Source organism: Leuresthes tenuis, unplaced genomic scaffold (genome assembly GCF_036924035.1).
Source record: "Leuresthes tenuis unplaced genomic scaffold, fLeuTen1.0.hap1 SCAF_13, whole genome shotgun sequence".
Classification (NCBI taxonomy): domain Eukaryota; kingdom Metazoa; phylum Chordata; class Actinopteri; order Atheriniformes; family Atherinopsidae; genus Leuresthes; species Leuresthes tenuis.
This window is the reverse complement of record NW_027325367.1, coordinates 12,604,205-12,825,657: the sequence shown is the minus strand read 5'-3', so window position 1 is coordinate 12,825,657 and position 221,453 is coordinate 12,604,205. Positions and strand designations below refer to the sequence as shown.

The following is a 221,453-nucleotide window of genomic DNA, read 5'->3' as shown; positions in this document are numbered from 1 at the left end:
TCCACCTAGAACAAGCAGCTGAGTTATTAGAGGCTCACCAAAATACCCCACTCTGTTCCTTTTTTTAGATTCCAATTTGGTTCCGCTGTGATTTATGTCTCCCATCCGAGGGGATGTCGGGGTGGGAGGGTGGGGGGTTGCTGTGCGTCACAGCCGCTCTCAACACAGATGACAAATTTTAGGGGAGACATTTGCAGCTAAAAAAGCAGAACTGACAAAAAGAGATTTCATAAGGCAGGAGGGTCCTGGACGGAGGTTTTCCCTTCGCAGGTTTATAGTTTTAGCTGAATTCCTCCGTGTCTGCAGGGACGCAGCCACGGATGTCACTCAGCACAGGCGCACACATGGTATGGGCTCATTTGCCTCTTAAAGAAAGATTTGTCCCTGCCAACAACAATAAGCAATGCTAGTAAATCTAAAGATATGCCAGGTTGATTCACAGATTTCCTTGTTTTTTTTTTTTGTTTTTGTTTTTTTTTACAGAAAGTTGACATAAGTTGCGATGACGAACCAACACTCAAGAAAACGTGGGTCAGTTTCAGAGTGTGAAGCTTCCACGCTTACATAAAAAAAATCCACAATCATGTCGGTATCCCATCCATCCCCTCAGAGAGCCTTGCATGAAAACATGATCTTTAGGTGCACTTTCCAGCAGCTGCCAGAATGATGAATGGAGAGTGAACTCAAGTTTGTGGTTTAGCAGCTCTGCCAAACTTTCCTGCTTTGTGGGTGTTGAAGTGAAAGCATACTAACTGCTATTTTTGCATGTGCAAATATTTGTTTTTTGTGTTACTCCGATATCCCTAATAGTATCAGAGAAGGACAGTTACAGGAGCCATGTCCCGTTAGTATCTGCTGGTTAGATTAATCTTGGATTTGAACTTGTTCAGCGTGTCGTGTGGCTTTCCATGTGCCATAGTTTAGTTTTACTTCCTGTTTTTTTTCTTCGCTCCTGCCCTCGTCACACTAGGCCTTTGTTTGCTTTATCGGCACTTGTTAATTTATCTTTAGTTGGCTCAGTTTATGCTCGGCCTGGTTTTATCAGTCCTCTGTGTCACAAGAACTTAGATCTGCTGCAATCGCGTCTTCTTTTAGAATTAGACTGAAAACATATATTTTCTCTCAGGCGTTCGGTTAGGTCTAAAGTGCTGAAAGTTTTCAATTTATTTTCGTTATAGCTGTCGGTTGTAATTATTTTATTTCTATGTTTTTAGGCACATTGAGTTTGCGCTGTACAAATCTACTTGATTGGAACCATGCATTTGATAATATAAAGCATGAGCTGTGTTCAGCTCAAACCATATTTCTATTTATCTCAACGTCACCTTGTATTTTTTGTATTCCCAACCTTAACAATCCATGACTGACTTTAGTTTTCAACTAAAGCTGAGGAGTAAACAATTGTTGGACATCATTTGGTCAGATTGCACTCCCCTTGTCTGTCAGTCCACATTGATGATCATATTCAGGTGTTTACCACCTGAACATCAACGGGGTCATTCTTTTGTCTCATGTTTTAGGTCATATTTGTACAGAAATGATGCGAAACAATGCTGCCTGTGTAATAAGATGCATTCCTGTTGGCTAATCGTTTGTGTTCCATTATTACATGTCAGTTACTGTGTTTATCCTTCTCCAGTACCTTCTGACATTTCCTCCTCGTCACTGACCATCCCAGCCAGCATTTATCATTTATTTGGTGTCTTTTCCTTTCTCAACCCCCAACTCATGGTAGATGTTCGCCCTCTCTGAGTCTGGTTCTGCTGGAGGTTTAGAGCCTCGTGCTGACTTTTTCTCTGTGTGTGTGTGTGACTTTCCAATAAAATACAACTTAGTTAAACTGTATGTGACATGTAAATAAGTTATTCAGTCATAATTTCATGTTTTCTTTCTTTTTTTTCTTTTTTTTTTTAAATCTAAGATTAATTTTGATTATTCTCTTTAGGCCAGGTTGATGTGTTTTGTGGAATATTATCCACACATCTTTGGGAAATACCCGGTGGACCAGACAACTCCAGACACAAACTGACTCATCTCCCACCACAGTGCAGACATAACAGATAAAGTTTATTTTAATCACTACTCTATTTAATTTCCTTCCTTTCTTCTGTTCTTCTTTCCAAAAAATCTCAGACAGTTGTAGACAGCATATAATATGTCTTCAAACATCTGCATTTAAGAGGTTCTTTTTAAAAAAAAAACTGTGACAGAGGTCTTGCTTCTTTTTTTCTTCCCAATTTGGAAATATCATGTTACTACAGATTGATATTTCCCATTTTCTTACAACAATGGAATGAATGGAAAGTCTGGTGAACGTCAGATTCTCCAGTGATGCACTTTGGTGCAAAAATGTATCAATATTAGTACTTAATGAGTGCCATCGGGGCACCGAAACCCATATTTTCACAATCAAACATTCTCTGTATCACCCTATATGATACAAACAAGCAGTTGTTGCCTTCATCTTTTTCCTTCTAATCTTCCTCTGAGAACATCAGGCACTCAGCTTTCATGCCAGTGCTCCTCTTCCCTGTGCTGATCCTGTTTCCATTTGGGTAAAACCACCCAGTGACATGGATTCCGCATTTAATAATCACTGTGTGAAACGGAAGCACGTTTATATATATATGTACATATAAAGCATGTTCTCCTTTTAAAAAACAAGTGAAATGCTTAGTTTCATTCAGTTTGACTCCAGTAGCGGTTCAGTTCTTTGCCACACATAAAAAAACAAAAAAAAAAGAATTGGGTGATTTTTTTTAAATAAAAGAGTGGACCAGCAGAGGATCCTCCTGTCTCCAGTCAGAAGGAAGCAGTGAGTTCATGCACGTATCAACACCATCCTTGGCATCGGCACAAGGCTGCTCTCTCGCAGTGTTACTCATGTCATACGACATTGATTTATCCCCGTAAATATAGCACTTCCTCGGGAATATCACAGCGAGCAGGAAACAGAACGGTCAGAGAGTGCACGGGACAACAGATGAGGAATCAGTGAGTAGTACAACAAATAATGGAGAGATGGAGATCTGTAACCAGGCGAGTATCGTTGGACATGTAACAGGGTGCTGATGTGAAGGAATCTCATCCTGACACCCTTCAATCGCCCCCATGATTTATATCCTGCTAATTAGTTGGATAAAGTCAAAGCTGTACGGTGAGCAAGTTATATTAGCAGGACATGTTATACATGTCCAGCTCGTAAATCTTCCAAATACAGAGAATAAAAAGAGATATGAAACACTTTGTGGCTGAGATTCACCACTGGCTTGTTGTTCCACATTCCAAGCAGAAAGGGTATGTGATAAGTGTAGAAGGATGATCTTATTATTAGTATGAAGCTTTGGATAAAGGTGTCTGCTAAATGCATAAACATAAACATCAAGTGAACCTCTGGCATGTGCATGCACTTCTGTGGGACTCATTTGAAAACACGAGTCCCATCAAAACGGTCGGTAAAAGTTTCATCAAATGACTAAACGAGTGTTGTGAGTTTTCACGGTGCTGTTGATACTTCTGTGGGTAACATGACTTCAAAATGAAGGCTGAGTTATAAGTTACGGCTGGTGATCTGTGAACATCACAGTACGTGAATGATTTAAACATGCAGGATGACACATCTGAGAGTAACTCTATATACTCTCGCTTTAAAGTTTTACCTTCATGTCAAAGTATTATTTGTCATTGTAGCATAATTTAAGTGGACGAAACAGTCTTTAGGCCTGTGAAGTATGGATCCTAAAATGATATATAGACCCAAATATGCTTCTCTCATGAGAAAACTGCTCAGTGTTCATAATGTTCAGCTTTATGCCACGTTGTACAGTTTTTTCAGAACATTTTAGAGGACAATCGTGTGCTTTCTCTTCTTCCCTTTTTTTAAGTAGGCTTTGTGCGATAGCTGGGACGGCCAGTTGCTTTGTAGATTTAGATTTTCTGTAGCTAAAAATGCGATTTTGTACTTTTAAATACCCAAAGTGTTGGGACTTGGCTCCATTTTGACCTGCTGCTACTTTGAAATGCTGCTGACACGTCACAGCTAAGACCTGTCGGCTCTCCATTGGTGCATTCTTAGACTTCGTCCAAAATGTGACCTCATAATAATTCTGCATAAAAGCGGCTGCGAAATGAGTGCACGCCCTTTGAATTTCTACTTTTTGTAATCTTAATGTGTTGCCTCTTCGGTCTCTGCTGCAGTTTAAACACAAACTCTCCATCCTCACTGCTCATCCAGCTTGATGGCTGGTTGTGAGCCACTTCAGTTGTGTGATATCTTATTACTTTGAAACAGGCTTTGGAGGTGGAAGCTACTGGCAAACGGTGTTTGATGGAACAAGAGTGAGTCAGGAGACATCAGAGCTGCTGACAGGCTTATTCATCACCTCTCTAAAATAACTGCGTACCAGGACGTCGTGTACTCTTTCGGTTGATCAATAAAAAAGAAAAGGAATGCCGCTTTGTGTTGAAAAGTGGGAGGAAAACGCTTTTAAACAGTCCTCAACATATGTGGTTTTAGGCGACATTTGGGAGTCTGCATGAAGTCAGAGATGATTACAGTGGAATAAAAAGAGAATTGTCTGGGCTACAGAGTCGAAGGTAATGAATTACTCTGCATCCATGTCAGGCAGAAGCCTTAAAGTGGACTGAATAATGACCTGCCCCACCTTCCTAACCTAATTTAAATCCAACTGAGAACTTATGTGCCCTTCTCTAATGTGATATTTACATTACAGCTTCTTGGACACCCTTTGGGGAGGATTTGTTTGCTGTTGATCATAAACAGACCTCAAGGATAGAAGCCCTTAGAACTATAGTGTCTATAATGCTCACTGAATATCTTTGATTGTTCAAAAAGGTCATTTGATTGCTACTTTGTAATACTCCGTTGTTACATTTAGTCACAATTTGAGAATGTGTTTGGAAAAAATTATGTTTGTATCTTTAACAGTCGACTTTTTAATCCACAGTGATATTTTAGTTGCGTTTGTCAACACTTTATATTCCCATGAGAGGGAACCATTCAGGTTCCATAAGCTTTGGATTGACAGAGAGCGTTTCATTTGTATAACCTTTGCCCAATAACTGTGTCGTACATGCAGAATAAAGTTCACATGCCTTGTTGATGCTATGCTGCATACTTTTTCCATTTTTACTTTTTACTTTTTTACTGTTAGAGACACAGAATTCATGGGTTTTATTCAAGTCAAGTCCACCCACTAAAGGCCAATAAAAACTCACATTTCTTTTTGTTTGGACTATGCAGATGTGTTTCCTCTGTGTTACATCTCATTGAATGTTTATTTGAAGCTGTCTTAAGAAGTTCCCATTTGTTCAGTTCCAGCTTTTGATTCGAATAATTTTTCAGAGCATGCTTTTTTTTTTTCAAGAATTTGGGCAGTTATTTGTACAGGAGTACAAAAAACTGTGAATGGAGTGTGTGGGAATGTGACATTTCTACTAGACCACTGACTTTAATGTGAGCTCTGTGATTGTTGGTTGCTGCCGCTTGCTCTTGAGCGACTCCTGCTGGTGTTAATGAAAACAGCACCGCTCACATTTTGTAAAGCCTTCGACAAAGATCTTTTGTCATGCGTAAATGACGAGTAAAAGAAAACCCTCTCTGTTGAGCGATGGTACAGTGGGTGTACCCACGGTGTTACCGATGGCCTGAAACATACATTTGCTTGTTGAAAAGCGACACCATGCACTGTGGTGCAAATTCCTTGAATGCTGTTCCGAGAAAGAATGCCATATTGGGCATTGGATCAATTACCATCATGCACGTGACAGATGTTCTATAACTGATGGAAAAGTTCCTTCTGTGAACAATCAGTAGCATTCCTGCCCGCTCTTGTTTAGATTTGTTTTTGGGGTTTTTTTGTTTCGTTTTTTTTTTTTAAAGCTCTGGTCCTGAAATATGACACTAGTTGCCATGGAAGCAAAACAACTGCAATTCCAATTATGGTCAAAGGAAGCGAAACGGTACGGCAGTCACGCTCTGACGTCAGACACAGCACGTATAGCGCTGCTGAGGAATCGGGTTCCCTTGACCGTGACAATGGCGGAGCAGAGATGGAACCATGAATAAATAATTAACCTGCTGTTTCTGCGGCTCCCACACACTTTAAACACGAGTCAGTCTTAGCCGGTTGCACTTTATGTAATACCGAAAGCAGAAATAGGAACATTGACCTCTTTTTGTAGTTATACTTAGCAAGAAAAAAAAAAAACACAAGTTAGAATAACACTTTCCCCTCTTCTAAAGCTAGCACTGCAACTCTCATTATCTTGAGCATAACATTTAACACCTGAAATTGCAGCTGTTCTACTTTAAGTTGTTTAGCTCTTCTTATTTCTTAATGGTTCCATTTTTTACTCACCCCATCTTTCACTTACAAATTTAGCCTTCTGTCATAACACAACATACTCAGTTCTGCTTTGCCTTTTAATGCGTCAAAAGTTGTCATGTTTTCGTTCCTTCTCCTCTCTGACTGCTCAGCTTGTATCTGACGAGGAAGAAACAGACCTCACGTGATTAAAAAGCTGTATAGCCGCTGCTGAACGAAGACCCCGCAGTGATGTGACTGTTTATTCAAACAGATGACAGACAGACAACAATGCTGAGAAATCATTTGTGGATGTCTTGCTTTATTTCCAGCATCTTTAAGTTGTTGGGGTTTTTTGTCATTGTTGTTGTCGTTTTTGCATCAGTATTATTTTTGATATGTAAAAAAATAAACTATGTCATAAAATACATCTTGAGAAAATACATGGCATGATCAGTTTTTCATGGAAATACTTGAAAGGAAATGTCAAGTCAGGTCAGGGGACACCTTACAGCAAGACACACATGTGCTGCTACATATTAGTAACCCTCTATTTTCACTTGCTACAACTTTAGTCGACAGTGCTAACATGTATATTACGCCAATAAGCATACATTCACATCACAGGTAGCTACTGAAAAACACGAGATACCGCCTCTTCTTGGAATACAGATGATTTGTATTTGCATGCACTTGAGCACAAAGTCTCATCTTAGACAGTTGTGACACTATGGAAGAATTCAACCCTGTTACAGTCACAGAAATCACATCACCTTTGATGTTTCGCTTTACACAACATCAAAGCGCACACTACAAAAGATTATTATAGAGAGATCATAGCTTTCTGGCTGGCTAGATTATAAATACAGTATAATGTTGCATAACGTCTTTGCATTCACAAGGCCAGAAGTGTCGGCGAGTTAAGACTATCTTTCATTAACTCGGATGCTCCGAGACCGCCTTTGAGGCCCTCGCAGCTGTCAGCCAAGGATTCAATCTCAGAGTAATTAAAGGAGAACACTGTGCGGTAATTGCTACAAGTGGGACTGGAAGACATGACTGGTGTGCTCAAAGATTCAAGATCGCTTGCCACAGACTTGTACAGGGTTTCCCAGTCTGGCAGGCTGAAGGGGCCACTCAGGTCTATGTCGGGGACGGATGCAGCCGTCTCAGAGGTCACTGCCATCTCCAGGCTGGGCACCAAGTCGTCCAGGTCATCCAGGTCATCCAAGTCATCCCCTTTAAAGTCCTCCAAGGTCTCGTCTTCTGCACTGGAACACAGGAGTATGTTGGAATTTCCCAAAATGGCGGCAGCAGGGATGCTCGGGACGTTGTCCATGTCTTGACCAGCAGGGATTTCTCCAGCTGTCGTGTTGCTCTCTGGTGCTTTTACATTCTCCAGGATGGACAGCAGCTGTGGGGAGGCTGGAGGATCCTGCAGCATTGAGTTAACATCTTCTTCCTCCCTGTCACTGTCATCGTTAGGAGAGAGTTTGCAGGGTGGTTTGTGGGAAGCTAAGACATGCTCCAGTCTCTCCTTTTCCTTCAGCAGATTGGCTATCTCTGTCTGAAGGGCAGACTTTTCCTCCTCCAGCGAATCAGTTTCCTGGGGCAAGAAGGCACATAAACAGTTTGACATCGCATGAACAAATCACGAAAGCACGACAATTCTGCAGTGTCCCATAGTGCTCCGCAGTCATCCCTGCTTAGCTCTTGCTGTCTCAATGAAACGTCATATGAATGTATGTGTTCTGTTTGGGAGGCAAGCATGTTGTGATTTCACAAAACGCCACACTTACAGCTTGAAGACTGTCTATCAGCTCCCTCCGTCTGTTACGACACTTTGCTGCAGCGATCTTGTTCCTCTCCCTCCTGATCCTCCTCCTTTCCTCCTCCTCTTTAGACGGCTAAAATCAATCCGGAGAAAGAAAACATTTAAATACACGTCCTGCTCATTCTCACCACGTCCGCAGTTGGCTCCTCGACGCCATTTCATTTGCCAGAAAAGAAAAAAAAAGAAAGAAATCCTCTTTGCAGTGAGTAGCGAGAATACTGATGTCGTCTGTGCAGACCCCAGATCGTGCAAATGCTGCAACACTGGCACGGTCTCGCCGTGCGTGTGAACGCGCATTTTATGCTACCTCCTTTCTCATCCATTCTTCACAGATCTGTACTCCTTCAACTTTGATTACCTTTTCAACATAGCCGTTTGAGCCTATGTGATACTTGTTGGGTTATCCTAAGATACGTGACACTTTTCATTTGAACTGCAACAACAGTTAATTGCAGCGCATTTCACGTCTCTGATAAAATATCGCGATAACTTCATTCTTGCATTAACCTCTATGTAAATGAGTCGTGAGGAGGAGTTGGGCAAAATATTGAAGCACAGTCTGGCTCCCTGAGTCGATTGATTGATTGATTGATTGAAAGCAACGTCTTTTTTGACGCTGACATTTGAGCCCCCACTCCCTGTCGCATACCTGCTCTTTCTGCCCTTTCCTGTTGCAGGGCTTCGCCTTCTTTACACCTGCAGGAGAAGGCGACTGGGTTGCGCCATGACTTTTGGTTTTTGCACGGCCACAAGACGCAGAGACAGATGTGACGGCCGTCGGCTGCACGGTCCACTTTAGATGTGGCGATGTTGAGATTGCAGTCATAGTCGGACCAAAGGAGGCTGTTGGACTGGTGTCACTCTCCTGGAAGAAGCCACATCAGAGACACATGCATATGCATGCAGTCAATCACTCACTTAGCGTATCTGATGAATAAGAAGTCACGCACCAGCTGACCTTTACGAATGTTTCAACGGTGCATCAATTATTTGGCAGATAAATGTCAACGAGGACTAAATCAATATAGCTACTGTCTGGAAATCTATCAAAATGATACACGTCACATCGTAATAGCCTTCTTTGCACATTGTGTTTTTCACCGTCATTACTCCAAAAACGAAAGGTCACTATCAAAACAGTGTAAAAATAGCTGTCCTGCAAACCAATCTGAAAAGGAGACTGTAATTCCCTCGTCTTTGCAGCTTTTCTACAGATACACTGACAATGTAAAGAATTCGCATGTTTCCATAGAATCGTTCACAGCAAAGACAGTGATCCTGTTAACGAAAGAACTGACTGTGAAATGCATTTAAAAACATGTGCAGAATTCAAGGAATACAGCCTTTGGCAGCCCTGTGCCCCAGTCACCCAATAATATTTTGTTCTGTGTCTGTTATGAGGATTATTTTTGAATGATCAAACCTGCTTTTACCTCGGCGCTGTCCACTGATGATGAAAGCGAGTCAGAAGGATGCTGGCTGCACCCGGGGGTGTCCCCGCCAGGCGATGCTGTGCTACAGCTGGAGGATGGATCGAGCTCAGTGTTGGAGTCTGGATGCATGTTTTCCTCTGAGATAACAGCACAAAACGCACGAGCCGTCAGTCTGTTCGAAGCCGAGAACTTATATCCTGAACGCCTACTCCATTTGCCGGAATCATAAATGGTAACTGTGCAGATGTGGAGAGGCCCGCCTTTTATAGTGAGCTGGAATTTTATGAATGAAATCTGTGTGGCGAGACCGAACCATTTCACAAAAGGAGAAGCGATGGAGAAATGCGGCTGGGACATGTTTTGGACTTCAACATCTAAATCGCTGAAATGTCTGAACTGCAACACTCAGCCACGATTTCACTCTCGTGTGTTTTATTTACTCAGATATCCCAAAATAGCATGCATGTGTAAAGTGACACCCCTGCCTACAGAAGGAGCCCACCAACATGAATGAACTACGTCATTTCATGTATGCAGCATCTGCATCATATAGCCAGACATAATGTTCCCCCTGTGAATTCACGGTAATATAAATAGACTCTACCGTTTGAAGGAAAAAGAGGGGATGGCAATCACGAAACAGTCTGTATTTTTAGATAGTTGATAGATTGTTAACAGCCATTTTGACCACTATCTGACCGGTTAAAACAGCTCATTTGAACAACGCTGATCCCAAAAAAAATGTCCTTAACTTCTATTTACACCCGTGTTATGAACTCCATTATAATTTAATCCTTCTCCAACGCTTCCAGTAAACTGGATTAATATTTATGATGCGCAAAAGGAAGTGTCAACTCTTTACCACACTGCCTTTCACCTGTCTTTGCATAAGAGGAGCGCTCCAGCAACAAAATCGTCGCTGTAGTAAAGCAGCCAATAGCCGAATGGACCGATCGAGCCATATATGGCTTTCCGGGGAACCGGAGCGAGCTGTCTCGCGTGGAGAGCGCGCAGACGGCCGCTCGGTTGTTTGTGGCCCACTCACTCACTTCGACAAAAGAAAGTGAGACATGCGCCAAAATACTTTGGCCGTCACGCATTTCAGCTGCTAACAGCGTCATTAGCGGCTTCTTGAGGCGCTACTTTGAGGACACGGAGGAGGACAAAACCCGCTCTTGACCCGCGTTTCCAGAACATCAGCTTTTATGTGCAAACATTCTATTCTATGTTGGTAGTAAAGAAATTCTTCCCCTTATGTTTTTATAATATAGGCCTATGATATTTCCGCGCACTAATTATGGATGAGGCGATAACACAGTTTTCGTTCTCACGCTCACCTGCTAATGACATTTGTCGTTGCTAATTGATAAGCAAATTTCCACGTGGCCTAATTCGGCCTTTATTTGACAATGCTTGATGATATATTTAGGTTTCACATGACCTCACAGATCCACTGATGTGAGATGCATTGATGGTGAATAGAGAGGAGGGAGGGCCTCTGCCGGCTCAGAGGGGCCTCGCTCCCGGCTGCTTCCCGGCAGTCGCAGCCCCCTCTGGGCTTTTTCCCCCTTTGCATTCTTACCGGCAGATCACTGGGTGGGCAGCTTCACTCTATTCAATCGCCGGCGGCCCAAGACCAGAAAAGTTCAAAGGTCGGACATAACATCAAGCACCTGTCACCACCGCTCAACGAGTCGCTTTCATCAGAGCAACTTGAGCGTGAATGCGCCGCAGTTTATTTTTAGATTGAGTGACATCAGCGTTCAAAGTTTATGTAAATTAGGCAAAATAGAATATTTTAACTATCGACGCACCAATGTGTCATCTAACACTACCTTGAACTATATTGTATTATTTACATATGAATTATCCTCCTTTGTTACGATGCAACTTGGCTCCCCTCATCCATCCCTATACAATTAAATGCAAACGCTTACTTTTTACATGCAATGTTCTGAGGGGAGGGAGGGGAGGGAGGGGGGGGGGGGCACCTAAGAGTAAAACAAACAATCAGCGTAGTTGGAGTGGAAGCTTCTGTCCTTGCCAACAATTCAAACAGAAAACTAAACTCAAACAATCCACAAAGGTTGTTTTGGTGTCCTGTGTCATTCCGCTGCTCATCGGGCTCCAATAGAGAGATCATCTTGTCAGACAGATGGCTCACTCTGAGGTTATTTCCTGGAACCGCGCCTCTCGGCTCATCTGCCGGCGTCATGACGTATGTAAGCGGGCCTCTCCAAGGGAGACGCCGAAGATCCGGTTTAACTTTTTTTTTCCTGTGGTAGTGACACTCCTTGTAAACGATCTTCGTTACTATGCAAAACAAGCACGTCACTGACGCGAAGGGGTCGGGCGTTGCTATGGTGACCCGTAATGTTCAACAAAACAAGAGCGCGGGAAACCAAACGGGAGTCCTATAACTTTAATTGATGCACTTTGGCACAATAACATAATTACTAACCCTTTATAAGTTAAATAATGGAGTGCTGGCGTTGATTAGAACTACTTTATTTCAACAACCGCACAGTAGGTGGCCTGTATTCTTTTTAGGGAGTTGCTTTCAGGGAAGACACATTGGAAAGTAGCAAAAGAAAGAAAAGGAAAACTTAACTATTGTAAAAAATAAAAAGGGCATGCAATTTCTTTAGACTTTTGCAAACTTTCAGTATTATCTGTCTGATATTTTATATTCTGTCTGATATATTAGAAATACTTCTACAAACCCAAGTTTAAATGTAACACACAAAAAAAGAATACTGTCAAATTGTGATGTGTGTACATGAGACTAAAATGTTCCTGAAACACAAGAATAACCCACTTAACAGTGAATCTGAGGGTCAAATAAAGTCTTGATGTTGGCTCACAGTCAAACCTGTATCTCACAGACTCCGTGCAGCTGCTTTATGTAAATCACAAAGGAAGAGGCTGAGGGTTCCCTCAACCACAGCTGTAGGGGAAAGACCTTTAAGAATGATGTGTTCATCCTGCTTCGAACTGCTGTTGTGGAAAAATACACACAGTAAACCAGTCATCAGCTCACTCTGCGACTAAACACACCCTTGTCTAGCTTGCACATAGAAGGTACAAGTATTGCCTCCGGGTAGAAAACACACGTGTAGCGTCTTTTGCCCTGACATGCACTTTTTAAAGTTCTTGTTGTAAGCTCCCGGAGCTATTTTGGACTGCATCATGCATACTCGTGTGAACCATGCAAATAAACTAACTTCTTTGCTTTGCAGATACAGAGAAAAAACATATTTAAAAATGTAAAAAAGTCATTTATAGCACTTTCACACGGTTTGTTTATCTTAATATTTGAACCCATTATTTATTATCTAATTCATTACTCTAAAATGTTTGTTTGTTTTTTTTGTAATAGTAATAGTAGTTAACAGTTTACTGATCACTGTTCGGTATATTACAATGTACTGCTTTTTAAGGCATATATCCTATAAGCATGTGCCAAATAAACAACTTAGAAGCTGAAACTACAACTGTAGCTGTGAGTTTGTTTCACTTCATAAACTGCTCTGTGAGTAAACTAGGCAGTATATAAGGATTTAATAAAAAGGTAAAATAAACGAGATTTTCATTTTAAATATCTTTTTTTAAAAAGTGGGACAGCAGGGACAGACACCGTGGATTGTTGGAAAAAAATCAAAAAACATTTTAGTGAACTATTTAAATGCTATGCATCGGTTTGGTACATTTAGTTCAGAACAGTCTGATTTGGTTGTTTGGTTTCATATTTGATGTTCTTGTGAATAAGTTGCACTTTTACTGACCATCAACCCAGTTCCGCGGCGTTCACAACAGCCTCTGTGTTTGTTGTCTTAGATTACGTCAGGTCGCTGCCCGGCCAATCTCAGATGGTGCATTTCCCATCAAGATCCGCCCATTTTTACAGGATGCACCATATATGGTAAATGACGTTTCGGGGATCCCGTTTCTGGAATATTCCATTTCTTGAGAGCAGCCTTAATAATATTCTAAACTCTTCGCTTTCGCGACTAAAATATAGAAAACGATGCCTCAAAGTTGTCAAGTTTAACCGGGTGTTCTGAAATAAGAGCGATAGGATATTATTTCGGCGTTGTCATGTGAGTATTTGGTTGGTTTTCTCCACACGGTGTGTCCGGTGCGGAACACGCCCTTTTCCCTACGTCATTCTATAAGGCTCCTCTATAAAAGCGCTCTGAGCTCTCAGAGTTGGCACTTTAACTTTGAGTAGCACAGCAACGACAACAGGAAAACGGGAGCAGTACCTTAAAGAGTTTCTAACAAACTTACTGGAGGGATTTTCCGCAGCCCAAGTTTACATTCCACCTTCAGAATAGTTTGTTTGGATCTTCCTGCTTGTGTATTTTTATTCTTCTGGGAACGATGATGTTCACCGCTTTCAACACGGAGTGCGACTCTTCCTCCCGCTGCAGCACCGCCTCCCCGTCTGGGGGAGACAATCTGGGATACTACCCGTCTCCGGCAGGATCTTACTCCAGCATGGGTTCCCCCCAGTCTCAGGTATGTCAAGTCAAATATCATTAGTAGGCACTCGTTACATGTGACGTTGCAATGTATTGTTGCATAGAAGAATTAGCTGTGATGGGCGAAAGCTGATTATAACATTCATTAAATATTCAAGCTCATTCATCTTAGATACAAGTTTTGTAAGTGACAGATGTAGGAGAGGTAACATAGAGGTGCAGCTCCTGTCAAGCTGTACTTGAAATAGCATGTTGACCTGCCTGCAAACAGCGCAAGACAATCTTCATCCATCCACCTGGAAACTCCATAGAGAGCGTGAAACGTCATAGCTGACATCACAGAGATATTTTTAAACAGTCCAGCTTTTCATAGAACCTCTGCTGCAAATAAGATAAATAAATAGATAAACGTCCTAATGATCTTTGCTTTATTTCCTCCAGGAATTCACTGACCTGACAGCATCAAGTGCCTCCTTCATCCCCACCGTCACAGCTATTTCGAAGAGCCCTGATCTGCAGTGGATGGTCCAGCCTTTAATCTCCTCGGTGGCCCCTTCCCACAGAGCTCAGCCCTACAGCTTGAGCCCCAGCCCTGCCTATTCCAGATCAGCCATGAAGTCTGCAGCATCCAGAACTCACAGCTCTACCAAGAGGGGCAGAGTAGAACAGGTGATTAAGAGCATATCATGTACCCCAAGTATTACATAATCATTTTCAGTTTCATTGTACATTTACAGAGCTGGAGTGTTTAACTTTTTTTGCTTCCTTTATGTGCAGATAAACTCTGAGGAGGAAGAGAAGCGAAGAGTTCGCAGAGAGAGAAATAAGCAGGCAGCGGCCAAATGCCGCAACAGGAGGAGAGAGCTCACAGACACCCTGCAAGCTGTAAGTATCTCACCAGATTTACTGTCGCTCATCAAAATGTATTTGCTGCCAGAGCTAATAGCAGTGGGATCCAACAGCCAACTAAATGCCACTTCCTCTATTTCTCTCTCCCTGGCAGGAAACTGATCAGCTGGAGGATGAAAAATCCGGTCTGCAGAATGACATTGCCAACCTGCTGAAGGAGAAGGAAAGGCTTGAGTTCATTCTGGCTGCCCACCAACCCATCTGCAAAATCCCCTCCGAACTGGAGATGGACTTCCACATGTCCTCCATCTCTTCGACCCATTCCTGCCTCTCTCCTGCCGTGACCTCCCAGCCAGAGACCTCCATTATCACCTCCAGCCAGCCAACCTTCACCTCAACCTCCAACTCTATCTTCTCCAGCAACAGCTCCATCCTCTCCACCGCCATCGTCTCTGACAGCACGGTCAAGATGACCGATCTGGAGGCCTCCGTCCTGGAGGAGTCCCTGGATCTGTTGGCAAAGACGGAGATGGAGACAGCCCGGTCAGTGCCAGAGGTTGACCTGTCCAACTCCCTCTACACCAGTCAGGACTGGGAGCCGCTTCATGCCTCAACCAACAACACTGACTTTGAGCCCCTGTGCACACCTGTTGTGACCTGCACTCCAGCCTGCACCACCTACACGTCTTCATTTGCGTTCACCTTTCCAGAGGCTGATACCTTCCCCACTTGTGGCACTGCACACAGGAGAGGAAGCAACAGCAACGATCAGTCGTCTGACTCCCTGAGCTCACCAACCCTGCTGGCTCTTTAAAGACTCTTCCTGAAAGATTGAATTCTTCCTATCAGGCACATTGTCTTGACATGTGAGATAGATGTGCAGATCACAGGGCTATGGAGCGGACTTGTACCAGGAAGCAAATTATTTATGATTTTTATCTGCCTTTATCTATACTTGCCTATTACAACAATGTAGCAAGTTAATAAGCATGTTTCAACTAATACCAACTAGTAGTTCTATGAGTTCCTATATGATTTCATGGTGCTAGATACAAAACTCGTTGTGTATTGATGTGTGTTCGGAGCAATAGTTATTATTTTACCCAGTTTGTTTTTTCTGGTCAATGGAATGTGAAATGTTTGTGAACCTTTAAAACTGGCGTGCTTTGTCTTAACCATGGTCTGAGTGGTCTATCGGAGTATAAGGTTTTCTGTGAAAACATTAGTGCTTTTAATTTATGAAATTTCAATTTATTTTTTTACATCGAAAGCATAGACAAATGTTGTTTGTAAGACTTGTAAATAAAACATAGAGATATTCAAATTCAGACATTTGTGTGAATGAATCTGTTCCCCTCCTTTCACGCTCAAAATATATGTGCGATAGAACAGCCAAACTGAGACCTGAGCCTTCAAAAGACAATTATGATCACGTCTAAAATTAGCCTGTATAGGGATAGCAGTATTTTTCCCTGCACCTCCACTAGCTCTATTTATTGTTCCGTCTGTTGCCAAGGCTAAGTGTACGTCAGGGCTCTTACGTCAGTGCGTTCTTTCCATTTTTTTCTTTTTCTAATTTGCAAGGCATGCGTGATGACGTTTTACTTCCTCGCCCAAATATAGAATTATACTGGGAGCCGCTGTTGCCGTCTGACTGCAGCAGAGTAGACGGACAGCGCTGCGAGAGGCTCGGACATGTTCTTCGCGTCTAAAAAAGACGCGTCTTTGTGTCCAGGTTTCCTTCGCAGTGGAAGCCCCTTTAACTGTTGGCGTGTCCACTGAAAAGAAGAAGAACTGTTGCATTGCTTCCGTTTTCGAGGCCACAAGTCGTTGCGAGACAGCTGCCGCGCACGCGCACGCACACGCACGAGAGGAGTCGCAAGAGGATCCGAAAGCGGCGTTACAACCACGATTTACGTCGGCGTTCTGGAGTTGGTGCAGTTTACAACGTGTGAACACGTCAAACTGTCACACGTCAGTCAGAGACGAGCCGTTAAAGCGCGGTGCAAGCAAAAAGAGTTCTGATAAATGTAAAATAACTGACGTAAAAGATCATTATTTACATGCACCTCTTTTGCAAGCAGCTGCTTCAACATAAAGCTGATGTGCAGCAGCTCATGAAAACGTCTATGAAAAGGTCACAGATGTAGATATCTAATTGGAAATATGGTGATCTCCTGATCTAATTTGAAAACACACTTGACCATGAGTGTTCTTTTGCACCGCTTGTGCATCCATCATATATTAAAAGTGAAGGCCTGCAGAGAACCTGATCTATTATAGCTGTGTTCGTAAATACAGTTCATTGTCATTGTAATCTTGTGTTTTTTTCCACTTAGCAAAGAAATGATTCCATTTGTGCAACACTCATCTTTTTTAATTGCAGTTTCTCCTCTGCTTGTACTTGTCACTCGCTTACCTCACCTGCTCATTTAACTTTTTACCAGTATTTCACCATGTACAGAATCTCCAGAGGGCAGGTTGCCCAATGGCACAGGAATTGTGTGGTGGGTGTGTAAGGGACACACTCCTGTGAAGACTAGTATCACACAATAACTAACCAGCTAGTGACGTTTGAGCCCTTCCAGTGTGGTCACACCCTTTTGTGCAACACACTATCAGATATATACTTCCTGTGTGGACACAGGCCAGCTCATCCAAAGCCCAACCTGAAATCTAACACGTTTGGTACAGTTGGTGTAATTCAACCAGAAAGCTTACGGACTATCTTGCTCGTGCTTGCAGAAGACTTCTAAAAAGCTTTGATGAACCTGTGCTTTAATAGATCCTCTTGTTTTGCTGGATCGTTGCTGTTGCATAACAGCCAGATTCTGAGTATCTGTTTTCCATTGCACTTGAACAGAAGCTCCTTTTCTTCATAAAAAAATAAAAACAAACGACAAGCTTCTATGTGCGACCATGCAGTGCCAAACATATCTATTAATATCTATTTGCGGATCCCAGGGAGATGGGGTAGCTGCAGAAATAGCAGGTGCCTATTGCTTCTTTTAACATCAGCATCAACAGCAGTAAAATTAGACCACTGTGACGCCAACCTGCGTCGGTGCTGCAACCCAGGGGAGTAACCAGGCAGCGTACGCCGACAACAGAAAGAGAGGAGGAAAATAAAGCAAGGGGGAGAGGAGAGGAGAGGAGAAAATGATGAGCATAAGAGGATAGACGGGAACGAGACAGACAGACATCCCTGCCTCTGTGTAATTGAGAGAACGGTTACGATAAAAGAGCCGAGTTCGCCTTCGAGCCAAGACAACAAGTGCTCAGCTAGGCTTAGCTTTGTTTTCACAGAAACCAATCCCCTGGTGCTTCTCTTCTGTTGAGAGAGGAAATGAAAGCTTTCGTAAACCACAAATGCTTCAGTTTTCCCCGCGTGGTCGATGTTCTGTCTGCAGGGACAAGGTGACAGTTATTCAGTAGTGAAGTCAAATCACCCCTCCACAGCAGCAAATAATGTTGCAACCTCAGTTTAGGATCTGTACAAGGTTCTTTTCTGTGTTTAATGGCCATGAGTAAGTTCATCTGACACAATGCAGACATTTCTAAAGGCCTGTGTGTTATTAGTTGCAGTTTTATGTCTGAACTCAGTCTGGATTGCGTGCCGTTATCTGGGCACAGTTCTCATTTTGTTTATACATTCAGTATCTGGAAGCGATAACGAGCACCACTCATAGAATGCCAGCAATTAGTTGAAGGGTGTGTAGACACTTGCGTCAGCAGGCATTTACTTTTAAGGAAGTTGTCTACGCTGGAAAGTCAGGCAAGTGTGCAATTCTGACACGGAGCCAAGAGGTAATAAAAAGGTTGGTCAAACAATAGGGAGATGAATTCTAGTGGCGTACAGGCTGCATACTGTAGGTGAAATAATTAACCCACAATGAGTCCCCAAAATATGTCTTGGGATTGTAGTTCTCTGAAAAATGGTTACACAAAAAAATGGGTTCAGTGATTAAATGTGTTAGTTTTATTTCAGAATAGTTCAAAATAAAAAAACATATAGATTTCTTTTCCACTCTGAAAGCTCTGCAGCACAGCGAGTGTGTGACATGCTATTCTTGGAGGTTATTTGACATGCTGAGCTACAATACTGGAGAGATTTTGCTGGCCGATAATTACTGTTCACCTAGTGCCAGACTCTCTTCACAGCAGCGTGTCCTCGTCGTGTCTCATGGGATCAGTAACAAGGATGTTTCCCTGGAAACTGGACAGCTACATCATATATAATTAGGTTATCCATGAGCTGTTGAGAGAAAAACACTAGCTTTTGAGATGTTCAAAATATCCCCAGCCAACACAGCGTATGTCTGTTTAGTAATCCGGAAGGATCATTATGCAATTACAAAATATATGTCTTCATAAAATATTCAGTCATCAATAAGACAACTGGCAGCAGTTTGACTGTTTCAGAATCAGATCAGCCACTTCCCATCTAACATTGCCCTTTATTCTGCAGAATAAATTAAAGTGGGCTGTGGTTTCAACTACCTTGAACTGATGTGTTTGCACAAGCCTTCCCACACACTGCCACTCAACATTAGTCTCACAAAAATGGCCATTCAGACCCACTAGGGGACCCAGGTTAAAAAAAAAAATCAGCAGTTTATGTAAGACTCCCACCAGAATAGTGCAACAATTATGGTTGCCTTAGAAGAATTTCACTGGGTTGGCTCAGTTAACTTGTAATGAAAAAAAAAAAAGATTTTAAACTGTTTCTCCTTTTGCTTACCAAATTTGGCGCTCAATTATCCCTGAGATAAGAGTGGAGATGCATGGGATGTCTTTTAAGCTTTGTGTAGAAAGGACGAGGCATGAGGGTCGAAACATTGATAGTGAATCCATTTACATATGGAGCCCGAATCTAATGTGATCTATAGGTGGAAATGCAAATTACATTTAGTCCTACATTTTCATTGGTGTCGAATAATGTGAAAATGAGTAATATTAGATATTCATGACCTTATAACAAGCTATTCATATTCAGAGATGCTGAAGATTTGGGCTGTACAATCTGAAAGCCAAGCCGCATTGTAACAACTGCACCCGAGCTGCCTCCTCTTCTTTAAAACAAGTTCTAACAGACAAATTGAGTCTTTGCAGATGTGCACCCAATTTCGTAACAATCCGTAACATCAGCACATTCCACGAACGAGCATAATGAAGGAAAACAGGGACTTCGCAGCAGCAAGAGGTGGAGCTTCTGTGTTAGCAGCACAAGAAAAAGTTTCATATAGAATAAGAAATAAAAAAAATAACAATGAGTGTCCCAGTGGGCCTGTTATTCTAATGATGAATATAAAATGTGCAGGTACTAGCATGTCTCTGTGCACATTCTTTCCTTAAAAATGGCTAAACTCATCCACAAAGACCTGAACATCTGGAGACAGTTTTTATTCCCTCTGGTTTACGACAGAACAACATATAATCTGCCCCATACTTGCAATCTGTTTTTTCCTCTCTACAAGACAGTCCTCACCACAGTAAACATTCCTCCCGAGGACGTTTTCTCCCATTTTGCAAAGTTTCAAGCTCTGTTTACGAAGGCTTGATCGCTTCCATGCTCTAATCTCATCACGATGACTGATAAACAGTGATGCAGTCACACCTGAAGAAGTAGGTATGCTCTTTGCCTGATATTTTATTTTTCAAAATGGCACGTCCAACAGCAAATTTAATAGGTAATCATTAAGTTTACCACCTTAAGTATTTGCTACTTGACTTAAGGAGGAATCATCATTATGAAATAAGTACGTTAAAATAAACATAGGGTTAGGAGGGTTCATGTCTTTGTCATCAGTGGAAAAAAAACATGCTTTTTCAGCATACTCCCGAATCTGATTTACATCAGAGGGGATTTAGATGTAGGTATACTATGTATACCCTCATATACTGGGCACTACGCCACAACCGATTAGTATGTTTCATACGTTGAAAATTAACCATGTGTCAAAAACTTTAAAGGGCCAAAGATGTCCATGACATCTGGACTTTGCGGATGGACCGGAGCGCAGTTTACACTCCACGCCGGGGGCGGCGCTGGAGCTCAACGTGAGGCCGGTTGTGTGCGCTGTAGCTCGGCGTTAAGCTGGTTAGCTGGCACGGGCTGGTTGGTCGGTCGGTTTTTGGTAGCCATGGCTCGAATCACTGCGTTACTGCTGCTACCGGTTCTTATTGAATCGGTGTTTTCAATTTCATTCTTTTTACCGGTCAACTCAAGAAAGTGTTTACGAGAGGAGATCCATAAAGACGTCCTCGTCACGGGGGAGTATGAGATCACCGAACAGGCGAACACCAAAACTCATCTGAAGGTGAGCACAGACCTGCGGACAGCTACGCTGAGCTCGACCAAGTTTACTGAGGCCGTAAAAGCTTTTTTCTCTATGCGACTTTGCTGAAGCCATGTAGCAACTACAAATGCAAGTCGTTTCCTGTAATAAGTCCCGGTTAGACTGTCAGTGTCAGCAAGTGAAATGTGTCACAGCTGTTGTTAGCGTTGATGCTAGGCAAGGCCCGGATACCTCGTCTTCCTGGTTTTACCAGCTAATAAGCTAGCAGTCGTCAGCACTCGCTAACGTTTTTCTCTCAGGTTAATTGAACGCAATTTGCCTTTTCACTCGAACAAGAATTACCCAAGAAAAAGACACTCGCTCTGTCACCAATTGTGCGCATTTGACTAAGTAATATTTGTGTGTTTTATTGGGAATGGTCTCATTGGTGTAATCGTGTCTGCTCTGCTGCTGTTACACGTCAGTCTTCCGTCCATTCAGCTGGCTAAGAAAAGCTAGCGGCGTTAGCTACTAACACGTCAACTGCAGCTTGTATGATAAATTATTAAAACTAAGCAGGTCTCAAGCTTGTCCTCTTATAAGAGACAAGGGCGTCGGTCTTCACGTTGTTATCGACCCATTGTAACATGACAGAGAAATGCCTTTATGAAAAGATGGTGACGTCCTTTTTTCTAACAGCTGTCAGTTCAATGCTTTGTATGCAATGTATACAGATGTTATGACTGCAAAACACTGGCTGTGCGACATGATTTAATTCGCAGGCATTTTGAGGAATTAAGTGAAAGTAAACTTTGCATTGGAGATCCTTGAACCACAAAAACGATTGTCTTTAAAAATTACCCCAAATCACTTAATTCTCTACCAGTCTGCTCAGCTTATATTCATAAACTCATTTTGTCTAACTTCGTAGATCACAGACTCTTCCAGCCACACTCTTTATTCCAAGGAAGATGCAACAAAAGGAAAGTTTGCATTCACCACAGAGGACTATGACATGTTTGAAGTTTGCTTTGAAAGCAAATCGCCCATGGGTAAGTGTGTTAATCCTAACAACCCTGCAGCTCACAGAAAACTCCATTATACATCATGTCAGTATGCATACACCAAAGGCATTTAGTTTGGAGGCAATCTTAGACAAATAGAAGGAATAGACATGTGCAATAAATAACTTGCAATAAGATTTTTGTGAATTGTGTGATTATGGAGATGCAGCTTGATAGAAATGATTTATCTGTGTATTTATGTGATCAGTGGCTCTGAAGAACATTAAAGACATCTTGAGTAATGAAGAGAAAACAACTGTGCTGTGTTTGCACAGTGCATTATATCAACCCTGTGTTGAATTCCACTGAAACGTATTCAATATGAATATCTGCAGGAACTGGAAGAGTGCCTGACCAGCTGGTCAATCTGGACATGAAGCATGGTGTCGAGGCCAAAAACTACGAAGAGGTAAGAGTCGGGTGGCTGTAGTGTCTGCTTGCTGTTGCGGACTGAGCTACATGTAAAATAAGGAGTGCATTATAGATGAGCTCACTGCATGTAGGAAATCCATAATGCTGCAGGGATTTTCTAGGAAACTGTTTTTGAGTCCTCCCGCTTGATTAATTAGAAAGTTAAAGGGTCTTTTTAATCAAATGCCAATATTCTCAATGGTGATTGAAATCTTGGCTGGTGCTTAAATTTAGAGTAAATTAAATAGTTCTAGTTGGTATAACATCCCTCATTTAACAGCATTTTATTAGATAGAATGAAAAGATACCGAAGATATGTAAACCATTTCCCTTTAAATGCTGCTCAATACTGAAATAAATCCAGAATCATTTTCTAGTAAATCAATAATTGTTAGTAAGTTTGTTAATCGGGTCCAGTTACTCATTTACTCGCTTCTTATTGCAGCATAAATGGTGCCTTTGTTGCCTTTCTTCAGAGTGTGAGAATGATTCCAGTTTACGTCAGAAAATATCGTGACCTAACATTGTGCATCATAGCATTTTTTTTGGAGTCCCGTTGAGAATGTGTCTGCCTCCGGCAAATCTCAAGAAGTGCTGAAGTGATAAATCACTGAGCTGAGGATCACCTTCCCCACCCACACATAATGTGCGAACCTTCCATTCTGCTCACCGAGACGAATGCGTCGGCGGATGTCCGGAGCTTGCGAGGGCATTCCTGTCTGTGGGCAGGCGTGTGGCGCTGAAGCTGCGCGTGTGGAGCCTGTGTCAGTGGATCCATTACTCTGGGCAAACTTGCAAGGTTTTCAGTGGAAGGGATTACTTAAAAGAGTCCTTTTTTTTCATCATAAAATCTCAGCTTGACAAATGCAAGCATTTGCTTATTCATTTTGCTATTTAAATTTGAATTCTTTTTGGACCTGCTGAACATTTATAGTTATAATTAAGGTCAATTTGTTCCAGATCAAAGAGAAATTAAATATTAAACTAACATTATTAGATATTTTTGGGGTTTATACATGTTTATGGAAAAGTGGTCAGTCACACGGACTGAGGGGTAACCTGTTGACCGGATAGTTTAGCTTAATAGTCGCATATAATGAGCACTAGTGGACCATAGGGTTCTTTGTGTTTGTGATTTGGATGTTTTATTTAAAAGAAAGAAACGATGATGAGACCGAAAACCCACAAAACTAAGTAGCACACGCCTGCGGGGTCAGAGTACACACGCATATTAAGACGTGGTTGGTCAAACAAAAGTGAAATAAAAAAGGCAGACAAAAGTGACACATGTTGGGGAGGGTCTAAGAAGAGGTGGTCTGCACTTTGCCTTTGTGACAGTGGTGGTCAGAGCACTCTCAGTTTGGAGAATCTCAAAGTTTTCTCCAAATTTTGCCGTTTCAGTCAACTAATGTGCAGCTTCGGGGTGCACAAAAGGAATATTGATGGTGACACAAATTATGTTGACCATCAGTCAGCGCGGCACAAACTCTTCAGATGCATCCTCGACCATAGCATTTACCCCAGTTGTTGTTACCTTCCAGTAATTTTGAAAGCTGCGATGCACAGAAAATGAAACCTTTTGGCACACTTTGTTTTTCCAAACATAGAGTTGGAGTCAAAAGAAACCTTGAAACACACCATTGACCCAGGACCTCCATTACTTTAACCCAGCTATCGCTGACATTAGTTTCCATCTGCCATGGAAGCGTTTCCTGCCTTTGTTTCACGTATGGATTCTTGTCGGTGTGTGATATTATCCATGTTTAATCTTGTATTATCTTATTTCCCCTTGACATTTATCGCAGTCTCTGTGGCTCTAATCTCTGTTAAAAGCTTTCTGTGCAATGACAATTTTCTCTTGAAAAGTCGAACACTGACACAAGAGTTTCAGTCTGTAAAACTGTGAATTTTCCTTTTGGATGATCTGGTTGTCTAAGATTTGGTTCTCCAGTCTCCAAAATTTAATGTCACTTAAGATTAACTCTTCATAAGCTGTACATGCCAATTGATCGCTGGCGCTTCTATCATATAGATGTTTTAACAGAAAGGAGGATTGTGCTATAATGGAGAATATCCAAGTTATGTAGGTGAATTTACCCAAATTTATATTCTGAACAATCTAAAATGATTAGTTTAAAACAGTTGAACATTGATATGATGTAAACCTTTGACTTGTTCTCTGTGAGCTCGCCACAAAACGGTCTATCTCGGGTATGATGGCTCCGGTTCACACAGAGTTCAAATGGTAGCCTTCTCGCCTTCCATGTGAGCAGGAATGCAGGACAGAGTTTAACACACTGTTTCACACACTCGCAGCTTAAGAGTGACCCCTGCTGGACAAATGATGCGCTGCTTTACCCATTTCTGCCGGTTGCGTACGAGTCTTTACGTTGCTTCAGTAGCCAATGTTTTGTCCCTCCAGATCGCAAAAGTGGAAAAGCTGAAACCTCTTGAGGTTGAGCTGAGGCGACTGGAAGACCTGTCGGAGTCCATCGTGAATGACTTTGCTTATATGAAGAAGAGAGAAGAGGAGATGCGGGACACCAATGGTAGGAAGGCACAGCACATACCTGATCACTGAGGAGCAATTTCTTGATCTTCTTACTATTAACTGATAGCAAATGGTCTGTTTTCTTAAGAAGGAAAGAAAACTAATGAAGTTTTATTGGTAATTTAATGTGTAAACAAAAGTCTAACTCAGTAACATGACTCATCTCTCTCACCTCTTCAGAGTCCACCAACACACGCGTGCTGTACTTCAGTGTATTCTCCATGTGTTGTCTCATCGGGCTGGCAACATGGCAGGTCTTCTACTTGCGGCGTTTCTTCAAGGCAAAGAAGCTGATCGAGTAGAGCGACTCCTCCGGCTCAAAGCCTCGAGGGACGCTGCCCGCCGGTCAGCCAACACATCCCAGCATCCACCCTCCTTGGACTAGCTTCAGCAAACAACAGCAAGTGGGGTCGAGGGGGCTCAAAATCTAGTTTTCAAGGTCGAGAGAAAGCACCAAGAAAAGATTCACCTGCTTATTCAGTGGTTTGAAACATGAAAAGCTCTGCAGGGAGAAATGTAATGTGAGGCATGGAAGACGGTTCACGTTTCTTTCTGCACTGTTTTTGAATGTTGCGGCTTACTCAATAAGAACTTATTCCGTCAATCAGTTGAACCGTGGCTTTTTGGTTTTGAGCTCAGTTTGAGTGAATGTGGATGTGCCATGAGTGAATGTCTTTTCCCTTCTGTTGATATACACATTCTTTGTCATGCCAAGCAAAACTAGATCCTTGGTGCCCTTTTTTTCAAGTGAAGGCTCTTTTGAAAACGTGGTTTGTTGTTACTTTAAGACAATTTGCAACCACTGAACTTCTGTGTTGTCACTTAATTTGCATACATGTTCAGTAGCTAAATTTAACCTTGTCCTTAGTTTTTCATATCGTAATTGCCACTTAGTTGCTTCTACTGGTATATTTCTGGGAGATTTTGAGTTGGCAGAGAGATATTCTATTAATTGTAAATTAGGTCACTTCTTTGAGCTCTCGCATGTTCAGGTGTTGTTTTTGAAACGCCCATCAAAAGTATCCAGGAACCAAATATCTTGTTCATACACCCACATGATTTGTATCATAATACTCACACATATATATTTATGCAAGTTTCTCTTGTCGGGAGTGCAGTGGTTGGAGGTTGTGACAAGAATGGAAAAAGCTATCCAAACAATATGCCCTTCTCTTTACACTGGTACACTTAATTATTCTTGTGAATTCTTGTTTCCAATAACAGTACTTGCAGATCCATCCAGCGTTGTTTTCTTTTGAGATGTTTTGAGGCTTGGGTCACATGAGTGTGGGTGGTTGCAGATATTCATATTGTTTTTGAGGGGGATTAATTAAGGCTGTCCTGGGTACATTTTTAACAATGAACATGCGCGTTGTGCGCAGTCAATGATTTTTATGTTGACTGATAAATTTTGTAAATTTGTGTTGGGCTTTTATTCAATAAAAATATTGGATGGATTTACTTGAGTCATGTGTATGTTACTGGTTCATAATTTTCAAGATGAAGAATAGTTAATGTATACCTTTTTAATGAATAATTAATACTTTTCTCTGTTTTCTGGAGCCTTTAATGAGACTATGATCTCCAACTATAGCTAATATAAGGGCGAATGATTCCTTCTCATGAAGGGTAATCAGTTATTTTTGATTAGGATGTTAAATAATAATGCACCACTATAGTTACTGTTATACTGCACCTCTAAATAAAGCCTCCAAAATACTGGACATGTTCATTTAAAGGAAATTACAAATGAAACCGCAATTAAACCAGAACTGAAACATGATTGCATTGGACTACATTAGTTTTGACAGTAACATAACGGTCAAGTATTTCCACATGTGCTATTTTCAACAGCACATATTATTACCTAAAAGAGTATTCAAAGTCGGAGTAGAAATGTTCAAAACTGATTATATTAATAAATACTTTCTCTCCGATTTCATAACAGGTCACCTCAGTGTTGCTAAAGAGAAACACGAAGGTTGTCGGGGTGTTCTGTGCAAACACTTGACAAGTGAAATCCAGAGCAGGGCCATCATTTGTGCTGAGTTAACGAAAGCTTTAATCGTAAATTGTTTTGCACAAAGGCAATTTGATCCCTGCCGCTTGCTGTCACGCACTGTAAAATTGACGCAATACCTTGTGGAGCAGTCCACCAATCAGGTAGAAGCATGAGCGTACTCACCCGGATGTAGTTCGGAAGCACTTCCTTGTCGAAATAGTTTATGCTGGAAGCACTTTTAGGTTTTATACTGACACCGAGGCGGGTTTAATAACAACCATGCCCGGCCCGTACAAAGAAACAGACCTGACGGAGAGAGTCGAAGCTTTTCTGTCCAACCTGAAGCGTGGAGGCAGCGGGACGGGACCTCTGCGGGCTTCGGCGGAAACAGCCCGAGAAACGACGGCCCTGCTCCGAAAAATTACAGCCCAGGCCCGGTGGAGCAGCGCAGGTGCCTCATGCTACTCTGTTTACATTTAATTCTGACATAACAGGGGATGATTAAAGTGATATAAAAAGCTGTTGTGGCTGTTGAACAGCTGTTGCAACCGCTGCCAAGAGTCTGGTAACAGTTTGATGTCAACTATGGGTTTGAAGGATACGGATGGAATCATGGGAGTGGGCAATATGGTAGTTTTAACACAGCTAAGTGAAGTCTCAACTTAAGTGTTGTGCTCAGTTATATCATGTTACCATGTTATACAGACGTGTAAAGATTAGAGAAGCTACTGTTGATTCACTTCTCATCATCTGTGGCATCTGTGAACGTTTTCTTTTTCAGGCGATCTGATGGAAATAATCCGGAAAGAGGGGAGGAGAATGTCTGCCGCCCAGCCTTCGGAGACCACAGTTGGTAACATGATCAGAAGGGTGCTGAAGATCATCAGAGAGGAGTATGCCAGGTGAGGAACCTTACAAGCTTAACAGAAGTACACCCAATGAAGATCAATCGCTGAACTGGAAAGGTTAAACAGCCCTGTTTCCAAAACGGTTAATATTAGAAAACAAATTTATGACGGCTCCCTATTTTCCACCCAAGCCTAAAAAGTTCTACCCTAATTGTAAATGATCATTTTTTTGAGCTGTGTAAAGCTTATTTTATAGTTGTCGCGTCACTCACGGCGCATGCCATCAAAATGACGTATTTCCGCCTGGCGGAAAACGTAATGTGACATGAAAAGGCGGCGCGGCACGTAGTCATGCACCAGTCAAAATTTGTAACTTGGCGCACGTGGAGAACGACAAACCGGATGGACCAATTCGAAAAACGACTCAGCGAGGAAGTGCATCTGTACAGGCACCTGTACAACACTGCACTGAAACAACATAGTGACCACGTCAACTCCCAGAACTTGTGGACGGAGATTGGCAGAACTTTGGGGAAAGAGAGAGGGTTCTGTAAGAGTGTTTGGAAGAAGCTACAGGACAGATACGTGAAAGGCAACGATAATTCCGTGTGTCCATTGAAGCACACTATTTCAAAACAAACAAACAAAGAAAATGTAACACAATACACTTAAAAGTCCTATAACAATATTCTAAGTACTATATCAGACTATAATGATGATAACACCTATTGAAATTTCAACTTCTGCAACTTCTTCTTCTCCACTTTCGTCGTTGTAGAGTAGTTAGCGGTAACCTCCACGTAGCAGCGACACCTCTGTGACGGAGAAGATTGCAACTACTGGCGCATCGACTCGCGCCACTACATATGGCCGGCACAACACCGTGATGTCATCGCGGCATTTTCTTCTTATTGTTAATTTTCTCCCTTCAGGTCTCGTGGTAGCAGTGAAGAGGCAGACCAGCAGGAGTCTCTCCACAAGCTGCTGACCTCTGGAGGGCTCAGTGAGGAGAACTTCAGGCAGCATTTCGCTCCCCTCAAAGCCAACGTCATAGAGGCCATCAATGAGCTACTGACTGAGCTGGGTGAGCCGTTGCTTTGTTTTGTTTGTTTTCATAAGCAGTTTTCTGGATTTATATAATTAACAGCTACCTATGTAGGAGAAACATTATACTCCTTTTCACAAGTTACTGTATTCTCCTAAAGTCTCAGGCAAACATCTGTGACATGCCTTGATGAGGATGCTACAGGATTATGAGATTGCAGCTTTCTTCTTAGCCCTGTTTTCATGGCAGGTTTTAATGGGTGGAATGAGCCGCTCAGCTCCACTCCACCCTTGTCTTCTGCAGATGTTCCCTCTTTGAGATCGACAGTACAGCTTTGCACAACTATGCTGTCATAGATTTGATTTACACTCAGAAAACCCTTAAAGCAGCCTGTAATTGTATAAGAGAACACACAGTAAACAGCCTAAAAACTCATACTTACACACGCTTATTGAAAAATACTTGAATGGCAATTTTATTCTCAGTTACTTACAATTCTGTTGTTGTGGGTAAATGCCAACATAAAGTAGGAATATAAAACATTCCAAAGCAAATATCGGCAAATTAACTATATTACTGCTGATCAATGGCAAAGCCCAAAAAAGCAAAAGATTTTTGACTTTCTGCCTCTGGGGTGCAGTGAATGTTGTGTGATTTAAAGTTAACGGTGGAGGTAAACATGGAGAGGCTGAATAACTCCACTCTGAACTGGGTGTGTGTCCTGCATATCTGAACGGCTCACTGTCAGGAAATTGTCAGACCAACATGAGCCCAAACAAAATGTCAGGGTTGTAGGAACTGGGAAGTGATTTTTTTTTTTCTTTTCCCATAATATAAAAAACATATTTATTCCAGATGGCTTTTAATACCCAGTAGAATGGTGACTCTTTTATATTATCTTATTCAATTTTGCTGTATTTTATTGCGTTTACTGTTATTTTATTGTTTTGTACTTATTCTTTTCTTTATTTATTATCTAATGTAAAGCACTTTGGTACACCGAAATGGACTGTTGTAAAGGGCTGTATAAATAAATTTACATTTACATTTAATAATGTGCCCTTTTAGAAAAAATAATGAGTTTAAAAAGTTTTTTTTTTTCCTCCTGTCACTGTTGCCTTTTTCAGAGGGAACAACTGACAACATTGCCATGCAGGCCCTGGAGCATATCCACTCCAATGAAGTCATCATGACAGTCGGGCGCTCACGTACAGTGGAGGCCTTCCTTAAAGACGCCGCACGCAAACGCAAGTTCCATGTCATCGTGGCAGAGTGTGCTCCCTTCTGTCAGGTAGCTCATGCACCTCAAAGAGGAAAGAAATTTGATTTGTTCGTGTTGAGAGACATTAAACACTTACCATATTGATTCCCCTCCTAACAGGGACATGAAATGGCAACCAATCTATCAAAAGCTGGCATCGAAACGACAGTGATTGCAGATGCTGCCATATTTGCAGTAATGTCACGGGTCAATAAGGTATTTACCCCCACAGAAGACTTAAAGATGGTCCCATGAACATAAGCATGCTAACCAGCGTGATCATCTCTTTGCAGGTCATCATCGGTACGCAGACAGTTCTTGCTAATGGCGGTTTGAGGGCAGTCAACGGGACGCACACCCTCGCCCTTGCAGCCAAGCACCACTCAACACCTCTTATTGTCTGTGCTCCAATGTTCAAGCTCTCGCCTCAGGTAAGAAATACTCCAGTCTTTTAGATTTCTACTATTTACTTCTAATGCAAATGATGAAACTATTTTCTGTCTGCAGTTCCCAAATGAAGAGGATACCTTCCATAAGTTTGTTTCACCACATGAGGTGCTTCCCTTCACGGAAGGTATCGTTTAAACAAAACACTGCCACTGTTGATCCTTCAAATGAACCTTTCCCAGAATAACATCCTTGAGTTATATTTTGAAGAAGTCACAGTTTATCGTTTGCATTGCAGGTGAGATCCTGTCGAAGGTGAATGTGCACTGTCCGGTTTTTGACTACGTCCCTCCTGAGCTCATCACACTGTTTATCTCTAACATCGGAGGACATGCGCCTTCATATATTTATCGACTGATGAGCGAGCTTTACCACCCAGAGGACCACGAGCTTTAGTCAGTGTAATTAATAAATTTAATTGAATGAAATTATCGATGCAGTGTTTTTTCTGTTTGCAATAATCTGGTATCATTTTCCGCTCTGTCTTGAAATGTACTTTAGATATTTTTAGTCCCGCAGGAGCTGAAAAGTCTTGAAAAATAGTGGTTTCAGACATTTGAAATGCCTCATGTTGATGGAGAAAACATTTAGAGGTTATTATAAACCTCTACATTTTAAATATATATAATATAAAATATAAAAACCTGAACAGAAGCGTTCAGTGAGGCTGATGTAATTTCAGCTGTCCTCCAGCAGGAGGCGCTATTGGGCGAGTAGTGCAGCCGCTTTATGAAGGTTTTTGATGGGAATAAGAAGGAAAATGGCTAATAAAGTTGCTGATGTGTGATTTAAAGATAACTGTCGATGTGTGTGTCGTGACAGTAGCTTAAAGATGAGTGTAAAAGAGACTGGGTCCCGCTGTATTGCTCAGGCTGAACTACAGCGTCTATTCACAGGCGCGATCCCACTACTGAGCAGCGCGGGGGCTTTGACCTGCTCCGTTTCCGACCTGTGTCGGTGCACCCCTCCTTAGGCGACCTGGTGGTCCCGGGCTCCCCCAGGAGCACCATATCGATGCCGAACTTAGTGCGGACGCCCGATCGGCATAGTCCACTGCAGCTCAGAACTCCCGAGCTCAAACGATCCGCCAGCCTCAGCCTCCCAGTAACTTGGATTACAGGCGCGCGCCACTGCGCCCGGCGAGAAGCAAAAGTTCATACAGAGGCTTTGACAGTCTGAGAAACGGAACGTCAACAGGAAGCACTCCTTAACGGGGTAAGTTCATCTGCAATTAAAAATATCTGATACAGTTTGAGATATTCGTGGTGTGGCCACCCTCTGTTAAAGTACTCATTTTGAATTCTTCTAATTACAATAAACATTTTCTAATTCTTCATAATATGAACACTTAGAAAACAGTGAAATCGAAGTATTGGTGCTCCGTATGTACCTTAGTCTGTCTGGTTTTTTTGTGTTTTTTTTTTTTACCTCGGGTGATTTAGTGAGGCAGATCACAGAGTGACGCCCAAAAGATGCGAGCTGTTAATCATTGAAAACAACCTATGATGAAACACTTTTTCATAAGAACTGACTAAACTCTGAGTTCTCTCTCTGGAGATTAATCACAACCCCACCTGTTAAAATGGAAGTGACACGAACTTGATTTATTTGGTAACTTTCTTTGTAAACTTACAACAGATTTACATAAGATTATTACTGGGAATAAAGATAAAGCTGGAGGGAGGGAGGGGGGGGGGGGGGTGATGATGAAAGAAGAGAAAACAATGCTTTGAACCAGAAGTACTGTGTTACTGGACTGTTTCTCATATCTTTACATTTTTATTGAGACATTTTTTATGCATTAAACTTTTACATAAATCTCCTCGTGTTAAGTACCAATTGTAAAAGAAACATATCTACGTAAAGTACTAGTTTCTCAAAACTGTATGTCTGTACCTTACCTGTCTTAAAGCCTCTAATTGCTTTGCACCACTTCTCCTGGTAAGCATATCAAGTGTTGGTTACATTAAGTGATTTAGCAAAAAATATTACTCCTCCAATATAGCTTTTGTGAAATTCCTGCTAACTTTTAAGATATTTTTTATTTTTATTTCACAGCAATCTTAAGAATATACTATAATCATGAAATACTTACACGACTATAAACTACTTTTAATTAGCCTATTCTCTTTATTTTAACAGAAGCAGATGTTTCTACGGAGGCTTTGACGGTGAGAAATGGGACGTGATCAGAAAACACGCTCAAGTGTGACGGCTGATCGGGGGGGAAATCGGTGAAATCCCCTGTGTGGGTGTTTGCCAAAATGAAAAAAAAAACAGGAGGCATCTGTGTGCTTGGAATGGTTTGTTGGTTTACTGACTAAAAACGCACACCGTTGGAAGGCATTCAAACAGAACAGATTATTGAGACGTTCACAAAATCATCTGTCAAACAGAGCAGTGATGAGACTCAAGTGCAGCCCAGGATTAAAGGAAAATTAAAGAAAGCGCATCGCTGATTTAAAAAAAAAAAAGAATGATTAGAAATCATCATTTCAAAGCAATGTGACAAAAGCAAGAGATCATAGAACAAATGAATAGTTTTACAAAAAATAGAACCTGTGAGCAACAGAATGAATACACAGCAGTATGTCATAAACATTTAGAACTGACAGTGGTCAGTCTGATCTGGATCAGCAGACTGTTCCACTTATTGGGTTTTCTAACAGAAAACGCCTGGTTAGCTTAAATAACTAACCGAGACCTCGGACCTAAGAGTGACACAACTTTAAGTTTCAAAGTTTGAGTCTCTGATTTAATGGCTCAAACTGTTACTGAGCAGCTTTTAGTTTGTGAAGATGAGGGATCAAAGCTCTTAATGGAATAAACTCTGCAGTTCTGTATCCGAACAGAAGAATGGAAGCAGCTCAGAAAGGAGGCTGGAGCTGTGGTTTGGTGGTTCAGGCAGATACAGAGCAGCTTGTGGGAGCAGAGGGAGGGGGTTCAACTCCTGTGGAGGCTGATGGCTTTTTATAAACGGAAGGGCAGGTTGTTCACCTCAGAGTCGGCTGGGCTTTTTGAAGCCAGAATAAAAAGAGAAACTTTAGGATTCAACCTTTTAGTGAGTAGTTGAACAGCTCAGGCTGTTGTGTGAAAGCTTTGAGCCTCTGGGAATGTGGAAACTATGATCACAGGACTTTTAAAGTTCAGCCAAGATGCTCAGAAAGAGTGGCTCAGGATGATGGGATGCTGCCTGGAGTTGGACTGTTCATGGGTTCAGTTCTCTCAGATGGTCTGTGGATGTCCAGTTTTCATTCTTTAAGGAATCTAATCATCTATTTCAGGGATAGAGACCAACAATCCCCTTAAAACAAAGTGTTAAAGGGCATGGGCAGATAGCTCAGACTGATAAAACAGTGAGCTGCTGTTTGGGACAGCTGGAGATTGAAACCCATAGCTGCAAAGGCACCAGGTGTGGGTGGTTTCAACTGTGGAAGCTCTGAGACTGAATGATTTTTACAGTCTGACACCTAGAATGAAGACTTAAAAGCGCTCCGAGAACACTTCAAAATGCCTATATATATATATATGTATATATATATATATATATATAAAAGTCACATTATCGTTCCCGCTGTATTTTCATGCACTGTTGTGGTTCAGTCAGCTGTTCTGTCTCTCTCCATCCCGTGTGTCTCTCCATTGGGCTGTTACGCCGAGAGCGCCCCCTGCAGGTTTGGAGCACGGTCGTTTTTTCGTTTGCAGATCGTTTTTCGCTTGAAAATCGTTTCTTGGTTTGCAGATCGTTTCTCTATTTGCAGCACGTTTGATGATGATGCATGTGTCTGTTTTGTTTGCAGCACTTTTTTTTATTTGCACCACTTTCCTCGTTTTGTACCTCGTTTAGACTTGTGTTTGAGTTTGTGATTTTGCATTTCTGTACTTGAAGCTGTTTTCTCGAGCTGAGACGTATTGAGCAGTTGCCGTCCGTTTGACCCTTGTCGGCCGGAATGGAAAATGGTGTTCTTAAGCAACCTAGCATATTTTATTCTTTGCAGTTGTTCGTCTCCACCTGCAGCTTCAGTGAGGCTGATGTAGTGTCAGCTGTCCTCCAGCAGGGTATGCTGCAGTACAAGCAGTGCAAAAAAACAAATCTTAGGCACCATTATTACACGCTACAGCACACAAAACACAAAATAACTGGTAACGTTGCTGATGTGTGATGTAAAGACACATCGGTGTGTGTGTGTCGTGACAGTAGTTTAAAGATGAGTGTAAAAGAGACTGGGTCCCGCTGTATTGCTCAGGCTGCACTGCAGCGTCTATTCACAGGCGCGATCCCACTACTGAGCAGCGCGGGGGCTTTGACCTGCTCCGTTTCCGACCTGTGTCGGTGCACCCCTCCTTAGGCGACCTGGTGGTCCCGGGCTCCCCCAGGAGCACCATATCGATGCCGAGCTTAGTGCGGACGCCCGATCGGCATAGTCCACTGCAGCTCAGAGCTCCTGAGCTCAAACGATCCACCAGCCTCAGCCTCCCAGTAACTTGGATTACAGGCGCGCGCCACCGCGCCCGGCGAGAAGCAAAAGTTCATACAGAGGCTTTGACCGGATTAAACAGTTGTTGTCAACACCAACTTCAAGATTCTGCAGTATGTTTATCTTCAGTAAGTCAGCCTTTAAGCTTCCACGTACTTGAAATTTCCATCTGAAGCTCCCTTAATTTCTCCAAATTGGAAACAAGGTAGTGAAGATGCTCATCCGCACATGCTCAGTAAGGTTTTACCTCCGCAGGTGAGAATGGATCAAATCCAAATTGTCAACAAAAAAATATTTAAAGTAAGTTAAAGTATAGTTAAAGTAACATTAGCAAGTAGAGTTTTTCTTCAGCTGTTTAAAGTTTAGATGACAGCAAGTTTAAACTCACATCAAAGTTATCTGTAGGTTCTTGTATAAAAATAAACACAGGAAACTCCTGCTAATATAGACCTATTTGTTGTTTGCTAATTACAGATGACATTGCGCAGATTTATCTCTTCATTTATCTCTTCATGCAGAGCATCGGCTTCACACACACGTTTCTTGTAGAAATGGCTGCTGTGAAGATTTCCCCTGAGTCACATGGTCCAGTGTAAGCACCTGATGTTTTTGTAGGCCTGTTGTTATGAGCATACCTTTTATAGAATATTCAATTTTCCGCTGTGTGATCAATTCATTTCCTTGTCATTCTGTGTGTGTGTGTGTGTGTAGAATTTGTATGAACACATTCTCACGCATCAGTTTTTAGAAAGAAAGGTGTTTGTGTGCTGTAGCGTGTAATAATGGTGCCTGATATTTGTTTTTTATTTGCAGTATAGTTTTTTTCTATGTCCAGTTGCCCTCAGACACTGTCATGGAAAGGATTGATTGCCTCCAGAAAAGGGACAGTTGAGCTTTTACACTAAATGTTATATTATAATCCTAATAATTCTATTATTATTCTATTATAATTCTAGTATTATTGATTACTACAAATGTATGTGGTTCTTACATCAAAACAACATTTTTGAATTTTAAGTAGTCTTTGACTTATGTAAAAATGTTTCATTTGCCCAGGTCTCCCCTGCACTACACTTGCAACAGATCATTGGTTCAGGTTCAGAGTTTTGCATTCGGAACAACTCTAATGCAACACAGTTTTGCCAAGTGTGACATTGTGTGGAGTTGTTGGACGCGAATGCTGAAGGGATGAGGGTCAGAGGGGAGCATGTGAAGGGGTTTGGCACCACGCTACGGTCTAGCAGGGAGACTGCATTGTTCTCTGACCTAAATTTCATGACGTGGAACTGAAGGGAAAAAGGTCAAAGTGAATTGGACGCGGCGGCAATGTCATCACTCCCCACTGCCCCACACTCACTGGTCAGACCATGACATAATCCAGATGTCAAACACTATTTTAGGATTCATCGTAGAGGCGTACATTTGAATATATAAAGACAAATTCACATGTTAAGTAATGTAGCAGATGTGGTCTCAATTTAAAGAAAAAAGTTTCCCATCCTGCCTGTTTTCCTTTCACTAAGCAGTGTCCCATCTTCCATTCTCATGTAAATCCTACCTGTATCCCAGCTGCTCTGCCTCTCTGTGTTGACTTCATAGCAAATGTAGCAGACAGAAAAAAGATGCTAAAACGCTGTCTTTGTCCTGCAGGCTCGTGGGCATCTCGCACACATCCAGTGGCATCACAGTGTTTATGGGTGTGTCTCGGCCAGATTTCTCTCCCTGTGCTTTCGGGCTCATCTTGGAGGAAGAGGATGAGGAGGGAAAAAGATAAATCTCATCCTCTTTTTCATCACACGGACTTCATTCTTCACAGCCTTTTGATGAGACAGGAGAGCAAACCTGGGTGGAGTCTGGAGATTTACAACAGACGAAAGCGTGCAGGCCATTAAAGCCTGAGTGCTCCGCTAATGAACAATCCCGTCAAGAGGAGTACAGCATCTATGGAGCTCATCGATCCAGAGTCATTCTGAGGGACATGTCGACTGTAGTCCAACCCTGTCACACCAAAGAACAATAAGATTGGCCTTGGTTTTCTGATCAGAACTAATCAGGAATTATGTAGCTTTGTAGTCTGGCCTGAGATATCATGTGTTTATGTCGTTGTTTAAGTGTCACAGGCCAGAAACATCAAACACATTCAAGTATCATTCAGTAGATCAGGTTGGGATGTGCCTGCAAAATAGCAACAGAATGATCTATGCATGCGTCAGATACCAGCCCACATATACAGATACACACACAGCATCAGCCCCCTCTGAGACCCCCTCAGGGTGTTGACGTGCAGCCAGCAGGCCCAGCTGTTTCTCGATGATGCTGAGCATCAAACTGCGGTGTCTTATTATCAGAGCTGTGGTGTCTCGCGGGCAAGCAGAGATCAATGCTGTAATTAGCGCGAAACAGGACCAGCGGCAAGCCAAGCATTCCCCCCCTGAGGCCTCGGGGGACTTTGTGGCGCGTGGCTAACCTGTGGGGCCCTACCTGTGGCTCTTAGGGCTGATTGGTTGCGTTTAGAGCTCAGAACACCAAAGTCGGTTAACCACAAGAGGAAATGGTAATAGTATTGGACTTTTGGTAGAAGGCATTGTCACATTTCGCACCATTGGAAGCACTGGCGCTACTAAGAAAATGAATGATGGCTGATGTAGCTTTTGGGTTGCGAAGCACTCTGCCTAATGCTGTCATGGCTCACTGATACGCTTGAATAACCTGCAAGAGAGCCATTGTTACACTATGACGTCGCTGTTTTTCCTTTAGTGTAAAAGACAAGTTTCTGTGAAAATGCTGGAGCCATAGCAAGGACAATCAATCCCAAAATGTACATTAGAAATACCCATCCCTAGCATCACTATATTCACAGAGCAGCTACATAAAATTGGAGAGCGAGACAAAACAATTCATCAAATAGGAGACTGAAAATGTATCAGCAATGATACTCACGATTTATTGTCCCTTATAATCCTCTCGCTGGACATATGTAATGTCTTGCTTTTTTTGTTCTTTGCTCTAGGTTTGATAGACTATCTTAGAATGTCTAGAGTATCTTTTTGAGAATTGTATCAAATTTCGTTGACAAAATTTTCATAAAGAAATCCCAAAATAAAGAAAGATGAAGGTAATCTGTAGTTGTGGCTCGCTGAATGGCTTGTTGCATTTACACTCTTAGTGTGTTGCCTGGAATTACAAATCACCTTTGCCTTTGTGTGTGCGTGTGCATGCGTGTGTGTGTTGCAGCCTCTGAACCTGCGTGCGCTGGTGGGTGCAGGCGTACGGCGGCTGCTCGTGCTCCATCTGCGTCTGCTGCTGATGAGTAAAGCCGCGAAATAGATCCAGCTGGAGATGTGCGGTGAAGACCGAAGCCTCCTGGGAAATCATCCACACCTCTCCACTGGCACCATGTCCACTCCTTTAGCACCCCTGAGAGCTATCAATAAGTGGGTAATTGAATTTTAAGCACAAACACTGCCATCAATGGAGCGTCGGCGTGTGTGCACGTGTGCATGTGTGTGATGGGGGATGTTTGGCTGTGTGAACATGGTGATGCTGTCATCCCGCCCTGAGGGGCCTTGCACAGGAAGGATAAATGTTTAATCCATTAAACAACAATTACAGCCTGTGATGGTGCAGAGTGGCTGGTGGAAGGAGGGGGGAGTAATATGACTGAGCTGCTCACATGCCTCTTACTGGTGCGTCTCCTCACATCACACTGATTAAACAGGACTGGCAGCACACACATGCAGACAAAATGAAGCTGCGAGAATGAGAAAATGATCATTTATAGATTCTTTGTTTTGTGCTCAGGTTAGATCAGGTTCACAGGAAACAGGTCATTTTTTTTCTGGCACAAGTGTAGTGTTTTTATACACCTTTTAGGACATTTATTTTTAGGTTGATTTCAGCATTTTTGACTCAAACGGTCCACTGAAATGAATGCACAGCGAATGACTTCTTTTGGACCAGCGACTGAAAGAAAACAAAGAACTGAGTCATTCTTCTGAAAAATTAGGCAACGTTCCTTCTCCTGCCTTCTCCTGCCTATATACATCAAATACTTCCATTCTCGTTCGTGTGTTGAATGATCAGTGTTGGCCTCAACAGGAGTAAAGTGTGATTTGAACTCTCCTATCGCTTCTTTTAATGAATCTGTTAACAGAGACCAGATTTTTGGCATTTATTTTTTGGTAAATGACAGGATACTTTTATTTAGAGGTCTTCTATTCTTTAATCAATTTCCTAAGAACTAACTGTAGGAATTAGTTATATATAACCTACCTTTGTTTTATCTATCTATCTATCTTTGTTGTTGTTTTTTTACTTAATTGGCTCAGTCTCTCAAGAAATCATGTAATAGATTAATTAGTCTGCTTGTCCAAGTTGAACTAGTGTTAAAATAAAGGTGCGGGAAATGGGAGATTGCAACATCTTTCGTCGCCTGAATCTGGGATTTGTCAAATGATGTGATCCAGTAACCATGTTTTTAATCAACATTTAAACCAAACCACGGCTTTTAATCCCTAATAACCCTAACCAATCGCTGCTGACAGCCAAGTGTAAATTTTAAAAGTTGTTGGACAGCGTTCTCAGTGTAAAGCGTCCTTCCAGCCTCTCATACTTCTTTCTTGTTGAACATGTAAACGCTGTGCAATAATACATTTGTGACAGTTTTCTGTAACACATAGACATGTTACAATTTCCCAAGGAAGCTTTTGGAGCTGGGAAAATGTAGACATTTTACAATTTTTGAACTTGTCTGTCAGTTTGATGTGTTAAAACTATACAGACAGACAGAGGTTTATAATGATTTTCTAGGCCAGAAAGTGTTGCATCTCTGCAGTTTCCTTGCCTTCAATTAGAAACTGCTTCGCTCAACAAATACATCACACACTGAGGCGTTAGACCGCATCCGCGTAACACCGTTGAACAGCTAGCGCCACAAAGTAAATGTGAAATGATTTCTGAAAGCCAGGCTGAACTCTGAACTCTCACACTATGTGTTCGTGTCAGATGAACTTCAGTCAAAGTTGGTGCTCATGTTTAGTTCAGGCATTCATAAAAATATCCATTGACCCAGGCTCTGGTCTGCAGAGGCAGAGCTGAGCAGATGTTTGAAAATAATTGCATTTCTGCTTGGACTGTCAATGAAGTATGCAGGCTGCGTGACAACATTTGTACTCTGTCCCAAGTCTTAAGCTGTAAGTGGGAGAAACCAATAGAAAAATCACAGCCAACTAATTAAAACCCACTCACGTGAATCTAAAGCAGAAGAAGGTTGCGTAGATGATCCCAAAGTGTGACTCCTCAGCGAGATCATTTACTTATGTCACTAAAAGAAGAGAAAATGAAAGTTCGACACCATATATTTTGTTGACCTCTGTAAAGTTCCACAGATGTGAACATTTGAATAGGACAAGACAATACAACCCGTGACATAGAATATGGGAATTCTATTAAAATCCCATTAAAAAAAACATTCTGACTGTCTAAAACATTAATAATTGATTAAATTAGATTATTGACATTCATGTTATTTCTTTTTTTCATATCAAGAAGAAGATATGATGAAATAACGAGCTAAAAAGACAATGAATTATGATTATGAGACCATGATTATGTCTTTGCGTCTTGCTTTTACAAGAGCTCAAATTCTTGCAGAAATAAACTTCATTGATTGAATTAAATGGATTAAATGGTGATTTTTCCACCAAAAATGTTCAGTCAGACTGAAATCAGGACTGTTTGTAGGCCATGCCGTTCAGTTGATTTGTCTTTTCTGAGGCTGCATGAAAACCCTCCAGGAGTGACTCCACACTTCTTTCACCACGGCTGCTTTAAGAGATATTTACAGGTTTAGAAAAATCCGAACAAGGAAGTGGACTAACACCTCACACGTGTTGATTCGTTCAAGATGTTAGATCCCAACCAAAGAAGAATAAGAATTGCAACATCTGATCCCAGCAGTAACAAGTCTGACTTAAACCTCCCGCATATTCTGTGTAGACAGACAACACACACACACACACACAAACACACCACACACAGATCGATAAAAACAGTTTGTCATTGTGATCGTTAAGTTGCACTTGTGATCCAAAATGAGTTTGCTAGCTGTGGTTTTCTCATACTGGCTGCACAATGGTCCGTACAGGGGAGCTGCCTGGTGGCATTGCTTAATTAGGCGAAGAGTTGATTTGTTTGCACTAATTGACAGCTAATTAAAGGAGTGAGGGCAGATCAAACTGAAGTCCCTCTGAGCTGCACATTGACTGCTGGGGATGTTAAAGGGAGGGAATTATGAAATATTGAATCTTCTGGGTGCCACCTGCTATTAGATGTGGCCCCAGACATATGGACAAGTGTGTGTTAGCTGAACAGGCTCACCCCACAGTGTTGAAATGCAGCCTGTAGAGCTCAGCTGTTTGTGATATAAGTTTTTCATTAACAGCCAGAAAAATCCGAAAGTGATTTTGACGTACAAATCCAAACCAGAGTAAGATACCCCGTGAGAGTTTAAAAGCAAACGGTTTGCACACAGACTGACTCATTTAGTGTGGTAAATAAGCACCAATGACCAGCGTACGCCCGACACTAACGAAGTGTGTCACATGACCCTTGGTTGACTTGAGGGTTCTGTCAGTGCAATGCTTTTAAAAAAAAATGTCATAGATAAATCTATTCAATTTAATTTCTTAAACCGCATGCCGCTTTGATCATGTGTCGGGTGTAAAATATGATTAAAAACTGATGTAATAATTAGAAATTTTTGTAAAACCAATAATCTGCGGTGAATGACCATAGAGACCAGAATCAAACACAGAGACACAAAGCAACAACAGTGACTTCATAAGAGACAGAAAGACCATAGCAAACAACATGGCTGCTCTCAGTTTAATACTCATTATGTGTCTGTGGTTCTTTTTCATGTCTGTGTGAAGGGGGGGGGGGGGGGGGGGGGGGGGCATCTGCTCATGTTTCTCTGGGATCGAAATTTATCTGTGACATCACTAAACAAGAAGGATGAGGGTATGCATATGTGTTGAAAGGCATGACTGTGTCTCGGTTTTCAACCCTAAACCGTACTGCCAGGAGTTTGGGGAGCAAATGCTAGATGCCCCCAAAAGCTTTTAGACAACTCAAACCCCGCTTCTCTGGACTGGGACCACGCTGTCTGCAGGACACCAGCAATAGACTGTCTTCATGTCCGCTGGTGCAACCCATGTGAATCAAAAAAGACAATTAGGGGCTTATTAGGGTCTTGGGGAGCTGCACCTCACGGGGAGTCCGCTCGCCGGCTTGGCCCCAGCTCTGAGTCGCTGCCATACCTCAAAACAGTCAGGGGCATTGTCTCACCTAATTACATTGAAACCAGGGGCCCCTTTTTGTGCTGCTACTGCCATGCCTGTCCAGTTCCCTTCTCCTGTCTAACTGCTAGTCCCTGTCCACTGTGGAAATGTGCTAATTAGACAAGAAATGGGCCCAAGTAATTATGTCAGTTCTTGTTAGGAGCGGCCACAATGAGGAATATTATTTTGTCAAGAAAGTTTTGGTGTTGGGGGGCCTCTCTCCCATGTGTCCCATGAGTATTTTCCTCATTACGCCAATAACACATCTGCACGAGCAACAGGGGAATGTGGCAAGTCAGAGTCCCCAACAAACTTCAGAGCATAAATAGATGCACTCATACAGAAATGGAGACTATAGAATGCCAATAGCATGAAATTATTGCCCTAATTAATGCTTAAAGAGAAAACTGTTGAATCACCGGTGGCACATTGTTAGGACTGTGAGAGCTTTTTGTTTCTTCCCCCTAATAGGATGTTTTGATCAACGGCTTGTTTGGTGACCCAGCTCCTCTTCTTAAATGCCAGGCTCTGGGAAATGGCAATTAGCTAGATTAGAGGAGCCATTTCTGGAGCCTCCAACAAAGACAGAGACAGAGAAACTGGACACGGTTCAGAGACTCACCCAGAACTAGACTGACCAAGACTGGATCTTTTTTCTATTCAAACACTGGGACAGCGCTGTCACTTACTTTAACTTTATGACGTTTAGTTTCACATTATCTCCAGGAGGTCAGACCCAGTGGCTTGATACTGACAGAGGTTTAGTTTGGTCCCTTATTTGGCCATCAAATCAATGCTTGGAACAGAACTGTATTTTTCCAACAGGCTTCACTCGTATGTGGTTTTTGTGGCTTTTAGAACAATATGAATCTGGATTCAGGCTGTGGACTGAATGCTATGTCAGTGGATTGATTAGATTACATTTTTGTCAACAAGTGATTTATTATAAGTAATCACATAAAGTGTCTGAATTTTACAAGAAACATTATTCTTCCAAAAGACATTTGCATGAAAGGAATGTACATGGACATTTTAATAGAGGAGTCATAAGATCTCACTGAAAAGTAATCAACTTTTGGATCCCAGATGCACTGACCGACTCTTGCACAGAGAGTGCATGATTCAACTTTAATTGTACCATTTAGTGTGTGGAAGCATATATTTTCTTTGTGTGTTTTCTACTCTTTCATTAGTTTTCCTTCACTTACAACGGATCAAAAGATAATAAAATTGTTGTGAAACCATGCCAGTGTTTCATAACTGGTCTCTAAATTTGCTGAAATAATATCCAGCCCAGATTATAACTTGCTGTTTAAACAGATGGCACAGGTCATGGGAGATGTCCATTCTGGGCTAATAGGCCAGCAGAGTGTGGCGGAAAAGATAAAGATAAAAAAACTGACATTTTAGATAATCAACTTTACTTTTATGTCTAAAAAATGCAGCTCGGGAGGTTGGGCATTGTACCCCTTAGAAAAGTGGAAAAGGGTTCCGGTAAAAATAGATTTTCTGTAAAGCATGAACCCAAACAACACATGAAATGAGCCTGATGTTCATCTTCCATTTAGATTTAAAAGTGAGATGGGCAGTAATTAAAAAGGCTTCTGTACCTTAATCCCAGCGCAAGGATGTGATTGGTGGAAGTCATCCACACGCGGTAAACCTCATTAGCATGGCTGCATTGATCTCTTCATTCACCCCTAATGAAACGTCCCTCGAATTGCTTCTCATGAGATGCTGAGGGTAATCTAGCTGCGCCACCCTCCACAGTTCTTTACAACATCTAATCATGTTGAATTTTGTGTTTCTTATTTTTGGAACACGTGCACACGAGTATCCGCCTATACTTAATTACTGTTTGTGTCGGACCCCAGACCTGAGGTTTGATAAACAAGTCTTAGACTGAAAACCCCATTTTCTGTGCACAGAAACGACCGCGAACCAATAATTGACTCGATCAGGTCGATGCCACATGTCCTGATCGTATCGCAGAGTACGCAGCACCAGAGGATCTGTTGGGTCCGTCACAGGCAGCCTGACGCACGGGTACCAAACTGTCCCACGGGAGCCACCTATTTGTTTATTTATTCATCACCACACATGTCCCATTGTTGCCGCTGCATCCCCGCTTCCTTCCAGCGCGTCCCCTCATCTCCATAAACTCTCCCCCGCGCGCGATTGTCTGTCCAGATGTCCAAAAGCGTGCCGCAAATTATCTCCGAACGATTGAAACTCCGCAATAATTGAATCACAGGCCGATTACGGAAGATTAGGTCTGAGGTAAAAGTGGGAAAACGAGAGTATCTCCACGTCAATTTTGCAATCCGGTTCCTGTGAATTCGAGCTCAGGTTTATTCTGTGATGAATGACGGGAAGCCGCGGGTGATTTCCCCTGGCATCCCAAATGTCTTTCCCATTTGCTCTCACTTTCCAAATCGGATTAACCTGCCGAAACATTGTGTAACCTTTTAGTCCGTGTCATAGTTTTTTTTTTTCTCCTCTTCTTTTTTTTTTTTTCTATTTCAGACCACAAGCTAAAAAACACACACTTGAACCTCAGGGGGAACCCGCGTTTGTTCCGCTGTTTGTCTCGTATTTAATTGCCACCCTGGTGTGTCCTAAATACCCAGAACTGGGACATTGTATTCTAAAAAATCAGCAGATGCGCAGACAGTTTTCAAAGACAAACGCTCAATGCGCAAACCTAATTAGAATATGCAAATCAGATTGCGAGTATATGGGACGTTGGGAAAGAGGCTGGAGTCTGTAACCCCCCCCCCCCCCCCCAAAAAAAATATAGGCTAAGTTTTCGGAGTTGTGGTATGATTAGTGATTTCGTAATAATCGTCCGACCGCGTTTCAGTTTGCAGCATCGAATTTATGATTTATATTTATATAAAAAACCTCATGTGAGTCGCTTATCAAAAAATTTAAGAAAAAAAGAGATTCCAATAAGCTTTCTTTTTGTTTAAATGCTGATGTTACAGTATTTTAATTGGAAGAGAGAAACACAATATTCACGTGGATGTTTAACTTTTTTCTTTCTGTCTGTTTTTGTTCATTTTTATTCGTATTTATATTTTGTTTATTTATTTGTTTGAAGGTCTTTTTTTTCCCTCTCTGTCCAATTAATATCGTGGCGTAGTCCAGGCAGCTTTCTTGGTCTGGGAGGGATTTATACGGATGGCTGAAGTTGTTTGACTCTCGGATCATGATGATAAGCGAAAAAAGAAAAAAAAAGAGTTCCAGTGAAAGTAGCTCCTTGCCCATTGATTAATTGAAAAACGACTCTTTAAAAGAACCAGTCCGACTTACAAGACAACTTTTACTTTGCAGTGAAACATCACTGTTTATGCAATGTTTATACAAATGTATGGCAAATCTTCAACTTTTCTGTGAAAACAGGTTTAATTGTTGTTTTAATCGGACATTTTTAATGAAGACACGGTTTGTGGTCAACAGTTCAAATGGAATTCCTCTTGTATGTCTGTTTGTCAAGTCAGTTTTCTTGATAAAGGTGCAAATATTCAGCAGTTTATTCGTATTTGGGTAGTAATTCTGCTTCGTTGACCTTCATGGAACTGACAGAAACTTCACGGAGAGGTCCCGTCTCTCTTGTGATTGGCTGCCGCCTGTTGCCTGTTGCATAAAAAGCGCAGCAGAGATGAGGGGAGAGATAAAGAGAGAGCACCTCATTGTCCATTACACCAGGGGCTGGAGCTCTTCTTTTTTTTTTTTCCTTGGGAGGGAGTGGAAAACAAAAACAGCGGATTCCCCATCGCCATGACGGGGAAGGAGGGCGTTGTGCTTTCAGATTCTGAAAACAAACAGAAAACAGCTTCACAAACCAGCGTGAACCACGAGGGATCCCACCAGCCTCCTCCAGTCTGGAAGATGGCCCCCACTGTGCAGCGGCGCACTGGCTTTGGGATCCAGGAGCTGCTGGGCCTCAACAAGGAGCCGCCGGCGGTCATGCCGCGGCGGCCGCTGGAAGCTTTGCCGCACAGGGCGCACGTCCTGGCTGCCAGGTCGGCCCTGGGACACGGAGGGCTCGGGGTTGGCATGGGTTTACTGGGGCCTGAGGGAATACACTCGTTTTACAGTCAGCCCGCGTTTCTGGAGGTGCTGTCAGAGGCGCAGAATGTGCACCTACAGCCGCTGCACAGGACGGCGCACATGGACGCACAGATAGACGCACACCACTCCGGCGCCAGCTCCGGTAAGTTTCCTCCAACTCTAAGATAACCTTTTGAAGCCACTGTGAGATTGCTGCTATTTCACGAGAATACTTTTGAATCAATAATTCACCGGAGGCCAGAATACTCCCATTTTTGGCTGATATTCAACCGAGCTTTAGGAGAGAAGCAGCGAATAAAAATATTTGACTTTACAGAAAAAGGGTGCAGTTAAGTTTAAATCACATTGATTTTAAGCGAATGAAGCTTATTTCTAAACGAACAGAGGCCAAAATAGAACCCTTTAAATATATTTGTTCTCATGTGTCGATAATTGTAGATTTTTTTTTTTTTTACATTCTAAATTTGGGACTAATTTCTGCGCAAATATGGACTATTTTATATTTGGAAATAGCGCTGAAATAAATTAGATTCTGCTGTGATATCCACGTATTATTTTGGTGTCAATATTTCAAAGATTTTTGCTGCCACACTTTGACTCGACTGCTGCCCGTGTTAAGGTGTACATTTCTTCCCAGATTCGGATGATCTGAGCTTCTCCGGTGACCAAAAATTCCCCACATCAGCGATGAGTCAGAGCAAGAAAAGAAAGAAAAGACGGCACAGGTAAAACCGCGAATAAAAACAAGATATCGTCTTATTTATGGCTGCCACGGTGCCATTTGGCGCATCTCTTGTGATAATAACGAAGAGAGCTCTGGTGTTATATCTAATATTTCGCAGTGAATATGTAATAGATGCGAGTTTTCTTCTTTTTCACCATGATATTATTTCATTGTAAGTTATTTTTGTTGTGAATTATTTGGAATGATGGATTTGGAATGCTGTTTGCATTATAACTTCAACATCAATTGTTTTGTTTAAAAAATAAAAAAAATAAACGAATATTTGGACTACGTTATAACCAGTAAAGTGTTGAATTTGAATCCAGCACAGCTGGAAAATTATTAAAACCATCATCTTGTTTTGAAATTGTGGCCTACTCCACACCATGAAGGTATAACAGTACTTTGTATCAAATATTAAAATCTAATATATATATATACATTGTATGATCTCTGTGGATTTATAAAAAGCAAGAGGGGATTTGGTGCAAGCATAACAATCTGGGGTGGAGCCAGAGGAGTGGCCACCTTAAGTCAGGCCACCACACACAACTGATGACAAAGTCCTGCAGAATATGAAACAATGACGTGAAAATAAATCGGTTTTTCGATAAAATGAAATTCGAGACAAAACAAGTAAGCTACAATACAAATAAACTCCAAGAAGTAAAAGCAGAAAAACTGAATGGGTAAATGGACAAATGAGATGAGCTGAGGGATGTTTATATGTCGGTTTTTTCTCTCAAGTATTTTAAATGTAAAAGTTAATTAAAATGTTATCATTGTCATTTTGTTAAAGGACTAAAATGGATGTACAGCAGAGGAGCACCAAGATGAAACGAATGAATAACCGAAGCGTTCTCTCGTTTTGCCCGCAGAACCATTTTCACGTCCTATCAGCTGGAGGAGCTGGAGAAATCTTTCAATGAAGCTCACTATCCAGATGTGTACGCCAGAGAGATGCTGTCCATGAAGACTGAGCTGCCGGAGGACAGAATACAGGTGTGTGTCCTCAGTACTGCAGCATGTACTGTGAAAACCGTTGTCTGAAACCCTGCTTTCATCTCTTAAAAAAAACCCTAAATATCTTAAATTTGACGGTATGCACGCATTCAGGCATTTCCAGGATTGGATGAGCGTTAACTCGGAGTTCAGTCTCACTGAGATAAAGACAGATTTCTGAAAATGAACAGCTAGAGCCGACAGTCATCCTCACTTCTGCCTCCACGTTTGTAGCCAATTCAGCCTCACACCGTGATGAGTTCATAGAGGAGAAGAGATGGCGTCTCGTTCCGGGAGAGGCAGGCCGCGTCTCTGAAATGAAACGATAACTACATAGAAATTAATTAGAGGTCAGCGGCTCAGCAAAGAGCTGCGCCTGGCTGCTACGAGGGTTTTAATTTCCCGTGATATTTGAGCGCCTGTCTGCCATCGACCGGGCTTGGAAATTAACTTATTTTTCAATCAGCCTCTCTGCCCCCTCCTCCTCCCCCCGGGTCACCTCCTCTCACAGGAAGCAAATAAACACACGCTGTCGTGCACACTCACACCGCTGCTGTCAAAAAAGAGAGAGAGAGAAAAAAAAAGCTTGATTGCTCATCCGGGGCCAATCTTTTTATGAGATGAAGGTTATCGTCAGATCTACCTGAATAGCTTTCCAGCCCTCTTTTGATCGTTTTTAATTCCAGGTCTGCAAAACACACACACACACACACACAAACACGCGCGCACACACAGCAATCCCTTCAATCTCATCCCGGTCCGTGGCCATTTTAAGATGGTCTTTTTTTTTTCTCTCTCATCCATATTCACAAGACTATTACAAGGTGGTGGAAATCAATTTAGCCACTCGAGGAGCCAGAGGCTGCATGCTCACACTCACGCTGCTGATGTGTATTCCAGGGACGATGCAACGAGGGCAACGTTGGAAATATTAAAAACTGACTGCCAGGACCGGTGTTATGTTTACATCTTGGTGAAGACTTAGAGAAACTGCAACATGTGGTCCTGAGTTAGGGACCCACGTGTGTTTTAGGATGTAGAAATGCAGTCTTTGTCATAAACTGTAGCTGGAATCAGAGGAATCGGGTTTTAAAAGAGCTTCAGAGTCTGTTTTTTTTCAGATAATGAATATGTTTTGTAAATGTTTATTGCACTGCAGCGATCCTATGTTTCTGTCTTGCATCAAAAAGACAGCTTTGAGCAGCATCTGTTGCATCTGCACACTACAGCTCTACAGAGAAACTGTTATTTGATAACTACAACTGGATAAACAGAACTATGGAATTATGTAATTTGATCCAAGTTATATAATTGAATAAGCCTATTGAGGGAAAGTTAATATCGAATATTGGAGTCAATTGCGACATGTGGCTAAAGTATGGTAACTTTATATATGCATATATATTCATTGGCTATGCTTACTGATTTCTAGTTTAGTTTTAACATCACAATGTCTGATGGCCTTCTTGTTTCAGTAACTTTCTAATATCCACATGAAGGAAAGGCAGTGGTTTGAAATCGTGTTTCAACAACAGAATAACTAAGGAATAACTAAGTGAATGGATTGTGGGTTCCTTGTGTTCGATACTTACTGTACGTGTATCTCTGCAGGTGTGGTTTCAAAACCGCAGGGCCAAGTGGAGGAAGAGGGAGAAGTGTTGGGGTCGCAGCAGCGTGATGGCAGAGTACGGCTTGTATGGAGCTATGGTTCGCCACTCCATCCCGCTGCCTGAGTCCATCCTCAAGTCAGCCAAGGATGGCATCACAGAATCTTATGCTCCATGGTTACTGGGTAGGTGGCTATACTGTAAAGGAAGTAGGGATGTTTCTTGTCCCTGAGGAATTGTTTAAATTGCAGTGACAGGACTTCTTTCACAGAAGCACAAAAAGAAAACCAGGAAAGAAAAGATTTCTCTGTCCTTTTCTTGTCCTGTTGGGGTAATGTTACTGGAGCAGTTCGCTGTTATTATATCCATCAAGTCTCATATTCTAATATACCTCCAGTGAGTGCCAGGGCTCAGATACCAGGGCGAGAACTAAAAATCTCAGCTCCTGCTCCACCAGATGGCGTCTCGTTTGAATGATTTTCATTAATATCAATTGTTAACAAATGTCCTTGGAAAATTATGAATAGATTTTGAAAAAACAAACTAGCTCTTTATATAGCTTCTACACCTGTTTGTAGAGAAAGTTGTATTCTGACATAAGGTGAGAGTATCCCTGAGTCATATAAGGCTCAATAAGGGCATCAGCATGTCGTTAAAATGTAGCAGTCAATACAGTGATAATCCTACTTCATCAGGGCAGATTAGTCCAGATCTCCTGCCTCACCTCATGTCAATTGATTTGTTTAAATCAATTAGTTAACTCTAATTGAATAAGAGGTCCAATTCACCTATTGGTCTCATCGGCTGTTATTCCCTTTCATGCTTTTTCAAATGTGAAGCTCCTCAGAACATGATGAAATATATTCTTGTCCCTTTTAGACTTGAATTAAACACACAAACTGTTTCCCGTCCAGGTATGCACAAGAAATCTGTCGAAACTTCGCACACCTCCCCAGTAAAAGCCTGCAGCCTCACGCCGCCGCCAGCACAAGAGAAAACGGGGGACCAAACCATGGAGGAAGAGAAGCCGAAACAGAGTAAAGACAATAGCTCATCCTTTTCAAAAGAGGAACTTAGGGAAAACAGTATCGCTGTGCTTCGAGCAAAGGCGCTAGAGCACAGCGCCAAGATGCTTGGGACCGTTTCTGACGGAGCACACAGTACCCCAAGACAGAGAGGGGAGGCTGAGGATCAGGTGACAGATGAGGAGACAGCAGATGTGAAGAAGAGCAACTGAACAAGGCTGAACGATGCAAGCTGATGGTGAAATACCTGCAGAGAGGAGCCTGCAACGTCTCTGAGGCAGAAGTCTTTTTAATTGGTTGAACTGTGACTTGTTGCATATGTCACCAACAAACCGCCGACCTCCTTCTGAATCCCTAACCTGCACTTAGGGCTTACCTGTCAGGTAACTTCTGCTCTTTGACTTCAGTGACTGAGGTTCATTCACTCAAATAATTAGAATGTTTCTGCCTCTTTGGGCTTCAAAACATTTGAATCCGGTGTCCTTCCAATAGGAAGTGGAGGAGGCTTGAGCACAGAAATGTCTACCAGACACGATCCTGCATTGGAAAGCAAACATTCATTTTCTTTAAAACATATGGTTCAACTTATAGATTCTCCGACATGGCAGCTTTTTTTTAATGCAAAGTAAACCCCTTTCAGTCTGGGGTAATTGGTGTGGAAAAGCAGTGAAGAGAAATTGTCTTTATTTAACAGAAGAACCTGGATTAAAACTCTCCAATACGCAAGCACTTCAGGAGCTTTCTTTGACCTCTGACCCCTGGATGATGACAGATTTCTGCTGGCTCCTGCCTCATGTACGACTGCAAACAGTTGGTACCAAACTTTGAGAAAATTATAATCGGGAAACTGTGATGTACATATTGAAAGTGTCCAATAGTTAATACTGATGCATAGTTAACATCCGTTATCTGTCTGTCCCTGTATAAATGTAACTGTAGTCTAATTAAAGATTGATTGTATTTAAAATTCTAATGTTTTGCTGACTGAGCTTCTTTGTGCACAGGGATGTGTGCGTTTGTGTGTGAGTGTGTGTGTGTGTGTGTGTGTGTGTTGGATGTGGAGCTTGGTGCAAATTAATCTGTGAAGAGGAAGAGTTTCTTTATGATTTTAGAGGCAGTTTTAACAAGAGAACCTGCAATGATAAACAGTGTTTTATACCTTACAATCAAAGCAATGGTGTTGATGCTGCAAGATCCTTAAGCCGAATCCAGATGTTCAAATGAGCCCACAGTAAATGAGGAAAGACTTGATCTGCCATAGAGCACATAGACAGAAGTTTACAGCTGCTTGGCTCATCACGCCAACACGAAATTCAAATAATCAACACTTAATCATAGCTTTTTAACAACGAGCACATCAGCAGTCAGTATAAAACTTTACTGGAAGATGCAGGGGGTGGGGTGGTTGACACTGTTGTCTTACACCATGAAAGTTACCTGTTAAAATCTCAGCTGAGGCCTGTCTGTGTGGAGTTTGCATATTTTCTCTTGATTTTTACTGGAAAACTATTATCAGATTTTTTATTACTCCTAGCACAAGAGACATTCATCTCAACAACTGTCAGTTTGATGCAGTGTCAAATGCTCTTATGTATTCTTGGAGATGCTAGAAAATAAGTTGAGCTGACCTAAAGATATGATAGACAATGTTACACCTGTGTGGTGCTGCATGAAATCTACAGCATGTGTACCAGAGCTTTATGAAAGCTCTCCTATCACTGGGATGAGGTGTGGGCCACTTCTACACCAAAAAGCTGGCCAGACATAGTTAATCTATGACATGAAAAAAACAACCTGGGCTACCAAATAGATTTTCTAAGCCATCTGTTCCAGAAGACACTGTCGGTCACTGTAGAAAAATAGGAAAACAGCAGATTATATTTTATTGTGTTTCTAAGCATTAAAACATAATTCAGCTTGGAGGATGCGCTATAAGTCAAATCAAAATGAAAATAAGTGTACAGCAAAGACATTACCAAATAATTTAACAAAGAATAAAAGAGTTTGTGAAGCTGAAATAATTGTAATACAACTCTTTGATTAAAACTAATGTGTTATTTCTAAAGAAATGAGTGTGATTGCACTTAATTCTTTCATAACTCAATATGTGCATCAGCCACAACCTGAACTGGCTTTAAGTGGAACGACATTTTAAAAGTGAAAGCATGTTTGTGTCCTTCACACTGTTGCAGTTTTGGTTTCGGTTTAGTTCCCCCTAGTGGTAAAACATCATGAGACTTAACAGTCTGCGGTACCATGAACCAAATTGGGCTTCAATTGTCCAAATCATCAACGATTTATCCACTAAATTTGATTAGCCTATCAGAGACTAAAAGAGTATATGATATCTCAAACTATGCATGCACGTTGTCTTCTGGGTCATTCAAATAAGATATGTTCCAAAGTTAGAGAACAATGCTTGAAATAAGTGGAAAAAGGACTCGTAAGCTGCAAAAACACCAGGTTGACTGCTAACTTCTGTACAGGAGACACGAAGGAGCCCTGAGTGACACACAGTTAAACTCACTTCATTCAAAATACATTAACATCAAGTATTGCACCGTGAAACTGCAGGGTTTTAGCAGCGAATCTACTTAAATCACATAAATTAACATGTATCAGTGAAAAAAACAACACCCAGATGTCTGCAGCCCTCCAGCAGCCTGCTGTAGATCAGCATCAATTTACAACATTTTAATACCCTTATGTTTGAATGAAAATCCACCTCTAACAGTTTCACCTCAAGTTTTATGTTTTCATGATGTGGGATGTTGTGGGATGCTAACATGTGTCACTGACATCAGATGAATGAGATTTTAGGGTTGACAAAGTGTGTGTGTGTCACTGCTTATGATGTCCTGTAGTAATATGGTTGGTAACTGGTTATTTTGCATTTGACTTTTGCTGATATATTATACATTATTTGCACAGAGGGGGGAAATAACACCATATACATACATGAACATGGACATGTTGGAAAAAATGTGAACAAACTTTATTTACAATAGAATTTATCACAATTTCTGTGAAATTCAATGATATGAATTTAATTTTTATGATGCATCAATTCACAGCAAAAGTCGCATTAGGGCATTTAAAAAGAAAGTAAACAAGTCCACCACAAATAAAATGAGATACAGTACAACAAATTCATATAATTCATTTTAATTCTATTTATATAATGTAAATTCATAAAAAAAAGTGAAGAAAACAAATAGATTGCATAAGATCTAGAGTTTGATTCAATCTCCCGTCCTGAGCATGCACAGGTTGGTGTGCAACAGTGGAGAGGAAAAGCTTCCTTTAGCAAGAAGAACCAGAGCTCAGGAGCGCAGGTCATCTGCCTCGACCGGTTGGACGGCTGAGAGGTCAGGAAAGAGGCACCAAAAAGCACCAAAACACCAGGTCAGAAATACCTGCGATTGAAGAAAAAAAAAAGTGATGAAAGAAACAGGATATTAGCCAATACATTCAATTCTCACCACAAACAAAAAAAGAAAATGAGATGTTGTTTCATTCAAGCAGGACGCAACAAATGTGGATATTTGAAATGCTGCTATTGCAACCACTTCTTATCAGACTGAAAAGACATTCCAATTGTGATTCAACCAGTTTAAAACAGAAAATTCAGCATCAGTTTGATTGATGTTAGCATGATTTTCAGATTTCAGTTGTGCAGCTTTCATATTTACAGCTGTTTGTGTGACATTTAAGTTAAACAATAAGAACTAAAGTCCCTGGGTCTGAAGTGTTTTTTGTTCAGTTGGAGATATTCAGGACTAAATGAGAGCTAGGACTAGATGCAGTGTTGAAATGATGTGTAGCACTCACTGGGACTGTTCTGACTGGGAGGAGGAAGGTCGGCTGCAGGAAGATACCTGGACCTTACCCCCTACCTGTTCAGGTAATGTTGGGTGGTTTGATGGCTTGTTTGTCTGAGGGCGGTGCAGCTCTGCAGTTCCTCCAGAGTGGCCCGCTTTGCTGGGTCTCTGGCCAGACACATTTTTAGCAACTGTTTGCAGTCTGAAAAACAAAAAAAAGGAAAGAGGTGATGAAATGTTTAAGAGAGCAACTGCAGAGGTTCAGTGAAAAAAATGACCAGACTTTTATCCATTAAGATAAATGCATTAGTATAAAACTGTGGATGCTTCTTACCTGTGGATAACATCGGGTTGATCTGAATCTTGTTATGAACGAAGTCAGATGTTTTGAACCTGCCGTGTCCTCCCAACAGTGAGTAAAATAGGGCTCCCAGCTGCCAGACAGTGGTGGGACAGGCCTGATACGTCCTCCGGTCAAAATACTCTGGAGGAAAGTAGGCACGGGTTCCTGGTACACACAACAGCAGAGGAGAGGAAGAGACAGGCGGAGAGATGGAGAGAAAACAGAGAAGAAAGATGAGACAGAGCTTCATTTAAAACATGGAAGTCCTTATTTCAGAGTTTGAAACTGAGGAGCAGAAGCCAGATATCATACCACAGAAGTTGCGAAAGGGCTTGTCAGTGCAGAAGTGGCCACAGCCAAAGTCAATCAGTCGCACTCTCTTGTCACCACAGACTGATTCCAGAAGGACATTTCGCAGCTTGATGTCCCGGTGAAAGACACCTTTAGAGTGCATGTCCACTGCTGCGTCCACCAGCTGCCTCATGATCATCTGACAGAGACAAAGACAGAGTGGAAAACCAGTGTAAGACACCTTGTCCCTCCTTTGTTTCTATTTGAATTGGTTACTTGAAATTTAGTTTAGCAAATTTGAGTGACATCACTTGACAAACCCTGATAAACTTTTTTGGCTAAGAAAGGTTAAGAAACACAAACTGTTTCGTACCTTTGCTTCCTTTTCCCTCAAGGCTCCGTTCATTTTGCGATATTTGTGGAGGTCCTCGGAGACGGGCGGCCTCTCCATGATGAGTACCAGCTCCTCGTCTAGAACGTACCAGTCAAAAAGCGACACAACAGCGGACTGTTCATCCTTTTTTGGTACACCTGCAGCTTTTAGCATCAAGGCCACTTCAAGTATGATGTTGTACGCCTTCCCATTGCACAGCTACAGGGAAGAAATAACACACACACAGGTCGTAAATGAGTGGAAGTTTAACATTTGGGTTTTAGTTTGAACACTTTGTGTTCAGCATCAGTTGGAAGGACTCACCACTCGTTCCACCGTCACATCATCCGACTGAATGTGCTTGATGGCGACCTGCAAGACACAAACGCAAGTCATTCAGTTGGTTTCTTCTGCAGATCAGTGAGGAACGTAAAGGTTTTGTGGTTTGGAACACTCACTGGCAAAACATCAGCTTTACGAAAGCCGGAGTAAACACAGCCAAAGCCTCCTTCACCGATTGGCTGGAGCTCCAAATACTTGCTCTCAAAGTGAGCTGAAAATGAACACAGAAGACGTTTAATTTTTCATATTTATTTCCTCTCCAAGAAAAAACAAGATTAAAGTGATGCCTTGAAGAAAGTGTTGGCAGAGTGCTTTGATTTACAGTCGCTATCACAGTGTCTCCTTTTGTTTCACTATTAGCTTACCTCTACTTGTTTTGGCCAAGGAGGACATCTTGTAGATTTTCTCCTCCTCAGGTGAGACGTTGTTAAAAATGTGTTTGAAGACTCTGATCTTTTCATCGCCTTCCCTGTAAATCCAGGCTACTGATCCGCTGAATTCAGAGCTGCTGGTGCTACTGGTGCTGCTGGTGTTGCTGGTGCTGCTGATGGTGTCCACGTCACTTCTGGTCTTTCTGTTCTCTGCCTCCGCAGAATCGTCCTCCACCTTCATTGCTGGGGGTTCAGAGGTGTTCATGTTCTCCATCCTGCTTCGTTTCTTTGGACTTTCTCCATCATAGTCGGCCTTTCTTTTCCTCTCACAGGGGATGGAGGTGTTGGACGTCCTTGTTTTCACTGGAACCTCCACAACATCATCGCTGTGTTCAGTGGTGGTGATGAGTTCATGTCTCATCTTTTTGCTGGGTCTCTGTTCTTCATCGTCAGCCCTCCTCTTTCTCACACTGACAACCTCTGACTCATTGATGCTGAGGCCAGTGGCATCGCTGATGATTTGAAGACTCTGAGTTGTTTTACTGGATGACTCTGTAACACCAGTATTTGTTCTCTGGGTCTTTGACTTAATTCCCATGTTTCTCTCTACAAATGAAAAAAGAAATATATGAAAAAGATTAAACATCATCTTACTTAATAGTCTTTAATAGTCTTAATCTGGGACGACTTATTGAAATTTGATACAAACTTGATATAAAGTCACTCAGTAAACTTTCATACCCACTGATCATTAGTGAAAGGAATATTTATATTTGACACTAAAAGTTTCACATTCAAACTGTGAGTATAATGCAAATGAACTAACTGCTATCAGGTTACAGCACAGCATCACAGATTGTTCTTTTTAGTTTTTGAAAAGGACAAACTTCATACTTGCCTTGGTCTTTTTTGGAGAACTTTGGTTGTGATGCTTTTGAAAACTCAAAAGTTGAAGATTCACTCGAGATAATCTGTATTGAATGCTCTCAGACACCTGAAGACTGTGTTTGCTGCAGTGACTGTGAATGTTCTGAAGCTGAGCAGAATGCTGCCGGAAGGCTGTAAAGATTCACTGACTGTGACACCATAAAGGCCACATTCTAGAAGGAGATTTTTAAAGCAAATTAGAATTCATTCAGAATTCCATCCAGGCTGCAGTTAGTCATTCTAAATTTTTTTATTGTGTTTTTGAAGCTTTGTTTGTTTTATTCTATTATTTGTGTTTCTCTGGCATTGAACCTAAGACTTGTCTCATCATGAGTGAATTGTGGAATCTTTCTCCAGTCAACACAGTCATGCTGATCTCACAGTCCCAGTCCACCCTGAGACACACTTTACACTTAAACATGTATCAAAATATCATTTAAAGCTTACAATACTTATATCCCATTAGATTAATTGTGCTCTTCTTTTAATTTTTTCATTTTTCAAAGCTTGAAAAAGAAAAAAAAGTACTTACAGTTTTTAACATTTCTAAAACGATGTTGTATTGTGGATGTACTCAAGGGCTTCTGGGGTCTTCAGGAGTATACGCCTATCGATATGTTTTTCCTTAACATATCGCATGTTTCCAAAGTCCAAACGAGAAGGGGGAAAAGGGCAAGTTGAAGAACTGAGTTGTTCGGACGAAGACAGTGACTTTCCTGTTAATTAAGTTTTAAGTTGGATGTTGTAGAGAGAAAAGGTTTGTGGCAACATTCAGACAGCTTTTATGTGCTTTGAACGTAAAGATCAGACCATTTTGAGCAGTTAAGATATTTTTTTTCCCCCCATAAACTAAACAATTATACAGACTCTGGAGTATGTTTCGGTCTGTACTATGACTGAAAACCATTCCTTTTAAATTGAATACAAATACAACTATAAAATGAATCATTATATATTAATATCAGAACCAAAAGTCATAGCATACATCTCCTAATATACATAACGTTTTAGTTTCAAACCTTGTTTCTGAATGCAAACATGTTGGACTGAAGAAAAGGAGGGAAGACATGAAAATAATAAAGAGCAGCAGTCACATGAATAATCAGACCAGTCTGTGAACATCTGTTTAGACAGTAATACAAACTTAAAATAGTAAGATATAATGTTGTAAAACAAGTATAAGAAATTCAGGCCAAAATCAAAAGTGAAACCTATGGTGCAGCCTTTCAAACAGCTCATCAATCTCTCTGTCCAAAAAATCTCTGTCTTAAAAATTTGGACTAATTACAAACAAAATGGGAAGGTTGAAAAAAGGGAAACAGACAGTTTGACTAAGCAAGATGTCAAGGAATCAGGACGATATGCCTTAAAAATAGATAATGAATGGAAACAGAGATGGAAAAGACTTTTTCTTTTGCTAAAGTTTGATTCCCCCCCCCCCCCCCCCCCCCCCCCCCCCCCCCCCCAAGTGATTAAAAATGTTTCCTTCCACCTGATCTGAAAAAGTCTAAAAAAAACAGGACACATTTATTAGATTTTGTTTTTTTGCTGTTGTGTTTTAAAAAGCCAGCATGTTCAGCTGTTAAATTGTCTTGTTTTTTAGCAGCAATTTGTTCATTTTTCTCACAAATATAAAACATCTCACTGAAAATTCTCCAGGAGCGATGGCGCCATAATTTTTAATAAAGGGCTGGGAACACAGCAGGCAACATTTGCAGGTGGGGCCCATGTAGGTTATAAATGAGCGGAAAACTTGGCCCCAGATGAGATTTTTCATGGCTTCCATCTTGGCCCAATGAGAGCTGCCCAGATTGGTCATGAGCAGTCCATGAATAGACTGAATGGGCATCTTATCTGGGGCCCACTTGGGCCGACGCATAATCGAACTTGGGCAATTCACATGGGGCCATAAGACCTGGACAATAGCACATGGTGCAGTTCAGGTTTTTTTTTTTTTTTTTTAATCCACATGAGCCCCAAATACAATCATTGGTTGGAGAGAGGCTGCACTCTGCTAAGAACATGAACACATGAATATTTTTTCACATTGCAAGCAGCTATTTGCTACTTTTTCAAGGTTTAGAATATTGTTTTCTGACACTTTAAAACCTCAGACATACTGAAAGGTAACTTTTAATGTAATCTTTCTCTGATATACAATTGCTGGTGCAACTGGCTGAGACCTGGAAGTTTCCCTTTAGCTGGGGTGATTAGGGGATGGGAGAAGTCCCCACACCCTTCCTGAGATGACGTTTGAGACACGGAGATAATGCAACGGCTTTTTTGTTTTTATGTTTTTTTGTTTGCTCAATGATAGTCACGCCCTATCTCTGCCTTGAGCCCATTTTACATACTTGAATTAACCTAAAACAAAACAACAAAAAAAAAACAGATTTCCAGTTTAGTTAAACTGTGAACCAAATGGGACACACTCGCACTTTTATTCATTGCCTATTATGAACATTTCTTTTATGAAGGCGGCACACTGTGTTAAGATTCGAGCTGCTAACAAGTCCCATAAAATCACTATTTGGAAAAGGATCGCATTGTAACGCGCGTAAAGCGCTTTATGCGCGATAAAGGGGATAAGGGGGATATTTAATCAGCTAAACGAACGGCAAGTTTCGCGCAAACAGAAGTCTGCTGCCTGCTCTCCAAGAACAACAACTACAAAAAAAGAGTCAGCAGATTCGGTCGTAACCGCCCCTTGACGCTTCACATCTTTAGCCCATCCTCTTTGGGGTTTCCAAGTTTTCAACATCACAAGTGACGAGCGGGGCATGTCCGAAATATCTTAACATAATTTATGTGTCCTGGAAATGGTTCGGACGCGTCATTCGGACAGCACAGAACACTTTGGTTAACACCATGTGGCTTCCTTGCAAATGCACTTCGAAATACGTCGCCACTTCCTTCAGTCGTGGCGTCTTTACATCTTGGCTCCATGTTCTGCGTCGAAGCAGCAACACAGCGGCGTTCATGCCGGAGGCTGCGGGCTTTGAGGGAGTGTCGGGCCGCGCAGCGCTGCATGAGTACTCGGTCTCCAACAGCGAGAGCTTCTGGGCCGCTGTGGCTCGCCAGAGGCTGAGCTGGATCCGTCCCTTCCGCACGGTGCAGGACTGTGACCTGAGCCGAGGAAAAATAAAGTGGTTTGAAGGCGGAGAGCTAAACGTATCTGGTGAGATTATCTTCACACTTTAGTTGATCTGATGATTGGAGCAGATGTCTTTTCTCTATCTGCATCTGCATACAGATCTGTGAAAGCAGTACCATGAACGCACCACGTGCTGATGAGTGGAGCTGTAAATTACATGTATTTGTGGTGTGTTTGTGGACACTTGCAGTGAACTGCTTGGACCGCCACGTTCACATCAGTCCAGAGAGGGTGGCCCTGATCTGGGAGAGAGATGAGAGGGGGTCAGAGGTCAGGTACACCTACAGGTCAGTAGTTTGGAGTCAGTGTTGCACTTGCATTATTTCCTATGGCGACAGTGTAATTAATCAAAATGTCTTTGCAGAGAGTTACTGGAGATGACGTGTCGCTTGGGAAACCTGTTACGGCGGCGTGGCGTGAAGAAAGGGGACTGCGTCACCATCTACATGCCTACCTGTCCTCTGGCTGTGGCGTCCATGTTGGCGTGTGCCCGTATTGGTGCTGCCCACAATGTGGTGTTTGCAGGCTTCAGTGCAGAAGCCCTCGCAGAGCGAATCAGAGATGGTGAGACCTGAGTATTTATCCACAACAACTTTTAAAGCTGCAATCTGTTTTCTATCAATAATGGAGCAAACGTATGTCCTGTCACTCCACTCTGCTGCTCCTCTCAACTCTGGGGCGTGTTTTGTCATCTTTCAGCTCTCCATTTTGATTTCCCAGAGCAAGATTAACAAGCTGTCTTACATTTTCTTTGGTGGAATGAAGTATGTTGTTGTGTCTGTGTCAGGTGTGTCAATAGCAAGCACTTTGAGGACATAATAGTGGCATAAAGATATCATTTCAGATGGCTCAAAATCAAAAGGATAACGGTTTCCTTGTAGGTGGCATTCCTGCCTTGCTTTCAAGGAAAGCAAGGCAGGAATGCAAGGCAGGAGTATATTAGGAAAATTTCCTTGAAAGCAAGGCAGGAATACGGTCAAGGCATGGCAAGGCAAGGCAAGTTTATTTGTATAGCACAATTGAACGACAAGGTGATTCAAAGTGCTTTACAGAGACATTAAAACAGAAGAAATAAAAAGCATGATTTAAAATTTAAACAAAAGAAAGAAATAAGAACAATAGATCAAATCAGAAAAAAATATATTTCTGAAAGATGAAATCAATAGTTAAAATATGATTCCGTTTTGAAACTCAAGCTTATTCAAATGCAGCTGAAAATAGATGGACTTAAATACACTGAGTGTTTCAGCTGATCTGAGGCTTTCTGGGAGTTTGTTCCAGACATGTGGAGCATAGAAGCTGAATGCAGCTTCTCCATGTCTGGTTCTGACTCTGGGAACTGATTTAAAAAAAAAAAAAACGTATCCAGATGACCTGAGGGGTCTGGAAGGTTCATAAGGTGCGTGGAAGTAAGTAGAAAAATGAAAGTCACTGACTGAGGTGACCAGTTTTAAATCCAAATTGAAAAATCATAGCTGCTGTCATATCGTAGCTGCTGTATGGCTCCGTAATGCCTCATCTGTACTTTTCTTTTTCTTTATCAGAGAAGAAATCTGCTGTTGGGACTTTTTATGGAATAACATAACACAACCTGCGTTATTATCCAGACAGGCAGGTTATATATGGCACAGTTACGTCACAACAAAGTTTTAATAATAACTTCTCTCCTTCATTCCATTTGTAGCTCAGTCCAGCACTGTCATAACAGTGAACCAGGGTGTTAGGGGGGGAAAGGTCACAGAGCTGAAGAAGACAGTGGACACAGCCGTACAGAGCTGTCCAACAGTACGACAGGTGTTTGTTGCTATGAGAACAGATAAACCGGTCACCATGACGGCGAGGGACATTGCCATGGAGGAGGTGAGAGAAGGGAGAGCCAATCAAAACATACCACACTGACTCAGTTTGTTCTTTTTGCCCAATAAGGTCCTAAAAGGAAAAATAAATCTGGTAAAATTGTTAGTTCATTTTGACTTGATCAGCTTATCAAATAATCAATATTTTATTTGAAAGCTCAACATCTGAACGGTATTACCATGATGTGTATTTACAGCTGTTCTGGAACTTTTGGTCATTTAACAATAAAAAATGAAGATAACAGCTGAGCCAACTCCATCTTCTGAAAAAGAAATAGGAGGACATGATCAAATCAGGCTCTGCTGTGTGAGATTGTTTTGTTAAGTAATTAGGTTCATTCTTTTCTGCGTTCAAAAAGCCTCTCCTCTTGATTTCTAAATATCTAACTTGGTGTCCATGTTTCCACTCGGGACATTTCTTTGTCAACTCACCGTGTGGTGCAGGAGATGCTAAAGGAGGACGTGGTGTGTGAGCCAGCTGCTATGAACAGTGAGGACGTCTTGTTCCTGCTTTACACATCAGGCAGCACAGGGAAGCCCAAAGGCCTTGTTCACACTCAGGCTGGATACCTGCTGTACGCTGCTCTCACTCACAGGGTAAACGGAACCCACTGGCAGAACACTTTCATTGCTCGTGATCCACTGCCAGAGGCTGGATCTTAAGACTGTTTTTATAAGATGTTTTTAACATTTTGTCTTCAGTATGTCTTCAGCTACCATGACGGGGACGTGTTCGGCTGTGTGGCAGATATTGGCTGGATAACTGGACACAGTTACACAGTCTACGGGCCCCTCGCCAATGGGGGAACCACTGTCTTGTTTGAGAGCACTCCCACTTATCCTGACCCAGGTATGGTGGTCAGCTACACGCCATGTTTTTATCAGCCTTGATGATGTTATATCTTTACAAGCTTCCACAAAATCACAGGGTGTCTTTAAAGCATACCTGTCTTTTGTCATGAGCTCTGCACGCTTGTGTCTCTGTCTGTGAAGAAGTATTACAGTTTGAGTATCTGAATCATTTTAATGTAAACATTTTGTCTCGCCCACAGGCAGATACTGGGACATGGTTGAGAGGCTTAAGATCAACCAGTTCTACGGGGCCCCCACAGCAATACGCCTGTTGCTCAAGTACGGAGACCAGTGGGTGAACAAATACGACCGTTCCACCCTCAAAACTCTCGGCTCTGGTATGTGAAACCAGAGGCTTTTTTTGCCACCTGATTCTCATCTCTGTGGCTGGTTAGTTAACACGTTTCTCCCACATACCAACAAGTAGCACAATCCTTTAGGCAGTAGCACAGGCTGGGATCTCCGCAGTTTGACCATATTATCTGTAATACTTCCACCAGCAGTGTAGTACATGTCTAATTTTTACAGAACTTTTGGAACTCCTCTCCTGTTCAATTTCAGCCCACCGTTCTCTCTGAAATGAACATGTCTGACTCAGCCATTTTTATCCTCACCTCTAAATAATTAGCATTCATTCCGCAGTTGGGTTAACCCCAGAGGTGTTCCAGCTATTGTGTTGTGCAGTCTGACTTAAAACTAGATGTGAGGATGTGATACATTTACATCATTCATACAAACACAGCTGCAGTGGCTTTTTTTCCCGTTGTTGTTGGTTTGTAAGCTCCCTTTTTACTTCCATTATTTATGTTTCCATATCGAAGCCAGTGTGTCGTGTAAAACAGGGGTCTAGGCTTACATGTGCAAAGTCCCATGTAAGACTGCCCTCTGATGGGTTTTTGTCATGTACTGAAGAGTCATGCAGCAAATTCCTGACATGAAAAGACACGCATGTGTGACATACTTAAATTATAAACAGGGCTGTTGTGTCAACATGCTTGAGGCTCAGAAAGGACAGCAATTGCATATCTGTTTGATCGAAAAGTGAAGCTTAAAGGAAAACTGTGATTTTTCCACTTTGGTCCAGTTTTTCTTTGTAATCAGGAATCAGTTATTGATAGGCAGTCAGATGAGTACTGATGATTTCAGCATGAGACTTCTTGGCAAAACGCCAATAGAGACCTTTGCCATATTGCTTTTAGATATCGATGATAACTATCTGAGTTGTGGCACATTCCAGCATTTTAACTTTGCCACAAATGTAATATCACACTGCAGCTGTTTCTCATCGTGTTTCTGCTCATTATGGGTCCACGATCAAAGATTGTCATGACCTGCAGGTTTTCCACCCAAATACAGCCATTTTAAAAAAGGAAACATAGCCTCTTTAATTCAGTGTTAATGATTCACCAGCTAACAGAACCACCTTTGTCAGCAATGACATTATCTGTATGGGGTCATCATTCTCGCACATCTGTGGAGGAATTTCAGCCCACTGTTCCTCACATAATTGCTTTATTTTATTGAGCTTTGCAGATATTTGTTTATGCACAGCTTTCTTAAGGTTCCAGTGCAGCATTTCATTGTAACACCTGGATTCTTTTCTTATTTTCAGCCATTTTATTGTACAGTTGCTGATAAGTTTGGTTTTTAGTCATGCTTTAGCTGTGAGACAGATGACCTCACATTTGACTCTATAATACTTTGGTATACAGATGAGTTTGTGCTTGATTCAATGACCGTAAGGTGCCTGTCACACCTCCACCACCGTGTTTGAAATGAGGGATTTGTGCTGGTATGCTCTCTTTTAGTTTTCTTAATTTAAAATTCTAACTGAGGCCTTTAGAGTCTGAAATGTGGCTCTTGAGCTTTCTGTAGTTTCTCTGATTACACTGCACGGTCTGACCTTGGTGTGAACTTGCTGCAACGTCTACTCCTGGGAAGAGTTGCAGCTGTCCTGAATGTTTTCCACTTGTGAATAATCTTTCTCTTCGCAGAATGCTGGATTCTGGATTTTTGGCTTATTTTTCTTTAAAATGTAATGACACTGTGTAATATGACGTGTTGATTGATCTAATTCTAAGACCTCGTAGGTACCATTTTTAAAACGATGCCCTGGTATATAAAACTTGACAAGGGAGTCCTTTTTTTTAATGTGGCTGTATAAGGGAACATAGGCCCCGTATTGTAGAATTTTTCTTTAACTTATGTCTCACAAAAACACTTAAAGCTTCTTCCTCCTAACCAACGAAAAATATATTTTTGGATGGTTTTATAGAAACATTGAACCCTGGACAACAAAAAATCAGAAACAATCATGTGTTTGATCAAAGACATTAAAGTTACATGATTGGATCACATGATTAAAGCCATGATTGCTCTTTTTCAGTGGGGGAGCCGATCAACACTGAAGCGTGGGAGTGGTACCACAGGGTGGTTGGGGGAGGACGCTGTCCTGTGGTGGACACCTGGTGGCAAACAGGTAACTGTGAACACCCTGAGGGGAATACGCTGGCTTCTGAAACACCACTTTAATGTGAGAATGACAGCTGATAATGCTGTGGATTAGATTCGTGTTATAAAGCAGTGTAGATGACACATGAGCAGTGGTCTGGTGCCAGACCTTTTAATCACTCCTGTAAATCTGGATTTCAAGCTACATGTTCAGCTGAAGAAGACACAGATAATTAAGATAGGAGCAGTAAAAGTGCAATGTTGTCTTGCTGTTGGCAGAACTAAAGCATGTCTTCAGCCAGATTATTTTGTGAATGCGTTGGTGTGTCTGTTTGTGAGGCTCTGTACGCTGTGTTGTCTCTAACTGGTCTATAAAATGTCAGCACTGTTTACTTTGCTTGTGGTGAGCTTGCTTTAGTCTCTCATGTTGTGCTGTGAGTTTTAAAGCAGCCCTTGCCTTACTTGCAGGTTGCGTTCGCAACCACTCCAAAAGGGGAAGTTAAGTTCATGAATTCTTCCCCAAAAACGTCCACGTCTGCACTAAAGGAGTCCATCTTAAAGGGAAAAGCAGAGTCAGATCCGTGCCTTTTAATGCATAACATTCATGACTGGGGTTGCACACACACACACACACACACACACACACACATTATTGTAGCTTGTGGGCGTGTACACATTTTGAGATTTTCTATCCACTGTGGATTTGAGAGGGAAACCAGATGTTTTCTTGCTGAGGAGTTAAACATCATTTAGAGAGCAGTACAGGAAACGTTGTGAACATTTTTATTGTTAAAGTTTCAGCCATTTGATAGATTAAAAAGACGTAGAAACAAAGTCATGTGGAACTAATTTTCTGCCCACTTCTGTGTTATTGGCTAACTCGCAGCAGTTGGATGGATTTCAACAGAAGGATGTGGCTGTTGTAACTTCGATCGAGCTGAAATGCAGCTTATATTCGCTGCCCATATCAGCTTATTTTATTGGGGATGGAGGAATATTGTCCTCCACACTTTGATAACTTCTGATGTGACATCTCCACAACTGTAGCTTATAATGGGACATAATGGCAACATGTTGTACATCAGTAGATTTTTAATAATAACCTAAATGAATACTGGACCGGACTGACACAATGCGTTTCATCCTCTGTCCATCCTAATCAGCTTGAGTACCGAGTAAATGGAGCAAAGCCGTGTTAATTACCATGCAAATGGCAGAAATCTATAATCAATTGATGATAATTAAACATTAGAGCATCGTGAGCTTGAGAATTACAGACACAGATATGACCCAAATATCCGACTTCAGTAAAAAGGATTATGTTGTTATGTTATTTTGCTTCAATTAGGGCTAAGTGGCATTATTCATAAAGGACATTTGGTTGATCTGGACGCAAGTAGCCCGTTTAGAAAGAAAAATAGATTTTGATCTGTTGTTGGCAAAAGGCCGCCATTGGATTATCCAGGGCAGGAGAGGTGATAGGATGTATGAGGACGGAGGGTTGAAAAGTGGTGGAAAGGACAAAGGTAGAAAAATTGTAACGTGGAAGCTGAGCGGGTGGCTTCCCTCAGCCGGCCTCAGTTTTTATTATGAGACAACATCCTGCCTGCAGATGATCGAAAGTTGCATCTCTATACAAAAAAAAGGCCTGTTTAATAAGTGAGACGCTATCTCTGAAAGGGCCTTTCATCCACCAGTCTCACAGTTAGAGTTGTCTGATCGGGATGCCAGCCTTAATGCTATTGTGGGATCATCTGTTGTGTCCTACTTTATAATGGGTCTGCTGTTTCCGGCACTGGTGCCACCAACACCACCAGGCGGATTACGAGAGCCCCTGAGGACTTGGTAGAGCTAATAGCATTTAATTTACTTAGTATGGCTGTAATTCCGCAATCTGCATCTGGAGTCATGAGAAAGGCTTATGACTCACAAACAGTTACTTGGCACTGTTCTGTCGATGCTTTACTTTTGTTCCTCCACTGTACTAATGTTTTTGTAAAAATGAAATTTCATCGAGTTAAAATGTTAAAATGTTAAAAAAATAAATAAAATGGAATCATTAAATAAAAATCCTATGAAAGGATGCTTTAAAGGATGCAGACTGTCGGATCTGGATTGGCAGAATGTTACACAGTCTAATAGCAACGCAGGTGACCCATTGGGATGATTTGGATGTCAAAGCATGAACATCAAACAGAGATCTGCTCCAAAAACTGATTTCTCGTGCTCTGCTACGTATTTTAGTCAAGAAGTCGAGCTTCTGATGCAGCAGGCAACGACTCGCGTCAGATTTATCGTCACAAAATTTGTAGTTATCTAAAATCGCTAAGCGAGTTCATGTCTTGACTATTAGAGCTGCTTGTTTGGAAAGAGACATGTCAGGTTTCTAGACATGTTGACAGACACAATTGTACTAAATGAGCTGGCAGTGGGAAAATATACTGCTTCATAAAAACAACCGTGGCTTGGCAATGAGCCTTGAGGAGCACCGCGATTAAATTCCCCCATTCAAAAGATTATTGTCTGTGTCACATAGCCATTAAAAACAAAAATTATTAATCGATACAAAAAAAACATGGTTACTGTGGTTTATTTTCAAGTCGGTCCCACATTCACATCGTTGAAAGAAAATGTTTATATTATAGCCGAAAACCAAACCAATTTCGAAGGAATTCAGTGTTTATTGTCATTTTTGGTACTTTTTATATTATCTTTTAGGCTCCAATGTGAACTTTTCATATACATGTAAAGAAATGGATCTTCTGTAGCTGTCCAATGCCACAGGCGGGTGAAGGGGATAAAACTCACTCATTGTTGGTTCTTTTTTGCCTTATTGTTAAATCTGCCCTGTTTTGCTGTGTGTCCTCAGAAACGGGTGGCATCTGCATCGCCCCGAAACCATCAGAACCAGATGCAGAGATCGTTCCAGGAATGGCCATGAGACCCTTCTTTGGCATTAAGCCGGTGCTCATGGATACTGAGGTAAGGTGCTTGGCCGTGTGTGTGTTTGTCTGTGTTCTTTATCCCTGCGAGAGGGTCAGATTAGGATTATAAAATAGCCACCAGCTGTGTCACTTTTGATACCCACCCTGCTCTCACCCAACAGACCCACTCTGTGCATGCAAAGTCCCCTAAAAATCTGTTACGCTGATTTGTTGCCATTGAGGTTGCTTTTGTAATGCACAGATTGTGCAGACAGTTGGAGTGATGTCGCTGAGCTGATCTTTCTTCCTCTTCTCAGTATGTGAACACACACAAAAACATTTAGAGAGCTTCAACAGGGAGCCTTAATGTTCCATTTCTAACACTCTTAACTGTAGATTTCTTCCGTCATTTTATAAGCTGATCCTACAATCCCGGGAATAACATGCCCAGAACACTTGAGTTGACTGATTCGAATAACACTGATTCCAACTTATTTATGTCACGTTTGTGTGTGTTAATATTTAGCACTGTTTGGTTTCTCCAGGGCAAAGTGCTGACTTCCAACAACACATCTGGAGCTCTGTGCATTGCTCAGCCTTGGCCTGGTATGGCCAGAACTATTCATAACAACCACCAGAGATTTATTGAGACCTACTGCCAACCTTATCCTGGTACAGTGTGTTGTGTTCAGGAACAAACAGCCTTTGTTTTCAGTTTTCTCCATGAGGAGAAAGACTAAATCCCTCTCATACTGTAGGTCACTTCTTTACTGGTGATGGTGCATATCGCTCTGAGGAAGGGTATTACCAGATCACAGGACGGCTTGATGATGTCATTAACGTGAGCGGTCACAGGATTGGGACGGCCGAGATAGAGGATGTTGTGGTAAATTCACTTTGCACACTTGTGTTATTTCACTGGATAGGCAAAATTTTCCATGCAAATTCAGCATAGGCCTTTCGGTGATGATGGAGAGTCGTGTTACCAGACGCGTTTCTTTTTTGCAAAAACTACCCATAACCACAATCCTGACTGTAATTTCTGTGACAGAATCAGTGTCCTGCAGTGGCTGAATCTGCAGTCATCGGATACTCGCACAGCATCAAAGGAGAAGGTATGTTGTCTTTCATGTGTAAATCGGTCAAATACGTATTTTTGCAGTTTATAAGTACAGATAAACGTCCGTCACTTTCGCTTTGTCAGGTGTGTACGCCTTTGTGGTGCTGAAAAAGGGTGTAAATGCAGAAGAGGCGGACCTGTCCAGGCAGCTTAACAGTATGGTTTCTGAAAAGATTGCCAAGTATGCCTGTCCAGACTTAATTCAGGTAAATTTGCGCCGACATTTTTAAATATCAGATTTACATTTGAGACTGACTCTACTGAGAAACTTAGTAATATTTCTGGTCCGTGTCACAGTTTGTGAAGCGGCTGCCGAAGACACGCTCGGGTAAGATTATGCGCCGGGTGCTGCGCAAAGTCGTGGACTGCGATCACGGCGGTTTGGGTGACCTCAGCACGCTGGATGATCCGGCGGCAGTTCAGGAAATTATTCAAGGCCACCAAAAGCTCTTAAGTAAATGATAACCATGGTAACAGACTTCCTGAATCATATCTAAAGAGGAATGTGAAGGTTACACCTGCATTTTACTCCGTTTCCATTAACCACACTTGTGCCTTTTTTAGAAAGAATGATTTTAATGACCAAATATAATGGGTTCATTGTAGATATGAACATTTTACACAATCAGGTTATAAAATGGTTTAAAACAGTGTGTAATCCACAGATGTGCTCCGTTCTCAGTAGGTATTCCTACAGGAACATTCTGTTTGATAACAAACTTGTACTTTTTACAGTTGTAATCACACCACACTGCAGTTGTAAACATAATGCAATAAACTACCTTCATTAAGTGTCTTTTCTGTCCAAATTGTCGACTCGATGGGTGAATTATCAGAGTCCAAAACATTCTGATTGGTGTCCGATTTGCCACCAAATATTTATTAACTTTTATAAAATAGGAACCTTTTTAACTGTCCGTTGACATAGAAACTGCATGTCTGAAAAACTGCCGGACTGAGCTGAAAGTAGCGTTGTCAACAGCACATGAACGATACCAACTGACGAACTGAGTCTTTGCGTTCCCGTCTCCCACACTGATGCTTCCTGCGTGTCCTGTGAGCTCACATGACTTCTTCACTGAGGTCGGGGTTCCCGCTGACTCCTTTTATCTTGGTTAACTCCCACCGACCTCCTCCACACAGCTTCAGCTGGACGTCGTGGTACTGACAAAAACAAAGTAAAAAAAAAAGGAGTTGGACAGTAGATTTGGAAAATGAGCAAAAAAGGTTTTCAGAGTAAAAGTGAATGGAAAGATAAAAGCTCATTTTATCACACTGAAGAGACTCTGATAGAGCAATCCTGTAGGATCCCATCCGATTACTGGTTTTGTTAGAAAATCACAAATTCTTTCCCCAAATACTAATAATTTTAATAAAAAGACATTATGATCCGAGGCACCTGCCAAGTCTAGGAACTGTTCCACCCGTTACATCAAGTGAATTTACATGTTGCTTCGTCAGGTTTCAGCCTACCTTCTCCAGGCTGCTACGGTGTCCCAGACTGACCAGTGTCATGCCCAGCTGTTTACAGGTCCGGTACAGCTGTGCTTCAGCTTCCTCACTCAAAGCGCTGGTGGCCTCATCTAACACTGATGGATAAAGAAAAGAAAAAAAATCAACATCAGCAGGTTGGAAGGTGTCACAGTGCGACTAAATCCAGCCAGAATAATAAAAGCTTCGTATTCCTGTTTGGTGAAAATACTTAGAGAGGATCTAAAGAAACACACGAGCGTATTTGGGCTGCAGGTAGAAGAGTCGCGCAAAGCAGAGACGCTGCATTTCACCTGGCGAAAGGACATCATACCTGCAGAGGGGGAAAAAAACCCAAAACACCAGAATCAAGGTTTTACATTTTTTTCTCCATTTAGAGCCTTTGTGCTGTTGTTCATACCAGTTCCAGTCCACTTTTTCATCCAGGCCACCTGTCCGTTTCAGGAGACTGGACTGCGGCACACGATCACATTTGATTCAGCATTAGTATATGGGAAAAGAAAAAAGTTAATGATTTTCTAAGATTTAAGCAGAAAGCCTACAAATGGGTGATTGGTACCCACCACTCCAGCCAGCTCCAGGAACTGGATGATTCTGTCGTCATCCACTGACCCTGAAAATCATTAGTAAGCACTAACAGCATGTTCCACAGGTAAAACAAGATAATATGCAACTGTTTTCAGAGCAAATTATATAACGGATGTAACCTCATTTATTGCTTTTAACCGAGTCGGATACCTGATGCAGGGTAAATATCCTTCAATGGGTAGATCACCTGTTGAGAAGAAGAGTTCCTGTAAATCATTAGTTCAAAAAGTATGTGGGTCATAGAGTTTAGCTATTGTGACAAGCACAGCATCTTTGGCGTTGCTTTCAGCAGAATGGAAAGTGGTTCTGGCGCATTGTTAATTTGAGAAGTTGTAGGCTCCAAAGTGGCAAATCCTTCGACGGATGCATCAAAACCAACCTGTTCACGCAGTGTGCCATCAGTCAAGTAGGGCTTCTGTGGAAGAAAGAGGGTTCCTCTGGGCCCGAAACACGTGGTCATCTGGACAAAACCTAAGACAAAGAAACGGGCAGACGGTGATGAAGCCACAGGTGTGTACAGACCTCACTAATTATTCAGTGTCTTGCCCCCAGATGGCTTATATTAAGTGATCTCTTCTGATGTTTTAGCTTGGAGAAAGAAATAAAGACAAGAACCTTCTCCGATGCAGAAATGGGTTAAATTGCACCACTATCTGGCACGCAAAGTACCGATTACCCTCAAAAAACTGCTAAAACACTTTCATGCTTCCTGTGCGAAGCGTGACTCTTTCTTTATTCATAAAAGGCAGGTTGTGTTACAAATTAGTATTTAACTGGCAAAGATATATTGAAAGACACCAAGTGAGTCGGCCAGCGCGGAATCCGAACAACGCGCCTCTGTGAACAGGTCAAAACACATTTAAAAGTTAAAAATGACTCCAGACACTCGTGTTTGCTTCGACGCCTCAGCTCGTCAGGACAAAAGGGGCCCAGCCCTCCGGCCGTCTCACCGCTGTCAGCTTCCCAGAGACGGTTCAGGACCCGCAGCAGCGATGTCTTGCCGGTGCCAGTGTTCCCCACCACAAGCAAATGAGTTCCCTGGCCGATTTTCAGACTCAAATCCTCCACCAGCAGCTCGTCTGAGTATGGAGATTTGTACGAGAGATGGTCCAGGATGAAGGCAGTGTCCACGGGGCCAGCGTGGACATTGAAGTCACTGTTTGACACAATCACATGAAAGGAGGAAGTAGGTTGCTGGCAAACTATTTTTTCACCATGGTCTTGTTTCCATTTATACATCTTTAATGTAATAAAATCCCCTCAGCATACAGCCTGTTTCTTAAATCATCTTCCCTTTTTTGCAGCTCGGATTAATGTAGAAGTGCTCCCACAAACCTGTCAAAGTCGTAGCTTTCCCCTGACGCAGGGTCATAGTCGCACTGCTTGCGTAGGATGTCATCCATCACCTCCCTCAGCTGCCCAATCCTGTCCACAACAAACACGCACAGATTCAGTGATGGAGATGGCGCCCAAATATCCCGCTGTCATCATTTATCCGGCAGGAGGCGAGTTTAAGTATGCAGCGTGATACCTGTGGGTGTATCCAGCCACGTCTGACAGAGTAGTTGACAGGTCTATTAGCTGAGTGAAGCCATTTATCAAGTAGATGCACACAAAGGCATTCTGAATATGTCCAAGGAGAAAGAAAACCCAAGCAGAGAGTAACTGAGACGCAAATGCAGAATAAAAAAAACTGCAACAACAAGCTCCACTGAACACAGCTTCGAATAAGACAAGCGAAAGTTTAAATTGAATATGTCAGCTGTGATGCTAATGTAATGCTTATAAAGACATTTAAGAACAGGCACTAGAATTACACAGGAGTGCATTGCTTTGTTTGTTTTTTTAGGAGAAAAAAAGAGTTTTGGTGCCACCTAGTGGCCAAACTAATTTGTAGGATGCATGCACTATATATATCCTACAGATAGAGCATAACTAATTTACAAAATAATTTCTACAGCTCACCGATGGATTTAATCTAAATTCTGAACATAATCATAGACTGTACACCCATTTGATAACATTTTATAAGTTTTAAGATTCTTTCTAAACAATTTCCTGTCAAACATTGTTTCATTTTATTATTGCATAAACTGCAACAAACAAAGATGCTTCAAGTGACTGTATAGAGAATTATTTTGCTTTTTTCCCCCCCTTTAGCTGTACAGCAACTTTTCTTTCAAAAAGAGACCAGATTAAATAGAAAAAAAACAACACATGCCTACCTTACTAATGAGTGCACTGAGTTCACCAGGAGTGAGACCGTCGTAAATACCAGTAAATATCGGAATGGCGATGATAATGTAGCTGAGGAAACCTCCGAGGTAGTCAAAGGTGTTAACCCCAACTGAGAGAGCAGGGGTTAGGTTAGCCAGTTTAATCAAAACCAGACTTTGCAATGATAGATGAAACAGAATTTTCTTACTGTAAAGCCAGAGCTCTTTGTTTATGAGAGTCTTCTGAGTCTGCAGCAGAGCCTGCAGTCGTCGGTCGGTTCTCATGTGCTCCACTTTCCCAGCTCTGAAAGTGCACACAGTTACATTTCTTCAAACCGGCTTTTCTGGGGATTTCATGAGCTGCATCATGCATGTCTTCAAACACAGAGGTAGAGTTTCTGCATGACTGCGGAGAGCGGGACTTTTATAGCCAGATAGGTTCACACAATGTAAATTAAGACAACGAGCAGCAGATAGGTCTCTTTGCATTTTGGCTTTTTGGCTCTTTGACTGGAGTTTAAACATTGTACTGCTGTGTTTTTGGTTTGCTCGGGCTGAAACGGAGCAACCGGGGAAACAAAAGGAAGTGCCCATTAAAACTGTCTGATGCTTCAGATAAGAAGAAAACAACAAACAAACTCAAGAGTTCAGAGGAAGGAATAAACTCCAAAAAGCAGTGATGGGAAGAGCTGAAGCGAGTACTGCTGTTAGGGAGCTCCTGTCAGCACAAACACAAAGTCTGCCCTGTAGGTTTGAGCTTTACATGATGATCTAAGCCTCTGGAGACATTATACCAGCACATGAGAACAATAGCTCCTCACCTGTAAAAAGCTGCAGACTCTGCATTAACTCGGATCTGCATGTGCTTGAATCTGGAGAATGAAAGAAATATATAAATAAATATGCAAGATTGTGTTTACACATGTTTTAAAGCATTAAAACAACCAAAGCTGATACAATATCTGGTGGTTTCAGCACATCCCACATTCCCCTTCAGAAAAAAGAATAAACTCAGGAATAAAAGTTCAAAGCTGATGCACATCCTGTGTTATTTAGAAGGAAAAAGGCAACAGGCCAAAGGCAACAGATATTTCCTCTTAACAAAGAACTTATTTCCTTGATTAAAACTGCAGGGGAAAAAACAGCATCAAATGAAGCTTCCATATTACCGAACTGCTCTGCAAACGGTTGGGACAGCAGGGCAGTTGAAGCACAAATTCTCTTGAGAAACATGTGTTGAAGTTACCTGAAGTCTCCCTCCAGTTTTTCTTGCTCAAACAGGGTGGACACAATTGGCCCCATTAGGATTTTATTGGCAATGGTTCCAAATACAAAATATCCAAAGATGCTCACAGGACCGATCCAGCCGGTGCTGCAAAGCAAGGCAGCTTTATTTTAGGTAAACACAAAGACCATTCAGAACAGGTTGCATAAGGCGTTAAAATGCATTCAACGATCTCCTGACATGAACAGCTCACTTCAGGTCTTTCCACATCATCTTCGGTCAGTTTAAAGTCAGGACATAACATAAAGATGACTCATCTGATAGATTTCTGTTTGTTAAATAAAACGACTCCCCCGCATTGTCATCCAACAGACTGGAAACACCCGACTCCTTTATACATTAGCTGCTGATCCTAGAGGCTTGCGTGCTTTTGCCACTCGTAGATGTAAAACAGTTGGACGATCTTCCCCAAGAAACAGAAAGTGAAATGTTTCCGTGCATTATGCTCACCTGTGAAAGCACTGATATGTGTAGTAGGACAGTGTGAATGGCGAGACAATCAGGCGACTGGCCATGGTGCTCATCTGCTTACACAACCTCTCTGCATCCTGACTGATCCGCTGGTCTCTGCAGGTTACACCGAAACAAAAGTGAAAACAAACCAGTACATTACTCCACCTAACATGGATACCACACATATAGCAGATGGATATTTGTACGGACGTACTCGCTGATAACCTGAAGCTGCATTTGTGTCCGAATGAGAAAACATTCATGCTTACGGGTTATCGATGTCCTCTCTGAGAACATTGAGGGTGTAATAGACTCTTCCCTGGAAGTAGGCCGAATGGAGGCTCTCCGTCAGCGTCTTCCTCCAGCTAACATACATCTGATTGCAAATGTACTGATCCAGACTTTTCAGCTGCGACAGAGAAAGACAGCAGCGATCTGTGGTTTTCAGAGATGCTGACAGGTGTCAAGCCCCTCAGCCACGGGTCCAAGTAAACACAACCAACCAAAGTGCGTACGGGTGTAAAATCATTGTGTCAGGCTGACCTTGTAAAGGCATAAAACCTGGTGCCATAAAACACAAGAAACATTTGCTGAGTAAAAACATCTGTATGACTCTGAACAGGTAACGGAAAGTAGTGGAAGCATAGCATCTGTCAGATGCTGTTTTAATTAAATACAATAAATGCTGCAGCGGTCCACATTTAGCAGTTATTTAACAGATAACTTGGTGTTAGTAACACACACCAACAGAGCAAAGTCAAACAAACAAACTCCAGCAGAGGAGATGAGATCACATAGACCGAACCTTTTGATCAGTGACATAAAGCATGTGGAGTCGCTAATCTGCAGGATAAGAATCTGTGATAGATTACTTCAATTGTGTCACTGCTGTTTAACACGAGGAGGACTTTGTGGACGGTTGTTCGAAGAGCAGCCTTTAAAATGATCAATAGCCAGAGAGTGCAAACTGATCCGACAGATTCTGTGCAGTGAGACTGGAACTGATCTGTACTATTTCGGTCTTATTTGTTCCCGAGAGGCTGAGATAAAAGCAACCGGAGCAGTAGGACGTGGTCTGCCTCTATAACCTCCCACTGTTGCATCAACTTACTGTGGAGTTGAGTAAGATGAGCGTCGCGGCTGCTCCCACCAGACTCCTGAAGCCGGAGAAATCTTGATCTGCGAGGACATTGTAGAAGCGGCTAGGGAGGACACCCACTTGGTAAATGATCAGCTGCTCTGATGGGGAAAGAGGATTGCTTCGTCACAACGCAGTTTAAACGGAGTCTCGTAAAACAGTTTGAGCTGATGGTCAGCAAGAAAGTGTTGAATGCAGTCTGCTGCTGTCATAAGTGCAGCTTTAGAAAATCTCTGCCCAACATGGAGGAAATGAGACTTCATAAGAGACATCAAGCTCAAATGTCAAACATTTCACCACTAGCTTATCCCTACTGTGTCGATTAACTTCCTCTTTTTGTAATCTTCCCCTCTTGCGCTAAAGTCTCTGTAACTGCAACTGTTACCTGTCAGAGTGACTCCAAGCAGAGTCCCAAACATCAGAACACTTTGACTGGTCCATGATGGGAACAGGACCCTCTGAATACCGCAGAGCCTCTGAACAAACCTCCAGTCCAGCTTTGGCCTGAGTTACAGAGGGAACAATTGAGACATTTTAGTGCATTTGCGAACTGGGACTTACTACAACTACTGTGTTCATTCATGATGCACATCCAGCAGAAAAAGCATAAAGCCTAAAAACTGAGCGGTCAGTGCAGTCTAGGAAGATTTCACTGTATGCCTAATTCTGAGTGAGCATTGCTTAAAACCTGAGAGAAAACATATAATCTAAATAAAGAGAGGACTAAGAGACCCTCTCGCTGTCTTGATCGTTAAAAGCGACCTTTCTTGCAGGCGTGATTCGGTCCTTACCTTTTTGCCCCTTTTCCACTTGACTTCTCCAAGCGAGGCATCTGCACTGGGTTCAGGGAACTTAATTCCGCCCCCACCTCCAAATTCACATACGATGTTCGTGTTTCATAAAGGGACAATATTCTCCAGCAGGTCGAGCTAACTTCTGAGAAACAAGCGGACCAGTTCACATAAAAACCAACAGATTTGTAACACCCGTCAGCGATGACAGCGGTTAGCAAGGATTGTTACACACAAACTTAAACAAAATGGCCCAAATTAACGGCATTTATTGTTGTTTCAAGGCTCCGCGGGTATGTTTAAACGAGAAACAGACTTAGCTTGGTCATTTCTGCCCCTCCGTGCTGCGGCCGGGTCGCCACAGTTAAAAGCAAATTTTGTACGGCAGCTGCCGAACGACGGACTTCCGGTTTAACCGGTTTCCGTCTTTCATTTCAAAATAAATGTTTCAGTAGCTTTCTGGTTTGAAAGTACGGGTGACAATTTTGTTTTTGGTCGTTTTTTTCTGTACTGAAAAAATACTACAAGAAGCACTTTATAGAAAATTTGTGCTGGATTTTGATTTTTTTCGTATCGTCTTGGTTAAAACCATTAAAACACCTATGTTCTGTGGTTTCAACACTAATGTGAAGAGGGTGGGGAGTGTTGCACTTTATAACTTTTATAATAGCATTCGTCTTCATACAGTCAGTTTTTGAGAAGTGATCTGTGAAATATCTATAACAAAAAAAGCAAGTTTCTATCAGTTGTCTTTGAGGGGAAATTCTTGTAGCTTAAAGCTTGATACGTTTATTTATACAGATCAATACTGTACTCTAGGAAGGAATCTCAGATAACAACTGAAACATTCCTTTTAATGGCCTCAAAAGATTCAGAGACACTATTGTAAACCAAAATCAGAACAAAAACAGCTTTAAAATATGATATTTAATTACAAAAATAAGCGAACAACCTTCTTTTTCTTGTAATTTTATTCTTCCTTGTTTTAACATATTGTCAATAGTCACACTCTTTGCATAACAGGCAAAAAGCTGAGAGAATTGATAATGACAGAAGACCAATAGATTCTTATGATAAAAGTTGGATATGAATATTCTGACATTAATGTAAGAATTAATCATCAATAAAATATTACGACAAATTACAAATAGATACATCAATCACAGAAGTCATAGGGTCAAAGTTTCCACACGCGGTCAGCTGAAACTTCTGGAATTCATTATAATAAAGAAGTAAAATCATTTACAATGTTAAATTTTTCAGATCAAGATCGTAATGACAAAATAATTTATCAAAAATATTTGTTCTTCTTGATTCTCTTGGTTTAAACTAATGATTCATTGTGCACTTAACTTATATTTGGGTTGAAAAAAAAAAAAAGAGGCGGTGAGATAATCAGAAATGACAAAAAAAGACCTGCTCAAAGTTAAAGTCTGAACTATCCTGACACCACTTTGAGCATCTTTTATTGCGTCCAGGCTGTTGTTGACTTAAACGTGAAAACAAACGACACATTGGGTGTCTTCGGATTTCAACGACTCAGTGTTCGATTTCTTCTCAGGAGGATGAAACTCTCCAATAACATACTCAGAAATGAGGGAAGTGCACAACAGATTCCTCAATGATGAACTCGAGCATCATTACGGTACATCCGACACGCTTTGTATTTGCGAGGGTCCGGTGAATACCTAAATGCGTCGACGACAAGCGGATCTTTAAAGAACAATACAGGTGATGCGGAAACAAATCCCGTGAAAAGACACAAACTAGAAATGTGTCCATCTGAAGACTTTAACCCGACTGTGTTCCCTCAGGGGATATTTCAAAACTGGCCACAGATATCTTACATTCTTTCATTTATATAAAAGTAATTCCCTAAAACAGCTGAAATCAGCTCCGTTCAGACCAAAAACACTAGATCGCATTAGTGGAAATGTATTTTCAGCCATAGATTAATACATAATTAATACTTACGGTATATTTATAGCACCCTGACTGCACACGTTAGATTTAGCCCAAATAATTTATTATGGTTCTCACCGTGACAACAAAACACACAAACATGTGCAGCGGCGTCGCTCGCTGTTGTGTTTTTAAATAGTTTACTGATAAGCTTTGGTGGAAACGGTACGGATTAGGGTCAAATCTTTTTTTTTTTTTTTTTGGTTTTAGTTTTTTTAGTGGGATTCATCGACATGAATGAACGATAATATCAGATTTAGCGTTTGCTCGGCTTCCATCGTGCAGAAACAGCTAAAAAAAATAAGCAGCCTGTTTCCAAGTACAGTTGGCCTTCGCGGTGTCAGTCGGACACGACTGTTTGTAACCAACACTCAGGCAAGGTGGAAGATCCCAAAGAGGACAGGCACAAAGCAGACACAGCTAAAACCCACAACACTGTAGACAATGTAACGATATGGCAACTCCACTCTCATGTGCTGCCTGGCCCGCCTCACGTCATCCGAGGGCAGTCCAAACAGTCGGCACAAGAACGGAATGGTCACCGCTTTCATGACCATCCTCGTGACGAGGATGACAGCGACTCCGATGAAGAAGCGCAGAAGGGAGCGCAACACCGGGCCTGCGGTGACCGGTGGTAAAGTTAGAGGAAGCGAGGACAGCGGTGGATCCTGCAGCAGCCCCAGCTGATAGTTCACGTGGGTGGCCAAAGCGGCCCCGGCCCCGGTGCCGAGAGCCTGAGCGGTATCTCCCCGAGATGTGCTCCACGAATCCAGTGAGAAAGCCACAAGTCCGAGGCTCACGTGCGACACGATGATCACAAGCGGAGCGTAGTGGTCCATCATGTAGTAATTGTCAATCTTTTCCAAGATTGGCTGGAAGAAGGAGAGAACCAGAAGGCTGTACAGGAAGCCTGTGATTACCTCCTGCAAAAACAGTACAGAAATGATTGAAAAGCAGTCCATACATCCTACAGATGGAGCATACAAAGTCGGACTTCCTTCACGACGTTTCTACCCATCTATCACCACATAAACAAACTAATATCTTGCTTTATTCTGGCCTGAAGGAGGCGCCGTTTCCCCCAGTTATAAAAACTGTTGGAAAAAATCAGGTGAGCTGCTGACGGTCAAACTGGTGTTACTATCAGATGGTGCAAACAAAAACAATATCTAATAAAAGCAGTTGCCAGGTCACACAATCTAATCTGGTTTTATCTACTGACTTTCATTTGTTTATGAGCTTTACTTGCATATCATTTCCAAAGAGGCTCCTGTGTTATCAAGGGCTCATTATACTATCCACACATCATAGATGATATTAAAAGCTATAAAGAATAAGGAGGACTAAATCCAAATCCTTTTCCTCATCAATCAAACCAGGAGTTAAGAAGTTCTCTGTGAATGAGTTTCTATTCATTAGCACCATTTCTTCCCAAAGTCCCCTGGTTTTCCTGTAAATGTTACATTTTTCTGAAAAACACTCTAACCACTGGCTAAGAAATGACTTCATTAGATTTATTAGTGAAAATCTATAGTCAACTGGTCCGAATGCTCCCGTCACAACAAACTCCCTTCCTGCTCTGAGACTTCCTGTTTTACTTTGAAATACAGTAAACATCTGTCTCAATAAAAAAATCTCAAGGCATTCAAAAAAAAAAAAACCTCCATCAATGCAAGTCTGAGCAAAGCCAAATCCAGAGATTTGCACAGTGACACGTTACGTGACTTCCACACCTGTTCCTTAAATCATTTTTAAAAAACCGAGATCTACTGTTGAACCCGATTTCCATCGATTTTCTGTTCGGGATTTTCAAGCTAACATCAGAGCTCCGCGGCGCAGCAGAGAGCGGGTATTTAAGCAAGAATCCAACCCCACCTGTAACACTGTAATGTTACAATTAAGCCTGCTACAATCAATTTGTCTTAAAGGTTCATTTCTTTTGGAGAAATTCCATGACAAGAACAAAGGTTCTTAGAGAACATCTTTGACCAGGCAAAAGTATATTTCATTAGATTAATATATCAAGAAGGGACAAAATACAGGGTCCAGGTGTCACAGCATCGCCTAATATTCTCAGTGTTATTCATATTTCAGAGGATATTTCAATTAGTTATTAATTATTTAATCTGCTTACCAGAATAGAGTGCATGCCCATGTAGACTCTGCTAACACAGACCAGGACGCTCCAGCCGAGAGCCACACAGAAGCCGAAGAGGAAAGGGTACTACAGGAGAACACATAAGAGTGATCACAGCGTTAGAAGTACAGTGCAGGGGCAGGGTCCGTGGAACACCTTCCTCGGGGGGGCATCATGGTTAACTTCTCTCAGACAGCACCACTGACAGGAATATGTTCAATGTTTGTGGGGACATTTGGTAGGTTTGCTTCCTGGCACTGTGTATATATAACCCCTATGTGTCTGTGAAAGAATTCACGCAAAGGTCACTGTGTGAAAGTCTCCATTAATCCCCCCCCCCCAACTCTGTCACAATATGCTTTGGCTCCACAGTGCATCCAACCAAATGCTAACATCAGCACACTCACAGCAGCAAGAGTGTTTGGGAAGTGTGTTTGTCATGATTATCGTCTGAAGATCTGCTGAGCGGCAGGGCTCAAAACCAAACAGGGGCCTGAGGAAATCTCATGTTTTTTTTTTTTTTAAAGTAACGGGTCATGAGCTTGTGAAAACAGCAGGGTGAAAGGGTTTATTACGATTCACTGTACGCCGGGTATGAACGCGTGACGACAGGGATCTATCCAACAGCTGGCGTCAGGTCGATAATAGAACACACAGTCATCAGCTGTGAGGTGGACTGATCGAATGACCGACCAAAATCTCACCTCCACTGCAACTAACAAGCTTCACGCCACATAGATAACCCTCTGACTCTCCGTCAAACCTTGGAATCCCGTTTATGGCCGGCCTCTAATCTTTTACAACCTCTTTCTACAAATTGTTTTAGTTTTTCTCACGTGAAGGCCACGTAATTTAAGTTCAGGCAGTTCAGACAGCTGTGTCCGTTCAGTTCAAAGGCCCTCGGGGAGATGCACAACAACAAAAAGCTCATTTCAGGTACTGAGCTCTTGCTTCCTGGCGGTGGCCGCTTGTTTTGTCCGTTGGTGCAGGTTTTCTCTCCCCACCCAACACAGCATGTCCTTCCTTTGTGTCTGTTCCTCTGCGACTTCCTCTTTCGGTCCCTGCCACTGATTCGGTATTTTAACTTGTCAGGAGGTCATATCTGCACAGCCAAACTCACTCATGAGAGTCCGACCCTTTCCGAATGTACTTTTGTCATCTATTCATTAATCATATGAGTCCTTCGGCACATCCCAAAGAAAGATTGAGGACACATTCATAGCCTTTTTCCATTTAAATGTCCTACATCAGGACGTTTAAATGTCAAATCTTCGAATTCACCCCAGCTCCTGACGCAGGGAACAGATCTTTCTGCATAAACGTTGCAGTCTAAAGAAGTTTCCTCACTTTGAGCGCTCCATTTTGCACTGATCCTACAACAACATTCCTCTTGAGAGGCCTTTAACACGCCGATCACTGGAAATACCAGGAAAACTAAACTTTCACCTTGTCTGAGAGAGAGAGAGCTTTGTTCACTGTAGCTACTCTGCTCTCTGACACAACAAGTTAGTCCACTTCAACAAAAGTCCCGCTCGACATATATGCTCTATATGGGGATACAGCTTTTGGGGCACTTTGGCATCTGTGACATTGATGGAATCTGCTTAGCTTCCTTGCGGGTTTATCAGAGGGGATTCATACCCAGCAGGTCGTGATGAACACCAAGGCAGTGTGAAAAGAAAAGAAAAGAGGAGAAGATTGCGAAACAAAACATACTTTACTGCTCGACAGTGTGCGCAGAATAACCAGGCTTGGGACTGAATTCAACAATAGAATTAGAAGAATTTGTTACGTGTAAAGTATAAGAAAAACACACGTCCCAGTTTTTTCGAAGACTCGAAGATGAATCATTGAAATATAAAAGCTGGCAAAGAAAACAAAACAGCACACATACCCCCTGGAAAAATGATAACTCTGATAATTATTTCACCCCTAGAGATAAATATCTTAATTTCCCCCCAGTTTCTGAAACATGCCAAACAGTTGACCTGAGGCCTCTGGGGCCCTTGGAGGTCTGAAGGACCCACCCCAGCATGCCTGCATCTGCACCCAAACTGCACAGCTGCAACTACATTTAAACATTTCATCCCATAAATTAACTAATTGAACTGATCATATCCACTGAAATATGGTTTTGGTCTCGATCAGATTCCTCATTGCTGTCTGTGGAAAAGAGGCTTTTCAGGCTGGTGTTTCCCAACATGCTCACCTGCCACCGACCGTAGGTCAGCATGAACAGACAGAAAGGTATGGCCGTCCCCGTCATGGCGTGCGTGGAGGGCATGCTGTACTCGGAGTTGTAGAAGACCTCCACCTTCACCACGGGAGGGGAGGCCGGTCGGGACCAGCGGACCATGTCCTTGGTGGACTGTCCCACGAACAGGTTCCAAGCCCAGACCACGATCAGCCTCCGGCTGACCACGGCGTCGATGTTCCAGAAAAGGAAGGGGAAGAAGATGATGAAGAACATCTCGTTGCCCAGCTCAGTCCCAAACGTGAACAGGTAGAAGAGGAACTTGTTGTGGATCAGGAACTCCTGACCCACATCTCCAGTCAGGGAGTTTCTCCGGAGGGGTTTCGCTCTGGTCGTGTCCGAGTCGTCATCCGCCGCTGATGGTCCTTCTGGCCTGACGGTGTCGTCGCCCTGCATCCCGTTAATCTGCGCTGTGGCGGCATCTCCGTTCCCTACACCTTCATCTGAGCTCTGGCCCTCCTGCTGGACCCTCTTCCTCAGTCCGGGACGGTCCGGCTCCGACCGTCCACTGTCCGGCTTGATTCGTTTGTCCGGAAATGTTCCTTTAACGCCGCAGAATTTTTGAAACCTCGCTACATGGCAGGGATCTTGGAGATAATTACATGTCTGTACAAACGTCTTTACGACGGCGCTTGCCATGTCTTCGGGGGGGGAAAAAAAACGTGATTAATTTGCAGCACAAAGTAATTTTCTGTCGCAAAAAAATGTGTTCATCATCGAGGAAGCTAAGCAGAAGTGAAGCTCGGCGGCCGATTCATTCCTCCTAAAAATACAGCAGCTTGAGCTAGCGGCGCGGAGCGGTAACACCTCGGTAATACCTGGTAACTGCATTCAAAACGCCGACTTTGTGGACGTACAGCGTGGACGTGCAAGACGGTAGCATCCAAAGTCCGTTACAGTTAACCATTACTCTGCGATTAGTAGCGTTAATTAAGCCGCCGTCCAACTGCGTCAGACCGTTAGTAGCGCGTTCGCTTGGCTTCCTCTTCAGCGGTTACGTTTCTTCTTCGTTTGCTTTAATTTCAGTCAGTCAAAGCTCAAAACGAGCAAGTACCTCCTACTGCTGAGCCTGTAACACTTGGCAGATGTCCATAATGGCCTCGAAAGTTTGCTTTTATCTACGTGTAGATGACAATTGGTGGGTTGAGTTGTCAGTTAGACTATTGTATTGATTATTGATGGATAACAAAATGTGAAATATTTTATATTATTATAACATTGCGATTAAAGGCCTTGCACTCACAGTTCTGACAAAATGGTCCATTCTTTTTTGGAGATCTCTTTTAAAAAGGACACGGGGCATCCCGATTGCTATCAGATCAAGACAAAGCCAAACCACATTCTGTGCATACTGTGCACATTGTGTTCTGGCGTTAAACTGGTCCGCCTGCAGTCCACACCCGCCCACTGAAAACATATCTTATCGTGATATGGGAAACATGGCAACAGAGAGACTGAGCCGAGCAGCAGAAATCCTATATTAAGCCAGCTGTGATGCAGCCTAGTGGTTAAGTTGAAAAAAAAAGTTTCAGTTTCCTCATTTGATATAGTTTTTTAAATCTTTTTACTTTTCAGTTGGGGCAAAAACTTTTCGAAACCTGACAGTTTTAGAACACAGCTCTGAAACATGAATTTTTACTCAGGATTAATGCAGGGGAGTCAGAGCTGCCAGGAGATGAGGTTTAGGAAGCCATGACTGTAAAACTGGAAGGTGCAGCTCAGAGCAGGATGCATAGGAACCTCAGCATTGCTTTGCACTCTAATGACCCTGCTGGTTCTTGTAATTAATATTTGCTCAACGTGCACTGAACTGTAGGCTCCCTCTCCTTCCTCCGTCACTTCAGTTTCAACCCCACTGTGGAGGAGAGGACTGTACTGGACAACAGCCACCAAGACTGGAATCCATAGAGTACTCCATACATACAGTACATGACCAGGTTACTGGGGAATAAACAGTCAGTCAGTACACTCCAGAGGGAGGCATTCATCTCTTTAGACACCCTGGAAACCCAACAGTATCTCGTGATGCGGTTCAACAAGCTCCAGCACAGACATTTAAGGACACGGCCTCCAAAAACAACTATAAACATTAGCCACAACTAAAAGCTTCTGACTCCTCCTGAAGATCTCCATCTGTTTTTATGTTTGTCCAGAAAAGATCCCGAGTAGTTCACCTTCTATCCTTGACCTTTAATACCCCCTCAAATATATCTAGTGATATGGCTACTTTCTAATGTCCAGCAGATGGGATCAGCTGAGCCACAACGACAGAAAATCAGCCAGAACATAAGTAAAAACCAGCGACTAACTCCACAACCTAACCCCAGAATGGTTCGATTAAAGTGCATTCAGTGCTGGAAAGTCCCAGCCTTTGTTAAACATTTTCAACACAAATTGTTCTTCATCATATGAGCCTTGATGGAGCGTAGTAATGTCTCTGTGTAATCTTATATTGTTGGAACTTTCCTCTTGCTTACTGTGCTGGATTTCCTGCAGTCTACAGGAAATACATGCCTGCAAACCCTTTGTAAGTCCCTCTCCCTCAATGGTTTTATATTACAAAACCTCACTTCTGACATGATAAATATTCATCTGTAAACTTCTGCAGCAAAGTGGCATTTCTGTGGCATATTTACCCAGTTAAAGATGTAATGAAGAAAGCACTTATGAAAGTACTTCACATTTCCTTACTTCTCCATACTGGTGACTCAATAGACTGAGATGTTTCAACTATCATTAATGAATCACAAGTAGCCGACTGCAATGATTTCAAACACAAACAAAAACTTCCAAGCCACATTTATGATAAGTAACTTGGATTATAGGCTCACAATATGAACTTAATAACAGTAATAGATCTCAGATGATTACGAAAAGATAAACAAGGGCACTGATGTGATTAAGTTCATGCAGAATTATAAAAAAAAGTAGCTGAATTAGTGTCTGTGAAGTCAGACATAATAAGATCAGTTTCCTTCAAAATTTACTTTTTTTTTTCACAGTAGAAGTCAAATTTAAACCTTTGATATTTAATATATATGTGGTCTATGTGCATATTCATTTTCTAATATGATAATGTCACTTAAAATTAGTTTAATATTTGGACCTGGCTGAACACTGGTCTTTAGCAGCCTCTTTAGCAGCGTGTTGGTTAGATCTCAGTGTGGGCCAGTTTAAAGCCTAGTGACAGGCTTTTGTGCTCTTATAGATTATTCCAAGTGAAACTGACCCTTTGGAGATAAAAATCAACCGAATATTCAAGATTTAAAAAAAAATATTGCCGAGTGGAATTCCTCATCCTGCTTTGAAGCTTTCATTTTTGTAACCGTCATCCGGACGTGCTGCCGCTGACGTCGGCTTGACTCTTGTGATGCAAGTTGCTGTGGGTCAGTCCGCTGAGAGGAGTTGTTGATACCAGCACGACCAGCAGCGCACAGCAGCAAGTCTCCGTTCCGAACCCTCCATCATGCATGGGGGTAAGAGAGGGCTGGTGGCTCCGCAGAACACTTTCCTGGAAAATATTGTCCGGCGCTCCAGCGGTGAGTTTCATCCTAAACAAAATGATAATGCAAGAAGTCATTTAAAAAAAAAATTCTATTATTTTAAACATTTCATCAGGGTTTGGATGCAATTTCTTGTTTGTTACACTTACTGTAAAACAGGTAAAGAATCTCTTTACATCTCTTTTCTAAGTTGCACAGTTTTTACTGACAATGAATTTTTCTGCGCACTGATGAATTATGTAATCGCCCAATCGACTCATTTTCAAATTTCCTGTATATATCAAGCTACAATCTGTAATATAGTGTATGTTCATGGTATCAATAAAAAGTTACGTTGATGTTGATATCAGTTGCAGAAGGAAGCATGTTTGGTCGTTTCATTGCCACACGGGATTTAAGGTCTTCTATATCAAAGGATAAAGTTTATCTTTAAATTTTTTTTTTTTTACATTACAGTCTATGTAGGTTCATATTGCAGACAATAGATACGAAAGTTTAACAACATAGCAGTAGTTCAAGAACATAAAAAGCTTCAGATGTGATGCATGATGCCTCTTCTTTGACATTGTTTTATTGATTTTTTTTATTATTCAGCACCCATAGGAACAAAGACACTCAGGCAGTAAATATGAGAGCATCCATTATCATTCTTTTGAAGATTGAATTTGCAGCCATTTCTAAAAGAGGACTTCTTTCTGTCCTTTTTTTTGTGGATTTTTAATATGATTTGCTCTTACGGTGCCTCGTTGTAATTTGTGCCGTTTAACCTCTGGTTGTGCACATGTCCCCTTCGGTGGCATGGCTGTGATGCGTCTCAGCAGTACTACCGTTTGGAAGTTTCTTTGTCAGACTTGCAGCCTGTGCGGGACCCAACTGGTCAGCTTCTTCATGAGACGGATTAAATACCTGGAAGTGTTCTTTGCTCAGCTTGGTAACAAATTCCAAGCTTGTTTCAGACCTGAAGATAATCTGAAATGTAGTCATTATTGTCTGAATGTCCAACTTTCTTAGAAAACTCACCTCTTTGAAACTCAAGCAATAATGTCTTGAGTCTGATCTCATTCAGCAGGAACTGTACTATATTTCTGCCCCGTGACTCATCTGATTATTGCTGATTTAAAGATGACTGACTTTGTGTTTTCTTTCTAATATACTAGGAGATTAAAACAATGATAGTAGTTGGAGAGTTTGCTTTATTGTGATTATTCATTGTGATTTTCAGTTAAACACACGTGTGACATACACAGAGGTTTTCTCAATGTGACATCTGTGGGTTTGTAACTGCAATACTCCTGCTGTGATGCGTGTTAAATGTCGAGAGGTGCAGTTGCCCACCTGGCTGTGTTGTCAGTCCTGTATTTTTCTGCGCTTTCTCTCAGAAACTAGTTTCTTGTTGGGGAACGCACAGATTGTGGAGTGGCCGGTCGTATACGGCAACGATGGATTCTGCAAGCTGTCTGGATACCACAGAGCTGAAGTTATGCACAGGAGCAGCACATGCAAGTAAGAGGCCATCTGTGCTCTAATGAAGCTAAATGTAAAGTTACAGTGGATGTTTTCATAGTTTGCTCATGTGGTCCGGAGGCACACGTGTCAACAAATGAACAATGATGCAAAATGTTTGAGTTTTAAGACCCAATTTCAGATAAAGAAAACATATTTGTCTTGTTAAATCTAAAATTCTTTTAGTGTCCTGACCAGTCCTTCCAACACTGCGTGATAGATTCTTAAAAGGCTACACATAAGACTCCATTCCACAGAGGTTCAGTCACCAAAAAGATACTTTTTAAGTATCTTTGGTTTGGCAATATCAGACCATAATGATTAAATGATCTAATTTGAGAAACATGACCAACATGATTCGCCTACTGTGCTCTGAAACAGTAGGTAGATTTAACAATTTAAAAAAGAATTCTGGTCCTAAACTTGATACGGTCTTGCTCTGCCTTGGTACTTGTTCTAAACCAATAAAAGTCTCGCTTTTGTCTCAGCCTCAATGCTCTCTGGTCTCGGTCAGATCTCTTGGTCTTGGCGTTCTTGACAACAACACTGCAGAGGACCAGAAACCATCCATCCATCCATCCATTTTCTATACCCGCTTAATCCATCAGTCGGGTCGCGGGGGGGGATAGGACCAGAAACAAACTACAAATTATAAACTAGAAATTTGGGCTCGGATTCAATCTAATTTAAAGAAAAAGTTGAGTCAAGCTCCCTTTTGAATTTTCTCTGTCTTCCTTGTTTTGCAGTTTCATGTACGGTGACCTGACTGACAAAAAGACTGTGGACAAAATCAGACAAACCTTCAACAACTATGAGTCCAATTTCCATGAGGTGCTTCTGTACACAAAGAATAGTGAGTATGACGACATGTTGTTTTAAAAAAAAAAAAAGAGGTTAAAACCATGATTTAAAGTGATATTTACGTAATTACTTATTGTTCCATTTGTCATGTCACAACACAAATCTTGCATTTTGTTTGTTTCCAACAGGAAAACCAATATGGCTTTATATGCAGATTGCCCCAATTAGAAATGAAAACAACAAGGTGGTGCTTTTCCTCTGCACCTTCAGAGACATTACACTTTTCAAACAGCCCATTGAAGAAGAAGCAGCCAGAGGTGAGAGACACCTTACATCAAAACCTAATGGGTTCAGCTTGATGACAGTTCACTGTATTTCATACTGGAATGTCAGGGTTTATCTCAGAGAGACCAACCGGTCGAGTGAAAGACAGTGGAGGATGAAGCTCAGCCAAAACTGAAGTGCACATGAGTGACTGTGACTTAACAGACATTTGTCTCCCAGTGTGTAACGTACAACGGTCCAGGTGCTGTGTGTTCAGGTTGTGAGCACTGCTTTCTCAGCGTCTATGCAGTGCCATGTCCCAGGGGATTAAGGGACTTTTTATAGACATGAAGTGGAAAGAAAAGACAGTCAGGCCACATGTCGCTGAATAAAAATGCTGCTTGTGCAAAAAGGACAGGTTTTACAATAAGAGCTAAAAACACCAGTCTTACATGCTGTCACATCCTGATTATCTTGAGATTTGTTTATGATAATTTTGAATTACACATTTTGCAGCAGTACGTGATGTTGTAGTAACTCAATATAGATTTATTAGATATTTAAGATTGTAAATATATTAGATATTAAAAACACAGTTTCACCACTCTGAGTTGAAATTGTAATGATGTGATGTTCCACTTCCAACCAATCAAATATTCCCGTTGACCACCACGTGCCTTCATAAAAATCTCTGTCTGTGTGCAGGATGGACAAAGTTTGCTCGGCTCACAAGGGCGCTGACCAACAATCGCAACGTGGTGCAGCAGTTAGCACCACTGAGTAAGACTGAGGTCAGCCACAAGCCCTCCAGATTGGCTGAGGTGAGCACAGCTGACTGAAGAAGCTGATCTTAGTGCATCCTTGTAAAAGAAAATCACAAATCTGAACAGTAAACTCGCACAAGTTTGGAGACACATTCCATATGATTTTGTACTCATGCTGGTAAATGTTTCCTGTCATTGAAAGGCTCTTCAGCTAGGATCAGACATTCTCCCTCAGTACAAACAGGAGGCCCCTAAGACCCCTCCACACATCATTCTCCACTACTGTACCTTCAAGACGACCTGGGACTGGGTCATCCTCATCCTCACCTTCTACACCGCCATCATGGTGCCCTATAACGTTTCCTTTCGGACCAAGCATAACAACTTGGCTTGGTTGGTGGTGGACAGCGTGGTCGATATCATCTTCCTGGTTGACATTGTGCTCAACTTCCACACCACCTTTGTGGGTCCAGCTGGAGAGGTCATATCAGACGCGAGCCTGATTCGAATGAATTACCTGAAAACGTGGTTTGTCATTGACCTGCTGTCCTGTCTGCCCTACGACGTCATCAACGCATTTGAAAACATAGAAGAGGTGGGTCAGAGCTAAAGGGGCCTTCTGAGTTAAAACCGAGCGTTTCAGACAAGATGACAAAAGGTGCTGCAGCAAAGGGAAGAAACCACATTAAACCTCTTTGAGTAGACCCCCCCAAAACAATATGAGCCTTTAAATTAGTATGATATTCACTCTTGATGTTGCTTAAATGAATTATGTTAATTTATGACTCAGTTGTTACTAAAATAGCTTAGACAGTGTTATGTCACACTGCGTGTAAACAGAGAATATTTCTGCTTTGTTGTTTCTTATAAAGGATGCTGTCCCACATGCCTCTCCAGCAAGTCATCTTCGGGACTTTTCACACTTCCACAGGAATACGACTCGGGCAGAAGACTCTGTTCTCACAGTAAGTCTTACAAATGGAGCAGCCATAATAGATTGATATGGCTCACTTGTAAAACCACACAGAATTATTACAAAATTCAGAGGTTCTCTGCTGCATATGGGACATTTTAGTGTCTTTGAGCTTGCTGTTTTGATTTCTCAACCAGAACTTCACTTTTTAAAAAATAAAACGATACTCCTCCTCCAACCGCCACTGGAATCAACATTAGCCAGTAATTAAAGAGTTTGTAGTTGCTAAAAAAAACAGAAAAGTTGTCCTGTCCAGGCAGCATTGGTTATTTGTACATCACATCTGGATTTATCATCCTGATAACATTTAAAATGAAGCTTTCCAACATGTTTGTCAAACTGGACACACTCCTAAATGTCCTCCAGAAATATCATATAGGGTGCACGAGCTAATGGGGATAGATGGTTATAAAAGTAAGAAGACAAGCTGAGAGAGCCAGCTACACATTTCTTACAGGTGTTGATGCTCAGTAAATGGAGCTTAAAGACAAGTAAATATTGGGCTTACATTAACCAGTTGGCCAGAAATATGTTTGCAAATTAATGCCAATGTTTTTCCTTGTCTGCCAGATGTAACAATGGGTGATTGTTTGCCAACACATTTGCAAAATTAACATGTAATACAATATGTACCTTATGAGCTGTTTTTGCTCCCTCAAAAGAAATGAAAAAACAGTCAACACAGATTTAAATAAGCTATAACATCTGAGGACAAAAGCGGGCCAAAACAGGATTTTTGTCATTGGTGTAGGGTTTTACAATCGTTAAAGAGAAGCTTGATTGTTTTCATTACTGTAACGGACAGAATAATTTGAATGGTTTATTATTAAGCATTTTGATTGAAAGGCTTAAATCATCTCACACAATTCAGTACAGCTAAACTGCATTATTTTCTCTATCAATTTATCAGTTTATTTGGTTGATCTCCATAAATTTCCAAATTAATAAGGTTTTTATCATAGAGGAAAATAAAAGCTAATAGTCACATCTTCTTGCCACGATTGTGCCTTTAGTTATTAAATCATTATCAAATAAGTTTCAGACTAGTTTTAAAATAAATCTTGATCATCGAGTTGCTGCCTGCCTGGCTCACTGTTTCTCCCTCTCCTCCTACAGGGTCTCAGCAGCCTCTTCAGTTCCCTAAAAGTGATCCGCCTGCTGCGTTTGGGCCGAGTGGCCCGGAAGCTGGACCACTACTTGGAGTACGGGGCGGCCGTTCTGGTTCTGCTGGTGTGTGTTTTCGGCCTGGTGGCCCACTGGCTCGCCTGCATCTGGTACAGCATCGGGGACTACGAAGTCATCGATGAGACCACCAACAGCATCAAGACAGACAGCTGGCTCTACCAGTTGGCCCTGAGTATCGGAACGCCTTATCGCTACAACGCCAGCGGAACAGGCCAGTGGGAAGGCGGTCCCAGCAAAGACACCCTGTACATTTCTTCTCTCTACTTCACCATGACGAGTCTCACCACCATCGGATTTGGGAACATTGCTCCGACAACAGATGGCGAGAAGATTTTCTCTGTGGCTATGATGATGGTGGGCTGTAAGTACTCAATAACTCACAAATTGTTCCACGGTTTGCAGAAGTTCTTTTGAATCCTCTTTGCCCCTTCAAATACATGTTGATGTGATGTTAAACACCAGCTGAAGTGGAAACTAATCTAATAGATCTGAAATTACATAACAGTAAAATAGTGTCATTATTTCAGGACCAGAACTTTGAGACGACGTTATCACGACAACAAACTCAACCCAATCAGTGGCAGTGTGATGTAATGTTGTGAGCTATGGCTTTTAAACAGAGCTGAATGAGAAATTAAATGTTTAAACTTGTCAGTCAAAGATCTTCAGTAACGTCATCAGCACAAACTATATGTAAGAACAACAGCCGCCAACCAATAGAAACATTTCTATCTCCCCATCCCTTTGCCCCAGACAAAAGTACATACATCCTCTGATGCTCTTTTTGTCTCATTCATGCATTCACCCATTCATAATGTGCCAGCAGAACCTTGCAGGAGGCTGAACAATCTGGACTCACTTACTTGCACGCAAGTCAAGACTGTGTGCTCTCCACAGCCCTGCTGGCTATGTAACAGCTGTGGGTATGGCAACATATGGCATATGTGTTGTACCAGATCAGGAAGACCTTCACAGACATGCGTGATAATAAGTCCTTCCTTGCTTTGATCAATATATTTTACACATGTGAGTTCATAGTGTGACCTGTAAGAAATGAATTAATATTGTATTAAGATTTGATGTATTTTTCTGCACTTGAAGTCATTTTTATCACAGTGAAGAAGCTCATTTCTCTTTAATCTTGTCTAAGTTTTAATTGTATAACCAAGATAAATTCAGACCCATGCGCTGAATGGATATAAAAGAGCTGAATATGCATCGGCGTCATTACTTCAGCACAGAGACAATTGACTGTCTCAATATACTACTTTGATGATGACAGAGTTTGGCATTTAGTAAGAGACATAAATCTTTAGCTGTGAAAGGCTCAACAAATGCACACACAGCCTTGTCTTTTGTTCTGCAATTCACATTTCACTGCAGCCTTGAATCACAGCTGAGAGTTTAGGACTCGGCTTTGTCGATAATAAAAAGTGACATATTCAGCGCCCATCACAGCCTGCTCTACGAGTGTCTGTCTGAAGGCTGCTCATCACATCAGAGAAGAATGGTGTATGTGCTAATTCAATCTTACTAAGATTACGTCCCCCTCATCGTGATTTCTACAAACTCTCGAATGTTTAGCATTTGGGTTAAGTCTTCTGACAAAATGCCAGGGTCACACAGCTGTTCTCATGTGAGGGACTAGATCTAAGTTAACGCCAAACACATTTGCATTTTATGTCTTCAGTGATTACAAAACTATATATTTATTTTTTTCATATAGAATTTTAGTTAGAAATTTGAATGGTTCACAACTGTAAATCCCACAAATTCAAGTTAAAGTTAATGTACAGTACGGTTGTATAACATCACAAGTGTTTAACGCAGTAGATGCTCCCTAACAGTCTTTTCAGATCATCGTCCATACAGTAACAGTAGATGTCATTCAGGGATGTGACGACATGAAGCTTACCTAAATATAGCTAACACTAATCTAAGTTAAGTTATATTGTAGTTTTTAAAGGTAATAACCACCATTGATAAATGTAATATTTATTGCTCGGCTTTATTTTCACCACTCTCTGATAGCTTCACCTTAGTGTCACCTCCTCCACAGTATCTATCATATCTCGCCTGCAAGCATTAACCTTTGGCCCACCCCGCTAAAACAGCATGGAAAGTGATGCAATAAAGCCAGTGAGGACACACAAACTGACAGCCACGCTCCAAGGTTTGCATTTCCAAAAGTAAACAGCCATTGCTTTGATGGTGCCCCAATCACAAAGACCCCTCAGTCACGCTGCCGTGTCCGGTCCAATGGTGGCCGATACGTGTCCTGCTACAGATACGGTAATTATTCGATTAGAGAGAGCGTTTGAGGAGAGCGAGGGTTTGCCTGCAGGCTGGAGTGGAGGAAGTGGACAATGAGCCATCACGTTGGATATGTGTCCTAACCTCTGTGATCTTGCTGTGGCAAGTGGAGACGTTTTCTCCTTGAGTGGATAAAACCTCTCGATATGAGATACTGACTGACTCTTTGAGGCCACTGCAGCACGACACTCTCACTGAGGAAATGTGCAACATAAATGATATTATAGACACTTGATACACCCTTCACTGTGTGTGTGTTTTCTTTATAAGAGAAGCGCTATTTGAACGACAATTTCCTTTAGACAAGTACTGCCAAATAAAAGCCATCAGTAAAATATGATTGTTGTATTCATACAGTGTAACATGAAAAACAACATAATTACGCTCTAACTTTGAGAATAAAGCTCTTAGTTTGTCCCTTTTGAATGATGAATACGCCTTAGACTGGTAAAATGGAACTATTTTATCAATAACATTTTTTTTAATTTGGCGAGGCTTAATATAAACTAATCCTTTTAAGGTTTTTAGGTGTTTTTGCCTCTTTCAAACTCCGTATGATTCATTAAAAAGCCTTGAAACTTTTACTTTTTGAATTCATGAATTGATTTAAACTAAATCAAGCTTAGGAATACCTAAATATTGCTCCCACAAATACAATTAGTGCTGACCTAATTTTTCTCATTTCAGACCTTCATATAAACCCAGACCCTCATGATGCAAAAGGTTTCCTTGTAACGAAGCATCCTCCCTTCTCATGTTGAGTAAATCTGACCTGCATGTCAGCTTGTCACGTCAGCCTTTCTCTCACAGTTACTTGAGTTTGCTCCTCGTCTTTTCTTTTTCTTTTCCGTTAGCTCTGCTGTATGCAACCATCTTTGGAAATGTCACCACCATCTTCCAGCAGATGTACACCAACACAAACCGCTACCATGAGATGCTGAACAACGTGCGCGACTTCCTGAAGCTGTATCAGGTTCCCAAAGGTCTGAGCGAGAGGGTCATGGATTTCATCGTCTCCACCTGGGCCATGTCCAAAGGCATAGACACGGACAAGGTATCGTTAGTGCTGGTCACAGCCGGGACCGGGGTGGGGGGTTAAGCGTTAAAGATGAAGAAGAAGAAAGGTAAAAGTTAAGTAAGATTTCTTTAAAAAACAATCCCACAAATAGATCCTTTTTTTTTCCTATCAGTTAACTCCATATGAATCAGCGTTATCAGAAGTCAGGTCAGTCAGTCATGTCCATCAAACTCAAGGCCTCAGAGAATAAATTAATTATTAATTATATAGAGTCTATGAAATGTTTTGTTTTTTTTATCTTTGCAGAAAGAGTAAATATGGCATATTGTGGATTCACAGACTTTCACTGCTTCCAAAATATCATTATGGTCACAACATCCTCAGTCTACTGTCCGGCATACTTTTGTGTGAATGAACAGCAGTATGCATCAGTTCGAATGAACTCGCTGTGATAACCAATCAAAATTGTATCTCCCTCCATCGATGGACTAAATCAGAAGATATACCATGGAATGCCTAGAAAACCGAAACATTACGTTTAGATTTAAAGTGAAGCGTCACTGATTTACAGCTGAGCCACCTAACAATGCTTTCATGTGCATCACGGCTGCATTGCATAGTGTGAAATTTATGCCGATTAAGTGGCCGGTGCAGGCATAACCACAGTATGCACCCTGCGTACTGCTGGGTTCATACTAAGGTTTCAGAGACGCTCAAAAAAATGTGCATTGTGTTTTGATGTTCTAAATTGAATGTCTGCATGGAATTTCAGGTGCAGCCAAATGACCAGAATCCGTAACTTTCTACAGCGTCTTATAGTTACCTGGCAACCTCGTCTGAATCTGCAATGGTTTTACTTTCACTGTCTGACTCTGTTTCCTGCCTACATATACTAAACTAAGCTAAGCTAATAACTAGTTGCTCATATCGACATAAGAGGAGGAAAATCGACCCACTTATTTAAAAGCTGTCCTTGTGTGAAACTTTCCAGGTGCCACTATAGACTGCGACCAGCTCAGTGAAATGTTGCTGTTGCGTGATGCTCATCAAGGATTTCTTTCTTTCTCTTTTAATCAGTTGTTTTGGTTAGTCATGAAGTAGCCTAGTTCTGATACAAAGAGTGTGTTGGACTGCTCTGTGTTTGAGATAGCTGCATTCCTGCTTTAAAGTTGGAGATTACACGGCTTTGATAGAAATCTAACTTTAACAACATGGTTACTTTTACAGATTTGTACTCATATTTGGTAAAAGACCAGGTACTGTGCTGTTAGATCATGCACTTTCTTTGAAAATACACCGTTTGCTGTCAAATCTCTCTCAGGTTCTCTCCATCTGTCCCAAAGACATGCGTGCGGACATCTGTGTGCACCTCAACAGACAGGTGTTCAATGACCACCCGGCCTTTCGTCTGGCGAGTGACGGCTGCTTACGCTCCCTCGCAGTGGAGTTTCAGACCACGCACTGTGCACCTGGAGACCTCATCTTCCATATTGGGGAGAGCGTTGATACGCTCTGCTTTGTTGTCTGTGGTTCACTCGAAGTCATTCAGGACGACGAGGTCATCGCAATACTCGGTAATACAGAGCAATATCCTGTTTTTATGACATTGTCATAGCACAAAGAATGTAAGATCCACCATATGTCTTCTTCCCATTGATGCTCCCTACAGTAAATATCCACTTTTATTCCTGACATAATGCACATTTCTCAGGCACTTCGACTCAAAGACTTTGCGACGGCCATTAACAAACAGACAATGTCTGGTCCTGTTCAGGTAAAGGTGATGTGTTTGGAGATGTGTTCTGGAAAGAGACCACGCCTGCTCGAGCCTGTGCAAACGTGCGAGCGCTGACTTACTGCGACCTGCATGTCATCAGGAGAGAAGCTCTGATGAGGGTGCTGGACTTTTACACAGCGTTCGCCAACTCCTTCTCCCGCAACCTCATCCTCACCTGTAATCTACGGAAAAGGGTAAAAATGAGACTTCAACTGAGATGTATTGTGTTCCAGTCTTTAGTGTAAGTTGCTTGCACGCTTGCGTAATATCAACCTTTGAGTTCAACATTTCATACATTCTTAATGGATGTTCTCCTCAAAATCAGTCAAGCTCATGTGGTTTGCTTTGTTCAGGACTTGCTTATATGAAAAACTTCTGAGGCCAGCAGAATTGTTTGAAACAGGACCTTTTACTAAGGAATCAATCAGACTCATATTTATCTAATAGAACCACTGCACGAAGAGCAACAACCCAAACTTACCCCTCAGGACTATTAGGACTGCGCTCCTCGAGTAACAGTGAGTTTACTAAAACAAACAGCTCTACACGGAGAGTAACTCATTTGTAGTGATTTAAAATTCTCTAACTACATTCTTTCAATTTCCTCTTTTCTCATGCAACATAACTGTCTTAGAAGAAGTACTATGGAATAGTTTACTGAACTCAATCTCAGTGAAGCAGCTCTGAATCTAAACAACTTGTAGCTGCTCGTTGAAAGATTAATGATGCATTCAGATACATTCTGTGAAAATGAAATGATTCATTATTCATTCGGGCAGATTTAGGAGCTGTCCATGCATGCATATGCCTCATTTTGCTCGTCTGTGAAAAACAACCACGATTTTCAAACCTTTTACATTTGATATTCAATTGTAGATACTTTAAAGACAACGTATCAGATCTTGAAAGGGAGGAGTTTTTTTTTTTAAACTCATGTGCTCATTTTGAGTTTGATGCCAGCAGCGTGTTTTAAAAAGTGGTGGCAGGGTCAGCAGAAAGTCTGCAAAGATGGTTTAACACACATGGCCTGAGTAACTTATGCATCTGTGAAGGCACCATAAAGTGTGAGCAGTATTCATGACCACGCAGATGATGGCCTTTCTCTGCAAAGGTTTTACTTAAAAGTTCAGGTGTTATTCTGTAACATGATGATGCATACATTTGTGGAAAGTAAGTTTGTGAAATGAAGATGTGACGCAGCAGAGTTGAAAAGGTGTTTCTTAAAGATCTGCTGCTGGCATCAAAGTCAAAAGGAGCATTCAGTATGATTTCAAAAGCATTAAAAATCACTCTGTTTCAATACATTACATGTTGTCTAAACATTAGGCCACTAATACAGTTTTTGGAAAGACAGTTGTAGTGTTTTGTATCAACACTTTTCAACAGCATGTTTTTCAAATATCCAAATGAGAGGAGTGAGATAATTGAAATGAAACATTATTAAAGCCTTTGTCTTCAGCAGGAATTCAGGTGCTTCAGGGCCTCAATAGAGCTCCATTATGAAATGATACTTCATTAACAGTTTCCCTTGTGCACCACAACCTTTAAGTCACCTATATTTTAATGTACTTAGCAGCTCAAGATGGTTGCCATTGCAGTAAAGCTTATTGTTGCATATACATTTGTCTTGTTTCACCTTACATTATATGTATTTGCAGTAAGTTTAGCACTCATGCTGTGATTTAAAAGTTTCACTGTCCGCACACACAAACTGTCTTTCAGATCATCTTCAGAAAGATTGCTGATGTGAAGAGAGAGGCGGAGTGCCGGCGGAGTGACGTGGTGCTCTCCATCCCCGAAGATCACCCAGTTCGCAAGCTGTTCCATAGATTCAGACAGCAGAGAGACTCTCAAACTCCAGGAGAGTCAAATACCTTCTTTGATCATAACTGCGTTCAGGTGGAGCCGCAGTGTCATCGCCACAATGATGCCAACTCTTGCCCTCAGCGTCAGTCTGCATCCTCTCAGCAGCAGGAGCTCAGCTCCCCTGTGCACAACAACACACCCTCCGCGGGAAGGGGGAGTGCAAGCAGCGGCTCCAACGTGGCTGCTCCTCAAGAAGTGTTTGCCCATGCTGAAAAATCCGAGCACAGCTGCACACAAGTGACTGTGGAGCCTAAATCTAGGCCTTGTGGCGAGAGACAGATTTGTGAGAGGAGCAACAGCAGAGAAGCAGGTCCAGAGGGAGCCGCAGGCGGTGTTCGCAGCAGCAGAAGTGCCCGAGGGTGGGCAAAGTTCAAGAGCGCCACATCTGCTGTACTGGTGCGTCCTGCTGTGGAGCAAGAGAAGCAGCCTCAGAAAGCAGTGCTGTGGCCCAAAGCATCGCAGCCCTCAGAGCTGTCTGCAGCTGCCAAGAAGAACCAGGAAACAAAGGAGGGGGGACATATGGGGAGCACCGAGGGCAGCAGCACCACAGGAGAGACGGGGGAAGAAACAAGCATCCTGCACAAAACGGACTCCTGCGACAGCGGCATCACAAAGAGTGACCTGCGCATCGACCGAGCCGGAGAGCTACGAAGCTCATTTGAGCGAAGTCCAATGGAAAGGAGCCCTCTGGAGAGAAATCTATTGGATCGCAGTCCGGGGGTTTACACTGAGCTCTCCCTCAGACAGTCCTTCGTACAGCCAGCATCTGAACAAGCTGTGCTTCAAACGGCGCTCCATGAAGCCAAGCTGGAGCTGAAGGGAGACATTTCTAAACTGAGCAGCCGGTTATCGCTCCTGGAGTCGCAGGTGAGCGAAATCCTCAGGCTGCTGTCGATGAAAAGGAGACTCTCGCTGCCTCCGACCTCTTCAAAAGCAAGAATAAAAAATCAAGACTCAGTCACAACAACAGAAGATGAGCGTTTTTGATTGACTCAGAACTGGGATCTGTCAGAAGAACTGATTGAGATAAGCACCCTGCATGTCCTGCTGGAATGGAAGAAGCTTCTTGCATTGAGAACTTGACTGCATGCACAAATCCTCTTTATTCAACCCAAACATCACAGAAACCCAGGGATTTTTCTAACTTTTATGACTGTGTGTTTTACATTTGAGAATTCCGTGAATGAGCAGGAACAGATAACGAACAAAGGAGTAAGATATACTGTTGTTGCTTGAAAATGAGTATGTTTCAGAAGTATTTTTAATAGAACATACGTCTACAACTTTAATGTATGAATGTGCTTGTTGAAACACGCTAGCCTGAGGAAACAAACTTTTAAGTTAAAACTGATCTTTTCATTATCTTCCTCACTTTAAACTTTAAACACTTTGACTGCTTTGTCTTTGATTTATTTTGATTTTTTTGGCTCAGTGGAGCGACTATCTTTACAGTCAGGTAACTATGTGTGCCTTACTTTGATAAGATTAGCGAACCCTTTCAGGTTTTGAACTGTTTTATAATACAAATGCAAATCCTGTTGGTGTCGTCCCTCTTTTTCCCAAAACACTGTTAGAGCCAGAGGATAATGAAAACATCTATAAGCTATGCATTCATTTAATGAACTACTCAGATACTAACTTCCACGTGCACGTAAAAAAGGAATAGGCCCGCAGTCCAAGAATTGTCATTTTAGCTTCTTTTTTTTTCTTTCTTCTCACACGAGATGTACTTTGTTGAGAAATATGTGAGTATCTCAGCAGGTGATAACAGGAAATGCTCAGGTAAATTAATTTGGTAGATGTGTGACTACAGATGACCTCAATACGAACTGTAAGGATGTCAGCATGCGACTGTTTGTTGATTTTGTACACCTATTTTCAGTTATATGCATTTAATCACTTTGCATGCATCCCAGGGAACCTGTCGGCTGTGAAATGAATAATGAAAACTGATGCCTGCTCACCGTCTGTTGTTTTGTCTCTTATGCAACACTGTAGTCCATCTTTACTGGATGTTGATTAGAAGACTTGAAAGCTACACCCTGCATACAGTTATTATGAGTGATGGGAATGTCTTTCCCGCCTGCGAGGAGGAGCAGAAGAACAGTTTTAGCCTGTAAATCCTGCTTTTTAGGTGTGCCTTTTTTTTTTAGGGTCCAAGCAGCAAAACCACAAAAAAGCTCTGATGCTTTTGCTCTTTAAATCCATTAAAAATGACAGTCAGTGAAATCTATTAGGCTTACAAACTTGAACCTTCATGTCATGGTCCTTAATACTTCCCACTACTCTGTTTATGTTTTCACAATCATCTTAAAAACAGCTTGGCCTACATGGAAATGTCTTTCAATTCAAACACATCTTTCCACATTTAGACATCTGCTTTAAAAATGTCAGTTTTTTGGGGGGAGATGATTACTGAAAGCAAACAGGTGTGTTCGCATGTAGTGTAAAAGCACAATGTCCAGCAAGAGAAATGAGCGGGGGCAACAATAGACAGATAATATATATGTATATATAAATATATATAGATAGATAGATCTTTATTAATCTCTTGGGGAGGTTAAAGAAAGTTAACTATAAAACAGGAACTGAATGAATAGCGAACTTGCATGAGAGAAAGGAGAACATTTCAACATAGAACCCAAACCAAACGAAGTGATAAATTAATTATCAGAAGCACAAGATCAGCTCAGATACATTACTTCTGGGGGAATATGACTGTTTTGAACAAATTCGGAAAGTAACAGATACCATAGGATTGACCATGCGTGTAGTTAACCCCCGATGATATTTTTCATTCGTTTTTCCAATTGATTCCTCAGTCCATTGAACGTCTCTTGAACCCTCCAGGACAGAGGGTGGCACTAACGCTTCATGTCAGCGTCTCTGTGCATTGAAAACATCCACAGAGGCATTCACGGGGAATTTAAAAAAAAAAAAGACAGATCTGTGCAGAAGTTTGAGACCAAAACACAGAGAACATCAGGTGAGCTCCTCCATCGTTTGCGGATTTGCATTCCTTGGGGCTGTTTTACTGTAGAACCACGCCCGTCTTGCAACTATTCGCACCGTTTACTGAACACCCAAAACTTTTCACGTTATGATTTTTAACACCATTGAGCAGCTTTTGAATAAAAGCCGCACTCCATGCAGAGAATATCATTTAGTTAATGAGAAACCAATCGAATGAGGTCGCTCTGATTACTTTCTGCGAAGACTGGTTGCAGACGCTTTGGTTATCAGCTGATAGTTAACACTTTTCTATAGATAATAAAATCTGGTGCAGCACTCCTGCAGCGTTAAAGGGAGGGTTGTAGTGTCCCGTTTTTGTTGTTTAAAGCTGTAGTTTGTGGAGCTTTTCGGGTTTCTATTGTCGTGTTCGTTTGTCAGACAGGGGAAATGCAAGTTACACAGCGCTGTGGACCCCTCTCTGTCAGGCAGTCTGATCAGAAAAAGGGTTCCACTCTTCTCCAAAATAAGCTTTTATATTGCCATACAAATATGATGTAAATATTATTGATCCAAAAGTTGGGGAGAAGCCGTGGTTTAGACTTGCCTTTCTGTGATTGGTCCTTGGTCTGATCTCCTTGTACCCCATCCCTGCTCCATTCAGGTGTCTTCTCCCTGGGTGGGGAAACTCCTCCCTATCTCCCTGTGTACTTTTCCACGATCTGCTTCATCCCACCTGTTTTGACTCCCCCTGTAAGCATGTAGCAGTTTCTCTCAACAATCAACTCAGTCTCTTTCCAGTTTGAACCCTTCACACCGTGGGATCAGTGCTTGTTCCCTTCCAAAAAGGAGTGTGTCAACTCTGTATCTGTATAAATATGTAAAGTATAGTAAAGTAAAAGGTAAACCCTGTTAAACCCTCAACACTACTTGAAGAAATGAGAAAGCTTGTCTAAGAGTGTTCAGGCTGCGTTGAAGAATAAAGGTGCTCATTCCAAATATTGACTTTTAGGCTCATTAGAATTCTACAAACTCCGTTTAGACTCTTTTATGCTTTACTTCCATCTGTGTCTGCACACATTTCAACAAATTGCCGCACCTACTTCCTGTTTTCCTGGTGGGAAAAAAAAAAAAGAGAGATGGCTCAAGACTTTTGCACAGTGCTGTGGTTTATTTTTTTTAAAATCTTTGTTAAATCGCTGCAGAGATGGAAATGCAGCTTCCACCTCACGAGGGAGACGAGCTCTCTGTGGTCGACATGCACACTGGAGGAGAACCATTACGGATCATCCTCAGTGGCTACCCGGAGGTCAAAGGTGACAGCGTGCTGTCGAAGCGCCGCCACGTCCGGGACCATCTGGACCACCTCCGGAGGGTGCTGATGTATGAGCCACGGGGACACTACGACATGTACGGGGCCCTGATCGTGGACAGTGAGATACCGGAGGCCGACCTGGCCGTGCTGTTCATGCACAACGAGGGCTACAGCACCATGTGCGGGCACGCCGTCGTAGCTCTGGGACGCTTCGCCGTAGACTACAAGCTGGTGAAGGAGCCGCGCTCACCAGAGACGCAGGTGAACATTCACTGCCCCTGTGGCCTGGTGAAGGCTTTTGTTGAATACTCTGACGGCAAAACGGGACGAGTGAGGTTTCTAAGTGTGCCAGCATTTGCTTTCGCAACAGGTAGGAGACCCTTTTTTTTTTCCTTTCCAAATAAACTGTTCCGCAGTGTTTTTACATCCTGCAGGACTGACTGAATAACTTTGCACCAGATGTGACGGTGACGGCGGAGGGATTCGGCGAAGTGACGGTTGACATCAGCTATGGAGGAGCTTTTTATGCCTTCGTTGATGCCCAGAGGTTTGGTCTCGATGTGACAAAGTCCAGGACTCGAGATCTGGTAGACGCAGCCACAGCGGTGACCAAAGCTGTCAAATCTCAGGTTGGAAGTTCACTACTCGCATCACTACTGATATTTCATACAAAAAGAAACTTCCGAAAAGAATGTATAGGCATAAGTATGCATCTCACTTATACTTATATCTATCAGAGTATTAAAGAGGCTCTCCTCTTTTAATCAGGAGCACTGTTTCTTATAAATCAAGTGTGCGTTTGTAGCACTGAGCTACAAATCAGCGACTAAAATATACACTGTGGTTTTGGAGGCCTGTTGCTCACCAAGAACAACATCTGCTAATATTTACGTGGCAGATGGTGCGAGATTGTAAAGCCCGGAGTCGTAGCTGTAAAATTGAGCGCCACATGACTTCACAGTTTGATATTACCCCATCACGGTCAACAGCTCCAGCTCTGTGCCACATTTTGGAAGCTGCCTGCAAAAAAGCCGCTCTCGTTCATTCGCAGAAGCGTGAGTGAGGTCCAACTAACACTCTGCTTTGAGATTTGTGCAGCATTTTTCTGCTCTTTTCATATATCGTAGGTGAAGTTGCATCATCCAACCAGTGATGATCTGGCCTTCCTGTATGGCACTATTCTCACAGACGGCAAAGACGATTACTCTTCCGAACCCACCACCAATATCTGCGTGTTTGCAGAAGCTCAGGTATGTGAGTGACTGACGCCGGATAAGCACCACCCTGCAGTGATGCTTGTCCTGGCTGAAGCAACTGTATCCCTCTGTTGTCTGATAGTTTGCTCATCTGTCCTGAAAGCACCACAAGTTCTGATAGTAACAATTGGATAAGTGCTTATAGCAGGAAGCCAGGAGTAATGAACGCTATAGAATTAAGACAGGAAGAGAAATAAAGAAGTTATGATAAGACTGACGGTTTCATAAATCGGTAAAAGGCACCAGTTTTTGTAAAAGATGAAATGCAAAAGCACACCAAAATGGCCATTTGCTTACTGAAGTGCTGTTGAAACACCAAGCTTTGAGCGGTTTGAATTGTGTGTCCTCAGGTGGATCGAAGCCCCACCGGCTCAGGTGTCACAGCTCGAGTGGCTCTGCAGTATCACAAAGGTCTCATCCAGCTGAACCAGACCCGGGCGTTTCAGAGCGGGGCCACGGGATCTCAGTTCACAGGAAAAGCTGTCGAGGTATGTAGGACCCATGTTTTAGCAAAAGCTTCACATTTGTTAAAATACTTCAGATGCGACTCAAAATTTCGACAACAAAGACTCTTATAATATTATTGTATCAGCCATTGTAATGACAAATAATGAGAAGTAAAGTTCTATGAGTTGCACTTGAAATCCAGGAGTTTGACTTCCCAGAAACTCGGGTCTGTGGTGCGGTGAACTCTTGGCCAATCAGATTATAAACGTGCCACCTCCATGTTCCCGCCTCCTCATGTGTGCACAAGAAGCTAAAAGGTCTCTGGGTCAACTGTGTCAACGGTGTCATTTACCAAAGGTCAGGAATAGTTTGAGATAAAGTCAGCCTGTTGCTCCCCCCCAGGTGGACACGCAAAATTCCAATAGATCTCAAACACCACAGACAGGCTGAAATGACTCTTTGATACCGAATCAAAACTCATATTTTAATAACCTTACAGTGAAATCCAACCCAAAACAGATTTTAATTGTTCCATTTCTGGGTTTAAGCTGCCACCATCTTAAATCAGACTAGATCAGATCAGATCATGTTGTGTATGGATGACAGGTGGTAGTTACTGTCACAAACACCATTTATTAGCCTCGGCATAGAATAATCAAGTGCTTGATCCCCACAAACGGATAGAAGTGAACTTCTGTATGTTTTGTGATTGTTGTTGTCCTCGTTTCTCTTCAGGAGACCAAATGTGGAAACTTCAAAGCCGTCGTGGTGGAAGTCGCTGGCAGAGCTTTTTACACCGGAGTCTCACGCTTTGTCCGGGAGCCCGAAGACGAGCTAACGCACGGCTTTCTGCTGAAATGAGCATCCAGTGCAAATGTTTTTTATCTAAAGCGGGTCTCACTAGTGTTAACAGAAAAACATCCAAGAAGAGACTTAAGCGTATCTACAGTGTAATCAAGTGATCATTAGAGCGATCACGTCCTCTTTTACACCAGAGTATTAAATCGAGTGATAAAGTTTTTTCTAATTCTCTTGTGTATGAAATCATCAACCAAAGATGTGAGTCTTACCGCAGTGAAGAACGTTGAATGAAATTCAAATCGGCTCAACTAAAATCCTCATTGTTTATATTAATCAGTAAATGCGTTACCGAGCCGTAGCTGTAGAGCTTATGTGGAATTAATTTGCAGACAGCAATCACGTTTGAGAAATGGCTTAAACTTGGTGCGAGTAGGAAACTGTTGTAAAGCACAGACTGAGCACCAGATGGCGCCGTAAGCCTGCTTGCAAGAGGTGAATTAAAAGATTCCTCCATCAGGTTTTTTCTACGACAACTTCCCATTCGGTTGTGTTGGTAACGAGACTTTTCCCAACCCAGAATAAATGTGGCACGTCACCGAGTGAAGCAGCTTAACACACGACTCACAACTGATTTCTCCCATTTATTTTCATTCTTATCAGGTCATTGTACAATGGAAGGCAGTATTTAAATTATAAAAGGTCAGAGGAGGCGTTCCGACACTGGGTGGATTCACATAGCTGAAGGACAAATTAAACTTACACACCCACATGGGAAGGTTTTTTTTCCTTTTTTTTTCCTTTTCTTTTTTCAATGCAATGTAAATCCAGCCAGTGTGCAGAAAACATGTTTCATCTGTTCAAATAAAGACATTAAAGGGGGGAGGGGGGGCACTCTCTTCAGGGAGGACACGGGTACAATTGTACTATTGCCTTAACCGAGTATGGTTTAATGGTAACTAGCATAATAACTATAAGTTGCTATGTGCATGCAGAACAAGCACACACCCTTATATTTGAACATATGTAATCTGTGACATGAGAGTCCAGATTTGTTGAGAAACCGTATGTTAGGCCCTGGCCTGTGAGAGTACCAACTCAACAATTAAAATCAACAGAGTTAAGGCCAGCTCTTAACAGGAAAATGTTCAAACAAAACATACAGTGATCAGAGATATATTTATATATAAATGCTGCTCGTCAATGATGATGAATAGAAAAAAAACTTGCCTCTCTGCTGGGTCACTTGCAGTTAAAACCACGTTTGTCTAACATCACACGCAGCGTCTCAGTCCCGTGTTGATTCTGACTGCAAGAGAGCAGCAGCGTCGAGAGGAAGTTCAGGTTCAGCCTCTCCGGGACAGTTCAGGCAGGTGAAAGCAGCCTTTCTCAATTTATGAAATCAGTCTGTACAAAATGGCCCCTCTTTGTTTTTCCTCCCCATTCTTTTTAATGGAATCAATGGTGTTTGGATGAAGCACCCAGCCCTTAAGGAGTCTAAAAGCGGCACATTTCACTGTGCATAGATTCTGACGTACAAAAACGGCACACAACGAATTCTATCAAGCAGCCACGAGCATCTCCCACACCTGGAGGGAAGCTCTTCTCCCGCAGGGCAGCTCCATCTTAACGAACTGATCTGCTTTGGTCAAACTTTATCGACTTTTGGCTTCTGCTCCCCCTCGTATCGAAATTTCAGAGGATGAAAGAGCTAAACATTTTGTGCCGTGTGTGGTTCGGGTCACGGTTTATCCGAGCCGAGCTGGGTGGCAGAGGAGGAGGGTGCAGAGGAATGTGCAGGTCAGTTCGACCCAAAGTGAAACTAATGGCTAGGAGGGGAGGGATGACGACTGCAATCAAGCTTAAAAGTTGAGCTTTGTGACTGGTCGCTCTCTGCTCGAGTCCGTGTTCTGGTTGTTGATCCTCTTGCGGTTTCGTTTCATCTTGGACAAGTCTTTGTCGAAGACCTCGCCTGATCGCAGCGCTGACACCAGGTCATCAAACTCACCCCCGTCGTCCTCTCCGTTTGCTTTGGCTTTCCGGGCCTTCCGCTCTTTCTCCCTCTGCTCTTTTAGCTGGTGAGACACATAAATTCAGAATTTAAAGAAGGAATTCTTTTGTTGAGAAGATAAACTACCATGTTAGCTTAGCATTGCATTGAGAATGGAAACGGACAACTCCAGTGCAGATACTTCATGGCTGGAGCTATGCTAACAAGCTGTTGGCCAATCTTCTCATATATATCAGCTGAAGATCTCTGAATACATACCTGAGCTTCCATTTTGGCCCTGCGCTCCTCTTCCTCCTTGCGCTTTCGGATGTTCTCGTTCTCCTGCTGAGCATCTGTGAACGACTGCAGGAACTGGTCAAAGATACCAAAGAACTCGTCTGGCTGCATCTTGCTGGCGTCCTCACCAAAGTGCTTCACTGCCCTCAGGAACTGCAGGACCAAAGAGAAGGGGCACGCAGAGAGGGACACATGCGATTAGATTTACAGCAGGACTCAGCAGAACCTCTTTTACTCCCGTCTTTTACCGTTTTACAGGAGACTCATTAGGTCGCAGCTCTTTGAAATCAGAGGAGGGTAGCAATAGTCGGGGCTTTGAAGCCCATGTTAACCCAGATATGACCGACTGCTGATTGTAGCAGAGGCTGGAGACTGGAGCCAGAGCCCAAATTAAGGCAGTGTGTTTGGTGGGTCTTTTTCATGGTGAGTTAAAAGGGAGAACATCCAGATACGAGATCATGCTGAGAATATATACCTTTAAAAATGTTTATCCTAACAGCAGCTCTGTCTGTGACACGCAAACGGGTAAAGGTGCATTTGAATGATCTAAAAGCCACCTGCTTCGTAGTTTGTCTTATTTTTAACATGTTCACTAAAAGGAAAGACGATATTATTTAAGGGATATTTGACTAAATGGGTCAAATGTCACTGTCACTTTATTTCTTTACATGTCGGTATTTTAAAAGATTATTATTAAATATGTATATAATGCAAAAACAGTGAGCTGTTGAGAAGAAAAGCAGGCTCTCTGGTTCCCAGTGATGGTTACAGAGGATCACTGTAAACACCCTCAAATACTTAGCTACGGGGCACTGTGAATGATTAAACTAAACTAATGGTTGCCATGTGACCAGCCGGGCACAAAGCTCTAGATAAAAACTCTTCCTGCCTTACAGGAAGAGAGAGACATAAAGTCAACATGAGGGTGTAAATCCTTTGAAAGGTGAACATGTTCAGGTTTCGAGCAGTAATGGTTTAATGGAGTCCATTCCCTATAAAACTCTTTTTTTCCTTTCCTGAAGCGCTGTTATTGTGTCTGCACTACAAATTTAGTATCAAAAGCATTCACGAATTAACATGTTGACACAGTCGGCAGGTGTAATCAGCTGCTGTTAAACCATCAGACACACACTGTGTACAGCACTGTGCGAAATGATATCCAAGCTTGTTTTCCAGCTTTCACTCTTGACCTGCACATATTGGTACTGCAGCAGGAAGCTGAAACACTTCACCCCCGCTGTTAGCTTTCCTATAGAGGTGACTGGTGAGGTCAAGAAGGCATGTAGAAACAGCTGCTCGGAGGGGAAACCGGAAGCAAGCTTTCAGCACCCGTATCTTGGAGCGACAGCAGTGCACTTCCATCTGCTGAAACCCCACAGTCTCACCGACTCACCAGCTCTTTGGCCTCTGTGAGAGAGTCCTCCACATCGGAGAAACTGAAGCTGGCCACAGTGATGAACTGGCTCACCACAGACACAAACTTGTCACCCGGTTCCTGCGGGCGTTTCTTCTGGTGTTCCAGCTCCTACAAGACGAAATCCAGGGGAAAAAAAAATCTGCAAACACTGTTGAACTCCATGGATAAAATAAATATGGGCCAATAAATACGCAATTATGACTCACGCTCTCGACACTTTTTAAGCCACTGCGCAGGTTGCAGATATCTTTTTCCAGCTCAGTCATGCTACAGTGAAAGAGGAAAAGGTGTTCATCATCTACAGAATGGAAGCAATAGCTTTAACAATACAGCAGAGATTCCCAACTGGACCCTTCAATAAATAAAATGAAAAAACTGTCAGTTCACAGCCTCTTGAACTTGTGAGGCTGCAAACAGTTCATGCAGAAGGTGAGATGCCCCTTCTCAAATAAAACAAGATTAACGCAATGATCTCACTTTCTTTTCTCTTTAATCTCTGATGGGAACACATGCTCTCAGCTTCACCTACTTGACTTTGGCTGCCACTGAGATACTCTTCAGGTCCTCCTGGAACATCAGGACTTTGGGATATTTCTTTTCCAGGATGGTGATCAAGTAGTGCAGCAGGGTGATGTTTCTGCAAACCCAAAGTTGTACAATCGTGAGTTAAGAAAGTGTCAAATGTGCGCAACATTGCTGTTATTATGAAGTTTAAGCCATGAAACACCAAATGGAGCTTCACCACCCATTTGAAATCTTCCGTGACGTTCTTACTTGTCAATACTGGATTTGGTATCTGCGATCTTGTTGAGTGAGGACACCTTGAAGCCGTAAGCATTGCCCCTCTGACCCTTGTTCATGTAGTTGCCAAAAGCGAGCACCACCTCCAACAGCTGCTTCAGGTTCTTACTGTGTAAAATCTCCTTGGACGCCTTTGCCAGAGCTTAAACAAAGAAAGTTTCCAACAGACTCAATAGACTTGATTCATATCAAAAGCGAAGATTGTGGGCAAATTGTGTATTTTTTTTTCTTTCTTACAATCGACAAGGTCGTGGTGTAGTAAATGTACTTTTCAGGTTTTAAAAATATATGGTTTCAGGCCTGTAAAAATAAGAAATGCTTTATAAAAAGATTCCCCACCTTCTACTTTGGGTTTGATCTCAGCTATCCTCTCTGCAAACTTCTTTTTGAAGTATAGAGACTGCAGTCTGTGCTGGTAGTGGTTTATTCTGAACAGAAGACGGAAAAAACAGATAAAGATAATAAATTATGAACGCGGAAATCCACAAATTTAGACAAAAGCCACAAACACAGACGATGTGCTTTAGAAAACCAGAGCAAGTGATCATTCTTGAGGGCATTAAAAAAAGTTTAGTTGTGGTGAAAAAAGGCTTATTTTTGGCAGAGTTTATGATTTCTGCAGTCTATAAAACCACTGACTCTGAGGCTTATGAATACCACAGGAACATCTGTCTTCCAGTCTATGCTGTATGAAAAACTAAGGCAAATTATTAAAACTAAAATATTTTTAAAAAAACATGTACATAATTCATCCTTTAAGTGCTGCAAACTGTACATTTATGCAACCACTGCACTGTGGCGCTGCCAGTTAGCCGACTTTCGCATCAGATCTTAGTGGCTCAGTTGTAACATGTCTCCCTTCCTTTTATCTCCCAACACTTTGTTTACAAAACTGTCCAACAAGTACTCTTATTACATTATTGCCTCCATTTATTCACCGGCTGAATTTAAAAGTAGAGATTCACACAAACAGCTATTGTTCCCTGCTAAGTAGAAGCCCATGTGTCATTGCATTTATCAGCCCTGACTGAAACAAAGGCCATTGTTTGTCAGCACAGCTAAGCTGCGCTGACCTGAAGCTTTTAGCTCTGAGATTAGGGACCGTTTAATATGCAGAATTGAAAAGGCAGCACAGAAGAGTGCATTACCTGCTCATCTCATAGAGGAAGCGGTCGGCTTTGGCCATTCGATCGAGCTCATGTTTGTGCTCCTCCAGGAGATCCACATCGCTCTTCTCTGGAACAAATTTCAGCAGCTGATGGGGCAGAAAGAGACTCTTTGGTTACATATTTAGCACTCAGGCAGCTGAAACTTTTCCATGCGGTTAAAGGACATCCATTACTTTGCTTTATAGAGAACAGCACAAGTCAGTTCACTCGATCAAACCACATGTGAGGATGGGTTTACATGCCGTACCTGCTCCAGCATGTCTTTTGGTAGGTCCTCATGCTCGTCCATAGTTAGAATGGCTCTCTTGATCTCCTCATTTGAAAGCTTCAGTCTGCAGAACAGACAAGTCCATTCAATTTATCAATACAAAACATCACATGCTCTGCTGAGTCAGTTTTCCATGAGGGTTATAACTGAATTTACCGCGAGAGGAGGATGTTGCAGTTTTGAGCCCGGCGCCCATCAATGACTGACAGCTCCTTGACTTTCTTGGAGCCCATCGTGTCATCTTCTGCCTCTTTCTGTTGAGAGTAATCAACAGGCAGCGTGTTTTAGTCACATAAACAGAAGGGCTGAAAAGAGTACAAAGGGTTTCAAGTAGTCACAGAGAAGTCATCCCACACATGAGAAAAAATGGACACGAATAAAGGCAGCTGATGCCAAATAAAGTCTTAAAGACTGTGTATAATGTTTGACACAAGATAAGGAAGAGAAAGTACAAATTAAACACCCGTACAAAGTCTTACAAATAACTATATAAGTGCAGTGCTGTAAGTGAACTCACCTGTTTGCTGTTATTGATCATTAAGAAGTCCTAAAATGCAGGCAAGAAGCGGGGAAGATGTAAGCACTCATTAGAATAAGTAAAGCAGTTATGTGAATGCAGCCATAAAAATCAGACAGCAAATGAATCCAAGCTCATTCAGACGTTCAATGACAATGAATCAGTAGTTAAGTGAGCAGCAGTGAGACATAAGTGTGTTTTCAGTTGATCAATACGTGCTTCCCGTCACATGCTGTGCACATAAGAAATCAGTTTCTCTTTGGTGCGTCACTGTGATGTTTAAACCAACAAGGCCGAGATGGTTTTCTTACAAAAATAACTGAATAAACACAATCATATAGAACGAAATCTAGAAGAAAGAAATTGCTGGTTTTGAGCGGCCAACTCATGCATTTTCAATCACACATAGCAGAATGATTAAAAAACAAAATTGAATTCCACAGCGTAATTCAAGCATCAAAGTTCAGCAAATAACAGCCACATTATCTATCCTAATATCTGACTTCTTCTGCTCTCCCAAACTCCGTTTGAGTATCAGAAATAGCAGAACAGACGAAAATTTGAACACAAACCAAGTCTAAATCCAAAAACCACCAGCATCTGGTGAGACTGACAGATGAACTCTATCCTCCTCAGTACCTGCTGTCTCTGATAGGCTGAGAAGGTCTTTTCAATGTCCTCCAGATCCAGGATTTTAAAAACCTTGGCATCGTCCACGTCCATCCAAAGAGTGCCCTCCAGCTTATTCTGTACAGAAGAGAATTAGTCATCTTACATGTCCAATTTGAACTAAAAGTCAGGAATAGATTTACGCCTTTTGCGTGTGGACTGTTCTCACCTCAGCCAGCTTGGACCAGTTAAAGGACTTGAGTGGATTGGATGGCTGAGGAATGTTCTTCCTCTTCAGAGATGGTCCCAGGGGGGCTCCTGGCGGTGGAGGGATGCCTCCAAGAGGCGGGCGTCCAGGAGGAGGTGGAGGCCCACCTGGCGGAGGTGGTGGGGGAGGAGGAGGAGGCATCATGCCACCAGGAGGTGGTGGAGGAGGTGGACACATGCCTGCAAATGCTGGCACTGGTGGAGGAGGCAGAGGGCCGCCAGGGGGGCCGGGAGTGAGGGGAGGACCACCGGGAACCACAGCTGCTGCTTGCCTCTGCGGGGACACATTAGAAACACCACAGAGGTTTTAAATATAAGTTTCTCATCTTACACTCCTAACAGATGAGAGCTGAGAGAAAAGAGAATTTCCATTATATTTGGTGACTATAATAAAAACTGTACCTTTAACCTTTAATAACTTAACTTTTCTGTGATTTCTATGAATTATGTTCAGATCTATTTCATTCCTATTTTAAAAAATGTAAAAAGCTCCTTTAGAGGGAGGGATTTTACACAGCTCATCAACTTGTATCACTGCTCTAGAACAACGTTTGCCAATTTCTATCACAATTGTAAACGGACACGACAAAGGAGGGCGACATACAGTGCTGAGTTCGTGCAGTCGTGCAGTGAGCTCAGCCACTTGCTGTTTGACATTTTTGTGCTCGTTGCTCTCCTTTTCCAGCTTCTCTTTCATTTTGTTGAGCGTCTGCATCATGTCTTCTTTCTCCTGCGTCTTGGCATCACATTCACGCTCCTTCTTCTCAAACCTTTGCTGCAGCTCGTGGTGCTCTGTGATGGGAAATCAGAAGAAACACATTCATAATAAGGAGTTTATTAATAATTAAAGCCCCCTTCAACAAACTTGGGCGAGTAAATTACAATCGTACATACCTTTCCTCATTTTCTCTGCCTGCTCCTTCCACTGTTTGACCTCGTTTTCATTGACCAGCCTGCAGAGAGAATGACACACATAATTAATCACAGCCTATACACCAACTGGTTGTTTTTCTCAACTTAAAAGGGAAGCTATTTTCAGCCAACACTGTGAAGTAAATGGCTTTCAACTTTTGACCAAACAACACTGTTGTACATTCCTCCCCCTCACAGTCATGTAATTTCTTCCATGTACTCGTTAATGTGTCTTCGTGTTCGGGGGGGAATCGAAGCACTCACATCTTGACAACGTTCTTCACGTTAAAGTTCTCCAGCGGTGCAGCGTCGGGGTCATGACCCTTATCGTTCTGCAAGACCATCTGCTGAACGATACGGTCCAACAGCAGCCAGTACTGCACCGTGTTACCACTTCTCTTATCTGGAAGCAGACACAGAAAGAGCGCACGTTTCATCTGAATAGCCTGACCTGAGCCATTCTTTTACATAGAAATCTGAAGATTACTTATCAAAGTTGGTTTCGCAGTGATTATATAAGCCAAGAGAAACACTATACAAGCAGTTTACAATAAGATACATGTTTTTGCTGCTGAATAGTGAGACTCCATCCATCATTCAGGGACACCGTATATTTATATCTAGTGAAGACCTCAGAAACTAAATTGATAAGATGTATCTTACTTTTTTCTTTCTTTACAATGTATTCAAAATTTCCAATGGACCACATGATAATCTGTAACAGTATTTTCTTCCCTGCTTCTAAGTTGCATCTTGTTAACACGGCTTTACAACCACATCTCTGGAGGTTGTGGGTTACTTATGCTCACCTACAATCCCTTAGAAAAAGGGACTGAGGGGAGTTTAATAAAAAGCCACTTGGCTAGGGAACAGGGGTAGTAGAGAAAAATATGCCCTTTCGCTTGAGAACACATGATGTGGGAAATCAGGTTTGTGTGCTTTTTACAGAAAAAACAGTTAAAAGTAAATATTTGAGTCTGAAAGAGTGCAGTGTTCAGTTTGGCTGGGAATGTGCTTATTCAGTTTCTGGACCTGGAACTAATCTGGACAAAATCAACATTGTTATCATGTTGGCAAGAAAATGGAAGGTGCAAATACTATGTATTTTGTGGAAGTAATACTGCTGCCTACTGTGGAGCATCATTATATTTAGAAATATTTCAGTCACATGTTACAAATGTAAATTTTTTTGCTGTTCGAGGTTGAAAACATCTATCCCACTAACTTTTATATTCTACAAACCTTGTCCCGTCTTTTTTTTCTATTTGAAAGAAACACTCACGTGGCATTAGAAGACAGTGATGCAGCACAGACATAAAGTGCGGGTATGTATCAGTGTGGTTCAACTTCTTCCGGATGAGATCAAAAACCTGCGTGGCACTTTTGGTGTCTATATGTGCCTGAGGAAGAAGGAGAAGACCGACAGCTTCATCAGTACGTGGAAAAAAATTAAGTCAGGTGCAGGAGTGAGGGAGTGAGGGATCGTCTCTTCCTTACCGACTCGAACCGCTTTGACAAAGCCAGCTCATCCTCATTCCGTAGCATCTCAAAGTAGTCCAAATGTCTGAAAGGGTCACAGGAAATAACTGAATTATAGAGACAATCTGCACATGTGAAACATTAACATACTTGTAATTTCATTTAGAAATCGCTCTGCAGACAATAAAGATGTCTAATCCCATTTACATGAAAAAGAAGAGTTGGATTCATCTCTTTTCTTTCTAACTTTAACTCAGGAGGATACTGGACACAGCACCAGAGCAGCAGCGTCTCTTTGTAAATCAAACGGAACCAAAAATTAAACCAATGCCTAACTTGTAGCCTCTTTAAGCAGCTTGTTGGATGCTGATATTTACAATTTAACCACCCAAAGAACTTTTTTTTGGTTGTGGAGGACAACCTGGAAGTCTGCCTGTTCTGGACCACACGGCAGGGGCTCACGTGCACTATGCTGCAGCCCAGCTGTCAATACAGAGAACAGGTCGGATTGCAGCACATACTTAGGAAGTGCAGCTTCTCTTTCTGGTGAGAACCCTTCTTCACTATATGCAGCAAATATTTCAGTGCTAACCCTGATCAATAACTGCACTGGCATCACTAAGCATGTGAAGCAGTGTGATTAGGACAGAGGTTGCATCTCACCTGTCTAATGTGGCGTTTTCATGTGAACGAAGCTTATCGATCACAGGTTGTATCCCCAGCATCAGGAACTCATATCGGAGGTGGATACGGAATTCCAGACTGGTCTATATTTGTAAAAACAAATAGGATGTAAAAATATCCAAAAACTGTTCCAAAGTCTGCTGGATGAAATTGAAATGGCCCAGGATAAAAAAGAAGTGTGGCGATTCTCTACCTCTCCAGCTCCTTGACTCAGCACAGCATTAATAAAGGACATGATGGCTGTTTTCAGGTTGACTTCATCTCTGTATCGCCCTGTACTCCGGTCCAGATCATTTATAAGTGTCTGTGGAATGACAAACCATTCAAGGTATTTAACATCTTTAGGGACTGCTTGATCTATCTCTGCACTTCACTAGCGCCCACCCACCTGGAAGCGCGTCCTTTCACAGGCAAAACGCTGGTAGTGCAGCATGGACTCCAGGATTTTTTTGTGCCCGCCGGGCACCAGACATACAGCACCCATTATTTCCAGCACTGCCACCTTAGTCTTAATGTTTTCTGTGGCCAGGCTCTGAGCGATGATGTTGATGCTCTCGGAGTGAGACAGGACGTGGGCACGGCCCTGAGAGTTGTTCATCAGAGCTTTGATGCAACCAATCAGAGATGTGTGGATCTGCGATTCTGTGGTGTCGTAGTCCATACTCTTGAGGAAGTTCAGGATACACGTCAGGCCGTCCAGATCAATAAAACGAGTCACAAACCTGTGAAGAGAGAAGTCATCCGGTTTTAAAGAAACCTGATCTTAGTGCTTCAGGGAAAAGTAGCTTTACCAACAACACATGATGTATATATATATATTAAAGGCCACATTTCCATACTATTGGGAGGAATTGGACAGAGTGACAGACAAGGTGAGAGGAGGTTAAATGAAAGGAGATGTGATGATAGCTGACATTACAAATAAAAGGACAAGATGGTGATGGACAGGGACATGCTGTAAGAATTTGCCCACCTCATTGGTTGGGTCCTGAGAGCCGTCTTCAAGCTCTCTATGGTTTTGTTCCTCTCTTCTTCATCCTCCTTTTCCAAAGCAAGGAGTGTCTTTCTCTGCTCAACAAGACATCAATCATAATCATCAATAGGCAGGACAAAATATGATCCACAGAATGAAAGAAATGATTCCCACGGCGCCCTCCTCCATTGCACAATTTGTAAAAAAAAAAGTATTGTATATTCTCACTAAGTTACAAAAAAAGCCTGAGGAAGAGCAGATACTTCTTCTCAGGCCGTTTTCAACCCAAGAAGAAGAAATTGAGTTTGTGTTAGTACTTACAGCTGCCATCAAATTGAGCTGATCAATATAATATTCTGGCCAACTAGTTGCACTTTTGTTTTCCTCTTGTTCCTGAAAAACAGAAATACAGAGAATGCACGAGGCTGTGCTGAAAGTAGCCATTTTAAAGATCATATGAGAAAACCAACATGAGAATTAAAGACGAAAAATACTTTTTACAGAAAAGACTGGATGTGAAGAGACTCTGTAACAGGAAAAAGGTGTCAGAAAGTCAGAGAAAGGACATGTTGTCGTCTTTTTTTCCACGGCACGTCTGAATACATCAAACCAGACGGAGAACTGTTTCCTCTTTCCTCCCGCTTTCAATTTTTTGTCAGATCAATAGGCTTTGAAAGAAAAAAAAAGCACCAGCAAACACATTGGGAGCAGACACAAATAGCCACAAATAAAGTAAGAACTCAAAGTAGGGCACAGATATTCAACCTATTTTATCCTTCTGTGCTTCAGATGGTGGTGGAAGTGCCAAAAAACGAGTGCACAGCTGCTTGAAAACATCTAGAGATTAGCAAATGATTGCTAAAACTGAGGATTAAGGATGTGGCCTGACTTGTGGCAACATTAATCTCCACACGGGCACGTTTGCATTAAAAGGAACATAAACAAATCATTTCTAACTGAAGGAAACTCTTCAGAAACACAGAGGAGAAAGCAACTTGCCCCTGAACTTGGCTTGTACATAAAAGGCCTCCCCTGCTCTCAGTTTAACTCTCGCTCCATTAAGCACAAGCGAACTGTGACCGTCAGAAACTAATTGGGCGTCAGTTATTAAAGCAGACTGCAGAGTCTTGGCTGCTCTGAGAGAAGCTGTGGGCCTTGGCTGGTCTGAATGGACCGTGTAGTGATAGGAAGACCTGATCCTGCTGTTCTACTTGTGACAAGCGCCAGTTTGACCAGGCGGTTGCTGGAAAAAGTCCAGTCTATTAGAGTGCCAGACGCAGAGGTGGGACCACTTTCTCTTTAGAGTTGATTTTCTTTACTTGGATATCAGCAGTCTACAAAAGGCTCTATGGTTTATTTAGGGTCAAGATGAGAGAGAAAAGCTGGGAGTGCATGTACAGGGGAATTTATTTTTTCCACTTTAGGAAAATAAAGATCAAAGATCCCCAAGGAAACAGGAATCGGTTTCAGCTTTGTAGCGCGACAGTCTGCCTGAAAAGTTAAGTTACAGCTCAAAAAGTTTTGCTTTTTCTGATGGAAATGAAAACCCAGAGAACAAAATCTCTGCTAACAACCGGATCAGTAAACCTTCCCCTTGGCGGATGATGTAGCCTCGAGGAAAGCTTGACAAGAGGCAGGAAGAAGACTGATTCTCTACTGAATGATTTAATCATTTAGGTGTCTGGCCAAAGCAAACAGCTGAAGGTTCGACAGACTTATCTCCTCCACATCCAGGCTGCTTTTTAAAGCCAAGAAACAATTGGAGAAAAAGAGCACTCTCATCACTTATGTTCCCCCTAAAGTGACCCCTCCCACCTTAATCCTTATCACCCCTGCTACCCCGACCCACCGCTCTCATACAAAAGCTGCACCTGTGGAAGCGAAACCTTCCTGTTTACCTTGGACAACTGAGCACTTCCTTTACACACACACACACACACACACACACACACCCTTCCCCTCTGAGCTCAGATGGTGAGTTTGTATCTGTCTGGGCTGGAGCCAGAGGCTGATGCAGAGTCAGCAATGTTGATGCATATCTGTCCTGCCTCCCTCCCCCCCTTCTGCAGGTTGCTGCACTCTCAGCTCAGATTCATCTAAATCCTCCCCCACCATAACATCCACAGCGAAACAATCCTGCACGATAGCAACAGAAGCAGAGAAAACATTTGGAGATTTATTTTCAAAGCACTCCTGTGTTCGGCGGGACTATTTATAATCAGGCCACTAACTGGGAAAGAAAAGAATCGGGAGAAGACCAGCGTTTCATTTCAACTTTCTGCTCTCAGGCACTTGTCTTGTTTTGACTGGCTATTGGGTGTGGTCTAAAGCCAAAGTGTACCACAAGCGCATCTATATGTGAGCACAGTGAGTCTTCAGCTGTTGTGACTGTTGTGATGTGGCCTCGAAAGCTTCTTATCGTTTTCTGCAGTATCAGAAACTTACAAGGATATCATCTGCTGACATAAATACACACTACTCTTTAAAGGGAGAGGCTTTTTTTTGTTTGCTTTATTGCTTGGTTTTCCATTAGTTTCCTGCAGAAAAATTTGGACTTTTTCAAGCTTACACTTCACCAGCTGTGCAACACTTTAAACATATGCTATGACGACTCTCTGCACTGACCTCTATGCCTTTTTTTTTCTAGCTCTAGTTTCTGAGGATTTATACACGCTGATCCACTGAATATCCATCCTTCAGTCTAACTCCCAATACTCCTAAACCTCCAGTTTGTTACCAGATGTAGGAAAAGATTAGTAAATCTGCCTGTCCTTTCTGTATATTAGTCAGGAGAGGATATCCTGCACATTCATACCTTGGAACACTGCTGCAAAAATATGAGGGCACAATTCAGTGGAAGCTTGATTGGCGTTGAGCTAAACTAGAACAGGCGTCTTTTTCTTCCTGTATGCTGCGGGTGAGTGCATCCACAGAGAAAAGAGGAACAGCTGAGGCGCCTTTTATCAGGAAAAAAGGGGATAATGAAACATGACACCGTCACAGAGCAGTAGTGTATGTTATGGCTACACGAATGCTCTGAGAGGACAGATGTAATATCTAAAAGGAATAACCACAGGATTATAAAAACTGTGGTTTTAAGGACTTTTCTGTTTTGAATTAGCTTGGAAATTAGAACAGCGAAAAAACCACCTTATAGCGTAGGAGAAAATCTGAAGTCAAAGTTTGGATTTAGTCAAACTTTTGAACACTTCAGTTTGAAAAACAACTATTTCTGTACATTATAATTTCTGAGAGTCTTTGAGCTGTTAGTGGATTATCTAATGGAAAATGCCAGATTTAGCCTTATACTCACTCTCTCAGTCTAAATATCACTATTTCTTCTGTCCACCTTGTATAACAACCACTTAAGTGACTTATTCAGGGAAAACCTTCTCAGGCAGTTAACATAAATTATGCGGTGGTGAGGAAAGTCACTGTAATCCAAGAAAGGGGAATAAAGTAGTAAAGAAGTACTTAGTGGTACAGGAAAAGTGTGTTTTTGGAGGGGGAGGAGTTTGTCTAAAACATCATGGTATTTTAAAAAAAAAAAATATGTATGACAATAGCTATTTTATCATTACATTACTAGGAGTTGATATTTTGTGAATGTGATTGCTAAAGTCAACACTAAGCTAACTGGTTTCTAGCAGGCAGTTTCCAAAGAAGATCTGGATGCTGTGCAATCATATACAAAGATAAAATTCAATGATTTAAAAAGAAAAAAAAATGTTTTCTTTAATATAACAGAAATACATTCATTCATTTTCATCTGTAGTTTGAGCACAGAAGGAATTCTAGCTTTGAGAAGCAAATATCAGACCTCACAGTTAAAAATGTATTTCTAGCACGTCAGCAGCAACATATACTTAGAAAAATAAAGCAGGGTGATGTGACGATAAAAGATGTGCTTTAGGAAACCTGCTCCTTCAGGAATCGATGAATATATCACGGAGAAAGACGACACAAGGAGTGATGCACTTGATCTTTTACCTTCTTCTTGCTGCAGTAGATTTGCCATTTTTTCTCTGCAGGCAGGGCAAACATGGCTTCTCTGTGTTTCTCTGTAAGGTCAAGCTCATCCTGTAAAGTAAGAAGAAAAAAAAAAGCTTAATGTTAAGAAACGCTGCTGCAGATGTTTCAAAAGAGAAAAAAAAAAAAGCCTAAAAAACGATCACTTCACAATCCTTAACCGCATCATTAAACGCATGGAGGTGATAAAATCCAGGGCTTGGTCGAGCATCATTCTGAAAATATAATTCACCGAACACCGACAGGCTGCTGCAAATTTAGACGCATCGACATAAATCAATTTGGTTTGTTCCCAAAACAAAAAAATAAGAGCCAAGAGAGGCCTTAACAGACCTCTGTTTTCAGTTTGAGATAAGTTTGTGCTGATAATCTCTGGCTGGTGGTATCATAACTTCAGTAAGATTCTAAATTAAATCAGATGTCTTCCAGGCTCTAGACGTGTGAGTAATGGGGGGAAAAGTTAAGGCGTGGTCTATGTGCGCTCGACATGTGGTAACAAACATCTGGAAACAACATGCGTCACAATGTATAACCTTCACAGAGGCACATAAAGGGTGCAGTCGGGAAGTGTTGAACTAAATACCAGAGAAAAAATGGAAACTGAGATATAGCAACAACTTCTGTGCTTATTTAACATATTTACGTGCTTTAGATAACTGCACCTAAATTAGCTTCATGTGAAGTACGTGATGAAAGTCACGAGAAGGCTCTTAAAGCAATTTAGAGCATGGAGACACAATACACTAGGAAGAATAAAATAAAAGTTTAAACACAGGCTGATTGTTTTGTAGTTGTTCTTTAGGCAACTACTGCAGATTGAGTTGATATGGTTTACCCAATAGATCGACTGCAAAGTGTTTTATGACGCCATGGAGTGCCTTTGTCATTTTGCTAAAGCAATCTCAAGAATCAATAATATCTCAAGAGTCAATATGTGCAATGATCACATCGCCAACAATCGTTAAGTGGACTACCGATTGATTCTGTCAATTAAATGCACCGCCTAAGTACTAAGTAGTGAAAAGAGAGTATTAAATTCAATTATATTTTCTTCTTTAGATCATAAGGAGTAGTTCTAAGTCAGATGCAGCAGATTTGTTGGTTTTAGTCTTCTGACTGAGTGAAAATGATTATCTCTCTGAACATAGGCTGGGAAAAGAAGCTTTAGCTTGACTCACTGTCAAAACGCGAAGTTCAAAGGTTGGGTTTAACTGACCGTAACAAAGCAGATGTCCACGGTTTATTTCAGATAGTCCCCCCCCCAAGCAAACCCATTCCGATTACGTACGCACATGATGGCTTCTGGGTGAAAAGAGAAACACGTGGCTGTTCTCTCTTTGTAAACACAGCAACAGAAAGCCTCCTTGTAGTCACATTCAACTTACTCAATTATGTCTTCGTAAAGACTGGTAGACAAAAACAAGCAATTAGCAGATGGAGGGGGCCGAGAAATAAAGAGCTCCTGAATGAGGCCTATTGATGTGCAAAAATGTCATGCTCAGATTACTGTGGCAACTACGAGGGCGGGAATGGGGCCAGAACAGAGAGGAGGGTAAAACAAATTAGAGGTGACAGTAAGACAGAAAGAAAAGCAGCCTGGCCCCGTTACTCACGGGATGGGACGAGTTTACAGTTCATCTGTCAATGTCCTAAAATTTAACAGTGTAAACAATGAGCTACAGTCACAATTGAAGAATCTTTAGTTTATTAATATCTAAATATCCTTGGATGTCTATAGCACTGCTGCAGAGCAGTCAACATTTCCTGACTCCAAGGGGAATATAAAATGTAGCGCATCATCAGATTTGTGGTTCATTATTGACACACAAACTGAACCTTTAAGTCACTGTACTGCATGGAGAAACCATGTTGAAGAAAAAAAAAATGGAACAGAAAAACAAGAAAAAGAAGAATATCATCTTACCACCAGCTCTGAGAACATGCCATCCAGCTCATCATATCCCGGCATCGGCAGCGCTGGCTCCATGGCCTGCAGGGCAAAGTCCTCCCGCAGCTTGTAGGTGATCTCCGGGTGATCGCTGCTGTTAAAACAGCAGAAGATGAAGGAGAGACCACCGCGGCCGCTGCCTCCCCCACGCTTCCGAGGAGCCATGGCCGTCTGATGTGTATCACTGGTCAGGTAGGGAGGGGAGGCTCCCTCAGGGCCTCTTTACAGCCTCCTCCACCTCAGAGTTTGGCCTCCGTCAAAGAGTCCTGAAGAAAAAAAAAGAAACATTGTCAAGTCAAGACCAGTTTGGTTTGTCCTTTATACACAGATACTCAATAAAACGGATTATAGGAAGAAGAGATTTCTCAAATGAGTAATCGAATATAATGTCTATAAATACTAACGACAGGTTTACTTTCAGTGAGAACAAGTTCACAGGATGTGCTGTCTGACCAGGACACTTTCAGACGGTTTCTACAGAAAGTGTTCCACGTGAAAGAGGCTCAAACTCAACAGCCCGGTAATTATGCTAAGTGGGTATAGATTTCAGATTGTTGGTTTTGGAAAATTACAGAAATGGCCTCAAAGCCGGCTAATCCCACTTCAGAATGGTGTGGAGCAAGGCGGTTTCCAAAGCTACCAAACTATTCAACAAGCAGTTCAGGCTGAGAATACAGCCGGCTTAAGACATACCATCTGAATAGCACGAAATACAAAGGCTATTACTTTCTGCTGTCAAAGACGAGATCATCAGCAGTCCCACATAAATACTACTTTTTCCAACTGAACAACACAAAGTCTATAAAGGCTCTGAGTTTTGCACAACTGCAACCTGAATCTCTGCTGTTGGAAAAGGGTAATGATGCAGGGTCCGTTTTCTTGAAAGGAAAAGTCCAATGAACTCCACCACAAAGCAGGGACTGAAAGATTGAATTCTATTGTTTATACAATAGAGCCGTCCCATGAGAGCACGATGCTTGAAACTGAGACCATAATTTGCTTGGATTAGTATACTCAGGCCTTCTCATCTCCGCGTTCTTCCTATTCAGCATCAGCTTTCTGCTGAAGATCTAACGAGTAATGATGATGAGAGGGGTGTGTTTTACAATGACCGTGTTGAGAGGTGTGTGAGATCTCTTGTTGTTTTTGGACACCGGTCGATGTGTAAAACCTGAGCTCGTGTATAGTGCAGGCCACCCTGCATCCAGTTCAAATGAGGGTGAGATTGACAACATTTAGAGAGCAGGTCAAACTAAAAAACACTTTCTTTTCCTCCTCTCTTTATCAACACGAATACACGCTCTGGCTGCTGCAATTTCTCCAGTAATGTAGGAAATGTGTGAAATCCTGCTGGACTATGGCACCATCTGCCCAGCCTGTATATGATGGATAAAAATACATAGTTCAGCTGTCATGAAATGAACAGCATTGCTGAGGAGGGTTGAGCACATTCCCGCAAATTTTACCAAATGAAGAAGCAAGCCTAATAATATTTGACATGAATGACAAATGCTAATTATTGCTGTATATTTTGGTATGTTACTAACAAATAACTAAAGGCGAGGACAGAAACAAATTAAAAAGAAGGCCTACTATGAAGCATACATTTGTGGCTTGTAATGTCTTGTTATCTAGCATTTGGCATTGAATTATGATACATACACTTGTTTTACCATCAGAATCCACCATTTCTTCTCCTCTAGCTCCAGCACTGTGTCAAAGAATCAGATGGACTTTGAAATGAATAGGCTGACAGTTGTTAAAGTTGGTGTTAAAGCTAAAAACTAACATAAAAGACACAACTATGACTTGATAGAAATCTAAAACATTACACTTTTGGTTAAAAAAAACACCTGTGCAAACACAAAGCTGCAGGGTGTGCTCTCCAGCCTGCTGGCTCTCCTTCAATCAGGAAATCAAGTGCAAGATCTCTCTGTTGTCTGACAAGTTTAAGATGTGATGTCAAGATATCCACCAGGATGCTGTCGTCAGCACATCAAAAGCGCAGCCCTACAGTCTCTCTCTCCGACCAGCAGCGTGAAGCCGGCCGTCATAAACCACAGAGACTGTGCTGACCCGCAGAAACTTTTTCTTGGTGACTGGTGGCCCACTGAGCATGACATTCACTTGACCTTTTACAGTGATGTCCTATAAATCAACGTCCGCACCCAGACAGCATGCATCATGAGCAGCGAGATGCATTTTCTAAATTTAGTCCGGTCAGGTCACGTCCTTAACTGTAGTCGAAAAACTGTGGGACACTATTTTCAGTGAACTGAGGCAACAGACTGCAGCTATTTCGACCAAAGGAGAAAGTGAGGACATTTCCTGTGGCAACCTCATCTTAATAGAGTCAAATATAAAGAGTACGTTTTGCGGCCTACGGCATTTAAATAAACTCAGACGCCTGGTTTTGGCTGGTGGAAGTTTCCTCTATCCAGAAGCAACATTTTTACAATGACCTCCAACATATTTTTGCATTGCCAGCAACTTTTTTTCAGTCAATACAAAATCATACAGGTTCACAGTTGTATCTTATCTTTTTTTTTTCAACAAGCAGAAGTGTACATGCTTTAAAGCTGAAAATTTAAATTTCTCTTATTGTATGTTGCTGCAGCAAATCCATCTAAAATGCCTCCTTCTAGCTTTACTTTGTTTGGTCAACTGGTCAAATAAAAATGAGCCACGTCGGTTGGCTACATAAGCCCTATTCTAACTAAACTACACCTTACTTAAACTCACCAAACCCAGCAGTGCGACTGTACACATCTGAAGCAGAACTGGATCACAAAGACGAACTCCTGTAGAAATCCCAATAGTGTAAAAATGTTAGTAATTTCTTTTTGACTTAACATGAAAACGTGGAAAGTTCTGTCGCTTTCGCTCCGAGTGATTATTTTACAGGGAAAAATATAGGAGAAATAGCAGCTTATAAGAATGGAGGTGTTGCGGAGCACATGGGGCATGTTTCAGTGACTTTTTCATACCTACTTTCTGACAACAGAAACAGAAGAACAAGTGTAAGTGAGAACAGCTCTACTTGGAATGAACTGCTATATCTAAATCCAAATTTTGAGACCACCTGTTGTGATGGGAAACATTGATATCAACAGTAAAAGTAATCGACTTGGTCGCAAGTGCAGCAGAGTTATGCGTTTGCTCTCAAAGCTTCCAGCAGTTTGTTTTGCTCATGGCTGAGACATTTTAGAGTTTGGGACGGCGGACTGCAGCAGCTGTTCGTTCCAACTTGCTTTGTTTAAGGACATGCCAAACTAGCCACAAAGCAGGCTTCATGAGATTGTGCTGCATGATGACGTCAACAAGTAAGAGAAATAAAGAATTAACTTGTAAATGCTAAACTTTAGGCAATTCAAGAACAGTGTTTCTTGTGGAAAGCTCCCTTTGGTGGGGACTTTGGCCTCTTCTTTGCAATTTAACGTGTACTGAAACGCTACAAAAGTCAAAATAGGAAATGGAAAAGCCCAAATGACTTTAAATATGCTCAAAAAGCACAAGCACATAGGTAATAATTTAACAATGTATTATTTAGTCTCAAGTCAGGCTGCATCAACAGTGAACTGCAATGAGCGTTTTATCACAATCAGTAGACGTTGGTCCATATTACCACTGTTCAGGGTGGTCAATAAACTTATAATAACTGGGCAAACTATTAAACAAACCTAAGAAAAGTCAAACATATCCAATAAAAAGAAGAGTTATCTTCTAAATAAAGACAGCCAATGTATATACGTGGTGCAGTGAATGAAACGCACTGAACTACAAAGACGAGGTGCCTGCGGCCAAATGGCCACACGTGGAATAAAGTACACAGCAGCTCATTCCTACTTACACCCTGAATAGTGTATTTATTTTGACACATCCTTGATGTTTCCAGATTGACTACCGGAGGCCTCAACAGCAGCTGCTTGGCTTCGCACTCACCATCTATTCTTGCATGAAAGGAAGAAACAATTCAAAGCCCTCTTTGACCATATTAGTCCACAAAACTGTCCCATCTTTTCCATTAGCTAAAGCCGACTGTAAAACTTTGTATAAACTTGTGAGCCAGAGAGGGACAATGCTGGTCCCCATCCAGCTGCAGGAACCTGTGGATGCACCACGACGCAGCCGTGTAAGGAGGGTAAAGGGAAAGTCTGCAGAAAAGACATAGGCTTTGTTTTTGTGCTGTAACTGTTTAACCTGTGAGACCCGAGCGCTCCGACATTAGCCCCCGCAGGTTGTCTGCCAGGCGGTCAAGGTTACCGACAAAACACAGGCTTGTTGCAACAGGAGGACATTCCACTCATACCCAGGTGAGCCTTGTGACCCTGAACAACACCCATGCAACAACACCTCCCACTCTCACCTGCTGTTACTGAAGAGAACGCAGATAAACTTGAACCATCGCTCACGAATGTGCAGCCTGGCCATTCACGCCGAGCCTTAGCGTTCGAAGCAGTACAAATGAACCAGATTAATGGCGTTTTCCAGGAATTACCCAAAGAATGAACAGTCTGATAGCTGTTGATAATGCCATGCAACAGCTGCACTTTCCATATAATCAAGAAGAATGCTGTTTATACCACCATAACTCCACTCTTGGACTGGTCTACAGGAGAAACATCATCCCTTTTGTAGGCTTCTGATTACAGTGGGGGACTCATTCTTTTCTACTCCCGTCATTCATACAAGTTCAATAATTAGACGCCGCCTGACGATATTCAAACACTTCTCTGTTTGTTTGTGGGAGATTTCGGTCTTCAGATGGCTTTGATGTTTTCTAGAACATGTGGCTTGTTGGTGACCTGGGCGAAGTCCAGACTGTAAAAAGAACCCCGGTGTTTGCGTGAGGCTCAAAAACTCGACATTCAAACCTGCAGAGCTGTCAAGTCCACTGGAGGATAGGCAGAGGCTCAGAGGCGCGTCTTAAACTAAACACAGGGATGCTCACATTACTAAACATGTGCTAAAGGGGAATGAAGGGCTGAGCAAGAAGTTCAAACTGCCAATAATTTCAAACAAAAAAAAAAATAATCTCAACCTAAACAAAATCCTTAGAAAATTGCATAACCGAACAGAGATTATGTCACAAATAGGCAGGTTAGTGTTTATAAGTACCAATAAGTACCAACAGGTCAGTTTTAGGCCGACAGTAGTTATCCAACAAGTGCTTAACTTGGAGTAGAAATTCAACCTTGGAAAGAAAACACAGTGGACAGCTGTGTATTAAAAACAGATGTATCAAATACCTTCCTCTGCCCCAGCTGGCATCTCTCAGCAGTTTCTGACTCCGAGATGTAGTTTTAATTTTTGACGTCAACAGAAACTAAAATGTGCCTAAAATCATAGGCTGCATTAATATTGTCTGGAACAAGATACAGATAAAGAGCTCTCTAATGTTTCAAAGAGAGGAAAGAAGTCGAAGTGTTAAAGGTGGAAGAAACTTTGAGCAAGAAAGCCAGTATTAAGACACCAATGACAGCGGCTGTATGAAATAAGCTGGATAACTGCTTCGCCTCGAGGTGGGCTGAAGAATATCTCGCTTGTGTTCTAATAACGATGTTAACAACAGTGAACCTTTGAGAAACGTCCTTGAGCAAAACACTGAAATGCTTCAGAAACATATCTTATGTAGTGTGGTGTAGAAGGGCTAAATAAAAATAGCACTTTCACATAAAAAACGGGATAAAAATGGTATCATGCTGTGGGCTCTGCTCTAATACAAAAAATCCAGCAGGTAAATCAAATCCAAATAATTCCATGAGATGTCCATGTAGAAAAACACAGCTGTATATAGAGTCTAGCTGCAGCTGAGCTATGGGCGGACCAGAAAGATATTTGGTGCACAGAAGTTTAATCTTCTTTTCTGATTTAGGATTTGGGATGAATCAGACGTACGATTTGATGATCATCTCACTACAGTATGTTCAACTCCACAGGGGCTAAACCAGCAGTAGTCATCACACACTGCTGCAACAATGAATTTATGAAGCACAAACTATGCGTTAAACTGATTATCAAATATTACATTTTTTTTCAAATGACACTGTAGTACATGTATGCATGTTTGTATTACAAATACTCTATGAGAACACATATTAAGAAAGTAAACTGATCTCTAGATAAGCCACGGTAATCCATAGAAATGTGGGATTTATTTGTGAATCATTTGCACGTTAAAAATGGTGCTTCAGATTGATTTTCTTTGGTGTAGCTGTGATACAAATGGCATAGAGGAGCCTAATTGTTTAGCACAGCTGGAAAACATACATAGCCAGTATTCGGCCAATTACTTAATGGTGGACTAAATACAAAATGACTAAACACACGCAGACTTGGACACTCATCAGAAAATAACTGGGCCATGACAGCAATGCTGACTGGCAGGTTAACAGGAGATTAGTATCTATCATCACTTCTCACTGGCAGCAAGTCTGCGGAGAGCCGTCAGAACTGTCCACATTATGAGAGCAGCATTGTTACAGTAGTAGAGCTGTTTGGCTCTGATGTGTATATGCTAATGTGCATTTAAATAACACGCCTGTGTGCTGAGACATGACACAGGCCATGACTCTGGAGCATTAATGCCACATGGCCGAGGGAGCCGTACTGAAGTGGCTCTCAGATTACAGGATTAACATACAAAGATGCAGAATGAGCGTAGCGAGGAGGGTAGCAGCACCGAGGCACACAAAGAAAGCACTTCTTCAACTGGAAATACATTTAGTCTACAAGGCAGAGGGTCTATACAAAGGTTTTCTCTTTTAGGACTAAAAGTAAAAGCTCAAGTCACAACTCAAAGCTCCCATTGTAAGAATATATTATACATTTTCTGGTGTGGTGGCTTCCATGCGATAGTTTGGAACAACAGGAAAAAACTGTTTTGGTTTTATATTTGAACGCATACTGTACTCTGCTGCTAATACACAACAGAAATGTCTGCTGTGGCTAAAAATAGCGATTATCATTAACCACGTTACATGAAGGTAATCTAATATTTTGTTCCACATCTCTCCTTATTACACAAACCCGTGGTCTTCAAACATTTCCTTTGAAGGCAGCACCATGGTCACATAATCTGATCAAAAGTCATCACAGGAAGAGGTAAAAGATAAGGACTGTGATAGAAGCTAACTAAGTTACTGAGTTCACTGTCTGTGTTAGAGCCGAGTGCTGGAAGAGCAGACTGTTGTGATATGACCTGTTGACATGTTTTGTCTAGCAGGAAGCATCATTATTGCATGAGCAAAGGGTTATGCAAACCCACTGCTGTGAATGTTCATCAGTGATGTCGTTTGTTTGTTGCCTTGGAAAGATCGATCATTGGTGAGACAGATCTGGAGAGTACCTTTGATGACAGGCTCACCCTGTGTGTTTTTTTTTTTTTTTAAATACACTTGAATATACTGAAGCGAGGGGACAGATCTAAAACAGAGAAGTAAAACTGTGAAACTGTGACAAGTTTATTGTCTCAATTGCCTTTGGTCTCATTTTAGAAAAAAAATAAACAAATGTTCTCTGATAAGGATGATGAACCGTTCCCAGAATTCAAAAGAATTACTGACACTTTCCTTTCACTCTTTGTGAAAGAAAAACAGTGCAAAGCATAGAAATATACATTCAGGACAAGGGAGTGTGCGGCTGCAATGTAGGGAGGACAGAGATTAAAAAGCAGGTTAAAAGGCTGTTGCTCTTTTCACAGGCAAGGTTGTCAAACTTGTTTTGCGGAGAGACTCTCCAACCCCCCACTCATGTTAGCATTCTTCCACAGGTCAGGCCTTCGAGTGGAGGTTAGACTTGGGGCAAAGAAGGAAAATACTTGAACCAGGGTTTCAACTTAAGTTATCTGAGTACTACTTGCTGGCCCTGTTCCAGAAATGAGGTGAAAAAAAAAAAAAAGAACAGTTTAGTTTTCAAAGAAAGAAATTAGTGGCTCTTATTGTGTCCCATCTAACTACTGAAAGATTTATATTTTAAGCAACCCCAAAAGCGTCACAAAAGCGGATAACTTTTAAGTCCTGTATTCCTGTTTAAATTTATGTTTTCAGGGATGTTCTTCATGTGCAGGTCCTAACATCTCTGCCTTGTTTGGACCAAGATAAACCAGAACAGATTCAGCATACACGCCGTAACCATTTGTATGGTCATTAAAGCTGGGATACTAAGGCAATTTAAGTTATTAAGAAAAAAACGTTGTGTTAATGCAACAGTCAGATGATGAAGGGGCAACTTAGCAAATCTGATTGGGCTATCGGCATATCATTGACAAGGAGGGGGAGGAAAGGTCTGGAACCTCTTAACTAGAGGATCAATATGTCCTCAGCCACGATTAGAAAGGAAAGCCAGGCTGTACCATCATTCAGTTACTATTATCTGAGCTGTCATTCCACTGAAAATGGGTAGCCAATGACAGAAAAAGAGAAAAGAGACGGCTCAAAGAACATTTAGTGAGTTAAAAAATAAAACCCTGGATTTTGAATTTCTGAAAACACCATGAAGTTCCAAAAGCTGTCATCACAACGTACATCACAAATGTTAATATTATAGTAAACATACTATAAGCGCAGCTGCTTACAGTTCAACAATACTCAGATCTTTTTCTAATAGATAAAATATGCAACCAGACACATAATCAATAAAGGGGCACGAAGAGCATTGTAATCTTTTCAAGGATATCCTTAGCTGCAGCTTGTCCTTTAAAAAATCCCTGCCTCTTCCTCAGTTGCTATGGTAACCATAGCAGAGGGTAACTGGTGGAAGCTGGGTGGGTGGGTGCTTTAATGTAAGCCCCTTGCAATGCACATTACCCTCCTTTTTAATCTCTTCTGGATGCTTATAAGGAAGAAAATAGGATTGCCTCTAATTCAGCAGACAAAAACAAATAACAAAACCATTGAGGATTACAGGGCGAAAACTCTAGCCTGCCGTCACCGAGAGGCACCATGAAATCCAGATGAATTACTAAGAATAGCCGTCAATCCTTTGTAACACATCAATGGGGAGGACACACAACCCCCTGAGAACGGCTACGGAAGTGAGAGTGGAACCTGAGAAGGATGGGCAGCGGCAGGAAATGAATGAGGAGAACGAGCAGACCCTTCCCTGCTCAAGGTGACTTTTGATTTCATTGACCTGATTATTCGCAGTCCGCCCCCATCATGGAAAAAGTATGCCATCCTCTCTCTCTCTCTCTCACACACACTCACTTGACACTGATAATGGGCTGCGTTCGCAAAACCAGGGAGAGAAGCTGGTGGGAGGTAGCAGCTCCAAGCCTGTGTGTATGTGAGAACACATTTTTCTACCACCACCTCACCCTATCACCAGAGCAGCCTTGTCATTACGGGGCATTCCCTGCATACAGAGGACAACTCTCCCACCATGAAATCAGCCCTAGGGCCCAGTCGAAGATCCATGTCATCCTCCCCCTCCCCCCGGTTACTACGGCAACACCGTTTTCTGCACCAACACCTCCTAATTAGACAGACATGACACAATCACCTACGTATTGGGGAGAGGAATCCAGCTTAAGTTCTGGGGAGTGATAAAGCAAACCAGGAGCCACAACTCCCTTCATACACACTCTCACACTGATAGCCTCTAACTATGTACTGGTCACATGCAGTCCACACACTTACATTCCAGTCAGCAGATAGCCAGCTTCAGTTCCTGCACTCCTTTTCCTTGCATTCATTTGATTATAGGGTAGAATAGACAGATTCATTGAGCTTGTCTTACCCTGTCCTGGAGTGAGCCTGCCTCTGTTGCGCTCTGGACATTCCCCCTATATCCTGGGCTCACTGCAGTATCCAGCTTTCTGCACAGTCGACAGAAAAAGCTATGCTTCTACACGACATACAGCTGAGCATTTCCTGCGCAAGGTACGAAATCCACGCAGGTTCACAGTCATCTGCCAGGGGTTGGAGAAAAGGAAGTTCAAGAAAGGATATACCTTTCCACAGGCTGTCACACGTGGCCAAGAGGACAATCCCAGTTAGAAGGAACACGTTTTTCTCTGATGGCTGGGGGGGAAAACAAGGGATAAACCCGGCATAAAGACTAAGCAACTGTTTGAGATCTTGCAAAGAGCCAGCTGGCAAGCGAGTCCCTCTCGGCAGATCTTCTCCCTCTCTAGCCTCTTTCTCCCTGCCTCTCTCTGCAGAATGCCGTGGGGGCAAAGGGGACAGGCACAGATGTTACAGGCTCCAGGCCACACCCCTTTTCAACACTCCCAGTCCTAATAGGATGCAGCCGAGCGGTGGCCGCCGCCCATCTCAGTCCCTCCCCCCCCTTTCCATGGTTTGGGCAGCTTGTTGAGGGTTTGTTTGAAGAGCTCTTATTTGGAAAGCTGCAGGGAGGAAACAAAACTAAGGTGTAAAATGTGTGTGGTAAATGTAGCTTTGGGTAGGAGAGAGAGATGGAAAGTGTTGCAAAGCTACGGGGGAATTTAAATAATGTCAGTAACATAAATTAGGAGGAAAACTGAGGAGTTTTCCTCCTAATTTATTAGGAGTTATTTCTCATTCTCTATATGGAAGTTCTTCTGCACACAATAACAGACTCTTAGTCTCAGCCTATAAAACTGCCCAGAATTCACTTAAGCAGTCACACATGATGACACAGCAAGAGAAACAGCCAAAGGCTTTTATTCTATACAGTCTCAGACACTGTCGGATGATTTATAACACATGCATCACAGCTAATTGCTGACAGAGAAAATCCAAAATCCATAAACATTTCTACGCAGAAACACTGACATTTTATTGTATGAACGACATAGCAATAAAACTGTGCCTTCACAGCGATATCTTACCGAGTAGAATCTGTAATGTAATAAATGATGTTTCAGTCAGTTTAAGTTCTCATAACCAAGTATCGAGACATATTATCTTTAAGCCATAAAACTGTTGAAACGGACAACTCAGCAATTTGCGTAACTCAAGTAATTCATGGAAGACGAGACCAACTTTCTATAAGATACATTAACTAATCTCATAGAGTGTTAAGGCAAGGTTTAAGTTGTTTTTTTAAATTTTTTTATTAGGACAGAAACGCAATCCAAACCAAAACAATATCTTTATATTATCAAGACTGTATAAGAAAGGAGCCAATTTACCTCTGATGTAACAACTGAGGCCACATCATCTATCCTAATAACTGTTTTGCCAATATTTGGTTCTTCAGAAGGTGAGAAAATCAGACGTGTTCTCATAGGAGAACAGATGTCATCTGCCTGATTCAGGCCCTAGTTTTCAAAGCAGGTGTTGACAACTCAAGTGTCATCCAAACAGTTATTCACTTATTTTTCTTTAGTAGATGAGTCAAACATTACTGCATAATATCACGGCAAAAAGACATCATCGTGCTTCGGCTAACAATGCGGTTATTCGACACTTCAAAAAATGTTTCAGAGACGCAGTTATGTCACATCCCCTGTGAGTAAAACTGTAAATGAGATGATGGATTTACCGTACTAACAGAGGTGTGGCATCAGATGCTGCCAGCCTAAAGGAAGTTACAAATCAAAGCTTAAAACTAAATGAAAATCTCTTCCTTCACATCTGTGAGGAACCAGGAGAAGCATTAGAAATGTTGCCTGGAGTCCGCTCCTTAACAAACCGCCACTTTCCGCAGGAGTTTTTGATTGGAGGGGTTAGTAATGTCACTTTCCATGATTTCTGGGTTATTAAAAGTTCAAAGACTTGGAACAGCTGCCTTTCCCTGCCATTTGGAGATGCCAGCACGTAAAGCTGCCTGCAGCTTTAAGATTACTGAACCACTTCCAAGTCACATGTTGTGGCTAGCTGATATAATACATCATCCTATAAAGTGCTGCAACTTTCCACGTATAAGTTTGCACTGGGCATGCACAAAACTGGGCTTGTGTGAAACGGTTTATCTCGACTGGGCTGATATTACAGAGATCAGTGGCGAGCCTCGCCGGTGCAGTCATGAATGGATAACAGTGGAAGCTGTACAGTCCTGGATAGCTGCCTCTGAAAAGAATGTCATGCAGCTGGAATAACAGACAGGATCTGTTCCCATGGAGGGCTTCTGTTCTGGTGGGACATATCTCCTGTATCAATAAAAGCAGGACTGATATTTCGTTGACCTCCCAATCATCAGGTACATCAGTAACTGTATGAAGACTGAGGGTGGGGACATTTTTCATGAGCACAAATATGGCCCCGCATGGCTGTTTCATATGTACTAGATAAATCTAAGTTGGACTGTCCGAGCCTGATTCTGCAAACCACTCAAACGCAGCTGTGTAAAATATTAATTCTAGTTTTTAACCTCTTTCACTAGCAAGACATCGGGATAATGGTCATAACCAGAGAATGATTTGGATGAGGGACCGTGGGCTCTATTCCTGGATAAAATATCGATCAACAGCACTCCATCAACCAATACATTTTCCATTTGACAGACTTTTTTCTTTTCCCGAGGGAGCAGCATGTACTGTTCAAGAGCACATAAAAATTCTGTTAATAAAAAAAAACATAACGCGACAAACAATAACTCAACCTTCATGATTTTGTATCACATGTTAAACTCCTAGGCAGAGCAGCAACAGAAACTGGTCACGACAATGACAGTGGGACACTTCGATAAGGAAGAATCAAGCTTAAAGTTAAAGATACTACAGTTTGCTATCCATCAATGGCCAGACCAGGCAGCATGGAAATGTGATTGTTTGTAGCCTTTGGTTTGTCCCCGAAAAGCGCAGCGATGATAACAAGCTTGTTGACGGACTTCTTCCGGTTATGCAGAAAATGAAAGGGCATTTGTGAAATTGTGTTTGTTCAGCCTACAGTGTGAAATGTGGGGTCAAACCAGAGAGACAGACAGGAGATGACAGAAATCCTGGAGAAGACGCTTGATCAAATGGACCTTATGTTCAGCTGCACAACAGGGACACATTTATTCTGAGGTCAATTTCAAAGGACATCTGGAAAATAAAGCAAAATTTAAGATAATCCGCAATCTACAGCACAGGAATGTGATGTGCAAAGGGGGAGCGCATTGAATTACGGCTTGTATCATGTTCTGGAGGGTAAAAGAGCTAAACCCTACCCGCACACGTTTAACCTGGGTGGGGCAATATCTATAAATTCCAACCATGCAGCCCTTCCCTTGTAGGAGACCCCGTCATTCACAAATTAAATGCCAAGATTAAAAAGGGTCCAAGTGGTCTCTACCCACCATTTAGAAAGCTTGTAATTACTCCCTGAACCAGGACCATCCCAGAGGGCCCACACAACATTCTGCGTCTATTAATCTCTAGGAGCAGGCTAAGCAATTGCAAACATGAAAAGGAAGTCCAAGAAAGGATAGAACACTTTACAGTTTAGATGTCGAGAAAAAGGTGGCCGTGCTGTGGAAGGAAACAACAGAAGAAGAAAAGTGTCTGAAAGAGAATGTGGCCAACAAAGCAAGCTCACAGAAGGCAGATAATAACATTAACTAAATGGCAGGGGTGAGTGTTGTTGTGATTTTATAAATCATGGCTGGAGTGTTCGCATCTTGCTGTCACTTATCTCACAGATCTCCCATAACAACTTACAGTAACTCACAAAAGACTTTTAATGGTCCACAAGTTAGTTTTGTGAAAAAGAAAAGCATGGCTATTCCTTAGCTTTTAAAGACACCGTTAATGTCACATTTAATGTGTTCTTAAATCATTATTTAAGCAGGTTTACCATTTTCATTGGTCATGCCAAGAAGTGTTCAGTATTTCAAGGTACTTTTCTTGTAAAATGATCTCTGCATTTACACGGAAGCTTGGAGTTCTTAGGGCTAAAGATAAAAGATCTTCCTGGTGGAAGACATCACTGCTAAAATATCATGACGTGAAATGTTCTGATGTGGTGAATGTGCTTACAGCAGACTGACAGTCTTTAAGGGTTAAAAGGCTGGGGCTTAACTTGCCGATGCCTCCAGATGTAGGCCAGCAGTGTACTAAAATAATCAGTGGTTAAGGTTTTGAGCAGAAAGAGCACAACATATAGAACATTACATTAGAGGTAGCATACAAACAATCAAATAGAGTAAAGGTAATCCAACATAATCCAATCAGCATCCTGTCTGCTCTGAGGGTGAAGACAGCCCCAAAGCACTCTGTGCCTATTAGCTACCGTCATACACGGATGATCTGCGAGTAAATATGGGCTGGAATCATGTGAAAAGGTGCAAGGTTCTGACCTCCTCTTTGACAACTTACACGGATGTGAGACTGGCTCACGGCCAGCTGGATGCACGACTAACTTACCAGTACAGGGCAAAAGACTAAGGCGAAACCAAGTTGTCACGGTACACAACCATTTTGCGTAATATGACCTCTCCAATACAAGCTGCTTATCTGCTGTCATAATGTCAACAGAGGAAAAACAACAGTGAGACTAAGCAATACGTTAAAGGCAAGGAAATGCATTACAAAGGACCAAGAGCCAAGAACCAAAAGCTGGGTTTCACAAAGGAGACAATGACGGAACAGAAACGGCAAGAGGAAGATGTTTGGCGAGGTTTCCAAGGACACCTGCTGTTCACCAGGACTGACCTGGCAGCTTCTGTCCTCTGGCGTCGCAGCAATCAGCTGGACAACGCAAACAACTGGGACACAAACAGTGTGAATCAGTCAGAGCAGCGCTACACTTGAACAAGGAAACACTGGGACTGCTTGTGGAATAATTAATCACTTATCATATTCAAATATTACGGAATTTTTGCCAAATACCAATTAAAACTAACTAATTAAACTTTGAAAACAGAAAATGGATTGCCTATAAGTCCTAACACTGGGATAAACCCCAACAGGTTACGTAAGAGTGAGAAGAGAATGAAATATGGATGTGGACAATGGTCGCTGCTTAAAGCTGTAATACAATCACTCTTGAGGAACATTTAGCTGTTGACGCAGCTGGTTTCATCATACTACAGGCCTGTTACATTGGCTACTCCTCAGAAATGCTATCACTCAGTTATGATATACTGTGGGAACCTGTTGGTGCTAGCAGCAGCCTAAAGCGTAGTTCAAGCAAACCTGGACATCTCAAGTTCCAGGAGGACAATGTTTCAGATTAAGAGAAAACATTTTGTACCGTTTCAGGAAATATGAAGACTTTTTTACATTTTAGGTCTATAAGCAGGCTGTCTGAGTTCTTATGAATGGTTTTTTTGTTGTAACAACCAACAATGGGATTGACAAAGCAATAGTGATGCTATTTCTTTTTTAAACAATCACAAATTCTTCTAATTCAATAAGAATGTGCATGACTAGCATTACCGACTCCTGAGACTCCAACTGAGTTAACAGGAAATTACATTACCATGGTAAATGTATCAACAACATCTCAGTGTAAGAGGTGCACAAATGACAAAGAAAACCAAAGCTTGCATTTACTCTCACACAGAGGATTATTAAGGCAAGCTAAGTGCATCACTGATTAGCCGAAAACAATCTAAGATGGGGCGATCCTTGCGTTAGCACTGCTGTGGACATCTCAGCTCACAAAGTTCACGAATAAAAGAAAGATAAGTAATATAGTCTAAACACTTTTTTTTTTATCTGGCCTTGCTCTTTCGCTCAACCACATGTTAGAACTTGAGCGTTACTTTCAAGAGGGCAGGGCAGCATTTTAAGAGCAGGATAAAGCACGCCGGGGTCTGGCACGGTCTGCTGCTGAACTTCGTATCAGTCTGCCGATCAGCGCCTGCTGCACATCTTCTGGTTTGTGTACACAAGCACACGTGTTGACATCCGACCTATTCCGGTCAAAGAAAAGATTAAAACATGATGCATGGCGTATTTTGCAAGTCCACCTGTCATTTCTGAAACGGTCCATTAGGTATAAATGTAGCCTTAAGGCCTAAAATGAGACAACTACTATTTGTGAGGTCGTCTTGGTGGAGTTGGAGGAGTTTGGTTTGAAACAGACATCACACCGAGCTTTGTATGCTGTGTGTTTAAAAAAGCTCTGCTCCAATCATATTTTCGAGGGTTAGTGTAATTGTAACGTGCGATGGTTGACGTGCTGTTATATGAACAGAGTGAAGGTGCACTGGTGTGCATGCCATTAACTTTGATACCTGTAACATGTGCCAGCTTTTAGTTATTGAGCCGAAATTACCAGAGCATCAAGTAGCAGCCTGAACCGATGGAAAGCGCCGTCAAACAAAACGCTCGCATCCGACAAGCTGGAACCTCTCCTTCAAGAACAAATCCAAAATAAAAAAATTTAAAAAATGAAGAGACTGCTCACCGACCTACAGAAACTTCAACCTCGACACAATTCTACTTTCCAACATATCTGCTTTGAGATTTCACATTGATGATGTGACCCAACAGAGGTGATAAGGGTCGAGCACAGACTGAAACATGAATCCCTCCTGGCCTATTAAACCTCCTCCCACCCTCTCAAACCAACATCTCGGTTATGGGACTCCCCCTCACACGTGTGCGCAGACACACACAGGACAGGACCCACATGCTCCCTTTGTTCGAGTCCCCTCCATGGCCACACTCTCTCCTCACAAAAGTGATTCGCTTTTATGCTCATTGTCACGATACTCTGAGGGTTGCTTCATTTCTTGCTGTCTGCCGAGAGAGTAGTAACATTCCAAGTTAGTTAAATATAACTGAACAGCAAAACAAGCCAAGCGAGGCTATTAATTAATAAAAGAACTGTACAATGTACAAGCTAAGAAACACCTTGATAAGTGGATGAGTGATTTCCAGAGATGAAAACTGAAAACCACCTCATCGCAATGCTGCATTCAATCGTCTGGGGAAAGGCCTCTCAGTAGAAATATGCATGTCGTATTCATGAGTGTTGAAAATGATGCGATGCATTTTAAACACAACAGCTCTTTACCTCTCGAACAGTCTCCAAAAGGAAACTATCCATGTATCAGAAGTAGCACAGCTTGTACTGTGGGTACTCTCATGGGTGCAGCTGTAACAAGTTCAGATAGCCCAGAATACAACTTGATAGGTCACCCAGTTCTACATATAGAACCACAAGAGTCTTATCTCTGGATGCTGGGCCGCTCTGTGGAGGCAAGTCTGCGCCACATGGACAGTGAGCGGAATGGATTTTGAGAGAGGTGTTGATGCAAACATGTTTTGCATCAATGCTTAACAGCAACACTAACAGTTTTTAGGATCTTCAGATTCTATATAGTTGTTGATTTAAATACTAATTATGAGACTTCATAACATCTGCTGCGGTCGGGAGTTTCTGCTGTTGTCACAGATGCGATTTACATGAGCTGCGATGCATTTTTCAGAGCTAATCGAACAGAGTGACGAGTGAAGAACCTCCCATGAACAATCCATTACTCACCGTTAAGTCTGAAGTCTGTCAGCACAAAGCACATTAATGAAACATCTGCCACCCCCGAGTGCCTGAGCTGGACACCGTGTGCACTGCCTTTTCACCTCTGAACAATCAGGAAGGTCAAGTGTCAACGGTCTTGGAAATGGACGAGCAGTATGCACTCAGTGTGTGGGTATCTGAGCCCGCTCACCGACGTAAATGTTTAGCATAGTTCTTTCTGTATTACAAACATGTCATTCATCTTTAGAAAAACCTAATCAGATTTCATGGAAAGTGGCTTTCCTCTGCTATAACTAAACTAAACTTTTCTGATTTTCTGCCTTGTCAATGATGTTCAGCAGGTCTTCACCGGGCTTAAAGTAATGGTTTACATTACATTACTCTGATTGGAATCTTTCACTCTTCAGAAAGGGTTTCCAGCATGTCCACAACAATCCCCCAAATGTGAGGTTGGGTCAGGAGGTGTGGCCAACAATGGTCATCTAAGCCCAGCTGTCCTAATAGCGAGAACAAGTGCAAAGGCAGGCCAGACTGGGGGCAGGGTGTGGCATGGCAGGGGTGCCATGGTGACAGAGCTGGCCTCAGCAGAGAGGAGATGCTAAATGAAGCTATTGTCTGGCCCAAGTGAAGCACACCGCACAAAGAAAAGCACATTCAAACAGTCATACAGGCCTATTGTTGCGACGGTCCAGCAGAGTGCTGCCGGTCCACATTTATCCCACAGGATCCACTACTCATCGTGCAGAGAATTAACACATTTCCATGACACAAGGAGAAAAAAAAAATGTTTGTGTTAGTGCAACCAATGCTGCACTTTTCAAACGCACGTCAACTGAAATCATACGAAACATAGCCTCTCAAAAGCAGAGTAACACACCAGACAATTCAGCTGAGGATCAAAACAATTCTGTATGAGCTCAACCAGACTCATATGGGACTCGGCGCTTCACACACGCTCCAAGATTCCAGCTTTGCTTTATTAAAACAGTAAATTGTAAAGTTTTACTAATACGGCCAAATTCCCAAGGAAGCTGCTCTCGTTCACATATTTTTTCTGTTTCCTTTGTCAGATGGCTAAACACAGATAATGTGATTGAAAGTCAGTGCATTAAGACGACAGACAGTCGCCATAAGCATTTCCAGATTGTCCCTCTGCTCCTATAAAAACCCTGATTTTATAACCACAGCGTCGCCTTAAAAAATTCACCATTCAACTGACTTCCAGAAGATGTCGAATGTCCTGAACACTTTCTCACACAGTCCACAACATCACCACGTCTGGCCTCCTTCAGTCAGTAACACAACGTCTCTCCCATGCATGTGTGCTGGAAGCAGTACGGTGGTCCAATTTAATGGCCACGCTAAACCTTAAACCGTAGCTCGACTCTACTCAGAATCGATACCGACCTGGAAGAACCCCTCCCTCAAACTATTCAAGGTCTTCTTAGGTCCTGTCATCCATAAAATGACAGGATAAATCCACCAGGAAACAGCTGCTCCAGCTGTCAGCTGCTGGACGTGATTTGATTCAGGAGCTTGCATTGTTATATGGAGCAGCATAAACCACTTTGTCTGACAGAAAACTCTGCTCTTCAGGCTTATCACAGTAGAGACTAGTCAGCCAGCAAAAATGTATCAACTATTTGATGGTCATTTAACTAACAAAGCCAAACATATAGTTTTTAAACCAAACGCTTCATCTAGACACAAAACAGCAGATTATTTGAGATGAAAACCTAAATATTGGGCAAATCCAATTATATACTATACAAATGAGATGCATCTTTATATATAGGATATAAAGTACAAGTGTAAGATTTTTACTGTCTCATTATTGTGAGAATACAACCACACTTCCTATCCACTGTCAGGTAACAGCACAGAGACTAAATTAAGCTGTGACACTCAGAGTATGAGCCAATATCTAATCCAAGTTAAGCAACTATGGTATGTATACCGACTGGATTTGCAGCCTTGCCTACTGAGGCCAACATGCTTTCATTTAGTGGACATCCACTAAATGCTTAACCAAAGTTAGTGATTTACAGTGACATCACAGCAATATTCAGAAGATAGACCAGGAGATAACTGACAACTTGAATAATGCGCTTCACTTGTTTTTCTTGCCAGGACACCACAGAGCTGTGGTTTAACACCTGCCTTCTTTATATTGATGCCACCATGCCAGATCCAGAAGCCATGCAGACAGATGGTGGGGTTATGGGCTCAGCTGTGTTACAACAGCCCCTAAATGAAATCCACCATTGTGAAAATCATTAGTCAACTCCTCCCCCGTGCTGTTGAGGCGGTCATTTACTTTGTATGTTTAGTGCTGCCATGAGCTGTCCAGGGAGGTTGCCTCCCTGCTATATTCCCTGTCCTGTGAAACTTTACACTCTGTTCATTAACCCAGTTCCCCAGGTGTTTGTGTTGTGTGTGCTAACAAACACTGATGCCGATGCTCTTCTCTATGAAGCACGAACGACTGAATTTTCCTGCCAGGTTTTATTTGGGATGACTAATTCATCGCCTTTTCAGATTACCCGATCAGCGTAGTGTTCCACCACCAGAGCGAACAGAGATCGAGGCACCACGCCCACTACAGTTTCTCCAAGGTGATCTTCGCCAAATCCTGTTTGCAACAGTTGTGTTCGCGTGTCCCGCATTGAAAAGAGACAACATGAAGCCTCAACAAAAAAAACAGAGCCAAGAAAAACAACATGGCAGCTGCTACAGCTGGATGCTGTGCTTGGCTGGAGGATATAACGCCACAACGCATCACTTGGCGTGCTTGAGATTGCCAAAAGATTATTTGCATATCGAGCAACAACAACAACTGACAAGTTGAACCGAATAAAGCAACAAACCTGTCAAGGCACATGCTTTGTCTGTCGCGCTCGCTCATGTCACAAGAACAAAAAACACAAAACACAATAAGAACTTTAGACAAACAGATAAACACAGCCATTAAAAGTTGCAGCCAAGTTGCTGATCCTTTCGGGGCAACTTGTCTCAACTTGAAAAGAAAAACATCTGCCATAGATTAAAGAACCACACCGATTTCATATGAATCTAGACTGTAGAGGACACCGGCTGCAAATCTGCCAAAGATTATGCAAATGCTGAAGTTCCACCTGTGATAAGTCCCCACCAGCCTATCCAGTCAAACCCTGCGGATATCCATTGTTCAGGCTCCGATAACAGGTTAGCGCTTTGGGGAGAAGAATGAAGTTACAAGACGGACTCGTCATCTGTAATGTGCACCCACTCGGAAACGCCAGACATGTCATTTCCAATGTCCCGACCTGTCAGCGCTGATCTGTCACCTCCCGAGCTGAGCATTAAAGCTGTGGACAAAATAACAGCATGGTACATCATGTCAGGTTTCTCCCGTGTTTACAGTAACAACACGCCTGCGGATTGCACCACAGCAGTAAGCTGCCTTACAAGCACACACAGGCCCCTAAATGAGCTTCAGCTTTTTTTTCTTAATGCTCTGGAATGTAATGCTTTTCTGATAAATGTCAAACCGGGTACGAGACTACCAATAATCTCTGAGCGACCTGTAACTTTACTCCTCCTCGAGGCGATTTATTCCTCATGATACGAGAACATAACGTGCGCAGCATCATCTGTCTGACAGCTCCACACAGCAGCTGGTTTGATAAAAGGGTAGCATGGCAGCACAGTAGAGTAATTAACAGCTCATGATGTCTTATTTGGCAAATGGAAGCAGAAAACAGAATACTTTGCTTTCTTGTAGGCTACAGGCAAAAAGAACCCAACCATATTCATTAAACATTTTACAACAAAACCTTTTTTGTTTTTGTCGTAATGGGATATGCCAATTATTTATTTTTAAAGCTTTAACCTGGGAAGACCAGTGATGCACAGATGTTCACTTGAAAATCTAATTAATGGGCTTTTTTTAAAGAAAAAGAGAATAGTTTAATTTTGTGATGCAAACAAAAAAAAATTCAATATCAAATGTCTTGAGAGCTATGTCCCTCTAGACCAAACATACTCCAGTTTTTGTACAATGGATTACCCAACATGATAAGAATAAATTGTCATTGTGATTTGCACAACTCATAATCCTAAATATTGATATATACATAGCCACTAAACTAATTTTAGTCAAGACTATAATGCATCAACTCAGTCAAAAAAGACTGATTTGGCTATCATTAGCCAAAATTACCCACATGCATTGCCAACGCTGCCGGTAAATGTTCAGGCAGGGTGTGACATTTTACACCCATCTAAAAGAGCTCACATGTATATGAGAAATCTTTTCAATCACAATATAGTTTATATAGATTATGGTGCACGGCGTTAACGCCTCCTCGCCTTGCTGGGAGATCCCTACGAGCCTGTAGGACCTTGGGAGGTCTTTGGACTTTAGTTTCTTACCTCCCCGGCGTGTCAGTAAGTGTGGACAGGTCAGTTCACTTCAGAGACACTCCGCATAAACAGTTTGCAAATTACATGCAAATTTTTCTCCACTCTCGCCCCTCGACTCTTGTCTTTGTCAATGCATGCCTCTGAAATCCACAAGAGTTCAATAAATAAGCTTAGGAAATTCAACAAACACAGCACGCAAAATAAATAAATAAATACAAATCCTCGCCTCGGCTACCATTACTGTTGCGTTGAGTGGCCACACCGGTACGTAGGTCACCAGCAGTACAACCGCCAAACGGCCCGGTGTGGCTGCTCACGAGACTATTGTTGCCGTCGTTGTAGTGACAGATTTTGGCGTAACGCGTACTCACTTACCTCGTCAGGCTGAACATTTTTCTTGGTAACCGTGTCCACGAGTTCACCAGGTAAGGAAAGTAGAGCAACAGAAAAACACAGCCCAGACGGCTGGGGAGGTAATTCAACCGACTGGTTGGCCCGGGCTGTGCGTGAGGTCATCAGTTTACTCGAACAGGTAGTGCGCATGCGCTGTGCTGTCTCTAATCCAGTGCCTCATGGAGGTTGTAGTGTCAAGACACTTTTTTCGTGAAATACCTTGAGCACGTATGTCAATGCTCTGAGATTGCACAGTCAAGATGGTTTGCATCTAGATTTTTTAAATACTCTGACAAAAACAATGAATGAAAATAACCAATAGATATTGGTGTTGTTATACATTTGTTGTATCCTAACTAAAGTTCTTTCAGTGAAGTCAACTAAGAAATTAAAGCTCAAGGCTATGCTGTTGCCAAAATCATTTGTTCCTTTCAGAAAATTGTTAAGCAGGTATTAATTTAATGTCTGGAGCTATTAGTCATCACACATAACCCTGTCCAGAACCAAAACGCTATAAAATGTCTCCATCTGGTGACTAAACGGGTATAAACATTCAATGCATACGCAGCTTTTTGTGATCCGGGTTTTACTTTTAAAGTAATTTCCAAACTGGAAACCTTACTGTAAATGCTGTCGTTATAGTTTAGTGTTTATGATAAACGTTTAAGATTTTGCTGAGTAAGAATTGGATTAAAGTTTCAGCACTTTGACACAGAAATGGGCTTTGTCTGTCATTCGTCAGCTCATGTTGTTGTTTTTGGAATCGATATGAATCTCTCTTGTCCTCATTGTCACAAGAACAAAAGAACAAAAGCACAAACTAACATTGCTGGAATTTTACTCCGAACACGGCCAGCCTGTTCTGTTTTAGCACAAAAACTTCTAAAGTATTTGAAATCCAACATAGAGCTGATCTACTGTACCTTTCGTGTTGGACTGTTGCCTTTGTGCTCCTATACTGCTCTCTCTCTCTCTCTCTCTCTCTCTCTCTCTCAACAGAATCAAATCCAAAATCAACATAATCCTTCTCCAGAACTGCCATGACCTCTCCTGGATCAAAGGACTCTCCCTCCTCCATCCTCTCATCTACACAGCAGTGGAACAAAGGCACATCCAGCATACAACAATCCAGGCCCAGGCCTTAGCAACAGTACTGGTGTTGCTCTGCAAACACATGGTCATGTGGACATTGGCCAGGTCTCTACTAGGAACCACAGTGGGTGATTGGTTGCTCATTCTGACATTTAAATCAGTGGGACGTCATAAAGCGGATTGCTTTATGTTTTAATGGTGGTAATATCTGGATTAACTTTTCACTCCACCATGGTATTAAGAGCGGACTGTGTTTTTGGCATAGGTTATATTTTACCACTCGACTTGGATGGTAAATGCAGGTGTTGGTCATTTATTTATGACGCAGCCATCCACTTACTGTCTTAGCCGTCTTAGTTAGGATGATAGGATAGGGCAATAGTTGGCAAGAGGACAGTTTAAAACCGAAAACTACGAAACCCTGAGGATCTGTGCACTGGTCAGGCCGAGGTCAGTGAGGCAGACACTGATCATGACCAAGAGTAAGAAATTATTTAGAAGATGGGGATCAGATAAGGGGTGATGACAAAAAAAAAAAAATGGCACAAAGCCTGCTCAAACCTCAACTTGACAGCTTGCGAAAACATTAATTTCATGACTCGTGCTGCTACTGCAACTTCAACGAGCCAGTGTTTTTTCTTTTTTTAAAACCAGTGAAACATGGTCCAGGTCGCCAAATCTCAGTCCTACAACTATAAATCTCATAGCTGAGATGGTGTCTGTTACAAATTCAATTCTCTGTATCAGTCCCAGTATCCTCAACAGGTAGGACGGAACAGTAACAATGCCTTCATTATATTATTAACACAGTTTTCACCGATGAGTCATTACAAAGACCTGTGCAGTGTTGTAGGACTAACAGGGAAACTGGTTTGCTGCCGTTACTGCGACAAAAACAAATCAGTTTTACAACTCCTGGGTGAGAATTAATCATCAGACTGTGACATCATAGCAATATTGAGAAATCGAAAGCAAAAAAGTATCTAATTGGCAACAGATGGCTGAAAGTGACAAAGTGATTCTTTTGTGATTCATGAGTTCACATGGACAGAAATGATTCATTACCTTGTGCTGGAACAAAGATGAACTGCATATATGACAGCATTTAAAGCTGATCACACTTCACGAGGAAAGCAACTTCTTCTGTGCGTCTTCGCTCACCTGTCTGCAGTCTGTCCAGCAACAGGGCGGCGGTCAGTTATTGGCATCTTTGCTCACATAAGTGAAAACAAGAAACTCGATGAGGTCTTAATTCAGAGTTGAAAGAGCTTTACAAATCCAAAATACCATGAAACGTTCCAATAGAGCAGGTATGGTTTTATTTGCATTTCAGCAACATAAAGCTCAAACAAATAGGATCATTTTTAAAAATAGCACACACTAATTTGAAGGGATTTATGGCACAGCCAAAGGATGGAGGAGTTATGATGGATGATGACGGCCCAGAATCCACCTCAGCATGGAGAAGAAGATTTGAATACTACACCGGAACTGAGATTAAAAGTGTCAGCAACACTACGCTGGTCCTGAGATATTTTAGTGGAGTTTGTGAAATATACGAAAAAAAAACCAACAAACCCCCCCCCCCCCCCCCCCAAAAAAAAAAACAACTAACATTTGATGACATACGAAGCTGCTCGGAAGGAAGATTACTTTGTGATTATGAAGACTATCCAATCAGAGCGTCTCACAGAGCAAGCTAAGTGTGAGACGTTCTGCAGGAGTTTGGTGAGATGGAAAAGTTTGCAGGACTTACCAGAAATGAGTGAAAATAATGCTATCCAATTTAGACTTTTGCATTAAAATTTTGTTATTTGTTCATTTTACGTGGTACATATAGCTAGAATGCACATCAAGTGAATGTCCCCATGTGCAAAAGGTCGAGTTAAATATTTAAAAAGTTGTCCTCATCAGCTCTGACGCTCAATAATTCAGATAGAGATTTTAAATTAGACTCACCCTCAGTAGCTGAATGAATAATTTGGGATTTCCTGAGTCATCGAGAGTCGACTTCCTCTGGGATTAACTGAGACAGACTTTTCATACTCGGCTCAGAGGTGAAATAAAACGAAATATAAAAAAAACAACAATCTAGCCTCAATGAATATTTGGTCTGCTCATTTAAACTGTGTTTTTTCACACCAAAAATCACATTAGACACAACACACTTATTGTTCAAATGCTCGCTTACAATTTATTCACGTTCTTGCCACACATCCACAATACTCCTGCATCCAGAATCTGAACAGATGACACCAGATCGAGAAAAAAAAGAGAAGAAAGAAAGAAAGAGAACATCTTGCAGTGATGCTTGTAAAATGCAACTCGTGACCGTGTGGGAGCTGTCCTTCTATAACCTTTTTCTTTCATAAACTGGAACTCTTTTGACTAACACTGGGAATTTACATTGTCCGTTTCCCACTCAAATCTCCACTTTCTCTAAAGGGAACAACACCTGGGAACCACTCATAATTACCGATAGCAGCAAATCAACTGATTATCTTGCTCCTCAAAATGTCTGCAAGCTCTTAGGGAGTTAGAGAATTCAAACTTAAATTTATATTCTTTGGTGGTTAGGCTACAGTCAGTTTTCCTGCAATTCATTTTTTTCATTTTATTTTTTTCCTCAAGGGGAACAAACTCTGTTAAAAAATACTTAATATCCGATCACTCAAATTACATTTCACTGACAAAAATCAGCAACTTCTCACCCTTAAAGATGAACTTCCAGTCACTATATAGCATCATGTAAACCAGTACCACTATAGGGAGATGAACATGGCTGACAAAGTGTGAACACTGCGAGAAATACTGAGACAAGGGATAGTGTTTTACTCTTCAAATCGACATCTGTCGAGACAGCGACAGAGCCTAAGGTTTGAGGCAGGGCAGTAAGGATGGGATCATTGGAGAGACTTTGTAGTGCTTGTGTTTGTGTGTATGTATCGGATTTAGTGTTCTCTGGTTCAGAGAGAAGGATTTTGTGAAAGCTAGAGATCGGGGAGGGTTATGGCCACAGGGAGAAGACAGAGCACCAGGCTCCTTCGTTGTTCTCAGCTCTTGGTTGTGTCACTAGTCCAGCTTTAAGCCGCAGGTCAGGGAGGCGCGAGACTACGCCAGGGAGCGCTGACGAGGTTTTATTCTAGGGTAGAGCTGCAAGGAAAACAAACAGAGGGGAAATCTTTGACTAACTTCATTTGCATTTCAGTACTTTTTTTTTTTCACCACCAAGGTCCCATTACTAATAATAACCTGCATAATAATTCTATCATGGTCCTTACAATGAATGTTTCCATATAGATAACGTATCACATTCTAAAACCTAGAGAACAGAAACAGCATTTAATGTCACTAAACGTCTCCTTTAGAAGCTTCTCGTATTTTTCAGATTCTAACGACTTTCTTCTAAGATTCACAATCAGGACTCGTTGCTGGCTTGTTTTTAACACTCCTTTGTTTCCTTTTGAAAATGGGTTTTTCCCTGCTGGGTGTGAGCTGCAAATTGCTGGATTACCCATTTTACTTAAAAATAGCGCAGTGATCCTCTGCTTTCATCGCTCCTTTTATGCAGTCATTCACAGCACGATGGAACACGACGTCTTTAACAGTTGGTTCTGTTTTCTATGGGATTAATTGTCTCTTTGCCTTGTAACAAAGTGAGCTAATACATTCCCGTTGGAGTTTTAATTTGTTTTCCTGTCTATACAACCATTTCCCAGAAGGGCTGTTGCTTATGTATGAATGTTTTTGCATATTTAAGGCCGCCTTTTTGTGCTTTTCTTCCATAAACGGTGTCCTGTCCTGATTGACTAACAGATTTAAATGAATAAAAAAGTGCAAAATATTTTATATTCCATGCGACTAAACATTTAACTGCTGCTCAAAACCGTTTTCATTACGCATATAAAACTCTAACCTGGGATCAAGAGTTAGTACCAGGTCACACTGTCATGCAGTGCTGCAACAATCGATTGTTTTTGCAAATGTTTCCAACTGTCCATTAATCTGCTGATTCATTTCTCAGAAGTAAGACTGGAAGAGAGATTTAAACTTCCAGCATGTTAAACATTGCTTTTAACTGAATAATCCCTTTATCATTTACGCTCCTCTATCATCAATCGGAACAAACAAATCAGAACATAGGAAAAGAAAAGCCAAACACTGACTATACGGCTTGTTAAACTGGGATACACAAGCGGTGAGCTGATAAAAACTGGCGTTACCCCCAGCAGGTTGCGGGGCACGTAGCCCTCGTTGTCCTCCAGCCGCGCCCACCACCACTCCGTTTCACTGTCATCGTGCCGGCGCAGGATGGTGATGGCGTCCCCCTCCCTGAATGACAGCTCATCCGAACTCTGGGCTTCATAGTTCCACAAAGTGTACACTGTCCCCTTGTTCATTACACCCAACTTCTCCTGGACTCCTGCAATAAAGAGTCCAAATCAGTACTTTTATAAATTAACTAAAGACTTTTTCCTGAAACACAAAAAGTTGCCGTTTTTGATAGGAACAAAAGTTTTAGATGCCGACTTATTGCTGTCCTGCTTCTCACCGTATAGAAACTGGGAACACTGTATGTAGCCCTCCTCCATCTCCTCGCACTTGTCTGCGGCAGTCTCCACATCACTAATGGTGCTGGCAAAGATAGCGGCCCCCGATTCCACCAACAACTTGCAGAGATGAACGCTGTTGCAGGAGGCGGCACAGTGAAGAGGAGTCCTGCTCAAGCAAACGGAAGAAAACACAAAACGGTGATTGGAGGAGATGCAGCGGGAGATGGCATTCAGCGCTTGTGTGTCAAGACAACTCATCCTCACCATCCATCACTGTCAGCAGCATTAACATTCACACCAAAATCCAGCAGGAACTTGACTATGTGGTGGTGTCCTGCACAAACTGCATTGTGCAGCGGCGTGATGCCTTCATCATTTGGAGTGCTGGGATTCTCCACCTAGAAAAAAGGGAGAAGCCCCATAAAAAGATGAATGACTGAAACGCATGCAAGTATAAATGGTGCCTAGACGTGTGCCGCCATGACATACCTCATAGATGATCCTCTGAACCAGATCAAACTCTCCCTCCAATGAGGCATCGAGCAGCAGGGCCAAAGGGTTAAACTTCACTCTGAAGCCATGACCAGTGCGCTCAGAGTTTGGCTTCTTAAGGTTTGTGCGCTTCTCCTTTAAGAACACAGAGAAGAGTCATGAATTTATCAAGGAATTCATTCATCAAACGGAAAATAAATAAATAAAACAAATGTGTTTGTGTGACTCTCTCACTGGCTGTTGCGAGGCCGCCATGCCGCTCTCCTCCGGAGTGCTAACCTCTGGAACGGGACTGGGCAAAGATGCTTCAGAGCCTCCCACATTGTTGTTGTTGTCATCCTCTGGTCCCTCTGCCTCAGCAAGCACCACAGGTCCTTCTGATGGAGGGGGCACTGGCTCGTTGTCGTTGGCATCAGTGGTGGTAGGTGGAGCCTCAGAGCCTGCCTCCTCTTCCCCTGGTGGTGGTGCCAGCGGTGTCTCAGACAGGAGGTTGCCGTTGTCTGTATCAGCCAGGGAATCGCCTCCCAGATATCCGGGAGGATTAGCTGGTTGATAGAATGGTGTCCCAGTACCTGTGCCATTACCCCCTCCTCCTGATCCACCAACACCGTTCCCCTCTATGCCTCCTGCTAGCGTGTTGAACCTCTGGTACAGGAGTTTCTGAATGTTGGGTCCGCTGGGACCCTCAGGTTCTGTGATGGAGCTGCGCTTCTTGAGCGGCCTTGGAGCGTTGGCCAGCTTTTTACGGAGCACTTCAAGGTCTGCGTCACTTTGGTAGCGCAGTGGGGAGTGAACCATAGGCGTTAGCTTCGTAGGGCTGAGTGGTCGGGGGATATTCTCCACGCTGGGAGGAGGCGCTGATGGCTCCAGGTGCTGGAAGCTGTCATGATCATCAAATTCTCCATCTAATGCCTCTTCACCGCTGGATTGGCCTTGGAGCAATGGGAAGGCCCCTCCTGTCTGGACAAAAGGCAGAGGCGAGGGAGGTGTCGAGCTAGAAGGGAGAACAGGCTTCCCATATACTAGAAGCAAACAGATACGGCAACATTAATTTTTGTCATTATTAATTCAACAGATTATTATGCTTTCGGTTACTCAGACAATCTCTCGGAGCTCTTACGTGCTTTCAGCGCAGGCTTGAGCGGCTGGCTCTTTGGTGCTGCCTGCTGGAGGTACATGTGATAAATGGAGCTGGAGTTCACGGTAGGTGGGCCCTTACGAGGCGACTGAGGCCGCGATCCTCTGTCCGGGATGAAGGGACGCACTGCCACAGCTGGCGGAGGATCCAGACGCTCGCTCAACCCGGGAGGGAAAAGCGGCACGTTGGGCTGAAAGGTGGGGCTCGGTGGCACTGAGATACGCTGCTGTATCTGCTGGGAGGAGGAGCCTGTGGGAGGGGGGACGCGGGGCCACGCAGGAGCTGGCGGGTTTGGGAGCGGGCGAGGGGGAGGTGCATCTTTGCGGCGCTCTAAGGAGCTGGCTGTGTTTGAGGAGGTGAGGTGGGATCCATACGGTGGTGGCTGTGGCTTGGTTATGGCAGGGGAGGAGCCAGGAAGTTTAGAGTCTAGCACCTGTAAAAAAGCACCAGGAAATCACAATTTTTCAATAATGTAACAGCAATACACACCGATTCTTTCAAAATAAAAATTAGTCTTAAACATCAAAATCAATCTCCTTTAATCTGCTGACTCTTCTTGTTAAATTAGGGCACTAAACAAGTCTTACCTTTTCTGCACTTGGAGTGATGGGGGAGCCTGAGGGAGGGCTCTTGCCCTGGGTGTCGGTCCCTGAGTCTCTTCTCTCAGGAGGCTTTAAAGTTGTGCTGGCCTTGCCCACTGTAGGCCAACCAGTGTCATTAGCTGGAGCAGAAAGAGGACAAAGTAAGTGTGTTGCACAAGAGCAAAGGATCATATTCCATGCCTGGGGTGGGGTGGTGTGGGAAGCACAAGCAGGCCCCCCCTTCATTTAATTACCCATATGGTGTGGAACACAAGTGAGGACTTTTAAACTACACAACTCTATGCAACATTGAAAGGAGGGTTCGGGATTTTGAGAAGCCTATCCTATTAATCATAATTTACACACACTGCCGGTTGCTTGTGTGCACCGTTCACATTTATAAAAGTGATCAATAGGACAAAAATCCTGAGCCCTCACAGCAATGATGGCAATGCACATATATGCATTAGTATTTCACTACTGCACTTGTACAGAACCATGTTGCAATTTAGATACCATTAGTAACTACACTGGGAGCTGGTAGATGATTCAGGTAAATACAGCAAATACTGCTTAGGGTTTAGAGTAAAGGGATCTTTTACTAAAAGGATTTGTGCCTGTCGAGAGAATGGATAGAGTGAAAGGAAAGGATGGAAAAAAGAAAGACAACAAAACTAAAGTCGATGTGGTGGGCTTTGAAACAAAAAGAAAAGATGACAGATAATCTGTCATCCAGCTGTAATGCTGGTGACCGATGATGTGTTAAAGTCCTCAATATAAATATGATCAGATATTAATAGATCTTTTAAAGCCCGACTTAAAAGGGCAGGTAAAGGTCGAGCAAAATAATGTTAATAACTCCTGACAACCATGACAGTGAGCCAGCATGTGCAATATCTGGATCCTGGAAATTGCACATCTACATGGAATGCACTCCTTTTACATTTGATCAATTTCATGTGCTTTTGCTGAAACGACACACCAAAATATTACTGGAAAAGCTGTAGAATGGCGCAGCTCTTTAAACACTATAACACTAAATATTTTGATCTGGCTCTTCGCTGATTATCAAGAGAAATAACTGAGTTTTCTGAGTGAAATCCGGCGAGGTTTTAACATGCACAAGGACTTTAACCTGTGCATGCTGACAGTTGTGAGAGAAACAGCTCGTCTGTTTAGAGGATGTTGTGTGAAGGTTAGGGTTGCAACAGACAGCCTGGGAATGTTATGAAATTAGAAGAAAGCCACAAGATTATGGACTGCTTTACGTGAGGAAATTCACGAGGCACTCAACTGTTCGAACCTTCTCAGAAGTGTACAAACACGCACAGGATCAGCAGTGCTTCACTAGACCTTCGTGATGCTAGACCAACGTGTTTCAGCATGACATTAGCCGATCAAACAAACAAAACACTCCAGATAGGAATGACCACATGAACTCTTCTCCAGATTAGAAAAACTGATTCACTGCTGCAGCAGAGCTTAATGATGGCATCAGTCAGCAGTAGTTGGATTCATTCAGATTCCACGGCTGTGCTTGGAAGCTTCATATTGTCTGAGACCGTTGGAGCCCAATCAACTTTGCTGAAGATAAAAACAGCCATAAAGGGATCGTGATAGGGGGGGGGCTCGTGGTGCAACTGGGAATAACCCAGCCTAGGGTCTCTTAAAAATGGACAAATGCCAGAATTTAGTCATTTATTGGGATTAAATTGAGATTATTTAATCAATACAAAAACACGATCCCATATGGTTTTTAACTTGGAAGTAAAAACTTCAATGCATGCTGAGGATCTTGTGCTACAATCGAGAGACAGGTTCAGCAGGTGCCGTCTTTTTGCTTATGCAGCACTGTGCACTCACGGGACGTGCCATCGGAGCCAGTGGAGGCTCCAGGGCCCGGGTGTGATTCTGGGAGAGACGGGGGAACCGGGTCCACAACGATGTCTAAATCAGACACTTTCCAAGGGCCGGGAGGCTTTCGCACACCGTCTGCCCAGGGGAAGAGTTGCCCCCAACCCCACCCCCATTGAAACGGAGACATTAAAAGAGAGAGTACAGCACAGACACATGAGAGACCAGGAGAGAAAAGGGAGGAAACAAACAGTCAACACAACACAGGAAGAGAGTGAGGTTAGAGAGGAAGGAAAAAAGAAATCACAGAAGTTAAGTCCTGATTGAGAGCCAACTGAGTTTAGGTAGGAAAGAAACAGTTTGGGCCCCAGAAGAGATAACAGTCAAACATGCAGGATGTGGTGCTTGCATAGTAGTGAAAGGTTTGATTCATGGTCTGGAAGAACTGCATTTTTAAATCTAAGGTGGTGGCAGACACCCCCCCACCAACCCGATATCAAACACAGGGGTGTCAAGTCTACGTCTCGTATGACACATTAAAGTTTGTCACGAGTTTACAGTTTCCTGAATCTTTGGAAACAGATGCCCTGTAAATAAAAGCAGCAACCAACCTGATTTGGGGCGGCCTTGGTTGGCTTGGTTATTAACACCTAGTGTTTGTGGCTTCAGCGGATCGGGCGGCATGGTGTAGCCCCCATCCTGTCGATTTGGTACGGGAACCTGGATATACGGCCCAACAGCAGCAACGCGACCCAAGGTGCCCGGAGCAGGCTGGGGAGAAGGAGGCCCGTTGGCTCTATTCAGCTGCAAGAGGAAAGAGTCAATTTCACACGTTGACGTGAGGAGAAATATACAGAAGAGAACAAAGAACTAACTTTCCTATCATTGAAGAGAACCTACAGATTTAAAAAAAAGCTACAAAATGTTTCAAAACTGATTTCTTATAAAGGAAACAACTTCTGTCAGAGGTCATCAAGCGGTCCTAGTCTTACAGGAAGGTTCTCTTTTTGACGTGCCTCAGCTTTTTTCTTATAGAGGCGTTCCCGCAGCTCGCTGATGCGCTTGTCCATGAGCGTCACTTCCATGTTGCGCTTGTTCAGAAGGTCCTTCTGCTGCTGCAGCTTGTTGTTTTGCTCCTGGTTCAATTTGTTCCGAATCTGAGGACAACGAATGTGATCGTAAACTAATGCGCAGTCACTGCTATCGCTGCGGTTAAGGGTTAAGAAAACGTCATGGAATCTGGAAGAATTGGCAGAGCATTACCTGAAGCTCTTGGTACAGCTTACGGAGCTCCAGGGCTGCAGCGCCGGTTACTTGGCCACCCAGGCCGGTCTGTATGCCATTGAGTTTTCCCCTCCGCAGGTCTTCCAGCTGCACGCTCAGCTGCTCCACCCTCAGCACCGCCGCCTGCAACTCGGCCTGCTTCTCTTGGAACAGGCCGCTAACTTGCTCAATCTCTGCTGCTGCACGTGACCAAAAAAAAAAAAACCCCAGAAATTCCATCAGCTTGAGAAATACTTCGATCTCATCATCACAGCTGTGAGTCATAAGAATAATCATATCATTCTTACACAGAAGGTTTTACCAGAACTTTTGGAGAACTGCACACCAGAATCTGCATTTGTGAATCAGCCCATTCACACGCAGTATTATGAGCAGGTAAAAGCCTCTAAAGGGCGGTAATTTGAAGTATACATACACAGGTTGCCATTGATGACCTTGCTGTAGTCCACCTGGCCTCTCATTGCCCGGATCTTCTTGAGCTTCGCCTCTTGGCTGTCCACACGTTCCTTCAGCCTCTGCAGCTTTTCACTCTCCGACACGGTTTGGTGCTGACGCCGCTCCTGCTGCTTCAGGTAGCGCAACCGTTGCTCCTTTAGATAGTGACACGGGGAATTAGATTTTACAGGGAGACGCAAAGAGGCACTCTTTTAAATTCAGAGGATACATCGGGCACCATGGTCAAATTTAATCTGCTCAGTGGATCTTTGTAAGTCAAAAAATGACAACACCTGCACAGCGATAAAAATCAGCAAGTCACCACCCCAAAGCTAAAAAGATATCGGTCTATTGCGTGTATTAAATTATATGCTGTGCTGTGTCAAGACGGTCGAAGGGCTGAGGAAAGGGTCAAATGACTTCATCTCAGCCCAACTGAGAATTGCTCCAGTTAGGATCCAAAAATAGGAAACGACAGGCCCAAGTTTCCAAATGACTGCAGGGCTTCAAGTGGGCCTACTTTTCAGACACCACAACAATGGCAATAAATGGTCTTTATCAGCGGGTTTACAGTGGCTTCATCTTGCATGACTGATCAGCAAACCACAAACACGCAGGTCAGACAGGAGCGCCACAGAGTGACAGGGTAGACAATTTATATGGAGGTCTGCTCCCAACTCTGTGCCAAATCAATACGACCAAAGGACCGAATGCTTTAAAATAACTAATATGTTATCAGAAATGTTAAATTAGGAGGTCACATAAATCATAAATCTAAAAATAGATACATAAATAAACATGCATCCAAGTGAAAGTTGAATTAATTTCAGGGTTTGACGTGCTTCAGTGCTTTTTATGCACTGCATCCGTGTAGGAGTTCATATCATGACTGAAGGATCATTTCTGACAGAGTGGACCATCCCAGCATCATGACTCAAACTGCATCCCCCCTCGTTAATGGCAGAATCGGCTGTCCCCGTTTAAGGTCACGACAGACTCTTTGGATGAGACTAATGCATCAGTGGATCCAACAGAGTTGTTGAAGGCTGTGTCCTGAAATTAACTCAACTAATGGCCAATCTGCAATGTCCAAAAGTTACTTCAGCAATGGAACTGGTAGACGGGCTAGAACCCAGGAGGTCTTAATATCAGGACGTCCTCTTCTCTTCACTCTATACTGCAGTCACTGGCTCTGTCTTTGAAATCATGCTTGGTATTAGCTTTATGTACTGATTTAGCAAATATGTAGAATGAAGCATTCAGACTTGGGATTAAAAAGGGAATGCTGAATCTGCGGTATGCCAAAAATAATCATCTGCTTACTTTAGCTCGCCTATTGTCTCCCACAATGCAAAGAGCTGAGTGTGTCACAAAAAGTGTGGAAATACTGTGATAAGGTCCTTTCTCTCTGCCTCCATCAGGCCTTGGATTTATAAAGCCATAAATGCAGGGACCAACAGACTGAAACAGACTCGTTTGTCCCTGCAGTCATTGGGCTTTTAATTAAGTCCCTTTTAAATTCATTTTCTAAATGAAGTGCACTTTTCTTATAATTTACCGTCACTGGTAATCTTTATCATCCCCTCGGAGACAAAGAAGATTTTCTTGGACATGGTGAGAAAAAAAAAAAAAGACAAAAGGGCAAAAATACCACAAAAAAATCTGTTTCTATCCAATCAGATAAGTGGAAGTGCTCTTTTGAGTAAACGTTCATCTTTGAAAGTGGAAGGGACTAAACAAAAATCCGCATTAACAACTCCTCTTTTTTTTCAGAGCATGCAGATTCTTCACATGCTCATATGTAGTGTCAAACACAGGCCGGCTCATCCCCACTATCATGCTGGTTGGCTGCTGTTTGTTGCTTGGCAGCGATTACTTTCAGATGGTTGGCTTGAGTTGGCTGGTTAGGGTTATAAACGGCCAATCAGTGGCCAAATAAGAGTGGGTCTTGAGGGGGGCCCAAAGAAGAGTGTCTGCCAGAGGATTGAGAGGAGCAACGTGAACATAAATGACAACTTTAAACAGGTTTATTTTTCTTAAGCCTTTCAAAAATGTTCTCAAATGTGAACTCGAACCTCACCTGCCAAACTATGTCTGCGGGATCAGACAAAAAATGAGTGGAATAAAAAGGTTTTCTTGGCTTTTGTTTCCCTTGATTTAAGAATAATAAGAATCTATGTTGGTTTTTTTTTTTGTTTTTTTTTAGTGGATAAGATATCACTTCATTGTAAAAGTTTCAAAACTTGAAAAAAATCTAATGGCGACACACGTACTCCCTGTGAGCATTACACCCCCAACCAGAGCTGACTTCCAAACATTGTTAATGCGATACAGAAAAGCCACTTAAAATGGGCTTTACTAAAACTACAGAGAAGAACATTAAAGGGTTAAAAGCAATGTAAAATTTACTGACATCAGTTTTCAGAACATAAAATGGAAAAGAAGGAAGAGATTCCCACTTATGGAGAGCCTAACCAAGAACAGTACTGAATATTTTAGTTAAACATTAATACAGGATGCAACTTTGTTAATAAAACAGCACATCTTCAATAAAACATAACATTCAGAGAAGGGTGAGATAAAAGAATGAAGGCGCTACCTTTGCAACAAGCATCTGCTGCTGAGCCTCGATTTGTTGCTGCTGTCGTGTGGCCATCTCCTGCAGCTCTGACAGCGTGAGCTCCACGCGCTGAGACCCCACCTACACACACACACACACACACACACACATGCACGAGATGGTCAAGAGAGTCATTTATGAAAAGAGTGACAAGAGACACCCACTGAGATGCTAAAACCGCTGAAACGCAGAAGAGAGATGAGGCTTTCTAAACAGTCAAAGTGTGGTTGTTGGTGCTGGGTCATCCTGACCCTGAATGATCAGGAAAAAAAAACAACAACAACAAACTTCCTACTATGGACGGTAGGTTTAAATATTAGGGCTTATCTCGTACTAAAAGCCATTTGATTCAGAACAGGCCGTGACCTGGCCTTTTGTTTCCTCCTTTAGCTTTAAGTAGGATGACACACTTTAGAACAAACGCCACTTTTCCTCCACAACGTCGACATTTGGCGGCTTTGAGCAAAAGCTACGAAAGTTAAAAAGCCGCCTCTGAACTCAGTGTCCCGCCTTTTTGTGTTCTCTGTCGCGCTACGCCAGCACGTCAGAGACAAATCTGTAGATCATTAAGTGCAAAATAATACATCTGGCATCTAAAGTTACATAAGCTGGGAACATTATATAAGGATAAAAATGCAAAAACACAAAGAAATGAGTTGAAGCCAAAAGCCATTTGCAGAAATTTTATTTCAAAAGGCGTCCAATTTAAGTAGCCTCGGGATCAAAAAGCAGGACCAAATCTGCCTCCTCCACAACATCCTCATTGTGACGAGACATTCCATCTGATGAAGACTCAGTGAGCGAAACATCTCAGCCTATGAGGACAATGTGCCATTTGGTGGCATAAGCTTCACATCGCATCACGTGGGGAAGAGAACCCTGAACTGGGACAGCAAAGCTTCCTCCAGACAAAGGTTGCTGCATTATTCAAGTGCACAGAATCACCAGAGGGCACATTTTATTCCACCAAAACAAAACATGAATCCGGTTGGAGGTTCAGCTTCATCAGATATATCTACACAAATTACTGCCTGTACAGTTTTTATTACCCAAGACTGAAGATCACGATTAGCAGCACACGTTGTTTTGATGATGGGATGGACAGAAACTACAGCAAAACTGACAGTGCAGACCCAACACGACAGGCTGCCATGTAAGCGCACGCAGTAAAACGAAGCCAACATGCAGGTTTTACACTGCAGGCAAAGCAGATGCATCCATTTTACAATCAGGTTGCAATCTAGAGACAGTTTTAACCACTGTGCCGACTCGCAGCTCACTCCTTCTACATCTTAACAGGTTAGGCGCTTTGGACTCGTTTGTAGTTCCACCTAATGAAGGAAGTCAAAGTTCACAAATCTGCTTTTGCATTTATTTATTTATTTATTTTTTTAATCCTACCACAGATTAGGAGCTTTCAGAAAGACAAACAACTGTGGTGCAACTGAACAGTGATCAGAGGAAATATCCAACGTTTTTCTTCCCGAAGGTAACGACGGTATTTCTGTCTCCCGATTTTAAAAGTGGGAAAATGATAAGTTCTGATCACAAAGGTGGGTTTTGTCTTCAAAAATAGACACCAGGCATGCAGCTTAAGCACCGCAGTTTAAAAAGGTAAATGCAAAGTATGGAATTACTATTTGCAAAAACACAAAGCACAGCAGGACAATGTGGAGTTGGATAAAAGGTACTAAAAGATTTGTTTCAATTGATCCATTAACTGATTTATAAACAAAGTGTTGAAGCTCAAACTGTGACCAAAACATAGTTTGCAGAGTACAGACAAAACTGAGAAAAAGACAGCTCCATGCAAATTACATGCATTACTGAAACACTCTCAGAAAAGATGCAGGAGATGATGCCAGAAAAGTCAAGAGTGGGTTATTACTGGTTCAGAAAGAGCCTTCTTTACTGGTGAAGAGATTTATAAGAGGCTTAGTGCAAGTGTATGCATCACGGTTTGAGATAATCCCAAACATATACATAAATCACTGAAATTGAAATTAACAAGCAAGGACAAAACTACTATGCACTGCACTAACTTGATTAGTGGAAGCAGATATTCCTCTGACTCTTTGCAGTCCCGCCCACGAGAATCAGGCAGACTTTCCCTACCTGGCATTTGTTAAGGCATTCACACGTAACCATGTCTAGAAAGAATCTGAAGGGGGAGGTGAGGTGAATCAACCGCAGCTGAGATGGGGAGAGGAGGAAGCTACGCACACACACTTAAATGCACTATAAGCTACACTGCATCAATGACAATACACCCAAGGGACAAACAGATGCACAGGCCTCCATGTTTGGGGGGGGGGGGGGGGGCACCTGAATGAGCACACAAGGGAGGGAGACTGAGCTTCCACTTGCTCATTGATGACGGTCGTCGTTCTGTGGGATCACACAACCATCAGCAGGCCTCTGCTGTTCCACCTCCTCACCCTGAAATACTCTTGGGTTGCTTTAACTGCATATTAATGATCTTTGGCCAGCAAGGTGATGAAATGCCCTCCAGTGACTTTTGTTGCACGTTTTCATTCTAAATTTGAGCACAAAGACTGCACTTTTAAATTCACCCTGGCACTTCTGTCAGTGGTGAAATCCTCCATAAATCCTAGTGCGGCAAACCCACCCAAGCCCTGGCCTTCACTGATGCAGTGGCGCTTCGGGTCATGAGCCGTCCCTTCGTGTGCTTTTCTCTTTCCATCATTTGGATTCCGTTTCATTAGTCCATCAAACTTCATTTCACACCTCTTTGCTTTTCTATATGGTGCGACCTTCCCTTCTGTTTTTCCCACCATTTCTTTGCATCTGCAGTAAAACAACTGAATCCTTGGTTATGGAGCCTGTGTGAGCGGCGCCCTGCGGATGAAGGCCGTAAGTCCTCTTTGCAGCTGACTCAGGTTAACGAAACATGAAACACTGGAAAATGTTTTGTCATTTTGAACTTACAGTTTGGCAACTGTGCGTTTAAAGGTTAAGTTACATATATATATATATATCTATACAAAGTCTTGTTTTTAAATCCACTAATTAATTTCTAACTGAATGCATCAGAGCAATGCAAAGCTCAACCCCAACAAAGCTAAAAGTTTCAGATTTCAGATAATAAAAAGGAATAGCTCCTGGCTGCTCTTGTACCACAGCTCCATTTTTCCTCTTTTTTTCTCCTTCTCCAAACAAAAACTGCGCTCCCGCCATCCTCCGCTGAGCTGCGTTTCTTCCCTTAACCCCTTAAGGTTCAATTAGTAACAATTCCTTGACCACAACACTTTGGTAGTGCAAAATCTGGGACACTTTGTCTGACAGAGAAAGAATGCTGTGCCAGAGGCGGCTCTTATCAAGAGTCATTCACATCTTCTAGTGAACAGTTCCTAAAGCGAAAGAGCTGAACATCAGAACAACGGGTACACCAAACAGGAAACACCAGGGTCACATGCCCACTGATGCAGCCACTTTTACTATCAGAGACTGAAGTCATCGTTGTGCTATTAGGAACATCAAAATGGTTCAAGGCTGAAGTTGTAATGTCTGGATTAAATCGATGCAGGCTGACAGCACGTGTTATCAAAGCGGAGCTTCCTCTTGGAAAGTTGGCCTGGTTTCTTCATGCTTCTGAGTGAAGGATAACCTCAACAGTGTGTGTGGGTCCTCTATAATTATGGCATACTTAAAAGGACATCAGTGCATAACAAAATGAAGACAGTTAGTTCTCACCCCATTCTCATTGTGCTTCTCTCCAGTATTTCCACCTCTGTGACTTGTTTGATCTTGAGTTGGTTGACTCCCTGTCGAAAGGAGAAGAAGAAGAAGAAGACTAGCCATCAGAAACCCAGGAGAGAAAAAAAAACAAACACAACAGGTCCGAAAACAAGCACGCGCTGGACTGTTCTGAGAATCATGACAGGAGTGAGGGACTTAGGATTTGGGACAAGCGCTGCTTATTAAAGCCAGCTCCCTCACAGTTTTACCGAGGCTAATAAAGAAAGATCTCAATGAAAATATGCGAGCAAATATATAAATGTTCACAAGAAAAGACGTTCATTTTGTCTCTTTGTGGTTAGATCTACATTTCTCAAACAAATTCCAGAGTATAAACAACTTCAGTTAGATACAAAAAACAGTTGGATACCAGTTAACCTGGAGTGCAGTTCTTATTGGGGATGCACTGAGATATATTCAGCGCGCGATTGGTGGAGCAGAAAATTGTTGCATCGACTTTGCCCAGAAACTGACAAAATGACTTAGTAATAGTTTAACAAGCTAAAAAGTTCTTTGAAACAGTGTTTTTTTCCCCTTCTTCTTTTCTAATGGAACTCCATATGTGAAAGATTTATAATCAGAAACTTTTTTAAATACATTATGTTCATTTAAAGAGGGTGTGGAAGCAAATAAAAAATTTTATTGTAACAAAGTCAATTTCATGGTTTCAATGGCAATAAAAGGGAACATAAATCCCTAGCATAGCTAGTGGCCAAATTACTGCACCCCTACTTCTTATATGGACCTTAAAAATCAATGATTGTGTTGTGGTTATCTTGTACAGAGCAGGCTTTATTTATTCATTCATTCATTTTCTCCATTTAGGACGCATGCTTGGCCTGCCCTTTTTATCTGGCTTTGCTCCAACCAGATGCAACTGCAAAAGTTTCATGTCAATAGAGTGAGAGTCCAAACTTCTTTCAAATGACTCCTGTTAAGCATCGATTAAACTTATTTTCCTCCCATTCTGCTACTGCTTTTACACTCTTAACAGCAAAGGATTAGGGATTAAATCTGCTTACAGTTAGAAAGTGGCTCAGAGGAAAAAGAAGCATGCTTTACAGTTAAAAGAAAGTAATGCATCCATCACCAAGAGGCCTTCTGACATCCACTGAATCCACCTTCAACTACTCAAGCCTGTGCATCAGAATACAACACAGAGCAGAGGAAGCGCTCCACACACTACGCACCTTGATCGCTGCTCTCAGTTGGCGAATCTTCATGCCTGAGGAAGAACTTGACTTCTTGTTTCCGAGGTCCCCACTTCTGCAGATGTTCATACATCATGTGCTCAAAGGGGATCGCTCGCTCTGAACAGCAGAAAAGTTTAGGAAAGAAGAAGAAACGGGGTGATCAGATGGGATCTCATGATCCGTGTGACATTTAAAAGCCTAGATGCAGTGTGAAGCTTGCAAACTGCCAAGTTCCATTCATACAAATAGTTAAAGGGTAAAGATGGCATTTGTGCTTTTATAAGGGTTTTGTGTTATCCAGCTTTCAGTCCCAATGCTATGCCAAGCCTCATCTTTCCTGACTTGAAATGAACAAAAAAAGCATTAATCCATCTTCTTATATAGTTAATCTTATATACAATCCCTCCAGCGTGTTCTGGGTCTGCCCCATGGTCTCCTCCCAGTTGGACTTGCTCAGAACATCTCCAAAGGGAGGCCAGAAAGGGGACAAATCCTGAGCTACTCCTCCACTGAAGGGGGAACTCCACCCTTTTCTGGTTGAGAACCATGGCCTCAGACTTGGAGGGGCTGATTTTTATCCAGGCTGGGAACTGCCTCAGTGTACGCTGAAGATCACGACTGATGCGTGGCAGACGGAACCACATCAACCGCAAAGAGCAACAGCTGACATTTTCTGGTTGTTTCTGAGCCCGATGCAGCACGGCACACATCTGTATGGCTGTTGTTGTGCGAACAAGACATGACACCTCGGGAAGAGTCTGCTGAAATGAACGGATAACTGCAAGAGCTTAACAGTTTTTGCATTTTAGGATTATAGCCCCGTGTATGCAAAGAGAAAACATTTCAATCAAAAGAGATTGAGACAAATATTGATGTTTAACGAGGTTTCGGGGGTCAGGCAGTTGCATTATCAGGCACTGATTGCATAACCTGGGCTAATAAAGCCCTGGGCTTGGATATTGTTGAACAGGAGGAGTGGGCCCTCAGCAAAAAACGCTGAGAACACATGTCAGCAGAGCGAAGTGATGGGTTCAAATCATTTGGACCCAGTTGAATCAGTTATGACAGTGCTGTGGTCTGCACTGTAACGTAACCCTTCTCTGACCTACGCATTTGTTCTTGATGTAAATGATTGCACTGGCATCACACCTCCCTCCTCTTTACGATGCTCTGTTCATTATACTCAACAAATGAATGCCTCATAAATAAAAAGTGGGTATTTTTTAGATTAATAAAGACAGCCAAAGGCTTTACAAAATTTAATTACTGTGCAAAAAAAAACAGAAGCATTAGGCTCGGCGTCTAATGGGACTTCAGATCATGTAATCTTCATCTTCCTTTGTAACTGGATGCTGTGCTACACGAGAAAAGAAGCCCTTGCTGCTCTGTGTGCACAGCAGCAGGTAAACAGGCTCCATAACAAGCAAAACGCATCGCTTCCCATCAGACCATCTTACCGTTGCCTCTCCAGACTTCAGCCAGATGGCAGCCGCTCTCGCCGGGCTCTTTGCAGAACTCCACCACATCACGGCACGTCGTCTCAGGTGTGATGGGCACCTCGGTCACAGCCTGTTCCCCGTCACTGAGATACACCGTCAATATCATCTGTGTGAGGAATGAAACTCTAAGTAGGAGAACTAATAAAAAAACGACGCAACATTAGAATAATAGATATAGAAGAGGGAGGAAAACACAAAATATGTCATTCTGGGATATTGCAGTTTGAGGATGAAGTTTAATCCAATCCAGTGCAATACAAAGCTCACTGTGCAGACACTTTTGCTCTCGACCAATTGGGTCGACCTGATTTAGTTCAGACTAAAAAAGGTAAAAAAAAAACACAGTAATGCATGTCCTCATATGTCTCTGTTTCACTTATATAAGAATAAAAGTCAGGAAAGCAGATATAATTGACTTCTTTTCAAATTCTCAACAAGTAACGCTTTGAATAAGTCAATGGATGTCTCTACAAACTCCAAATTTGATATAAACAATATTCCAAACATGACTTTCTAAATAGTGATAACAGCTTTAAGGAATGAAATAAACAGACGAGTTATCTTCTAGATAAAACCTGCGAGTTTAAGTTCAGTGGGTCTGAACTTCTCTTTCGTCTCTTCATTTAAAGGACTGGACAATATCCTAAGATTGAAGGGTTACTGAGCACAGTGTCTACAAATGTAATGCTTATGAGTTTCATTTTCTAATCACAAAGCAAAAAAAAAGGACTGAGGCAACGTATTCAAAGCTTCAAACCAGAGAGACCAATGAGAAATTGTTCATGTGTTTTAGCTTGTGGGAGGTGAAAACATAAGAAAACTCAGAGCTGAGGTCAATTTATTGTGAACCGTTTCTCCCTCTGCAGGGCAGAGTTTCCTGTGTCATGTGACAGGGACTGTGTGTGTGAACAGAACACACAGAACGTGAGACGGAACGTGCTCACGCCCGGTGTCGCTGACCAATCAGAGCAAACTGAGCTCTGAAAAATTAAATATGCATCTCTCTGCCAGCCACTTCACTGGACCTAACCGGTTAGACCTGTGTAGTTTCACTACAAAGTGTCAGAGGAGGCTCGCGTTAAATAAAAACGCAGAAGAAGAATGTAAGGGGTGGAAAAAAAGAGGGAGAGTGAAATGGAATATCCTTTGTAAAACCTCTGCTGTCCCACAAATTAATTAGAGAGGGAGGAAAAAACGATAAAGACCAACAAGTTCCTAAATCAAACAACTCTTACGCACCCACATGCCAGAGCAAAGAGTGAATTAACCTTACAGGAACATGTTGCCTTCAAGACTGCCTGATTAAAAAGGAAAAAAAACAAAACACAAAATAAAATGGAAAAGCTAAATTATTAACAATGCATTCATCCATTTAGTGAGGTGCATTGCTTTGCATATAGCTGCAAGGTGCATTTCAAGAGCAGCAGTTACTGCCAGCGCACATGACTGTGACTCAAGCTTTGGAGCGATGCAACGCTGCCATTCACTGACATTTTCAGCAGCAGCCTAAATGAAACAATGGAATCACTCGCACTTGGGAGCCCGCGTTGCTTCGCTCTCGACTAGAAACCTAAATCACTCGGACGCTGAGGACTTTAAAACAATGGTGCCAAGGAAAATGCAGGCAACTCGTCTTGCTTTCCCCTTCACAGATCTGACCCACTTCCCTGTGAGATCTCCCGCTGCTTCTTACAATGTCAATATGAACTAAGGGATAGATATACATTTGGTTTATTTTTGTTTACTTTTATGGGGGACCCAATTTGTAAAAGGCATTACTGCAAGTAAAAGAGTGAAATTGGAAAAATCTGAAATAAAGGCTGGGCACTAGTTATCTCTTCCTGGTGCGTTGGTATGTTGCAGATAACGACGGGACGCCGGACAGCTAACAGCAGCAAAATAAAGCGAAAAAACATACAGGAAGAAAAATAAAGTCAACACAAAGCAGCCCGATGAGACCGGCAACAAAGTCAAATAGAACACAGACACGCTCAACGCCTTTGGTTGTACTGGTACAAATGCTGCGCTTTCATATTTATACACATGCTTCACTAAAGTCTTAGACATTCACCTTTTGCTGGAGTAAAAGTATTAGAACACATCTGCATGGGGATAGCACATCAAAACAAGCCCAAATCAAATTACACAACCAATCTGGCAACTGAGGTGCGAATTTGGACTCATTGTAAACTGACCACCCCCCCAAAAAAAGAAAGACACTACAGTATATACTGAACACCAGCCCACAGAGTGAGAAAATATGAGGTGATGTGAATATGCATCGAGATAATGACAGCGTAGACAACAGAATCTCCTGTGATCTTTATCAGAAACCACTGGAGAAATACCAACCGCCCTCACTAAGTTGCGTCTGCCCATGCTCTTGCTTCTCCTGACCGCTCTCCGTCTCCTCTTCATCTCCTTCTTTGGTGGCCGGTGATGCTCCTTTGCCCACATTGGGCTCTCCTTGGAGAGGCTAACAAGGCCACGGAGCACTATAGTCACAAACCTCTTCATCGTAGCAAGGCTGCTTTTGCAGTCACGAGACTTAATTGTCATGCCATCCCGAGCCGATCTCTAAACCCGACCGTGGTGTGATCATTAGAAAAGTGCTGCAGAGGAGACTTGGGAGGAAAAAAGAAAAATAGCTGGATGTGCAGTTCAGGGTGGGAGGGGGAGAGAGAGAGAGGGAGAGCGAGCTAGTGTAAAAAACATCAAGAGTCACCAGGAGGTGATGTGGGCGTTGGAGAGTAACGACAAGTGCCTCTATCGGAAAAGTGCGCCTGGGATGTGCTGGTGGCTCGTTGCTAATGAGAACAGTCTGGGCACAGCTGTAGCCGGCAGGCGGGTCAAGGTACTATCACGCAAAGGCAAGAAGGGGATCAGTTTTACACCGTTTCTGTCTTAACCCCTTCAGACCACAGGCAGATTTTTAAAATGTGTTCTAAAACGTAAGCAGCGTTTGACAACAGCCTCGCTATTCACAACAACCTTTGATGTTTTTTTCTTTCCAGCCTCTGGCAAAACCTCAAATTTACTATTTAAAACATTTAAGAGGTTAAACCCTCAGCCTTTATTGTTAATTATTGATTTGAAGAGGTAAAACACAGAGAGATACACGCATGCATATTGTGACAGTAAATCTTGTAAATCACTTGTTCCCAGTCAGGAGGAGTCAAACAGCTCCACGAGGACTTCAACAACTACACGTTTCCTAATTGCTCTCTGTTGACCACAACAACTGGATTTAAAAATAATTTTTCATTTTTTCATCACCTATACTATAGAATCTGTTTTGCTGTATACTGAGCAAGCTACGTACAAAAGAGCTATTTCCACACACAAAGCACTGATAAATTTGATTTAATTTCATGTTCATCTTGAGATGAAACGGAACTAAATCCTGAAATCTGTCATAGTGAAGAAGAAAAAGCATCAGTTATCCGCTCTCATAAACAGCATACATTACTAAGTGTCCTTTCTTGTTTTGCATTTCATTTCACTCAAAGACTGATAACCTGCCAAGTACATGTAGCCAAACCCTAATCCTATAGCATGTGACGTTAACAGTGTAATAAGACCAGAAAAACTGTTCAAATATGTATTAATTACCTGTAAAAATGTGCTAAAAGTGGCTTTGCGAGCATATGTTGAGATCTCGTTGATTTGGAACCCAAACAAGAAGTAGACATTGAGTATATTATTCTTTATGCTATTTGTAACATCGACATATCTTATTATAATGGGGTCATAAACATCCAACTCCCTCCCTTTGATAACACATGGCCACGCAACTACATCCAACTCCCACACCTTAGTACGTCTTGGCCACATCATAAAGCCGCATATTTTCTGTTGATGTGAGACGGGCTTCTCAGTTTTGCTCCAAGCAAGAGAAAAGCATGCTCCAGTGGTTTGAGGTCAGGTGGCTGATTGCATTTCTTTATAAAAAAACCAAAGGAGAAGACACAAATCCCAAAATCCTCATGATTTAATGGATCAAATGGATCAAATGACAGTGGACATCTAATAAGAGCAGATGGAGCCTCAAACTCCAGAGCTTGTTTAAAAAGACCAGCGCCTGAAAAGGCTCTTTTTGGGTTTTTTTTCCAATCAGTCTGTTTCTTTGCATTTAGAAGTCTGTGGGTTGCTATGGCTGTTTTGTTTGGGCTTATTGTCAAGCTGTGCTGTGAAGCGGTGTCGGATCAGTTTTGAAGTCCCACACTCGAATCCAAGCAGAAATTCAGAATTGATTCTGCTGCCTCGATCAGCCGTCACATCATCCACAAAGACCGGTGACCCATTTCCACTGGCAGCCGCACATGACACCGCCTCCATTATGAGGTCTCCTCATCACTCCGGTTCAAGTTCAGTTGGTTTCATCTGTCCAACAACTGGGCAGATTTTTAAGAAGTTTCTGGTATCGTCTAAACTTGTAATTCTGTTCTTGTATTACCAGTATTAGCAGTGGTTTGCATCTCGAGGTAAACCATCTGCATTTATGTTCATGTTTTCTTCACTGGTGAACCTAAAGAAATAACGCTATAGGCCTACACTTCAATTATATCTCAAGTATTCATAGCAACAAGCTGTCAGATGTCCAAAATGTGAGAAACAAAACAAACAAGCGCACCATCATCAGTAAAAGTCACGAGTTGGCAGAGTCAGCAAGCAAGACTCAAACACACACCATTACTATTCCTAAATACTATTCAGTGAAACATGATTCTTGACAACTATGTAACTAAGGTGGTGTGACACACCCATTTAATGGTGAATAAATGTGATATATATTGCCCATGTGACGGTGAGAGGAGCTACTGTTGAGACTAAGGATGTGAAATAAACTGAAACATGAGACCAACCAGTGTCTGAAACTGAAAAGCAAAGACTGTAATAAAGACAGAAACACGTAAGCATGTTTCCCTTTAACTGGACCCTGAGCAGTGATGCATGCAAGATGATTACCGGCTGATTATAGACTGGTCTAGGAGCATGAACGGGTTTGGTTGCCATCAAGCCGCAACTCCTTTGACATTTCACATTTTTACTGGGAAAAGTATTCGCTTACATGTTGAAACAACTAAAAGACAATTCACTAAAAGAGATAAATGGGAAAGTAACAGAGCCTTGGAGGATTTGATCTGCAGGTTATTAAAGGATCCATTTGAGTGAAAGCTGACTAATGTGCATTTGAGGACAGTATTTGAAAATCTGATTAATAATGTATTCTTCTACATCAAAGAAAAAAAAAAGGCTCCAAGAGTCTTAAACAAGTGTGAGTTGTTAAATAAATCAATACCTGACTCTTTTAATATGCTCATATTGAGTTTGTAGGGAAAGGCTTAACCGTAAAAGTCCTCCCCATTTCACTTTTGAATGACAAGCACTTTCAAATATAACCACAGTGGCTTGATTGGTGTCATTTTAAGCCTCAACAAAAATGTCAGAGATACAATAAGATGCAATGTTTACTTTTCCTGTAATAAGTCACGCTCTGCCCGGTTCCACGGTGTGAGATTAATGCCACTTGACAATCCACTCGGCTCTAAAGTTCCCCTTAACAACAGAGCATTAGTCGACGCAGCCACACAGACCTAGATCTCGTCTCATTGGCTATTGGAGTCGCGCGAGAACCCAGTGCCTCTCTGCTCGACTGACTCTCTGAGTCTCATAGCCTGTCGGTGCCACAGGATACAACTGTCCACAGACTCTACAGTCACAGCCACTCCCGAGGACTTGACAACTGCAGCAAACATAGCGTTACTTCATACTCCTGGAAAACCTCCCTGGGATTCTGCAGCTTTTTCCCCCCCTAATGACAATACCGTGTTTTCCACCAATGCACAGTCATTGGAAAAGATAACTAGCCAAGAGCGAGTCAGCTCCAGTTATGATGGTGCCTTACTGAGCCAACTGTAAACTTATCCTGCGTTTGAGTTTACATTGCCCTCCTTGACAACCAAAAGGAACGCAGTAGCTTTTCCCACAATCCATCGCTGCCTTCTGAGCCCTAGAGACAACAAAAGAGGTCCCAACAAAGCACTATGCTGGCAGAGTTGCCACTCAGGTATTCCATTCAATAGACCACACAGTGTCTTGAGGAACAAGTCCAGAGAAAAACAATAGAAAGAAAATGTAGTCATAAAGCAATACCTACTGTACAAACTGTGCTAAGTATAGCAACCAAAACCAGTACTTTGTTTCATAAAAATTTATTCTTATAGAGTTTGAAACCAACAGGCCCAGAGCTGACTTGCAGTGCTGTAAATATAGCTGCTCTTCATTTTAATAAAATGGATTAAAACTCAATGCAGAGGATAAAACATATTGTGCTAGAGGACAGAAAATTAGTTACAAACTGACATGAAGTATACCACAAATCTTTGTATGCTTTTTACGTTTCCGGTGTTTTAATGATTGTAACCATCTGCCATAAATGTGAGTGCAGCAACTATGCACTCCAGTCGCAAAGTCACTGCACATAAAAAATGAAGAGATAAAAGGATTAAAAGTTCTTATTTCCAGGGGCAGACTAGATAAGCCACACTGCAGAAGACAAGGGACATTGGACAGATAGAGATCTTGCTTGAACTTTTAACATCAGTATGTGGACTGTAAAAGACTCGAACTGCGTTCATCATCAACTCTTTCATGAGTTCATGTTAAAGATAATCTTCTCTTTCACACATTGCATACAGATACCAAACAGCAAATATCTAAGATAGATCAGACACTCCCAAATTACATAATTATTTTAAAAACGTACTACAGGGCTAGACGTGACATTTTTGCCTTGCACACAGTTTGGATTTTGTGCAGAACGAGCCAGTCAAATCAATAACAGCTAATCTGAATGAATACATTTGGAGGGAGATTATTCCTTAAAGCAAGGGAGCGAGGTTTGTGTTCACTTACCGGCATCATATTGGCAGCTCTGGTGGATCGAAACCAGCGTGCATCAGAAAGCTGACTTTTGACTAACCCCACTTATCTTCAATGGCACCAACGCAGAGTCAACCAAGACCCACCTTCCTAGTAATGGGCTCGAATAAGTCCAACGTGTCAACCAACAGGGCCGCAGTCCCCTCTGAGGACAAGACAGCACAATTACTTTCACTAATATCAATACGAATACTGTTAGGTATTTGATGAGTTGTCAAAAAAATAATAATAATAATAATTTTTAATGTCATGGGGAGCAAACAGTGATTTAAATGGCCCAGGCGTGGCTCTGAGCAGCTGCTGCTACAAACAAGCTGATGGTTAGCCACTCACAGTTAGCCTGCGAAGCGACGCTAAGGCGTGTCATACCAAAATGTATTAAATTAACAGATATTACCATTTAATGTTCATAGTTATACTCACCAATGTCAGGGACGATTCATTGTTTCTCAGCTACGAAGCTAAGTGTGGCAACTGTCAGCCAGCAAGCTAGCGTTATCTGTAGATGTTAGCTGGTTTCAGAGATGGCTAAAAGACGGCACGCAAGTCGATTTCTCCGCTGCCCGTCGGTCCTTTGGCATGCATAGGCAACACGAGCAAAATATGGAGCGCGTGTCAAACAAATATGAATAGCTATAAGTCCATCCAGATGAACTTACTCGTTTTTACCCCCCGAGCGCAACGAATCGTCGTTAGCAAGCTAGCAATGCTAGCTGACGAAAATACAAATAGCGAGAATCCAGTTGTTGACGGCATGAGGGGCGGGGCTTCACCGCAGCACTGACGGTGTCACGTCAAAGGAGAACGTGAGGAATTTATCCTCAACACCTGTAGTGACAGCGCGTGCGAATTAAACCAGTTATGATGCTGTGAGGGAGACTGACAGTATGGACGTTTGAATTTAACTAACCCTCTGTGTTACACATGTTGAGTTCATTATCGGACACATATGCCTCGGAAATAAACAGATACTTAATTTTCTTTAGAATTTGTGAGTTATACTGTTTAACTGGGCTTCGAATTTGTTTACAGCTGATTGATGCCATGTTTCAACGTTAAAATAAAACGGGATCATAACAGGGTGAATTTGCAAAGTAGGGGATTGACTTCTGGCCCTAAATTGATTGACTCAACAGACTTATTGAGGCATTTATTTTTGAGTTACATCAGATCATCTTGAGGCTTTTATAGAATTTTTTTCTCGCGTACCTATCCATCATTACCTAAATCATTATCTTCAGATGCAAGCTCAGGAGTAAAATGGCTCCAGGCTGAGAGAAGAGCACATCTGTAAAAACTGAGACAAGGACATAAATCATTAGAGTTTAGATGAAAATGCACTGCTTTTGAGAAATGACGCCATTAGCTTTGAATGATCTATGACAGTTTCTTTCAGACTCAGAACACACAAACGTAAAAGCTTTAAATGTTTTTGCAGAGATATTGCATTCTGTTGAAGCCTCTTTACATGTGAGAAATTTCACAAGTGCATTGATGATTCAAATTCTTGTTCAAATGTACGCAAATGTGGCCTTTTTCCTCATCTGTTTTAAAAGCTCAAACAGAGAAGGTAGTAATATTCGATCCACATCGTAGTTTTGCCCAATCACAACTGAAAATGAACTTGGGTTGAAGCCTCCAAAGGAACGCTTAAAACAGCTTAAAATGTGTAGTTTTTATAAGGCAGTGTGTGTCATTTTGTTTATGTGCATCGCAGATTAAGATTTTGGTGATAAAAGAGTTTATTGGGGCTTTGAAAAAGAAAAAAATAAGGCCTTTTTGTACGTGTTGTACTCCATTGTAAGAGTAGTTAATACACTGCTGACATCAAGTGGCTCACAGAGAGAACTAACACTGTCAGGACATGAGTGACTAGTACTGCCAGTTGAATTACCCTTTAAACACATTTTTGATTGCTAAGAGTTTTTTTTTAATTAAAAACACCAAAGTAAATTGAAATACATTCCAAGTTCATAGAGAGTTTGTGCTATGTTGATACCAAGAGTCCTGCTAAACTGTTTTTGCGTAATTTTTTTAACGAGAATGACAGTAAGTTACTACTCCTACTACTTGAAGAATCAACATCAACACTCGGTAAAGCTGTCATAGTGACAACCCTTACTTAGACACTGTATAAATACTGGAGAAATCAAGCTTTACAGTCTAAGAGATAGTCAGTACATTAACCTTTTAAAACAATAAAACAAGACCTAAGAAACACGCAACAAAATTCAATCCAAGTCCTGTGGTTGGAGGGCGACTTAAAAAACACAACCGGGAAGTTTAGGTTATCAGTTTAAATGGATGAGGACACTGAATCTATTAATACACCAAGTCTTTTTGCCTTCAGTGTGAATGCTTTCATGCTGAACAATCATCATGCTGGGGTCCATGTGTTACAGATGTTTATGGGGGCAGCTATGACTCTGGAAGAAGAGCAAGTTTGTGTTTGTGTGCCATTTGGAGGGTCGGCGGTTCGATCACCGTTTACCCCCAATCCACATTTCGATGCGTTGAATTGTCCATGGGCAAGACACTTAACTTTCACATTTCCAACGTGCTCGTCAGCATGTAGAAGAGAAAAGGCTCTACACAAGTAAAGAGGAAAAAAGCAGCGTGGAGTAAAAGGTGCTGTGGGGGGGGGGGGGTGAATGTGGCTCACAGTATAAAAGCGCTTCGAGGGATGAGTTTTAATTACCACTAAAAGAAAACAACACATTGACACTCTTCAGGCTGTTTTGTAGTGACTTTGGTCGGCACTACATTTTTTAATGATCGAGTTAATATTCCAACACGTGTGTCTCATTATATCATCACAAACTAACAAACACAGAGGTGCTTTAGTGTTTTTTTAGCATAGTGTTTCCCCACATTTCCTCTCATGAGATAAAAGCAAGCCACCAAGAAACAGGTTCAAATAAATACACCATTTTATAGTAAAATGACGGTTGTGGTCTTCAGTTCAGGCTGTCCAGTATCTTCTTATTGTGTGTTGCCGGATGTAAAAACATCATTCATTTACATGTCCATGTAGTGAGCACAACTGTTAAAGTACTGATAAGAAAAAATAAAAGAAACGCGGGTAAAACTTGCATAAGGTACATTCAGAACACGTGCACAACGCGGTCGCTCTCCATATTCCTTGCCCTGAGCGTGTGAATTACCTGAGCAGCCTGACTTTGCTACTGATCTTTCTCCAGTCTTCTCTCCAGGTTATGAATCCGCTGCTCGATTCACAACTCATGATCCTAACTGCAAAACTCACGCTGTGTCACAGCCATGTTCCTGCTCTGCTGGCACTCTCAGTCCAGTTGAGGAGCTTCTACCTCAATCCCAAACAAGTGCCTATATTAAACAGGGCGGTCGGGGACATTTTCTGTAGATGCTTCTTTATACATTCTGCCTGCAAGGACAAAAACACTCATTTCAACAAAGTGGGGAAAAAGGACACTGAACAGAGAAATCACTGGATCTGCTTCACATTATATGTCATGTTTAGTCATTCGTCTGATGGTTGAATCTAGCAGTTTATAAAAGGAAAAAAAAAAGAAAAAGTGCCTCCATAAAAACAGGACAACACTGCAGTGACCTTTGTATTCATGATATGACTGTGGAATGTGAGTGAAGAGGAGGGAACCTGCAGCCATCAGCACTTACTGTAACAAAGGAGTCGCTCCCTGGAGTGAACTTATACTCCATGGACTGTGAGATTTTGCTACTGGGGGCGAGCACATGGAGGTGCAGGTGGCCTACTGAGATGAAGGGAGGCTTATGGAACCCCAACCTGGACAGGGAAGCACATCAAGGCAAAGATCAGTTTGGTTGTTAGCGATGTCTCTGCGTCTGCCTCCATGATGGCTAAAATGAGTTATTTTTACTGTCGATGTTCTCATACTTTGCAATAATTGCAAATTTGTCATGGCAAATAGCAAAACTGTGACATTTTTGGAATCATGCTTTCTGGAGAAACAGACAGATGCCATTCTCATGTCAGTGAGGAGATGTGATGCTGGCTAGCTCAGCTGATCATCAACAACACGGGTAGGAAATTAAATAAACGGTAGCTGGGCACAGACATGGAAAATATCCCAGTCCCCCCACCCCCTACCCATCCTAAAGAGGACCAAGACACCCAGACTGAAACAGACACAACTGAAGCACATGCAGACATGAATTGTGGTTTATCTCTGGTTTTGTGTCCCCTATGTAACTTAAAAACTTTTTGTATAATTTTGTATCACTTTTGTCGTTTTGTGTCTCTTTCCGGGACAAATATTTCTGGAGTAAAACCAGGAACCCCCCTTTCCTTGAGTTCTTAGGTACCTGAACCCGTGGCCACATGGACTGTGCTGTGATCCATTTATGACAAAGAATGGAAAGCCTAGTTCTGTTCAATGCAAACAAAATCCCATCTACTCAAATTTCACGCTCCAACTGTCTCCAACCTTATATCCTTCATGTCAGCGATGCCTTGGTCGCGGAGTACAGCCATCCCCAGTTCCATCATTCTTTCAACTGTGGGACACATGGCTCGTTATTGCGTTGTCTTACAGGCAGAATTTTGTAAACTAGACTTTGGAGAAACCAAGTGGGAGCTGTTGTGACAGTTAACAAAGCTACACTCATAGCAGCCAAACACACTGACCTATATTCAGAAATAGCACATGGAAAGTTAATAGTAGCAGACGGTTGTAGTTCCTGTACAAGTAACACAAGTACTCCCAGTGTCAAGCAGCACCATAACAGAAGTAGTAAAAGGAAAAAAAAAAAGGTACAGATACATTTTCCAACTGACCGAGGCTGACGTGTCTCCTGGTCAGCGATTTGCAGCTGTGAATGTGTTGTCTGGGCACAATTAGGAAGTGGTGAGGAGCAGCAGGACAAACGTCTTCGAAACACACCAGTTCTTTATTCTATAAGAAACGGGGGGGATCAGAGGGACATCAGAACAGGACACATAAATCATCCAAGCCTCACTTTCTTTGAAATGCAAATGCAACACCACTCACACTAATCTAATCTCTAGTTTTCATTATTTTAATTTTATTTAGTTCTCTGCTCCGGCTTGCTGGTCAGCTTTAGGGGTCTCCCTTCAGACGCCTCTGGGGGAAATAGGGGTTTTCTGTGCAAATCACAGCAGCATGATGAAACCGGTTCTCGCTATAATTGTCTGCTGCCCTTCCCTCGGTCATATTTCGAGTGGTTGCGTTTATGGTTTTGTTGCTTAAAATGTCTTTAATTTTCCCGTAATGAGAACTCTTGTCTAACCCCAAAGCGTAAATTCGCGTACGTTAAAACACCTTTGTTGTATTTATGTGTGTAGGTGATATTACAACACTTCCTGGATTAGATGAATCCAGGGATTTCCCTTTAATAAACCCAAGTTTACTGGATATATTAAATCGCCATACCTGATAAAGGACATTCACTTCTTTGTCTTGATCGTTCGCTATCTGGCAGAAAATACACTCCTCATCAATTTCTTCACTTAAATTTGTTTCGTTTTTCGCCATGATTTCGACTTATCTGATGATGCTACAGCTGCTGGGGTGACGTCATGTACTTCTTTCGAAGATCGTCTATTAAACCGAAGAGCAAATACTGCCGCGCTTAACCCTTAGATTCTTAAGTGGGTCAAAAATGACCCGTTGAGGTTGTTTTCTTGTAATGTATTTGTAACAAACAGTTGCTATCATTTCATATTCCAGCTATTGCTCAAATGTTATTGATATCGTACCATTTAAAACTATTGCTGTTTTGCAATTTTCTTTTCCAATTTTCAAAATGTTTCATGTGTTTCAAAAATGGTAAAAATAAAATAATTTCAAACATGAAATCATTCTTGTGTGGAACAAATCAGAATGCAAAATATATTACAAATGATTATTCTTAACCAAAATGACAAAAATTGTATTAAAAAAAACACGTTCATTCTAACACGGGACATTTTTGACCCAATTATGGAAGAGTTTAGGGTCCTGTCACTCGATGCTACTCAGGGTTAAAATAAAAAATAAAAACTGAGCACAGAGTTGAGGCAGGTACCAGTAAGTGCTGTCAGACTGGTTGTTTTTACTTATATTTCAGATATAGGTTTAAAAAAAAAAGAAAAAAAAGAAAGGATTTACTACATAATCCTGTTGTAATGATAGTCTTGAGCGAATGGAAAATTATTTATGTTCCGTTTCGATTTGGTATCAGTGTAGCACAAACCCTCTATGAACATGTTTGACATTATTTGAATGGGTTTTGAAAACTTTCTCAAGGTGAATTGCAAATGAAATCTTAAACGTGGCTGACGAATTGGAGGAAAATTAAGACCAGCTGAACTCCCGTCAGTTTGGACCACCAACAAGAAGACACACCGAGCCAGTGTTATTTATGTATATATTTAACATTTATTTCGGTTTAAATGTGGTTGCAATAACAACACAATAAATAGATCCTTGGTGAGATCACAGATCACAGCAGTTTTGGATTCACAAGAAATAATACTTAGGGAGCATTCACAGTTACAACACTGAACAGCTTAAAACAACAAAGCTCATTTTCACATGAAGCGATAACTGGCATTAGTGAAGAGTATGGCAGGTAGTGGTGTCGGAATTTGTTTACCATACTGCATGTACATGCTCTACAAACCTGTATCACATACAAAGGACATAAATGAACGTTTCATTTCCATGTTAGTATACTCAAATTTTTAGTTAGTGGCATATTAGAGTGCAAAAAACGTTGATCCCTTCTTCATCCATTTGTAAGTATAAAGCTCAGACTGAGCTGTGGTTTGGACAGGCAGCTTCCCTCCTGTAGTTTATGATTCAACAACATTCAGTAAGAATTTCTACATTGAAGAAGGGCAAAAACACAGCGTAGGCTGCATCCTGTAGTGCAAAGTGATGTCATGTTCAACCTCAGCCTTCTGAAGAACGATGACCAAAAAAACAGTAGGGGAGGGGCGGGTTGAGATATGAATTAAATATTTAATAGACAAATGAAATCTTGAGAGCAACATTTCTTTAAGGATTATTATATATATATAAAAAAAAAAACTAAAAAAAAAAAAATAACTGAAGAAAAAACAACTGGACATTCTTTGTAAAAACAGAATGCAAAAATAAAATGAAAAAATATTTCTATAAAATACAAAGAGCTCATAACAAATATGACGTCAAAAAGAAGATATTTGGTCACGTTTCCTGGCTCTACCAGTTGTTTTGGATTGAGCAGAGAGAAGAGACGTTACAATGAGGAAATTAAAAGGGACTCACTCGTGTCATCTAAAACTCAAACTAAGACAACAAGGCAGCTTTCAGGGGGGGGAAGAGAACGCTTCCATTGTAAACAATTTTGAGACTTAATTTGATGGCGGAGGATCTAAAAAAAAATCATCTCTGGTAATTTCCTCAAAGGTTTGAAAAAAAAAAAATATCTTCATGACATATTCACAGTGAAACATACAAACTATATCAACATCATCTTTCATTTCTGCCATGTTAAGCTCACAGCACAGAGTGACTCCTTATTCCTTGGTACAGACATAAAGCCAGCTCTTTGTGGATTAACATCAACAGTTTGGCTTTTTCAGATGACAGTCGGAGTGAAAAAGCAGCCCTCCTCTCCTCTCCTTGTAAGCGTTTAGTGGTAAGGCAGCCTGCATGCTGGAGAAGCTGGAACTGTTGTCTGATATCTAAGGCAACCAATGAACTGAGAGCAAACCTTTTCTCACCCTTCTGCCTTTTTGTGAACGGAACATAAACTCGTCAGCCTACCTGATGATCAGGCCTACCTCTAAACAGACCACAGAATACTGACTTCTCGGCTCAACGGCTTGCGTCTGTCTCACAGGATGCTCAGAGTCTTTTGTGGGTCACTAGGTTTGCCTCCAAGTGATGCATAATAGACTTGGGGTGCGTTAAGGTTTTGGGATTTGTGAATTCAGAGAGTGAATGTGGAGGGAGCTTGAGCAGATGAGGCTACTCGAAGGTCCAGACCTCCAGACTGTGGATGTTGAAGTCCTGCTGGGAGGAGAGCGGCTGGTTGTTGAACGTGGCACATTTTGTGGTGGTGCCTCGGTACAGTTCGGCATCCAGCCAGAGACCCAGCTGACCGCTGCAGAGGAGAAGGCAAACACAGGAATGCAGTAGTTAGAAAACCCTTCGCTTTTCCGCGGTTCAAACAATGAGAAACGTTTCAGTTTAAGTACACACCCTCCTCCTCCCATCTGCAGAGAGTCAGTGTTGCCTTTCACAAAGTAAGAATTCTCCCCCGTCCAGCGGTAAACCTGAAAATATGCAAACATTATGTCCCGTCTTCTGAAATTCAGAGATACAGTTGGACACCAAACCCGTGCTCTTAAACTGACGGAGCACAAACCTTAATTTCAGGGCAGAAGCTAAAGAGGAAAGTCTCTCCGGTGCCGTAGCAGTGTTCGCTCACTCTGAAGGGATGAGTTGAGAATGCCCCAAATATCTGTGAAAAGAGTAAATCTAAATATTAAATTTCAAATTCTTGAAAAAAAGAATCATAACCCTGCTTGTGTTAAAGAACTTATGTAAATTTTTTTTTCTTTTTGGTTTCCAAACAGCACTAGCTTTTACTACTGTCAAACAGTTATTTTCTATATCTATACTCGAGTATAAAAGTATGGTGCAGACACTTTTGAGGGTTGTGATCGTGTATATATAAACGCGCTAATAATCTAAACATGCTAATATGCTATTAATACCGACTGCTGTAGTGTTGAAAACTAATAATCAGGAACAACCTTCCTTGCTGGAGCATACTTTAATGAGGATATGTAACGGCTACTCACCAACTGCACCGTCCACAGGGACTTTTACAAGTGACCTGTATTTACCTGCTGATCCATGTCTTTGATGACCAGTAGCACAGGACTGTCCACCTCTGCCAGGTTCCTGTAAAGAGTCTTCAGACTGGTTCCATGTTTCTCAGTGCTGTAAGCTATTCTCCACGGGTATCCCTGCACGCGGGCTGGCAGGCGACAGGCAAGCTGGAGGGAAAAAAGAAGAAGACTAAGAAACAATGGACAGAAGGGAACATGACACAACTGTTCTCAGAATTCAAACGAAGTCCTTATAATAAAGGGGTTGATTTACTTGGGTTAGGAATCTGTGTCGTGTATTTTTCACGATTACCTTCTCAATATGCGTGTCTTGCAGCAGATCGCTGCTATCAATGAGGATGGGAAGTGCGTCCACAGACAAGTCTTTGTCACAGCTGCCAAAACTCTGCCTACGTTTAGCCTCATCAATGGTGATGATCTGGAGAACAAATATGGGGGTAAACAATGATAGAAAGGCTGAGGCCAAAGTGCAAAAAGGACTAGAATAATATGTGAAGATGTCAGCAAACAGTGTTTACTCTGTGATGCACAAATACAGACATGGGTGTGTGTGTGTGTGTGTGTGTGTGTGTGTGTGTGTGTGAACTTTGCTCGATTTCCTCACCTCCCAGCTGCAAGACGCAGGGTCACTGAAGAAGTTATCGATCATGTCCAGCTCTTCTTTTTCCACCACGACAAAACCCTGCTCGCGAGCTTCATTCCCGTAAACATCAGGAGACCACTGAACGAAAAATGAATAGAGACCGTGCACCCTGGAAAACCCACACATACACACAGAGTATATCTATACAAGGCTGTATCACAAACATATTTCACTTTAGAACCAAACCACCATTAAAAAAAAACAAAAAAAACAAACAAAAAAAAAACTGCACCTACAGATTACAATATATATATATATTTATTTATTCATTTGGGAATAGAGTCTCGTCAGCATTTCACCTTTCCTGAGGCACAGCAAACCAATACTCTGGCTGCTTCTCCCGGCTCCCGAATGAGTGGGCAGGACTGGAAGTCATGCCAATGACAAAAGACTTCCTCATTGGCTTTCCAACTTTGAAGCAGAGGAACATAGGTGGTTTTTTGCTTTTGTCCTCAGATGAGAGAAGCATGTCTGATCCAAAATATAAAAAAAAAAAAAAAAAAAAAAAAGAGAAAAGAAATTAAATTAAATTTACCACACTTTGGGGGCTGTGCAACACATCTAACAGAAATATCTCAGAATAATAAATACATTATAATGTGTAATCTGTACCTTCTATTGGAGCCTGCATTCTCTCCAGCAACCAGGACTTCATCTCTGCCTCGTAGTTTTTCTTCCGTTTCTCCTCCTCGCTGAGTTCGTCCCCCTCTGCTGGTTTGTCTGGGCTTTGTCTTTCCAGTGCAGACCTCCCACCAACCTCCGAAGCCTCCTTGAGACTCAACTTCTTGATTATGTCGTCATCTACACTCTTTAGCAGATCTTGGGGTCGTTCAGATTTGACATCTTTGGTTTTAGTTACCTGTTGGCTTTCAGGTTTATCATGCACGCCACCCTGTTTTTCAGTCTCTAAGGAGGACTCTCCATCCTCGATGGAACTGTTCTGAGCTACACCTTCGTCCTCCTCCTCATCCAGCTTGCCTTTAGTTTGGCCAAGCATCTGCTTGTTCTGGACCGTTTCCTGGCTTAGACCACTTGGTCCTACAATGTCATGATGGACTCTGGCGACAGTGCCGAGTGCAGTGGAGGATGTCCCCTCTGCTTCCTCTGTGCTCCCATTGACGGTGGGCTCCAGCTCAGTGAATCCTTCGTCGGATGGAGACTTCTCTGTCTGCTCACCTTCTGTACTCCCTGGGGTTAAGAATGGGTTTTGTTTGACAGAGCCTGGGTTCATTTAAGCACTAATTATACAATCAACTAATTAGCTCATCTTTAAAATGTCAAAAAACAGTAGAAACAAGAGGACAAATGTTACAATCAGAACATCTGATTTCAGGCTGAACCGCCATCAAATCAACACCAATATCTACTTGTTAGAGAAAACCTTAAAAGATGTAACCCAGAAATACTACCAATCAAGGAAACAGATCTCAAACATCAGCATTTGGTGACATCTCACCAGTTTCAGAGAGGGTAGATTCAATGTCATCCAAAACTATTGGTTGTTTTGGAACCATAGCTTCATATCGGCTGAAGGGGTTCAGTTCTCGCTCCGACGGCAGCTGCTCCCACTCGCCGGGCCTGTACACAGGACACAGATCCTGGGGTAGATCTCTGTGAGGTCACGGGGCGCCACACATACCACGGACGAGGATGGGGGGGAAAAAAAACAGAACAGGGGAAACAAAGAAAAAGAAAATGTCCAACAGAAATTAACATGTCACATGTAACTTAAAAAGAACAAATGTGATGAGAAACAGAATGATCTGAACAAATCAAAAAGCTCAAAATGAAGACGTAAAGATGTAAAACTGGCATTGCACGAGATTAAAACTTTTTTATTTATTTTTTACGCAATGATCAAATTGTGTGGATGAGATTCGGTGTGAACAGAGAAAGCAAAGAACGTAGATTGAGGGGAATGTGGCTTTTCAAGTGGTTGGCAGACAGTTTGGATCAGCAAAATAGAAACGGGAATGAGGAACAAGAAAGAAGGAACAAGGGCTGAAGTCTGAAGGAACAGTTAGAGAAGAGGGAAGTGCGGCCGGTGAGATTGTCGGGAGCCCTTACGATGGCAGAGCGTCTTTGAGTTTCATACGCGACACGTCGTCGTACAGCGCCACAGACACCACCTCCTCCATGGGGCAGATGAGGCCGTACTCCTCGCAGCCGTTCTCGATCACCAGCGGGTCCGACTTGTGGGGGTCAAACATGATGTTGTTGGGTGTCACTATCAACACGCCTCCAACCACTCCCTGAAATGGGAGGGGGACATGAGAAGGCAATACTCAATGATAATGATGATCTAACTTTATCCAGGACAAAACCAATAGGAGGTGTTCAAACTCAAACCAGGTCAATACTTTAATCATAGATTATGAGACTTAATATTCATTAACAAATAGTGTCTTCTTTCGCATACAAAATGACAAAAGTAATTAAATCTCATTTCTAAACACTAGTAAAAGATAATGACATAAAATAAATGATCACTAATTTACGTCTACATTAATCCCCGATACCACCGAATGATCCAAAGCTTCTTACCATGCCATCAGTGAAGAATTTGCAGCTCATCTTGATGAATCTAACCGTTGTTGGGCTCTCGTCCTCCGAGTTTGGGGAGAGCTGACGGCGGATGGACTTTGCTGACCGGCAGCTTTGCGTGCTGTCCTGAAACACGTCGGAAGAACAAATCAGAGGCGTGTCATGCTTGTTTTTTTTAGAATATCTTGTCCCATAAAGCGAACTACGAAAAAAAAAAAAAAAACAAAGATTTGATCCATATGTAAAATTTTCAAGATTAAACTAAATCCGATTGTGAATCGTGAACATGAAAGCCATTATTCACATTAATACTGCCTCAGATTTCTAGAAAATGTGGACAGTTTGTTTTCGGTAAAGTCTGAAAAGCTCCACCGTCCTTACTTGACTGCAGGGTTTTTAATCAAACATTTCATCAAAACCAACAGTAAGAGCAGTTGTGGGGTAGAGGGCTGTCACTTTTTCCAAAAAGAAGTTCAAACTAATTTGAAATAAACAAGAAATTCTTCAAAGGACTTCAAATGTGCTGTAGCTGACTGTGCTGAACAGCAGGCAGTCAAACGACGCCGATTACCTGAAGCTGATTTGATTGTGTGTGGTGCTGCTGCTGTCTCACTTTGGTGGTAAGACAGATGTTGAGTAAGCAAATTTCGTTGTTGTACGCTGAGACATTTTCTCCGTTTGATGTTGGCTAATGGCCTTACTGTACCATGTATCATGTAAAATACCTTGGCTTAGTATTACTGTTACTGTTAGCAATTTCTTTGCCACTTTTGTAGCAACTTCGCAAACAACATTAGCTTATTTTAATGATATTAAAGCACCCCCTGTTGGATCACAAGGTGCGCTAATTTTAACAGTCTGATGCATCAGTCTAAAGAGTACCGACACTGCAAAGTTACCCCACATTTTAAAGGATAATCAGACTTTGAAGAAAAAATAAAAACCCTTAAAATATGAGCATTAGGCTACCAGGACCTACATGTATTCTGTATACTAAAGCATAACACACCAGAATCTCAATGCAGCGTCATGAGTCTGGATTTACTTACATGTGATGGGTTGTCAGACAAGCCGTTAGTTAAAGAGGGATCAGATGAACTGGGAGACTTTAGGTCAGTTTCGGATTGGCTCAAATCTGGAACAAACAGCTTCTGTAACGATGGACAGCCGATGCTCAGCAAATGCACAATGAGGAGAATGAAACAACACTGCAATACAGTCGGTACTCTCACCTGACCGGGGTAGACGCTGCGAGTGAAGAGCTTGTTCAGCTGCACCAGCTTGTTTGGGGTGATGTTGAATTTGAGTGCTATGCTGTTGAGGGAATCATCGGGTCCCACCTGTAACAAGAGATACCGTCTCTGAGGATTTTTATATATAAACACGCGCACAGATCAAAACACTGTACGAGGCAATCCCCAACCTTTCTGTTAATAGGTCTGCAGCATGTTAACTAAAAGGTGGAGTCAGTGTTGTGTTACTTACAATAAACTCCACGGTCCCTGGTGGCCTCTTCTTTTCCATCTTTGTCTGATTGTTGCTTTTACAGCCATCACCTGAATGAACAAGGGAAATAATAATATTTAAAAAAAAAGAAAGAAGAAAACTGCTAAAAACAACACCTAAAACATTGTTTAGTTGTTAGTTTAGTTAGTAGTTTAAGAGATGGAATCACCATCCGGCTCAGGCAGCATAAAGAAAGATCCTTACTGAGCGACTCAGTAGTTTTTCCCCTGTCATCATCCAACTTTAAGACTCAGCACATGCCTAATCAGTTATTGTAAATACACACATTAATAACCCAACTCTTGTTGTAGACGTAGAGTTTCACAGTCAGCATTTTCGTCCTACAAGAACACCGAGGCTATTAGTGCACCGCTCCCTGGCTGCCTCATTATGCCGCTGCACTCTATGGAAACAGAGGCCATGACTAAGCATTAGACTTCAAAACTCCAGGTCCAGACTGCATCAAAGACAAGACCGCTGCCACTCCTCTGAAATCTATACTTCATTCATCGAGTGTGTACCGGGCAGTGTCTGATACCAGTCTTTGCATGATATGGCAAAGGGAGCCGTCTTTTATTGCAGTGCAGAGCATGAAATTGGCGGTGTATTGTGATAAGACCAGATTATTGTAGCCTGCGATTCAGTACATCACAGTGTACACAGAAGGCTGATCCACTGCACATTTGACTGAAGTTCATCATCACTGTTAATATACTGCGTGTGATGAGACTAGACGCTAGAAGCAATCTCTGTAACACGGTGCATACATTTTAGAATTTAGCAAGCACTAAATACGGAAAAAGGTGCGCAGGTCTGAATTGCTCAGATTATACTTTAATAACGCCAGTTATGATGATCTTTTTTAAAGATGATACAGCCATAGACTTTGGATACAGATAGCTGGTCTAAAATTAGTCTTACTGACCAATTAAAGCTGTTATCTTTTCCACCTCCAAGGATCATACTGAGGGACAAAGAGGCTGTCCTCCTTCCTTGGGCTATATAATAGGGTGTATGTTTTTAATCTGATCTAAGACTTGCAGCAACTCTTTGTGCCCACAAACTTTGTGAATAAAGCGCCTTCGGTGTCCCCATTCATTGCTAAACAGCACAGGATAATGGTTATGCAACTTCCCGTTTAAAACTGCTGAGGTTGTTTAACTACAAATTTAATTTCACAGACTTTCACAGACTAATCATTGTAAATAAGAGAGGAACATCTTAAACATTGATAGTGAGTGGAAGATTCGATATAGATTGTCATTTTCTTTTTATAAGCAATAAAGGGAACAGAAAATACCCATACAAGTGAGTAATATAGTGTCCAATAAAGCTTGAATTAAGCCATTACACCCCAGTTAACTCGTATTGCATTTAATGGAATGTTTTGTCTGAGCTGCACTGTCATGTCGCAGCAGTTTTACAAAAAACAAAAAAGAATACATCTGGTTTATCGTCTCAATTTTTGGAACTGGACAGTTGAGGTGGTCAGCTAAGCCACGATTGTTACTGGCTTTTCCGTACCCTGTTCTTCCAACCACTAACTTAATGAAACCTGCAGCAGAGACAACAGAGAGGCTTACATCAGCACCTGCAGAGCCATTTCACACAGCTGAGTTGGTAAAGCAAGACGTCAAAGGAGGCTTTTAACTAATCCTCAAATCCACTACATCATATATTAAAGACTTTGGACTATTTAATGGTTATCTGGAGGCTTATAGGAATTTAGGGGTACATTCACAGCAACATCTTAGATAAGGTTTTCTATACAGACTCCTATGAATGCATGAGACAACTTTCTCACCCAAACCTGCAGGTGACTTTGCTGTTACTCTCTGTGGGTCCGTCCTCTTGTTGGGGTCGCTGTCACGGGAGATGATTGCCGGGCTCTGCTCATTTGGACTCTTTTCTGATTGGCTCTGCTTGAGCTGCTTCCGCCTTTTCAGCCTGACAGGACGCAGGAAAAAACAAAACAAAACAACTCTAATATCATTTGAACTCTTTCAGGTTTTATATACTGTACTGTTTGCACGGTGTGGCTGCAGAAGATTTTTCACAGACATGTAATACTTGAAATGTTCTGCACCTAAATCTTCAGATTCTAATTACAGTCTGGCATATTCTGTAAGCGGGCAGATCCCACAAACTTTACTGACTGCTATCTAAAACTTGTGTTTGTCTTGATTTTGCTGCGTCAGCTTTAAATGTTTGCACAGGCTGGCTTTTTCTCCCTGTTAAATCATTGATAAGTGAGGGAACGATGGGGGTGCATTAAAGGAGAGCATTGCAGTGCACTGGAACCTGGGGTTAGTGGTGCAGCTCTCAGAGGGGATCCGAGTATGTAAGAGTAAGATATGGCCCAAATGATTTATGAAAAACTTTGAGGGATTGAGGCAATGCTGCCCTGCACAGACCCGGGCAAAGACAGCAGAAACAGAACAATTGAAGAGGAGCATCGTAAGCGTTGAAGTGCTTTAATGGAAGGAGAGATTGGGTCAATGAGTCTGCAGACGGATGGAAACTCAGGGCTCTCCTCCCATAGTCTTAAGTCATTCTCCCACTTTAACCGAGCAGCATGCATCTGGTAGTGAGCTCAAGAATCTGCAGACACGCTCTCCGCAGCACCATCTGTTTCACTCGGGGGCATTTCTCAGATCTCAGATCAAAGTCTCCCCTTCATCTCAGCTTCTTCTCTGACTCTAACAATCAGTGTGTAAACAGCTCATCCATTTCCAGACGAATGTTCCGGACAGCAGATTTTTTACCAAGGAAACTATGACTTTTTTAAATCCCGACTTAAAGGTAACGCTAAGTTGTCTGTTCCAGACACAAAGTAACTTAAACTCGTGATCGGTCCCAATAGTAATAGAGTTCAACGTGCTGACTTTCTCTTTGACTCTTCCCTCTTGCAGAGCGTGAAACAACTGATAAAACCAGATAGAAAAGACTATCGTGGCCACCAGGTTTGAAATATGAAGCCAACGAAGAAGTGCTTTTAAAAGGAATACCGCAGCCAGCAGCTGGCTCCAAAACATCTCCCATACTTTCATAAAAAAAAGTCACTCCCTCCGATCCTCCTGTGGCACATGCACGGTCATTCTGAAATAATTCCATAATCAAACAGAAAAACATCAGTCTTCAAAGAGACTCATTTTTGTTCAATCACCTTTTATCACTTTTACGATTTTATGAACTCAGAATAATTCAGAGTAGGATATATGCATCAGGTTACAGCTATAAAAGAATTTCAAAAATCTGATTCGTCTATACAACTAAATCATCTACTACTGCAAATTCATGTTGTGCAAATAAGGAACGACTGCCATTTCCAACTCGAGTTTCTGATTTCAGGGTTCGTCGACTCAGTTCAGAATTTGTCAGGCCTACTTTCTGGAAAACAGTACCAGGACCAAGAGATGATGAAACTCTAAATAAAAACTAGGTTTTTCCACTTTAACATTGCGACCCCAAAGAGACCTCACAAAAACACCACCTGTTATGTGCTTAATATAATGCGGCATTTATGAAACAAGCGGCTATGGCTACGGCTCTGTGATTTATTTATTTTTTGTTTATTTGTTTTTCCAGTTGTGCAAAAATGCTCAAGCTGAGCGAAGCTGCAGGACAAACAGTTTTGCTCCAGCTATGCCACTAATTCCCCGGTGAATTGCTATTTATGCGGTTGAGCACTCAGCCTAAACTGTGCTGCTTTTAGGCCATTCCCATCTTATTTTGGGTTCGTTTTTGATGGAAACCAAACGCCTCGTGTTGGATTTTCCTATCAGACGCTCATTGGTTTTCCCTAAGACTCCAACAAACCTTATTTGGATCAGACATTTTTTCGTGCTACGGCACATCAAAAAGTGCCTCGTAGAATCCTGACAAAGTGGCAAGAGAGATCAAATGTAAAAAGAAAGAAAATGTTAAGAGAGTTTGATTGTTGAGACCTGCTTTCACTTTTCAGTTCAACGGTTTAAAATAATAAAACATAGGAAAAACTCCCAGTGCGTTATCACTTTTACTGGGACTGTGTGCATGTGCCTCACAACAACCTTTGCTCTACTTGTCAGGAAGCGGGGCAGCATACACCACAACTAACAGGAGACATAGTTATTAATTTGTTAGCCGTGCTGGACGATAAGGCCTATTTCTGTTCCTGACGGATCCACTCTCTGTCCAAACACACAGTGTGGCAGCTGGGCTTTACAGTGGTCCTTCTGTCGCCCGCATGAATCCGATGATACGCACTTTGACCTTTACCTTCAGGACTTTTATCCACCTCGATTGTTCTGGCGCGAGTTGCTGAGTTTGAAAGATATCTGCTCGGGAGACGTTTTCCGTATGGTAGTCGAGGTCTCTTTACTGATAGAGATTCAGATCCAGTTGCTCTGGGAAATCCAAAACCTGTGTTGCAACTAACTGTTTTGCTCGTCACGCTTGTCACAGTAATGACCGTCGCTTTAGATTCCTGATTCAAAGAGATACAAATGGAATGAAGACAGGCTTCTGGCAGGTTTTCAGCGTCTGTCTAACTCGACTGTTTAGTTGACATTACCATCAGAAAAGAAGGAGCAAACTACTGGTTACATCCCGTCACACATTTGGAATAAAAATGATGCCATGAGGAGTATACACTCTTCCATCTGCACAGTGATAAGGTGGATGATCACACCGAGGATTGCAACTCACGTCGAGTTCTGCCGAAATGTTTTCGCACTCTGAGCACAGCAGGCCATCTAGTTCCATTATGTGGAGTAGAAGCCAAACATCCTTATTGTATTCTGAAGCGAGGATCAAGGCTTCTACACCCGTTCAAGAAAGATTACACGGCAGGACATCCCTAAGTTCCACTCATCCACTTTGATCAGTCAAACACGCAGCTGTACAGGACGTCTGACCTGTGTAGACGTCACAGGCCGAGGGCAGCAATTTGCTGATAGCCTGATGAGTTCTTGTCACTCTATTCACCAGAGCCGCGATAAGCCTCTTTCCACACATTTCCCAATATCTCGTTTCACAACGCTGCCAAAATCTAATTTTAAAGTCAGCATCGCTCCAGTGACTGCATGAACACTGACGCATTACGCTGATTAATGAGGCCTTGTGAGGTGGGCACAACTCAGCGATGGGTAACTTAATTGAGGTGGGAATGTACCGGTGGTAAATGTACCTCAAAAACCTGAACGTCAAGACACAAATGACCAGGCAGCACAATGAAAAAGCCAAAAGCTGTCACGCTATGGCCCAGATAAATGTTTGTTTGTCTTTTTTTTATTTTACAGTTACACATTGTGATCCGCTGGCTTCATAGATCCAGAGAGATCCAGGGTTGACATCCACACCGACATTCAATGAGATTTACAGCAATGGAGTGATATATAGGAGGAATTATCCTGGAAGAAACCTAACACTGCAGCTGGGCTGTAACCTGAGTCAGGACTAAATTTGTTTTTTTTTTGTTCTTGCTGCTGATAAATCAGCTTTGTCGATACAACCAAAGGTTGCTGAGCACCATGCATGAAGGTTTGCATCCTGTTCTGTAACAATGACCATGTTTAGATTTTCTTTTTCTTCTTCCAGCACATGACTGCTGAGAATTTGAGATGCTGCGTGTTGCACAAAACGCCAAAAGACTCAAAGATAATCGCTTTGCTGCATGTGATCTGGTGCTTTATTACTAAATATCAACGTGGCTATCTCTGCATGGTTTTAAGCACAAACAAGTAGCAGATAACAACAAATTAAAGCAAAAGACACCGAGGCTGAAGTACTGCTCTGTGGCAATTTCAAAGCACACACACACATAGTCCCTTACCTGGAAAAATATCCCGGCTTTCTGTCTCTCTTTTCCATCAGGCCGAGGTCCTAAATCTGCATGCAGTTACAGTTAGTGCATCCATACAAGCATCCACCCACAACCACTCCGTATGTCCAAGCCAGCGGACACAACTTCGGGAAGATCACCTCTCACGCTGTGATCTCACGCTTCCTTCTCCTCCTGTGAAAATAAAGAAATAAGCTAATTTGAAAGCTCTCGGGTTGCCTCCTCCCTCAAACAGCACTCACTAGACTAATGCCCGATCGCTGAAGTCATAAACCCCTCAGCTGAAGTGGAGGGCGTTGAAAGCATCCCATAATAAGCACGTCAGGTTGGGCAGCTGGCAAACCTAAAGGGTGGAAATGCACCACCATACAGCCACATCTGCTCCTAGTTTTCGGGGGGGAAACGTGTGTTTTGTTATGCAATATGGCAGAAGCCCGTGTGTCTATTATTAGCAGTAACAGTACGGGAATCCGTTGGATGTAAACAGTCATACCAGCTGTAAGATACCCGCTAACATAACAGGATTAAGCTGGAATTGAACGAACAGTCGCGCGCGCGCACACCTTAAGGAGCAGAAACTGGACAACTGCAGTTTATTGCGTTATATAACAGGTAAATGGCTAAACGCAGAGAGGGGAGGGGGGGCAACATTTGCAAGCAACATTGTCGCATTCAGCTAAATCCATAGTTTGCAATGGCTCGCCAAATGGCAATTCCTCCATGCACGAACCGCTGACCAGTCTTCCTCCACCTTTTGTGGTGCAGCAACAACAAACAGACTGATGTCCAGCTCTGCTGGTGTCGAAGCCGTGTGATCTGACACCTTGTTCTGAGCAAATATAAGCACAACGAACAAGGTTCAGACTCGCTCTGGCTGACTTGACAGCTGAGGCTAGCCGTGCTAACTAGCCACTTTGTTTACAGACAATAGCAACCCGGTGTCGGCGGTGGGAACAATCTTGTGATCGGTTCGTAAACCTTCTCACTTACCATGAGGCATTCCTGTTCATGCAAACCTGGCCAAAACGCTGACGCTAAAAACCGATGTGAAACCGCACCGTTAAACACTGAATTTAACATGAAAAAAAACAGGTAGTTGAGATTGATCACATACCTTGTGTGCATCCTCGAACTGCTTCATGAAAATTAAGCCTCCTCCCTTTGAAACGCCCTCTGGTGTTACGTGCAGGGTTAAAAAAAGAAAAAAAAAAGAAGAAAAAAAAAGAAAAGAAAACACAGGGACTTCGCCATTTTCTTAAAGTACTGACAAATGTTTTGGAAACATTAGCTTACCTTGATGTTTCCTAAGTTGTGGTATATACAAGAGAAAAAAAAGCATATTACCGAGTTCCTTCCGCCGAATAATTATTTAAAAGTTGTATTGGTTCATTGGTTTGCTAACACTTCCCTGGTGGTCTAGTGGTTAGGATTCGGCGCTCTCACCGCCGCGGCCCGGGTTCGATTCCCGGTCAGGGAACTACCTTTTTCCTTAACTTTTTTTCCTCTCATCATCTGAAGATGTAAAAGGAGACGGAATTATTGCAAAATATCACGTTTAATATTGACGTCTGTAGTCCAGCAGGGATGGATTATGTTTATGTTCGTGGTTATGTTTCTCTTTAAATTTCTTTATTTTTCTCTCTTTCTATTTGCCTTGCACTTATATTGGCCAAGTTGAGGGCCACACATCCGTTCAAAGGGGCTTGTTGTTTCAGCATTGATCCACGCTTGGAAGAGAAATTTGCCATCAGTTGACCACCTGTGGGGCAGTTTATTATTTTAACCGCCAGATGGCGACATTTCCCAACAAATGTCGTGCAAAATTAAACGGCAAGAGCAGCCCATATACAAAAGATCCTACAGATTAAAAACAGCATCTACCCTTGGGGAGTTTTTATGTCCTGTTTTTCCAAGTGAAACTTCTTAGCAACATGCTTTCAAAGTGGTGTCTGCTAGACGACAACAGAGGTGAATATTAATGGACATTGTTTTGCATAATGTCTAAAGTTTGCATGGACACACTCACATTTAACTTTAAATAGTTGTTTTTACTTAAGATTGAATGTAATTTGGTGTTTTTCTGGGCATTCATCACATTAAAGTACGCCAAGTGAATTTAAGAGAGCAGCGAGATGATAGAAAACCTTCTTTGTTGTGAAAAGACAGAGACCCCGGTAGTAGTTGCCTGATTGGGCAGCCTACAAGTTAACCAGTTCCTGGCTGGCTGTGTATCTTGGCAGTTATTTTGACAGCCGCTATCATTGTGAGAGAGGAGATAAGTTGTCTTAGGGATCGCCATGGCGCCGGTGTGTCCCTCCTCCGGCCTGTTCAGACTCTCGTCAGCCCCCCTCTGCCCCCTCCTCTCTTTACCCTGCAAGGAGCAAAGGATTGTGGGGTGGGGGTGGTGGTTGGGAGCAGGATTTGTGTTGGCAGGGACCCTGTGGCTCTGGGTATCATCGTCCTTTTTCAAGACCATGAAAACCTCCATTTGACTCAGATATAGGACAGCTCAAAATGTGTCCCTCCACCCCCTTGTTTTCCGTAAATGCGGTCTTTGAATTAGATTTTCTTTCTTTTTCTACCTCCTGTCTGTCTTCCTTTTTATGCCCTCAGCTTTTACTACAAGTATTCCCAGGATTTCTTTTTCCCCCTCCTTTGAGAGTAAAGATATACATTGTAACAGACCTCTGAGCACTAAAAAAAGACAAGGATGAGCTACAATAAACTTTTGACTCTTTACAGAGTAATATTTTCAATATGTGTTCCTCAGACAGAGCTATAATATTAAGTCTAAGTCCAGCCTGTGTTGTCTATGGTCTTCCTGTCATATAAGATTTTATAGAAAACATGTAATTTCATTTCAGCCTGTGATATTAAAATTTTTACAGTATACTCTTTTCATGACCCGCAAGAGCTGAGTAGCATTGATGTTTTAAAGTAATATTATTTAAAAGAAACACATGTGCACAGACAAAGATGAAACACATTTAAGTTTTTATGCAACTGTGAATGTTTTTGCCAACTACTAGAATACCAATCAGCACATATTGAGTTGGAACTCCTAAACAAGAACAGAGACTAAAATACTTCCCTGTTTTGTTCGGCGCTTGCCTTGTTTTGGTAAGCCAGTGCAAATGAAAAAGATATGGCGCCTATATCTATTTAATCAGCCATTGTCACAAAGGCCTGACCCAGCTCAGGCCTTGGATTGATTTAAAATCATTTTCGCTCAGACGTCACACTTATTGCTTAGACTACAAGCACTGATAACTTCAAGTACACCATGGCAGCAAGGAGAGGCAAAACCTAAACACTGAAAAAAGGAGATGTCACACAAATGATAATTGATAGAGAATATGGGGGTCATAATTCATTATAATGAGCCAAAATGTGTAAAAGAAGAGCAGATGTATTCTAAAGAAAAGTGAGCTTTATCTGTAAGCTTACAGGCAGATGTAAGAATGCTGACAGATGGCAATAAACCAATTATGAAAATAAATCTTTAAAACAGAGGAAATACACAACAGTTTAAGTAAAATCCTGTTGGACAACTGATGGTTTCACAAACAGCTAAGAGCTTTGATCAATTTCAGCTTTGTGTCGAGGTGGTTGACATAAAAATCTAATTGAGCTAAATGAAACTTCACATATTATAGTATAAACTATTTATATTTACTGTTTGCATCATTGGGATTGAATCCATTCATTTTCTGCACCTGCTTTATCCAACTGCTTCATGTTGGGGGGCGGGCTGAGCCTAACCCAGCTGCCAGAGGGTAAAAGGCAGGGTGAACCCTCGACAGGTTGCCAACCCATCTCTAAGCCAGTTCCTAAATCATTAAATATTTGAATATCAATTCTTGCTGGCTTGGAATTACAACAAACGTCTGAGAAGGTTCAAATTTAGGAATGATTCAGTTGTGTTTACAATGGGGATTTTTGGACCTAATTAAAATTGGCTGAATAAAAACAGCCTATCAATTATGAAGATAATATTACTGGTATAGTTTTTTTATTTCTGCTTTTGACAAATTAAACATTTCTGCTGCTAACTGAATGAACCAATGAACTAATTTGACCAGTTTAGGGTCAAGATTAGACTTGTGATATGACTCAATATCAAAATGCTGCTTTTAAAAAAAACTGTCTAAACGTTCAAGGTTACTTTTCATTAAAAAGAAAGGAAAAGTACATCAAATGACTAAATATTCTGTTTATTCTGCTAAACAGATGTCAGCAAGAATCTATGGATACCAGAGTCTTGACTGGTGAAGAAGACGTTCCCTTTGCTTTAAGGAATAGTACACCGTTTTGGGGAAATAAAACTTAAAAAAAGTTAAATCTTTTTTGCTTTGTGATAATTGTCAAGTTACTGCGAGCACAAGATAGCTGGAGAGAGAAAAAAAATAGCTTTCAAGTAGTCTTCAGAGCAAGCTTACAAACACACCAAACAACTTCTTTTATAAAACAAGGTGTTAAACTTTAAAAGGCACTTTGCATGAAAGACAGATGAAACCACAGTCAGTAAGTCTACAGGTACGGTCAAGTTGAGCTAAGTTAGCGATGGACCTGGATGGAGCCACTGTCCTTATCCTAGAATATGTGCCCAAGGGAGCAATTGAGCCATTGACCGAAGTGTGTCTGATATAGGTGATATATCCCCTTTCAGCTTGTTCATTTTTAGCTGTCTGCAAAATGTTACATGTCGAGTTGGTCAGCTTTACAGTAAGCGGTGTGCGCTTTAATACTTTTACAGAAAGATGCACGTTCTCCTTTGTGGTTCATCTTTGTTGTAACTATACTTTATTTTTTTATGTCTATCAGCTTCTTCTATCCTTCCGCCCATCTTTGTTTTTTGAAAGCTGTTCATAGCCAAAGATTAAAGGAGCATGTTCTCACATCCAGTGCAGCCCAAGATCCAGAACCCAAGATCCGACAGACATTTTCCAGGGGGGCAGCATGAGAAGAATGCAAATGCGTCCAATATTCACTTCCTCTTGCACAGATTGCTCTGCCAGTCACATGCAGGTACAGCGACCGATCCACTGGGCGTGCTGAAAAGATTTGCTGCTTCTTCTTCTGTTCTGCTGATCTGTATGTTGCCTTTTATATCACCTATATCATTTAGATGTTTGTGGTGTTGACGTTACCACAAAACTGGAAAGAAAAAAGCACTCATTTCCACAGTGTGCGTTTCACATGATGACATGTGTGCTGTTGGCTCTGTATGCACTACCACAGCAGTGAAATCACAGGCCGGAATGACTCGCTGTGAAGTGCGTGTGTGAAAGGCAGCGGTGGAGAAAGTCAGTGTTTATATGTGAAAATGATTTCATTTGCAAAATAAGTATCATACTTTACTGAAGAGTGAAGACAGTGACTGAGAACATAGAAATGGGGTCATTTTTCCCATGGATCTTTTATACAATCACACCTTTCTTTTTTTAACAGAGAAGTCACCTCCTGCTGGCCATCAGACAGACCACAGGTTTAAGGTGATTCTATGCTGGCTTGTTTTTTTTTAGACTTGTTGGCCCATTGCAGTCTCCACAAAATGTTTTTCTTTTACATTTCGTGTGCACTTTCACCAGCCGGTGATGTCGGAGATGCCGGTGTCTCTGACAGCAGGTGACATACATAGTGCCGGCTTGTGAGCGGCACAAGCGTTGTGCAAGTCCTGATCTTCATGTCCAACTGTATTGTTTCCCCTAACCGTAACCAGGTATTTGTTTCTTAAACCTAACCAAGTGGCTTTGATACATATACATAACTGAATAGATGCAATAGAGGAAAAGCCAGTGGAAGAACAAGAGGGGAGTTCAACGTTGTTATCCAAGCTGAAATGAGTAAAGTCAAGTTCCCTGAAGGACTCAGGCTCAGTTCTATTAGTGTTCAGTCTGCCTGCCACCACACTCTCCCTGCATGTACAGGAGGTCATTCCTGCACCGCAATATCCCCATGAAAGGGACATTTTTTTTACTCCAACAGTATAACTTCCCTTCAGGGATTAACAAAGCATAATTAAATTTCAACTGAATTAAAGATTTAATGACGTAAATGTTGCATTCTGTGACAGTTAGACCTTCAATGTAATCAGTGAAGCTGATTCCTGCCGTCCCAGCTAGCATTCTGTCACACCAGTCTAACATCTAACATTGTGTCTACTGTAACTATGAAACTTCCTCCAAATTCAACCTTGTTTCGAAAAAAGTTTTTACTTTGACTGTATTAGCTCGTACCTTCTAATTGTGTGTTTATGAGTTCAACATTTAACAGCGTCGGTGTTATGAGACTTACTTTTTAAAATTCTTCGCCTGTTCAAACTCACTGCCACTTAAACACTGTTAAGAGTGCTGCTTGAGCAAAAACAAAGAGCCAAAGAAGTTAGAGGCAGAAATTATTAACCTACATGATGACAGTAGCATCATAAATATTACCAAAGTGGCTGAGTCTGTTAGATCTACTCCTGCACTTACAAACTATCACAAATCCTGACTACCAATGAACTAAAGTTAATTAACCAATGAACTAAAGTCAACTGTACACTTTCCAACTGAAGACAAAGGCCTGATTATATTGGATAGTGCTGGGTTTTCTGTCTGGTGTAGAAAAGGCTTCAGTTACTCTTAACAATGCAATAAGAACAAACTGGACAGGTTCAACAGCTGACAAAGCTGAACAATTTATAGGGCATACCAGCAAGCCATGAAGCTTTTTGTAATTTGGTGAGTTTGTTTTGGCAAACTCATTACAAACAAGCTGATAGAGCTGTGGAAGAGCATTCCAGCTATTTTCTATGACGGACTTCAGTCTGCCACAGTGATTTTACATCTGTATGTGTGCACACTTTCGTACATGAGAAACCTTTCCATTAGTGTCGGCATGTTGGGACTGAGCTGTCCTACCAGTTTTGGTGTTTGCCAAGCTTGGGTCACACTTGCAATACAGACACGAGAATGGTACTAGTTCTATCTGTTTGCAGTGAAACAAAGAAAATAATAATTCTTGACAGTGTAGACCGTAGCACTCAAAACTGCGGATGGATATACGAACGATCGCACTTCCCAACCCTTGCCAGAGAGATTTGAGGTTGACCGTAGACACAGATATCTCAAAAATTCTTTAAATATTTGTAAATGATGCATTAGGCTTGAATATTTTAGATGTACTTGAGTGAGGCATTCATCACTCTCTTGGTGGTCTTGGACAGTCCAGACTGACTCAGAGACCACCTTCTGGGTTACTGTGAGGTTAATGACCCTCTTCACCCACAGAGCTACCCTCTGCATACACACACAATCGAACGAAAGTGATGAAGACATGACTTGAAACAGCTCCGTACTGTATACCATCCAGTGCCACTACACCTACTGTCAATCTGCCAAGTCAGCTGAGGCACTGCAGCCATGACCTTTGACCCGGGAATTGAACAGCAGGGGAGAGGTTATCAATGTTGGAGTTCTAGTTCTTAAAGTTCACTACTCAGACAGTGCTTGGGGGTGCTCATCCAAAGAAGGAGCAGAGTTCTGAAACCTGCAGGAAAGGTGGGCATGAAGCAGAATTTTGCCTTCTCAAAAATGCACAGTCTGTGTCATCAGGGTTTTTTGATCATGTGACTGTGATAGGGGAGCAAACAGCGCATGGTTGTTTACCCTCCTTATCAGTGGTGTTGTAACAAGTAGAGGAACAGAGGCTGACCTCAACACTTGCACACACAGGCAAGAATCCTCACCTTTGGTAAATGCAAAAAAAAAAAAAGAAAAATCTCTAAAACCCTTATGGCATAGGGATGTATCTTCACTTTCGAAACTTTTTTTTCTTTTTTCGATGATCTTTTTGGACATACTGCAGCTCGTGCCAACACTTGAAGAAACCATGAGCACAGATCACGAACTATGACTTAACATTACTAATAAATCTCTCTCAGCACTCCTTAATGCTTCTCTGATCTCGTCTGCCATAAAATGAGGCTTGTCCTGTACAGTAACGATCTCTTTTTGGACAAAAAAAAAGAAAAAAAAAAGAATCCTGTCTGTGCTGAACTAATTGCTAAAACTATGAACCCCACTCAACACTGGCTAATAAATAACAGCAATAAATTCCTATATGAATCATGCCCGTGTCTGCCCATTTGTGACTGAGCAATAAGTCAGATTGTCATTTACTGTAAGGGCCGTATTCCTTCAAGATGCAAAAGCTATAAGGTAACATAAGTGTGTGCTTATTGTGTCTACGTGTGTGCACCTTTTGAAGTGCGTTCTCAAGTGTGTCTGTGTGTGCTCATACACGCACTCCCACTCTCAGGCTCAGACTCTGGTTCGTCCAGGCCAGCGCCACATCAGTCCATCATCACAGATATGGCTTGTGGTCAGATAGCAGGTCTGGCGGCGCACAAGACATTTTGTCCACTCTGTCATGTTTACTTATAATGATAAGCTTTGATGGATTCTCCACAAGCTATAGACGCCACGGTGCACACACACACACACACACACACACACATGCACTGTGTTTTTCACACATGCGCGCCCGCGAACACACCAGGGGGAAAAAACAAGTTAAAGCTATGTTTGACAAGAAACTCTTAAGTAATCAGTCCGGTTTTCAAAAATCAGCAAGAGAAGCAAATTTAAAGTCAAACGTCAGTCTTGACGTTATTGATAAACACTTTTGATAAAGGCCAAAGGTTAAAGAGGAAATTAAATGACTGAAATATCTTTTTAACAGCTGATAAATAGGTGCCTCAGATTATTACACATAAAACAGTCAGTTTTGTTGGGAAAAGGCCAACTGGCTGTCATATGGAGGGAGTACGTGTGTTTAGAAATTGATTCCTGGCATTTTAGAAAGTTTAATTAAAACTACGTTTTTGGTTCAAAACCCATTACAGTTCAGCCAAACTTTAGAATCAAATTCAGCGTTCAAAGAATAAACCTCACTTGATAATTTATCTGGTTTAGTCAGAGTCAAATACTGCCTTTGCACTACATGATCTTTTGGTCAGTCTGCACAGTGTTTCCACTGGATTGGTTTACTTAAGCTTGGCGTGTAGCCAGACCACAGACCAGCCCACCACAACTGTGCTAGACCAATTAAAAAGGCTAATGAGCCCGGCACTTATCATGTTCCCCAGAGGGTTGAGATGGGGTGACTGAGTCAGTCGACGCAGAGAGAGCAACTTGTCAAACAGACACACTCTTCATACATATACAGTGGTGTATACACATAAAAACCACCTAAAGTTTCCCACAGATATTTTGAGTAATCTGCTATCTATGCACTTTTCATGAGGCTAAGAAAAAAAAAAAAAGAAAATCAGTAAACAGCGTGGAATCACGTTGAAGCTGAAGTGGAACAAGCAAAAATGTAAACTGACATGTCTGAGAGCTGAACAGGTCTGTCGGTCACAAACGTCTGAGCGACGCCTTTCAAGCTTAGTCATCCTTTCAAAAAAATTTAGACAGCATGATTTGATTATATTGGTATTTTCCTCTCTGTTTTATGACACTTTATTGCAACGTACCAACTACACTGCAATTATATACAAGCATGGCTTTCTCTGAGTCACTGACTGATAACGTGGATTTAAGTGAGTTGATGTCTACAAAGAAGCAGAGGATTATTCCAATGTAATTAGGTTTGGAACAGTCGGCCACAATCTCTCATTTTGTATCAGAAAGGAATAGAAGAGGGAGCGTTTAATGAAAACATCACCTTTCGGAATGTTAAACATTTAAAGCTCATGTTCTGGGGTTGTGCAGCACATAAAACGAGCACATAGATAGAAGGAAGAATGGATTCTATAAAATATATAGTTTTCTTGCAGATTTTGCGCTGTCAGTCAAGAAAGTGAAAGGGACTAGCTTCTACTTTAGGACAGCGATGCAAAGCATGAAGATCATGAACTCCAGCATAGACTTAATCTTAAAACATGAGCCGGAACCTTTGAAGTGAACTGAAGTTTTCAAATCGACAACAGAAAGAAATGGATACAAAAGGTGTCTGCAAGCTGTGATATCGGCCAAAGGTGTTAATGGACATTTGGGAGAAAAATGTTGCTAAATTCTTGTCTGATAAAGGATTCTCGGTGCTCAACAGTCTGGGGTATACTTTGTTGTAGTTTATGTTTCATTATGAGCCAGATGTTTTCAGTTGGTGAAAGGTCTGGAGTACAGATAGGCCAGTCAAGCACCTGGACTCTGTGTTGCATGTATAACAGCCATGCTGTTATAATAGCTGCAGTATGTGCTTTAGCATAATACTGACATTTGCAAGGCCCCCCCTGAAAAAAGCCATCACCTGGATGGAGCATGTGCTGCTCTGAAAACCTCTATTTACCTTTCAGCATCGATGGGAACTTTCCAGATGTATAAAATGAAGTTACTCTTCAAATGGTAGTTGCAGTTTTTTGCAGATTGCTGAACCTCTGCACATCTTTACTTCTGAGAATCTCTGCTTCTCTGAGGTGCTCTTTTAAAAAAATACCCAGTCATGTTATTCACCTGTTGCCAATTAACCTTATTTGTTGCAAAGTGTTCCTTCAGCTGTATTAATTTTTAGCACCACTGACCTTTCCGAATTTTTGTTGCTCTCATTCCAATTTTTTTTTTGGACAAGTTTGTTTTTTGCGACATGTTACTGCCATCAACTTGTTTAGCGAAAGCTTTTCATGAAGTTTTAAAATCACTTCCTACATTCAATATACACTCTATGTCCTACTGTGAATACGATGTTGGTTTACAAGATTTGCAAGTCATTGCACTCTGTTTTTATTGACATTTTCCACAACTTATTTGGAACCAGTGTTGTATATCCGAAAGCTGATCAGCGGATCAGTCATAATCCACAAATTAGCATCAACACGAATGCCAGAACTCAAGGTTTTCCGGAGGATCATAGTGGCTAGATGATTAGTGGAATACAGATGTGTACATTTTTTGCCATTTGAAGTTTTAAGAGAATGGTGATTAAATTAGGAAACACTTCATCATCTGTTCGTGAGGCCCAGAAAATGTTGTTGTTGGCACCAGCCCCACAATTCTCTTGGTTGAAGGCTGTGTGATGGCAGCTCAGGTGCTGCCAAGTCATGTGATGAAGAAGAAGAAAATGAAGAAGAGATTTTCAATCTATTTGATCCTTTTGAGCCTTATTTAGTGAAACTAAGTTTCCAAAATGCATCAGGTCTCGTCCATGTTGACGGACTTGTATTCAGCCAAAGCTCATAAAAATGTCCTGTGAATAATTATTAATGCATTTGTTCATAATTCCAATCATTTCCTTTCGATGGATCCACACAACTTTCACAGTCTAAGTGACAAACTGTGGCCACGCAGTCACCTGCATTATCACGAAGAGGTATACTGCTTTTTACAGTAAGCGTGCACTTTAGGTTCACTATTCACTTCTCCCTTTTGCTCAGCCATTCTCCTTCACCCCCAGTCTCTCACTTATTTTATTGCAGTTGCCAAGGATATAAGGGCCACTGGTGAGCTCTGGGGAGTGTGTGTCTGACTGAGAGAAAATAACAGTATATGGTGGAGAGAAAGTAATGAGCAGCTCAGAAACAAGGGTTTCCTTCTTTCGCAGATTCTTATTTAACATCTCACCCCTCCTCTCTCTCTGTCAAGGCCGCTCGTTTCTTCCTCCTACTTGCTCGAGAGAGAAGAGGTCAGAGTAAGAGGCAGACACACACACATACGAACAAATCCAGGACGGACCGACGGCAACGGTTACAAATCTTCTCTGCCTTATCGAGGACAATACACTGATAACTGTGTCTCCACTCCCCATCCGACAGATCCATCTCCGAAAACATCTGTGACACTCACGGGGAAATGTGGAAATATATGCATGCGTAAATGGCAGATTGATGGTTGGACTCACTCCCGTGACTGTAAATAAGCCAAACGATAATATGATAGAAGCGCGTTTAGTGGTTTTGGTGTGAATAGTAATGTTGAGGGATGAAAATGAACAAGGTTTAGATGACATGAGATATGTGTGTGTGTGTTTCTGTGTGAATATGTTCATGTTTTGGGAGAGCTGCACCTGCAACTAATGATGTGAAACTTCATCTGCTGCAGCCATCCACACTGAACTCACTCCCCTCACATCACAACTTGCACCTGTTAACCTGCAACAACAAGTACACACATTCTCTCCATGGCTCAATTTTTCTCTCTCACACAGACACCCCTTTTTGTAAAATTCTGGTCTGACAATTGCCACTGCAGCCCTCTGAGCTCCCTAACCTAATGTGAGGAAATGAATTTCTTGATTTGTGTATATATGTAAAGGGCAGCAACGCTGTCTTTTTTGGACACATGGACTGATGAATGCTAGAAATCCAACTCAACTTTATCATTAGCATTGATTTGTACTTAGAATAGATTATCTACAGTTTCATCTGACCGGAAAGGTGCTTGAGGTTTATGTTGCTTGACAATCTAAAAGCTGATAACATATTTACTGATTTTCGGAATTTGTGCAGTTTATTTCCAAGTGAAATAATGTGACAAAGAGGATGGAAGATAACAAATAACAGCAATGTTGCTGCCTGGAGGAAAAGCGACGTGCTATTTTTAGATGTAGAGAACAATATTTCAGGAAACGCAACGCCGAAATGTTTTTAAGAATGAACAAATGTTGTGTCTTTAGATTTGTTGTTTCAATGCTGTACAATGTTGCATGCTCTGAAATATTTTCCTTCTGTGAAACGTTTCTGAGATGTGTTGTGTTTTCAGTTTTTGTGCGTTTTCAGGGGTTTGACGTATTGATTTTAGGCACACTGTAAGAAGAAAAAAAAAAGCATGCTGTCATACATATCCTCATGTCCTCCTCTGTGTGTTCTTCTGGTGGACGTGCGGGGCCACTGGGTCGAGCTGGGCTGGGTCCGTGGTTCCCACAGCCTTTGTGGAGGCAGCCTCTGCCGCCCTATCAGCCTCCGTCTCCGGCCCCCCAGCACCAGCGGGCCCCCTGACGTCAGCCTGAGGCCTGATAACGGGGTCCACGGCTAGCATGAGAGGGCTGGCAGGGGGAGGGGGGCTGGAGATGGAGGGATGAGGTGGAAGGAGAGTGGCCGGCAGGGAGGGAGGGAATGGGGTTACACTAACAGAGCCAGCAGTGGATAAGAACCTCAGACAGATAAGACAGAGCAGAGTGTGGAGCCTCTTTTGTTTTCCACTGCTCCTCCTGTCTACCGGCATCTTCCTTCTCATCCTCTCTGACGCTCTCACTCTCTTTCTTGGTCTATTTTCAATATTTTGTCAGACTTACCCAATTTATTAAACTTCTCTCCCCCACCACCCCTCCTCTCTTTGTGCAAACAGAAATACTCCTGCTGCTGTCAGGCCGGGACGCTATGACAGCGCATGAATTGCTGCACCTTTTTTTGTTTTCTCTTACAGTGTTTCCAGAGGACAGGCTGCCTTTGACTGACTGTTCACGCACTTCTTAATATTCCTTTCCTCTCTTATTCTCTCTAACATCATTTTACACACTCTTACCCACCCCGGCACCACTTCAACCACTTTTGTATGAACTCTATCTGAACCCTTCATCACCTCCAGAATCCATTGTTTTGATGATGTCACCTCACCTTTACCTAACCTGAATCTTACCCCTAATTTGCCCCTCATGTACAAACAGACAGCGTTCCCTCTGCCTGCCACATCACACTCCGACTAAGCCCCATGTATGTGCATATTACACACTCCTTCTGCAAGTGTGTGTGTGTTCCCTGTTTGCTCTTCAGGCCTTAGCTAGCCAGCGGACTTTGGCCATTGCTTATCACAGGGAGAGGTCCTGGGATCCCTTGCTCTTCACGGCTAAAAATACACTCGCTATTGCTCGCACTAATGCACACTTTCAGTGTCATGGGGCACCCCAGTATGAAGTCTTTGACTGGTAATATCAGGCTGTCAGTCAAACAGCGGGCTAATATGATTGGTCAATGATCCCTTCTGTACATGTCGAAGGACTAATTATTACAAGTCACTCTCAGAACATCCTTATGATTTATTTATTTATTCATTTATTCTTTTCCTTTAAAGCTAGCATTGAGGAAAACTACACCCAGGAGTGGAATTTCAAATATTAGTCCAAAAGCATAGAAAATGAGTCTGCAGAGAAGCTTTCCAAACAGCAGAAACCATCAGGACAAAAAGGGGTTTTTGATAATTGATTTCTTATCATCTGTAATTGAGTGTTGTCGGATGTGTTTGTGCTGCTCTTCAAACTCTGTGAATCAAGAGTCTAAATCGGGACTTGGGATTGTCACACATGAGAGCCTGCAACTGAGGAGTTAATAATTTATTCAAAAACACACTCCCGGTTAATGGTGTATGTATGAGAGGGAGATAGAGATGATTGTGCTGCTGATGACCAGGCGTCTTGCTGAGAAAACTTGTGCCTGTGTGACTCTCTGACCTTATGTGCACAAACACACTTAATTTACACAATACTTTAGAAGGGCTCACACATTTAGATTTTCACATGCTGACATGTATAAAGATGTTTCCACAATGAGTAAAATTCATCCCTTGCCCTCCCCCAAAAATAAGCTAAATGTAAATTAAAACAGAATGCAGGCGTTTGCAAGATCACTTTCACTGAAAATTGTACAGAGATAAGAAAAACTCATTTCTGAAATAAATATTTGCTCATTCTTGAATGGATGACAAACATGTTTATATGAATTTTGCACAAGGGCATGTATACCTTTGTGTTTGGCATTGTGTTGCTGAAATAAGCAAAACCTTCCATTAAAACGGTGTTTGGATGACAGCATATGCAGCTCCTAAAAAATGCAATGAGCACTAAAGGCTCTCATACTGAACTTTTGAACTGCGATTCATTTTGTAAAAAGAACTGTTTCACACTTTGGAACACAGACCTTTTGAAAAGTTAAGGTTTGGTTCTCACAGCGCAGGTACAAAGATACAATGATCTCATAGAATCTGATACATGTCTGTAGATTAAACGACCTGCCAGTGGCTCCTAGGTGGATTTAACTCATCCTGAAACGTCTGTATTAGTTAACACGAGTTTGAATTTTCTGTTTTAATATGCCAACAAAAAGAAAAAAATACTAATTTATTTGCATTTGAGCACTGGACTTTTAATGGCATCACTAATGACTGGACTGGACTGTTTTCCACTTCATCGGAGATGCTCATCATTTGTGGCTCTTGTTTGTGTATATATTCTTCGATAAAGTTTTCATTTGTGGTTGCAGCGACAGACTGTGACTCAATTAAAGTGGTTCGTGTTTTAAAGCCCACACAATGAGTTACACCACATAATCATGTCTGTTTTTAATGCTTGTTATTCGGCCTACGGGTCAAAAGATTACAGCTGTTAAATACTGGCTTTAGATATTGACAGATGCTGAGTTGCACACATTTCTCTTTTAACACCCTGTCATGTTAGTGACTTGTTGCATATTAATCCAAATAATTGTGGAATGTTCCAGTCAGTGCTTGTGTTTGTTTTTGCATCGCACAACTTTCGCTGCCTCTTCTCAACGCCCTTCTCATCATCAAAATGTGTTGCTGGCTTCAAATGCTAAGTAGGGTACATTTTTCATTAAACTATATTTAACAGAAGTAAAATATTTCTGTCTGAACAGTTGAACTGAATGTAGGTTTTAAAGGATTTGCATTTCATTGCATTCTATTTTTGATTAGGTTTCACACAGCTTGCAAAAGCAAACTAAACCTCACTAGAATCAGCACATGGGCACAATGTACTGTTTTTTGATGCATCATATGAAATTAGTAGCAAAACAATTAACCACAGACACATTTAGAAGCAAGTTCGGGGTTGTCTGTGTGAGAATGACAGCAGAAGAAAGAAGGTTTAATGTGAGGAGCTGAGAGTGAAGCTTAAATGTCAATTTGGTTTTAAGACAGCCGCCTAATGAACAATACTGTGTTTCATGAAATGAAGAATTGAGAATTAATACATAAAAAGAAACCAAGAACGCTCAAGCATCAAGGAAGGCAAACAAGTGCCATTTAAAACGAATCACTGACCACAAAAAAGCCAATGTCTATCAGATTAGATCTTCCTTTGGCGCATCAAATGAAGTCGTGCTGTGTGGATGTACCTGATACAGACATCAGTAAAAATCTCAAATTTGAAGGTAAATTGTTGGCCATCAAATAGTCCAACTGGATACATTAATGAGTACGTACAAGCATTCAAAAGTCGTCAGATAAAATCTGAGGTCTTTATGAGCCTATTTGAGTCAGTATTGATTCTCACTGTTTCACCGTTATCATCATCACATGAGTGAACATCAGTCTGATCAGATAAAACAAGACAAACAGGTGACATCAGCAGGAACAGACGCAGAGGAGATGAAAGGCCTTCAGCAGCAAAAAAAAAGGAAAAAAAGTCCAAAGATTTTCCGCTTACTTTGCAGAGCAAATGGCCACTGAGGAATACCCAAGAGTACAACTGAGTGACGACTGCATGTGTGTGTGTTTCAGTGGCCTCCTATCGTTCCTTCTTCTGGGTTTTCCTGCTTTTCATTTGAAGTGTTCTTCCTGGAGCCAGGAGTCTACAAGCCTGTGTGAGTGTGTGTGTTTGTGTGTGTGAGGAAGAAGGGCCAAAGTAAGTCACCGACCCCAAATGATTGAGTCTCTGCCCCAGCCAAGACGGGGACAGTTTTCCTGGTGCCTGGTTCAGACACACACACACATATGCGCACACACACACCAACACACACGCCTTCCTCAGCAACAGCCTGCTGTCGTCCAGCACATACCAGCATCTCTATCTAGTCCCTCACCCGACACCTCCTCATTCATACACACTGACAGCAAACGCACACCGAGCACACACAGTTACACCAAATCATCGTTCTAAACACACACACAGCTTACACGGGCTCTGGCCTCTGTCACTGTCAGTGCTGCAGCCTGGCATGTGCAAACACACAAGTCAAAACACACACTTTACTGTACAGCGGCAGAGCAGAGAAGAGGATGGACGCGTCTTGATTTTGAGGTGTTTTTGTAAACTTTTCACCTTATTTTGACAGGTCAGATAGTGGGCTACACCAGCCGACACTCAAAACTGCTAAAACCCTCCACTTTGTCTTTCTTTTTCCTTTTTTTTTTCTCTCCCTCACAAGCAGAGAATTCGCACCAGTGAGCGAACCTTCGATACATTTGCTGGACAGGAGCCATAAAAAATGAATAATCTGAGACTTTAATGCCACTTTATGCTTTCTCAAACTAAAAGAGACACACCTTGATATTATTAGCCAGCAATTGGTGGTTGTGTTATCAGTGTGCAGTTACACATTGATGGCAGTTCCCCATTTCCACTGAGGCAATATTGCCCTGCTTGCCTTTACTACAGGAGAGGGTGGGGGGAAGAATCAGGACTAAAATGCAATGATTATTGGTGGTTATTCTGGATATTCTTATGATAGATAGATAGATAGATAGATAGATAGATAGATAGATAGATAGATAGATAGATAGATAGATAGATAGATAGATAGATAGATAGATAGATGGATAGATAGATAGATAGATAGATAGATAGATAGATAGATAGATAGATAGATAGATAGATAGATAGATAGATAGATAGATAGATAGATAGATAGATAGATAGATAGATAGATAGATAGATAGATAGATAGATAGATAGATAGATAGATAGATAGATAGATAGATAGATAGATAGATAGATAGATAGATAGATGTTCGTTTTTTTCTTGGTTGGTGTTACACTATTTTATTGTAGTATTCCGTTTATCTGACAGCTTTTGTTACTTTTCACTCACACTCAAACTGGACTTTTTTATTCTACTCACCGTAATCATTAATGGATGAGAAAGTTATTTTAAAAATGTGTAGATCAAATCAAAAGAAAACATATTTAGCTGGGAAATATTGTCTCAAATCTGAAAAAAAAGGTTGAGGTTTACTTCTCACAGGGCAGCTACAGGGATACAAGGTACATGTCTTTAGATTTAATCTGGAGGTAGCTCCAGGGTAAAGCTGAGACATCTATATCAGTAAAATGCAGAAAACACACGAATGCAGCAGCGATCTTTAACAAGAAACAGTAAAATATTGACGAGATTACTACAAAATATATCCCTTTTTAGTTTTTACATGCCCATTTTTTATTTATTTATTTTTTACTTGCACACCAGCATTGGCCGCTTTATTTTTGTGGCAAACAACTTGACGTGAACACACACACACACACACACACACACACACACATATAACGAAAACACTGTGCGCGCTTTATTGGCCTGTGCAAGAGCTACATAACTCAATGAGCGGCTGTCAGTGGGAAGTGGCCGCACAATGAAATGGCCCCGCGTGTTTATGTTTGCTGGTGTCGATGACAGGTATAAATCTGTCCTCATGAGGACAACAGCCGCCGGACACTTCCGACTACAGCGGCGCTATTCCTCATTGTGTCATGAAAGAAAGAAAAAAATAATCTGTGGCCTCCCGGACACTCCGATCACTACAAATACGTGTAGAGGCAATGTTATTCTAACACGTTCAGAAAGGCCCATAATCCTCCAGTTTATTGGCCGTGAGTCGTGGATCATTTTGGCCAACTGATAACACTGCACGATCCCGTCATGAACGGAAAGATTTAGTGACCGACCATATGAGTAGCTAGAAAAGTGTTCACAACCGAGTTTTAGCCCCACCTTTGACCTAATTTATGGTTTAAATGCCGTCGCAAATTATGGTACAAACAGCCTTTATGTAAAGCACATTTGCGTAAACTGATACACGCTTTAAAATCACCTTCTAATCTCTTTCTATACAAAAGAAGATAATTTTTCTAAAAGAAAAAAGAAAACCCACAACAGGTAAACAGGATTCTGTGCAGCTACTTTATATCAGCACGAAAACACGAGTCATTTGGCAAAGTGGAGAGACTTAACCAGTGAACTGAAACCGCTTTGGATTTGAAAGAAACTGTACCAACGAATAATATGAACAGCTTTAATGTTTAGATAGATGGATTATTTTCACAGAAAGGGATCTGCTCAGCTTTTGATTGTTCGTTTTGGTGGGCTGACACTGAAGAGGCAAAACGCAAACGTTTTTACGCATGGATCAAATGAAAAAAATATTGAAAAGATGAAAGGGATAAATACATGAATAAATGAATAAATAATTTGATCAATAAATAAATAAATAAATAAAATGCGGGATTATATGAGAATGAAAGATTTTATTGGCCTTCATTTGAGTAATATCTATCAAATACAAATAATTTAACGTTTTGCATTTAAGGGCACAAGCACTGTTTGTTTGTGTGTGTGTGTGTGTGTGTGTGTGTGTGTGTGTGTTGGGGGACAGAGAGAGAGAGAGAGAGAGAGAGAGAGAGAGAGAGAGAGAGAGAGAGAGAGAGAGAGAGAGAGTAGATAACAGTTGGATCTTGATTGCAGGCAATAGTCTCTCACTCCTCCTCCTCTCTGGTATCGTCTCTCCTGCGTTTAGTCCATTTTTAATTTTCTGAATGTTGCGGTGGCTTTGCTCGACTCAGCAGCAGATCAGATTTGACCAACAACGCCGAGGCTTCCAAACTGCACGTGTTCGCGGTGACATGCAGTGATTCTCCAGCTTAACTGCATCCAAACTGCCATTTGTAGCCTTTCTATCAGAACGGATGTCCAGCTTCAGGTGAGGACATGTACCAAGGCATAATGACAACCAACCACGGACCCCCTTCCTATGAAGCCGGATTTCTCCACAACGCGTCCGCGGGCACCTCTCCAGTTTACGTGCCCACCACCCGGGTCGTCACCCCCATGATCCCTGCGCTGCCTTACCTTCAGACGCCCGGTGCGTCGCAGCAGAGCAGCCCCGTGTCGAGCCACTCTGTCTGGGCGCAGCCGGGCGCAGACTCGGTGCCCTCATACAACCACTCCCCGATGTCTCCGCGCTTCACCTTCTCCACCAGTCCGCCTCTTTCGTCCGGAGTGGCCACGGCCCGGGAGACGGCAGTTTCTTACGCCAGCCCGCTAAACATCTCTGCAAACGGGAGGGAGCACTACGGCGCCCGGAGCCTCAGCGGCTCTTATCACAGCCCTTATTCGGCCTACATGAGCCCCAACGTGGGTGGAACGTGGCCGGCGTCCCCCTTCGATAGTCCGGTCCTGCACGGTCTCCAAACCGGCGCTGCTCCCGGCGCAACGCGGCACCCAAACATAGGTGAGCTGGAAAATGACATGAAAAGCTTAAACTATAATGACTCTTTACAATAAATTGTTCTCACGCCTATTAAATGTGTTTTAATTTGGAAATACAGACATAGGTAGGAGGAATGTCAGTTATAGTATGGGAAAAAACGCAGATACATTTGACAAAAAGTATTTTAGGCTTGAATGGAAATTAATTAAAACTTATTATTTTTCGTAAAATCACTCGTATGGGATTTTGCTATATTTTTATATAAATATATATATGTATGTAATACATTCATAATATGATATATAATATATACAGTACTGGACTGTTTATCCAAATATCAAAGTAAATCTTTCATTGATTTAGAAAATATAGTGATTAAAAAAAAGACAATTAGAAATTATAATGACGGCAAAATTGAGACAATAATTTGGTTTTACGGAGACATGAGACTGAATCTGGTGCACCGCGAATCCCTTAGGAGCGTTAGACTTTAGGCCTGACGGGATTATTAGCTGACAGGCTGTAACCTGAGTACATTTGAGGGTAAACTCACGTCAAGCTAAATGGTGTAATGGGTTCCCGTCTGTTTTCAACGACGCTCCAAACAAAAATAAGCTCATATTATTATTATTATTATTAGATAATCATTTGTTTTCAGATTGTCAGCCCGTAAAGAGGCAATGCAACATAAACTATATATACTTATATACTATATTCTGTGATTTAACTCAAACAAATATTCTACGTCCCATTCATTGATTGATTTATAAATCAATAAATGGGACGTAGACTATTTCTGATTATTTCATTACGTAGAATATTTAGAATATTTCCTTTCATTATAATCAAATGTGAGCGACCGCTGACGGACTTTCTTTTTCATATATTTTTCACGCGCAGAAAGATTGAAGGTTTCTGTATCATAACTCTCCCCTGAAAGACAGCTCTGAATTGAAGCGGTTGAATAAACCATGGAAAACGTTCGTATTCCTGGCCAGGAGAGTTCACCTGGAGAGTTCGTGAGCAACTTCGATTAGATTTTTTATCTAATCGCTCCAACTCAAGCTGTCAGCGGTTCAACACACAATTAATGCATTGTATCAAGGATTCAAATGAATCTGAAGCTGAATTCAAAGCACAGTTTATGGGGAGTGTGGCCCATGAGTATTGTTTGATGGCCTTTGGATCACATCAGATCTGACTGTTTGAAGAGAACCTCATCTTCACCGAACACGTTTATTTTTAAAAATCAGTAAGCCTAAAGCGAATCTTTCCTCTTCTTCTTCTTCTTTTTGCACAAAAACTTTTTTGGAAAACACAAACAGACTCCAGCTGAAGTCAAAGTCTGATCCCTCATGGCCTCGCGACGGATGAGATTTTGGCCTCCGAACCGTGCAGATGACAGAGATGACGCAGCACGGTTGTTTTGGATTGGCTTCTTTAATGGCTGCGACTCACACCTTGAACATTACAAAACAGCACGACGTTTGCTTAACCTGTGTTCGATTATTGATTTGTTTTTTAAATTCCTACTCTGCTGCAGGGTGATAGGAGACCAACTGTTTTCATGCATCGGTTCTGTGTATCTACGCATGGGCACGTTCCCAGTTTCCAGTTCAGTATTAGACACAATCTATTATTCTTCAGATATAGCCTATTGATTGCGTCCTTGACTTCAGTGTCAGACGGTTATAAACGAAGCAATGAGTGATTATTTGAAGTTAATCAAATAATTACCCCCCCCCCCCCCCCCGCACACACACACTCCCAGTTGAAAGAGAGAAGATCAACTGTGCATCAGAGAGATAATGTCATTGATCCAGTCTGACTTCTTCATCTCATCACAGTCGCATTCACCGCCCAAAATGTATCGTATTCATTCACTGCTTTTGTTTACTAGCGCTTTCAGTCACGTGTCATTGTTTCTGCAATCACAAGGAATTAAATCCAATCTCAGTATTCTGATGAAGTGGCTCTCAATGTGGAGTCTGTTGTTCTGTGGGTCAGGGAGAGAGAGAAAACTCTGATATCTGTCGCGTAATGGTGGAAATAAAATGTGTATCTGCAGGGTTATTTTTGCAAGACCCCTGGTTTAAATTCGGAAACAACAGCAACAAAAACCCACGAATGTCTCGTTTTCCAAGGATAAGGGTAAATAACTTTAAATTTTATTGGTATTTTGACAAGAAAAATAAGTTATTTATTCTTTATGGGGTGCAGTTAAAGCATTGTTTTATTTGTTTTAATTTACTCAGATGAGCTTTGGTTAGTTTGAACAAATATGATCCAAGATCTTTTTGGCATTATCTACTAGACAGATGGACTTATTTTGGTTTCTACAAACACACTGCCGGTGTTATGACTCTGCTATGTATCGGCAAGTAAGAAAAATTAAGAAAAAAAAAAGGGAAAAAAGAAGATAAATAAAGATTTTTAAAAAAGCGAAGCGTTTTTTCCGCTTTAGAATATGGAGTGAAACGCTGCACAGTTTCTTAAAACAGTCGTAAAAGCCATTCTAAATCAATATGCAGTTTGCTTGCCTGTTAAGTGTCAGTGGTGGTGAGGGAAGGTCAATATTTTAGTAGATCAAAATATCAGAAATTCAAAAATCTACTAAAACTCTGAAACAAAATTAAATTAAATAAAAATCTTTACTAAAAAGCATGACCAGCGATTTGGGGATATATTTTTTGATGAGGTTTCAAGATCAAAAGTACACATTATATTATTGACAGCAGGTTATTGTTACTCATGAAAGCAGTGATTCGGTCTTGAAGCTGGAGATGAATAAACGGCCCTGTACTGTTTATTGTTGGGTACTTTGGATCAGTGCAGCATATCTTAAATACTGATCTTGCTCATTTTCTGTGAAGAGCAAAGTGAAATGTGAAAAGTATCCACTGTTAAATGTGGAGAACGTGTTTACACTTCAGCAGAAAGATGTTTGAACTTGATTTGAGTTTGCAGTCAATACATAAATAGAGTTTCTTAGCTGAATATTGTCCTTGTTTTTTAGTTACTGGCTCATCCAAATGATCCAGTTAGCCATGAAACTGACAAGATGAAATGAGATCGACAACATCTAGCATCGAGCTATGAAATGTGACATATTAAATTTAACATTGTCTACCCCCCCCCCCCCCCCCCCCCAAAAAAAGAAATATGTGCGTGAATTTCACATGTGAGATTTGCACTGAGATACAATTATCTTTGAATTACCATGAACTCCTCTCCTGTAGGCAGACAGTAGTGCTCACATGTCACATTCAAATGAGCCTTTTATTTCCATTTTCACCTTTGACCTTCCAAAGTGTTTGTGTGGATGTTTTGAAGCGGCGCTCCGATAAAGACGCACACTGACACTTACGCAGAGGAAAAAACATAAACCTCCATTTAGATAGAGGCGGACACTGCAGGATTTCTTTTGTGTATTGTCTTGTTTGCGGCGTTGTGTTGGCTACAACTGCTGCCCGGCTCAAGGTTAGCTCGCCCTGCCGTCTCTTTTTGACTCTCAACCTTGAGGAGGCCTGCTCACGCTTGGGAGGAACAGATGTGGGCCAGATTTATGCTATCTGAAGAGGAGTAGTTCTGCACAGTGAAGTGTGTGATTAAAACCTCACGATGTGATTTAAATGCGATTGTACAGGTTATGTGTTGCTTTTTTCTGCAGTTTGTCAAGGCGTTTTCAGCCTAGCATAACTACTGCAGCCTGTACTGGTGTTGGGACTGCTATAAGAGGGGAGAAAAGCCTAGCTGTCACCTCCACTCCACAGATTGATGTCTCCTATCCTGAATGGCTAAGTGGTTCTTTGGAGATACTCAATTATGAGGGTGAAGATTACATTTATCAGATGTCATGCTATCTGAGAGAAAGAGGGAGAAAGAGACGTGATTGACATTTGAATTTGATGGAGCTCTATACCATCTCTATTTCCAGCCGGATTTTATCTCACGGGGTGCTGTGAGATAAGGTGGGATTCCAGGCTGCTGTTGTGTGGGCCCTCTTGGCTGCAGCCTGCATCTCCTGCTGGTGTGTGACTGCACTGCAAATATCTTTGTCAGGGTTCGACTGCAGGAATCTGGGGTGAAAAGCTTCGTTGAGGCTTGAATTTCAGCTGGAAGACAAATTCAGAGGAGAATGACCGAACTGTTTCAAAGTGTTTTCCAAGTTTGAGTCATGAAGAAGCTACCTCCGCTCACTTGATATTTTGCTAACTTATGACATACTATTTCTCATTTCTTATCAGATTTGTTTGACGACTTTGCCGAGGGGCGAGAATGCGTGAATTGTGGGGCGATGTCAACCCCCCTCTGGAGGCGGGATGGGACCGGTCACTACCTGTGCAATGCCTGCGGACTCTACCACAAGATGAATGGCATCAACAGACCTCTCATCAAACCCCAAAGACGGCTGGTAGGTGACGGCAGATCACACATGATGTCATCTTCTCCCTCATTTTCTCCTTTAAAATGATGCTGCTGCCTCCTTCAATAATGACGAAAAAGCCCTTCTTCTCCCTCTTTATTAACGACTGACATGTTTCATCTGCTGCAGTCTGCCTCGAGAAGGGTGGGCCTGTCCTGCACTAACTGTCACACCACCACAACCACCCTGTGGCGACGAAACGCAGAGGGAGAGCCGGTCTGCAATGCCTGTGGGCTCTACATGAAACTCCACGGGGTAGGAGCAAGGAAGCAGAAAATGCATCTGTGATCATGTGGAATTTTTGCAAATACAAGCAGATACACAAATGATAAAGTACCAATACGATGCTTTACTAAAGGTTCATGATTGTTTTTTTTCTTTGGGGTCCATCATCAGAAATTCCCGCTCTTATATGAATATCCTTTGACATGAAGCATGTTTTTTATTGTTCTGTACAGTGCTGCAACAACTCATGCAACTTTTTTAGCGATCCCATAAATTAAAGAAAGGTAGAAAACCAACACCAGTTTCTCAAGTAAAAAACAAATGGATCCTTAAATCCCCCCCGGCCATGTGTATTAATGAGGAATTTAAAGCGTAGATTTCCACTCAGCATCATCTTTATCATCAATGAAGTCAACGCTAGTGTAGCGGTAGACAATTCCTCCAAGAATCAAGTTTGTTCAGCAGCTTTTTCTGTCTGTCCTTGAGAACAGATAATCTTTAAATGCAAAGCAGCACAAGCTGTACCAAAGTGCTTTACAGTTACAATCGAATAAATGAAGAGCAATAAAATAATGGCCCTAAAAACACGAAGCACAAAAGGCAGCTGTCATTAATGCAGCAACCCACTACTCTGAGTTTCAGTGACTGAGAGTCAGTAAAGTCCATTCATGAGAAAATCCTTTTCACACTTTTTGTAAGTTACAATCATCCGCTATTTTTTGTTAACTGATGACAAAAACTGCTAATATTAAAGCATAGGTAAGCAAAGGATGTAAAAATACAGGGAAAACCCGGGACTACGGTAAATTGAAACAGTTTTGTGGTGGTGGCGTGTGTGGGAGAGAAAAACTGACTTCGGTGTGGACTTTGGGTTATGTAACTGTTCAGCTGTTTGTAAAGTCTACAACACACACTGAGGGAAAAGGAAAAGGAAAAAAAACAAAAATCCTTGACCTCTGAAAATGTTTTGATAAGATACTTGTATAATATATGCCTTGTATATATTAGGTATATGTATACCTTGTATTAGATACAAGTACAAAAATTTAAAAAAAATCCTCCAAACTGTTTATTAACATTTAAAATGTTCCTATTTCATAAGTGCGTCTTTAATCCAGTTAAGTGCACGCTGACATTTTTTTGGTTTTTTTTAATCTAATGCTCTCTAACAGCTCTAATACTTAAACTAAAATCATATGAAAACATAGGCTGAATGATTGGTAGTACTTTAAGAAGACTGACATGTAAAGGAGGTGAAAATGAATGATTTCTCACGGTTAGTTGTAAAAGTTATAGTATCAAATACATCGTTTTGATTGTGATCTAACTATAAACTGACCTTAAGAGTATTTATAATCTGACTTTATAGATGCTCCAGATATTTAAATTCAGCCTGTTGTGGGACTCATGTTTTGGGGTTTTTTCTCCTCATATCTTAACAGGTCCCCCGACCACTGGCTATGAAGAAAGAAGGGATCCAGACCCGCAAACGCAAACCCAAGAACCTCAACAAGTCCCAAACTGGTGCGGTTCAAACACACATAAGCACTGATCTCTCCGAACTGAGACTTTGGACAGGGAATATTCTGTCTGAAACCTGAAGTTCAGCAGGTTTCAGCCTAGATTAGAGTTAGACTAGATTAGACTAGATTTCAGATTAGATTTGTGAGTGTTTTTCAATATCAAGATTGATTCACATACGTGTGCATTAAATTTAGTTTTGCTGCACCCTGCAGGGACTCCAGGCAGTGAGGGGACTTCAGTTACACCAAACAGCACTCCCCGCTCCTCCTCTTCCACCACTAACACCACAGAAGAGTCTCGCCAGATAAAGACGGAGCCAGAGAATCACAGCTTGTACACACACCACAATGCACACACACAGGTAAGCTTCTTTGGGGTTGTGTTAGCAAAAGTGGTGGGGACTAAGTGTCAGTGAGTTATGTAAGAGTGAGAGGAGGGGGGGGGGGATATACAAAGAGGCCACAGTGTACACGGGCTAGATGTGTATTCAGAGAACACATAGTTTTATGAGAAAGTCTCATAAAATCCAGCTGGATTGCATATTCTTGATGACAAACAAGCAATCAAAAAGATCAACAAAAGTTAATGATTACATTGCTCAATCTCTCTAACCATGTATGACTCAGTTCATGAAAAATATTCCTGAGCTCATGATTTTCTTCTGTATCTCTCCAGATTTCAGCCCTACCAGCCTACATGGCAGCGCAAGGCGGTGCCATTCCTCTCAAGGTGTCTCCTGGGGGACACAACGGGTCCTCCAGCTCCAAAGCGGAGCCTTGGAACAACCTAATCCTTGCTTAGGATACCTACAGCCCAGCATCCCGAAAAGCTACCTATGTACAGTATACTAATGAAACCCTCCTTGTGATGGCTGTTCTCAGTCCAGATGATCCCACCGTTTCCTACAGACTGTGCAGTGCTGTCAGTGTAACGATCAGGAACAGAGACGTGGGAGCCGCTACAGATGAGAAGAGATCTTTAACATTACTGCACAGACACTGTGTACAATCAGAGCAGCAAAGGACTGGAAGAGTGGAGACACCAACTGCCTGACAAATACTGTAATACAACACAAATGGCCAGACTTCTAGATATGTATTTTTTCCTTATTGTAAAGCATATGATTTTGGTTCATTCTGCCACAGAAATACCTAAATGATGGACATAAAAAACAGAGAAATATCACAACTGGACAGCTTTATGTCATATGGTCTGCAACACAAGGGGTTAGACCAAGTGTATGTGAAAGATAAGCTCACAGAAAGATAACGTAACACTACAGAATACACATTTTTCACTTAATCTTAGTGATATCTACAGCAATATATCTACACCACCACAATGCAAAAAGGGCAAATAGACTTTTTTTTCTTTTCTGTTTATGGTGCTTCAAAAGGCTTCTTTTCATGAGGAATTCTCATGAAAAAGAACACCCTGAGTCCAGTAACTGCAGTATTTCGGTAATTATTTGAGAACCTCAGTTGTAATGAGGTGGCGGCAGAGGGTTGAACAGTTTATATCTACATACAAACAAAAAAACATAGTTAAAACTGAGGATTTTAGTTTTTAAAAAATGCGTAAGCAATCTAATAGACCTGGAATAGCAAGTTAAACTATTTATGGGTAAATTCCATCATTTAAGCTCAGTAAAGTATTGAGCCTACTTACACAACAGCAGGACCATGGATCCAACCTACCTGAACAAGAATAATGGCCTTTTTAGTGGTGTTAATTGCTGCTGTGCTGTGACCCAAAAAATAAATCTGATAGGAAGAGATCTTTTTGTCACTAGATACAATGAGTT

At 41.9% G+C, this 221,453-nt stretch overlaps 16 protein-coding genes and 1 non-coding gene across 25 annotated transcripts; 9 read left to right on the top strand and 8 right to left on the bottom strand.

The window, feature by feature from the left end:
• Positions 1-6,624: 6,624 nt before the first annotated feature.
• On the bottom strand, positions 6,625-9,816 carry LOC140266876 (protein c-Fos-like). Its single transcript, XM_072362000.1, has 4 exons — positions 9,594-9,816; positions 8,810-9,025; positions 8,126-8,233; positions 6,625-7,932 (listed from the first exon to the last, which is right to left on the bottom strand). The coding sequence occupies exons 1-4, from the start codon at positions 9,720-9,722 to the stop codon at positions 7,222-7,224; spliced, it is 1,164 nt and encodes a 387-aa protein (XP_072218101.1). The 5' UTR covers positions 9,723-9,816; the 3' UTR covers positions 6,625-7,221.
• Positions 9,817-13,810: 3,994 nt separating this feature from the next.
• fosab (v-fos FBJ murine osteosarcoma viral oncogene homolog Ab) lies at positions 13,811-16,254 on the top strand. Its single transcript, XM_072362294.1, has 4 exons — positions 13,811-14,114; positions 14,519-14,746; positions 14,855-14,962; positions 15,081-16,254. Exons 1-4 carry the CDS (start codon positions 13,977-13,979, stop codon positions 15,738-15,740), a joined length of 1,134 nt encoding a protein of 377 aa, XP_072218395.1. The 5' UTR covers positions 13,811-13,976; the 3' UTR covers positions 15,741-16,254.
• Positions 16,255-21,004: 4,750 nt separating this feature from the next.
• Positions 21,005-26,687, top strand: tmed10 (transmembrane p24 trafficking protein 10). Its single transcript, XM_072361866.1, has 5 exons — positions 21,005-21,246; positions 22,136-22,256; positions 22,604-22,677; positions 25,102-25,228; positions 25,411-26,687. Exons 1-5 carry the CDS (start codon positions 21,070-21,072, stop codon positions 25,530-25,532), a joined length of 621 nt encoding a protein of 206 aa, XP_072217967.1. The 5' UTR covers positions 21,005-21,069; the 3' UTR covers positions 25,533-26,687.
• Positions 26,688-27,400: 713 nt separating this feature from the next.
• eif2b2 (eukaryotic translation initiation factor 2B, subunit 2 beta) lies at positions 27,401-31,241 on the top strand. Its single transcript, XM_072361865.1, has 8 exons — positions 27,401-27,683; positions 28,014-28,134; positions 29,013-29,164; positions 30,253-30,416; positions 30,507-30,602; positions 30,680-30,817; positions 30,894-30,960; positions 31,072-31,241. Exons 1-8 carry the CDS (start codon positions 27,512-27,514, stop codon positions 31,227-31,229), a joined length of 1,068 nt encoding a protein of 355 aa, XP_072217966.1. The 5' UTR covers positions 27,401-27,511; the 3' UTR covers positions 31,230-31,241.
• A 15,193-nt stretch (positions 31,242-46,434) lies between these two features.
• LOC140267205 (visual system homeobox 2-like) lies at positions 46,435-51,298 on the top strand. Its single transcript, XM_072362413.1, has 5 exons — positions 46,435-46,870; positions 47,366-47,453; positions 48,331-48,454; positions 50,066-50,246; positions 50,976-51,298. The coding sequence occupies exons 1-5, from the start codon at positions 46,435-46,437 to the stop codon at positions 51,296-51,298; spliced, it is 1,152 nt and encodes a 383-aa protein (XP_072218514.1).
• A 1,993-nt stretch (positions 51,299-53,291) lies between these two features.
• LOC140267600 (serine/threonine-protein kinase pim-2-like) lies at positions 53,292-57,225 on the bottom strand. Its single transcript, XM_072362912.1, has 8 exons — positions 56,622-57,225; positions 56,373-56,467; positions 56,239-56,286; positions 55,915-56,133; positions 55,563-55,740; positions 55,242-55,415; positions 54,983-55,109; positions 53,292-53,301 (listed from the first exon to the last, which is right to left on the bottom strand). Exons 1-8 carry the CDS (start codon positions 57,223-57,225, stop codon positions 53,292-53,294), a joined length of 1,455 nt encoding a protein of 484 aa, XP_072219013.1.
• A 3,070-nt stretch (positions 57,226-60,295) lies between these two features.
• Positions 60,296-70,662, top strand: LOC140266748 (acetyl-coenzyme A synthetase 2-like, mitochondrial). Its single transcript, XM_072361844.1, has 14 exons — positions 60,296-60,732; positions 60,899-60,995; positions 61,073-61,272; positions 62,393-62,568; positions 63,009-63,161; positions 63,267-63,414; positions 63,617-63,754; positions 65,803-65,895; positions 68,737-68,849; positions 69,337-69,463; positions 69,550-69,677; positions 69,843-69,906; positions 69,996-70,117; positions 70,209-70,662. The coding sequence occupies exons 1-14, from the start codon at positions 60,423-60,425 to the stop codon at positions 70,371-70,373; spliced, it is 2,034 nt and encodes a 677-aa protein (XP_072217945.1). The 5' UTR covers positions 60,296-60,422; the 3' UTR covers positions 70,374-70,662.
• Positions 70,627-78,234, bottom strand: abcd4 (ATP-binding cassette, sub-family D (ALD), member 4). Of its 2 annotated transcripts, XM_072361845.1 has the most exons (19): positions 77,874-78,234; positions 77,468-77,586; positions 77,056-77,183; positions 76,214-76,353; positions 75,942-76,058; positions 75,453-75,578; positions 75,028-75,078; positions 74,416-74,510; positions 74,216-74,337; positions 73,522-73,613; positions 73,326-73,415; positions 72,941-73,146; positions 72,370-72,461; positions 72,141-72,177; positions 71,966-72,015; positions 71,803-71,855; positions 71,639-71,715; positions 71,385-71,500; positions 70,627-71,075 (listed from the first exon to the last, which is right to left on the bottom strand). In XM_072361845.1, the coding sequence occupies exons 1-19, from the start codon at positions 77,912-77,914 to the stop codon at positions 70,974-70,976; spliced, it is 1,854 nt and encodes a 617-aa protein (XP_072217946.1). In that variant the 5' UTR covers positions 77,915-78,234; the 3' UTR covers positions 70,627-70,973. The 2 variants fall into 2 exon arrangements, with proteins under 2 accessions (XP_072217946.1, XP_072217947.1); XM_072361846.1 differs by lacking the exon at positions 77,874-78,234 and having other exon boundaries at positions 77,056-77,178; positions 77,468-77,549.
• A 592-nt stretch (positions 78,235-78,826) lies between these two features.
• sgpp1a (sphingosine-1-phosphate phosphatase 1a) lies at positions 78,827-85,249 on the bottom strand. Its single transcript, XM_072361911.1, has 3 exons — positions 84,182-85,249; positions 81,970-82,059; positions 78,827-80,758 (listed from the first exon to the last, which is right to left on the bottom strand). Exons 1-3 carry the CDS (start codon positions 84,863-84,865, stop codon positions 80,207-80,209), a joined length of 1,326 nt encoding a protein of 441 aa, XP_072218012.1. The 5' UTR covers positions 84,866-85,249; the 3' UTR covers positions 78,827-80,206.
• Positions 85,250-87,529: 2,280 nt separating this feature from the next.
• On the top strand, positions 87,530-101,566 carry LOC140267420 (voltage-gated delayed rectifier potassium channel KCNH5-like). The gene is made up of 12 exons (XM_072362690.1): positions 87,530-87,765; positions 89,109-89,232; positions 89,979-90,085; positions 90,222-90,350; positions 91,003-91,118; positions 91,264-91,656; positions 91,934-92,026; positions 93,151-93,580; positions 96,387-96,586; positions 97,872-98,124; positions 98,325-98,521; positions 100,050-101,566. The coding sequence occupies exons 1-12, from the start codon at positions 87,693-87,695 to the stop codon at positions 101,178-101,180; spliced, it is 3,246 nt and encodes a 1,081-aa protein (XP_072218791.1). The 5' UTR covers positions 87,530-87,692; the 3' UTR covers positions 101,181-101,566.
• A 2,772-nt stretch (positions 101,567-104,338) lies between these two features.
• Positions 104,339-107,574, top strand: LOC140266746 (trans-L-3-hydroxyproline dehydratase). Its single transcript, XM_072361842.1, has 5 exons — positions 104,339-104,827; positions 104,917-105,086; positions 105,585-105,707; positions 106,064-106,201; positions 106,896-107,574. The coding sequence occupies exons 1-5, from the start codon at positions 104,350-104,352 to the stop codon at positions 107,019-107,021; spliced, it is 1,035 nt and encodes a 344-aa protein (XP_072217943.1). The 5' UTR covers positions 104,339-104,349; the 3' UTR covers positions 107,022-107,574.
• Positions 107,575-107,589: 15 nt separating this feature from the next.
• Positions 107,590-146,580, bottom strand: LOC140266744 (disheveled-associated activator of morphogenesis 1-A-like). 4 transcript variants are annotated; one of them, XM_072361840.1, is made up of 27 exons: positions 146,437-146,580; positions 146,071-146,201; positions 124,295-124,584; positions 122,332-122,421; positions 118,663-118,734; positions 118,342-118,436; positions 117,757-118,090; positions 117,562-117,672; positions 117,348-117,451; positions 116,703-116,769; positions 116,488-116,605; positions 115,470-115,608; positions 115,188-115,246; positions 114,898-115,085; positions 114,256-114,567; positions 114,057-114,164; positions 113,418-113,447; positions 113,057-113,154; positions 112,880-112,964; positions 112,612-112,718; positions 111,803-111,891; positions 111,437-111,605; positions 111,192-111,299; positions 110,869-110,929; positions 110,639-110,770; positions 109,228-109,398; positions 107,590-109,033 (listed from the first exon to the last, which is right to left on the bottom strand). In XM_072361840.1, exons 3-27 carry the CDS (start codon positions 124,481-124,483, stop codon positions 108,821-108,823), a joined length of 3,249 nt encoding a protein of 1,082 aa, XP_072217941.1. In that variant the 5' UTR covers positions 124,484-124,584; positions 146,071-146,201; positions 146,437-146,580; the 3' UTR covers positions 107,590-108,820. The 4 variants fall into 4 exon arrangements, with proteins under 4 accessions (XP_072217941.1, XP_072217939.1, XP_072217940.1 ...); XM_072361838.1 differs by lacking the exon at positions 146,071-146,201; XM_072361839.1 differs by lacking the exons at positions 146,071-146,201; positions 146,437-146,580 and adding an exon at positions 134,057-134,493.
• Positions 146,581-149,714: 3,134 nt separating this feature from the next.
• On the bottom strand, positions 149,715-174,666 carry ppp1r13bb (protein phosphatase 1, regulatory subunit 13Bb). 2 transcript variants are annotated; one of them, XM_072361832.1, is made up of 19 exons: positions 174,323-174,666; positions 173,873-174,044; positions 166,913-167,060; positions 165,453-165,572; positions 164,218-164,288; positions 160,483-160,584; positions 157,864-158,038; positions 157,428-157,627; positions 157,157-157,321; positions 156,776-156,968; positions 156,174-156,302; positions 154,317-154,450; positions 153,712-154,162; positions 152,826-153,613; positions 152,589-152,726; positions 152,364-152,497; positions 152,099-152,265; positions 151,770-151,969; positions 149,715-150,699 (listed from the first exon to the last, which is right to left on the bottom strand). In XM_072361832.1, exons 2-19 carry the CDS (start codon positions 173,879-173,881, stop codon positions 150,658-150,660), a joined length of 3,366 nt encoding a protein of 1,121 aa, XP_072217933.1. In that variant the 5' UTR covers positions 173,882-174,044; positions 174,323-174,666; the 3' UTR covers positions 149,715-150,657. The 2 variants fall into 2 exon arrangements, with proteins under 2 accessions (XP_072217933.1, XP_072217934.1); XM_072361833.1 differs by lacking the exon at positions 156,174-156,302.
• Positions 174,667-176,580: 1,914 nt separating this feature from the next.
• LOC140266843 (adenosine 5'-monophosphoramidase HINT3-like) lies at positions 176,581-179,420 on the bottom strand. Its single transcript, XM_072361957.1, has 5 exons — positions 179,311-179,420; positions 178,695-178,812; positions 178,345-178,414; positions 177,557-177,683; positions 176,581-177,302 (listed from the first exon to the last, which is right to left on the bottom strand). The coding sequence occupies exons 1-5, from the start codon at positions 179,410-179,412 to the stop codon at positions 177,222-177,224; spliced, it is 498 nt and encodes a 165-aa protein (XP_072218058.1). The 5' UTR covers positions 179,413-179,420; the 3' UTR covers positions 176,581-177,221.
• Positions 179,421-180,954: 1,534 nt separating this feature from the next.
• On the bottom strand, positions 180,955-194,440 carry ncoa7b (nuclear receptor coactivator 7b). 4 transcript variants are annotated; one of them, XM_072361828.1, is made up of 17 exons: positions 194,397-194,440; positions 193,274-193,456; positions 189,263-189,405; positions 187,438-187,508; positions 187,185-187,292; positions 187,002-187,103; positions 185,953-186,078; positions 185,476-185,660; positions 184,865-185,019; positions 184,021-184,596; positions 183,708-183,879; positions 183,370-183,517; positions 183,058-183,183; positions 182,760-182,912; positions 182,276-182,371; positions 182,110-182,183; positions 180,955-182,011 (listed from the first exon to the last, which is right to left on the bottom strand). In XM_072361828.1, exons 2-17 carry the CDS (start codon positions 193,309-193,311, stop codon positions 181,876-181,878), a joined length of 2,409 nt encoding a protein of 802 aa, XP_072217929.1. In that variant the 5' UTR covers positions 193,312-193,456; positions 194,397-194,440; the 3' UTR covers positions 180,955-181,875. The 4 variants fall into 4 exon arrangements, with proteins under 4 accessions (XP_072217929.1, XP_072217931.1, XP_072217932.1 ...); XM_072361830.1 differs by having other exon boundaries at positions 184,021-184,587; XM_072361831.1 differs by having other exon boundaries at positions 184,865-184,986.
• Positions 194,441-194,687: 247 nt separating this feature from the next.
• trnae-cuc (transfer RNA glutamic acid (anticodon CUC)) lies at positions 194,688-194,759 on the top strand. The gene has a single exon. It is a non-coding gene; the product is annotated as a tRNA-Glu (tRNA).
• A 17,978-nt stretch (positions 194,760-212,737) lies between these two features.
• On the top strand, positions 212,738-221,210 carry gata4 (GATA binding protein 4). The gene is made up of 6 exons (XM_072362028.1): positions 212,738-213,495; positions 217,722-217,888; positions 218,030-218,155; positions 219,568-219,649; positions 219,862-220,010; positions 220,325-221,210. Exons 1-6 carry the CDS (start codon positions 212,973-212,975, stop codon positions 220,448-220,450), a joined length of 1,173 nt encoding a protein of 390 aa, XP_072218129.1. The 5' UTR covers positions 212,738-212,972; the 3' UTR covers positions 220,451-221,210.
• The last annotated feature ends 243 nt before the right edge of the window (positions 221,211-221,453 follow it).

Excerpts from the sequence above, each read along its gene's own strand:
- LOC140266876 (XM_072362000.1), bottom strand. The coding sequence starts at position 9,722 with ATGCATCCAGACTCCAACACTGAGCTCGATCCATCCTCCAGCTGTAGC. Across the intron at positions 8,234-8,809 it reads GGAAAGGGCAGAAAGAGCAG|CCGTCTAAAGAGGAGGAGGA; the intron begins GTATGCGACAGG and ends GATTGATTTTAG. Across the intron at positions 7,933-8,125 it reads TGATAGACAGTCTTCAAGCT|GAAACTGATTCGCTGGAGGA; the intron begins GTAAGTGTGGCG and ends TTCTTGCCCCAG.
- fosab (XM_072362294.1), top strand. The coding sequence starts at position 13,977 with ATGATGTTCACCGCTTTCAACACGGAGTGCGACTCTTCCTCCCGCTGC. Across the intron at positions 14,747-14,854 it reads AGAGGGGCAGAGTAGAACAG|ATAAACTCTGAGGAGGAAGA; the intron begins GTGATTAAGAGC and ends CTTTATGTGCAG. Across the intron at positions 14,963-15,080 it reads TCACAGACACCCTGCAAGCT|GAAACTGATCAGCTGGAGGA; the intron begins GTAAGTATCTCA and ends TCTCCCTGGCAG.
- tmed10 (XM_072361866.1), top strand. The coding sequence starts at position 21,070 with ATGGCTCGAATCACTGCGTTACTGCTGCTACCGGTTCTTATTGAATCG. Across the intron at positions 22,257-22,603 it reads TGAAAGCAAATCGCCCATGG|GAACTGGAAGAGTGCCTGAC; the intron begins GTAAGTGTGTTA and ends GAATATCTGCAG. Across the intron at positions 22,678-25,101 it reads AGGCCAAAAACTACGAAGAG|ATCGCAAAAGTGGAAAAGCT; the intron begins GTAAGAGTCGGG and ends TTGTCCCTCCAG.
- eif2b2 (XM_072361865.1), top strand. The coding sequence starts at position 27,512 with ATGCCCGGCCCGTACAAAGAAACAGACCTGACGGAGAGAGTCGAAGCT. Across the intron at positions 29,165-30,252 it reads TGAGCTACTGACTGAGCTGG|AGGGAACAACTGACAACATT; the intron begins GTGAGCCGTTGC and ends TGCCTTTTTCAG. Across the intron at positions 30,603-30,679 it reads TAATGTCACGGGTCAATAAG|GTCATCATCGGTACGCAGAC; the intron begins GTATTTACCCCC and ends ATCTCTTTGCAG.
- LOC140267205 (XM_072362413.1), top strand. The coding sequence starts at position 46,435 with ATGACGGGGAAGGAGGGCGTTGTGCTTTCAGATTCTGAAAACAAACAG. Across the intron at positions 46,871-47,365 it reads CCACTCCGGCGCCAGCTCCG|ATTCGGATGATCTGAGCTTC; the intron begins GTAAGTTTCCTC and ends ATTTCTTCCCAG. Across the intron at positions 47,454-48,330 it reads AGAAAGAAAAGACGGCACAG|AACCATTTTCACGTCCTATC; the intron begins GTAAAACCGCGA and ends TTTTGCCCGCAG.
- LOC140267600 (XM_072362912.1), bottom strand. The coding sequence starts at position 57,225 with ATGGGAATTAAGTCAAAGACCCAGAGAACAAATACTGGTGTTACAGAG. Across the intron at positions 56,134-56,238 it reads ATGTGACGGTGGAACGAGTG|CTGTGCAATGGGAAGGCGTA; the intron begins GTGAGTCCTTCC and ends TCTTCCCTGTAG. Across the intron at positions 55,110-55,241 it reads CAACCCGATGTTATCCACAG|ACTGCAAACAGTTGCTAAAA; the intron begins GTAAGAAGCATC and ends TTTGTTTTTCAG.
- LOC140266748 (XM_072361844.1), top strand. The coding sequence starts at position 60,423 with ATGTGGCTTCCTTGCAAATGCACTTCGAAATACGTCGCCACTTCCTTC. Across the intron at positions 62,569-63,008 it reads GGGACATTGCCATGGAGGAG|GAGATGCTAAAGGAGGACGT; the intron begins GTGAGAGAAGGG and ends CGTGTGGTGCAG. Across the intron at positions 63,415-63,616 it reads TCCCACTTATCCTGACCCAG|GCAGATACTGGGACATGGTT; the intron begins GTATGGTGGTCA and ends TCTCGCCCACAG.
- abcd4 (XM_072361845.1), bottom strand. The coding sequence starts at position 77,914 with ATGCCTCGCTTGGAGAAGTCAAGTGGAAAAGGGGCAAAAAG. Across the intron at positions 76,059-76,213 it reads AGAGAGGACATCGATAACCC|AGACCAGCGGATCAGTCAGG; the intron begins GTAAGCATGAAT and ends TGTAACCTGCAG. Across the intron at positions 75,079-75,452 it reads AAACTGGAGGGAGACTTCAG|ATTCAAGCACATGCAGATCC; the intron begins GTAACTTCAACA and ends TTCATTCTCCAG.
- sgpp1a (XM_072361911.1), bottom strand. The coding sequence starts at position 84,865 with ATGGCAAGCGCCGTCGTAAAGACGTTTGTACAGACATGTAATTATCTC. Across the intron at positions 82,060-84,181 it reads TGACCTACGGTCGGTGGCAG|TACCCTTTCCTCTTCGGCTT; the intron begins GTGAGCATGTTG and ends GTTCTCCTGTAG. Across the intron at positions 80,759-81,969 it reads TGGGCATGCACTCTATTCTG|GAGGTAATCACAGGCTTCCT; the intron begins GTAAGCAGATTA and ends CTGTTTTTGCAG.
- LOC140267420 (XM_072362690.1), top strand. The coding sequence starts at position 87,693 with ATGCATGGGGGTAAGAGAGGGCTGGTGGCTCCGCAGAACACTTTCCTG. Across the intron at positions 89,233-89,978 it reads CACAGGAGCAGCACATGCAA|TTTCATGTACGGTGACCTGA; the intron begins GTAAGAGGCCAT and ends CTTGTTTTGCAG. Across the intron at positions 90,086-90,221 it reads GCTTCTGTACACAAAGAATA|GAAAACCAATATGGCTTTAT; the intron begins GTGAGTATGACG and ends TGTTTCCAACAG.
- LOC140266746 (XM_072361842.1), top strand. The coding sequence starts at position 104,350 with ATGGAAATGCAGCTTCCACCTCACGAGGGAGACGAGCTCTCTGTGGTC. Across the intron at positions 104,828-104,916 it reads AGCATTTGCTTTCGCAACAG|ATGTGACGGTGACGGCGGAG; the intron begins GTAGGAGACCCT and ends ACTTTGCACCAG. Across the intron at positions 105,708-106,063 it reads GCGTGTTTGCAGAAGCTCAG|GTGGATCGAAGCCCCACCGG; the intron begins GTATGTGAGTGA and ends GTGTGTCCTCAG.
- LOC140266744 (XM_072361840.1), bottom strand. The coding sequence starts at position 124,483 with ATGGCTCCTCGGAAGCGTGGGGGAGGCAGCGGCCGCGGTGGTCTCTCC. Across the intron at positions 110,771-110,868 it reads GCTTAAAAAGTGTCGAGAGC|GAGCTGGAACACCAGAAGAA; the intron begins GTGAGTCATAAT and ends TTCGTCTTGTAG. Across the intron at positions 109,399-110,638 it reads TCACAGAGGCCAAAGAGCTG|TTCCTGAGGGCAGTGAAGCA; the intron begins GTGAGTCGGTGA and ends TTGGTCCTGCAG.
- ppp1r13bb (XM_072361832.1), bottom strand. Across the intron at positions 154,451-156,173 it reads TGGCTCCGATGGCACGTCCC|CTAATGACACTGGTTGGCCT; the intron begins GTGAGTGCACAG and ends TTTCTGCTCCAG. Across the intron at positions 152,498-152,588 it reads TTCAGAGGATCATCTATGAG|GTGGAGAATCCCAGCACTCC; the intron begins GTATGTCATGGC and ends CCTTTTTTCTAG.
- LOC140266843 (XM_072361957.1), bottom strand. The coding sequence starts at position 179,412 with ATGGCGAAAAACGAAACAAATTTAAGTGAAGAAATTGATGAGGAGTGT. Across the intron at positions 177,684-178,344 it reads GCTGACATGAAGGATATAAG|GTTGGGGTTCCATAAGCCTC; the intron begins GTTGGAGACAGT and ends TTCCCTGTCCAG. Across the intron at positions 177,303-177,556 it reads GGAGCGACTCCTTTGTTACA|GCAGAATGTATAAAGAAGCA; the intron begins GTAAGTGCTGAT and ends TTGTCCTTGCAG.
- ncoa7b (XM_072361828.1), bottom strand. The coding sequence starts at position 193,311 with ATGGAAAAGAGAGACAGAAAGCCGGGATATTTTTCCAG. Across the intron at positions 189,406-193,273 it reads AAGCCGGGATATTTTTCCAG|GCTGAAAAGGCGGAAGCAGC; the intron begins GTAAGGGACTAT and ends GCGTCCTGTCAG. Across the intron at positions 182,184-182,275 it reads GCTTCTGCCCTGAAATTAAG|GTTTACCGCTGGACGGGGGA; the intron begins GTTTGTGCTCCG and ends GCATATTTTCAG.
- gata4 (XM_072362028.1), top strand. The coding sequence starts at position 212,973 with ATGTACCAAGGCATAATGACAACCAACCACGGACCCCCTTCCTATGAA. Across the intron at positions 217,889-218,029 it reads TCAAACCCCAAAGACGGCTG|TCTGCCTCGAGAAGGGTGGG; the intron begins GTAGGTGACGGC and ends CATCTGCTGCAG. Across the intron at positions 219,650-219,861 it reads CCTCAACAAGTCCCAAACTG|GGACTCCAGGCAGTGAGGGG; the intron begins GTGCGGTTCAAA and ends TGCACCCTGCAG.